The 288,358-nt window shown below is 34.5% G+C and overlaps 14 protein-coding genes across 24 annotated transcripts in view; 8 read left to right on the top strand and 6 right to left on the bottom strand.

Moving 5' to 3' along the window:
- Positions 1-3,256: 3,256 nt before the first annotated feature.
- Positions 3,257-7,961, bottom strand: LOC128994816 (uncharacterized). The gene is made up of 3 exons (XM_054419613.1): positions 7,786-7,961; positions 5,733-5,863; positions 3,257-4,452 (listed from the first exon to the last, which is right to left on the bottom strand). Exons 1-3 carry the CDS (start codon positions 7,849-7,851, stop codon positions 4,032-4,034), a joined length of 618 nt encoding a protein of 205 aa, XP_054275588.1. The 5' UTR covers positions 7,852-7,961; the 3' UTR covers positions 3,257-4,031.
- Positions 7,962-10,744: 2,783 nt separating this feature from the next.
- On the top strand, positions 10,745-50,810 carry LOC128995281 (SPARC-related modular calcium-binding protein 2). 5 transcript variants are annotated; one of them, XM_054420245.1, is made up of 15 exons: positions 10,745-10,862; positions 28,778-28,940; positions 32,927-33,148; positions 34,790-34,837; positions 35,822-35,914; positions 37,589-37,713; positions 38,177-38,288; positions 39,367-39,414; positions 40,780-40,860; positions 41,957-42,085; positions 43,979-44,089; positions 45,849-45,930; positions 47,283-47,373; positions 47,866-48,031; positions 49,409-50,810. In XM_054420245.1, exons 1-15 carry the CDS (start codon positions 10,782-10,784, stop codon positions 49,486-49,488), a joined length of 1,632 nt encoding a protein of 543 aa, XP_054276220.1. In that variant the 5' UTR covers positions 10,745-10,781; the 3' UTR covers positions 49,489-50,810. The 5 variants fall into 5 exon arrangements, with proteins under 5 accessions (XP_054276220.1, XP_054276219.1, XP_054276218.1 ...); XM_054420244.1 differs by having other exon boundaries at positions 39,364-39,414; XM_054420243.1 differs by having other exon boundaries at positions 39,331-39,414.
- An 11,170-nt stretch (positions 50,811-61,980) lies between these two features.
- On the bottom strand, positions 61,981-85,978 carry LOC128993879 (xenotropic and polytropic retrovirus receptor 1-like). Of its 2 annotated transcripts, none has more exons than XM_054417942.1 (11): positions 85,805-85,978; positions 79,151-79,304; positions 78,510-78,766; positions 76,509-76,770; positions 73,721-73,908; positions 72,827-73,006; positions 71,826-71,973; positions 70,439-70,654; positions 66,170-66,339; positions 65,796-65,929; positions 61,981-63,849 (listed from the first exon to the last, which is right to left on the bottom strand). In XM_054417942.1, the coding sequence occupies exons 1-11, from the start codon at positions 85,871-85,873 to the stop codon at positions 63,594-63,596; spliced, it is 2,034 nt and encodes a 677-aa protein (XP_054273917.1). In that variant the 5' UTR covers positions 85,874-85,978; the 3' UTR covers positions 61,981-63,593. The 2 variants fall into 2 exon arrangements, with proteins under 2 accessions (XP_054273917.1, XP_054273918.1); XM_054417943.1 differs by having other exon boundaries at positions 70,439-70,636.
- A 4,783-nt stretch (positions 85,979-90,761) lies between these two features.
- LOC128993877 (exportin-2) lies at positions 90,762-114,601 on the top strand. The gene is made up of 20 exons (XM_054417939.1): positions 90,762-90,895; positions 93,745-93,833; positions 94,308-94,453; positions 95,643-95,835; positions 96,966-97,111; positions 97,605-97,712; positions 98,101-98,193; positions 101,781-101,948; positions 103,239-103,368; positions 104,789-104,952; positions 105,291-105,477; positions 106,150-106,345; positions 107,586-107,846; positions 108,405-108,496; positions 108,758-108,966; positions 110,467-110,564; positions 112,154-112,321; positions 112,573-112,719; positions 113,379-113,539; positions 114,370-114,601. Exons 2-20 carry the CDS (start codon positions 93,749-93,751, stop codon positions 114,525-114,527), a joined length of 2,910 nt encoding a protein of 969 aa, XP_054273914.1. The 5' UTR covers positions 90,762-90,895; positions 93,745-93,748; the 3' UTR covers positions 114,528-114,601.
- A 1,031-nt stretch (positions 114,602-115,632) lies between these two features.
- Positions 115,633-123,525, bottom strand: LOC128993883 (latent-transforming growth factor beta-binding protein 1-like). The gene is made up of 5 exons (XM_054417950.1): positions 123,396-123,525; positions 122,700-122,800; positions 118,571-119,128; positions 116,822-116,941; positions 115,633-115,975 (listed from the first exon to the last, which is right to left on the bottom strand). The coding sequence occupies exons 1-5, from the start codon at positions 123,521-123,523 to the stop codon at positions 115,635-115,637; spliced, it is 1,248 nt and encodes a 415-aa protein (XP_054273925.1). The 5' UTR covers positions 123,524-123,525; the 3' UTR covers positions 115,633-115,634.
- On the top strand, positions 119,977-122,330 carry LOC128993886 (uncharacterized). Its single transcript, XM_054417954.1, has 2 exons — positions 119,977-120,134; positions 121,686-122,330. The coding sequence occupies exons 1-2, from the start codon at positions 120,054-120,056 to the stop codon at positions 122,178-122,180; spliced, it is 576 nt and encodes a 191-aa protein (XP_054273929.1). The 5' UTR covers positions 119,977-120,053; the 3' UTR covers positions 122,181-122,330.
- Positions 123,526-127,859: 4,334 nt separating the features above from the next.
- On the top strand, positions 127,860-141,686 carry LOC128993885 (transcription initiation factor TFIID subunit 11). The gene is made up of 4 exons (XM_054417953.1): positions 127,860-128,304; positions 137,170-137,257; positions 140,709-140,805; positions 141,506-141,686. Exons 1-4 carry the CDS (start codon positions 127,946-127,948, stop codon positions 141,640-141,642), a joined length of 681 nt encoding a protein of 226 aa, XP_054273928.1. The 5' UTR covers positions 127,860-127,945; the 3' UTR covers positions 141,643-141,686.
- A 4,767-nt stretch (positions 141,687-146,453) lies between these two features.
- On the top strand, positions 146,454-152,108 carry LOC128993887 (adhesive plaque matrix protein 2-like). The gene is made up of 4 exons (XM_054417956.1): positions 146,454-146,597; positions 149,254-149,385; positions 150,857-150,985; positions 151,371-152,108. The coding sequence occupies exons 1-4, from the start codon at positions 146,552-146,554 to the stop codon at positions 151,433-151,435; spliced, it is 372 nt and encodes a 123-aa protein (XP_054273931.1). The 5' UTR covers positions 146,454-146,551; the 3' UTR covers positions 151,436-152,108.
- Positions 152,109-152,742: 634 nt separating this feature from the next.
- LOC128993878 (cold shock domain-containing protein E1) lies at positions 152,743-183,838 on the bottom strand. 2 transcript variants are annotated; one of them, XM_054417940.1, is made up of 15 exons: positions 183,792-183,838; positions 174,885-175,728; positions 172,113-172,292; positions 169,676-169,875; positions 168,968-169,175; positions 164,533-164,622; positions 162,453-162,685; positions 161,545-161,806; positions 161,151-161,330; positions 160,459-160,587; positions 159,198-159,403; positions 157,379-157,617; positions 156,791-156,961; positions 156,122-156,290; positions 152,743-154,834 (listed from the first exon to the last, which is right to left on the bottom strand). In XM_054417940.1, the coding sequence occupies exons 2-15, from the start codon at positions 175,320-175,322 to the stop codon at positions 154,660-154,662; spliced, it is 2,880 nt and encodes a 959-aa protein (XP_054273915.1). In that variant the 5' UTR covers positions 175,323-175,728; positions 183,792-183,838; the 3' UTR covers positions 152,743-154,659. The 2 variants fall into 2 exon arrangements, with proteins under 2 accessions (XP_054273915.1, XP_054273916.1); XM_054417941.1 differs by lacking the exon at positions 164,533-164,622.
- Positions 183,839-186,631: 2,793 nt separating this feature from the next.
- On the top strand, positions 186,632-194,998 carry LOC128993884 (transcription initiation factor TFIID subunit 8). 2 transcript variants are annotated; one of them, XM_054417951.1, is made up of 5 exons: positions 186,632-186,699; positions 189,359-189,538; positions 190,072-190,358; positions 192,108-192,255; positions 194,596-194,998. In XM_054417951.1, exons 2-5 carry the CDS (start codon positions 189,424-189,426, stop codon positions 194,838-194,840), a joined length of 795 nt encoding a protein of 264 aa, XP_054273926.1. In that variant the 5' UTR covers positions 186,632-186,699; positions 189,359-189,423; the 3' UTR covers positions 194,841-194,998. The 2 variants fall into 2 exon arrangements, with proteins under 2 accessions (XP_054273926.1, XP_054273927.1); XM_054417952.1 differs by lacking the exon at positions 186,632-186,699 and adding an exon at positions 186,759-186,885 and having other exon boundaries at positions 194,596-194,997.
- A 362-nt stretch (positions 194,999-195,360) lies between these two features.
- Positions 195,361-218,972, bottom strand: LOC128993881 (CCR4-NOT transcription complex subunit 4). Of its 2 annotated transcripts, none has more exons than XM_054417944.1 (15): positions 218,829-218,972; positions 216,235-216,347; positions 214,531-214,794; positions 212,837-212,923; positions 209,700-209,889; positions 209,001-209,103; positions 207,101-207,228; positions 206,400-206,535; positions 204,871-205,037; positions 202,590-202,703; positions 199,198-199,346; positions 198,067-198,206; positions 197,552-197,688; positions 196,338-196,400; positions 195,361-195,951 (listed from the first exon to the last, which is right to left on the bottom strand). In XM_054417944.1, exons 2-15 carry the CDS (start codon positions 216,340-216,342, stop codon positions 195,839-195,841), a joined length of 1,899 nt encoding a protein of 632 aa, XP_054273919.1. In that variant the 5' UTR covers positions 216,343-216,347; positions 218,829-218,972; the 3' UTR covers positions 195,361-195,838. The 2 variants fall into 2 exon arrangements, with proteins under 2 accessions (XP_054273919.1, XP_054273920.1); XM_054417945.1 differs by having other exon boundaries at positions 199,198-199,319.
- A 1,574-nt stretch (positions 218,973-220,546) lies between these two features.
- Positions 220,547-235,202, top strand: LOC128993882 (rabenosyn-5). 3 transcript variants are annotated; one of them, XM_054417948.1, is made up of 13 exons: positions 220,547-220,717; positions 223,184-223,352; positions 224,186-224,302; positions 224,788-224,928; positions 226,996-227,157; positions 227,400-227,479; positions 227,837-227,976; positions 229,569-229,655; positions 229,942-230,115; positions 232,147-232,267; positions 232,846-232,958; positions 233,781-233,876; positions 235,002-235,202. In XM_054417948.1, the coding sequence occupies exons 2-13, from the start codon at positions 223,208-223,210 to the stop codon at positions 235,066-235,068; spliced, it is 1,443 nt and encodes a 480-aa protein (XP_054273923.1). In that variant the 5' UTR covers positions 220,547-220,717; positions 223,184-223,207; the 3' UTR covers positions 235,069-235,202. The 3 variants fall into 3 exon arrangements, with proteins under 3 accessions (XP_054273923.1, XP_054273922.1, XP_054273924.1); XM_054417947.1 differs by having other exon boundaries at positions 220,547-220,721; XM_054417949.1 differs by having other exon boundaries at positions 220,584-220,653.
- Positions 235,203-235,746: 544 nt separating this feature from the next.
- LOC128994485 (ubiquitin-like modifier-activating enzyme ATG7) lies at positions 235,747-256,577 on the bottom strand. Its single transcript, XM_054419071.1, has 16 exons — positions 256,342-256,577; positions 255,122-255,317; positions 253,322-253,435; positions 252,325-252,451; positions 248,182-248,287; positions 247,490-247,572; positions 246,448-246,553; positions 245,578-245,722; positions 244,041-244,196; positions 242,350-242,520; positions 241,740-241,856; positions 240,540-240,655; positions 239,451-239,583; positions 238,614-238,733; positions 238,150-238,223; positions 235,747-236,132 (listed from the first exon to the last, which is right to left on the bottom strand). The coding sequence occupies exons 1-15, from the start codon at positions 256,527-256,529 to the stop codon at positions 238,191-238,193; spliced, it is 1,911 nt and encodes a 636-aa protein (XP_054275046.1). The 5' UTR covers positions 256,530-256,577; the 3' UTR covers positions 235,747-236,132; positions 238,150-238,190.
- A 24,737-nt stretch (positions 256,578-281,314) lies between these two features.
- LOC128994834 (RAB6-interacting golgin) overlaps positions 281,315-288,358 on the top strand; it is a 7,171-nt gene continuing 127 nt past the window's right edge. Inside the window, exons 1-6 of the mRNA XM_054419640.1 lie at positions 281,315-281,511; positions 282,815-282,978; positions 283,594-283,871; positions 285,677-285,817; positions 286,838-287,012; positions 287,894-288,358. The exon at positions 287,894-288,358 is cut by the window's right edge and continues 127 nt beyond it. Of these exons, the coding sequence (XP_054275615.1) occupies positions 281,433-281,511; positions 282,815-282,978; positions 283,594-283,871; positions 285,677-285,817; positions 286,838-287,012; positions 287,894-287,986 (930 nt within the window). The 5' untranslated portion in view covers positions 281,315-281,432 and the 3' untranslated portion in view covers positions 287,987-288,358. The remainder of the gene's footprint in view (positions 281,512-282,814; positions 282,979-283,593; positions 283,872-285,676; positions 285,818-286,837; positions 287,013-287,893) is intronic.

Below are 288,358 nucleotides of genomic sequence, written 5' to 3'. Positions count from 1 at the left end.
ATTAGCAAGTTAATTGTTTACATATCAACTAAAAGGATGTTATATTAAAATTCATTATTAAATTCCGAACAATTTCATTACCCTCAAGGTAAATTTGATAAAAGTTTTTTTAAGGCTTCTGTTGTTAAAAATAAAACAGAAATCTTGCAGGAAGCTAAATTTAACAAAAGATTATTAGGTTTTTGTTTTTACTGTTAGCTGCAATAAAAATATGGACCCTAAATAGAATTTCTTTAAACTGAAAGTTTGGTTATAAGCACCCGTACCTTAATAACAGGGCCGGATTTCCCAATAGGCCCGGGTCTATGGGCGCAAGCTCCCAGAGGGCGCACGGCCGAGAGGAAATTTTTTTATATCTAAAAATTAAATAAATAGCCATAGCTTAATATATTTTGCGAGTTGATAAAAAAGAACTCTTGCCAATAAAGCATTATAATTTTGAAATTCTTTGGAAGAAATAACTGTTAGAAAATGTAAACTAGTTTTCAACATTTCGCATCAATTTCGTTACAACATTGGTAACAAACATTGGTTATACTCCCGGGAGTAGGCTGTAGGGATGTTGTCGAGCGCCCGAGCGGTACGCATCGTATTGCCACTGTTAATCTTTGCACTGCCACTATGCGGGCTCGGCGCTACGGATCGGAGTGATTAGGGGTGCATGCGTGTTAAGACACCATTACCACCCTCACCTCACAAAAAAGAAAATTTATTAACCTATCTTTTGATCAATTTACCTGCAGGATCAAGTGATAATATAAATAATACGTTTTGTTGAATATTAAAAATACGATAAGTTTATCTTTAAAATTCAATAACGAAAACATATTTATCTGAGTTTGCAACAGGTTTTAGAAAAAATAAATCCCCTCCAAAGCACCATTAATGGTGTCATTTTCTCCTCAGCTTAGACCTGAGGATAATTATGGTCGGCGGACTATTACTTTGTTTGTTTGCCTTTGTTTGTCTTTGCAAATATAATCTGGATGCAGTACTACCATAGATCAAGGCCCCACTGTTTTTCTAGTGGTGCCTTGCATAGATTAACCATAAACTCATGTCGACTTTTTATCACATTTTTAATTCTAAATATTGTTTTTCATGTCTAGTTCATATATGTTGGTGACACTGGAAGTTACTTTTGACGTAATTTTGTTTCTATTATTTTAGGGATAGTCCTATGTTGTGTGTTATAATTTCTTGTAATATAACCAGGGGACGACCTATTGTTTATGATTACATCGTTTTGTTTTGGACAAACTAGGTTTAAATAAATTAAATAAAAATAATTGTTTTCAGCTTATCCCTAAATATGACAAATCTACTAATGGAGTACCGGTATGTTTAACCACGGTATCAAGTACTGTTATGGAGTTCATGTTTTGGGGCCTGAAATCAGAATCAATGGATATGTATTTTTGCAGGAATGCTCTGTGGGTTGGATTATTTTGTTTCAGTCCCACAAGCGTGAGCATTTGACGGCATTTTGTTAAGGCTAACCAAGACATTTCTTTAAAAAAAAACTTGCAATGATAAAATTCTGACGAGGAGTGGTGTTCAAGCAATTAACATAGGCCTATAGACATGATATAGTTTTTAATAAAAGGTTTGTAGGAAAGAAACTGTGACCAGACTAGGGGGCGGAAAAATTATTTGGGCCTAGGGGTGCCAAAATGCTAGATCCGGCCCTGCATAAATATTTTATTAGCTAGGAAAAAAATTAGCAACCGCATACAACTCACCCCATACGAAAGAGTGAAGAGAAAGTAAACAAAAAATTAAAAAACTGCAAATAGCTCACAGTCATAATCAAATCGTTTTCTTTCAATTGTGTTGTGATTGAGCTCAGTTCAGTGTCAATGACCAGGTGCTAGTTACATCAAAATGGAGTACCTAGATTATTTGGAGTATAAGAAAATATACAGTACATCAATAACCCGCCACAGAAAACCTGCAGACTAAGCGAATATCCAATAACCTAATAGGACTTTCAATTAAATTTATTTAAATAGCTTTAGGCTTAACAAGTACCTAAAACTACTTACATGTAGGTATGCTACAGGGAGGGTAATAAAGTGTGTTTTTTTTACCAAAATAATAACGGCTTTATATCAAATAAATAAATTTGCCAAGTTTCATCAAAATATATCCATAAACGACCACACTACATTTAACAGTTAACTTATTCTCCATAAGAATCACATGGGAATTTTAAATTTACAATTTTCTGAACAGTCTCTGTAGCCAATAACCGTACAAAACATTTCAAGATACTAATTTGTGTTTAATGCTCTTTAAAATATTTTAAAGATAAATATTTATGTTATAGGGGTTGAAATTGAGAAAAAAACTATTTATATCCCAATAAACCCCGGGTTCCCATGGTCTGATCATGCTGGTTCGCGAAGTCATTAAGGTGTATTGCGCCTTACACTTTCATGCCAAATTTTATCAAAATCAGAAAAAAATTACTCAAATTATCACGTTTATGTACGTATACATAATATATTATATATAGGCTATACATATATAAAAATTTTAACGAATAGTGTTTTTGGCCTCTAGGGACATCAAAATGGAAAAGTATATTGGTCCCAGAACTAAGCGTTACCTACAGTAATAGATACTTCCCTCTGAAAAATAGATAAAAAGAGTGTCATGTTAAAAATTCTTTTAATTGACAACAATTTTTTTTTTAAGTATTAAAAGATATACTGTATTTTACATTTACCTTGGCTTCACACAATCATAACCTCTGCACATACTTAAAATACTTTTTATTTTTTTATTTTCGTCAATACCTCTATATTATAGTGGGAAATTACTGTTTAATTTTGAAGCTTTTTATTGCATGAAACCGAGTTTCAGATGTTACCGTTCCACATACAGGGTAATTTTTGTTACCTAATGATTTTAACCTCTGAAAGAAATCATATTGATTTTCAGAATCCTATTCCTATTTTTTGCTCCGGGGACTAAAGTTAGGCGCGTCTAACACTAGGCGCTTACTAGCTGGGCTCGAGCTCCCAAACCGCCTCTTATAGTTTTGCAATTATAGAATCACATATGAAGAATTAAGAACACTGTGCGATTACCCCTTCTACCAACTATTCAATAAAAAAAGAAAAAAATATTGGCTTCCATTTAGATAATTTTAAGTCTTTTTTTTATTACTTATCACATGACTTCAGTTAGGATCTAATACTAATTAGGCTGGTTACGGTTCTAAATAATTACTCTGTTATGTTATCTACAATATTATTTATTTTACAATTTTTTCAATTAGTATATTATTTTACATGTGATTTTATTTACAAGGAACAAATGTCGTTCTCGTTCTACGCTGCCATCTGGCTGTCAGTAGGAAGTTTTTCCCTTTGTTACGTACGACAACTCAGTAATACTTTTTATGTGAACTTTGTGTGTTTTATGTGAACTTTTTATGTAGTAGTACTTTTTGTTCAAAAGAAGTTTGTTAATTTTTAAGGGTTTGATACGAGTATTAGTTTGAGGTATCTGACTGTTAGTATTTGATAGTATAGGAAACAATGAACTAGGATCTGGCAGTGATGAAGTTCGTATCTGACTGTTAGTTGATGGTCTGGGAAACATAGTAGTACTGGAACCTGGTAGGGATGTAGTTACAGTTGGTATTGATTTAGTCTATGGTTTCAGTTTAGAGTTTTGTTGGTATTGTTCTGTATATGAATAAAATTGCCACAACATCGATAATGGTATAAAAATTATTTATTATATTACATGTATCATACAAATACTGGAGAAAAATTGCTTTTTAATTCATGCTTTTAAGACAAGTCAATTGTTTCTTAGTTAACGGTGTGGTATTTAAGTTTTTCATTATGTCTGCAGGCTAAGTTTTATTTACAAAACTGTCACAGTAACAGATTCCGCATTCATAATTATCATGCGAGGACTGAAAATTACAAAACAATTGTTTCACCTTCAGATCATACAGATATTTAATCCCCAATATTTATATCATGAGGCAGCAATGCTATTACGAACAAGGTTCAATCTCCAGCAAACAAATTATTAACAGCTTTCAAAACAAATGCCCCATCATCACTCCTAGGTCCGAGAGACAGTTGCACTCTAGGCATATCATCCAGTGGCAGCGCTTTAGAAAGCAAACAAGTTTCACTGTTGAAAGTCCATACACAGTTAAACATAGTTAGAATGACTGGGGGAATTTTGTCTTCAGGTAGTGCTAAGCCGACTAAAAGGTAAGTAGTTAGATTGTAGTAAGTAGCGCAACTTTCGGCTACAAAACACAAAGTGGCACATATTTGAGCCAGCTGATGATCTCTTTCTCTGATGTCTTCAGATAAATACTCTTCTAATTCTTCAACAAGGATCACTCTAGGTGCTGTGTCCCGGAAGGTCAAAACATCTAAAATGCACTTCAGGGCTTCTTCCATACTCTCCAAGTACCTGAAAAATCATACATTATTCTAGGGCAATTCAGAAATTAATCATTTTGGAAGCAGATAAAAGGTTTCTACAGAAAAAATGTTTACTATGCTTTTTAAAGAGCAACTAAAAGTCTTCAAACACATTGAGGCACATATTCAGTGGTGGACGAGCTTTAAAATTCCTCTGGAGTCCACCACCAACAATTTTGGCCACTCGGTGACATCTTGTCATTTAAGCGCTGTGCTACTTTAGTCACTTGGAGCAAGTTTTTCCACTTAAATGAATAAAGGAGAACTTGTGAGCAATTTACCACGTGAGGTCAGACATTGTCATGCAAAAACAAAATGTTGGACATCAACTTTAGTTTGACCATTTTTAACCTATATTCTATAGAAACTTAGAAATGTAATTAATTACGTTGTTTCCATACACTCAACTCACTTGCCATTAATTTCTGAAGGTTTTAGCCCACAAAAACCATGTTACGGACGTCACTTCACAACTGGCAGGATTTTCAATAGCAAAACACTTATACAATTTCAAAAGTGCAACAACGGGCAGTGCAATTCCAGTGTGACAACTAGACTGTCACTGAGGAGGCGAACTCGTCTGTACTTGATAAGGCGCTGCTATCAGACCTTATTTTTACTTTTTGAATAGCCCTTGTATTGTAGCCTACTGATCTAGTAATCACTTAAATTCCAAAGACAGCTACCAAAAATAATTACGGTTGCTTACTGCACCATATTCAAGGAGAAAAGAATATCACCAAAGGCCGCTTAAGTTTTCAGTTACCGAATTTAATTTATTTTATGTTTCTCTAGGCATTTACTATTGTAGTAAAGGCCAACAATAATTTTCTTAGGTAGGCCTATGTTAATAAAGTGGCTGTTGAATCTAAAATTGCTTCGGTGTCGGTGAGTATCCATGTATAAAGCCCAAAGTACCCTGAACTTTTAAGAAAACTACAAGTCACACCCCCATAAACCATATATACTTAAAATGTTCGTCATGAAGTCAAACGGGGTGAAGCCCGTGGGTAACAGCTAGTCTAGTTTAATCATTATTATCCTTTATATTTCCACACACTGGTCCAACTATGATTTATTTTCAAACACAATAATATGTATTTTAGGCTTCAAACTGTTTCATCACAAAATTCTCACGTGAAATAAGTTAATTAAAATGAACCAAAAACAATATATTTTTATATTAACAAAACAATATACATTTTTGTTTAGCGAGTAAATAGGTTACTTATAAAAAACCACTAAAAATACAATACAGTATATACATACATGATTCTTATTTTTGAGAGAACTTCTGATGAAGGTATCTGTGGTCCATGTCCTGTAGAAGGGATGGTTTCAAATTTGGATTTCTTAAGGAATAATACTTTAAAACCTTCCTCAGCCCAATGTACAGCACTCTAAAACATGCTTGATGTGATTATGAGGAACATAAAAATAATAAAATAACTGGTACATTAATTTAATAACATTTTATAAATCGTTTTTTACTTTAATCATTTGCAATATGTGACTGAGCATTAATTTTAGATGTATGAAATGTTGGTCCTAAGGCCCATTTATTAAACAATTACTTAGCATGTTCTTATTAACATGTAACTTAAATTAACTGTCTTGATAGCTGACTATGAATTTAAGATGCTATCTAACAAGAAGGCCGACGTTAGATAGAAAGTTAACGAGAACAAGACCAGAGTTTAGACTGTTTCCTTTTAAAAATATCCTTTTAAAATGCTATCGGCGTAGAAAACACATATAATACCAGTTGTTCCCTTTATTGTGAAAATTAGGTTGTAACCATTTTATTTCATAATCTCCAGAGATAGTACGCTAACCATATTTAGGGACAGGATTGGGATGGTATTTTCTCCGATTTTGCCCAACATAAGCTATCTTTTAGGACAGTTTGTGTATACAAAGTTAGGTATTTATTCCGTATAGGTGCCTCCAAACGAATTGTTAATTTTGATATCTTACTTAATAGTTTTTTACCTCCTGAATCCAAATATACCATTATTTTTCACCGCTGATAAATATTTCTCAAGATATCGCCGTAAAAACATGCTTAACATTACAATAAACAAGATAGGATGGATAACATTTCAAGTGATTCTGTAGTCAAATAACTTAATGTTCTCTATAATAGGAATTTCGTCACATTATGGAGATATAGATGGACTGGTGGACTAATTACTTGTAGTTCTTATTTAGGCATGTCAGGGTGGTAGGTCGTGCTGTATGTGAATTGGTAACTGCATTAAGTGTTTTGAAGTTAGGTTAGATTAGGAAGGTAAAGTTTAGGTTATAATGTATCGAGTTGTTAGTTTATGTTGCCTGCAGACTGTTTTTGTAAAATTAAAATCCAGAAAAAACACTTCAAATTACTATTTCAAAAATGCAAGCATTTTTGAAAAAGTAATTTGAAGTGTTTTTTTCAGGATTTTAATTTTACAAAAATAGTCTGCAGGTAGCATAAACTAACAACTTGATACATTATAACCTAAACTTTAACTTACCTAATCTAACCTACCTTCAAAGGACTTAATGCAGTCACCAATTCACATAAAGCACGACCTATCACCCTGACATACCTTTTCTGACATCAAAAGGAGTTTGCTTACACATTCTAGAGGTTTGGTTAGGTTAGGTTAGGTTAGGTTAGGCCTATGTTAGGTTATGTTAGAATAGCACCATTTTAGTATGTAATTTCTAAACGGCGAAATATAAATCAATAAATCATTAATAAGGATAAAATACCCATAGTACATTCCACTTTTAAATGGCATCCATCCTACCTTGTTTATTGTAATGTTGTATATTATTACGGCGATATCTTGAGAAATATTCATCAGCTGTGAAAAATAATGGTATATTTGGATTCAGGAGGTAAAAAACTATAAAGTAAGATATCAAAATTAAAAATTCGTTTGGAGGCACCTATACGGAATAATTACGCAAAGTTGATAATAGTAGCCTATATTCTTGGGAAATATTACTAGCAACACAAACTTTCTTAAATAGGCTTAGGCCTATGTTGTAAGATAGTAGTAAAATCTGTGCGGAACTGTACTCCAATTGTGAGACAAAAATATGAAGTCATTAAGAATCTACCTACCTACCCCATCCAGTAATCTAAAGAAAGGTCATGGCTCAACCAAACAAGATGGTGACAATGATCTGAACAAATCTCAAGTTAGGTATAGGATACCTGTAAGCCTAAAAATAGATAAGAACCAAACAAATTATGGAACTTATTGTAAAAGAAAATTAATTTCTGTCTGGGTAAGTTAACCAAGTACCAAGGTAACCTATGGTAATTTACCTGGAATAATAAATCCCGCCTTATTAGTTTCGGCAATCCAGTCATAACAATTTTCTTTGACCCCATTCTAATTGGGAAATTAAATTTGTTCAATTGTAAAAAACTTTTAAACTAAAATTGCTTACTTTTATTTGATTAATAAAATAAAACTGATACTGACAAAAAGAGAAGCAGACTACAGAGACAGAGTGACAGACAGGAGACAGACGACAAAGCGACAAAGCTGACAGCGCAGTGAGCACTAGCGGCGGGTTTTCTTACCAATAAGGTAGACTGTTTTTTTGCTTCATGGAGCTGCGTAGACCCTACTGAATGTAGATACACTTGTATTCAGTAGGGTCTGTATATAAAAGTGAATATAATTTATTTTGTTTGATTTAAATTAAAATACCATACATTTATGAATCGTTATAGTAAGCAATATCTTTAGTTAACATTAGCAAATATTGTACATGTTTACTACTACACCAGTTACAGTACTACCATGGTGGATGGAAAATACGTTACTACCTAACGATAAAGGAGTTAATATAAGCGGCAAAAGCAGTATATAGTTGTTTTATACGAAGCTTCTATAACTGCCCAGACAAATGTTTTGTCTATTTATGTTTTACCGGTATCTAGTTTTATTTTCTTGGTTGAACTTGAACCTCATTTGTTGTTGACTTTGTCATATGCATGTACCTTGCAAATTTCGGCAATAAAAAGTTTATGATTTCTGATTTATACAACGTATGTCTTATTCCATCAAAATGTTCACATTTTCTGTTGGTTACTAATTTTTTAACGTTCAATTATAAGCAGGTTTTGTATTTTTTTATATAAATAAAAGTAGGCTTGGATACCCAAAAATACCGGTAATGAACTTTCATTCATTGAATTGAATCCTGTCAGTTGCATCTGCATTCTAAAATGTCATCAAATACATTGAAAATATGAATTCCACTTTTCCAAAAATGGCAGCTAAATATTTCTTATCAAATCCCCAGTATTTTTGGATATTTTTAGAATTTATATGAAATTTTAAGACTGATTTATTCTTGCATTTCCTCTTCAAACTTACTTGTTTAGGAGCTACTACATCATGCAGAATGTACAGAGAATAGTACTTTTTCTTAAATGTAACACACTGTAGCTCCTAAACGATAGAGTATTTTCAGAGAAAATTCTAAGGAAAGAAGTTTTTTAATTAATATATTATTTACATTCTACCAAATCATATAATACCCCCGCCGCAGCAAACCTGCAGACTAAGCAAATTTCCATCTACCTGAGTGGAATTCCACTAAATTATTCCCTTAAAATTGTCTGATTTATTTCCTATTTAAATATAATTAATTTTAATTAGTAGCCTACTTAGGTTTGCTGCTACAGGGAAGAAAATAGCAGTTTTATTAAAATATCAATACCTTAGTATGAAGTAAAAAAAATAATTAAAATATGTCCATAGACAAGCAAGCTACAACAGTTTATTTATTCTCCATAAGAATAACATGGTAATTTTAAATTTACACTTGTTTGGTAATTTTTCCGTAATCGTTAGGCGTATGGTAACGCTTCGCTATACTATTTTTTTTTTTTAGCTCTACAAAATGGTTTAGAAAGAAATTGCGAAATTTTATGTTTTCAGGATGAAAAATGAGAAAACCCCATTTTTATCCCATAAAACCCACTCATAAACCCGTGTTCCCATAGTCCGATCACGCTGATTCGCGAACTCGTTTGAATAAATGTAGGTTTACACGTTTATACCTTAATTTAATCCAAATCGGATCAGACCTACGGTAATAGCTTATTCCCTATATGGGAAATTCGCTAAAAACAGGGTTTCCGATGTTTTCGTAAGAAAATTTAATGCTAGCCGCCATATTGGAAAATGGTGGAAATTTTTTAAAAAGTCGAGTTTATATTTTTAAGAAAATATAGATGCCACGCAAGCTGGTGAAATGCCTAGGGTGACACAAACATCTTACCTACTCAAGAACTACAGTATACAGAAACAAAGGTACAGTATGTTGCTATCCTGGTTGTTACAATTTATTTCTTTTGCACACTGCATATCATGCTCAGTCGTGTTGCCTTCTCATTGTTTTTTCTTACAATAGTTTAAAACTTGTTATTCTTGCTTTTGTTCGTATTTATCTTATGTTGCTTTATGCTTTGTCTTTTTACTGTTACGTAACCTAGTTCTTGTTTTAAGCCATTTAAACAATCTGTATTCATAGATAACAGTAATAATCGTCCTGTAATCCAGCTACTAGGAGGTAAAACGAATTGTGGATATTTATAGAGATGAACTGTGGATGTGATACTTCCTGGTGTGGATTAACGTCCGCATTAGTGAGTACTACAGCAACTATCCGCAGTACTATCCTGATAATTAGACCAATTCGTTGATACCAAGGCAAGAATGTGGTTCGGATTCCACTGTAAACTGTAGGTCCCTTAGTTGCCATTAGCTATTTGGGCTATTTATTAACAGCTGTATCTTAAAGGAATATGTCGGCCTTAATATCATAACAGTGTACCGGTCCGTACAACCACAACGCTAGTCACTTTTGTTTAGGCCGGCCAAAAATATTAATTTTCAATGTTACGTATAAATATAAATGTTTTGTGTGTTTTGGGCTCGTATGTATAGCCTACATATGAACTTCGACAATGGCCAATGTTATCAACAGTAGTTTAACAAGACAGAAGATTTGACAATGGGGCTGTTTGCCCCGAAACTATAGTCATCGTAAAAGACGACTTGGATTGAAGATAAGGTATTTAACTTATTATTATTAGTACTCTTTCCAGGAGGCAAAGCATGGATAAACTATAGTTCGTGCAGAACACCACGGGATTTTTATGGGCAGTGCGGGATAATGAGGGATTTCTATCCGGGTGAGGGATTTTTTCTCCTTGGGTGGAAGCAGTGCCACCAACCGACACCTTCGCGCCGTTAGTCAGTTGGGCGCTAGTCCCGGCCGCGAACAATGTTGTGAGTAGTGATGAGTGTCAAAATGTGCGGCTTGACTACGCTCCTCGGCGTGTGTGTCCTGCTACAGCTGGCGACCTCGGTGCATTCTAAGGTAAAGAACATCAAATACAATACAAATTGAGAAAAAATCGCCCGAAAATAAATTACCAACACGAAAATATAGTTGAAACGCAGCGGTTTGTTTTGTTGCACTTACACAAACACAACAATGGAGTATTTATTAACGAAACAAAAAAGTGGTAAAAATATGTCACTAAAATGAAATACTAAAACAACATTACATTTTCCAAAATTAATAACTGTATTGTTATTTACAGTGCTGGTTGTTTACTTACAGTGGTTTTTATTTGGGTAGATAGCCTACAATATAAAATATTTTTAACTTACTAATTTAAAAGAATTTAAAAAAAAATTTGTTTTGTAAAGACAACACAAAATTACTGCTCTTGTAACTTATTTTCAGTCAATTAGAGAATCTATTGTGTGTTTTGTTTTATAAACAAACAAGGCAGGTTATTTAAATTACAATGTTGAACAATTAAAAAGGTTTCCTGATCGATCTTAAGACAAGTCAGTCGCTTTTTGATGGCTCGAAACTGGACCCAGCTGTCCCTAATCATTTGGCTGTTAAAAGGATCCTGGCTAACTAGGGTGGTCTGCCGTTACACTTTAGACGCATTTAAATGAGCGAAGCATTATTTAAAGATTGTCAATGGCTAAAACAGCTAACAACCTACAATATGTTCCCTTTCAACAGATTCACCGTTTGTTTGCCCGATATTTTTTAAGTTCTAAAGAATGACAAATTTATCTAATAGTTCATTTATTTAGTTAAGAATAAGAATAAGAATTGATAAAAGCCTGACCATTTGCTTATGTACTTTGTAAATGCGCATAGCGGGATGTACTCATGCAATTATTGTTCTACAATCGTCAGGTCAGTTAATTCGTTCGGGACACTTGACACATCCATATTATTTAACGCCGTGAATTTAGTTGCATTTGAACGACAACGCGAACAAATCGGTGATTGGTTTGAAGCCGTTAGTTGTTGGCGATGATAGTTAGTGCAAGTGTAAAATTTTAGTGCATCTAATTCATGTTGGAATTGATTAGCTAACTGCCTATCATTATCAGCTTCTTCCGCCACTGCTTCATCTGGTTCTTCTTGTTCACGACGCCACTCTCTTACAATATTTGCATTATTGGTGCGACGACCAATATTACGACGTGGCCTTTGAGGCATGTTCAAAACAAATATAGCAAAACTGTTACTTCCATTGATAAACTGTTACATTCCAACTTTAACCTAGGATGAAAGTAAACATTGAAATGTAAACAAAACAGTTACAAACAATTAACATATGTTTATCTTATTTAAATGAAACGAGATAAACCCATATGTCAAAAACCCAATATAATTTTTCTTTCAACTTACATTAAAATAACAAGCGAAATTGCGTGACCCTTAAAATAAAATCCAGAAGGAAATTTGCAAATATTTTTACCTAAACATTGTTCTCAGTATTCTTTAGCTGTTGACCACATTTCATATCAATTGGTCAAGCCATTACATTCTGATGCTCTTACAAAGAAGTTACAAAGTGAGGGAAAGTGAGCTTCGCTCAATGAAACAGCTGTTTTTGGTAGGTCTAACAAAGCTACACAGATCATCTCACTCCATTCTACACTCATTCTTCACAATTTTTTTTTTTTTTTTGCTAAAATACGCACCTAGGTGACGTCTCCATCTCAATTGATGATGATAATGGATCATAATGAGAATGAAAAACATTTTAAAACCATACAATGAGTATATTGCTTCGAGATTTTTCCCAAATTATTAATTTTTCTTATTCCACTACGATAATTATTCTTTAACTATGCAATTCTTTTCTAAAGAATTACCTTTTTGATAGAACTTAATTTCAATTACACAAATTAAAAGACACATGATCAAGACTATTTTCTCTAACAAATGCATGTTATATCTGTTAGAAATTCACTTGGGTTCGCACAGTAAAAAAATTAAACACTGCGAGTAAAGTCAAAAAACTGCTCGAGAGAATTTTACATATTGCATGTTAATTTGGAGACGAGCGATTTCTATTCGTTTCCAACGTTTTGATTGACTACACTTAAATTGGTGTGATTTCTAAAGAGTCATTTGGACAGGAGAAAATTCTACTGTATTACTTTAATATAACTACCTACTGAGTTGAGGAGATATACACTTTGTATGCCTATCTTAAAGTTATTAATGTTATTTTTTAATGTTATTAATGTCATTGCTGTCTTATTTAAAACAATCATATTTCAATGATCATCAAATATATATTACGTTTTTGTCAAAATCGTCGTCAAACCTTTGTATAGACGACAAAAATGCAAAATAACCTTTGTACTGACGATTGTAATTGTTGTGTATGCATACCATTGTACCAATTCAAAAAGGTTAAAAATAAATTACATAATATTTACAATCCACATTTGTTTGGGGGACGGTGCAACTCCTGGCCTTGATACGCTTTGACGTTTTACGCATGGTGGAAATCGACATAGCCCCATAAAAACTACTACTTAGTCCAAAATCAACATTATTTGGGATCGAACCAGCTGCCTTCATGTTCCAAGGCGAGCGCATTCCGCATTGTTTATAACGTAACCACTCAGTCTCGTATTCCATTCCTAGGACTCGGACCACCATAAAGAGTGCCAAGAACCAAGAACCACATGTGTTCATGGAACAGTTACTTCACAGCAGAATATTGCCGCAACATCGCCATGCATTGACATGTTAGCTGGGATAACTGCATTGAAAATACACAGTTAAAATATATAGCTTTTCCAATTCAATGTGTATCTTTTACTCACTCCCGTGATAGAAAGTATGGAAATGGAAAGTATTGTTTTCGTCAACATTTTTTAGATTGAGTTTTGGATGGAAATGTCCATTCAGGATCCCCTTGACCACAGAAAACGTACTAAGTACGTTTTCTGTGCCTTGACCCGAAAAGTGTCTTTCGAAGTCATGCCTTTGTGGATGTATACAGAGCTAGACAGACTAATAACTGTGGTATTTTGATGAAATTTTGTGTGTGGCTACTAATCTATGTATTCCCATTATGTTTTCATATAAAAAAATAATGTGGAATTTGTATGTGGATTTCCTTATTAAACCCCATAAAATAACGCAAACATCCGATAAAAATAAAAACTGTTCAAGCAATTTTGATTACAATGTAGTATATTTTAGTTGTTTTAACTCTAAACAAAATGGTACAACCCCCAATGCTGTAGAAATTATACCTCAAAAGCTATCGCATTTTTTTTATTTTACCCATAAATATCATTGTACTCCCACCGCTTACCCATGCATATAAGGGTTGTTGACAAACTAATGGGAAAAAGTATGTGTCATTTGGCTGATTTCGTCTATTTTACTCAGTTGTACACAATAATTTTAAAGACAAAATAATATTATTTGCAGTTCAAAAGAATTTGTAATTCCAATAAGTCCGAAGAGGATCAAATTAGAACAGTTCCAGTGGGCGGGCATTAATTGCGCTCACTGAACTGAGTTAGGTAGTCGGGTATTCCTGAATTGCGCCAACTATTCCAGGGGACCACCCAATACGATCATTAACTGCACCAAGTGGTGGCCCTCTTTGACTGTATAATTGAGTAGGTTAGATTAGGTTAGGATAGGTTAGGTTAGGATAACACGTAAACAAGGACATTCCTTCTGCTGGCAACTCACCCCTACCTGGCTTGACCTTGGCGCAACTAAGGAACATTGTTTGGGACCCTTCAACTCTTCGAGGGCTTAGCGCAGTTAAGGAACTCTTGGGCGCAATTAATGAGTGACCGTTCCAGTAGACTCATCTCACTTCTAAAACTTAACGTGTTTGAGGTTTTTGATGGTATAACTTTTGATTTCGTTAGCGAGAAAACTCTGTAAACTATATTCCTGACTTTTGACTTTTTGATTTAAAACTTTGAATTTCCGGTTACAAATTGTATAGGTTTAGTACATTTATGTAAAATCTAAAAGTCTTTGAATTTAAATTGTTTACAAAATTCAAGGACTTGTTCGCTAAATCGCTTTTCAAAAAAACATTCACTAAGCAGACGGCTTCCCGCTTGAATCCTTATCAAAGACGGTTGCTTTTTGAATGTTCGAAACTTTACCCAGCTGTCCTTGATCATTGGGCTTTAAAACGATCATGGCTAAAAAAAAAACAGCTGATCTTAGTCAGGAACAAAGCTGTCAACTAATTTATTCAACCAATATCATTCATACGCACCATGGTATTATCTCGGTGTTGTAAAAATATATCAAATTGAATACCTTTTGAGGTTTCAAGGGAAATCGCCAAACTAAACCTACATGTACTTCAATATGTGTTTTGGAAATTGGAATAAGAGGGCCTGTGTATTCCTTTGATGGTACCAACACGTAAATCTTTTCGGGCGCAGGCCGAAAGCCACGAATGTTTATCTCTATAAGCTGGGGGGACGTAAGCCACGACAATTAGCGAGGGGTTGAGAAGTTTTAATCCTGGGAACGAAAGCCACGACGGCAGGTCAGGTAGTTGGGAGGGGCGAGGGAGAAACGGGAATCTTTCACATGAACATGACAATTATAATATGCAGGGATGGACGCAAATATTTTGCTAAAGCTGTTTGATGATGTCTCAACGGATTTCAAATACAGCCGTAAGAGCTAAAAATAATGAGGGAGCAGTCAAATGAAACCCTATATTCCATGTATATTATGACTGTTAATCACTTTGCTGTTTTAGTTTCATTTCCTGTAGAATCAATATCAAATATGTAAATAGATAAATTTGTATGTATTGGTAAAACTGTTTTCGATCCAATATGAACAATATTCATTCTAAACTTAAGTGTAGGGTTTTTACACGTACTTATGTGTACGAATAATTTACATGATCGGCCATAGGCTGAGGAATATTGACGAAAACCTTTATCGTATAACTTCCCACTTTGTCGTTTATAACAGCTTATTTTTACTCGGAATAAAAATTTTACTTTAGACCCGCAACGCATGTGGTATAAATATCCGTGTTTTTGCTTTAGTATGACGAAAACCCCTTATTGTATTGAGTATTATGGAAGATAATATGCTTATTTAACGATAAAAGTTACACATAAAACTTAAGTTATACAAGGTTTTACGTCGGGACGGAAGTCCATTACATGTTTAGTTTTACATGTTGTAATGTTGAATGCAGTGATGTGGTGTATCTTCAATCACTCTTTTTTGTTAAACAATAACGGTGACTATTGTCGATATTTAATTTCAAAAATCCAAACAATTACATTTATTCGTATGTATTATAAATAACTTTAAAAACTCCGTCAATATTTTTTATGGTTGATTCTTCGTTCTATATTAGTATAGTAGCAGATCAGTTATCAAGCTTGTCTTTATGTTAAATACTTACATTCATTCCTTAATATGGATACCTTTGTCGTATTTTCTCTAACTTTTACAACTTTGTAATGTAATAAAAAGAAATTTATAAATACACAAATATTTTTAATGGTCTTATCCTTTTATTAATATTTATTTTATGATTATTACACATAAATTCATTACCAACCGATCCAATATACCAACTTAGATGCGGCGAATATGGTATAAATATGGCATAACATTGTTTGGGTTAAAGTCTTATACATTACTGTACTTGTTTTAAAGAACCAGCACCATACGGGCATGTAATATTTTACAGAACATATAGGGCACACAGCTGATTTCTGGCTTGGGGTAAGGTATTTTGGAATTAGTCATTTGAATGCTGCGTAACCCTACTAGTAACATTCCTCATATTTGGGATATCATGGCAGTTATGAATTTTAGATATTATTTTGAGGCATGGTACCTGTCTTCTCCAATTACTAAGATTATTTATTCAAGAAAATGTCAAGAAGAAGGTGCTCAAGAAAAAAGATCAGAATTTGTTTATAAGTGTAATCCCGTTCATTCCTACTTATAGCCTAATAAAAATGCAAATTCTTGGAATTGCTGTTGAATAAGTTGCTGTTTAATAGGAGTTCATGTATTGTGTCAACTATACGCGCTTGAACGATATTACAAAATTTGTTTAGGTTTTTGTTGAGAAATGTAATGCATGACATCAAGTTTTAATAACACCTTTTACTGGTAATTTGAGGAGAACCTGCAACTGTTTAGGGCCTCTGAGGGTTATAAGTACCACAATAAAACATCATGCACGGTGTTTATGTAAGTTAAATTTGCATATAACTTTTTAATAAAGATATTGTAGAACTGACTGTAGCCTTCTATTTAAAAATTATGTCTAAACGTGTAAACCTAAGTTATACATCAGCAATAGTATTCTAGCAACAAACATGATTTTAAGATATTTTCAGAGTGAACAGTCAGAAGATCCTGGTGGTTAATTCTCCCTTAGTTGAACTTCAGTAATCGTCCGTCACACATTAATAACGAATTTCGTTGAGTAAATATGAATAGATTTAATACATATTTGGACTCTGAGGACATTAAATCGAAAAAGTAAAACTGTTTAGGGTTTACCGTACTATCTACGGTAATAGCCTTATCCCTAGTTATTATTTGCTTGAAATTAATTATTATATTTGTAAGAGAGAACAAATATATTACACTAACGATAACTAGACAGTAGAATAAAATATGTAACAAACACTAGTAGAGCTCAAAGGTCTACTTCTAACCTTTATAGCACGGCGGATTCAGATTGGACTGACGAACTTGCTTGATTGAGATACATAAGTAAAACAGGGAGCTTAAATTTCCCGTTCTCCCTGTGAGCTGCCACCCTGACCTGACAGCAGTCGTGGCTTACGTCCCCAGGATTAAAACCTTTTCGACCCTTCACTAATTGTCGTGGCTTTCGTTCCCCAGCTTATAGCCATAAACATTCGTGGCTTTCGGGATGCAGCCATGTTTTCTAATCAAGAAGATATTACTGACGAGTTAAAAAATCGATTACATCAGAGTCAGTTTTAAAATTGGAAAAACAAAATCGTAAAGTGTGATGTAAATGTGGTAAAATGACTGGCTTTAAGTAGTCAAATGAACAACACTGTCTGATAAACGTGTAATAAAGTATGTGGAGTTATGCGATGTTTCTTTCAAAATTACGCCTAGACTTTTATACATCGACAGTAAATGTCATAACGCAAATCAGGAAGCTCAAAGATAGCTGAGAAATATCTATCGTAAACATTTCTGGAAAATAAGAGCGTTAAACCAATGAGAAAATGAGATTCTAAAGTCACCACATATTGTAAAAACCCTATTGCAACAAATTGCATTCCCTTCGCACAGCAACCTGCATAGTCGAAATCCGAATGTATAAATTAGCATGGATTAAATAAAAGTAATATGAAACACCCAATGCCACAATGACACGTAAACTGCATTTTTATTACTATTGAGCTACAATATAATACCTAAGTTACTGTATGTAAAATTAAAATATATAAAAACTAGCTACTCAATCGCCATCAGGTGCAGGAGGATAAAGATTATGATTAACACATAAACATGGTTGCTGTTAAACATATTTTTGGACCATTACTAAAATTTGTATAGTGATTGTGTTGTATAAACCAATAGAAAAATTCATGACACAATTTGTGTACCATACAAAACTTTTTATAGTTATTGTTTCGTTTTGCATATCACAATAGGACAATGCATGACACAATATTCGTACCATACAAACCCCATTATACAGTAGTAGTGATTGTAGTGATTTTTTTGTACTGTATATCACAATAGGAAAATGCATGGCACATGTTCTTTATCCTGATTAATTAATTTATCAAGAAAAAATACTAAAAATTTCAACTTTGATGAGCTACATAAATAGAATGTCATATGAGAAAAGGTGGATTATTGGATTTTTCACCATTAAAATTTTTATATTTCAACCCCATTTTTTTGTAAAGACAATATACTGGTCTAACGATAGAAAACACTGAAACTTCAAAATTTGTACAGTTTTCTTTTTTAATAGGCCTACGTTTCTATATGTTGATCTATGTACCGTGTCTTTTTCTAGTTTTCGTGACCTGTATACAGTTTTTCCGAATATAAAATAGGATTTATCTTACTAACGTAAAAATACTTCAAATAAAATGCGTCAAACTACTTTTTCACATTTAAGTAATAGGCCTACTTCGTTTGATATTGTTTGAGCCAGTTACAATGTATTTTATTAACAGTTAAAGTTATAAAATAAAATAAAACAACAAGTCCATAAATCTCTTTTTGGCACATGGCTTACGCCAAAGATATAGAATCATTGTTTACCCGATAACAAAACATTTAACTAATTGTTATTTCATTTTTATCTCTACTGCTCCGATGCCCTAATTTTGACGCATTTTGCTGACTTGCTACTTAAATGCAACGCAGTGCGCAAATTCAGATAAATGCATCAGAGTAAAAAAATGCATTTTATGGTGGTGATAGAGATTTGATATTGGCTAAGCTTCAATTCAGGGGACTCTTCAGTCTTCAATCCTAAATTACTTATTCTATTATATCTACTTCGAGAAATATTAGGGCCAAAAGTGGTTTTAAATTTTAAGTTGAATCATTTGTCTACTTTGCCAATATATGAAGAGTAGAAGTGGATTTAAATCAAGACTAACGGTTCTTTCATCTTTTTGTGACAACTTCGGAAGAACAGAAAACTAACAACAAGAATTAAGTCAAGTCGCTAAAAAATAAAGTTTGCAAAATACCATTTCGTTTAGCGTATTTCCCACACAGGGAATAAGCTATTACCGTAGGTCCCATGGTAAGACCTGGACCCGGGACCGATTAACCTTTTCGTTTTGAGGTCACCAGAGACCAAAAACACCATCCGTTCTAATTCAGAAAATGTGCATTTCCGTTTATTCAGCTAATAATAAATTTTAGCGAAGGATGAGTGTAGAATGTAATGATATGATCTGTGTAGCTTTACTGACTAAGACCAGCTGTTTCATTAGTCAGGATTTATTTTCACAGGCTATCATGGAATTGCGTACATTTCAATAACTGCGGCTGGCGCGGTCTACTTGTGGTGTCAATGATTAGCCAGTAATTAATTAATCTAGTGAGGCAGCAAAACAGCAAAAACAAAGAGAAGAAGAATAATGACCTCGCCCTTTGGCATTTCAAACGTTCAGTGAGAAATTCTCTACATCCTCTTAGAGTGTAAATAAAATAAATGAACTAACGTATTAATTCAAACATTTTTATCGTCCGTATCATATTTATTCAAATATAAGGTAATACCCCCGACACAGGAAACTATCAGACAACGCGAATTTCCATTTGTCTGATTTACTAAAATATTTCTTCAAACATGTGACTTGTATTCCCTATTTGAATATCATCAGTTTAACGAACACATGGGTTAACACTGTACAGTGACTTTATTTTACCAGGAAATCTTTTCCTTGGACCGCAATGGTACATATCTCAAACCGCAATATCCTTTATGGAGTTTGTTATTTATTATTTATCATTCCGAAAAGTGATCGCGATGCTTTACCGCATATTTCCTTGTTTGATATTGACATCAGATAAATCAAGGATACTCATTATCACATCCTTCTAACTCTAGGAGGGGATAGTGTATGAATAATCGTGTCCTTTTTGGTAAAAATAGAAGTTTTATAAATTTATAAATAAAAGATTACGACCCTCTACAAGTGTGTACCGTAGGGTGTTCTTTGATTTTTATGAGAATTAGCAATTTTTATGGATCAATGAAATTTTACGATGCCATGATGAGTTTCTAAATAGTGTTGTTGGTAAAAACAAACTAATTAACATTTGTATGGATACAGAGCAGGGTGTAAGACAATATCCAAGTAAAACTGCAACATCGGTGTGGGACTTTTGCTACTTTCATGACGACTACTCCCCGAGGTGCCGGGTTCAAATCTAGCCAATCACAATTGAATTTTATTAATGTGATAATGCCACAACCTTCTCTGTGACTTCCCTGTCCTCTGTAGGCTAATGTGTGAAAACAGTTCCGGGCTAGAACTTAGCGTGGATGTGAAGGTGGGACATCAAAACCCTCTATATATGATACAACCTGTCTCCTGATCCTTCGTCAACCTAGGACTTTCTCGAACCTTAAACCATTGTCCAGTCATTAGGGACCTTTACCATTAAACCTTAACCATAGGGTCAGAAGACAGGTGCCTTCACACCGAGTATAAGTCTAATGTTGTCTAAGGTGCAAAACTGTCCCAAGAACCCAGCGTTTCATGTTGTAAAAGGTAGGACATAAAGGACGGGTATTCCTGAATTGCGCCAACTACTTCAGGGATCCACCCGATACGTTTCCTAACTGCTCCAAGTGGCAGCCATCTTTGACTGTCTAATTGAGAAGGTCATGTTAGGTTAGGTAAGAATATGTTAGGTTACGTTAGGTTAGGATAGGTTAGGTTAGGATGACACGTAAACAAGGGAATTCCTTCTGCTGTCAACTCACCCCTACCTGGCTTGGGCTTGGCGCAACTAATTTTTAGGTCCATTTGAAGGCTTGGCGCAATTATGGAACTCTTTGGTGCAATTAATGCACGACCCATAACCCTTTAACGTTTTTTCAATAAGAACTCCCTGTTCTCCGCCAGTCCTTGGCTGTGTCAACGCCCTGCATTACACCACTTTCGGCACTTTGCTCAGAACGTTTGTTTGTTTACGTTCTCGCGCCTGTGAAATGTTTATCACAGTCGAGAGTTCGCAGTCTGGCTCTGGCTAAATTTCATGAACTCAGCTTATCAGAACCCTTGTTGATTCTGTAGTGTCTTTTGTTCTTGAGGGACAAAATTAAAAGAAAATTTCGATACAAATTGTAGTTTTTTTGTAAACTGAACGATTTAAGAAATACATTGGTTGTGTTGATTACCATTAAAAAGTAGGTTGTTTTTTGTGATTTTCTTCTTGTACATTTTAAAAATTGGTTTTTATTTTCCAAGTTCGTTTGCCTTTACTACCCGACCGATTTTCATGATTGAGGTCTCAAATTGAAGCTATGCACGCACAGATTCCACATCAAGCAACGGCATATATACTGTATTACTCGACCAAAAAACATAAATTTGATCTATTTTCTAATTCTTACTTCAATTTAAGATGTAATTCATCAGTCTAATTTACAGCCGCATGTGTAACTCACTGACCCACTGGGGATACAAATGTTTACCCATTTCTAGAATAGCTAGACATCTGAAATTCGGCACGATTGTAGGTCTTGGTCCCTAATTTCCGGGCGTTTGCCGAAAATCAAACCCCTTCACCCCTAAAACGCCTTTCAAAAAAATTAAAATATCTTTAAAATTTTTACTGGTTTTCACTACTTTTTCCTACCTACGTATTTTTTTACAAATATTATTAATGATTCGTATTTACCTTATTTTACTTTAAATTTTAGTCACTACATGTTTTTTCGTAACTTTATAATTTATAGTATTAAAAAGATAAGAGAAAGACGTTAAATAACATACGATAAGTTAGTTGGTATGTAAAAATTTAACACCTTCTGTGAAATTAGAAATTTACAATACACAATATGGTGACCCCTCTTGCAACTTTTCAATCTACTTTCAAAGGTTGAGAGGGCAATTTGCAAAGTATGTATGGAGGCCGCTTTATTCAACTCCTTTGAGCAACCCATTTTGTTCTCCCCCTTTATCTAAACTGTCATTTACGTTTTTGTATTTTCTGAACCTCCTTCTTCTCTTTCTTTTTCAACCCCTGTCCTTTCGTCGCAAAATAAACTCGACTTGCTCAAGCTGCTTTCGTTTAGTTGATTTATGACGAGCGACAAAATCCGGCGGCAAAAAGTTGTGCATTTGTCGTTTTTCGTAATTTTGATGTGTGTGAATTTCTTAGACGAGAATCCGGGTTTTAACTCCAAGATCAAAGGTTTCCTAATTGCAGTAATTAATTGTTGATTTAATGTACTCTAATAGGCCTAATGATTGCAAAACTTCCTACTAATCATACTGCAACTCTAGCCAACTCTTGAATACGGAGGAACGGTTTCGATTCCCGCACATCAACAAAACATATGTGTTTGGAACGCTTTCCCAAAAAAGCGTTTGAACTACACTAACACACACACACACTATCTCATCTCCTCTCAAAAAGTCCACCGGTGTAGGCAAGAAAAAAGCTCAAAATAATTAAGTCTCCCCAACATTGTAGTTTTTCAATATTTCACATTTCATTTGTTTGATTCTGAGTAATACAATTTGTTACTTTTGAGAATTACTGTACCGAATCACTGAGTAATTTTAAACACAAGACTAATCACCATCACAATTAAATTTACCATTAGGTGGCGTGTATCTATAAGCATTTAAAACCATACCTCTTGTCTTTAATAGTTTCCCGTCTATTAATTTTGGTCTAGATCACTGACTCAATAATTTTACATACTTTCAGACTGCGAATTGGATAAAACCACCAAAATAAACTGGAGCTAATTTCTTATGACCAAGGTCAGGCCAAGGTTACAAGGTCAAGGTCGCAGAGTATCGGGGTCACCAGTCCAGAGATCTGCTATATATAGACTGGAGTCGTTGACTGGACAGGAATCTCTGCAATTAATATTCCGGAGCCTGGAGACGGAGGGCCAAAGCCCGTCCCGCACCAGCCTCCAGTTCCACAGGATAAGGCGGGTTTAAATAGTTGTGAAACAGTATAGCCAGTATAACAAAACATACTTTTAAAACCTGTAAACCTTAAAAGTATACTAGAAACTCAAAGCTCAGTCATGTTTCGTTTTGAGTAGGTTGACAAACAAGCACCGAAATTCACAAACAACAAGTAGGTTAGTGTTTTAGCAAAATTTATTGCTTATATACTACTAAAAAGATATGCAACTGTATTTATTATTATTCAAAATTTACCAATCAAGATAGGTTGAATTTGGTCCAAAATTAGCAAAATTAGATAGGTATGAGTAGTTAAAAGGTTGCTGGTTCGATGCGAGAAAAGTAGTAGCATTTTGATGGTTCGAAATTGGGCCCAGCTGTTCTTGATCAAATTATCCTGACTGATGAAACAGCTGATCTTAAGTCATTAACAAAGCTACACAGATCATCTCACACCATTCTACACCCTTTACTCATATTTGGGTTAAAAATACGCACCTACCCTAGGTTGCATATCCATCTCAATTTGCTAATGCTAAAGCTAAAAATTGTTCAATGGTGTGAGTTGTTCAGCTTTGTTACAGATTTAGTAAGAACCATTTATAAAAAAACACTCATCAAGACCAGCAGGATCGTGTTTCGAACGGTAAAAGGTTTCAGACTTTCTCAAGATCGAGCCGGCAAAATGTTAACTAAGCGAGAGCCTTATCCACCCAAACATAAATACACTCGTAAAAATCTGTAACAATTCATTGACTGGATCAATCGTTACATTTATCTCAAACAACCTTTTTTCGTCACTGCTACAGCAACTAACCTAATCAACTGTTGCAACTAACCTTATGCTTTTGTGGCCTATCCTGTGACAACAATAACTCCCTCCAATAACAGCTACGTCACTTGATGGACGTGTCCTCCTCTAGACTAGTTACTCCAAGGACTACAATAAGAGTGTTGCGCAACATATAACGTTCAATATCAATTTATCGCTCTGTACACAAGTTTAAACGTAAACGGATTTTCCTCAAGGTTTATTGGGCAAGCTGGCGTCTGACATATACATATAACATGTACATACAGTGGACGTCTTTATGTCAAGTATCTGTGAAGACATTTTATGTTCCATATACATTCACATACGTCGCTACGCTCTAACTAGGAAAAGCTTTTAAAATTACTTATGGCTACGTTTAGAGGGTCGCGGTATTATTACGGCAGAAAGCCTTTAGGTGATTGGCGGGATTTGAACTCGGAACCTCGGGACTAAAGCCAAACTTTCTTCCAGATCGCTCCCCGAGTATCATTCTGACTTACAAATTTACTCTACTGTTGACTGTTTGTACATAGTTAGAAATTCGGCTCAAGTCATTTGCATCAGCTTAACATGGCAATTTCTACAATTTATCCAGTTTGCATGTCCATATTGTTTTATAAAGTAGATTGTGTATATTACAAGTTTTGTGTGTTCCAATACATTATAATATTTTCTTCAAATAACTTAGTTTAGTGAATTTACCCTATTGGGAAGAAACTACTAATGTTACCGTAAGAAACAAAATTGGGGTTTTTAAATTTGTACTCTTAGAACATTGCTGTTTAAATTAAGGTAACGGGGGAAATAAGAAATCTATACATTTAAAATTACCATGTTACTATTGTGAAGAAATGCGTTTGTAGTTTGCGTGTTTATGGATATACTTAAGCCTATATAAAAAAGTGACAAATTTATTTTACCAAAAAGAACTTTTCCCTTCTCTGTAGGAGCAATAGCAAACATACGTACTCGTTTAATCGAATGTTATTTCAATAGGTAATAAGAATATGACATGTGAAAGGAAATACTTTAGTAAAAGTAATATCAGACAAATAGAAATTCACTTAGTCTGCAGGTTTGCAGCGCCGGGAGTACGCCTATTAATTGGTTGTAACGGAGAAGAGAAGAAACAATCCCAAGTAAAATATATTTTGATGTCTAAAATAATCCGAATTTCTCAAGCGGAAGATTTTTTTAAATCGTAGAAAACCAAGAGATAAACGTAAAAATTCAACCAGAGACATTTTAGCAGTTGTAAGAAAGGGAAAGCTATGACGTCGGTGGCGCCAGAGTGGACTGACCGGAAAGTCTTTATCAAGTTGCAAATTTATCGACACAGAGTATAAAACAACCACAGACAGAGAGTAAGCACGCAGTAGGTCGATGGATCCAATAATAGCCCTAAGGTTCATTGCCGATCTAAAATAATCCGTGGTTTCATCAGATTAGAGTTATTGTTTTGGGATTCTCATATACGGATTTCTGAAGTTTGCCTCTGGTCTCACAATCAGAATGATTTCTTTTATCATGGTTTGCAAAATTAAACAAAAGTTAGATTTAAGACACAGTGAAATTCCGTGAACCTAAGCCTGTGTGACTTCAAACCATAATCCCTTATAGATTTTGCATCCTTAATGATAAGCTGAAGACAATAGTATGTTTCTGTCCTTAATATTAGTTTTCGTATTTGAACAATTACATGTCATCGATACTATATATCTAACTATACTATGATAAAATTGATGTGGTGTCTGTTTGTTTGTGCGGCTGTCACGTCTAAACTGATACAGCCAAAATTAAACACACCGATAGTCCACATCTAGCAGGAATGTCATAGGCTTTACTTCCCTGCGTTCCTCTCGGGCTGCGCCCCTTGGATGTCTAAAGTCTAAAGTTTTGAGGTGAGGTTTTCAAAAAATGGGGGCATGAGAAAATTTACAACCTTTGTTTACCTTTGTGTTGACATTTCAATGTAAACAATCAGAACCGTCAAATGCTTGTTTCACAATTTCAGACAGCTGATCCAAACATTATTAAATATAATAGTTTACACAACTCTATCTGATAGGTTTATTTATTATTTAAAACTTTGTCATGATTATGTATTCTAAAACTATGTCGTTGATTATGGAAATAAAAAAAAGGTTTTATAACATTTGCTGTATCAACCCAGAGATAGTATTAACTAGGCTATCAAGATATGTTATGATATAGAGGGGACACCCGTTCTTCGAAACTGGATTTTCTTTCCGTTGAAAAGCACGAATGCAGCAGCTATGTATTATTTATGTGTTCCTTAATCTATTTAATTGTGCCAATCAAATAAAAAATATATTTAACAATCATCAAATAATATTGCACTTTTTGTGGTGGTTCTGAAAATGCAAATATTTGAACATGCGTGTTCAACAGGTGACAATTATTATGTAATGTATATTTCTATTACTCTTGTACTTGTCCAGTGTGATTGCAATCTTTTTCCACAAGTAGATCAGTTCCGTGATCGTCATATCAATATCTTCATTCCATTTCAGTCACGTCCAGGAATATATTTTCTTCATTCCAACAAGCATTCGTCTCTGCCTTTTACTGATTTATTCCACGCTTCCATATCTCTACACAAATCGCACAACGTCATAGTAATAACAGCTCAATTGTTGTATTCTCATTATAGGGGTTTAGGTCCACCTGTGATACACAAGGACTTAGTGAACGACATTAATTAATCAATTGTTCAATCAATTCAATGTTTTGTAAGTATCAAAATGCTTAATCAATTGTTATTGCACTTGAAAATTAGGGAGTGAAATGTTTCTCAATAGATCTATTAACCTTGTTTTGTGGTAAGTCTTGGTATATGAATGGACATTCGAGATAAACTGTACCAGTAATCCGACACATACTTTTGTTCCATTAGCTTGTCAACAACCCTTATCATGGGGTAAGCGATTGGAGTAACTATGATATTAGGGAAAATCATAAAAGCTGTAATAACTTGTTAACCATAACTGTTGCAACAATGGGGGTTGTACCGTGTTGTCTGGTGTTAAAGATGTCTATGGCATACAAAATTTGAAATATTAATGAAATTTTCGACCCGTTTTTGTTAAATCGAATTTACCGTTATTTTGTGGGTTTTATGGAGAAATCGCCATAAAATATGGCTTTCTAAAAAATTCCAGGTTATACAATAGATTAGAGGTACCCACATAGCAAATTTCATCAAAATCGAACCATAGGCGTGTCTGTAGATCTCGTTTTTGCCAACGCAGTGTAGAACTGGTCTTATCCTTTCTCATGCGGGTGACCTTACAATTAAACTAGATCAGTTTTAAGATTCCCTATCTCCGTTTTGATATAATAGCTCAAATCACAGTTATTATACCATTATACCATTCGCAGCAGCAGATACAACGATAGCTTGACAGGTAAATGGGCGTAGTCAACTATAAGTGGGTGTGTTTAAGTAGATGTAGAAAAATCACACTCACTTAATCTTATGATTCCACCTACAGAAGTAGCGTCAAATAATTGTTTCATGCGATTTGACACCACTAGTATTTTTTGGATTGAAAGGGAACCAGGCAACCCCCCATACCCGTTACTACAAATTTGACCTTTTGTCAGAAAGCATGATTGATAGCTTAGGACAGCAAGTCCCTATCTCACGGTTCTTGTAATTTGCGGGATGGGTCTTAATGTTTCCAAATTTCCCAGACAATTTGGTAAAATAAATACACCTGAATTGGCCGATTATTAAAATCGTATTTTAATTCAAACGGATTTGAGAGCTCCGACTCCTCTAGGGATTTAGCCACGTCTCCACCGATAACTTATAACTACTGACTACTAAAGTCTAATTTAGTTCAGTAGTCATTGCTACCCACGTAGGGACAGTCCGAAGTTTTATAATCATCGCAGGAATGGACGTAGGAGTATGGGATATGTGCCAAAGCCGGCGCCAGCGCGGGAGCTTCGGCTGAATAATAAACAGCTGATCAACCATCACCTGTCAACAGCTGACCGGCAACCTTGGTGTCAGCCCCAGCATGCTGATCAGCTGAGCTTAAATTAGATATCTATGTGTTTATTTGTGTTCTATGGGTACTTTTCACGTTTTTTATATGGGATCGGTCTTTGCAAAAACCCTGGTCTTCTTATTGTTACTATAATATATTATGTTGGATAGCTTTAATTGGCAACATATGACACAGCATTATTTGGTCAATAACCTACAATATATCTAGTTAGCCGAGTGGTTGTCAAATCCTTCAAATCTGAAGATAGCTGGTTCGGTTCCACGCAAGTTCGATTGTGTACTAAAATTGCAGTAAGGCCAATGCTTTACAGTGACAAGATCAGTGTTTGGACCATTCCTTGGAAAAACTCCAATGGTGTGGATGATGTGGATGAACACAAAAATGCCATTCCAGACGAGAATATGATCTTAAGCGTGTTTGATAAACAACGCATATTTTCAGGTGGACTGTGCGTCACGGATCGCCGCATGCTCAGAAAGAGCTCGACGTCCAGTGTGTGGTACAGACAATAAAACATATCCCACGAGATGTCATCTGCTGAAACAGCACTGCAGAGACGACAGTCCCAACATGGTGGCCGTCAAACACCGGGGACAGTGTAAAGGTAAGATATAACTATATTCTAGTAAGCTCATTATATATTATCAAGAACAGCGTTTTAAAATCTACCTTTGCGTAGCGCAAACTTGGGGGGCATTAATTGCGCCAACTGACGTGAGACAGGTAGTCGGGTATTCCTGAATTGCGCGAACTACTCCAGGGAGTCACCCGATAAGTTCATTAACTGGGCCGCAAGTTGCAGACCTGTTTGACTATAGAACTGAGTAGGTTAGGTTAAGTTAAGCTAGGTTAGGTTTGGTTAATTTAAGTTAAGATAGGTTAGGATAGGTTAGGATGACACGTAAACAAGGTTATTAACTCACCCCTACCTGGCTTGGGCTTGGGACAAGGCGCAACTAAGGAAAAGTTTTTGGGACCCTTCTTGGGCTTGGCGCAAATAAGGAACTCTTTGACGCAATTTATGCACGCCCGCAAATGCTTATTAACATTTCAGTAAATTATTACTCAAGAATCGTTCTAGATCCTCGAAGAAAAGACCCGTAAAATCACCCAAAGATGGTCAAGTCCGAGATCGAGGCCTCAGTCAGACCTCTGCCTGGAGCACGGTGTGCGTGGGAGGGGAGGGGGACACACAGGTGTTCTAACTCCCAGGTGTGCTGCAAGTCCATTGTAATCAGCTGATCTCTTCACATTCCCCTCTAGGCCACTTGACTTGACTGGACAACTCCAACTGTGACTCTCTCCCATGATGTTCAAAACTAGTTTGTTGATTGCCCATTAAAGTTTTGGACGTCTGTATCGATCCCTAGCCGTTGTGTCTTAGTCTAGTTTTGGTAAATTGGAACTCTTAGAAGCCCAAGAAGCGTCAAATAATGCAAGGATGTTTTGTGGGGATTTGGAAAATTCAGACTATTTCATGTTTCGAAACGTTCCATCTCAAACCGTGTTTTAGGTTTAGGAGCTATATTTGATCTCTCCATTCCACCACAGATAAAATGATTGTCTACTCCTTTTATCTATGATTCCATTGATGACTATCTCATCGGCTGTGGCGAATATTTTAGATCAGTCACTGTAGTAGGAGAAGACGATGTTTCAGGGAAAATTAAACATTATTTTACTCTGAATCAAATTACATTTTCTGGTTCATTTAACCGTGTACGATTATGTATTATATATGTAAGCAAAGAATGCAATATTCATGTTTGTTAAAGTATCTTAATCATTGCTGGCTCGTGACATTTTAAAATGCTTCTGTTCAACCCCTCGTTTTTAATTCAGTTTCGGAACAGCCAAAAACATGAAAAACTCAACAATCTTGTAACCGAAAATTGCTCTTTGCATCTTACACACTTAATACTTCAGTTTTGAAACAGTAACAGCCAAAACGAGGCAAAAATATTCAAAGAAACTTGCCTTTGAAAATCGCTCTTTTCGCATCTGTTGATTAATTGGCCCATAGTGGGCTGCAAAATCACCTCACAACACAACCCCATGTTATACCACAGAGACCCAAAAGATCCTATTTTTTGTAAGTATCCCACAAGGGTAAACAATGCTAGCTCTCCCAGACTGCCGGTCGCCACAGCCCGGGCTCGTCCTTGACTTGACGTTGTTTGAAGATAACAGGTTCTCTCCCCCCCCCTCTAACACTCCCCCGCTCGGAGAGGTTTTTGCTCCGCTCGTGTCGTCCCTAAATTAGCGCGGTTCCATTGTGCTCCGGACACCTGCGTCCACTCCACTCTGACTTTTTGCGACTGATTTCGATTTCCCCAATTACTCTTCGACTCTTCCAGCAACACCTAATCCATCAGGTTCTGGTTTGTGACCCGAGAGGTAGTTACATTGTCAAACGTAACATAAATAGGGCCTATGCATAGAGTATTTGAATAAAATAAGACATAGGCGTGTTATGTCCTGTCTACTACTCTTTGGTAAACACCTGAGCCATCTTCATTTATTTGTTTGTGGTTGTCAAGTTCTCGTAATCTAAACACAATCAAGGAATATGCTTTGATGGTCAAAATAAAGATGACCACATTCTTCTTTTGAAAATCGTTTTCTATGGTCTTTCATCCCCTTAAGATTCTACATTGCACAATGTACATAAATATCAAAAAACTTGTCTTGATTGCTGCGGTTCCCTACCCTAGCTTGTCAATGGATTTGACAACTTTTCCAGATACCGTAGCCTTAGTTAAGTTATTATACATTCCTTTCTTGCTTCCTAGCTTTAGCAACTTTCTCAGAGCTGAACAGCTGAGTATTTCTGACTAGATGCCTGAACATAGTGAAAAGTGAAAGCAAATTAACTTTCTTCGCTGTTGGTAGGCCTAATAAAGTATATATATATTGTTTTTAAGCTCTGAGATTTTCTCTATATCACTAGTTGGCATTGTTACAACTCAATCTATAGAAGGCAAATACCACTCACTGATCACTAATAAAAACTACAAGCTAAGAACTCATGAATTGGAATGGAGGTTAAAACTAAGCTCTATAGGTGTGCAATAAGAAGCGTTTTCGGGAAATTTCATCAGGGGTCTGCCCCAGTGGTCTTTAAAGTACCACCCTTATTGATAAAGGATTTGTTTTCATTTGAACATGATGAGTATTTTTGAATTTTACACTATTTTAACTAAGGGTACAGCTGGTTGTATTTTATTTGGTTGAAATGAAAATATTTGCATTATATTGGGTGGCTTAAAAATTTGTGTTTTATTACATAACATTTTAAAAATCTTATCAAGTGTGTTAAAATTGCTTTTACTGCTGGAGAGGTGAGAAAACTAATTATTTGAGTACATTCCGCTTGGCGAAAACGTCATAGATACTGTAGATCTGCAACTGTTTATGACCTATGAGGGCTATAAGAACCACAATAAAACATTGTACAATTTGTTCATGTTACTTTTACCAATATAATACTTCTCAATAAAGTTATTACTATTGACAGTACTATTGAAAAATTAGGTTTAAGCGGTAAACCTATGTGAAAAAGATACAGCAGGAACCTAACTTCATATGGTCGCCATTTCAATTAAAAGTATTAAAGTAAAGTATTAAATTGTATGCTGGCCAAAAATATCATGGATTGGGTTTCAGAGTGAGCAGTTGGAAGCTCCTGGTAGAAGGACAGTTAATGTTAAGTTGATGTTAATGAAGAAGTTCTCTCTTAGTTTAACTTCACATATTTTTAACTTAAATTTTCGTGAGCAAAGCCACTCTGGGGTGAGCTAGTAAACATATAGTATTTGCAATAGAGAAGTTGATAAGCATAATATCTGATTATTGTTTAAGTACAATATTGTACCCAAGTTAAGTACTGGTACATGTATCGTTATTGTTATCAAAAAACTTTGCATATTGAGCATATTGTTGACCTTATTCTTCTAAAACTATTGATTTTGATTAAATCATTTAAAATATGAAAAGACGATTCCTGAATTGAAGAATCCTCCAATATTTCCCCCTTGTAGACCTACACTTAATTCAGTGAATTTGAGCTATTTGAGGTAGCTTAATCAAAATCTACGAGGAGCCAAAAGCTATTGACTTTTCCTTTTTGTCTTTTCTGATTTCACTAATCAAATTGTCATCAAAGCCAGTACAACAAAAAGCAACACGACAAACATTTTCAGCGTTTGACATTTTTCTTATAACAAGTAAAAATACAAGAAATGCTCTCCGAAGAGATAAGTTTCTGTACACTGCATTTCCACTGTCAAATTTAGAGGATTGGTTGCATTTTATATGCTGACAAACTATAGTGGAAATTATAGTGAAGAATATCAGTGCAGGATGAGTGTTGGATGAGACATACTTGATAGTGACTAATATCTGACTCACAACCAGAATAGCCAGAGTCATTTTTTGAAAGACCAGTGATCAAAGAATGGAGGGCTCAGTAATCTTCTCTAAATAAAAAGTGAGTTAGTGACCATTTAAAGAGAAAATTGTATTTATCATATGACTTGTAACAACCTTTTCCGGAGAATCAAAGTCTCAGAGCCTAAACTTTGTTTGCAGAGAAGCAGCCATGCTGGAGTGACCAGGGACTAGGCCAGGGAACGGCCGCTGGTCTCCGAGGTAACGTCACGGAAGGGTTCACGCCCCGATGTCTAGCGGACGGCCGCTACGCCCCTGTACAGTGTCACGCTCGTACAGGCTACTGCTGGTGTGTTACGGCCCAGGGGGAGCCGATACCCAACACTTCAGTCCGTCACGCCAAACCTCGCTGCAACAGGAAGGGTAAAACCTGATAGTTCAATTTAGTGTTTCAAAGTAGTTACCAAACGTAGTAGTTTTCAACCACATGCATCAAAGTCATTTAAATTCATCCAATTAGTTTTCAACCGCATCTAATTAGTTTTCAATAAAGTGTATCTGAGTAGTTTTCTATTATTTGCATCTGGTGAGTTTTCTATTGTATTTAAGTAGTTCTGTATTCTAGTTTATTTAAATAGTTTTCAATTATTTGTACCGGTATCTAAATAGTTATCAATTAAGTATGCCTTGCAGTAGGTCGAAGGCATTGTCTCTCTCTTCCACCCCCTGCTGGCTTAAGTGGACCAATTATTAAAAATTTTTTTGGGTAGCCGAGTGGTTATATAGTGATTGCCTTCAAATCTGAAGGTCGCTGGTTCGATTCTAAGGGAGATAGTTTCCAGAGACCCAGATGCCATTTGTCATCGTGCTAGGAATTAATGATGCTATCTAACAAATAGTCGACGTTAGGTAGTAATAAGACCAGGGTTTGGACAGTTCCCTTTCAAAACATAAAAAATGCCACTGGCGTAGAAACACCCAGAAACAAATTTAAAAAATTTAAAAACACGATAACCAAGGTTCAGTTGGAATCATAAAAAATCTGCATTGTCCTTTCAGAATCGGACTAGCAACCTTCTGGTTGTCAGTTGAGCTCTATAACAACTCATCCACAATGCGGTTCTATAAGTACATTGACTCAAATGGATGTTTTATGCACTGCAGTGCGGCCTGCACAATAGTTGCGGCCCGCAAGTCCAAACTTTTGTGCCTCACAAGGCAATAAAAAGGTAGACCTAGGAAACGCAGTTTTTTTTGCGGCTGTAGGTACTTAGGTCTTATGGGAGCTTTTATGCAGGCTGCAACCACTGTCAGTGCTATCACCCTCCCCAGTCACTGCTACAGGACTGACTAGTGAAATTAATGTTTCTATTAAGTCTATTTAAGTAGTTTTCATTTATTTGGATCTAAATAGTTTCCCATTAAGTATGCCTTGCAGTTGGTCAAAGGCACTGTCCCTCCTCCATCCCCTGGTTTAAGTGGACCATTTATGGTTGGCAGCACTTAGCTCACCACCACAGTTGATACAAAAACCTGCGGCGCCGCAAATTCCAAACCGCGTGCTAATTTCGCAGCCACATGTTTTTTGAGGGGTCTGAAGTATGAATCATGTTTCTATCAAGACTTTTCTAGCAGTTATCAGAGCTAGAAATTTACCATGTAATTCAGTTAATCCAAATAAAATATTTTGTAAAACTAGGGTTTGTAAAAAATTAAACATTTATTATGTGTGCTTTACTTAATTTACCAAGTACTTTTCATGTTAATTAGCTTAATGCATTTATTTCAAAGTTTTAAACTTATTTTAACTCACAATTTGCTTCACACTGTTATTCCCTCAAAATTAAACGTGAAAAACTTTAATACAGTACACCAATAGTTCATCTTATTTGTATTTCATAAATTGAATTACAGGTTCTTGAATATTTTTTTGGCAATTTGAGAAGGGTTAGACAATAACCAGGTCATCATATACAAATTACAACATTACAGTCGGATTTTTTTCATGTTTGAGTAAATAAAACATTTTAAAAGAACATTTTTCACTCTTTGGTTTGTGTTTAGGGAAAATGAGAAGAGGATCATTCCCAAGAGAAAATAAACATAAAAAAGGTAATTTTGTAATTTTGGCTTTGTGTAAGTGTTGGTGCATGGTGCATCCTCGTTCAAAAATGGTTGATGGTTTTGTGAATGACTTTTATTTTGTAACCTTTGTGTTAAGATTTTTAATTGAGCAGTATGATGGTTGTGTAAAAGTTCAGAATCATACTGGTTATACTGTTTTAAATAAAACACACACTTAAAAAAATGTAAATACAAGTTTATAAATTAATAAAGTTTATGCTTTTGTTTGGGCCATAATGAAAAATACAATACTGGTTTAACTCAATTGGCTTTGATTTATAACAGACAAACAAACTAAAAAATACTCTGAAAGTTAAAATAGTTAACAAAGTAAAAAAAGCCTTATAATTAAACTTCTGTAACCAAGATAGTCTAAATTTTATTTTATTAATATTTTTTAGAAGAAGAAATCACCATAACTTTAACTTGTTTTGTTACTAAAGCCAACAACTTTGTATAACTCATTAACAATTTGTTTAAATATCAAAGCAGGTAACGAAGACAATGCCATTTATTATTTTAAAACATTTTCTTCCGATCTTAACAATTTTGTAATAAAACAAAACTTGAACCAAATATTAAACTTAAATATTTTAACTGTTTTGTAAATGTAATAAAGCTGTTGTGTTTTTATTTAATCAATTTATTCTTCAGGAAATTATATAAACATTCTTCTTAATTGAGGCGATTATTAGGCACAATATTTATCAGCGATAAGAAGAGCCTCAATAACAAGTCACCCTTTATAACTAGTGAACATTACCCTTGTTATCAAATCTCCCTTAAATTAATTTCACCCTTAATCGTTATTGTGGTACTTCGATAAGAAGTCAACCTTGATAACAATTAAGTCTTATTTAATAATTTCCGTGACAGTCTTGGTATTGAGGTTCTACTGTATTGCCAATTGGGTATAGTGAGTATTGTCAATTGCTATTATATTAGATTGATATTTACAAATTTTTGTTACAGATTGCTCCAGAATTGACAGATCAACATTTGTCAGCAACTTGGTAAAAATCTTCCGTAACGAATATAACCGTCAACCACACATGGTTGTCAACAGTAAGTTCTTATTTATTCACTAATAATGCCAGTTATGGTGGGCATGCTACCTGCTTTAGGTAACTTGAAATACACTAGAGCACAGAAAACATACTACTCAGAATGCCAACCGCATGGTAAAAACCATTAAGTGTTTTGAGAGAGCTTTGCCTGTCAATCGGTAGGCAGCGCCACCAGCGTTGCTATGCTGAGTGCATGGCGATACAGAGTCAAAGTAACCACCTCACAAAGCTAATAAAATACTTGACAAAAAACCTTCTTATCCTAATATTCATGGAAGAGTCGACAGAGAGTATTTGAAATTTGCTCTAATGACAAAATGTCAGGTAGATCCTTTAATAGCTACAATCAACTAACTATATTCAATGCTTTTATTTCAAATTTAATGTTTTATATACATTTTATAAATTAAACACATCCAAATTAATTTGAATTTTTATAACATATAAAAAATTAGTTGTGTTGTTGGCAAAAGAAAATAGAATCCTAAAAAAATACTTTTGATTACTGTTATTACCTGTTTAAATTACTGAAATAATAAACAGCGCATGAAAAGAAAGCTAAAATAAAATTGAAAACCTAGTTTCTCTCAGGCTACAAAAGTGCTGAGCACAAAAAAAATTACCAAATGACTAAGCTAGACTTTTCTCGGCCACTTAGCAATTTGCCAGATAGTAAACTGTGTTGATTGTAGGCGTGAGAGTCGTAATCAAAGTCTAAGCTGGGAATGAGGAAGCCGAGCAGAGAACGTGGGTGGACCGAGACCACTTAAACAATTGTCTGTCATTGTCCTAGACCCATCAACTTGATGAAAATGCTCTATATTTCCTCCTACCACAGTTAGTTTGTTATGTCTAGTCATAGGAATGTTTATTGTACGAGTAACAATCGCTGGAAGAAAAGATAAAGAGTAGTAAACCTGTTGCATGTGATCTTCAGTGATTAATTAATTGATAATTTGACAACGTATTTAGACTGTTTTGGTGTAATGTTGTACAGTTACAAAATTCTTGAGGATTACCTTTAAACATAAGCCATGAATTGAAATATTTTTTTCATACTTAAAACCATAGACAAATAGAATAAATATAGACTGTCCGCATGTGTCACTAGGAGTGCTGTGTAGTTACTGCGCACACCGCTGCAGGCGAGGAGCCAAATGCTACCAGCAGACGCTGCAGAACTGTACGCTGTTACTACACGGCATTCCTAGCGGTGGATGACGGAACATATGCTAACCGCAGCACTGCTGTCGGTCTATATTTATTCTATTTGTCCATGTTAAAACTAAATTACAATTTTTAAATTTATCTCAGAGATTCCACCTTATTGTTTTTCAACATAAGTGTTCAGTATGAAAAACAAAGTGACTCCTCATCGTCTTTTAGTTTATAAACATTGATGGTCATTAAACTCAGAAGCTGTTAATGTTCCAAGTTAATCTATCACCTTATTTGTCTACTGACTGTACATTAACTTACTTTTGTTTTGATATTGGCTTAGAACCAAAAACTAAAAATCATGATCTTGAATAGCTAAATTTTATAAAAAATTTAATTTACTTAGCTCCATTACGATCAAAAATATTTTAGAAAGTACGTAATAATATGAAATACGGTATACAAAGAAGCATATATATTTCTGGTTGAAGATAATCAGCAAAATATTTGACAGAGTCTGAAGACGTTTCTGAGACGGATCGTCGTGTGCTGGAGTGGAAGTTCAACTCTCTAGACGTTAACGGAGATCTCATCCTGAGTCGGAATGAATACTGGGGACTGCGAGAGCTTGTGAGACAGGTTAGTTTGTTTTCTTTTTAACTTAAGTACCTACTCATTAAAATTAATGTTATTTAAATAGGAAATAAATCTGAACATTTTTAAGGGTATATTTTAGTAGAAATCCAGCCAGGTATAAATGGAAATTTGCTTAGTCTGCAGGTTTGCTGCGGTGGGGGTATTTAAATTTAGATTAGACTATGAAGTCAGATTCAATAATACTTCGTTCACCTCTTCAACATAACAAGAAAGTTTACAACTCTTAAACAAACCATGAAATTATGGTTGAAAATGCAGTAAAAAAATTACTTCCTCTCCTTCAATGTCTTGGACAGGCCTTCCGACTGAAATCAAACCAATTCAAACATTAATTTCCTTTTGCAACAGACTGAAATTGACATTAATTATATCTTTGTTTGGCAATTTGGTGATTCATCTGCCAAATAAATAGAACACAAAAAAATAACAAACAACTTTTTTACAGGTTGTCAAACCTAAAAGATGCGCACGTGCCTTCTCCCGCAACTGTGATCTCAACAGGGATACCAACATTGCTAAACCAGAGTGGATGACATGTCTAGGTCTTGATATGAATCGTAAGTACGAATACACAGGTTAAAAACCTTATAATTGCCCCATGGGGAGATACAAACATGAAAACAATAATTTAATCAAGAACCGGAAAAAATCAATTATTCGTATAAATCAATGTAATGGAATGATCGAATGTCAGCTGATTTATCAGAGAAGTCAAAGTCTTCAGAGGTCAGACTTCTGTCAACTCTGACCCAAAATTAGTTCCTATGAAGCCGGCGCTTCACAAGTGTTGTGCAACACCTAATTAATCACGCTGAAAAACCGACAACCTTGATGTTACATTCCTTCCGCGAACCAAACAACACAGCGTGTTTAACAAAGAAGAGGTCACATTCTTCGGTTGAACATCAGTTCGCTGTAGATAAGTTTGAAAATTGGAAAAGCGTATTCAATATTTTCACTTTCAGCTGTGATTATAAGCTTTGTGTGGTTAAAACTTTGGTATCAAAGTAACGTATTAACTAGAAAGGTTTTTATAGACGGATTAAAATTCTGATAGAAAAAATAGTAAATGTCTATGCCTGTGTTGAAAAATATGTTTTCCAGGTAGCTGTTGCAACATTTAAATTGAATTATTCACCAGTTGGTCTAGCTTGTAATCCTGTAGAATTGCTACAAGTTACAAACTATTGAAATTTTTTTTTGAAAAGCTGCAAGTGAATTGTTTGCAAAGTGTTGAACATGTTGAAGTATTCAACATGTTCCGATGTTCATGCTAGTATTCTACTTAGCATACTTATGATTATTGATTTGTATTTATATGTGCATCCATTTTTATACAATAAGTGTTTCAATGTATTCTTTATATTGATTTAAGATAAGTTTTGATAACATTTCACAAGTTGTTGGCTATAATCTGTATACTTCCTTTCTCATAACGTCCCTCATAATCTGCTTCACATTTTCAGCTACCTTAACATAACCTATAATCTCCATCTGTTTGCATGTTTCTGTATTTCCCATTAACCTGTTCTTGTGGTTGTTTTTCACTTCTTCCACTCAGTATTATCTGTGGGAGGCTCCACATTATAATTTATTTAGTCTCTTTTCGCTTGTTTCTGTCGCTGAGCTCAGCAGGGGAGGAGGAGGAAGAACTTGATGTCTCAGTCGACTCTCATTTTGGAGGTGAGAATGTTGAGCGAATACAAGTTTTAAAGGTTATGTGATGTAAATATATCAGCTAACATAACATAATGTCAGCTAACTTATAGGGAAATTTAGAATCACTATCAATACAATCATACATCTTGATTTTTAAAAATATTTTTTTTTTCATCCAATAAGTCTACATAGTTTAGTTAAGGACCCTGTGGTATTTATCTAAATAAAAATGTTTATTCTTTATAGCAGGGAAAGCAAAAGTAATTGTTGTTTGTTAGAAAACTAAAGTATAGATTTTACTAGAGACATTTGAAAAAACCAAAAGAATGATCAACCTTGAGACATATAAATACGAAATATCTGCCCCCCCCCCCCTTCGGCTGTAAGTTAAGCGCCACTGATAAGAAGGCATCATTTTTATCTGTTAATATTGTCTTCTCTTTATTGTACGGTACCTATATCTAACCCATATATTAATAGCATTTATTAATGTTTTTTGGGTACTTACGTATTATACGGAGGCCACTTATTTTACAGCGCGCTGCGGCGGTTAGGTTAGGTTGGGTTATCATAAGTTTTTATGACTCATCTCGTATAGTTCGATTCATAACGAAACTAGGAAAGTTTTACAAACATATTCATGATAACCCAACCGCCGCAGCGCGCTGTAAAATAAGTGGCCTCCGTATAATACGTAAGTACCGTTTTTTGTAAGGAAACAGTCTAAATTCTGGGGTTTTTAAATATCAAACATCGATTTACCCATTAGGAAGCATCATTAATTGAAAAATGGCATCTGGGTCAGGTATAACGGTCTTGCTTGAAATTAAAGCTGCCCCCTTCAAATTTGAATGCGAACACTATAACCACTCGGCTACCCTGACAATTTTAAATCTTCCGAGTACTATGAGTAGTAAATCTAGAGGTTTGCCTAGACGTTAAAAACTGCTTGGGTACCTTCAATAATTCAGAATTCAGAATAGCTTTTTGAAACTGTAATAAATATGATGTTATTCTGTGAAGGTAACTCAAAAATTGCATAGCAAACCTTTTTGCCAACTTAATTGTTTACTTTGTTTGCAGAACTATTCCTACGCTTACTATAAGATCCTTAAATTCAATCTGTTAGATCAATTCTTGTATAGTTACGTTTTATATCTGGACTAACAAGTAATATTTTGTTAAGTTTCTCTTTAGTGTCTACTCTTTTCTTTCTATTTGATTTCTTCTTTCTGCTTCAATTTACATATTAATCTCTTTTAACCTACTCCAACAACTTGTGGTTATGAAATATAAAGCACAGAAAAATGTGTACGGTAATCTTCTTTGTAGTATAACTACTGAAAGGTCTGGAGCGACATTGATCAGTTTTTGACAGAGTGAGGCCAGTGTTGCAGGAAAGTGTTGTTTCTTTGACTGGACAACTGCCTTACGGGGAGGATGCGGTGGACCGGAAAGAGGAAACGGAAGGTAACTGACCAAATTACATTACATTACTGAATGAGTTGTGTTTTAACACAAATGAGTGAAAAATGATTGTAGAACAAATAAGGTGCCTTGTGTTGCTTTATTACTGGCTAAGACCAGCTGTTTCTTAGACAAAGAGCATTTAAAAGCACAATAATCAAGAACAGCTGCAGAGTCCAGTTAAAGTTCATAAAAACATTTCTATAGTTCGGCCGCTTAGAAAACGACCTGCGCGCTAATGCTAAACCAATGCTGGAGGAGGTCGTTTTCTAAGCGGCCGACCTATAACTCTTTCCCTAGGGAGTAAAATTCAGCTGTTGTAAACTCAGTTACTTGTAAACTTTGATTGTAAGCAATCACAAATGTATCAAAATATTGATCAATTAATTTAATCAGCTGTTTGCATTAGTAAAATTAAAAACAGTTTAGAAGTCATTTTAAAAGGTTATCTTTAAATGAAAACTATTTTTGTTTTCTAAGTTTGCTTAAATAATGTTGCAAAGACCTATAGAGACCGAGCATTGCTCGTAGAAAATGATAATGCTCATTGGCCAATGTCAAACGTCAAGCCAGCGATTTCTCAACGCTCCTGCTCAAGATGATCGGCCTGTTGTTTATCATATTGCTCGGCCATAAGATTTTAAATTATTTCTCTACTTTCATTCTGTGATGCGCGACTTGGCCGAGGTTCTGAAACATTTGGTGAGATGTATGAGCTGGTTGGAACTGGGTCCGTTGTAGACGAAGAGAGAATAGGATATGAGAAAAAATATAGTTCATCCCACAGACAAAATAGTATCTTTACGTAGTAGCCCGGGATCATTTTTCACGTTATACTTCAGGCTAAACATAGTGATTACAGCATTATTTTATCACTTAAATAAAATCCATTATAGTGATCTGGCAAGATTTAAACCTGGTACCTCAGGGACCAAAGTCCCGCACTCTACCACTAGACCAGCTCGCCAATCCCCCCCTGGGGATAGCCCTGGTCCATATCACCAATGGCTTTCATTATGCGGTGCTGCCACAAACTAGTGGTCAACATATCTAAACATCAATGTAAATTAACATTCACAGAGCTTTGTGGTTGTTCCAGTGAGTAGTGACTGCTTGACAGATCGTCAGGCTGTTCTCGACGAGATGAAGACCAACAACAATGAGATGTATATTCCAGAGTGCACAACAGACGGAAGATATCAGAAGGTGCAATGCTACAAATCTACCGGTGAGTGTTATGTTTGCTGCTTTTGGAACCTTTAAATGTACATTCTAAATTGCCATAATACTTGAAGATCTTACCATTATTGGTTAAACAAATGGTTATACATTGACAACAACACTTAATTTAATTTGGATTAATAATCTCATTAGACATTTTTAATAATGCAGGATTTCACTCTAACACAGTCACAGTATGATCAAATACTAAAATAAACGTTATCAGCAATCTGACACAAATACTTCTCTCGTTAGCTTGTCAACAACCTTTATCATGGGTAGGCGGTTGTAGTAACTATACTATTTTATGGGGAAATTCCAGTGGCGGCGATAAGAACCCACGGGCCCCCCCGCAAGTTTGTTCACCGGGCCCCCTCTCCCAATGATCTTTAAAAACATTTTCCCATGTATTACCGTCTAAACTTGCAATTTTGCAATAAACTTGACAAGGCATCTCCCGAGGCGTCATTATCGTCTTCCATGATCACGGCAAAATCAAAAATACTTCCCGTAGTCATAAGTCATGGAAGAAACATTATCATAGTTTACCGTGATTTGCAAACGCAACCAACCCTATGACATCATTAGATAGCAGCATCATCGTCTCCCGCGTTCACGGCCCAATCTAATATCACGGCCTAATATCTCCCCGCAACCCGTCGCGTCGGTGGTGACGGGTAAATAATTTTTCCGTAATCGTGGCTAAATCCTAGATATATCTCTCGCTAAAAAAGAAACGTCATTATCGTCTTCCGCAATTGCGGCAAAATATTGAACATCTGCGGCCGCGGAGACATCGTCATCGTCACCCGCGGGGAAATGTTCTCGTCGATATCCGCGACCGCGGCAAAAGCATAGGCCTAATCTTTCAATTTCGTAAGCGTGATCCTCACGGATATAAAAGCTTTTACTTTTAATTGTGCATTATTGTATTCAATACTGAGAAAATCGGCTCGAGCTTGATTTTCTGACTTTGTGCTTGATCTCTCAAGCTTGTAGTCCAGGCTCTGCTCGGCTCGAAAATCGACATTATAGGCCTATTATAAAAATCAACCGTTTGAACCGATCTGATTTGGCCTGAGGCCAAAGGTAAGTAAGAATATTTACCTGACTCTGTAAACACATCTAAAGTGCGAAATAGACAAATCTAAAGGGCAGCCTCCTAATAGTAAGACATGATATGAAATGTCTTATCATAGCCACCTTCGCGGGCCCGTGTGCCGGTAAAATTTACCGAAATTTCGCTCAAGGCTCACGGGCCCCTCTAGCTCGCGGGCCCCCCCGCACCGCCCACTGGGAAATTCACAAAATTTGCAATAACTTTTTAACCATAATGTTTATAGCAATCGGAGTTGTACCATTTTGATCCAAATCATAAAAATGCATACATTTTAATAAAAACTTCTTAGGCCGTTTTTTTTTTAATACAATTTATCTGTCCATTTATTGGTTTTTTATGGACAAATCACATAAATTATAACAACTTTTGAACTGTAATCTGTACAGTTCAATACGTACACCAGATTTTAATCCAAATTGTCTGGGCCGTTTTTGTGACAATTTGATTTTTCCATAGTGTTATGGGTTTTATGAGAAAATCTCCATTAAAAATCAAAATTTCAAAAAACTAAAATAACAACTGGCGATACAATGGATCAATTTGTTTTTGACCCACATACCAAATCAAAATCGGACTACAACTGTGGTCTGTAGAAATCGCTTCAAAAACACTAATTTGGGTTCAGAGGGACCCAAAATGGATATACCCAACCAAAGTTCAAACTTGAAAATGTTGAAAAAACAATACTTTTTTCCATAGGTATATAAAGTGTATGGGGAGTGTAAAAATGATTCATACATATGACTCATTAAACGTTCTCAGGAAACGTTTCTTTTCCAGGATATTGTTGGTGTGTCAATGAAGACTCTGGTACCACAATACCCGGCACATCTGTCAAGGACAACCACCCTAAATGTGACTCTGTACAACCTGTGTCTCGACCCATGAAAGGTAAAATGTTCTTATACTTCATCAATTTGTTGGTGCTGGTCTAATTGCCTTAGCTTACTAATTTAAAAATATCTCGTTTTTTTATTTTTAAGTACCTACCGAATTAGTATTTTACAGTGCATAGATGTATATATTTAATACGCTAGGCATATTTTTGTCATAATTGTTTTGGAGTGTTAGTGCTACCGATCACCATGTCCAAGGTGTCGTTAGAAAGGTCTTAGCATGTAGTTTTGACATCAAACAAAAAACTGTGGAATTCCATCAGGGCTCTGCCACAGTGGCCTTCAAAGTTTCCCATGTTATTCTTAGGGAGAAAATGTTTGTTTACATTTGAACAGATGAATACTTTGAAATTGACACTAATATTTGAAGCAGCTGGTTATACTAAAATTTTGCACAAAATCATAACATAACCAAAAAACGCTCGGTATAATGGAGACTATAAGACGTTGACCAGGATGGCCAATAGGAGGAGGTCGACAAACTTAAACTGGTAGACACGAACGAAATACAAATAATACTATTGTCGTAGATAGCCGAATACAGCAAGCACCCTTCCGTGTTGGGTTAAAGTGTGCTCTCCAAAAGTCGCCTGAATACGAGAGAACAGGAAGAAGTCTTGGATAAGAGAGATCTAGAGAGATGAGAAAACAAAACATGATGAGTGACAATAAGGAATCAATTAAGACGTTTAGAAAAGTAGCTATGGAAATAGGAAAAACCAGGGATACATATAGGTGTTAAAATTTAAAAAAGAAACAAACAAAAACTAAGAAAGAAAATGAATGAAAACTTGCCCATGAAAGGAAATGTTAGAGCGAATCTCAATGAACCCTATCGCTCAGGGCGGTATGGGGAAGGGAGTCGTGCTGTTAGGCTTTTGGACACATAATGTGTCTGGAAACCAATTGCGGCTGTGAGTAAGGATATTTGTAGAAAACACTATTTATAATAAATTTTGATTATATCGATCTGTTATGTACATCTTGAGTATTTCCATAATCTTTGCATTGAATATTTTAAATTCATCAGAAATCATGACTTTTATTCGTTTTAAAATAACGCCTGTAATACTTAGCAATTGCTCGAATTCGAGCAACAAGTACACTTAGTTAATTATTAATATTTATAATACACTTAGTTAATTATTAATATTTATAATATTATAATTCATACTAAAAGTTACAACCATTTTTATGTGGAAATGTCAAGTTTTAGTCACAATAAAAAGTAATGGTGACCCGTAAGAAAATTGTGCAGTTTGGTTCAAAACTTGATTAAGAGGAAAATTAATAATGCAATATCCTTTTACTTTTCAAATATCAAAACCATTTTGTCTCTTTGTTTATAATCTGATTGAGGTAAAACATTCTACTGAAGGATCAGGTGTTTACATGTAAATTTACAATTAAACCGTTAAAGCAGCATTCTTGAATTTTGAAAGCAAATTTTCGTTCTTCCCTCCACTATGACATAAGCTTTGAATTGACACTGTAATCGTAAAAATCGCTTAAGTAGGATGAACATAATGCTGCTGATGTACGAATGAAATGATAGGTTACATACCTTTTTAATCCGTCTCCAGTCCTTACCTTACCTTGACTATATTAAAGACTGGAGACGGTACGTAACCTATCATATAAGTAAGTAGGATGGTTGAAAAAGGAATGTTAAGGGGAAAACTTTTATTGTGTATTTTGATTTTGACAAATTACCTTCATGTTAAAGCCAATGTTAAAACAGTTGATTTGTTTAGGGTGTCCTGAACATCGAAAACAAGCTTTTCTCAAAGGGTTGCTTGAATTCCTTACACACACAATGGCCACTCAAAAGTCAAGGTAAGTCGGGGGATTAGTTGACAACGGTTATTTTTTTGTGTCTATGACATAAAATACATTTGGAAATAGAGTAGTGTGTTTCTTGTGATTTATTATGGTATGGTTTTTATTTTGGAAAATCTAGTGGCGGTGGTCCATAAGGACTCTGGGACGGAGTCCTCTCATTTTCATGACAATTTTAAAAATAATAATAAATAACATAAATTTGATTTTTATTCCTGCATTTGAATGTAGCATATTAGCAGGGTGAATTTTTTAGGACAGGTGATGATGGACGCAACATGTTTTTGCAACAGGTAGTACACGGGGACTCCGTAGATATGAGTCAAAACTCCCATATAAACTACATGTAAAAATTTGACCAATCACAGCGCTGCGCCAGCTCTAATGTAATAGATGTAGGGCGTTTGGGACTCTGTCTAAACAGTAGTTTTAACTATTGCCACAAGGAGCGCTGACCGCTATGATCTGTTGACTGTCAACACAGTATTATCTGTCAAATAAGTGAATGCAGTAATTAGTATAGTGATTCGTAGAGGTTATGTTCATCGCACATAATGAATTATGAATTCCGTTAGAAATATTTCTGCAAAGTATGCGAGTGGTCAAGAGTCTTTATTTCATTGATATAATGTTACAGAAATAGGACAGTCAATATTTACTACTTGCTAAGTACTAACACATCAAATTAAAATTTACTATACCTACCTTATTTGGTTGTCTTCGTTCTTGAGGTAGGGGTTTGTATTAAAACAAAACTATGTTGTACATTTCGCAGGCTTGTGTGGCATCTTGAGGGGTCCTCTATCTTCATATCTTCTATAACATTAAGACTAGAAGTGAATTGTCTGTTTACACCAAATATTTACACTATTCACTCGTATCGCAATTGAACCGAACGGGTGAGGCGCAGACAGTCTTTCCACTTCTGTTTCATTGTTTCATTTCTTGTATTGGCCGGTTGAGAGTAGGGTCTTTTCAGGTTTATGACCGGGCGGATGCTTTATTCTCTGTAGTGTTAGTTTGTTGCTGTGTTTCCGGTTTTGTTAGTTTCAATGAAGTAGATCAATTTGAAAATTTTAAAGCTGGTGTAGTCGTCTGTGTTGTTTAGGGGTTTCAATCTGTTAATGTTTACCATAGCATAATCATCTATTGCTTAAAAGATAAAAAAATAATGCTACACAATAAAAAAGTTGAGCATTAACTATGGTTTTATCACACATTGAAGTTAGATGAGTTTTTTGTACCATTGCCTTTTATTATAAAAAAAATGTTTCTAAAACATATTGACTGATCTGCCTTACAGTGAGGCAACACCTTATGTTCTCTATTTTCACTCAAATCTTTTTCAGTAACATCACAATAAAGGATGTATTGGATATGTCACAAGAAGAACAAATCGCTTCATGGAACTTTAATGCTCTGGATACAAATAAAAATAAGGTAAGAGTAGTTTAGATTTGTTCACAGAAAAATTATAGTTTGTTATATACATTTTAAATTTTATAAATTAAAATCATAGGATATCACACAATTTAAAACATATTTTAGACTAGTTTTCCATTATCATTCATGGGCGTCCATCAATATAGACTAGGGGGAATCGACCTTGTGGAGGCTGTGGTTGAATAATGAATATGCAACTAAATCCATCAAACTGATACAAAAATCCAGCAAAATTTTATACTGTACCGTAGCATTGAATCAAGAACTATTAGACGAATGCATACAAATATTTTTATCAAAATACGTGATCATTTTGTATAACTGGTTCACTGAATGCAGTAGGAGCATTAGAATAGACAAATATGTTTTGACAAACAAATTTGTCGCTAGATTTCTTCAGTAGTCAACAGCCTTTGAATGTCTTAAAATATTACATCAAATATTGATGCCTAAGGTTGTAACAATTTGTTTGCATTTTATTCTTCCTAGGTTCTGGAGAAGAATGAGTGGAAGGCGTTCAGGTCAATGATCTCGTCTCACAGGAAGCTGCGGAGATGTGGGAAGAAGTTGCCGAGATATTGTGATGTCAACCATGACCGCAAGATCAGCCTTACAGAGTGGCTGAACTGCCTGAACGCTCAAAGACCAGTGGCAGGTCAGTAGCTGTATGAAACAGATCTCCCTAAATCTAGGTTTTCCTAGGCGCAGAAGCAGAGTGCAGAGAGCGGACTAGGAAGCCGAATGTAGAGAGGAGATTTCCGCTCATCCAGTGGCGATTCATTCCGCTAGGAAAACAGTACCATTAAATTACCATTAGCTTGCTTGCCTAGGAAAATCTAGCTTAAGAAGTTGGCAAAGGTTTTTCACCGAGTATTTGTGTGTTCAGGCCTTGGAGATTTAAGGCAAATAAGAGAACTTTGTAAGCAATTCTCCGTGTAGCTGGATGGTTATAGTGCTAATCTTCAAACCTTAAGATCGCTGGTTTGATCCCGAGAGTGATTAATTCTTGAATTAGATGCGATTAGTCATTTTTGGCTATTAATTAATAATATCTGATAAAAGATTGGCGTTACATAGTAACAAGAAAAGGGTTTGTACCATTCCCTCACAAAAAAACTTTAAAAATGTCACTAGCTTTGATGAATACAAACTAAATAAATGCTGTCAGCAAATATTTCACAGATACTTTATCCCTTTAGCCACAGGCGGCCACATATAGGTGAACAAGTGCCTGGGGCTCCGCACAGCCGTATTTCAGGTATTAAGAGAGATCCGCAAATGAACTTCGATTTGGGCCTCGCAATCTTTAAGGCCGCCACTGCCTTTAGCCTGTCAACAACTCCATCGATTATCATGGGCAAGCAGTGGGAGTAACTATGTTTTTTTATGAGAAAATCACAAGAGTTTCAATAAAATTTAACCATAGCCTTTACAGCAAAGGAGGTTGTACCATTTTGTTTAGAGTTAAAAGGAGAGAGTTTAGAGTCACAACATAAAACATTTGAACAACAATTTTGCTGTAATTGTAAACGTTTTCATTGGAAAATCAACATTTATAAATCAAAATTTCCAAAAAAAAAACAAAAAATGCCAGAGATACTATGATGGATTAGAACCCAACCCACACATACCAAATTTCATCACAATCGGACCACAGGTGTGGATTGTGTGTACTTTTGCACACATTCACACATACACAAATATCACTTTGAAGACCACTTTTTTGTTCTGGGGGGCCAAAACGAATATTTCCACTCGAAATTCAAAATAGAAAATTTAAAAAAAAACAATTCTTTCTCCATATACATGAGAATGCCGCATCATGGCATCAGCAAAACTTCTGGTTTTGTAAATAAATACCAAATTGACGCGGCTCTCCCCGGAAGACCGAGAATTTAGTATAACACCAGCCCCTTAAGCATACGAATGGAGAGAATGTTTCTTATCTAGAAACTATACATCTAGTTTTTAGACACATTTTGATACACAAATAACTATTTCCAGTAGATTAAATTAATCTCTTTTTATGCAGATTCTAGTGTGATACCTACACCAAACCCAAGAAGAAAAGGACCAAACCCATTGGAATCTTATCTCAAAGGAGATGACTAGCTTTAGAAAGGATTGTGCATTTAAAATAAGTGTATGAGGCAATTTTAAATACTTAGTATATTGTCCAAAAGGAGAAAGTATCTACCATCATAGACATAGTAAAACCTACCAGTGTGTCCAAAATTTTAAAACTTTGTTATAATTCACTTAAGGTTAAAAAAGCAATTAATTAATTATTCTACTCCTATTGGTTACCAAGATTTTCAGAGTGTTAATATTCATAGTGCATTGCCTCCCATGCCACCCTTAAATAGAGAATAATGTAGATTAACTGTTCAGAGGCAGATCTTATCTATATTTTTTAAACATATTTATTTGATGGTAGGCCATTTAAACTTAGCTGAAAAACAACTTTGAGTGTTCCTCGCAGTGTAAACATCAAGCATAATGTTGTCACATTTAGGCTAAGTGCATGTTTGCTGCAATGAGGGAATTTTTAAGTTTGCAGTGAAATGTATTCAATTCATGAACTGTACATAGAAACTTAAACTAATAATAAATAGTTAATTTTCAGGAGAGGAAAACTATTTATGTTGTAGTAATAAAATTACACTTAACCAGCTTTTGGATTTGATCTATAACAAATAAACCCCCATATTTTTACTTTCTCTAATTAATCTTAAAATTTTCTCTTATAGCAGTTAATTGATGGTATTCCTCTATTAATCTTTCTTTTAAAATAATTATTATTGTTAATGTTAGATAATATAAATGATTTTTGAAGTTTAAGATTGTCTGAATCTTAGTTTTCTAACACAAACTAATCTAATTTGTTACGTCTTTATGACTGAAATTTAAAGTTTTCCTAATAACAAAGCCTAATGCATAAAGGTGTTGCAAATTGGAATGATCAAGATTTAGAATGTTAATTAAATATTGTTTAGCTTTGTGTTCCCATTCAAAGTCTAATTAGTAATTACTTTTACTAATTATCTTGTAATGCCTCAATCAAAAGCACTTTACTCAGATTTACTGTATGTACAACTTACCAGTGAGTAATTAGAAATATGTAGATACTTGTTAAAATAGAAATGTTAGTATTGTAAATTTAGATAGTACGTAAGGATTTTTTAGTTTTGGTTTGCACTGTAGTAGTATAGTTAACAGCTTGTGATTATTTTATATTTTAGGTAAATGTAAAAAATGTAGAAAAATAAGAGACTGTTTGAAAGTTTGTGAATAAATCAAAGTTATTTTAAGTGTTGTTTTACTGCTTAAATCGTTGTTATCATAAAAGTATGCTTTAATAATTGTTTTGTCATAATTTTGTGTACTATAGTTGGTAAGTTCTTTGATAAAATAAACACAGTTTATATATTGGACAGTCTCCTTTAGTTACCTTTGCCTTTTAAAAATAAAACACTAATGTACAGTGTTACTATACGGTTGTGCTTATTGTGATCAGTTTCACAAAACAATTCAAGTTATTAATTCAATGCTAATCTTATAAAGATAGAAATGTCCCTGCCTCACTTTGCTATGGTGTATGTTTGAAAAGGTAGTATATAAAATGTTTTATATACCTTTTTTTATGTCCAACCTTTACATCTTAGGACAGGCTCTGACACCGGGATCGTTTTCACATTACTTCAGGCTACTCCAGGAGGGTTGCGGCATTATCACATGGATAAAATCCATTTATAATTGGTAGGATTTGAACCCAGGATTTTGGGGACCGATGTCCCACGCTCTAACCACTAGACCAGCTCACTCCCCATACTATATAAATACTAGGTTAGGTTAATATATAAAAAATGCATCAAAATGTTTTCACTATGCAACTACAATTAATGAGGATACTGGGTTCAAATTTACTCACAACTGAATCAACAATATTTTAGAAATAGTGCTTAGAAATGATTACATATTTAAGTTTTATAAGGTATAAATAAAACTTTAAGAGTGGATGGTGCCCCTTTTTTGGGTTGTGTCGGTTCTCTGATATGGTCAGATTTTAATTTCCAGTCCAACGGGTTTTGCCAAGGGGTTGAGTCTCATTAGCGACGCGAGCGAGGGGTTGGAACTCTGACACGAGGCCGCAGGTTAAAATACAGTCTGTTACGGAAGTATGTTCCTTGTCTCTACTACCCCAAGCCTAGCATATAGTGCTAGTGACACAGCACAAAAACACAGATATAGGTATTACTGTTAGGTTATGAAAAAAAGGAAATAGATATCAAAGTTTTATTTCATTTTTGAAATTCATTTATTTTTTGAAGACGACCTCGACCCCTATATCTGTGATTTTGGCACTATGTCGCTAGCACTAGACGCTAGAGCCTGGAGTAGTAACATACTTCTGTATCAGACTGTACTTTAAACTGCGGCCTCGTCTCAGAGTTCCGAACCCTTGCTCCTTGGCCAAACGCGTTGGACTGGAAATTAAAATCTGACCGTGTCAAAGAACCAATGTAGCGTTTTTTTTTAAATGAAATTTTTTGGAACATGAATATGAAACATTGAATCTATTGTCAATTTAACCCTTCGAGTGTTATTTGTCGCTGCAGCGACACAAAACACTACACAAAGTGTGTTATGTGTAGCTGCAGCGACTCACAAACACTGTTTACGGCGAAGGCTCTATGACTGACAAAATCGGATTGAACTGGATCGAGTTAGGTATCGTTTTATTTTACAGATTCAGAGTTTTCTCCGGAGGTCTGTCTCTAAGCCCTATTCATTTTAGTTCCAAAAATATTGTAGCAGACAGCTGACGTGCGTATTTGTAAACAGCTTGGTTATCCTCGGACCGATGACTGATGTGTTTTATTACGTTTATCATTGTTTTAGTGTTAAAATTCAAAAGTAGTGATATACGTGGTGCATTATAAGAAGATTTAAGTGATTTTGAAGGGCTGGTTGATGATCCTGAAGAAGTAGGTAGTGTTATTGATGTAAATTATCAGCCAGATTCCTAGCTATGGTTAGGCTATGCATTCTTAGCTAAACGCTAGGCCTATGTACTGAAATCTGTTTTTTGCCCATAACTTATTTATTTAAAAATCTACTTCCTTATATTATTATATATTTGTAATCCTCATAAAATTTAGAACAAAGTGGCTATTTTCAAATATTTATAGGCCTATAATTTATACAATTTCATTGAGCGCGAACTTATTTTTCTTTTGAACATTTTCCAAAATATTTTTTTTTTACTTAAACAATTTTTTTGAAACAAATGTTCCTTATGTTCTATGTATAATATTGAAGCCCATGATTTTCCAAACAAAATGGTATATAGAACAGTATAATTAACATTGTTTTCAAGCTTCTCAGATCCGTTTTAATAAAACCTTGCAAATGAGCAAAAAATAGGCAGACATTAAGGCCAAAACAAGGGACACTCGGAGGGTTAAAAAATCTTCTATATAAACCATTCTAAAAAAATCACTCACAAGAAAAATGTACACTCTAGGTCAATCTGACTTGTTTTTGATAATTTGATTTTAAATACACTTTTGTTAGATATAAATGTAACACTTACTTCATATTTTAATTCTTTATTCTACAACATTATTCTTGTATCATTGTTTTTGTTGTTCTTTTAACATATGTTTCTATTTCTTCTTTTTACAGTACAATGAAAGTGCATAGGGTTGATTATATCAATTGGGATTATATCAATTGGGCCTTAACACTGACTGTTAAGTAAGACTATTTTGATTAATCTTATTAATCATCTAAAATAATCAAAACTAAATAATTTAAAACTTATCAATTGTTTTGGTTTGATCCAAGTGACACATGAGGATGAAGTTAAATGTGAATTTACAGAGAATTCTGTGTTTGGTCATGTACAAATAAACACCCAGTTTTAACTTTTTTATAAATGTAGTCTATTTAAAAATAGCATTTCACAATGATTTAAAAATAACATTCAACATTAACTAACTACAGTCTCAGACGACAGAATAAAATTAACATAATTAAGTAGCTACACAAATCAATACTATAAATACAATAAATAAGTACAATTAATAATACTTATTTATTCCGTCACAAAAAGCTGATAACATATTTTCAAGATGTTGAAATAACACTTAAGTATACGTATAACGAAAGCATAAAAGTACTCTACAGGCACATTGTTATAGAATTCTTATTTTATTGATTCTAAAATAAAAATTCGGTTTCGCAGATGATCATGCTGTAATACTGTTGAAATGTAAATTCATTTATACACCCATATATTAGCAGACTAACAAATATTCAAATGAACACTCTGATAAAAACTACAACAAATGTAATTAAAATGGCAATACAAACATTTCAGATTCGGTAAAAGGTTTTAACTAAGGAATACTACATTATTACTATAATGAAACTAGGATTAAACACTGAGCCACTAATTAATTTCACTAGTTTTACCTGCAGTATCTGTCAATCTAAAAATAGACAAAAAATAAACAAAACTAATTCAAACAATAGCACCAATAAAAACGCACAATATTTTATTTGGCTTCTTTAAGTCTTTCCGACACATAAAAATAAGGTATAGTTATAGTTTGAAGTAATGGGATGAAGACAAGTGCATTTAATTAAAAAAATTAAAATTATACAGTCTAAAATGTGGGAATATATAGAAGGAAGAATAAATGGAACTCTACAATTGTACTAAGCATCTTCTAATTTTATATGCTGGAAATTATATTATTTGTAAATCAGTTTAATCTTTCTTAAAGAGTGTATAGCATCTACGATGTTTCGGCCATTCTACAGGTAGAGGTAAATTGTACTTTTTAAGTTTACTAGAAACGTTTAAATGTATGAATAATATTTTAATGACCAAGATATTTTCTGTTGTCTTTTGCGGGGAGAAGGGATTTCTTTTTTTTCTTTTTGCTGTTGGACAAAACAAAACAAACTGAATCATACATTTTTGTTCAAGAGACTTTTTAAAGTAAAATAACTGGTACTTCAAAAATTAAAAAAATGGCATTAACAAGTTCTAAAAGAATTTGTCCAGAAAACAATTAAACATTCAATTTTTTACTACCTAAAATTTTAGTTCCAAATTTAGTTTCAAGCTATATTTATTTGTTGAGTAGCAATGAATAGTTAAAAATAGTGTCCAATTGATAAGTTGGTTGAAAATAAAAGCTAACAAATATTTCATTGAACAATACTAATTTGTACAAAAATAACAAAAACAAAAGGTTCACCAAAAACGGTTAGCAAAACTATTGGTAAGTATTTTTTACATAAAACAACTTTTTAAAAGCCCATCAAGTATATAAAAAATAGGAGGTTTAAATTTTTATCCAATGATAAAGAAATCTATTATATTAAATTTACAATTTATCTTTTTTAATCTCTGATTTTAAAAATTAAAAATAACAATCACCCTGTATTTAGTTAGTTATAACATGCTGCCAACAATATTGACTAGTATATGCGAGCACCTGTATAAAAGTATATCACTTAGGTAGAAAAATCAATATGTTGATATGGAAACTTAAATTAAATCAATTACCATTTTAACACAATATACCAAGAAATATAAATATAAAAACGTTTAAGTGTCAAATTTAAAAACATATTGAAATAAGAGATTCATGGCATAATGATTCAATATCATAAGTAACCCGCTTCAAAGTTTTTATAAATATAAGGCTGTGTTAAATATATACACCTAACTGTGTTAAATCAACAATAAGATTTAAAAATAATCACAAGACAACATCAAAGTTCTATGAATAGAATAGTTGTTTTTTTATATCAACCTAAAATTTATTTTGCCGGTAAAAACAAAAAATTTACATTTAATGAACAATTTAAGTTTTTTTTTGTTTACGGTATATTAAATCAAACAAAACACTAGTTATACAGTGGAACCTCGATAACAAGACCATCAATAACAAGTCACCCTTGATCACAAACAAATTTCATTTTCAAATTCCTTGAATTTATTTTGCCCCTCATCACATTATATTGCAAACCTCGATAAGAAGTCTACCTTGATAACAAGTCTTATTTAAGGACGCGTTGCAGAAAGTCAACAGTCCCGGAAGGTCAAATAATTTATACCTGTGCCGCTAGGTCAAAAACTACAATTTTTGCAGTGTCTGTAGATCAAAAATCCCAGAAAGTCAAATAGTACAGTCCGGGCTAAAAGTTTAGTCTATTTTAAAGCAATTGACTTATTGGGAATTTGACTTAATGCAACAGCAGTTTTAATATAACGAAATAAGATAAAATATAAGTTCAGTTTCGCTGAGTCAACAGTGCCGGAAGGTCAAAAGTATAATCTGTTAAAAACAACGATAGTCCTCTCGACGCATGTCTTCAATAATTTCGTGTTTTGGTGTTCTTAAAGTTGTGCTAAAATTTTGAAATTTGGCACAGAGCTTCTTGGTTAGTCCTACTCGATGACTATTTTGTTGGAACTTTAAACTATTTACCGATCTAATTAATAAAAAATGATTTGTATGGTGAAATAGTTTTAAATCGTGATTTCTAACATGAAAAAGTTAGCATGCGAGATTTTTTTTTGTTTTTGGGTTAGAGAGGTTTTGTCTGTGGCAAAGTTGAAGCCAAAAGTGTAATGCGTAAAATATATTTTTTTGGAATTTTTTACAATCAGTGGTTCAGTAGATAACTTGGGTTGAAGAGGACGGCAAATGTAGCATTTCGCAACGCATGGAAAGAACTACATCGTACGATGCGACTGCTGAGTGGACTTTTAATTTATCTAATTTAATTTATCTAAGGACAAGAAAAAGGTGAATATACAGATCACCAGTACATTCATATTATTTATAAAAAATCTTTCTTTATTACCAGCTAACATTTTTCACTTATAAGAATACATCACAAACATGGTGTTAAAATAAGCGGGGAGATACTTTACCTAGTAATTCCTTGGGTCAAAATAAACAGAAAATCAAGGATAACATTTTTTCCAAAATAATTTCGTTAACCAGATATCCACCATTTTGTATTTTTTACATACAAATATTTATCTTTGCACTTTTCCAACCGATGTTTATCAAACTTGGTATGTATGTTAAGGTAGGAGAGACCCATGTTATAAACAAAGATTCATCTCGATTCACCCTAAAATTTCAAAATTTAACACTTAACTACAATATAATATACTCTACTACACCACAATATTTACGTATCACCATAAATCTTTAACAAAATAAAACGTTAACATTTTTAAAAACCAAAGTAAATCAATATAATATTTCTTTTTTGAAAAATATATTTAAAAAACAGGCGATGGTAAAATAACGACAGGCGAGTTTCGATCTGGGTGTTTCAGGTTTGAATCTAGGAGGATTTAACATTAATTAACATTAATGTTTAATCCTCCTAGGTTTGAACTGATTGAGAGGAATACATGAAACCGAAACGTGATTTTCAGGGTGAAATAGTCGTTTCCCCCTAAAGTGCCAAAGGAAAATAGCATAATTTTGGTAGATAAGGTAAAAAATTCGATAAAACATAAGTAGTGCAAGTTCAGTATTGCCTCCTGGATTTCACCAATCACGTATTCAGACCTTAATTCCAAAATTTAGTTAACCTTGCGCTGGATTTTGAGATAAATATTGCAAACCCACAACGGACCTTTCCAGTTCTTCCTTATCTTTACCGCATATCTCTCTTATCTCCAAGACTACAGACTGCGCAATGAAGGAGGGTCTCGTGCCTATGCCTAATCTGACGAAGAATGAGCAAGAGCAATCGTACATTTGTTTTTTTAATTGTGGTGTAAAACTTTTTAATTTATGTTTAGATGTTATTTAATTTCTTGTTATGTGAGTTTGAATTTAGTATGGTAGCCATTTCAGAAGAAAGTATTAAAGTAATTTGAGATGTTAAGATTATGAAGAAATGTCATTTCTTTAACAGAAATACTAAGATAACTTCTCAAAATGACTTCTAAATTGTTATTTATTTTGCTAATGCAAACAAGCATCTGTTTAGTAAATATAATAAAATTATTTCGTTTATTACGATTGTGTTAGTGTATATTACTATCGATATATCGAACTATTGACAAGAATGCCACATTTAGCTACCCCATTCAGTTTTTCAAATTTAAAAATCATATCTTACAAACAGAACTTTCCAAATTAAACATCAAAATTATTTAACTGACCTTTACCCTATAGAATCAGGAATCCCCAAAGGAAGCGTACTTGAACCATACTTGTATATTCCCTATACATCGGACCTACCAGAAATTGTAAACACTATGGTTGCCACATTTGCGGATGATATGACCATTTTATCTGTCCACGACAAACCGGTTCAAACTACAGCAAATTTACAGTTAAACTTGGATGAAATTTCACATTGGTTTAAAACATGGAGGTTCAAAATTAGTGAAAATAAATCAGAAAACATTACTTTTACCCTAAATCTGGCTACATGTCCTCCAGTATCCATGAACAATATTCACCACCCTAAAGTAACAGAAATAAAATACTTGGGCATGCACTTAGATGCAAAGCTTAATTGGAAGGCACATATCTGGACTAAAAGACAATATCTAAATTTTAAAATAACTAAGCTTAATTGTCTTCTTGGATCTAAATCAAAACTTAGTACACAAAATAATGTTACTTTGCAGAAAAGTTATAAAACCAATTTGGACTTATGGGATCCAACTTTGGGGATCATCAAGTACATCAAACATTGAAATTTTTCAACGATACCAATCAAAATTGCTACGTAAAATTGTCAACGCACCTTGGTTTGTTACTAACAGAACACTTCATAATAATCTTAGAATTTGAAAAGTCAAAGAAGAAATTACAAAATCTAGTGAAAAAAGATAATCAAATTGGAAAATCATTCAAAATCGTCTTATACAAAACAACTTTTGCAAAACTTATGACAGCTAGCCTGACCATACTACTGGAACGAATTACACGCGGTTGGTACCAAATGAAAGATATTTTCCTGTAGATGTGATGAATCCCTTTATAAATTAAAATAGGCTCAAAAATAAACACAAGAAACGAATTTAAAATTAAAAAAATAACTTGGGCCGTATGGGTTGCCATGTAGGTAACGAAATAACAACTAAATGTAAACAGAAAATAAAACCAAATAGAAGAAATTCCATTTACATGTCTTATTTATAGCATAGCGTAAATATAGATAAGTTGGAAAAATACATACTTTTGGTCAAGTTTCCGACCACAAGGCGAGCTCTCATCTTGCACTAAATTTATTGGACAATCACAACACCATTTACGACATTAAACCTCCCATTCAGATTCGGCTGTGTTATCAAAATTATCTTTGTTAGCTAGTGTTGAGAGTGGTAAATCACTATACTTTTAACGTTGTATTATTGTTAATGTATTTGCTTATTTTTCTACTTTTGAAACAGACTGTAAATTAACTAAAACATCATAGTGTGGTGAAAAAAATTATACATACTTTCGATACATGCGATTGCATACAATCGAAGCTCACAACTGAGTTTAAATCAGCTGACTTTCACTTCCTAGGGAGAAAATAGTGAAAATACCTACTTTAAGCTCACTAAATACGGCTGTTTTTGCTGCAGTATGACTCAGCGTTTGCAGTATGCTTCAGTGTTTTAATAAATATTTGATAGTTAATTTGTCGATAGTGTAATGCAGGTTAATCTTATATAATTCATTACAATGATCAACCACCAAAACACATACTTCAGATTCAGTTAAGCCTAAAATTATTCAAAGATCCCGTGGGTGATAACATAGGTACCAAAAAGATATTTTTTAGATTTTAAGATGAAAAATTAACTGATGAAGAAGCGGATGAAGCAACAGTCTGATCTAGAGTTAAGTTCACAAGAACAGTGGGAATGAAGCTAGTAATTAAGTCTAGTAATTAACGGTAGTATACAAAATACGAAACGTGACATTGGATTGGGCCGTTGAGTATTTTGAATACAATAGGGGTACTCGTCAAACAGTTAAATATTATTATTTCTATGAATTTAATGGGTAACTTTAAAAGATTAGGTGGAATTTCTAACAATACTTCACCGTAATCAGCAGCAAACATACATAAGGAATTCCAGTTATTACAACAGACGCTCTGACAGCCCATTAACATAAGACCTGCAGACGGGTCAACGAAAATGCTGAAAAAAATAACGAGATAAGTGAGTGTTAAAGTGACTATTTATATCCGGTCGTCATACGCCACGAGACATTCCGTCAGTGAATGGGAGGCCCACACAAGGGTGAAGATCGATAACGCGCTGCATTTGGAATGGAATAAATTGCACAGGTCCTCGAAAAGTACTAAATTCTCGAGTCCCGAAAAAGTCAAGTCCCCAAAATGTTTTATACACTTATATATATATGAATTTGAACGGATGGTGTTTTTGGCCTCTAGGGACTCAAAACGAAAAATTACATCGGTCCCGGGTCCAGGTGTTCCCATGAGTTATACGGTAATAGCTTATTCCCTATATGCGAAATTCGCTAAAAACCTAATAATTCTATAGAATAACAAGCTGTACCCGCTGGCTTTGCCCCGTTAAACTAATTAATTTTCAAGATTAGCTCGTTCGCATGGCTCAATCAAGTCCTGGTTGAAGTTCGTTCGCTACGCTCTCTCACCTTTAGGTTGGAGCTCGTTCGCTGAGCTCACTTGCCTTGGGGTTAACTCACCTCCAGGTTGAAGTTCGTTCGAAACGCTCACTCAGCTTTTGGTTGCAAATTAGCTGTTGTCATAAATTGTTGAATTGACACAGCTGTTATGATTCATTAATTCCTTTTAAATATGAAAAATCATAAGGTTCAGATGGGAAACTCCAGAGCCACTGGGGCGGAGCCCGAATGCCCGATCATAATAAAAACTACTTAGTTTTCCTATTTAATGCCCAAAGAATCGGTGAATCGAATTTCAACCTCCTAGGTAAATGGGAAGTGGGAGAATTAGTGATGATGCGTGAGTGAGAGTGAGTGTGTCAGTGAGGGCTTTGCCTTTTATAAGTATACATAGCACATTCAACCAGCTGTTAGTTAAAACAAATTATATTGGACTAAAACAAATCGATGATTACAAAGAATACTTTAAAAAATAATTTGAACATCCTACTACTGTACCTATTTTACTATGCACATTTAATTAAACTGCCATCCTCGTACCGAAGAATTAAATGTATCAATGGTCAGCATTACACATACATAGTATAAATAAGTCAACCATAAGTATGTATTTGAATTTTCTTCCAAATGCTGAATTTGTGTCACAAATACTGAATGTTACAGCTGTTATGTTAAGCAAATTATATTGTACTAAAAGCTAGCTAGAAGCATTGACTTATTGGAGAAGGTTAGCATCGGCTGCTAGACTTTTTAAAAACTAAAACTTAATTTATAAAAAACTGGGACATTAATTTTAAATTATGGCTTTGAAATTATCTAGTTCTCAAAATTGTCTTTCTTTCAACACAAAACTAATGATAATGAAAATCCATCGACTGGTTGATTCAGAATCGTGAAAAACCCCCATTTACGTTATAATAATATATATGATAGTTTGGACAGGATTCAACCCTTCCGTGGCGTAATACATTACACAGTTTATATGTAGACTACATTATAACTCATAAAATAGTTCTACAATTAAACGGATCTCCTTTTACAAACGTATATAATAACCAGAAATGTTCAGATCGTCCTTGCGTGTATTTTATGCCACAAATTTTGACGAAAGGTTTTCATTACATAAACTATACCTATTTACAGTGTTGACCAAACAGTTGGCAAGAAGCATTAATAAATAAGCTATGTACCAAATATGATAATTTTAGCTCTATTCTAATTATGACAAAACACGAAGTAACTAAAAGCGAGTTTTGTTGGTGTAGTAAGCGTTGCAGGAGGTCTACTTTACACTGAATCGACGTTCACTTTTATTGCTTTTGATCTTCCGGCACTTTTGACTCAGCGAAACTGAACTTGTATTTTACCGTATTTCGTTATATTAAACCTGCTGTTGCATTAGGTCAAATTCCCAATAAGTCAATTGCTTTAACATAGACTAAACTTTTAGCCCGGACTGTACTATTTGACTTTCTGGGATTTTTGATCTACAGACACTGCAAAAATTGTAGTTTTTGACCTAGCGGCACAGGTATAAATTATTTGATCTTCCGGGACTGTTGACTTTCAGCAACATTCCCCTTATTTAATAATCCCCAGGAGAGTCTTGTTATCGAGGATCTACTCTAACTGGAAATTAAGGATTTCATTCCATACACCAATGCCAAAAGACTGTATGTCATATAGTGTTCAAAACGTAACATCGGTCAGATGATATGACTAAAAACTGTACAATAAAAATTTCAAGATGCAATAAAATAATGCATTGCCGGACATAAGCTATGACTTAGGAGATGCAGAATTTGATTTCATTACAACTAATAGGTGTAGAAATTTTTAATTAATCATAAATATATAATTTTGAAATTATTTTAAAGCCCGCCTTAAGCAGTTTAAATACCTAGATAATACTAATACAACTTTTACATTTTGCCAATAGACTTGATAAGAGTCATTTTAAAACAAACTAATAAAGCAATGCATTTTTTCTTCCTATGATAGTTTTCAACACATATTTGATAAGGAATTTACTGTAACAAATTGATGAATACTTATTTACGTAATGTATAAAATCGATACATTGAAACTAGATTGAAAGTTGCTACGATAATATAATATTTATTAGCTTGTAAAAGGTAAGCAATCACAAGGCTGCCAATATATCAGCAACTTAGGTAAACATAGCTTAGATTATACTATTATCAAGATATAGGTGGGATGTGTTCAAAACTTAAACATTAGCATCTATAAACATGAACAAAACATGTTCTATATTATACAACACAAGCGCTTCAATGTTTGTGGTTCTAATGTGATGTGCCTGAATCACTTATTCCTTTGAGCCCCAAGTGTTGTTCATTGAGTTGAATTTTTACGATTCATTGGAAATCTAACTTCTTCTAAGTGAAAATAAAAAGAATTTTAACGCCTTTAACAAGTTTTGATGGACACACAAACACACACAGCAAGGATGAGTAAAAACTAGAAAATCCATTCAAATGGCAAACCAGTAGTTTTAACTCCTACATGGAACCATTATCAGGTGTTACAAGACGATTTCTCTTTTCATAAGAAGAGCGTCACATTAAAAAAATATAAAAATAAACATTTGAAGACGATACACACACGTATACGACACATTTACGGTAACTGATCAGTTATGATTACAGACGACGGTAACTCGACGGAATTTGAGTCGGTGCAGTATATCACCACAGGTTGCTTCCTGGTGATGGCTCCATGTAGGAACTAAAACTAGTTGCGTTTGTGATTTGAATAGATTGCCTAGTAGGTATTTAAACCTTTTTTAACATTATTTGGCAAACCGGAGGCTAACAACTACAATGTAGACAAATTCTTTAAACTTAGATGCATCTAAAGTATCCATATTTCCATTAATATCCATCTGAGTTGTCCGTTTATTTTAAAAGGGTATTTTTTTAGGTTTGATTTTAGTTTTCTGAATGAAAAATTTTGCTTTGCTACAGACAGCTGAACTCCTGAGGAATTGCACACTAGACCTGATACAAGACGGGACTCGAACCCTCAAATGGTGCCATCTTCTAACCAGAAAGACTTGTCATTGATCTGTCTACCGCAATAATTATATTGATAACTTCACAAAACCTTGACTTTCAAGTTGCATTATATGCCAGGTATAGCTTACAGCCGAGTTGAGTTTTGCTGAGAGACTTTAGCTAAAACTTTGAAATTACTCGTAACGACGGATTTATCAACCTTTGGGAATCAAAGGGTTACAAAGATGTGTAAAAGGTACATAACTTATCTTATGTAAAATATATCTTTGCCTGTAGGCACATACTAAAATTTGTATCTCAACTTCCATCCCTACAACACCGGGATAAGAACTTAACTCCCATTAGAGATGTTCTACAAGTTCTACAGATACAGAGATCAATTTACATTGTATCCAAATACAATACAAATACACGTGTGACATTATGTCACGTCTAGTTACTAGATACAGCCGAGTCTCACAGTTGTTACAGCTTTGGAGTTGCAGCGAGGTCGTGGTAACTAGGTGTCCGGGTCGTCAGTAGACTCGTTGACTTCCACCGCTAACGTGTCACCGCCACTTTTCTTCTTCAAGATGGCAACACTTTGTTTCTTCTTGTGACGGTTGGTAACACCGTCTTGATCGTCCATCATACGCAGGATCTGTGTTTGATCGCTAGAGTCCATCGGCGCTACTGAGATGTCCCTGACGGCTCTGAACTTACCACAGTTGTTCAAATGCTCGTTCTCAAGTCGGAAAAAGTTCCACACAAACCTCCTGCAGAATTGAATGTTTTTATATTTATAAAGTAAAATTAAAAGACCACGTTTAATTACAAGTTTTATAATTGATCCAGGATGACTACCCTTACGCATATGTCTTGGTTTTTTTGTTTTTTGTTACATAAAAAAGGTAGTAATCCCATTTTAATTTGGTATTTACTGTCCTCATAGGCCTCTGGTCTGTGTATAAAACTATCAAACGTTAGGGAAGGATGAGCGATTAGTCAAAAATTGAATTGCACTTACAAATGCTTTGATACTTAAGAAGGCAAACCCACAACATTGCTGCAATGGGTTCAGAGTCCATTGCATTACTGACTGAGCCATTACCTCTGCTAAACTTTTAAGTATGTGGGTTTATTGACAGCTTTAACAATTCAAGGCAAGTGTAGCTAGAAGGACCCTAAAAATCTTATATATGCTAAGTCTATAATGCAAAAAACATACTCCTGTGCAGTACTTACAAACATGATTGTGAAAAAATATATTAAATTAAATGTCTATTCTAAATTACTTTTAAACATTTGTTTTACAAAACTGTATTTGGTTGGAAAGAAAGAAAAAAATGATGTTCTATATAATAGGAACAAAATAATGGCTATGATTGTACAGTCTAACCTTGATATAACGAACCTCGATATAACGAACCTCGATATAACGAATTCCTTGATATAACAAATTTTTTTGAATCCCCTAGAACTCTCCATAAGACACAATGTATGTTTTACCTCTACATAATGAACAAACCATATCAACGACCTTGATTTAACAAATTTTTCATGATCCCGGCTAAAATAAGACACCTCAATATAACGAATTTGTCATTGTCAGAACCTCTACATAGCGAATTTAACCTCTACTTAACGAATTGTCTGCGTCTCTCCCTCGATACAACGAACCCCCCACCCCCATTATTGTTTTTGAAAAATCAGTTTCTTCATCAAATGAAATGGAAAGGTGACGTCATTGCTCGCGCTAACATTCGTCTGCTCCATTTTAACACATCGCTGTCTGCCGTCTGCTGTCGTCGCTGCATGCGCACTATGTTACAACTGAGAACTGATTGCATTCACTGAGGACTGATGATGACGTAATGTGTAGTAAGCTGTGATTGGGTGATAAGTAAATATGGTGAATTGGTCAATTTTTGGATGAAGAAAAACCTAAGAAAGAAAAAAATAGAAGAACAAAGCAAAGAAAAATAATAGAAATATCGTTATCTTAACATTCCTTTTACGAGTGTTTTTATTATGATTAAGTTGGCTATGATTATACACTTTTATAACGACTTATCTAATAAGTTTTATTATTTTCAATACGATTTGTTTAAACTAAGGCAACACCAATTCCATAGTTGATGATTATTACATAATTGACATTCCTCTGTTGTGATTTAAAGCAGTACTGTAGCACTGTAGTCTACAGGCCTATCACGAGCAGTAGCTTACAAAACTCTCTACTGTTTTGTTTTGTTCTTTACGTGGTTTATTGCTATAGAATACAGTGTTTGGCTAGGTTTTATGTGGGTTAGAGAAAGCTGTGATTTTAAACAGTTTATAACATGTACCAAGGTCAATGACTAGAAATGTCATGATTGCGCAATATTAAAGATTCCTACCCTTTAGTACCCCAGATAATCGAGGTTCTACTTTACAATGTAAACACTGTACTGTAAAGTATTGTAGCCTATGCTACTTTAATTGTGTTTTAATGAGGTCAAATCACGACCTATTTATTGACTGATACTGGTTCTGAACCTCGACTTAGCGAAATTCCTGCAAACCTAACCTCAATATAACGAACCTCGTTTTAACGAAATCCTTGATATAACGAATATTCAATTCGGTCCCTTCAGATTCGTTATACCGAGGTTGGACTGTATTATCCTGCATCCACAAAAATATTTAAAAAATATTCTGTGTATTATTATTTAAACCTCACCTAAAAACTTCCAGGGGAGAGAGTATGGTGACCATGAGATCTCCATGAGCGTAGCCCATCTCCGTGAGGGACATGGACAATACCCAGCCAAACCTGAGAAACAGGTCCTCTATGATGGCTGTGTAGTAGTAACCCTGCAAAACAAGCACACAACACTCAGTTCTGACACTGCACAGCAAGACCTCTAGAGAAAATATGGTGACCATGAGATCTCTATCTTTAATGAACATTAAATATTAATACTGAATAATGATCAGATATTAACATTAACATCTTACTTTGGTTTGAAATTCTTTTTTTTATGGGACCTTTCCCAGATAACTTCATGACATACAAAGATTACTTAGCTACAACTATATATTGACAGCACTTACTGCAGAGGGGTAGACAATCTCTTCTCTGAGAAACTTGTTGTCTCCTGCTTTGCTGTCAAACAGTCCCCAGTCCATCTTGATGTCCCAGGTGTAGGAGTATATGGAGCTCACCACAGACGCCCCGATCCACAGGTAGAAGTAAGGGTTGTCACTGTGGTTCTTGTATTGACCTGATCAACAGACAAACCGTCACAAGTCTGGTAAGTGATAGCTTCTTGATAAGCATTTTGTTGGCACTATAATATTAATAGAATAAAATATGTTTTCCAATCCTTCCATGTATACCCACACTGGTCAACGTTAACAAGAAGGTAAAAATATATCTAAAGGATGGAAAATTTTAATTACCACTCATCCTGATCATCAGCAAGCTCAATTAACAGCTGATCAAATCAAAATTGTTTTTAATTGTAGAAATGAAAGATATAATATAATAATATTTATTTCGTCCTCTGGGCGACTTTGTCAAGTGCAGAGAAAAAGGATCCAGTTTTCTTTCTATAGAAAGGGGATTTTCCTCTTTCTCTACACCGACAAAGTCCCCCAGCAGATGAAATATTGTGTTTCTTTTCTTTGAGGTCTTTTGTGTGATCTAAGGCCTGCCTGCACTTCTACTAAGGTAAGCTAGCTTCTAGGGGTGTGCGAAGCAGCAAAAAATTTTCGATTCGAAGCAACGATTCGATTCAAAAGATTTTCGATTCGATTCGATGCAACTCGATTCGAAGCAATACGGTATTTTTCTATTCATAATTGTCAATTGAGTGGATTAACAATAATTAAAATTTATCACATTTGTGTAATACAAATTTTTGTTGATGTGGTATTAGGCCTATTCATACTTACATATGAATTTTAGGTGAAAAAATATTTATTTTCAATCATATATTAGAATAACTGCTGGAAATACCAGTGAGTATTACTTGCCTATTTCATAATTTTTACTTGGAATTGGCTCAACTGCAAGAAAGAAGAAAATATTTTTTTTATCAAGACATTCATTCTCATTTTAATAACTGTTTAAATAACTAAATAGGTACCGGTAGCTAAATTACAACAAATTTGAATGGAACTTAATATAATACCCCCTCCGCAGCAAACCTGCAGACTAAGCGAATTTCCATTTGACTGATTGGATTTACACTGAAATGTCTACTTAAAAATATAACATTTATTCCCGATTTAAATAGAATTAGTTTAACAAGTACTTAGGTTTGCTGCATCAGGGAGGGTAAAACTGTTTTTTTTTTGTAAAATGTTAATAGTTAGTAAGAAATAAAAACATTTTCCAAATTTGATCAAAATATGTTCATAAACAAGCAAACTACAACAGTTTACTCATTCTCCATAAGAATAATAACATGGGAATTTTAAATTTAAAATTTTTTTGTATTTTCTCCGTAACCATTAGGCGCATAATAACGCTTCAATATACTAAATTATTTGTTTTTTGAAGCTCTACAAAATGGTTTGGAAATTAATTGCTAAATTTTATGTTTTTTGGGTCAAAATTGGGAAAAACCTATTTTTACCCCATAAAACCCCCCGTAAACACCCGTTCCCATGGTCCGATCATGCTGGATCGCGAACTCGTTCGAATAGACGTAGGTTTACACGTTTGTACCAAATTTCATCAAAATCAGATCATTTTTGCTCGAGTTATCGTGCTGACGGACACATATATATATATATATATATATATATATATATATATAAATATATAAATATATATATATATATATATGAATTTGAACGGATGGTGTTTTTGGCCTCTAGGGACCTCAAAATGAAAAAAAAAATCGGTCCCGCGTCCAGGTCTTACCATGAGTACTACGGTAATAGCTTATTCCCTATATGGGAAATTCGCTAAAAAGACCATTAAGAAATAAATTTACATATCACAAGTTTAGGGCCTGTGGACCGGCTTCAGGACTGCAAGCAAGAAGAAAATAAAAATAATATGTTTCCACCATGCAACATGTATCATTCATTCCCTGCCTCCTAACCTCCTTAGTATAATAACCTCACACTTACATTATTTGTTACATCATCATAAATAAAGAATTATTATTGGCATCAGTAGGCCTACAGCTTTACGTAGGCATTATTTTTATAGGGCCTAAAATAGTAATAGGCTAGAAGCAACATGTCAAGTGGAGAACTCATTGAAGAAAAGATATTGTGTAAACTAATTTCCTATAAAACTCAAAAACAGTAAATAACATACAAACATTGTTTATGGTATAATTAATAAGGACTAAAAAATGCATATCATGTCATACAGTAGTATAGACCTACCGGTACTGCAAGAGATTAAAATCCTAAAACAACTGATTTTGATAGCTAATGAATGAAAAGAATTAAAAATCCATAAAATAAAGCTAAACAATATCACAACTAATTAGGTACCCGAAAAGTAACTCTTAAATAATATATAGAAGATTAAAATAATATTAAATCAAGAGACAAGAAAGTTAAATGCTATCTTCTAGTGCCCTTGGCAACACAGGTCAATGTTTTTAAACTACCCTCAATGTTTTTGGAACAGCATGGCCTTTTCTCTTAAGGAAGGGTAGTAGTGTGTCAACAAAAACAATGAATCAGTCTCACCAGCCAGGCCCGGGCAACGATGTGTGAATTCAAGGTCATAGACCCTCCCCCTCCCCTCTTACACCACCCGGTTGCTACCCAGTTGCTTCAATTGCTGACAAAATGCAAGTGATGAAACAAGGAAGTAGAGACAAAGAAATATATTTCTTTATTCAAAAACACAAAACTGTTAGAGATTATTTTCAAAGAAATTAATTCAATGTAATTTGTGAGTTGTAAATATTGTATTGGATCTTAGAAATATATTTTTTTAACCCTATTTAACCAAGATACAGATCTGTTCACTATATCAGATATTTCTTTTGTTTATAATTTATTATGTAAAATACTAAAATATATTTTTAATTAGGTATTGAATGAACAATAAATGATTATACTAGTATGTCTGGATAAATAGTCTTTCTATTCTTTTGACTTTGTTTTCTTTGCACTGTTAGTGTTGCGTCACGGCTTTTGTCTTGTTACTCTTATCAGTAGACGACTAGACCTGGCTCTGGCTAGTGGCAGTGCGGCAATTGCTCTGTTGTGTCTTTATTCTTAAAGGTCGTGAGCCAACTTAATTTTTAATTCTCATTTGAACATTTTAATTCCTCTGTAATAGATATAATAATATAAGAGTGTTTCTTTGGAAATAAATTATTCTTTTTTTTCTTTTGCCCCAACAAAAATTCGGGGACGGGGACCGACAGACACCTAACAAAAATACCAAATGTATCAGTCTATAACATTGATCTTACTAGTTAAGTATTAAGTAACAATTTTTCAGACTTATTTTAAAAATGATTTTGGAGTAACCTACCTTGTTTTGTTGTTTTGTCACAGTAGTAAAATATTTCACACACTGCTTACATCAAGACAAAAAACAAAACCTCTAATCATTTGCAATGTCAAAACAAAAAAATATAAAACAATTAAAGCTATATTTAATGCAAAGAATGTATTAAATAAGAACGCCTTCGTAAAGGAAACGCAACAGCAACGCGCTCCTGTATTGCGGGTATTGCATTGACTTTCTGCAGGCGTTTTTCGTATATGGATACTGACTCCCTCGTGAATCGAATCGTTTTTTGACCACCACTGAATCGAATCGCGATTCGATGCATCGAATCGAATCGAATCGAAATTTCGATGCATTTTCGATGCATCGCACACCCCTACTAGCTTCTATACCTCTTATTCTACAATTCAAAATGCAGGCATAGAGCCTTTCCTTGAACTAACCTAAAGTCTAAATGTGTCATTACTTTTTACTTTTAAAACTTCAACTGGCTGACTCCACTAACCTAGTGCAGTGATCTAAAGACAGCAAAGTACCATTACGAGATAAGTCAGACGAACAGGCAAATAGTATCAAAGTGAAGATACAGAAGACCTAGTACTGTACAGATAGCCCGGTCTTGAACCAGCAATGTAGATGACTGAGCTACTGTGATCAATTGTTTCAATGCTATTGGTCACCAGCCAAAACACAAAGAACTGACTGGCGGCTACTTGCTACGCCAAAGCTTCCTTCAGGCAACATACTGTACAAAAACCAAAAAGACAATTTGCAACAGGTGAAAAAGACAACATTAAGTACCACAATTTATCATCAACCAGTTGCCATGTTGTTGGAACAAATATTAATAAGGATGGTAAACCACAGAAACAAAACCCACTCACTTTTATAAGTAAAATGAAGAGATGAAAATAAGAGGACGAAGAACGTCGTGGAGTATTTGGCAGCGTTGGCGAGATGTGGAAAGGCCTCTTTGGTGTCACGATAACGTCGGAGACATTGCGCGAAGCGGAACCAGCATGGCAGACACGCGACGACGGGCCGCAGCGTCGTCACTCGGTCTACACACTTGTTGGCGTCATCTGTAAATAACGCAGATCCTGCTCACAGGAGCCAGCTGGTATTAGCATGCGGCAATCACACAAACAAATAAAAATCATAAAAAAAATAGACAAACTAATAAACGAGACAAAAAACAGATGAAACTCGATAATCCGACACTTGATTGTTGTTAGTAGGCTATTTAGTTGACTAATAATGAAATATGATATGACTGGTGTTGAACTTAATTTCTCAAGCTTTCAAGTAGTTTTCTAGTCTCAGAACTAAGCCTTGGAGCAATGTTTAATCAAAAATGTTAGTATTTTGTAGGCTATATCGCTACAGCATAGGCCTAAATAAAGCCAACAAATCCAACAACTACAAATTATAATAATATTTACAAACTATGAAGTCCTGTGTAATTTAACCAAGCAAAAGCTTCTACTCAAAGTTTAAATTTTACATGAAAATCTTTAGGATGTTATTTTAAAAGTAACACTTACATTTTTTGCTTTGTGCATCTGGGCCTTCAACCTACTGGACTTAGTTACCACAATGTTTAAATGGACATTCAATCCTTATATTTAAATCATTTGCCTGTATTCAGAATACAAATTTAAAGTTAGAAGAAAAACTAGGTACGGTTATCATGGAAATCTTAGAATTTGATATAGAGATTTTACTATGGTTTTCACGAACTATCGTGGAAAATTACAAAGATTCCTTCAAGTAGGACTGAATAAATAATAGTTACCGTATACCTATTATTTTTTATGATATTTTTAACAAAAAAAGGTTGTTTTAGTTTTAAAAAATTGTATTATCTATTGTATGAGGAATTATATTTTAAAAATTACCTTGAAACAATATTTTAGTAGGCCTACAGCCTATTTGAATGTTATCGAAATGTATGTCACTGAAATTCAAATTTAAACCCTCCATAAATATTTTTTATTAAAAACGTTGCAAACAAATAATGAATGGATACATTTTCAATCGTAAACATAAGTTATCTATATTTGAGTACTGACTTTCTCTAAATAATTCATAATAAAACCTACGTTTTTCAAATCTCCAAAAATGTCAAAGTCATAGTGGATATTTTCACAAATATAAAAATGATAAAGCTAATCTTTACATCTCCAACCAACCAACGTAAGCAAATAAATAAAAAATAATCTAAATAACGCATTGTAGACACTTAAAAATTATAAAAAAGTGTTAACATACTATCTGCTTTCATCCATGAATCGTTGGTGATGTAAAAACAGATGAAGAATTGAAAGTCGAGAAGCACCGGGACCAAACTGGTCAGCTGATCTGCCAGCCAGAAGTCTGCAAAACCAACGTAGAAGAATGGGGAAGCAACAATCCTCGTCTAAGAGAAAATAACAGGTACATTAAAGTCACAAAATCACTGTTTTTAAGTATGGAAATAGTTTCACAGTTTAAAGTTAAATCAAGGACACAGTGTATAGAAGAGTTCATTTGAAACAATCTACAGACATTTTTTATTGTGGAAAAAATCTACAGAATGGATGAGAAAGTTATTGACAAAAGTGGATATTTGTATCGTCTACGTAAAAGGATAAATCTGTCTATTGCTGTTCATAAATAAGGAAATTGTTTCAATTGATTAAAAGTGTTAACACCTACAAATTGGGAGTGTAACTAAATAAAATTGTAAGTTCTATCCTCAAATCCCCTGAATTAATTTTATTTTAGAGTTTCAGTAAATATTAGATTTGGCTGACACAAAACAAATCACAAATTGGTTGTGATTTGGTTTGATTAACACATTTTTTAAGAGGTTGGCGGCCTCTATTAACTTTGCATTTGCCAATCCACGTAAGCTACAGACCTGTGTGTGGAACATAGCAAAGCAGGGGGTGAGCCGGTAGAGAACTAGGGTAAAGTGTGCTGATTAAAAGTAGTGACAGGTACCAGGATTTTAACCCACGACATCACTGTCTTGGGCCCGGAGTCCGCTGTACTACTGACTCATGTAATTATTACTCTTTGTTTTTTAAGTGCTTATAAAAATCGAGTTGACTCTTTTACAGTCCATGCAATAATACTCAAAAACTTAAATCTAACGTCAAATTTTAATGCTAGCTTGGAACATTCTGATTTTGAGAATTTGCTATTTGACTTTGGCAACTAGGATATAATATTAACAAATTTGGCTGCGAAAAATTTAGAATTCTTGATTATTTATCAGGTTAACTCACCAGAACCCGCAGCACCCAGTAGCGAGCCTCGTGGCGGAATGTCTTGGTGGGGTTGAAGAGGAACAGCACCATGATGGTGATGAGAGCCAGGGGGTTGACATAGGGAGGGATGCTAAGAGACGAGCTGTACAGGAAACTGAGAACACTGAGGGACCAGACAACGCCGAAGATGGCGGCCATCTAGACAACATATGTAGACAATAGACTTAATGTTCAGTCCAGCTGATTAAAGTAGCGAAGAGAAAAGTTTGCACAAACCCCATATGGCCAACAAAAGGCAACAATACAAGTAAAAATTTAATCATTGCTAATTTCCACGTGCATTTCTTCCTCAAACTGGTTTGATGGATTTAAAGTGGTGCCAACATCTGTCAGTGTTGTAGCTGTAAAATTCTAGATCGCTGGAACGTTCGCCATTCTCACAAAAAAATATGGATCGCATGTCAATGTATTTAAGTTTTTTGGAAAAAAAAACAGAGTAGGACTGTTGTTCCCAATCATTTTTGCCCCACTGTACTACAGTCAGTATGTATTGTTTCTAGAAAGTCCACGACAGGCATCTTATTACCCTATGACACCCTACGCACCCTAATCCATCATATAAACAACAAATTATATAACCTTGTTTAAAAACTACAACGCATAGCTTATATTTTTAAATGTCTTTAGCAGTAATTTTAGATGTCAAAGAACAAAAATACATTTTAAATCTTCAATTAAATGTTTTCCCGTAAACATGTTCTCATTTCAATTTATTTTAACACCGGTCGTTTCCTTTAAATTCTTTTTCCTCTTCATTCCTTTTAGTCAATTCAAACAGAAAAGTTAGCGTTCATTTAAAATTACAAGTACTTTTGCTGTTGATCAGATTTGGATAGTACTGAAGATGACTACCTCCATGATGTGCTGCTCGGAGAGATGATTGCGAGGATCCAGCTCAAAGATAAGCACATGGTTGACACCCGATGATCGCCAACCGTAAACGTTGATGCCCATCAGAAACAGGAACAACACCAGCAACAACGGTCCTCGGTAGAGACGGACCATCACCCTCCAGTCGTCTCGGCTGGAGTGGAAAAATGCTGGAAATTTGAGCTCACATTACAAAATATAAAATTGTCTGTCGATAATCAAAACTATGCATCCAAGGAATAGTGGTGATTAGGAGAGATAATCGTTAGAGGGAACAACGTCATGTAAAATAATAAAAATGGACAATGGACTGATGTGAACCAGACACTCCAATCAGAAACTTCATGAGAGGGGAGGGGGTTGAAATACTGTCGTTTTTTTTAACTGTATTTTATAATCAGCTGATTAGCCATCCATTCCATTGTTATCTTGCCAGGTTCAGTTTTTATGATTCAGTGAATGTTTGTTTTTGACACTGATACAATGTTTGACTACATTGTATTCAGTATTAGATTTAACACAAACAAAATGTGTTTAGCAGAAGTAGTTATAATTCTCTTAAGGGTTTCTGTTGCATTATCACTGAAGTAGAATAGCTGCATAGTGAAATTGTTTGTAACTTACCTATCATAGACTACATGAACTTTGGTAGAATCGGTGGACAAATGTGTGAATTTTTATGGAAAACAAATTGAAAACAGCCTACAAACTATCTATAATATTAAAACGAAACAGTGTTTTTTTATTTCACGATTCTGAATCAACCACTCGACGGATTGTCATGATTTTTGTGTTGAAAGAAAGATAATTTTGAGAACTAGGGAATGACGAAGCCATAATTTTTTAATTTAGGGTCCCAGTTTTTTAGAAATTAAGTTTTAATTTTTAAAAAGTCTAGCAGCCGACGCTAAGATTCTAAACTAGCTTTTGGCATAAAATAATTTGCTTAACATAACAGCTGTAAACATTCAGCGTTTGTGTCACAAATTCAGCATTTGGTTAAAAATGTAAAGACATACTTGGGGTTGACTTATTTATACTATGTGTAATGCTTATCATTGATACGTTCAATTCTTCTGTAAGAGGATGACCGATTAATTAAATATACATAGTAGAATACTAGGATGTTCAAATTATTTTTTAAAGCAATCTTTGTAATCTTCGATTTGTTTTAGAGCAATATAATTTGTTTTAACTAACAGCTGGTTAAATATAAACTATGGAACTATGAGGTTATTTTATTTTTGTCATTAATTATAGGAAATAAGTAAGATTAGAAGAGATAATTAGACCACAGTTTAAACCACAGTACAAATCGAGGCTCTGTACACGAGTCTTAATAAAAAAGGATAAATGCAAATTATTGTACTGCTCCACTTTTCAAGGAAAGATTAGAAGTTTACATGTTTTAATTCTTCATGGTAGCTTTTTCTTTACAATTAATGTTTGTCTGCTCTAACTTTGTTTGGATTAGGCCCGGAAATACTGATGTCATAAAAAGAAGATCAAGAATAATCAGGAATCACGATTTTAAATTACCACCACAACCTCAGCCGGGTTTTATACAAAGATAAACAGATGGATGACATAGATTGAACACAACATCAACATTGACCTAGGATACTGCAATTAGACAAACCATCCTTTTATGAAATCGTGTTCAGTTGTGGTTACGTTTGGGGGCCCGTTTAGTAAAAATATCACTTTTATTAAACTAACTATCGTAATATGGGAAATTACGATGTCAATTTATTCAATGAGGGTGGGTGATTATCAAGGAGAGATCTGATAACGGTATGGATAATAAACATTGACAATTACGTCATTAGCTTTACTAGCGTAGCGTGTTTACTTTTTATATTCCTGCTACATGTGACCAGTTCTTTTTTTTTCAAATGAATTTTATTTGAACCAAACAGCTGTTTCAAAACAAACTGTTATTGTTTTTACTTTTCTTTGTTTACGCTTATTTATTTAGCAATTAATGCAGTGAAATTGATATAAAGGATAGGTGTGACGATTAGTTTTCATGTTAGGACACCAAAGTTAAATTATGTGTACTGTGAATTTTATTGGATACTATCGTTTTATTTTAGGTCGTTTCTATTAATACTACCGGTACTGGAAATTGTGTATAGTAGTTGTAATTGTGGTGATAATAATTATGAAAGAGGGAGGTATATTATGGAAGGTGGTATCGTGGACTAGGTCTATACACTTCTCAATTGACTATTACTCTCTCTACTGTAGCCTACTTATAATCAGTGTGCGTCTGTGTGAATCGGCTGCAAATGTCACTTCAACGCTTTTCACATCGTTAAAATTGCAGAATTGCTGTTTTAGCGAATTTCCTCTATAGGGAATAAGTTATTATTGTAAACTTATCGGATTTAAAATGCATATCGTATAGGCTTTTGATGGAATCAAAACATATTTGGTCACACATCATTTGTTTACAAGATGATTTTTCACATTAAAACTGCAAGAAACTTTGTCTTTAAATGTGTAAACTAGCTGATCTGAATTGTACACGGTTTTAACTGACTACTGAATTCCCGTACGTAGGACGGGCTAACACCTCGTATATATATATTTTTTTATTTATAATCCAACTGATGATAAGATTTAATTTACATAAACAGTTCAATCCATATTTCTCGCCTTCTACAATTTAAGCGAAACTCTCGTTCAAGCAAATAGATATCCATACTTGAAAAGTCTACAATTATAATAAATAGCAACGACACAAAGTTTGATTGTTGGAACTCACCTGAGAGCGCTACGGCAATCATGAGAACAACAAATGATCCGCTGAAGAGTCCGACCTTGAACGTAGTCCAGGGGCTTTGTTGTTCGCCCAAGGGTGGTACTCTGAGCCGCTTCATCGCACGCTGCCGATCGCCCCCCTCCAACTCCTGTGTCACTGTCGCCTCCGTCTCCTGTATCAGTCGGTCGATGTCTTTGTTGGTGTAGAAGTGAGAGGTCTCCACGTGATCTGTACGCCATCTTGCTCCGATATCGACACTTAGCAGCTAGAAATAAAACTTGCCTTATGCTGGACGTTTCCAACTAAACAATAGATAAAAGTAAAATGATATTGATTAAAGGATTTACTAATTAATAGATAATTTATAGGTAGGCCTATTTGAGATTGAATTTATAAAGTTATTTTTAAGGCAATTCAACTCACTTTTAAGCTCAGTTTCATCTGCCTAGCGATCAAAATATGTAGTCAAAATCAAGAATAATATCTTTAAAAATATCAAAAATTCATTGTAATTCCATACCCCTTAAAAAGTAATCTATGAAAATTGCAAATTTATCCTGTAAGGTACCAAATTTTAAGGGGGGTAAAAACGTACTACGAATAAATGAACATCAGAACTTACCCGATTTTTAACCACAATAGCCTACTCCTAGGCCTATGTGTTGGCCATAGCTTGGGCTATGGGCCAAAGAACGTAGGCCTATTTTTATTCACAGTGAAGTACACAAACACATCCACAACTACATATTTATTCATAATAGCACTTCACTTCACATAATAAAGTTAAACCAGCCGATTTTACAGATATTTAACGCCGACGACGACATAACCCCAAACTGGTGTTTATTTGTTGACCAACGACAGACGACAACTAGACCGGCTCAACAGGCGAATCCCCGATCAGCTGTTGGCTAGTTTCCGAAATCGCCACCGCAGCGCTTGAGCCGCGGCCGAGGAAATCGGGATTTGAGCCGGACAAGAATTATTCGCTGTTTGACCACCGACTAGCTCGCACGTCTTACGAATACAACGACACTACGATATTATTACGAAGGTTAGCTACCATACTAGTTAGGCCCCTTTTTACGTTTTACGTTATTTCTGTTTTATCTTACGCATACTTAACATATTATACCTTTTCGTTTTCTTAATATTCCGTTTCGAATTATCTAAATTTAATATCTTAACTTTTGACCCGCCAGCTCCTGCCTGTCAGTGACTAGCGGTGGCTATCGTTTTATTTAATTTTAATTAATTAGTTTCGAAATTACGATTTCTCCGTTCGCTTAGCAAATAATTATCACGTCTAAATTATATCTCGTTTTCACCGTTTTAATACCCCGAGACTTGTCGTCTAAGTTCTAAACCCCGTCTTTGGCGGGTGAAAGAATCAAGTCTTGGGAGCAGCTGATTTGAACAATCAAACAGCTACGAATATTGATATTGAATTTATTTTAAATCACCCCACGATAAATTCTCCATTCGATTATATTAATTAGGCCCGACGACCCTGTAAGAATTATTTTTATCTTATATTCGATTTTATATTATTTACCAACGACTTTAGCCGGACAGTTCACAGTTTATTACGAGTATTTAAATCAAATTGGCTTATGATTGGATACTCGTCGGCCCTACAGAGTCATTCTAAAAGTTAGGAAAAATTCTCCAAAACACTTTTACGAAGGCTGGGATGATATAGCTCCAACTGGGCGTCTGCAGGATTTCCTGAGCGCTTCTAGAGCTCTGAGCCTTCGATTAAATTTAAATGAATTGATCAGTCAAAGCCGTGACAACTTCGTATCGACCCCTGGATTTTTCTCGGCTCCTTCTGAGCACTCCGGGGAAGAAATTTGAGTGTGGCCGGTTCTAGGGGTAGGCCTAGCCTGACTTGGTGAATACTAGTTTATTCCCCCCCTAGAATTTTGCGTCACAATCCAAACAAATTAAAGTGTTGTACTAGTTAGAATTAACTAAGAAATATTTCATAGTAAACTAAGTTACCTTATCGTGTTTTTTAAGAATTTTTCTAAATCCAGTAAAGTTTAGGTTTTGGTAATTTTGTAACAGAATAAGGCTGAGATAAAACTCGCTGAAGGCCAGTTTTAACTCTTGAATTTTCCGAGCAGGCACATCTCTCTTCCGCAAGATTTTTGGACGGTTACTAAAAAATCCTTCCTTGGATCTAAACTCATCTTCTTGAGCTTCACTCAGTTCACTTCTCAAGCTGCAAAATTTCCTTGTGGCTTCAGCAAGTTTTTCTAGAAATCGACCATCACTTAAATAAGCTTCAGTAATGATAAAAAAGGTTTGACAGTTTAAAATTTCTTACCAGCATACTCGCAAGAAAAAAAAAATCTTTCCCTGCAAAACATACAGATGGATTAAAGTACGTTGTGTACAGTATGAGGAAAAATTAGTAAAAATGTACTACCTAGTAATGTGTAAAATGTGTAGCTGGTAAAGTAAAATAACTCTAGTTAGGGAGGTAATGGTAGCAGGGCTACATAATCAGATGAAAATTATTACTAGAGATTGGAAATCATGAGTTTTTACCATTCGTGAAATTTAAATAACATCTGTTTAAAAATAGAATACATAAAACTCATAACTGTACTGTAAAATAGTTTTGTACAGGGAATTACCTGAATAAAAAGTATTTATTTTTGCTAATTCTTTGTCACAGTAATGGAAGAACTGCTCGTCAAACTTGGCAAAATATCTGGTTAAAACATCTGGTTCAACAAGTTCTGCGGATGGTGATTGTTCCACTGCGGCATAGAGCATACATTTCATTTCCTGTAACAATAAAAATAGAAGTTAGTGACCTTTTATTAAAACAATAACCATTTTCTTTCTACCTAATAAAGTATCGTCAACCTACTAGTAGCTATTGAATTGGTAAATATACACGTGAAGGGGCTTTATCTTCTACAAATGTTGTTGTTGGCCTCTAGGGACTAAGAGAAAACTATGAACAAGTCCATCGTCTTGATGTCTTTAAGACAAAAATATCATAACAAACTCTTGAAAATCTATATAATTAATACGCTGACACAAACTTTGCCTGTTGAACACCTTCACCATTTCATAATCGATTTTGACCATTTGTCTCTCATTGGAAAGAGCTTGTCGCGTAGATTTACAATCTAAACTTAATTTTTTGAAAAAGTACCTTGGGCTCTGCCCAGTGGCTTTTAAAATTCCCATGTTATGCTTCTGAGGAACATTTTTGTTTACATTATGATCAGCTGGATACTTTAATTGCTGTTAATATTTAATACGCAATTCAAGGAAACGCATATTTTTCTGATTTGGTTAAAATTAAATATTTACTATTTGAATTTGGGTTTGCGTACATATTACAATGAAAAAAAAGCGAGAAAGCCTGGACAATTTGATGTATTTCACCAAATAAGAAAAATGAATTGACATAGTAGGCTACTATATTTCTTGAGCAATCATTGAAAGAACTGATTTGTAAGCTATGGAAACATTGGAAAGTCATTGAACGCCACCAAGTAGGTATAAGAAATAGAGATCATGTTTTTTAAGAATTTATTTATCGTTATTATCCTATATAATGAATAGTGACAACACCTACAAACGAGGAACGAGGATGTTACCCATAGTCCTACCATTTTTAGTAGGAAACATGGACTTATCTTTGTGATAATTACAGAGTAACTTAAATCCCATTAAAAGGCTAAACAACACTGGTACGACAAGGAAATTTATTAAATTTTTATTTCCATAAAAGTCAAGTGGTTTAGAAGAGTATTAATACATCCAAAAAACCTTTACTAAAACTTTCACTGAAGGATTCAAAATTATTAGGTATTCACAGTTAAGGAAAACAAAAACCATCTGAACAACATCAAGCCTTTTAACCCTGCATTTTCTAATATAATTGACATTATTACAGCAACCAACCAAAAGAATGCCAATTAGCTTAAAGCAAATAATAATAATTGTGACAGACAGGTTATACAGGAAATAAGGTACAGAAGTTCTTAAGTACAGTAGGTAAAGTGAACAAATCAGCAATTCAAACCCGCAAACTAAGGGAATTTCCATTTGTCTGATTCAATTTGCAATTAAATCTATTTCAATAACGTTGAATTTAATGAGTAACCTAGGTTTTCTGCTACAGGGAGTGTAATAAACTGTGTTTTTTTGTAAAATATTAATATCTTAGTAGCCTACGGTATAAAATGAATAAATTTGCCAAGTTTGATCAAAACACATCCATAAACAAGCAAACTTCAACAATTTACTTATATTCTCCTTAGGAATAACTTAACATAGGCCTAGGAATTTTCAATTTAAAATTTGTAGAATTTCCTTCATAACAAATAACCGTACAAAAACAATTCAATATAGGTACTAAATTATTTGTTTTTTAAGCTCTTCAAAATGGTTTACAGAGAAATTGGGAAATTTTATGTTTTGAAGACTGTCAAAAATTAGAAAAACCAATTTTTGCCCCATAAATTCCCAGTAAAACCTCGTTTCCATTGCCTGATCATGCTGTTTCACAAACTCGTTCAAATAAAAGTAGGTTTACACGTTTGAACCAAATTTCATCAAAATCGGATCATTTTTGCTCGTGTTATCGTGCTAACGGACACATAGAACTTATATATATGAATTTGAACGGATGGTGTTTTTAGCCTCTGGGGACATCAAAACGAAATTGTAAATCGGTCATGGGTCCAGGTCTTATCATGAGACCTACGGAAACAGCTTAGCTTATGTCTAATGGGAAGTTCGCTAAAAACTGAAATTTGTACACACAAGTTAAGTTACTGGCGACAATGGCGGTACCAGACATTATCAATGACAAACGTGGACAGCCTTATGCAGTTGAGTAACTTAAGTCATTAAATATTTGTAGAAAACACTAAAAAACAAGATCATTTTTTGAAAAATGATCAAACTTTTACAAGAAATATTGATTAACTTATATCAAACTATTATGGACATCGTGAGTATTTCTATTAGGCATAAACCTACTCATTGAGTTGACTCTTTTTAAATCACTGGAAATTAGGACTGTAATTCCTTTTTAAACTTTTTAACTCCTGTAATACTTTGCAATTGCTTGAATTTGAGCAACATGTACTCTAGTAATACAAAAATAGGCTGAATAGGTAATTTTTTAGGTGCTCTATTCATTATCAACAAACCTGTATGCGATAAATAATTGAATGTATTAACCCTTTCAGTGCTAAGCCAATAATTATTCGTATTTTGTACGACTTTCTTGTTTGCCTTTCAATTCCATTACCTGTTGTTGAATTTTAACTGTATTGTTGTGACTATTTTATTAATTAGTCTAATTTTGAATAAAAAGACAATATATAACAAAGAAAAGTCCCGGTATTTGTAGTAAACATGAAATAAAACTTAGTTTTTGCTGTAAATTTCCAAGTTTTCTTATAAGTTGTAATGATTTTTTTAAATGAAGTTTTGTATAAATTGTTCTGATAGCCCTGTTGAAAACAAAATCTCATAAAATCAAAAGACATCTAGTTTAGGCTACAATGTAATATTGAATTTAACCTTGATTTAGTTGGATAAGATTATCATAATATAGGTAGCCATTTAAGGGAAAATAGTTTTTTTGCAGCAAAGCCTCAGTAGCCTAACACTTAATTTATGATCACTGTTGTGATTCAACTGAAAAATATCCAAATAGTCCGTGACCTAATAGTACCGGTACTGCTACCACTCAACCACTTTCTTTCAGAAAAATTTCCACTTCAATGCAGTAGGCTAAGACTTTTTAATGACCTCCCTCTCCCTTTGAAAGATGAACAGGACATCGGAAAATTCAGGAAATGTGTTAAGTCCATGTTGATAAACAAGGTCTGCTACAGTGTCCGGGAATTTGCTGGTAGTCTTTGAACATCACAAGGGGTTGTGTGTCACAACCAAAAATCAATTTAATGTAGGCCTATTTAGTAAGTAATTAATTTCATAATAAATGTAATCTCTTGACTTGGCCAATGCAATGTATTGTTAATCTGGCTGAATAAAGGACTTTGACTTTAACAAATTGAAAAACCTGCTGTAGCACTATCTATTTGCAATTGTTATCAGCTTAAATACCGGTTTTTGACTCCTCAGTCTTCAAGCACAGATAGCCGAGAAGGCTAGGGTGTGTGTCACTTGGCCAGTGGCATTCGTTTGCTCGGGTTCGATTCCCGTCCTGTGGGGCAAATAATTTGTGACCTGTGTGTTTGTTTCGATAGCCTATACTACAACCACTGGGACATAGCACAGAAAACGTACTAACTACTATAACCCAGAATGCCAACCGCATGGTAAAAAGCATTAAGCGTTTTGAGAGTGCTTTGCCTGTCAATCCGTAGGCAATTGCCTTGTCAATCTGGTGGCGCTGCCTACAGGCAATGGATTATAATGGATTGACAGGCAAAGCTCTCTCAAAACGCTTAATGCTTTTTACCATGCGGTTGGCATTCTGGGTTATAGTAGTACGTTTTCTGTGGACATAGTGAGGTGTTCATAATCCTTGGTTTAGACATACACCTCGAATCATTGGAGTGGGCGAATCTTTTAGCTAAGTGGTTGATAGTGTATCCTGTGAATATGCAGGTCACCAATGGCCGCTTTGCTACTTTTTGTTAAAATAACCTCCCTCTCTATATCCTTTAGAGATTTTAGTAAACAACAATATATCGTTGCATAGCAATGAAAGGGATTAAGATGATTAGCTACAAAACAAATGTTTAAACTCCCTAAGTTAAACTTAAAGATGTAGCAATACATGGCCGCAAAATTTAGAGTACCGGTAGTCCTATGCCTAAAATGTATAGGCACCCACTGGGATTAAGTTAGTTAAGTTCATTAATGATTACAGTACAGTAGGTCTTTGCTAATGTTAAAATAATATCATTTCATACCGCATGCAAAAAGGAAAATTCACTAACTTAATAAAGCAAACAATAACCAGACAACAAAGTAGGCTAAACAAAAGATTGAAAATCTTTTGGATTTTCTTTTTATTGTTTACGCCTACCTAGGTATAATTTTGAAAGAAGGCAAGCCAACTATACAATAGCATAAAGACTTTAACGGCAAACAGTCCAAACCCATTAGATGTTTTGTGGATAAGCCAGGACTAGGAGGAGGCCATCCTCCACACACCACACTCACCAACTAAGTTAGGCTAATTTGGAAACACACTTTGCCAAGTCTTGATCAGTCTGCTTCATCGTCGCGCGGCTACCTCTGACAAATAGGCTATCGGAATTTTTACTATATACTGTGGATTTTTTTATATAGTTTGATGAGGACTTTGCATAAGTTATTGATCCGTGAGTTTCTAAATGTATAAATGTTAACCCCCAGCTGCCTATAAACTTGATTAATTCTCTAACTGATATTATTTGTCATCCCTATTTGTTTGTTGATCGAACATAACCTGCAATATAACAAGCTAGCATAGCAACAAACAGTCCAGTCCCTGTTCCATCGTTTCAGTTCCCCTTGTCTCATCTGTCAATAACAACATATTACAGACAACCTAATGAGGAAATTCTGACCAAGCGAAATCCACAGCCTTTATGATATTGTCTTGAGTAACTAGTTTTGTTACTATATGAAAACCAATCCAATTATTTAATTGACTTTTCACAATTAAACATGGTTTTGATGACTAAAGTTAACCAATACACTAAAGTACAATAAAATTAAACAGTTAACTTCCCACTTTGTGACGATGTTGTCTTGGAAAGTGCAGATGGAGTTTTATGCGACGGCAACTGTAATATCTGGTATCACAGGGTGTGTCTTAGGATGATGGAAGACCATTATATCAAGATTTCAAAGAAAGCAAGAGGATACAACCTGGTTCTGTCCTTTCTGCGATGAACCAGATATATCTAATAATCATAAGGACGCTGCAGCGACAAGTAAAACACCTTCTAGAGCCACACACGACAAAACCTTAGATTAACCTTAGAACTAACTCACGAGTTGACCCAATCAAATGTGGACATTGTAGATACCATTGAGAATGATAATGTCCTTAGACTGGCGGGAGAAATTGGTAACGCACTGCTAGATGAGAATTATTCAATTGAAGACTGAACTTCTTCATTGTAAAAACGATGTAGCGATCAAAGACCTGGAAATTGAAAATCTTTTAAACGTTGTTGATAATCTTCGCACTAGAATTGACGAGCTTTCTCATTTTCTTGAAGAAGGCCAGGGACAAATTATCAAATTAAAAGAAGAGAAGGCTAAGCTCTAGGAATTCTTTGAAGAACATGATCAAGAGCAAATGAAGGTGATATGTGACAGAGAAGAGGAACTTCATAATCTTCAACGTAAAACAGCCAAGTTTGAGGAGATTGTTAATCAGCTTGATGAAACCACTCGAGTCTGCAATGATAACAGAGGAAGTAGCCTAGCACAGATACTAATCAACTGGACGGCATTTTAAAGGACATGACAAAAATTACAAATTCACAAACCAGGCTAGACTACAGGATATCTTCAATCGAAAAGAAACTAAGCACAATGACTGAAATAAATGCAAAGAAAATGCATGAGCTCACTGTGCCCTTAAATAATGTAGAATCCACTAGTAAAAGGGAAGAAAAGGTTAGCAAAAAACCACCATGCACGGCTAAAATTCTGGCTGAAGGAGAAACTTTCGAGGAATTTTTCAACAACAATCTTGAAAATTTCTTACGTACCCAGAGGGCATCTGGTGAAGTTAGTCAATCGGATATATTAGCGAACCCTGAGCGACAACAACTGCAAATTCCAAAACATGCAGCTTTAAATAAGAATAACTTCAAGAACAACACTATCGCCGAGTCTGTATCCCATCAAGATGAACCAGAGTCAACAGTACTTTTTTAGGAGAAGCCCAGTTAACAAAAGCCAAAAAGAAACTAAGAATAACCAGAGTAAATAAAGATCTCTCTCTCTTGACAACAAATTTAAGAGTTTTGACTATCATAAAATAAATAAAAATATTAATGACATATTCTTTGCAAATTGTAGGGAATACGTTCGCAATAAAGGCTAACTGAGTAAAAAATATTGAGTGGGCCTTTTTAACTGTCCTTGTGCTATTTTATCATTCCTGCAAACTAGGCTACTACATTGTGCCTGTTGTTGAAACGGATAATAGGCCTGATTTATCTCATTGTAATACAGTGAAGTAAGCTAATTGCATGGATTAAAAATAAAATTCTAATACACACTTAATTTAAATTCATTTTCAGTGTGAAAAACATAGAAAATCAAAGCAATCTAACCTCGTAACTGATGTACTGTTTTCTCCATTCTGGAGTAATGTGGGCAGCTAGATGTTCCGTAAACTTCATCCCAAATTATATTATCTTAAACACCTATACAAATAAAGTTTGATATTAACTAAAATATTCCAAACCAGATTATATTAAAAATCTGTATGACATACACAGATCTTACAAGGCATCATAACCTAAGTATCAGATATTCTTATTCACTATTCAGATACAGAAAAAAACAGATACAATATAAAAAAATACACAGTACAGTACAGTGCGGTGGGGCACACGGGAGGGACTAAGGCTAACATATCTTGTAGTGTCAGCGTTCGCCGCTAGAACCGCTAAGTTGAAAAAATTTATTTATTTTTATTTTTAGTTATAAAATTAACTTTTTAATTATAAAATATTGTTTTAAAATTATAAAATAAATTTTTAATTTTTAAAATAAAACTGTCATAACATAACCTAACCAACCAGACTTGCTGATAATATAAAAACTGTATAAGATAAAAATCTAATAATAAATGATTACTTATAATTTTTAATTAATTATAAAATTAATTTTAAAATGTAGTATTATAAAATTAAACTGTCATAACCTAACCTAACCAACCAAACTTGCTGATATGAAAAATTTGTTGACAAAAAGTTGGGGCTACCAGCGGGATTCGAACCCGGGACCTCCTGAACATCAACTCGAAACGCTACGAACTATGCCACGAACGCCGTTTCGTTACGGTAATCGTGTTGCCTCAAGAGTAGACATTAGCCACTAGAGATATGACGTCACTACACCTTTAGCCTTAGTCCCTCCCGTGTGCCCATTCCCAGTACAGTGCAGTGGGACGGATAGCGCTGGGTTCACAACGATATGGTAGGCATTCGGATAAGTATCGATCGTCGTAGTATGAAATGAACTACTATCGAACATCGTAAATCGATTGCCTCCTAGAGCGCTAGAGCCGAGCCGACTCGACTCGACACACGAAGAGAAAGAGAAGACAGACAGAGAGACAACAAAATCTAAGAACTAGCACTAGCCTTCGAATAGGATAATATTTCTTTTATTATTTTTAATTTAGTACTTAGTTATTTAATTTATTTCAACTTTGTTCCGTGTTTTATTTATTATTATTATTTTTTGGGTTAAAAGGTAGCTTGATAATTAACTTTGTAACTTATTTAATTTAATAGAATCTTCAATTTACAGTAGGCTAAGTGGTAAATTAAATTGTCTCGCTACTTAAATCTTGAGGTCGCATTTTCAATCCTGAGCAGTTTGTCAAAATTTGGGCCGGACATTGCCTAGGCCTATACTGATAGCTGTTTTATAACTTATATGAGGATTAAGCTTAAGCTTGCTTGTTTTAATAGCCAGTAGGGCCTACCTTTTGACTAAATACAACAACCCAGTACTCAACTCATGAAATATGCCCTCTGCTCAGTTTGGGAATTCAAATATTTCTTTCCTTGCAATAATCTGAGCCCTAGAAACGGGCTTTTTGAGAAATGTGTATTCCCAAGACAGCTCAATTTGTTATTGAATTAGACAAGTTAGGCTAATCTACGCCAAAATTGCGTAAGTTTACTGGAATATTTTTTTTTAAATTCCTCCGTGATATTCTTCTATTCAAGTTCTTATATTCATCATGCTGGTTATCAGTCGTAGGCTACTTACTGTAACTTAATGTTAGGATTAAACATTTTCATTGGCAAATGTTATAAGTTACCAGGTTCAGATATTATGATGTACTTATTTATTTATTTGCATTCACTGTAATATTGTGAATTAAATTATGGTCTTCCCGTAAAGGGCACATTATGACGTTTGTGACGACAGGCATAGGAGAGGAGTTAGAAGCAGCAGCAGAAGGCACCAGCGCATTGGCAATAATTTACTTGTACTTCGATCTCCCACCATGAGATAGCCGGATCCGATACTAAAAAGTCGATGTCTGTCATCCGGTAGAAAACAAGGTCGATTCTTATCCGAATGCCTACCATATCGTTGTGAACCCAGCGCTATCCCAGTGGGACAGTACAAAATGAAGAATAAAAAGAAAATCCAAGACTGAATCAGAGAATCAGACAGATAATTTCTTGAGGCAATTTCTTAGCAATGTAGCTGTTTAGTACCAACACATACAAGAAGAATCTTGAAGTCATAGAAGAATAAGAAAATTATTGTGTTTGACTCTTTATTTGGTACACCCAAAGGTACGTCATTAACATCTATATGCTTTTATGAGAAACGTGTATGTGACGGCCCCAAAAATTCCCAGACCCATTACACATCAGCTGGGGAGGTTTTTTTGCTACACCCTCAAGAAACTCTCGCAATACCGTCACAAAAGCTGTGCTTTATTTCAAATATAAAAGGAGGGTCTGTAGTATTGAACTGTTTTAACCTCCCAAATTCTGCGTCAGCCCAGTTGCCTCACTATGGAATATTCCGGCGACCATGACTCAACGCGAGGCCAATGTTTATTACTATTATTATTTTTGTAATGAATCAATGTAATGGGTTTACCGTTGGAATAACCCAAGTAGCAAAAATCGTTGGCAAATGGTTGGCCCTACGCCCTACGTTTCTAACGATGGTTGGCAATCGGTATGTTATTATCAGTTGAGAATGAACCCGGTAACTGCGCAACTACAGTTTGTCTAAAGCCCCAAAAGTGATCTTACTTACTTGAATAATTGTATTCTTAATCCTTGACTGACTGTCAGATATATTGCTTCATGTCTTTAAAAATTTAAAGACTTTGATTTATTTTTTTTAAATACTTTAATAAAACTTATATTTACAACTGGTGGTATGGCGGACGTTTTTATTGTGAAGGGAAAAGTGGCACCTCATTCAGCTCCCCCAGAGAATATGGTGGCCTATTCACGAGGGCCTTATGTAAAACGTTTTTAAATTATTTCATGCCCATCTCTCGAACCTGCAACGGCAGAGTGTTGAAGATTTTTATGGCCGACCTAGGGTCTTCATATGGGGGGTTCTTCTTCTTATGGGGGTAGGTCTTCAAGGTCCGTTCGAGTCGACAGCGTGGAAGGTCTAAATCCTGAGCTCTTCGAGTGTTGTAGTTATGATGGTCTTCCCTTTTCATGAAGTCGCCCCTATTTTCTTTCAGGAGTGTGAGTATGTTGTAAACATACTGACTGTACACTGTGAGGATCTTCAGTTCTCTAAAGATAGGTGTCGGCAATGCTCATAATACCCAGATGATGTGATGACTCTGAGTGCTATATTTTGGAGTAAGATAACATCCCCCTGTAGCAGGAGAATGTCCCCACAGTATCAATCCATACATCACGTGACTATGGAAGAGAGCATGATAAACCGTTGTAAGGTATGGCTGAGTTATTAAATCCCTAAGTTTCCTTAGAAGATACAGCACTCTTGAAAGTTTGACACATACCTTGCTTATATGGTGGTTCCATGTGCACCTCGAGTCGACCCAGAAACTCAGTAGTTTGACCGGTTCACCCTATTCTACCCCTGCACTCAGAGTGCATTCGAGGGATTGGGTTTTATCCTCGTTTACCTTAAACTTGTTTGTTATGGACCAGGCCCTCGCTTCCTCCAGTAAGTATTCAGCCTCAATGCGTAGCTCCACCAAGCTTTGACCTCTTGTGATGAGAGTGGTGTCGTCTGCAAAAAGCAATGTGCGACCATTAAGATGTAGATCATTAATCATCACTGAAAATAGCAAAGGACCAAGGACTGATCCCTGAGGCACTCCATGGGGTTTCACGTCAATGTTAGCGTATAGATTGGAACGTCATTTTACATTGCCGCCTGTTGGAGTTGTTTGTCACTCAACGCTAACCTAACAGTCAATACAAAACTTGATCGAGGCAGCAGCACTCGCAGTGAACTGACGTCACGCAGCATATCCGCAACGTTGATTGGCTGATGCCCCTCCTCGGCCAACTTGGCTACGGACGGAGAGCACTCAGCTGATGCTGAAGTTAGTCAGTTAGTCTAAATCTAAATTTTATATTCATTTCGGTCGGTCGGCTAAATTCCGCGTCGCCTTTCCCCATAGCCTCCTCGGGATGCTATGCTCTCCCCCCTTTTCTAAAATGCAATTAATCAAGACAATCTTTATCTTAGCAGAGTAAACCTATAAATTAACGAGGATTCTAATTCGGAATTGTATTTTCTCTTAAGCTAGAATTTTGTGTTTATACATTTGTTAATACAGCAAGTCGAGATTTACATTATTTTATTATAATTAATTATTTGTTGCAAAGTTTGTAGTTTCATTTGGCAACCTGTCACATGTATGAGAAAAAAAATCTTTAAATTGTTCAATAAATTTTGAAATGCTATATATAAGCATTGACTATAATACATCTCTTAAGGATTATATCATTGCCAGGGCTGGTCCAAAGAGAAAATTGGAGGGGAGATAAACAGAGAATCCTAGAGGCATGGCAGACAAGTGACATCAGCTCATAAATTCGCGTACTATTCATTTAAATTTAAGTCTATGAACATAAATTTATTAAAATATTGAAAAAAATATATAGAATTGAAAACCAAAACAATTTTTAAATTGAAAATCCATTTTTGTATATTAAATTGGAGTCAATATTTTCATAGCCCAGTAAACAAACTTGTGTGTTCTTAAAAATACACAAATTACCACTAGCCACCTCCAAAAGCAGCTGTTACAAGTACAACCTTACTTGCGATGTTGCCACTTCGAAGGCCGGAAGGCCTGGAGTTAAAGGTGGCTTGCCTTCGGTATAAGCATAGATAAAACATACTCCTCATGTTTTATCTATGGTATAAGGTTCAGATTTTCCTTCCACCATATAGTATGAGACCGATGAGACCCCGACCCCACGCCTTCGTTCGCTTCGCTCTGTGACTGCAAGTCTGCGCTGCGGCAAGGCAACCGGCTGTATTTTTCTTTTCTTTGGGTTTTTGATTTGGTGGTAAAAGTACGTTTTTCTTGTGCTTGTCTTGGTTATCTTTAACTAGCTCGCTTGGGCTGTTTAAAATTGCACATTTCTGTACAAATGATTATTTAATTTATTTTAACTTAAATTATTTATAGTAGCGGTCAACTGATCAGTGTAAGTACTTTGGTGTTATACTTTAGTTGGCAGTACAATTATTGACCTAGGTCTAACCTAAAATATTTCATTTTTAGGAAGGTAGGTCTAGTAAGAATGGTATGCGACTTGAACCCTAACTCATCTGATGTTTCTTTCTTGTAAATAAAATGATTAATCAAAATATTTGTTTGTTCATCACAAGTTATTTTTCTGTCTGAATAGTGTTAACTAGGGCCTAGCCTAAAATAACTTGGCGTTTACAATTGAACCCAATGCTCAATGAGAATTGAGTTACTACTTCAGCTGCACTTTACTTGGCGTCCTACACTCATTCGAATGAAAATATCGATCGATATATCGATTAATCGATTGCTTCATTCGATATATCGTTTGGTTAGTTAGGATCGTCGTTAACTAACCAAACGATATATCGAATGAAAGAATCAAATGAAAATAGCCTATAGAATCGAAAAAACCAATCGAATGAGTGTAGGACCACCTACACTCCCTATAATACGTAGCTATAATACGTAGCGTATAATACGTAGGTGTAGTCAAGTAAAGTGCAGCCAAGATGTCTTTCATAATGAGATCATATTAGTTACTTTTATCAGATTATAAGATATATAAGATACATCAATGCCTTCTTGTCCGGAAAATAAATTTGGAAATGCTTGATGTTGTGCAATATTTATGTTTAAAGCCTGGAGTGATAATTCCCGCAACAATTGAGTCGCGGAGCTGTCTCTGGCAAATTGGGTTTGGGAACAACGGTTGCAATATTTGCGCGACTGTCCCTCGACTGTTTCCTTGGTGTGCACGACTCCAATTTAAAACAATGCTAAACATTTTCTAACTGTTGCTAACATGGGCAACTGTTGCTAGACTCAACATCTCCTGTGTGCGCCATGCCTAAGTTAATAACTGAGTCCTAGACTATTTAGGCCTACCATAAGATACAGTAACATCCAAAGGTATTTATTGTGATTTACGTGACCATGGGAGTCTATTAGGCCTACAGTATTTATGTATCACCAGATACTAGATTTTTAGCTGAATATATTGGTGCAAAAATTTCTCTGTGCTCACAAATATTAATGGAACTAGCCTACGGTCATTTATAGTTTCATCTAACAGTTAGTAGGTTAATAGGTTAAAAGTCAATTTACAAAAGTAAACAAAACTTTAAACGGCTGTAGTTCCGTTAATATTTATGAGCACGGAGAAATTTTTGCACCATCATTTTCAGCTTAAAATAGGTCACCATGGTCACGTTTATCGCAATAGATACCCATCTAAACATTTGAGTTGGGTTTTCAAAAGACTTAAGTCTTAAAATAATAAATCACTTAGGCCTACCTTACCAAACATGGCAGAGTATACTCTTCAAAATTTAGCAGGATATAGATTTATAATACCTACGCTGTAGCAAACCTGCAGACTAAGTTAGGCCCAGAAGTTAAGTATATGTTTCTCTGTTTGAATTTTAAGTAAAATAGGCTATTCCCATATTTGTTCCCCATTTACAGTAGGGATGAGCATCGATAGGTCAACCATCGATGTTCACTATCAATGGTTGCATCGTCATCATCCATTGATCAAAGTCAAAGTATACAAAGTCAAAGTCATTTATTTGATTTAATTTCACTTAACTTAATCTTTTGTAGTTTAGGTTTAAAGCATTTGACTGCATTTCCCACAGCATTCTGATAAATAAACTTGGTCATTATGGAGGAGGGGGGCGTGTAGCTCTTATGTCCATTAAGTCCTATCTAAAAAATATGCAGTAAGTAATATCACTAAACGGTGCCAAATCCAGACCACTGACTATCTTCTCAGTTTCACTATCAACCTCAAACTCACAAGGTGTGAAGATGTCGAGGTTGTAGTATGTAAAAGGTTTTCAAGAGTCGTATGTCTGTTGGGAAAGCTATCTAAACTAGTAACCCCTCATTTTCTATTGGTGGTCTACCATGCTCTCTTCCATAGTGTGCTGAGCTATAGCGAGCTTCTTTTGGGGCATGTTCGCTACCTGCAACTAAAGAAGGCTGTTAGGATCATTAGGTTTCTATAGCCAACTTCATTCTGCTATGTGCAACTTACGTTAAAGAAAATATTGAAAATTTTCTGAATCTTAACACCCTCCATACGCACTAGACAAGACGAAATCATGAATTAGAACTTCCCTTCTGTAGGCTCTCAAAGACAAATAATGCTTTCCCATGAAAATCCTCTTTTGTCATTGTCTGCAATGGTGGCATTTTGAAGGAGGTATAGAAGAGGTACATAATTACTTTTTGGGAAAGCAGTCTAAAACTATACAATATGTGGGTATGCCGGGAATTGAACCCGTCGCTCCTATACCCTCTTGTCTTTAGTGGATTCTAACCACCAGGTTACCTCAGTTATAATGAAAATCACAAGCAATAATCATAGGCAGCAATAAGAAAGCAATCTCCCGGCTGCAGTTTATGAGATTTTGTTTTTAAATACCATTGCCTAAAGAACCATACAGTACCTCATTTGAGGTGTGTTGAAGGTGTTATGACTATTTTCAAACAAACAGTTCACACAAAGATATCTCTCTTCTAAATAGATTTTCTCCAGGGGCCCACATGCGTAGAGGGAAAATTGTTTGCCATAATTTAATACTAATTATACGCCTAAGAGAGTTTTGTTATAGAGTGTGAATTCTAAAAAAATCAGGAGTAGTCTTAAGAATTTTATTAATTTTAATGAAAGCTGAAAAAGAATGTTTTTTGCAGGGATACTAAGGTTTTCATTCAAACAGCTTTTAAGTCGTGATCTTTTGTTACAGGAAACCCTAAACTTTCACAAAGAAATACATGTCTGTTGTTGTGTTTCAGGAAAATGGAGCTTTCCGATGAAAATCTAATAACACTGTCCCAGTACCTTCAACAGACGTTAAATCCTAACAATGATATACGGCGTCCTGGTTAGTACACTAATGTAGAAAATTTCAAATTTACACTATCACAAACAACCCTAGAAAAAGGCATCCTACTCAGTATGATTGTGGTGTATGAAAATTAGAACAGGCCTATTTTAAGTTGACATTTGGTGATGGTGCACAGGTAAAATAAGAAAAGTTTTGATGAACAAGTTTTGAATAATAAAATAATGTCTGATGTAGATTAACTAACTGATTGTTAAAAAACTTAACTTTTAAATAGAAGATTATAGATCTACTTTGAATTGAAACAAATTCCATAAAATAGGCCTACTAATAGAACAAATAATTTTTTTTACCAGTAAACTGAAGTTGAGAATTTTACTAATCAAATCTGAATTCTTGGTTGTTTTTTGTATTGGTCATCAGTTTGAATTGATTAATGTTAAACAAATTAAATTTGATCTTGTTTAAGGATTGCCAAGTGCTCTCTCTCATTGTTTAACGATTAATTTTCAGCGGAGAAATTCCTTGAAACTGTGGAGGGAAATAAGAACTACCCTCTTTTATTACTTCACCTTGTTGGAAAAGCTGAAATGGATATGACCATCCGGATTGCTGGTGCTGTTGCATTTAAAAACTATGTGAAAAGAAATTGGAAAGTGGTAAGTCTAGAAACAATCCCTAGGTATAAAACATTTTCCGTTTCAACGAATTTCCCATATAGGGAATAAGCTATTACCGTCTAGGTCTCTTGGTCCCCTGGACCCGGGATCGATTTACTTATTCGTTTTAATTTCTCCAGAAACCAAAAAACCATTCGTTCAAATTCATATGTACATATGTGTGTGTCCATTAGTATGATAGCTCGAGCAAAAATGGTCCGATTTCGATGAAATTTGGTACAAACATGTCAAACCTACGTTTATTAAAACGAGTTTGCGAACCATCGTGACCGGACCATGGGAACAGGAGGTATTTATGGGGTAAAAATTGGATTTTCTCTTTTTTACCCTCAAAACATCAAAATCCCCAATTTATTTCTAAGGTTATGTTTTTAGGAAAAAGCATTTAGCTTGGATTAAATAAATAAATATAGGATGGAGAGGACACAGCTAACTCACCTGATGAAAGGTTGCAGATGAGTCAAAGAACACATAAAATCACACACATAATTTACTTAATATTTCGCCTCTTTCAGAGGCTTCTTCAGAAGTAGGCCTAGATGGTAGTTACAAAAAACCAAATAGTTTTTTGTAACTACCATCTAGGCCTACTTCTGAAGAAGCCTCTGAAAGAGGCGAAATATTAAGTAAATTATGTGTGTGATTTTATGTGTTCTTTGACTCATCTGCAACCTTTCATCAGGTGAGTTAGCTGTGTCCTCTCCATCCTATATTTATTTATTCAATTTATTTCTAAACCATTTTTTAAGAGCTTAGAAAACAAATAATTTAGTAGCCTATATTGAAGTGTTTTTGTACGGTTATTGGTTACAGTAGCCTACAGAGAAAATTTAAAAAATTGTAAATTTAAAATACTTATGTTATTCTTATGGAGAATAAGTAAACTGTTGTAGTTTGCTTGTTTATGGATATATTTTGATCAAACTTTGCAAATTAATTTATTTTATACAAAGCTATTAATATTTTACTAATAAACACAGTTTATTACCCTATCTCCCTCACTGTATTAGCAAACCTAGACACTCGTTAAACCTGATGTTATTGAAATAGATTTTTTTTTTAAATAAAATCAGACAAATGGAAATTCGATCTGCAGATTTGCTGCGGCGGGGGTATTTATAATTTAATTTAATTGATAGGTACCTAACCACAGTGTGTTTTGATTAAGGATGAAGACGGAAATGACAGAATCCACCAAGAAGACAGAGAGGCTGTGAAACAGAACATAGTAAATATGATGTTAGTCTCCCCGGAGGCCATTCAGAAGCAGCTTAGTGATGCTGTGTCAATCATAGGGAAAAGTGATTTCCCAGAAAAGTGGCCCAACCTTATAACCGAAATGGTTGAGAAGTTCGCATCAGGTACGGTACAACAAAAACCTTGAGAAGAGGTTTTTGGTATTTTTACAGTGAAAAATAAGCTGGTTTTCTTGTCTGCCTACAGTTTTTTATGTGTAAATTGCTAGACCCTTTTATTTTTGATAATGTTGGCTGTAGTGTAATGCGGAATAGCATGCAAAATACCGGAACCAGCTATACCATAATTGAAACTCAAAGCGTCTAACCTACTTCAGTAAGTCTCAGATTCTATATGGATAATGCTTTATCTAATGTGATATTTTGTTTACCGCCACTGCTGCACTGTCCTTATTTTGGATTGAATTTGTTAAAATCATTGAAACACAGCTGAAACCTTTTTCCAAAATAAAGCAGAATTCAAATTAACCTTTTGAGCCCCAACGACACGTGTATCAGGCACAAGACTAAACATAATTAAATTTCCAGGGATAGAGGATGTAACATAGAGCACAAGGGTCTAGGTTTTCAGTTATTGTGTGAAGATAGCAGAATTAGAAAACCTAGCAGTATTAGGGCTTACCTAAATGGGAAAGAATCCAAACTTGCACAAGAGACATACAACGTTACCTTTATAAATTATAGATTACCAAATTTATAGATTATAAACTATACCTTATATAATCTAAAACTTTACTACACACACAAAACATTAGAATATTTCTCTGGCAGCATTTTCAACCAAGAAGGGAGAGTTTAAGTTATATGTGTCTCTTGTGCCATGTAGAGATTTCCGGGAGACATTACCATAGTTGAGGGTTTGAATTTAATCTTAGCCACGACTGGTTTGCATTTTTTAAGGAGTTCTCCTTTAAGGCAAAGTTTGGTGGGAAAGACCATAAAATACAGTGCTCGGGATCACCTGAACGAGACATTTTGCTACTTTCTATAGCCTCGACACAATGGTTAATATGTTTGCTAATATTTTTAAAAATCTCAGAAAACTGTTGATTTTGTCTTAAACTTTCCACTTTGTCTCGGAATTTTAGATTTTTAATCGTATTAACTTTTTGACAGATTCAGTAGTGGCTCTTACAACTTATTAATTTATTTTGAATGAGATGCATTATGAAGGTGTGTAGCCTACCGATAGGCTTTGGTAATGGTAAGTAATATAACTGTTGTTTTGTTTGTAGAGGACTTCCACATAATCAACGGAGTCCTGCATACGGCACATTCATTGTTCAAACGTTATCGGTTTGAGTTCAAATCACAGCAACTGTGGACTGAAATCAAACTAGTTTTGGACAGATTTGCCAAACCACTAACAGATTTATTTGTGGTAAGTAAGCTAAAATATGTAGCTCTGATATAAGTGTTAAGTATTGTTTACATTCGTTTATATTTTAAATTGTGTATTTATATTGCCTAATCTATTTTAGTTGTGATGCAGATTACTTTAGGGTAGAGAAAAAAGTTCTTTAGGGGGAGAAAAAGTTCAAGAATCTTGTAACCCGCAAATTTCAATTGTTTTACTTGAACTTTATCCTACCCTTGTCTGTGTCTGATATGCCACTGTTTTTAGACATCCTTCATCTGTCCTTGAGAAACATTTATAAAACATCCTTCTTTTTTGGTTGTGTACATTACTTATATTTTATTATGGGTTTGTTTCTTAACATTTGGTTATTAATATTGTATATTTTATCGTAGTTCAATTATTGACTCTGTTCAATGTAATGTACAAGTGCATCTAATGAATTAAGCATATTTTAATTTTACTTAATTTTAATTTTAACTCATTGACATAAACTCAGTTGTTTTTTCTTTTTCAGGCAACAGTTGAATTTACAAAAACACACGCCAAAACAGAAGCAGAGTTCAAAATTACCTATAGCTCTATTTTGTTGGTAGCAAAGATATTTTACTCCTTAAACTCCCAGGTCAGTATTTCATGTACATTTGACTATAGTAGTCTGTGGTAAACAAAATTAGGGACGTACGTTCCAAAACTCGAAAATTAATTACAAGAATATGCTAGTAATGTATGTTAACAACATTTATCTATTATTACTCACTACTTTGATTCAGGGATTTAATTTACAATACGGTACATGGTTGTAGTTATCGTTTTTATAATTGTCTTGGTTTTTTTAAAATCTCCAAGCCTTAACAGAGTATATTCCTCCAAATGGAAAGGTAATTTTACAATATTTTGACAACATTTTTTAGTGATGCAAAATAGTTCCATAACAATATCCAATTTCCAATTATAATCATAGAGTATGTAACAGTGACAATCCTTCACCTAATTACAATGCCTTTGAACAGGATTTGCCTGAATTTTTTGAAGACAACATGGGAGTTTGGATGAACCATTTCCACTTTCTGCTAACCAATGAAATCGCCTGTTTGAAAACTGATGTAAGTATTGAACTAGCTTTAATCAATGGCTTTGTCTAAACAAACCATCCCTCTATGAAGGAAATTTACCTGTTTATAGGGCATGGAACTATGTCCGAGTTTATGGTTACTTTTATATTGCATCATTATTTAAACACCCTGTTATTATAATTCAAATGTACTAAAATTTTAAATTTTAAAATTAAAACATCAAGCACATTCTTCAAATCAAATAAAATCAAAATCTCGTTTATTCAAAAATGTTCAAGTACAATGAATAGAGTCAGTGAGTAACTTATTGTCTATTCACAATATTTTTTATTGTAAAATTCCTCAAAGGAATCAATTGCTATGTATGTCTTTAGTTTAAAGTAAAACTTCCTACTATTACATTCATTTTGTATATCTTTTGGTAAAAAAATTATTTATCTAAAGCCTCTATACTCTGTGTTTTTTTTATTTTTTATTCTAAATTGTGTCTCTTTTGTATTGTGTATTTCTTGTATTATATCCTTATATATAATACGTGAAGGCGATTTCTACGAAACACTACTCCTCTGTTAATAATGAACGTAGTTTTACAAGCGATGTGTCAAAATTGATTATTTTTTGTGTAGACCAATTTAGATTTTAGATTTTTTGCCAATTCCTGTAGTAAAAGTCCTCGGGCTTTGCCCCACAGGCCATCAAAATCCCAATGTATTTCTTATGAAGATAAGATTTTGTTTACTTAAACAGACGAATAATTTGTATTCATTACAGCTGTTCGTAGTAAACACACACAATACACAAATACTCATTCGTTATCAGAGTGAGTTCGTTTTCAGTTTCGATAACTGGAGTGGAGTGAGCGTTTGTTTTCAGAGCGAGTTCGTTTCCAGTTTCGATTGGAGTGGAGTGATTGATTACATTATCTTTGAGTTGAATCTTTTTAACCCTCCAAGTGTCTCTAGTTTTGGTCTTAATGTTCGCCCATTTATTGCGCAATCGCAGGGTTTTATTAAAATGGTATCTTAGAACCTTAAAAACAATGTAAAGTATACTGTTTTATATATCATTTTGTTTGGAAAATTATGAGCTTCAATGTAACACATAAAACATTACAAAAAAAAAAAAAATGTTTAACAATTTTTGTGGGGTTAACATTTCTCAAAAATTATAAAATAAATGAAAAAATTTATGTTTGCGCTCAATAAATTGTTATAATTTATAGGTCTACAAATATTTTAAAATAGCCACTTTGTTCTGAATTTTATGGGGATTCCAAAAATATAATAATATAAGGAAGTACATTTGCAAATAAATAAGTAATGGGCATAAAACAGATTTCGGTACATAGCGTTTAGCTAAGAATGCATAGCCTAACCATAGCTAGGAATCTGGCTGATAATTTACATCAATATCACTACCTACTTCTTCAGGATCATCAACCAGCCCTTCAAAATCACTTAAATCTTCTTATAATGCACCACGTATATCACTACTTTTGATTTTTAACACTAAAACGATGATAAACGTAATAAAACACATCAGTCATCGGTGCGAGGTTAACCAAGCTGTTTACAAATACGCACGTCAGCTGTCTGCTACAATTATGATCGGTTCGAGAAAAAAAGCGCTTAGAGACAGACCTCGGGAGAAAGCTTAGAATCTGCCAAATAAAACGATACCTAACTCGATCCAGTTCAATCCGATTTTGTCAGTCATAGAGCCTTCGCCGTAAACAGTGTTTGTGAGTCGAAAAATCAACACAAAACTCTACACAAAGTGTGTTATGTGTCGATTTTACGACACATAACTCGGAGGGTTAAGTAATCGGATATTGTGACTGTTGTTTTAAAATATATATAACGCCTGAAATACTTTGCAATTGCTCGAGTCCAAGCAAGAGGTGCACTAGTCTATTACTGGTAGGCCTACTTAGTTCTAACTATATTTTTGGTAAATGATGCTGTTTTGTATATTTTATTTTCTCATATATATAAATTCCGAATACTGTTAGGATTTCCAAATTAGAAAAATGATACTTTACACTTTCAATCCAATTTACATTTAGCATTAATCTAATAGCTTTCTTTTGTAATAGAAGTATTTTATTAAGGTTTAATTTTGAGGTCCCTCCATACACACTACTACAATTTTCCGTACACTTAGGGCGATTTTTTATCCCTAAGGGTTGTAATGTTCTTATTAATTCTGAATGAATCACACTATCAAAAGCACGAGTAAGATCTAGAACAAGTTTTATTCTTTTTATCTATACTTTCAATTATTGATGTCACAAAATCTACACTAGCGGTTGTTGACCTTCCATCCATGCTGATCTTCATCAAATAATTTATTTTTCTCTAAAAAATTTACCAATTGATCGTACACAACTTTTCCAAACATTTTAGAAAAAATTGATAGTAGGGAAACTGGACAATTGAGAGGATTGGTTTCTAAACCTTTTTTAAAAATTAGAATAACTAATTTTTTTAATTTTTTGGAAAATATATTGCAGATTAAAGAAGAATTTACTAGATATGTTAACGGTTTTGAAATTTCATGTTTGATTGATTTTAACAAAGACATTGGGACTTCATCAAATCCTGAAGAAGTTTTATTTGGCCTACTTAAAATTAATTTAATTATTTTATCTTCAGTTACTAAGAGTTATGAGCCTATATTATGAAACGGGTTAATGTAACATACAGTAGACTCCCTCTTATCCAGACTCCTCAGGACCGAGGCCAGTCCCGATAGCGGTTTTTCCGGTTAAACCAACGTCCCCAAAAACTCGTTAAAACGGAACATTTAAATGCATACTGTATACAGTATTTGACTTCAATTTAGAAGAGCATTGTATTTAGACACGTGATCACCGGTCTCAAATCTTTCCCAGGAGAACAGTCGTTTCAGTACCGCCCACTTCCTGCCAATCTAGTTCGGATAAACCGATGTGCTGATAAAAACTGTCCGGTTAAAAGGTGTCCGGATAAGAGGGAGTCTACTGTGGATAATTTACTGGAGTAAATCTGATGCTGTTAAATGGGAATGTCTAAAAGAATGTTGCTTTAAGGAATTTTTCAAATGAAAAACACATTTTCATCAAAGTGAAGGACTTTGAATTTTTTATCAAACATTTTGTGTCTCCAGTTTTTCAAAAGTTTAAGTAACAAATTACTCACATCTCAATTTTTAACCTAATTGTATAATTTCATTAATAAATTGAATTACTGTTTATCACCAAACAAACTATTTCCCATGTATTCAATTCTCCCCAAATAGCAACCTTTGTCACAGTGTTACATGACTCAGCAAGCTGCCTTTGTCAAACACTTCATTACAGGAACATACATAAATTCCACTTGAATAGCTTTGTTTTCATTACACGACAAACACATTTAACACACAACACGTACAACATATAAATAAATACGTTTTAAAAATAAATTAAATTTTAGTTTGTGAAGAAGTCGATCACGGATCCCCTATTAGTAGCCTATCACGGGTAAGCAACATTGCCGGTACTTGAGCATATATATTATAGTTCCGGGGCTACAACAATGAATTTTAATATTTAAATCTGTTTTCCCATGTTTTATTCCTTTTTTTGTGTTTTCCAGGAAGATGAAGAGGCTGGTCTTCTGGAGCAGTTGAAATCACAGATTTGTGATGACATCACGTTGTATGCTCAGAAGTATGATGAAGAATTTAAAGAGTACCTGCCTAACTTTGTCACAGACGTTTGGAATCTTTTGATTTCAACTGGCCAACAACCAAAGTTCGATGCCGTAAGTCAAATTGTTTATCTTTCTATACAACCTGTCTCATTGAATTAAAAGAATTGTATGTATCAGGATCAATTTACCAAACCATCATATAAAAAACACAATTTTTTGTACAAAGTGGTACTTAAAGCTGTTTCTACTATTTATAACAAAAATTAGGTGATTTGATTGTTAGTAATCGTTGTCTCAGAGTTAGGATTTTTTTGTTAATAATGTCTTGTTTTTCTAAATGTTTTAAAACCTTTAGAAACTAATAGGCTCACTAATAAGATAACATGATTCTTGTAGGCTAGTAGTGTTTATTATTCTGACTCAGAACTAAGATATTTAAAGAAAGCTGAGAAAATTTAAACAATGGCAGAAACACATTATTTGAACCACTAGTTATTTTCCCCTATCCATGTCATTCAAAACCTTTATTTATTTATGATAGGCATATCTATATATAACCAAATGTAAATAGCTTCCTGGTTTAGATTATTGATGTTTAACTCCAATTGCTTCATAGAACCACAAATAATATTGCAATGTGTTGGTCGGCAATAAATAACTACAATATAAAATTATCAATTCAATTATCATTTATTTGAGATGGGTCACAGCTAGGTGCATATTTTAACCCAAAAATGAGTGAAGGGCGAATGTAGAATGGTGTGAGATGATCTATGTTGAGTAGCTTTGTTACTTAATCAGCTGGTTCATCAGTCATTATCATTATATTTAAAGCCGAATGATCAGTAACAGCTAGGTCCGGTTTAGAATACATGTATTGATCACAATTTTTGTAATTCACTTATGGTGTCAATAAAAACGTGTGTTCACATTCAGATTTTGCCAAGATACAATATTTTACCACAGGTAAATGTCCGCTGTTAATATGTATAGCTGAAACTTTATTGAGTCGGATCCAGCTACAAAACATTGTTTTCCATTCCGCCTTTAAACATTTTATATTTTGCTATCACTGAATTTTCCAAAAATATATGTGTCTTGAAGTGGAAAATAATTAGGCCTATGTAATCATACAATAATTTGTCATATTCTATTACTATTAGCAATTAGTGTGAGGTTAAATCCTCTAAATACCTCCGTCACTCCGTCAATTACTTTTATTACTATGCTTTAATTTATTTTTATATCCAAGTTCAAGTTTCTGTTGCCTTATAAAAAAGCTAGGCCCTAACTTACTAAATAAATTAAACATTATTGAAAATTAAATAATCATGTTTTTTTAGAACCTCTATGATAATGGCTACAGTTTATTACTTCTCTATCATTGGATGGATGTTTCAGCTCGTGAGCAATGCTCTACAGTTCTTGGCGACAGTGGCCGACAGGAACCATTACAGACATCTGTTTGAAGACCCGACAGTCCTCAGTAATATATGCGAGAAGGTCGTCATACCCAATATGGAGTTCAGGAGTAAGTGAGCCTTTTGAAAATATCTACGTTGAATGTTCAACCACAGAGAAACATTCTAGAACAGTGTTACACTGTATACTGTGTATAAAATAACACACAGTAGGCTATACTGTGTATACAATAACACACAGTAGGCTATACTGTGTATACAATAACACACAGTATACAGTGTAGTACACGCTGTTTTTTATAGTATAATCAATATCTGTACTTCAACTGGATCGCCAACTGTAGTAATGATCAGATATTTATCAATGTAAAATCTCCAGTTTGATTCAATCTATATAATTAATACGCCAACACAAAATTTGTCCGTTTGAACTCCTCCACCATTTCTTAACCGATTTTATCCATTGACGTCTCATTGGAAAGAGTGTGTCGTGTAGATTTGCAAACTGACCTTACATTTTTGAAAAGCCCCAGTGGCTTTTAAAGTTCCCATGTTATCCTTATGAAGAACATATTTGTTTACATTATGATCAGCTGGATATTTAATTGCTGTTAATATTTAAGCTGCAATTCAAAGAAATGCGTTTCTACAAAAATTAAATCTTAAAAAATTAAATCATTGAAAGAACCCATTTGCTACTTTGGAAACATAAAAAGTCATATAACGCCACCGAGTAGAAGAAATAGAGATAGTATTTTTGAAAGAATTTATTATCATGTAAGTATAATACTGGATTTATTAATGACGTTTTGCAATCACTTACACTATGCAAAATTTAAAGTTAAAATAAACTGCGAACTAGTAGACTTATTACAGGAATTAGAAAATCCTTTGCTGGTGCTCCCAAATGTAATGTGTTCTTGTACAAATTTGACATAAGTCCCTTTTATTTGATTTGCAAACATTAAAATAAAATAAAAACACAGCCTTTTAGTTCTGGCGATGACACTAGTTGAATTGATTTCAGATATTTCCTTGCTTGCTAGACCCTCTACTGTAATCTGAAGTGAAATTTAGGTATAGGCTTAACTATAACTTCCTCAAAAATTATAATTGTTATTCTATGTGATATTATGTGTTTGTGATTATCGATGAAGTAATATTGAATAATTATGTTTTCTGAAAAGGGGTGTTTGATAATAGCGTAAAAGCGGAAACATATAACACCTAGTCAACAGTTTGGAACTGCAGAGTGCTAAAAAATAACAGTTAATATTTGTAATCCCAAGACTAATCATATATTTAGTTATAACTTTAACACTAATCTTTCAATCATCTTCACTATAATGCATCCTATTGTATTGACATAGTAAACCTACCCATCCATCTTTTCCTATGAGTTTTTCTGTCAATTATTATGATGTTTGTATTTTTACTATTGTAAATTCAAGAAGTCAATAAAACAACACTACCCAGAAAATAACTACATTTAATACTACTTGAACATTTAGTTAACACTATGTTTTTTAGCGTCAGACGAGGAGCTGTTTGAAGATAACCCAGAAGAATACATACGACGGGACATTGAAGGATCTGACGTCGACACAAGACGAAGAGCAGCCTGCGACCTGGTCAAGGTGCTGTCTCGCTTCTTTGAGGAGAAAATGATGACTATATTTGGCCAGTATGTTCAGGTAAATAATTGTTATGTTGAATTTAATTTGTTTTTAAACTAACACTTCTAATTTTATTTTTTTATGAAGTATTTTTAATGTGTGTGAATCTGGCAAATTGGGGGTCTAAAAAATATTATCTTCTTTACTATTTATAAAGTGTCTTTGATTAGTGGCTCTATTATAAATGGCAATAAGAGTTTAGAATCAATTCTCCTCTTTGGATTGACCTGGTGAATTTATCATGATGAGCACTTACTTATTCAGGCAACCAGTCAATTAATTAGTGTTCAATATAATATCAAAGAATATTTAGCTGGATTAGTTGATTTTACTAACAGTTACCGAATGTTTGCCAGGCAATGCTCCAGCAATACTCAGCCGACCCTAATGCGTGGAAGGCCAAAGACGCAGCACTGTACCTCGTCACCTCACTGGCCAGCCGAGGACAGACTCAGAAGCACGGCATCACACAGACGTCCACACTCGTCTCTCTGCCTGACTTCTGCTCGCAACACATCATGCCAGAACTGCAGAAACCTGACGGTAAACTTTGTGGTTCAAGTGTTGACCTTTATTGTCTTCGCCAGTGGTAATTTGTATGAGAGTAATTCAAACGCTTTCAAGGAGATGTAGTTGTAACCCCTCTAGTGTTTGTGGATTTGCTGGAATCAAACCCGTACCTCCCACACCGAAGATCGTGGCACTAACCACTAGGCTAGCAACACACCCAACGGTGCTTTTCAAACCTATACGTGTTGTATTGTCGGGTGATCCTGTTTTTTTTTTTTTTTTTTTTGTTAAGTGTCCACAGATTTACCTTAAGATTTATTTTCAAACTCTCTATGTAAAAAGTTGTGATAAAATATTATATTCCGATATTAGTACGATAATTTGCTCTCAGGAGGATAAAAGCTCTGCTAAAAAATCAGCTGCTTGCAAATGTCTAATATAAATGGTCCAACAATTATTTCTGGCATGAACTTATCTTTTAGGCCAAGCATGATTCAAAATATCAAGAAACCGGCAGACCCCTAGACTGATAATAATTTCTAGTAGTGAGAATGCTGTATCATTAAGCTATGTATGCAGTCACTACATAACCTGAAAGGTTTATGTTGTAATACCTCAACTGATACTAATCAATTCATTATAACATTAGATCAATCATTAGCTGTCACAATTTGTTTACTAAACTGTTTATTATTCCTGTTCCAGTGAACAGCGTTCCTGTTCTAAAGGCAGATGCTATTAAGTATATCATGATCTTCCGAAGCATCTTACCAAAGGAGGTCGTTGTTGGATCATTGCCTCTGCTCGTTCTGCATTTAAAAGCCAACAGCGTAGTGGTTCACACCTACGCCGCTTGTGCAATCGATAAAATACTGCTTCTCAAAGAAAACGACAAAGCAATGTAAGTATTGGAACAAACACAATGGAACCAAATTTCGATAGAAAATGTCCCCAATAATTTATTAAATAATACGAGCTTTTTGGCCCGTCCTACGTACGGGAATCGAGTAGTCCATTAAAACTGTATATTATTCAGAACAGCTAGTTTACAACTTGGTGGCCGATTCACACACACTGGCTTTGAGTACAGTAGCTACATACTACCACCTTCCACTGCATAGGCCTACTATCACTTACCGTACCTTATTTTACCACCTTGGTCACTGAAACCTCTAAAATGATCCTGGCCTCCCGTTCTCTTCTATCCTCTGCCATTTCTAAGGAAGATACCGGTCTGAAGATTTCTTTCATTACTTGGTCTTCCAAGTGGTCGTCTACCTTGTAGTACTCATTGGAATACACTTTTAAAAGTTGAAGTATCTTCTCTCCGCCATGCAAAGCCTGCCCAGCCCATCCGAGATCTGAGCCTTTTGGAATGTACCCCTTTATCAAGTTTCTGAATCATACAGTACTACTGGGATGGTTATGATATGGTATGAATCAATTTTGGTCTCTACTGACACCCTGCAGCTTACTGGTCAGTTTTCTGGAGACCTACTACACCGGTTGACATTTTCATGTGTACTGTATGCGGTCATACTTATATTCAAACATCTAGAAAAAGATGTATCAACACGTAAACCACTTATATCTTAAAGGATTAAGCACTTATACTTAGACGGATTGCATGTATGACAAAACTTGATTATACGTTTAAAATGTTTAGTTCGAAATTACACAATCTCCTGATAACATAGATCTTTTACGGTAGGTAATAAACTGCATTTTAAAGTGAAATAGTGTGTAGGCAAACTCTGGATCAATATTTTTGTATACAAACAACTTGTAACATAAACATTTCAATGACAGTTAGAAACCAGTTGTTAGTTAAACCACCACTAAAACGACTTTAACTCGTCCGTCGGCTGCTAGACTTTTTGAAAATTAAAACTTAATTTCTAAAAAACTGGGACCCTTAATTAAAATTATGGCTTCGACATTCCCTAGTTCTCAAAATTATCTTTCTTTCAACACAAAAATCATGAAAATCCGTCAAGTGGTTGATTCAGAATCGTGAAATAAAAAAACCATGTTTCGTTTTAATATTATAGATAACACTCATAGGATTTGGATGTCAAACACTTTTAGTCTATAAACCTCCCTGTATTGTTGTGAAACCTATAAACTGTATTTTTGTGCAGTGTGACCAGTGAGGACCTGGCCCCTCTAGCCGCCGAGCTGCTACCCTCACTGTTCTCCCGTCTAGACCAACCCGGCTCTGAGGAGAACGAGTATGTGATGAAGACAATAATGCGGTCGTTCTCCACTCTTCAAGAGCGAGTCGTTCCGTTCCTCGGACAGTTACTGCCCAAGCTGACTGACAAGTTGACCTTGGTCGCACGTAACCCCAGCAAACCACACTTCAACCACTTCCTGTTTGAAACACTCGTCCTGTCCATCAGGTAGGCTGAAGAACAGATTTTTAGGGTAGAAGGAAAGCAGCTAGGTTACCTTTGAAAAAAATCCTAATGTGGACACAGAAAGAATATTTCATCCCCAGGGAAATTTTTCTTAGGATTTTTTACAACAGGAGATTATCTGTTTATTTAAAAATAACAATGGCCTATAGCCTTTCCTATACTAATATTATATTCTCTTCAGATGGCTCAATAACAACTGTGATAAGTGATATTTTGGATGGAATTATAGTTTAAGCAACTGACCACAAAATAGTGTTTGCAAACCTGAGGAAGACGGGTTCAATCCCCACTATACCCAAAAATGTTATTTAAAAAATGTCTTTCCATTAAAAGCGTTTGAGTTAACTTAATTAAATTTTTTTCATCACAGTGGCATGTACTCCATAAAAGATTTGACTGTCAAGTATATAAATTGTATTAACAAATTAGACGAATCATTATGTTAACTTTTATCTTGGATCTACTTCAGTATAAAAATGTTGTATCTGTAATATTATGTATTATCCTTACTGACTTGTTAATACATTAACTTAATTACAGGATAGTGTGTAAAACAAATCCTGCCGCAGTTTCCAGTTTTGAAGAAGCTCTTTTCCCCTTGTTCCAAAACATTCTACAGCAAGATGTACAAGGTAATAGCATAATTATCTTAACTCTGTAAAATTTAAATTTTGTTATCGCTTACTTTCCAACTATGTTCCAATGCAAATTTGCTACAGCTGGCATTTAAACCATGTTTACACGAAGCCAGTAGGTGGGAAAATAACGAAATTCACTAAGGGAGGCAGGTAACCTTCTAGATAAGCTGTGTATCTACTGGCCTCGTGTAAACGTGGCTTTATAGATGGGATGTCTTCTTCAGTAGCCTGAACTCAATTGTAACTGTGTTTCAGAGTTTGTGCCGTACGTGTTTCAAATACTGTCACTGTTGCTGGAGCTGCACGGCCAGGGTCAAATCCCAGAGCCATACCTCGCACTGTATCCGTGTCTGCTGGCGCCCATGTTGTGGGAGAGGATGGGCAACGTACATCCACTGGTCAGACTGCTGCGCGCGTACATACACAAGTGTGCCCCGCCGCAGATGCAGAATGTGCTCAAAGTGGTATGTGCGACTGATTGGCCTGCCTGTGCCGGAAAATCTTTATATAAGAATAACAATGTTTCAGATTAAAAATTTACATTTTTATATGCATCATTTGTGTGTCTTTTGAGTTTATGTTTGTAGTAGTAGTGTGTCAAATCTGAATTTTGAATTTTAAAAATCTTAGAAAAGGATTTGAGTGTATGATTCAGTTATCTTGAACTAAAAAATCAAATCTCGTAGCCTATTTAGTTCAGTTTTCCACAGTCTGTGTGTTGTTTGGATTACAAGTTCTATACAATTTAAGAATTTTTTGAAAGATTTTAATTTGTTTATAAGAGTTTGATAGTTTATGTATTTTTTGGGTTAGAAATCTCGCAAAAAAAATTTAATCACAGGGAATTGTGAAGAAGTTTGTTAAACTGTGATTGCAGTGAGAGAAATGTGCTATTCTAATGTAAAATGTTTTGAAAATCAATTACTTGTTGTGGATTATTGTATTTGTGAGATTCAAGATGCAGGACTTCTATCCTCCCTATATGTTGTATTCTTTTGGAATGAGGGATAATCTATTTAGCCTTGTCCAAGGGCCTATAGATACACCTGCAACTTAACACGTTCGCTACCGCAATAGTACAACATTTTTCATTCATATAGACCAGCGACGCACATATGCTATGGCCGGTTTCTACCCATAGACTGGCTTCTATGGTAGACCAGTGCAGAGACTGACGACGCAAATTTGTGTCGGTGTTCCAATGTTATGAAAAGGCTTATATTTTTGTAACGGTCTATTTGAGGGCACTGAATTCTCTGCACTGGTCTACAGGGATGTCTGAAGCACAACTGAGTCGCTTGGTCTGTGGATATGATGATTGGTGACTTCTTACGAAGTTGGAAAAACTGTTCTTTACTTGGCTGCATCACTGTATTCATGTATGCTATATGTATGCTGCATCATCCAATAGAGCTTTTGTATTTGTTCAATTATAAACTGTTCTTGAATAATATGTTTTTTTTACTTACTTTCACCTCAAAACATAAACAAAGATGAACTGCCGCATATATGCGGCGTTTTTGCTGCTTCAAGAAAAATCTAATAATATTTACTATTGTCCTCTCTATAGACTGAGCGTCACAAATATGCGACATTACAAAAGTTTATGAAAAATATTAAAAAACGAGAATATATGATTTACAAACAAGATTGCAGCCTATTACAAAGTAAATTATCACTGTTTAACAGGTTTTCGCCCGTGGTCCGTGTGTACTGTTAACCAAGTGACAGTCTGTCTATGTGTAAGATTAAATTGTATACCTCGGTCCGTGGCAATGATCGCGGCGTCACAAGCGAACTTGTTAATTCAACAATGATCCATTGTCCTATTGTAGGACTGGTTCAGAAGGTAGAGATTTTTGTATAGTTATGTTTTCCTACAGTGAATTTGTTACACATTTAAAACATGTTATTTTAGATTCTTCTTTAAAATTTTTTTTAAACTTCTCATTATTATTTTACAGAGTGGACTTCTAGGAGTTTTCCAAAAGATGATTGCATCCAAAGCAAACGATCACGAAGGCTTTTATCTAATGCAAAGTTTGATAGAACATTGTCCAAAGTAAGTCCTGCTGATTTATGCTCAGTTATTTATATTATTATTATCAATGTTCAAATTTATTGATGAATTTTTAAAAAGGCAAGACTTTTTTCAACCTTTTCTAACCTTTGTCTTTATTCCTGTGGTAAAATCATTCCTCTAAATATTACCTTTTAATTGTTCCTTCATCTAATTATGATTAATTCAATTGAAATATTGTCAATTGCCATCAATCAGTTACAATATTAATAGTTAATTTACGATTGATTTGCTTGATACTAGGGATGGACGGGATTGAATTTTTAGTTCGAGACGGGACGGGATTTTTATTTCCTTCCCGATTTTCGGGACGGGACGGGACGGGATTTTTTCTGTGCATAAAAAAAGTCTTGAGTATTGCAGTTGCCAAAAAAGGCATACGAAATCAATCTTTACCGTTTGTGGCACTGATCTATAAAAACCAAAAAATGGGTAACAATTTTTCAGGTACCTATAGAAACTTGTGACTCGCGGTCACGGTGCGATCGTCAAAATGACGGCAGTAACGGGGTGATCGTCGGTATGACTCGCGGTCACGGCATTATCGTCGGTATGACTCACGGTCACGTCGCGATCGTCGGTATGACTCCGCGGTCACGGGGTGATCGTCGGTATGACTCGCGGTCACGGCATTATCGTCGGAATGACTCACGGTCACGTCGCGATCGTCGGTATGACTCCGCGGTCACGGGGTGATCGTCGGTATGACTCGCGGTCACGGCATGATCGTCGGTATGACTCACGGTCACGGCGCGATCGTCGGTTTGAATCCGCGGTCACGGCGTGATTGTCGGCATGACTCCGCGGTCACGGCGCGATCGTCGGTATGACTCCATGGTCACGGCGTGATCGTCGGTATGACTCAGAGGTCACGGCGCGATCGCCGGTATGTCTCTGCGGTCACAGCGTGATCGTCGGTATGACTCCGTGGTCACGGCGTGATCGTCGGTATGACTCCGCGGTCACGGCGTGATCGTCGGTATGACTCCGCGGTCACGGCGTGATCGTCGGTATGGATCCGCGGTCACGGCGCGATCGTCGGTATGACTCCGCAGTCACGGCGCGATCGTCGATATGACTCCGCAGTCACGGCGTGATCGTCGGTATGACTCCGTGGTCACAGCACGATCGTCGTTATGACTCCGTGGTCACGGCGCAATCGTCGAAACGACTTCGTCTCCTGCGTTCGCGGACCTATCGCTCGCAATAGCGGCGTCATCGGCACTCGCGAAGCGGCAAAATCGCCGGCGATCGGACCAAATCCCGTCCCGAAAAATTCCCGAATCAAATGTAATCCCGTCCCGATGATCGGGAATATTTTTTTCCCGAAAAATTCCCGAAATTTCGGGACCCGTCCATCCCTACTTGATACCTTGCCTGTTGAAATAAAAGATTTTCATTCCATTCCATTTATATGGCCACTGATAGAAATTACTAGCATCTATAGTAAGGTTTACTGCAATTGTTACATATTTTAAATTGGCTCTTTATTGTTATAGAAATGTAGACCATTGAATAAATATGTTCCTTCCATATTGATAAATAATGTGTAAAAATATTGTTTTTTCCAGTGAACTGCTCAGCCAGTACATGAAAGATGTATTTTTGTTGTTGTTCCAACGACTGTCGTCTTCAAAGACCACCAAATACATCAAAGGACTTCTTGTTTTCTTCTTCTTCTACACAATTAACTATGGAGCGTCTAATTTGATACACCTGATAGATTCGATTCAACCTCAGTAAGTGCAGGTTTGCTCTAACCATTTTTATTTAAACATTTTCCTAACCAGATTTTAAAATGTAGTTATAGTATTTTCTATGTTTTGTTCTGCTCGGCATTATTTTGTCAGCTATTGACGGGCACAGTAGTGGTGCTGAATGTACAGATCAATGTGAGAAGAGTTAAACAAACAATTTCCCATAACTTTGCATCATTCTCCTTCGTTCAAAAAAGGTGAAACAAAAAACTGATTGTCGTTGTTTGACGCAGGATGTTTGGCATGGTGATTGAGAGGTTGATGATCGCAGATATACAGAAGATCTCCGGTTCTGTGGAGCGGAAGATCACCGCAGTAGGTTTGACCAAGCTGCTGTGTGAAGCCACGGAACTCATCGATGGTCCGTACTCTTCCTACTGGTGAGTGTCTTGTGTTTGTCATAATATATTACTTACCACTTCCTGGACGAGTGTGATGTGTCTGCATAAAGATGTTGCATTCGAGTGAAGGCTATGTCTGCAAAATGGTAGTATATGTTACATTCGAGTGACGGATATGTCTGCATAATGGTAGTAGATGTTACGTTCGAGTGACAGATTTATCTGTTTAGTAGTAATAAATGTTGCCTTTGTGTGACGGACATGTCTACATAATGGTAGTAGATGTTGTGTTAGAGTGATGGATACGTCTGCATATATCTGACATATAACCTTGATAACAAAATTTGTGTTCATTAAACTGCAATATATTCGCAAGACTTGTATTGAGGTTCTTCAGTAAGTAAAATTCCTGTGCATTAAAAATATTTATCGAAACATTCTAAACATGAATTGAGATTGGGGTTTATTGTAACATTATTATGTTTCTAAATACTGTCCATTTAAAAAAAAGACACAGTTTCTAGTTATACATATCAGAATAGAGTTTCTTTTTGGTACATCACAAAAATCAAAGACTTGTTGGAATTTGTGTGTGTGTATATTTGACAAATATTTATTGTTACACTTTCAGATTTGGTTGATGTAATAAATATTTTAACACCGTAACAAACATGTCATTATCGTTTATGTTGTTAAAGGACCCCACTACTGAAAGTTCTGATTGGACTTTTTGAACTTCCTGAGGACGAGAGTACGTACCAAGACGACCATTTTATTGAGGTGGATGAGACTCCCGGATACGAGGTGGCTTACTCACAACTAGCATTTGCCAGCAAGACTGAATATGACCCTTTACAAGGTAAGAGAACAATAGTAGAAGGTTTGAAAACATTAAATTATCTTTGAACACATCTGTCTTACTAGCAAAGTAATAATCCATAATTTTTTTTTTTTTGTGCCTAAGTGTTATTTGGGCATTTAGAGCATTTTGTGATCAAGAATTTCATCCTGTCCTCAAGTTAGAACTAAGTACCTAAAATATAACAATATTAAAGGTGAGTATAAAAACCCAGCAAAAGCTATAAAATCAGTAAATAAAAATTACACGGAAAATTGTATAGTTGTCAAGATGGTGGCTCAAACTATACTGAGCCCTTTATTTGTATCTGTTTTCTGTTTTTTTTTACCTTGTTGTGCCTACTATGCAGTTTTCTGTGTGATTTTTCTTTTAACAATTTTCCAGCTTTGGATGGTTATGTCTCCCTTGTTATTAAGGATGTGTTGATTCTCGATACCACCGATTCTTTGACATTAGTATCGATATCAACCATCAATAGTCTATACCGATACCCAATATGTCTGCAGAGATTGTGCAATTTAAAAAACTTCACGCTGTTTGCATGATTTCTAATAATTTTTCAAAAAATAAACATATTCCAAATTTAACGTCAAAGACTGGCCAAAAAGTATAGTGTTCAAATCTATGTGTACACTTGACAAAGTCCCCCAGAGGACTAAATATGTTAATTGTTCCTTCTGTGTGTACTTCCTGGACTCTTTCTAAGGTAAGCTACATGCTATCCTCCTAAAAATAACAATCCTGGTATACAGTCTTTCCTTAAACAAAATTAACCTCAAAATTAGTAGTGTTAATCATTAGCTCAGATCCAATGTAACCTTCGATTCTAGGTGTGGGTGACCCGAGGTTACATCTTGCCCAGTGTCTGTCCAAGTTGTCTGTGGCCTGTCCTGGTCGTCTGCCTCCGCTGCTGTCCAACGGACTGACAGAAACTGACCGAGCTCATCTGCAGAACTACCTGACGGCTGCCAACGTAACCCTTTCCTAGCTCGTCTGCACTACCATAGCTTTAAGTTTTCCAGCTTGTATTTTGTTATAGTAATAAATATTTTTTAATAAAATAGTTTTTAAACCCCCCTTAACTCAGAACCAAACTCCTCGCCTGATTAATTTAACTATTTCATTTTTGTTGTTGTATAACACATATCCATGTTACTATGACATATGTTAAACTCCAGGCTCATTCAGGATTCAATTATATAAAAAATATTCTGCACTATTTAGTGCTGTCTGAAAACATCGTCTATTGTGAGGATAGTAAAAGTACTGTTCAAATAAAAAATTATAAAAATAACTATTATGTTATATTTTAACACGATAGAGATGTTTATTTTATTCAGAGAAGTAATCTAAGATTATAAACTTTGATGTTTAAACATAGTACGGATTGCCGAAGGTTTGAGCCAAGTTTGCTCTTTCAGGTTTAATCTTTGTACAGCAATTATTTAGTCTAAACCATTCCTGTTCTGAGGATAGTGTGTTGCAACTAAAATCTGTTGCTTTTAGAAAAAACTCCTCAGCTTAAGAGACCAATCGAGGTCAAAACATAGAGGTGCCAAACATAAAAATGAGACAAAACCTTCATTTTCACTGCTCCGGCAGGAAGATCTCTCTGTTTCAATCATGATTGGTCTAATTCTCTAATTGTATATTTAGAGTCTTAACAGACACTTAAAAAGACATTCCGTAGAATAAATACCTATAACAGGATGACTACCAGTCACTGAAATCACGGAAGTCACAGAAAAGTCACTGATTTTACTTGGGGGTCACAAAAATCCCTGAAAAGAAACATTAAATAAGGCTTGTTATCAAGGTTGACTTCTTATCAAGGTTTACAATAAACACATGATCAGGGGTAAAATTATCTAGGCCTTATGAAATGACATGTATTTTCATGGTTCCAACTTGTTATCGAGGTTCCACTGTATTGTATTATTCATGAAGATTTGTTCATTAGGTCCAAAGGTCATAAGTTTTAACATCGACGTCCCCTCTAAAGTCACTGAAATTTAGTTTGATCAACTGTTAAACAACCTGTTATAAACGAGGTAACATTCTCGTAAATATTATTAAATATTGTTTGTTTAGTTAGTTACACACACATATACGATCCTACAGTGTTGATACAAACTCCGGGACATTTCTTGATTTCTAAATCAACACATTCGTCAACGTCCTGACAGGTTTGCCAATCTGCTCCTAAATTGTATCCGTCGGGACAGAAGCAAAACGCCGTACCAACCGTGTTAATGCAGCCATGAGAGCAGTGTATGTTGGTAGCACTGCACTCATCAATGTCCTCACATGAGTGTCTGTCGTCTGCTAGTCTTGTGCCTGTCAAGTTGGTGCAACTGCAGTGATAACTACCTCTTGTGTTGGTACACTCGCTCTGGCAAGGACCATGGCCGTTGCGGGAACTGCATTCGTTGATATCTGAAACACAGGACTATGAAACATGAAGATATAGCTTGTTTTAAAATTTAGGTAACACTCGAGTCTTTATTATTCTACCTAAACCGGTTGTTGATCACTTAAAGGATAAAAAATACTAAAATCAAACCATTGTTGACAAAAAATATATAAAATTTTAAAATCAAATAATGTATTTCGTTGTCAAATCTATTTAAGTTTGAATCTAATGTATTCCGTTGAAGCCACGTTTTTCTGTTTTCAAGCCATCATAACAAACAACTAAGAAAAAACTGACAAAGCAAAAGCCTACTATGGTACAATAAAATGTAAGTTAAAGTGATACAAGTTCACTTAAGCCGGGTTTTCCTAGGCGCGGAAGTGGAGAGCGGAGAGAGGAATGCGGAGAGCGGACTCCACTTGACTTAGGTAATTTAATGTTACTGTTCTCCTAGAAGCGGAGCGGAACACCATGTTAATCTCTTTTCCGCTCTCCGCGTTCCTCTCTCCGCTTCCGCCCCAAGCAAAACCCAGCTTTAGTCACAAGACTCTTTTCGCACTGCGACTAGGCTAACACAAGAGATGTAGCAGATATATTCATGTACAAAGATTAAAGAAAGAATTAACGTGTGGTGTGCAGCACTATATATAAGTATAGGCAAAAGTGTAGGTGCCTAAAGGTATATTTTTTATTTTACAGCCAGGCTGACAAAAAGGTGTTGTCTATGTACTCACTACGTATACAATCATACCACATGGAAATACACATGATTTCTAGCTACTTGAAGGTCGTCTAACCAATATGTTCGGTTAGTCGAGACTATAAATCAGTAAACTCTAAACCAAGTAATACTTTCAAGTGCTGTTTACCTAGGCACGTCCTCTTTGTAGAGTCAAGTTGGAATCCTCGAGGGCATTTGCATATCATCGATCCAAGGAAGTTGATACAAAGTGCGTCACATGTTGTATTCACAAACTGACTCAGGTAATCTGCAAATACAGAGAAGCCTAATGAAATATACAGCGAGTCAACGCATTGAATTGTGATAATTTTGCTTTTTAAAATAGGAATGACTATGTGATAAGTTTGTGACAGTAAAAGTACATTTCCATTCAAACCAATCCCAAATGGGTTTTGCCTAGGACGTGCATAATAAAAAAAAACACAGTTTGTTAATTAAAAAACGGTTTTTAACTGTGGGATTGATCTATGGAATATGTGCATGGAACTTGTTATCATTTGGAATCACGCCTTTATTTGAGATGTGTTTACAGTAGAGATATTATTCAGTAGAGTTTCTGTGTGATGTTTTCTAACAATATGTTTAGCACAGGTTGTAGATTTTTATCTACCATTTTTCAATTGTTACAAAGAATACGGTATACTGTATTATTTTATATTTTACTAGGTGGCCCAACAGACGTCGTCCTGTCCTAATGTGGTTTTATGCTAATGATCGTTCATTTTTAAGATGAGCTCGTTCGCATGGCTCAATCACGTCCTGGTTGATGTTCCTTTGCTACGCTTACTCATCTTTAGGTTGGAGCTAGTTCGCTGCGCTCACTTGCCTTCAGGTTAGCTCGTTCGCTAGGCTAACTCGCCACCATGTTGAAGTTCGTTCGCTACGCTCACTCACCTTTTGATTTCAAATTAGCTGTTGTCATAAATTTTAAAAAATAGTGCTGCATCCTGTTGGTAAACCTATTAACTTTTTAATGCTATTCAACGTCACAGAATCAAATTGTTTAATTGAACCAGCTGTTAAGATTCTTTAATTCGATTTAAATATGAGTAGCCATAAGGTTAACATTGGAAACTCCAGAGCCACTGGGGCGGAGCCCTTTTGACGGATCTGCACCAAACTTCACACAAACCATCCTTGAATAATGCCTGAAAGTTTCATTACAATCTGTCGAGCGGTTTTGGAGTCCATAAAGGACAAACAAACATACATTGGATTTTATATATATAGATAATTCCAAAAAAAGTAATGAAACATTTTATTAATCCAAATTTATAAGATTTCTTGAACTCAGCAAAAGGCACTTAAGTAGGTACTTTATTACAACTTATAATAAATAATATACTCTATGATGCCATTTAACAATAAAAACTTGGGATGGCCTGTTCTTTCGTGTTTAGGATTTCACAGTCTTTTATATTAATGCTACCTATTTAAAGTAATGGTTACTACCTTACTAACCAAATATGTTTCAGATAATAGGCTATTTTTTTTCAATCACTGCATGGAAATGACAACATTACCACACGTAAACAGTACACAAAATAGCTCATTTCCGCTCTAGAGCTTGCTAAATCAGCTGATTTCACAGTTTGTGTTTGTACACTAATCACAGCCTAGAGCCAGTAGTTAGCAACCAGTAAGCAAATAACATAACCTAAAAAGCAAACTCAAACATAACCTTAATGGCATTTTATATTCAACTAAAAAGTTTATCAGTGTGTTATCATAAGTTCTATGGTGGTAGGAAAAAGCTTGGGTATTATGATCACAAACAGTCATTTCACTCTTAATACACAGCTATTTTTTGCTTTAAACTAGAAGTAACAAAATGGCAACATTATTTATCAATACTACTATGTCTGAGTTAAATTACCTTGAGATAGTAGTTTTTTCTTCATAAAGGCAAAAGATTGCCTAAACTGACCAATGTTCAGTGAATAAGAATCATTGGCGGGTTTTATTTTTCTTTCTTGTCCCTCCTTGCACTCCTTTATAGAGATATTCGAATTCATAATCTTTATTTCATTATCATTCTCGTTTAAAAACTCTTTGGCGCTTGTTTGCTTCAGCCGGACGGATTTTTTGTGACCGGAAGGATCTGTTCCAATGTGTTTAGGTTTTGTACAAATCTCCAGTTTGTATTCTTTCCTTTTCCTTTTACTTATTTTATATTTAGAAATTTCCACTCTATTTTTATGGATATGGCTTTTATGTTTGTTTTTATGAATTTTGTTTTTATTTGTCTTTTCGTGTTTCCTTCTTAAATCTGTGATAAAATCAGGTTGGTGTCGGTTGCTTGTTTTTGAATCATCCTTTTTCAAAAATTGTTTCACGTTCTGTTTTCTGCTTCTCGACCAATCCTTGTAACTTCTCCAAGGCCACCAGACAGTTCTATGAGGTTTTTTATTTCCATCTTTAATCCCAATATGATCTGGAAAAATAGGAAAAAAACTACATTGTTACAAGTTATTTTGTAATGGAATCGTCATTGCAAACTATTTTACAGCAGATATAGTACACATCTTTTACTTCAATTGAAATATTTAAGATATTTTTAAAACCATTTTATTTTTTAATGCACAGTTTTGGAATTGCTATGTGTCTGACGTGTATCCATGCCATAGTATTGTTCTAAGGTAATTAACACGATAAATAGTTCCTGTTATGTTTACAAGTTAGATCAAATTAGTGTTAAGCTAACAAGTTTGGGCAAGAATCAAGATTTATTTCCAGTAAACATATTTTATTTTATATTTTACAATGTATTGAACAAGTCAACATTTTGCTTGTAGAGGAATCCTCAAAAAGTATGTTACAATACAATCATCAATGAACAATGAAGTCGACAAAAATTCCTTTTTGAGTTAAAAGGCCTAAAACATAAATATCACAGAGCTACAAATTAAAAATTTGAAAGTTAAAATAAGTGCAAAATTATAATAGTCTTATTACAAGGCATTTTAGGTGACTATTTTTCATGTTCATTACCATTTTATGAATATAATCACACTTTTAAACATTAATTTTTACTTACTTAACATTCTTAAGTATTAGCTTTGACTTTGGAGTTTTAAGATAGTTATCCTCACAGGGATACATCAAAGTTCCTGAATCAATATTTACCCAAATAATGCACTCAAATAGACAAATAGACAAAATCTTTATTGAAATATTCCTAGAGAACATTCATGCGTCAGGTACGTAAAATGTACTCAACTCATTTATGATAAAGCATCTGTTGACTAAGATAAGTTTAGATTGTCAGGTTGGCGGTTTATCAGTTAAGTTGAGTGTGAGAGAGGTAATAATGTAATGTTCTATTTGACTTCGTACTTGCTCATCTATCAGCGATACAAATGTTTTTACTAAGACTTTTACCTCTCTGGATCAATTTTTCAGCTGGACAGTGCTTCTTCCTACAATATTTAATTGACCAGGTATAATGTATTTATTCTTTGTATGTTCCATTTATTTATGATGAAATACTTGTTTTTAACTAAAAATATACGGGACCCTTTACAATTAAAACAACTACTGTATAATGTCTAGCAATGAAAAATGTTTGTTATTCAATATATTTATTTAGTTCTGTTAATTTTGTTTGTTTCAATTTGACTGAGTGAGTCATAGCTTAAAATATTTTGCCCCAGGTGGACAAGTCTTAAATTATTTCCAGTTTTTACCTTGATTTTATTGCAATGAAATTTTTTTATCACCTAAGAGGTTAAATTTAATTTATAATATCCACTAAACAAATTGGCTTGATGGTCGAAATTCTAAATTATCTGTTGAAAACAAATTACTTTTATACAAAATTATATTGAAACCTATTTGGACCTACGGCGTCCAACTCTGGGGAACCACTTCAAACTCAAACATAGTAATAGTTCAAAGATTTCAATCCAAAACAATAAGAAAAATTTTACAAGCACCTTGGTTTGTCAGTCACAAATAAAGTTATTCTTCAAGATACAAAATTACCCTATATTAGAGAAGTCATTAAAAAACAAAGCGAAAAATATCAAAGCAAATTAGAAAGCCAGACAAATTTCTTGGCAGTTAACCTCCTCGATAATAGTGAAGCTAAATATACATATAGGCTCAAAAGAGTTAATCCAATAAACCTTCCAAATCGTTTCTAGTTAAAATTTGTATCAGTTTTTGTATGTTAGTGCACTTTATAGAGTGTAACTAACCCATGTTAAATTGTCATGAAATTTACTTATTGATCTAGTATAGAATGGATTGTAAATAAATACTTGTTAACAAAAAATAAACAAATTTTTGTTTTAACCAAATTATTTTAGCTCCATAAGGTGACATTACATAGTTTAAAATTCTGATGCAAAGTATTCACAACAAGTATTATTACATTTATAAACCATATATGGATGAATGAAATGTAGCATTATTTGTAAAACTGCTTTTCTATCGTTAAACGTAATGAGTAAATCAAACTACTTAAAAGCCCTAATGAAAAACATGTTTTCAATTCAGCTCAAAATGTCTGAATACTTTTAAGCATTGAGGGTTTTGGTTACAAGTCAATAAAAAATACGTAGTAATAATTAAAGTTTCCATATGCTGTCTCTATTTCCAAGGAATAAAGTTAATTTGAAAGTGAGAAATCTGAGCCATGGAAAACACACAATGTAATTTTAACTCGATTCTGCAACCCTCAGTAATAACTTATTTTCTAAAGGAAAATTTCTACAGTTAAAATAACCCTCATTTCCTAGATTCCGTTCGATTAAGAGTTACTAAACCTAAACTGATTAAGAGTTACTACAGGGGGTCGGGTGTCGGCATAAATAAGGTCGTTTAAACGATTTTTATTTCTGTACATTAATGGTTTTGTAGTAATTAAAAAATCCTAATTACAATTTAAACGTCCTTAACATTTCACTACTGCTAGATAACTAATAGAAAAGCATACCCTACATTTTTACAACTTTGTTCTGATTATAAATTTAAATGAATTTTTTCAGTGGTTTACCACACAGAATGGAAATCATTTGTTCATTGACCAACGAACACTTCTACCAATTCCTCGAGCCTCTAAAACTGATCTACGTTGTCTAGAAGAAGCCGAAAAATCTTTAATTCATCAAATCATTAGTGAAATCGATGGATGTAAAGGAATCGTTGTGGAATTTGAACCTCGATTGGAATACAACGCTGTAAATACAGAAGGGATAAAAGAAGTGACAAATTTTATTGATACTCTGAACTGGTGTTTCGCCAAGTGCTTACAAGGACTTTTTCCTAGGATTTATTGTATGAATGATTGTTTCACTAAGTACTATCCAGCTCTGTTGAAATTATCAGGAAATGCATCCTTTCCAACGGATGAACAAGACATTTTGCTATCTCAAGCTAGAAATGAAACACTCCAATGTGTCGAGTCCACCATGGACAACGGAGAAGATCGTGAAAGAGACCTACTTGATGCCAAAGAGTACTGTAAATTATATTTTGAATGAAACATAATTTTAGGACGCTGTAAATATACTTCTGCATGGCTGTGTAGGTCTTGCTGATTTATTTCTTTCAGGGTGAATGTAAAACTAATATTCATTGTATTTATTATTGTCGTTGAGGTGACATTTTTCAAATTAAAAGATTTCAGATAATTATTTTGTATTATTGTTTCATTATGAAACTTAAGCATATTATTGATGGATGGATATTTAGCACTAACAAGCTTTAAAAGGTAGTCACACTTTCAAATTTAAAGAGGTAGCACTTGTTAAGAAAAATCCCTACCTTTTTCATCCAAAAAGGAGGTTGTTTGAAGTTACCATTAATTAATTTTTCAAATGAATCAGTATATGAAATCAAACTTTCAGAGAATTTCAGCAACTATTAATAATTTTGCTTAAAGATATTATCACTTGTCGTAATATATCTTTGGACAGATTATTCTATTTTATTACTGGACGATTAATTTGTGTATGCGGAATAAAAATAATTTGATTTGATTCAGCTGAAACTTGACTTACCAGAGCGTAGAGTACTAGGTGTAGTTTTGATGGCAATGTTTGTTACTTGAGATTGTAGTTTTGTCTCCGTAGTTGTTTCAGGATTATCAGGAAGATCCCAACTGGAATAAGATAAGCTTATAAAAAAATATAATAATGTACTTTTTGTTAAAAGTAGCCTCTTTTCCAAAACAACCACAAAAAAACTATAGTTTGTAGTTTTATGAGTCAAAGGAAAATGAACTGGTTAGTAATACATATTTTTGAAGGTCCGCAGTAATTAATTTTACCATTTAACTTTTTGAAGTCCCGGGTAGTGAGTGAATAAAGTGCTGGTCTCGTATCCATAACCAGGTAATTTCATTGAAAAGTATTAAAAGTATTAAAGTTGCTAGTTAGATCCTGAGAAGTGAGAAGACTTAAGCTTTGTGATGGTTTGAAAATGGACCCAGCTGTCCTTGAACAATGGACTTTCAAAAAATTGTCCTGATGATGGCTAAAAGGATCAGCTAATCTTAACCAATGTCAAGGCTATCATGACATTAATTAAGACTCATCACCTTAAAATTATCACTATAGTGTACATCTGGCCTTACATAAATATTTTTGATAAAATTTTAATTTTTGCACAAATACGGTATGTGAATTAGGATTTTCTGTCCTTTTATGATTTGTTTTATATTATTTCACTAGCTGTATCAGCTGACTGTATATTACCTAAAGAGAGGTCTACCGTTGAGGCCAGTGCGCAACTGACGAGCTGATGGAGTGGATTGGTTTAGTTGATGATTCCGAGCATACTCCTGCCCACTGAGCCAGCGTACCGTTTCTGCATAGTCAGCCATAATGCTTCGTCTCACTGTCATCACAAATAAACAAGGAAATAGAAAAATAGAACACCATCATTATCAATTCAATTATCAATTATCAATTAGTTAAGATGGGGACGCCACTATGTGCGTATTTTAACCCAAATATGAGTGAAGGATGAGTGTAGGATGAGTGGCGCGATCTTGTAGTCTTGTTAGTGACTAAGGCCGACATATTCCTTAGACACAGCTGTTAATTAATAGCCCATACAGCTAATGGCAACTAAGGGACCTACAGTTTATAGTGGAATCCGAACCACATTTTTCCTTGTAATTTACGAATTGGTCTAATTATCAGGATAGTACTGCGGATAGTCGTAGTACTCACTAGTGCGGACGTTAATCCACACCAGGGAGCATCGCATCCACAGTGCATCCCTATAAATATCCACAATTCGTGACCTCCTAGTAGCTGGATTACAGGACGACGCCACCCGTCCCACTTAGCTAACACTTCCAGAAAACATAGCACTGTATTCTAATGCAGGATTAATTAATATCAATATTGAAAAGGCCACACTGTAAAATTCAGTTAGGAAATCTGAAAAATGTTATGAAATTTTAATTCTTTTGTAAAATGGTAAACCGACTAACTGCTGTGAATAGTAAATCAAATTAAAACAAGGACCAATTTTTGCAACCTATGATAGTCTTATTTGACATCAACAATTTTAGAGGAGCTCAAAAAAGTATTAAAGGATTTGGACACCCCTATGCTTGTCTGCCGTGCAAGCATCTCTACCCTCTTGCGAGATACAGAAAAATATAAGTTCCATTACAAGCACCCTTTCGTTGAAGACCCTTTGACAAAAGACAAAAAGCTATCAAAACAATGATCCTAAATAGTTGTAAGATATTTCAAATAAGTTTCATTTCATGAAATAATAACACTGATTGTAAAAAGCATAATCTCTACTTAAGCTAAAGCATATTTTTATATCACGGGTAGGCTACCATAAAAGCTAAAAAAAAAAAACAATTATAAATTCTGTCATATAATTTTTCAAACTTTTATGGAAAATTTTAATATTCTGGCGTTTCAAAAATTTAGTTTGTATGACATAAAAAATAAATAATTCAACTTAATTATTTAAAAAAAAATGTTGTATGGCTATGAGGAATAGGCCTACACGTCTTAATAATTAATTGTTAAAGACATGTTAAATAAAAAGTGCTATCAAGATAAAATAACAAGCATATTTTGTAAGATATTTACAAAATTATAGCCTATCCTGAAATTAAATTGATAGTAGGAATAATTATAATCTGCATTTAAGATACAATTAATTTTTATATAACTACAAACAAGTATAAATTTGGACATATTTTATCAATATTTATGCACAAATCTGATATCCTGATGTTTTTATGCCATAATAAAATAATTAAACTTAAATTATTTTCATAAAATCTGTATTTTGGTATTGGAAATGTTTGTTATGTTATATTAAAACCCAAATCACCATATTTTGCGCCCAAAACCTACACTATTGTTCTATTTACTCTTGCTACTTACTAGACTTACCGGTAAATAAAATAAGAAGAACAAAAAGACTGAAACATCTGGAAGACGTGGACATGGCGGGAGATCTGACAAGATGAAAACAAAATCATATTGTGATGTGAGGAGTGTGGGTGTCTCTGGGTGATTTGTGATGACTATCTTGGATAACATCGCTCTAGCCTTAAATGGCAGAGAATATTATATACTAATAACACACCTCGACGCCCTCTGGACAATGCGGGATCACGATTGGTAGGTAGATGTGGGTGGAATTTTGTAAAAACTGCATTCTAGACTAGAGTATTAGCATACCATAGACTAACCAACACCCAGGTAGACTTCCCATCCCATTCCCAATGTAAAGTTTGAGGCTCGATTTTCATGTCTAGTTCATGTCCGGTGACACTGATGGTGGCTAGTGTCGACGAAATTTTGTTTCTATTATTTTAGAGTTAATTTCATGATTTGTGCTTTACTGTTTGGTTATATAACTAGAGGATGAGTTATGGTTTATGATTTTGTCGTTTTATTTGGTTAAACGGGGGTTTAAATGACTGAAATAACAATAAACAAATTGTAAACAAAACACGACCATATACAGTGAATCAGACCAAGGCCACATCAGACAGAACTAACGATAAAATTTTGGCTTCAGCCTTCAGCCGTTCCATGGGAAATCTACTAAGGTAGTAGGTTTTATAGTCAATGGTTTTATCTATGGCATTAAGTCAATGGTATTAGGTACGGATTAGGTAGAAAGAAGGGGAGCTAATCCCACTTCTATCATTATAGGGCTATGAATAAAGCCGTGATTAAAAATTATGTTAAGTACTGTACGAATTACTGTGTATTGTGACCGAATTCTACTGAAACGATGAGTAGTAACACTGACTATTGATAGTCAAAGGTAGTAATTAAAGGACATCATCCTAACTCGCCTACGGCTCGTGCGTAAACATTTCTCTCGTGTGCAGCAAAGTGCCACTTCATCCATACTATAGTTACACAAGATCGCGCCACTCATCCTACACTCATTTTCATTCATGGTGGAAGGAAAAAACGTGTTTTCCACCCATCATGATTTCCATTCATACTTGGCTTAAAATACCTACTTTGTATGGTAATTTCATCGAAAAAGTATTAAAGTAAAGTATTGTTTTGGTTACAGTAATTTAATTCACATGTTTTAGCTTATCGAAACTTAAATAAACATTTCAAGTTTAGATTACTTGCAGAATGATATAATAGATCATTTTACGAAAAACTAATGCAAAATGAGTGATTTGTATACTTCTTGATGTGGGTAAATGAAGCTTTAAAATTACACCTCATTTATGAAAATTGGTGAAGAGTTAAGGAAGTTATGGTGCACTGACAAAAAAATGTACATTAGAAATTATAATATATGGATATTTTTTCATGGCAGCAGGAATCCCTTCATATGTAATAAATATTAATTCTTCATCAATTACCGTATCAAGAATTTTATAGTGACTAAGTAATTGCCATAGATAACACCTAGACATTCCATCCCCATCTTAAATACTTAAATTTTTAGCCAGTTTTTTAACAAAAATCTTCGTAGTTGATGTGAGCCACCGACAGATTGTGTAGATCTAAATGACTGATTTCTGTCATATATACAATCATAGATTTTTAACAAAAAGTTGGCTGGTCCATATATACGGGACGTCTACATAAAACATAGTACTGTAATGTGTTTCTTGTACTACTGGACTGGACCTGATGATTTTTTTTATCCAACAGTTCTTATTCTTATCTCTTGTCACTTGTTGTCCTCTCTTGTTTCACTGTTTACTGTTTCTGTTGTCTGCTGGCTGGTCTGAGTTGGATAGCGCTGGGTTCACAACGATATGGTAGGCATACGGGTTAAGTATCGATCGTCGTAGTATGAAAACAAATACTATCGAATATCGTAAATCGATTGGCTTCCATAGCGCCAACCAACCAACCAAAACGTAAACAAACAAGTTTAGCTGCTAACTCATGTTTTCCAATTTCTATTTTATTTATAAAAATGTCATCGTATTTACTTATTAATTGTTTAATGTAAAACAGATTGCAAATAAAACTTTGTTAAAAATAACCAAACCAACCAACACCGACAGACAGAAGGAGAGAAGACAGAGACAACAAAAACTACTAGCACTAGCCTAAAAGGAGAGGAAAATATTTGATTAAATTATGTTATTTAATTTATTCCAACATTGTTCCTTTTGATCAGTTTCATGGTGCATAGCATGGTGGAAGGTGCATACCGTAGTGCATTATTATGGAGGAAATATGCAAAGGTCATCTAAACGCTTTTAAAAGTAAGGGGGTGGTCATTTATCTGGCATTAATTGCGCAAGATACTGGAATAATAATTTTAAAATTCCTCCGTAATTTAAGTTCTTATATATTCATCATGCTGGTTATCAGCCTTACTGTAATTGGATAATAAACATTTTCATTGACAAATTTTATGCCAGGTTCAGATATTATGTTGTACTTATTTATTTGCATTCACTCTCACTGTAATATTGTGAATAAAATTTTGGCCTTCCGTCGTCAAGGCCACATTATGACGTTTGACGACAGACATAGGAGCAGCTGCAGCAGAAGGCACCAAGGCAATAGTTTACTTCCACCTCCACCATGAGACAGCCGGTGAGCCAGAGCCCAGAGCCGATACTAAAAAGTCGATGTCTGTCATCCGGTTCAAAACAAGCTCGATATTTAACCGAATGCCTACCATATCGTTGTGAACCCAGCGCTATCCGTCTGAGTTGCCCTGTGCTGTTGTTGTTGTGTTCGTGTTGTGAAGGCTAGGTCCTACCTGTATCTTTCCTATCTACTTTACAAAATCAAAGAGTATATCTTGAGAATTAATTATGGATAGCATACTTGAAAAAGACTATTCTTCCATGAGTGATAGCCAGGAAGTTGTTTGTAGTAAAAACTCTGACGACTACAATTATATGCCACCTGTTTCCAACTTTGAAGAAAGGCAAAGTGACTATTCTGACGAGGGATCAGTTGATTATGAGATCAAAAGTGAACCTGTGGAACACGCTGACTCCTCTATTTCTCTATCTACTGATTTGGATTCAAGTATTAACAGAGGAACTTTGGATGATAGTTATGCAGAAGGAAAACCAGATCAGGTTATGAGCTCGAATGACATAAATGCTGACAAGAAAAAAGAAAAAAGCAAGAAGGAACTTGAAGAAGAGGAAAGAGAGAAAATGCAGTAAGTAGGCCTAAATGAGCCTGTATTATGGTATCGGCTTGTAGCCAGCTATCCTAAGGCTATTTGCACACACACCGATTTTGGACGGTCGGTAATAAGTCGGTCGATATTTTATCGGTTCATGGTGCTTGCACACATACCGGATTTTTATCGGCGAAACGACCAGTCTTTGTTGTTGTGTCGAGGACGAGACGAGACTATTGAATACCGTACTTAATCCTAAAAGATTTGTTGCTATGTGGTTATTGTATCAACGTATTAAGAAGGATTAAACGTAGGCCTATATTCTGGATTCATCCAATTAATCAAAGCAGAGAAAAAACGGGAACATTCCACACACATTTTGAAGAACTAAAGCTTGATAGCAGTAAAATTTTCAACTATTTTTTAGAATGTCAATAGCATCCTTATCTATTAAGTCACCCACGTTATAAACACACACTACCAAAACTAATTAAAAATTCAGAAGAGCAGTCGCCTAAAATGGATGATGGTGTAACGAGAACTGCCAGACGGTCGGCAAACAATCGGTCTGTGTGCAAGCTTGCATTTAGTTACGTACGCCACTGCGTCGCTGGCACACTCCCGGTACCTACCGGCGTTATGCAGTGGCAGTGGCCGGCTGCTCATCGGCATTTTACCGGCGCTGACCAGCGGTCGGCGTGTGTGCAAGGTCTCGTTCCCGCCTGTGGTTCACTATTGGAATTTGGACGGCCGGTAAAAAATCGGTCGTCCGAAATCGGTGTGTGTGCAACGAGCCTAAGCTTCTTTAGGGCTAATCTGGGGTTAAGGTAAACTGTAACACTAGGCCTACTGTTTCCCGTTTAGGCCTACCCAGTGTTGGGGAAGCTACTTTTAAAATGTAGCTAGCTACAACTACTGCTACATTTCCAAAAAAGTAGCTTAGCTACAGCTACAGCTACAGTTCCAAAAAAGTAGCTAGCTACAACTACAGCTACAATGAAATGTAGCTACAGCTACAATTTTAGCTACTTTTCCAAAGACGTTACTTTTTATTCCACGCACATTAGGTAAATGTAAAATTAATTGCAACTACATTTTTATTGAACAAACATTTAAACAAAATATGTCAGTATTGTATCATTGACTATAGGCCTATATACATACAGGTATATATAGTCAATGATTGTGTCGAACATTACTTGGAAAACAAATTATTCCTAGATTGTATTTAATTTGTTGGCATTATATACCTAACATTAAAACAACAGAACCAAATAGTTGGGTTTCCCATCATATTTAGTACTTATTTTCAAATATTGCATTATTTTTAAGCATCTTATATGTAAATTTCATTAAGTTCAAAGGACATAGGCCTACAACCAAACTATATTTTAAAAGCTCATTTTATTTCTTTAATATAGATTCATTTATAGATGTCTTGTATGAAAAATTAAGACCAATAAAACTGTAAATAAAACGATTATTTACAAATTCTTGTTGGTGTTACAGAGCCTAAGTTAGCCTACTGAAATTGGAGTTTATTGCCTTTCTTAACTTTTAATGTTAACAACGACATTGTTATAACTTTTAACCATAGTGATAAGTTACTTGTTCTATGAATAACACTTTTCAATGTCAAGAAATCGTCCTTTATTGTCATTATGCATAGGGCAAATTGCAAATTGTGCTTCAACCTAGTTGGTACAGAAAACAGTATTCAGCAACTTATCCTGAAATCGGCTTTTAATTTAAACATGTGGAAATTTGTAAAGTAAAAATAACATAATAGTAGCCTATATTATAGGCCTACTTGGCTATGTAACAAGTTGGCTATAGTAGGCTTGTTCTTGCAAGGACAAAAGAGATATATTCCTAATAATTGAACTTGGAACTTGGTATTCGTCTTAAACCATAGCATAGCCTAGGAATAGTCCTATACAAGAGCTGAGCTGTTAGCAGGAGCAAACTATGCTATTTTTTCAATGTAAGTTTCATGTTATATGGAGATTTTTTCGTTACAATAATCATTTAGTCTAGGCATATCTTAAATCACATCAGGTAATTTCTTCTTTGTTAATTTAGTAAACCTTTGAAAAATCTTCGTAATCTAACCAAGGAAGGGCTTGTGATGATGAACCACAATCAACAGCTGAAGCAGAGATTGATAGACCAGCTTTCTCATTATTTTAAGGTTTAGTGTTGGTTTCCATAAAAACCCAAGTTGAAACACTATCGATATAATAAAGAAACTAAATTGATTACTAATTTCCCTGTCAATCACTTGCAAGCATTCAATAGCTTCTCTTGTCACCGGTAACGTTTAAACGTCGTCTGCATCTAGCGATTTTATTTAATCTGACAGTAATCATAGAGTAGTAAATTAAGGAAATGAGAGCCAAAAATGTGGATAACACTCATTTAATGGCCTCTATGTCCACGCAACGTTGTATAGGGAATGAAACGGCTGCAACCAGCTGTATGAAGCCAAGAAAGTAGGCCTAATTTTTTTTTTAAATCTCAGTTTGAAAGGTTTTACGTAAGGTTGAGGTTATGATAAAAATCATTATCTCAAAAAATGTTAATGTAGCGAGAAAAGTAGCTAAAATTCCGCTACAACTACTTTAAAAATGTAGCTAGCTACAGCTAAAGCTACAAAATCTTAAAAGTAGCGTAGCTACAGCTAACGCTACAAAAAAAGTAGCGCGCTACTGTAGCGTCGCTACTTGTAGCGCGCTACTTCCCAACACTGGGCCTACCCATGGTTTTCCCACTGGGGGTCTAACTTAACACATTTTTTAATGGTTCAATACCTGGGTACACTTCCATATCTGTTGGCACAAACAACCGAATGAGTAATATCGATCGATATATCAAATTAAACAATCGAATAATCAATATTACTCATTCGGTTGTATGTGCCAACAGATATGGAAGTGTACCCCAATACCTTATTACATAACTCTACTTCAAAAAGTTAAGCCTAGCCTCGTATCACTGAATCATTCATAGTTATTGTCAAGAACCTGAAAACAATCTATGGCCCGTGATTGCACATCCCTGAGCATTAAAATTGAACGTTACGGGGTAGGGGACACCGCTCTTATGTCCAATAAGTCTTATGTGCCCTTAACTGATTTGCTCAGATTGAAAACAAAGGTTCGACTCTCATAAGTTAAGTGGGGCCAAAAAACACTGAACGAAAATATTGTATCGATTATTTCATTCGGTTAGTTAGGTTAGGTTAACCTAACTAACCAAACTTGATATATCAAATAGGCCTAATCGATATGTTCATTCCATTGTTTTTGGCCCCACTTAGGAAAGTCTACCCAAAACAAAGTCAATCTGCATGGTTTTACAATCGACCCCGTCCCCAATCTGACATGGGGCTCATCACAACGAGAGTCGTGTGTCCGATAAGAAATCTATCCATACCGGTACTAGTAACCCTGTTGAAAATGCCTGCCTTTTCTATTTATTTGTAATAGTCATACAGATGATATGAATGTTGTTTTTACTATCAGCTGTCTGTTTTGTTGTCCAATATTGTTCCTTGTCATGAAAACACTAATGAGAAATACATTTGATTATTTTATAGTTTAAATTCGTTTTTCGTCGTAGTTTTACTTAGATTATCCCTAAACACCTCCACTTGGGAGAATAATTCAAGAGGTTATGGTCGCCAGCATCGTTTTATGTGCATAACAGTGTTGGGAAATCTAGTCTACTACGTACGGTAAGAACAATTTATACTGACGTATTTTTCTGTCTCAATTGGTATATCTTTCGATCGAGTTCGTCCAGCTCTACAAATGGAATACGTGAAAGGTATAAAACCATTGAAAGGAGCAGAAGATTGGCCGACGTGGAAAGATCGAGTGTTGGACGTTCTAGAGCTGTTCGACGCGGTTGATATCGTCGAGGGAAAGAGAGAAAAGCCTACCCTCTCTGAGCCTCCGACTAAAGCCGAAAAGGAAGAACTTCAGAAATTCAACAAATCCACGACTCAGGCAAAAATAGTCATTTCTCAGTGCGTTAGTGATGATCTACATCAACGTATTTCCGGAAGATTATCAGCTAAGGAAGCGTGGGACATTTTGATCGTGCAGTTCGATAACAAGGCAGAAGATCAGTTGTTTCGTCAGTGTTTGGATTTCTTCAGTATGGAATGGGATGATACCGAGGATGCCCCGACCGTGCTTTCAAGATTGAAGAATCAAAACCGCGAATTTGCAGCTGGCCTCAAAACGCGTAACATCCAAACAGTCGAAGATTTTCTTGAGCTCCTGTTTGTGTCAAAAGTGTTACACATTTTGCCGAAGCGTTTTGAATCGTTCAAGTCTAGCTACTTACTTATGAAGGCAAACGAGAGCAAGAAACTTGAAGATGTGTCATCTGCATTGATCCTTCATGAGCGTAATGTTGCTCCTACTTCAAAAGCTGGTGACATTCTTAGTGCCACAAACAGCGGTGGTCAGAAGAATAGGAAACCAAAAGGTGACACTTTGTGCAAATACTGTTCGGGGAAAGGTCATTGGATTCGCCAGTGTTCTAAATGGAAAGCTGACGGCAAGCCTGTGTATCCAGCTCGAGCTAACGGCATTAGCACTAGTTCGAAAACGAGTGACAATGATCAGAAGAGAACAAAGGGCTCGCAAGTTAACGTGACCGACAACAGAAGTGCGCTGATTTCCATCAGCAGTGACATGAATATCGTGACCACGAACGACCAGTGGTGGATCGACAATGGTGCTACGCGGCACATTTCGTCAAATCTGAGTTGGTTCACGGAGTACAAACCTTTTCCTGCAAACTCGAACGCAACAGTAAAGGCGGCGGGAAAGGAAGTTGTAAAAGCTCTTGGCAGTGGAGTCGTTGAAGTAGCGAACTATGAAAATGGAAAACTGGAAACGTTCACACTCAACGATGTCTGGTATGTTCCTGACGTTTCTCGGAACTTAGTGTCCATTCTCGCAGCTCATGATCGAAACCCTAATAGCAGGTTTGAATCGACTAATACCGAGTGTCGGTTCACTATTAACGAAAAAACTGTATTCAAAGGTACTCGAAACTGTGGTGGAACTTTGTATCGTACCTCATTTCACACAGTTCAACCATCTGAGGTTTGCGCTAATGCAGCAGAAGACAATCGCATTCTGCAGTTATATCATGAGCGCTGGGGTCACATGGATAAACGATACGTCCAATCGAAGCTCGAATCCGAAATGGGTATCAAAGTGCCAGCCAACTACGAGATCTGTGAACCGTGTCAGTTCGGAAAGGCACACCGTCTACCATTTGGAACACGAGAACGCCCCTCAGCCCCCGGTGAGTTGTTATCCGGTGATGTTTGCGGCCCGTTTGACCCATCCTTCGGAGGTCGCCGATACTTAATCGTCATAAAAGACCACTTTTCAAGGTATCGATACTGTTTTGTCGCAAGGGAAAAATCTGCTGTGAAGGAAGCGTTGCGTGAAGTGTTGTCTAAAGCACGCACAATTGGTCATCACGTCAAAGAGTTTCTCAGTGACAACGGTGGTGAGTTTGACAACGCTGAAGTTCATCAAATTCTCAGAGAATATGGTGTTAACCAACGTCTGACAGCGCCGTATACACCCGAGCAAAATGGTGCTGTGGAGAGAGAGAACAGAACAATCGTCGAAATGGCCCGGACCTTCAAGTACGCCAATCCAAATGTAACATTTCCTGCAGCGATCTGGGCGGAACTTGTCATCACTGCTGGCTACGTTTTGAACCGAGTGGGAAAGTCAGCAGTTGCCAACAAATCACCCTTTGAGCTCTGGTTTGGTCAAAAGCCGAGGATCAAACACCTGCGAGTGTTCAGCTCAAAGTGCTACGTCCATGTTCCTGTTCAGAGGAGGCGAAAAATGGACAAGAAAGCTGTGGTTGGTTACCTGGTTGGATACGATGGCGATGAACGATATCGAATCTACGTCCCAGAGAGAAGAGATATCGTAGTCTCTCGTGACGTTGTTTTTCACGAAATCGTCGGAAACTGTGACAAGAAAGTTGAGTGGCCTTCTGGCCTATCAAGATTGATAAAACCAATGACATCGAAGAAGATTGGCAAGAAGTTGAAGAGACTATTGACGAGCCTAGTCCTCCAGTGAAGGGTAATGATGAGCCTATACCGACTGAGGACCCGTCAAGTAGCAGTGATAGTGAAGATGGAGAGTTATCCAACGATCCTGCAACTCGGCACTCGACTCGGGAAAGAAGGCATCCCGAGTGGCTAAACGATTACGTCTCGTCTAACTTTGCCGAAGTTCTTCTTGTTGACGATGAACCTAATTCGTACACTGAAGCCATCAGTTCAGAAGATAGTGCTGAATGGAAAACAGCAATGGACAAAGAAATGGCATCCATGCATACACACGGTGCATGGGAATTGACCGAACTCCCTCCGGGAAAGAAGACTATCAACAACAAGTGGGTCTACCGAATAAAGCGCAATCCTCATGGAAGTGTTGACAAATATCGAGCGAGATTGGTCATCAAAGGATGTGCGCAGAGACCTGGTATGATTATGCTGAAACCTTCAGCCCGGTTGCTCGTCTGGAGGTCGTTCGATCAATATTGTCCATCGCAGCTGTTGAGAAGATGGTTCTACGGCAGTTTGACGTCTCAACTGCGTTCTTGTACGGAGACGTTGAAGAAGAGATTTTTATGAAGCAGCCTGAAGGATATTCAGATGGGACAAATCGTGTTTGTTGTCTTATACGGCCTGAAACAGGCACCTCGATGCTGGAATAAACGGTTTGACGACTTCATGAAAGGCTTAGGATTTCGACAGAGCCGTGAAGATCCCTGTGTCTATATTTGTCCTACCCCTGCTGGAAAAATCATCGTTGCACTCTATGTTGATGACGGATTAGTCGCAGCAACTAGTCAGACTGAAATGGACTTATTTATTGGGCAACTTCGTTCACAATTTGAAATTGTTGCTAAAGAAGTGTCATACTTTCTCGGACTCGAAATTTCTCAAAGTGATGGTGATATATTGGTCTGCCAATCAGCGTATATCAAGAAGATCATTTCTCGATTTAACATGGAAGGATGCAAGCCAGTACTTACTCCCATAGAGAAGCTCACAGCTCAAACACCAGGGAAAGCCTCCGATTTTCCATACCGATCGGCAGTTGGAGCCCTACTTTATGTTGCACGTGGTACTCGTTTTGACATTGCATTTAGTGTAAGTGTTCTATCACGTCACTTAGAAAATTATACACAAGATGATGTCACAAGAGCAAAGCGTGTTATACGCTATTTGACCGGCACTGTGGACCAGAAGCTAGTGTACCAATCCAAACCTAAAACACGTCTACTGGAGTGCTATAGTGACGCGGACTTTGCTGGTTGTCCAACTACAATGCGTTCAACAAGTGGAGTTATTATTAAATACGCGGGTGCAGCTATAACTTGGCTTAGTCGTCGTCAGGAGTTAGTTGCGGACTCAACTTGTGAAGCTGAAATCATTGCAGCTAATCTTGGTTCAAAAGAAACAATCTGGATTGCTCGTTTGTTCAAAGAACTTATAGGATTGTCTGCTGTTCCTATCCTGAAAGTTGACAACGAATCAGCAAGAAAACTCTGTGAAAACCCCGAGTTTCACTTTCATACAAAACATATTCAGCGGAAGTACCTGTTCATTCGAGACAGGATAAATATAGGGATGCTGACTGTAAAGCACATCGGTTCGGAATATCAACTAGCAGATATACTAACGAAGCCTATACCTCGACCAAGACTTCAAGTTCTGCGAGAAAATCTTGGACTATGCAAATAAGGGAAAGTGTTGAAAATGCCTGCCTTTTCTATTTATTTGTAATAGTCATACAGATGATATGAATGTTGTTTTTACTATCAGCTGTCTGTTTTGTTGTCCAATATTGTTCCTTGTCATGAAAACACTAATGAGAAATACATTTGATTATTTTATAGTTTAAATTCGTTTTTGTCGTAGTTTTACTTAGATTATCCCTAAACACCTCCACTTGGGAGAATAATTCAAGAAACCCCACATTAGACCTACTCAAAGGGGAGGACGCTATAATGTATGACTAGGCTAACGCAATTTACAATGATTTATCTCTTAAAAAATAATAAGAAATTACTAAGTTATCCATATTTGTTTACAACGTTATCTAGTTTTCTTTTGCCTGAAGAAAAAAAGGCCATTAAAAAAACTCCAGTACAGTAGTTAGTTGGTAGGTATTAGTAGGCCTACCATAAAACATAAAATGTCTTAATCTCTGCAATAATGCTAATAATTCAGAAACAATCCTAGTTTTAGCAAATTTTTTTTTTAATCATTGTCGCCAATAGCTTACAAATATTAGGTTTCCACTCATTGACGGCGCTTACTAATTTTATATGTACTTTGCAAACTGTACTTGTTAAATCATAGCAAATTCCTTACTTAGTTAGATTCTGTATTTTTGTGTGTATGTCTGTTGGTAGAGCATTAATCTCTTAATTTCTCAGTGTTTCACAAAAAATACAAGAGCACCTTTGTTAATGTAAATGTCAACAGAATAAAGTGTTCAATGGTGAGCTTGAGGTAGTATTTTAACCAGTGACTTCAACTGACTAGGCTATACTATCCCCATGCATAGTACGGGCGCACAGCTACAGGAAGAAAAACATTTTAAAGGGAATATTTTTGTAGAAATCCAGCCAGGTAAATGGAAATTCGGTCAGTCTGCAGGTTTGCTGTGGCGGGGGTATTTTTCTTTTTTTTTACATCATTACTTAATAACATAATTTTTTGTCATGAAATCTCTCGAACCTACCTTTGATGGTTACGCTTTTTTGTGATGCATTATCATTTTGATCTAAAAACAAATAATCAGTGTATATACTGAATTTTGAATTTTTCAGGGTTTTGGTATCCAACTTCACAGAAGCCCAACTTGATAGGTATGAAATGTACCGGAGATCAGCTTTCCCTAAGGCTGCTATTAAAAGGGTGAGTCCAGCGAACCAAAATTTAAACTTAAAGGTAGCCTATAATTCACTTGAATGATGCTTGTATAATGACCACGGCCTCCTTTAACTCCAGGACGCGGTCTGGCAGAATTGGCAACGTCACAAGTGGTTTTGTTTAGTGACAGACTTCCCATAAGATAACATGACAGACAGGTGACATCAGCTCATTAATTCACACTTCATTGATTTGAACGTAAATTTTTAAAATATTGAAAATAAAACATACAGAATTGAAAACCAAAACAATATGAATTGAACATTTCAATCTGTACATTTCGAGTGGAGTCAATATTTTCATAGTCCAGTAACCATGCTTTCGTAAATACACAAATACCATTAGCTGCTTCCAAACAAAACTGCCGTTACAAGTACAACCCTACTTGCAACGTTGCCACTTCGAAGGCAGTGGCCGTGATAATGACTCATGAAGTTGCTATGAGAGTTAAGCAGGTATATTTCCTTTGGCCAGCTAACCTTTTTTAATACAGCACAATAATATTTATTAGGATACACATGGCCCGAACGATTTTGTTAAAAATTTAGTATGTTATAGTCCTTTAAATTCTAATCAAAATTGTACTAATCCCATTTCCGTATATTTACTCTCACCGCTTACACATGATAAAGGTTGTTGACAAACGGGAGAAAGTATGTGTCATAATGCTGATACCGTTTATTTTAAACGTTTTTATTAGCTCGCTTTCTTGTCCGGTACAAATTTTGCAACCAATTTCATACTAACTTCCCGGTGATCTAGAGACTTGAAACTTGAAACATAGCTTACAAATGGATTGCAATGCAATATTATATCATTTAATTTTCATATTTCCCTTGGGCTACGCCCCATGGGCTTGTTTTTATTAGCTCGCTTTCTTACAAATTTTGATATCAATTTTAAACAAAGTTCTCGATGAGCTAGAGACTTGAAACTTGAAACATAGCTCACAAATGGATGACAATGCAATGTTATATCATATAATTTTCATATTTCCCTTGGGCTACGCGCCATGGGCTTCCAAAGTTTCCATGTTTACATTTTGAAAGAATGTAAATACCGGGTGTCCGAAAAATAACTCCCTAGTTTTGATAAACGATTGTTTATTGTAGAGAATACATATTCTTATATCTAATACATGAAATTAAAGAGGGTTTACTCAAGTTTATTTTGACATTAGTACACCTCGATATGTGACCCATTTGTAGCTCTACAGATATCTAACCGGTATCTCTCTCCAAGTGTTAGTTAACATATCAGGTGTCACTGATTCTACTGCAGCTACGATTCTTTGACGAAGATGGTCAATGTCACGTTTCTTTTCTGAATAAACCAAGTTCTTAACGTAACCCCACAGGAAAAAATCCAGTGGTGTTATGTCTGGGCTTCTTGGAGGCCACGCGATCGGGCCAGCTCTCCCCATCCATCTTGCCGGGAAACGAGCGTTTAAGGCCGAGCGCACACGTTTTTTGTAATGGGGCGGCGCACCGTCTTGCTGGAATATTACTAGTCCTTTTTCCGCCTCGATGTCATCCACCTGTGGAAACACGTACAGTTCAAGCATTTCACAGTAGATATCGCCATTTATAGTGTTTTCACAAAAAATAAAAGGTCCAACAATTCGATCGTTCATTAAACCGCACCACACATTAACCTTAGGCGAGTCTCGTTGGTGTTGAACAATTTCTCGTGGCTTCTCAGACCCCCAAATTCGGCAGTTGTGGCGATTTACAACCCCGTTAACATGGAACGTTGACTCATCAGTGAACAAAACATTGTTCAGGTAGTTTGGATTCTCATCAATTCTGTTGAGAATGTCCACAGCAAAATCTAACCTTAAGCGTTTATCATTTGGTTTTATTTCGTGGACCAGTTGGATTTTGTACGCATGTAATTTCAGTCTTTTACGTACCACGTCGTAGACAGTAGATCTTGGTAATCCTAATTGTAGACTACGACGCATTAGTGACGTCATAGGGCTGCGTTGGCATGAGGCTCTGATTCTCTCTACATTCTCCGCTGAAACAGATGGCCTACCCGGCCGTTTTCCTTTTAAAACACTTCCCGTCTCCTTAAATTGTTTTAACCAACTGCGAATCGATTTCGGATCAGGTGCACTGCCACCATACTCACGTCTGAAGTTACGTTGCACAGTAGTAACAGATTTTGTTTCCACTAACCAAATTACGCACTGTGCTTTCTGCTGTGGAGTAGCCATTGCACTGACTGACTGACAGTCAGACAGTCGAGTCTAGCGCTCGGCGCGGCGCGTGGTGGAACTACACGCTCAAGGTCAAACAGGTGTGCCAACCTTAATACCAACGTACGAAACTAAAACTTAAGAGCATACTCAACAGGCCCAAAGAATTATTTTTGTCCATTCTAACGAATACTGTCCTCAGAAATTTGATAAAACTAGGGAGTTATTTTTCGGACACCCGGTATATCAATTATTTTAAGTCAGCTGTAAATACTTAAATTTGACAGTTTGACGAAGAGAAGAGGTTAAGAGGTACATGTTCTGCTCCCGAGATATTCTAAAAATATAAAACAAGCATTTCAAAGTAAAGATAAAACATCTGATTATTGATAATAAGGTTTTGGTTATAGGCCATATAAAATAGACTTATTTACACACTAAAGACTAAAAAGTAGAAAATAATTTATAAATAAAAATACCTTTTAAAAAAGCCACGTTTTTAAACACACTAAAAAGTAGAAAATAATTTATAAATATGTTGAGAGAATAAATACTTGTGAGATTTAGAATTTAAAACGTGAGGCGCATGCAATAGATCATAATAGTTCAATAGGTGAAGTTAATTGTAAGTTGGCATGCGCCCCACGTTTTTCGTTTATATCTTACAAGTATTTATTCTATCAACATATTCATAATCAACATATTTATACATTATTTTCTACTTTTTAGTGCATTTAAAAAAAACATGGCATTTTTATAAAGTATTTTTATTTATAAATTTTTTAGGCTCAGCAAATTGTGATTTTTGCTGTACTGTTCTTAAAAGATTTGCCTAAACAATTTCATTCATAAAGACACATTAAAACCGGGCTTCTGATTTTGCAATCGGATGAGAAGTCTGCTAGCAATATCCAAATTCAGAGATTTTGTTTGGATTGCCGACTGATCATAATGCTAGCCTTCAAAATTGAAGGTTGCTGGTTGGTTCACAAACGGGGTTGATGCTGAACTCAGATGCTTTTTTTCATTAGGCTATCCAATCATCAATTTGCTAGCTAACACATAAAAATCCCAGGATTCAGACCGTTCTCTTTCGAAAACAAACCTTAACAATTCCACAGGCCTAAATGTTCACAAAATAAAATAATTATAAAGTATTTAAATTCATTCAAAGATTATATCTCAACATTCTTAGCGTACGCTTTAACAAGTTATTAATGCCAAAATAATTTTCAGTTGATGCAGACAATCACCGGCTGCTCTGTGTCACAGAATGTAGTGATAGCCATGTCAGGGATCGCTAAAGTCTTTGTCGGGGAAGTTGTCGAAGAAGGTATAGTTCACCGTTAATAGTTCAGCTGTAGCCACTTTTTTTTTTTAATTGAACTTAGTTAAGTGAGCCATTCATAGAGTAAGCTAGTGCCAAAATTATATTTTTTCTTTTATATTTCTATACCTATGGTTGGTTCTGTAATCTTTTATATGATGCAAAAGATGCTACAATTATAAGCAGATACTCTAGTTTATTTACAACCAGTTTATATTTCAACTAGGCTGGTTAAAAGATTTGGTGCACACAAGCAGGAATCGTTAATAGACCATCAGACAAATTTAAAACTGGTTACAACTTTACATGGGAGTGGAATGTTTAAGTTCTACAGGGTGTCCCGAAGATAAAACAGTCAAACCCCGGAAAATGGTTCTGTGGTTTAATATAAAACAAAACCAAGAATCTTTTTTCCAAAACACTTTGATAATGAGAAGTTTGTCATTTTGTATTTTTACACAAATATTTTTATTTTTTAATTGTTCAAACCTTTATTTATAAAACTAGGTAGTCTATACATGTTTAGGCTGAAGAGTCCTGTATAAAAAATAGCTTGGTCCAACTCAAAATTTCCAAATTGCAGCCTTTTTAATTTTGTAATTCAAATAACTAAAAATGGCTGATTAGATAAAAAAAAACTCTGTACATGGAGTGAACATTTAATTTCTATTGGAAATGAGCTGAAGTTGTTCTGTTGGTAACACAGCCCTGGACGTGATGGAACAGATGGGGGAGACGGGTGCAGTGCAGCCGAAACACCTGCGAGAGGCTGTGCGTCGTCTGCGACGTCGCTCAGGCACACCGATCAGCAGAACACGCAAAACTCTCAATATCATGGGATAATTACTCAGACTTTGTATAGTGTACATAAAGTTTTTTTTCTATAATTTTATCTTAAATGATTTTCCTGTTCTCTATCCAAAAAGCCAATGTATTTGCAATGTCTTATTGTGGGATTAAAGTGACTTGGATGTCAGAATCAGAAATTAATCTTTTATTCCGAAAAGGGAACAGTGGAGAAAATCTACGATATATTATGTAAATTATACAGTGGAACCTCGATAAGAAGACCCTCTATCACTCTTGATAACAAGTGTAATTTTCAAATCCCTCAAATTTACCGTATTTGACCTCTAAGCACATGTTATTGCAAACCTCAATAAGAAGTCAACCTTGATAACCAGACTTATTTTATAATCCCCATGAGAGTCTTGTTATTGATAAAAATATTTCATTCGATATAAATATTGATTTTCTGTTAATTGGTCGCTTTTTTACATTGTGTTGCGGCTTACCCTACATACTCTTCACATACATTCTCATGGGGGTGGGAGTATGATATTTTATAGGGAAAATCACAAAAGTTGAATTACCTTTTGGATCGTATTTTTTCAGCAATTAGGGGGGGGGGGGTCCGCCTATTTTGTTTGGAGTTATAAGGGCCATAAAAAATACTAATTTAAATCAAAACAGGTTTGTTTTAATCCGATTTTCTGGGATTTCGTAGGAAAACATACAATAACTTTTGAACCAAACGTAATTTGTACAGTAATGAGATTCATACCATTTAATTCAGAATTTAAAGGACTATAACATACAAAAATTTTTCAAAATGGTTCGGGTTGATTTTGATGGGTTTTTATGGGAAAATCCCCATTAAAAATTCATCTTCAAAAAAATTTAAAAAGTACTTGGAGATACCATAAATTAGTACTAAATATCATCACAATCAGACTACATGTGTGGTCTGTAGCTCTGTACACATCCACACATACAGACAGACACACACTCACACACAGACATCACTTCGAAAACCACTTTTTTCAATACAGGGGAGGCCAAAACGGTTCTTGGGTAAGCAGTAGGAGTAACTATGATATTTTATGGGGAAATCCTAAAAGTTGAATTAACTTTTGAATCCTAGTTTTTACAACAATGGGGGTTGTACCATTTTGTTTAGTTATAATAAGGAACACACCATAGGCCTGCAAAATTTTTACTAAAATCGGTCTAGCAACTTTAAAAAAAATACAATTTTTCTGTTATTTGATGGGTTTTTAAAATAAAATCACATTAACTAAATAACTTTTGAACCATAATCTTTACAGCAATGGGGGTTGTACCGTTTTGTTTAAAGTTAAAAGGACTAGGCCTATGCAAAATTTTAATCTTAATTGTTCGGGCCAGTTTGGAGAAAATTCAATGTTTCTGGTTTTTTTTTCTGGGAAATGAATGACCATTCAAAATAAAAATTTCTAAAATATAAAAAAAAACCTATATACCATGGATTGGTACCCAGATGCTAAATTTCATCGAAATCGGACTAAGGGTGTGGTCTGTAGCTCTGTACATATCCACACTCACATATCCACTCAGACATCACTTTCTAAACAACGTTTTTGAGTTCAGGGGTCACAAATTGGATTTATCCACCCTAAAACTCAAACTTTAAAAAAATTATACTTTTTCCATATATAGAGGGAGAAAGGTGTAAATAGTGTAAAAATTAAGATAAAACCCATTTTAAACAATTAAATATCTGTATTTTTTATAATGAGGAAATCTTAAAAGCCAATTGGGGAATCTAAAGCTTTTTCTAGTGAAAGGGCCAAAATTTGGTCATCCTCCTCCTCCATATACAGGGTTGGGCAAAAGTATGGGCACTCCCTATTAACTTTTTAATGGGTTATATTAAGAAAGCAAACTACACACCTCTACAGGGTATAAAAGTAGACTTTTTTGTATACCAAATTTGACCGGAACCCCCAAGATGGGTTATTTTGGGCGCAGCTCAAAATTTTTAAATATAAAGCCCAACCAAGTGGCAACTTGTTGTAAAGGTCATTAAAAAGTTAAAAAGAATATCAGTTAAAAAGAATATCAGTGAAAACCTGAGGTCTCTATCTCAACCCATAACAGAATGGTTGCAACTTTTATTTTTCATCAGCATGAGAGAGCCCACTTAAAAATAGACATCAATATCCACCATTAACTTTTTAAGAGTTGTAACAGGAAAACTTAACTCAGTATCACCTTAACAAGAAACTATAAGGACTACATTTTGGTTTGTATGATAATTTTGCCCGGGACCCCAAAATGGGGTATTTTGGGGGCAGCTCAAAATTTTTAAATATAATGCCTTATTAAGTGGGACCTCATTTTAGCCTCTCACCTCACACCCTTCAACACATGTTAATTTTGGTTAAATTTGTACATGTAAAGGGTTCCACAAAAGATAAACAGACACTTGGCCAAAGATAACAAAGAAAAGTACAGGGCTACAATTTCATTGGCCCTAAAAACTACACAGTGAACACTAGCGGGTTTGAGTTGTATCCGATCTTCTGTCTCCAGACACGTCCACACATGCAGAATTGAGTCAAAAGACTTGTATCTTGTCTCGGTTTTTCCGTTGGTATGAAAAGAAAGAAAATACTTTATTTTGTCTCCAGAAACACGCAAATTTGTCTGCTGACAGTCGGCTGATCATCTGGAGACATAGATAGATACAAAAGGCAACACTACAGAGACAGTCTGCGGACAATGTTTCGAGAGACAATTCGCCACGTGTGGACTTGACTTTAAGAACAAGATTCTAGTTTCTATGTGAGGTCCAAACATATTTTTACTGACTGAATTTGTGACCCCATACCGCTAATCGAAATTTCGGGACATTTTCGGGAAATTTTAAATCTCGTTCTACAAGACGAGATTTTTTATCGAGATATTTTTTTGAGACGAGATTTAAAACGCCTGCAAAAAGTCAATGCAATATCCGCAATACAAGAGCGTGTTGTAGTTGCGTTTCCATGTAAGTATTTTATACAAATTAATATGCTTTTATTTTATGATTTATTTTATTTTTTGGATAAGTTTAACTCAATCCTAACTGATCACCATGTTTGCTAAGCGTAAGGGTTATTTTAAGTTAGGCGTAATTAATATAGCATTTTCTATACTGATGCTTTTTAATAAAAGATTTTTAATATTATTGCCCATTATTATGATTTTTGTATATAAATAATGTTACAAAATCACGTAAAAATGTCACACGTGCATTTCCCATTATGTATGAGAAGGGGAATCCCGTCTCGAAATTTCATGAGAAATAAAAAATCTCGTCTCAAACTAAAAATCCAATCTCGTCCATCCCTAGAAATAATATTCTTAATTGGTTAGAGTATAAGTAGTTTTGAAAAGTTTCACATAGAATGCAATTTTACATAATCAAATTCTTTGAACCAGAGGATTTACAAATTAAAATGTCCAGTAAAAGTCAGGCTGGGGTATATATTGGGTTAAGTAACAAATAAAGTGTTTTCAAATGTTTTTCGAACTTTTTAATTGCATTAATTTTCTTTGTTCTGTCAACTTTCTTTTCTAAGCTAAAAGTAATTATGTTTCCAACATATATATTTGATACTTTTAAATTTTCAATGTTTTTTATGTGATGAATGTATCTCAGTTTGCTTGTAACCTAATTATAATATAGGATGCGATTATTCCCCCTTTAGTGTCTAGAGTTTCTTAAGTTATTTCACCAAATTTGTTTTCTCTGTTACATGTTTAATACCACTGGCACATTCAACTAGTTGCTCAAAGATGTAAAAACCTTGAAGCACAGCTTGAAGTATAGAAAGTACTTGCTTGCAATTGTGGAAGATAATGAACTGATAAATGATGTGAAGTACTGTATATTTAATTTATGATTCATGTCTAATCTAAAAATACAGTGTAGAGAATGCAAGAGGATGATAGATTGAGAAATACAGTGCACTTATACCCTTTCCGGAGATACGTTTAAAAAATACAGTAGAGTACTAAGAATGAGGGTATACTTGGAATTGAGGTATGTTTATATTGATGGAAAGATTATTGCTTTGGAGTGAATGGAGTAATTGCCAAATCAAAATGAAAATAGCACAATACTAAAGCAATAATTCTTAAAAAAAACCCCTATGCACACTGATACTATACCGGGAATGTGAAATATTCTTGAGCATGATGAACTTTTGGACAACTATTGTTTGTTTGGAAATCCAAACGTATAAGCTTTTTTAAAATTAATAATATGTATTCTTAACACATTTTCAATTTGCTCATTAAATATATCACTGAAGGATTTTTAGATCATAGTTTATTTACGATAGAAAAGTGCATATGGAGTTGTTTCCAAAAACACATTTAATAGAAATGTTGTTTCCTGTGCTATTGCAACAGTAATAAATACCGTACTCCAGATTTTAGTCTCTGTATTTCCCATACATTTTTCTTTCTACATACATGCATAACGATTTGCAGAATATTGTATTTATTTTTTATTCTTAAGATTGAATAATGGCATATTAACATAAACCTGATAAAAATATACCCTTTATTTTTTCCTTTCCTATTTGTTTTTCTTTACTCAAGCTAAAGCATTAAAAATATCCCATGTGCCATGTAGTTTAAAATTAAAATTTAATTATATTTCTTGATTACTATTAAGTCAGCAAAATATGGAGAGTAAACAACAAGTTAGCTATTACAACCCAACTATCAGTGAATCAATGACGATCAAAGTGCAGCAGCTAGGCTGACGTTCTCAGATAGCTACAGCCCAAGTGCACATGTGTTCTAATCTGGAGATAGACTCTGGGGGAGGGGGAGGAGGTCGCTAACCTTGACAAAACGGAAGGATATGAGATAAGTCACAGATTGTGCTTACAGCTTCAGTCTGTGTCTGTGTTTGTATCCCATCAGCCACACAGCCATGCACTTACACCCTTGCGTCGTCATCACGCTGGCCATCGTAGCTGGTAGGCAACCTTTCATAAAACTCCATTGTCTTGTATTTTATTGTAATGCATGTTAAGTAAAATCTACTAGAATTAAGATTTTATATTTGTAACCAAGTAAATTATCATAGCGTCCTCCGCGGCGTTGGTGTGGCAACGTCGCACCGGCCAGCTTATTGCCAAGGCATTAAACAAACTTGTAAAATTACATTATAAATTAGTACAGCTGTTTCGGTTTGCCGGTACAGCGGTGTTGCCACTTTTATCTCCATGTCTCGCCGCGGCATTGTAGAGGAGGCTATGAAATTATTAATCTATCATTTTTTAAACTAGTTTTTATACTTCTCATTCTTCTCATCTTCACCATGATGCAGTTTTATGAGAGGAGTAGACATTTATATTTTTGTCTACTCCTTTAATCTACGCATCTACGGTTTTATACACCTTGTGTGTAGTGAAAAAATAACCTAAAAGATAGTATTTATTTACATGTCTTCTTTCCTAGCATGAGTGTAGATATTTGTTGTGTTTTCAAATTGATAAACCATTTTTCAAATAGGCTTAACTACCCAAATATTTGTATTTCTTTTTTATTGTGTTTAAACAATGGAGCTATGAGGGTGCTAAAGTAAAAGTTGAGTGGAACTTCTGAAATGTCTGCTTTACATGTGTTCTAATCACTTTGTATAATGTTGTCTGCTTTTGATATTATAAATGGCGCCTACCTATGTGTAAAGTAAACGAATAACGATTGTTGTTTTGTCGGTTCATTTTTTTGCGTTCATCAAACAAACAGGCGAACGGACAAAAACAACAATATAATTTTCTAATACTGTTAGATCTGTATTAGATATTGTCCATAACCTCGTCACTAAACTCAAAAAAAATAATTGTGAAATTGTCCCTGATTACTTTTATAAATTAGTTAAAGTGCCTTTATCACTTCTCAATCTTTTAATAATATATCCATTCTAATTTTAATATAGCCTAGATAGCAAGTCTATTTCGGGGTTAAAAAACACAAATTACCGAACTACAATATTTTAGAGTAAATAAAATTGAATTGCAAGCTGCATAATTAATTTGCGTTTTGTTATTGATTATTGTGTGATGGCATTTCTTAATGAACGATTTCTGGAATGAGATTATTTACGGAAAACACTCTCATCCCTAAAATAAAGCAGCTCATCTGCAAATTAATTAATAGTAAATGTTTGTGATACAAGTGATTGTTTACAACAATGTTATCTTCTTCTACGGGTCAATGATTTGTTATTGTTCCGTTAAAACCTGGCAAAGGCAAGCTATTAAACTGGTCGTTTATAGACAGTACGCACTGGCTTTTTAGCTTAACATGGATATTACTATCAAAAATAGGATATTCTGTATACTATCAAAAATAGTAGGCCTATCTAATGTTTGCAACCTATTTTTAAGAGGTGCTTACGGAAAATTTAGTTTTGTACAGAAACCGGTACCAACAAAACACTATTATTATTATTTAATTGTGTGTTTGCTGCTGATGGCCAAAGTGAACAATATAACAATAATGGGTGTGAATATTACATGTACAATATTGTAAAGCAAAAATTGAACATGTTTTAGCCCTATCTAAATATACCGGTACATGATTTTACACGGTGCCTCCAGTTCTAACAAACCCACATTGTTACTATTAAATAGGCCTAGTTATTTTGTTCACAGTATTGTTCACACTGATGTAAAATGTCGTGAATTTTGTAAAAATCTTAGACTGCACTTGATCGGAGTAGATATCTTTATTATTTAAAGTGTACGGTATGCCTAATATTTACATAGGGAAGTAGTAGGAAGTAATCCTTCTCTTTGTCTAGCTACGGTGAGCTCATACATAGGGTGTATGCCATTGCTACTGATGCAGTCTACAAACATCTGTGCGTCAGCTGTGTGACATTCGAGACGGCAAAAGCATGAGTGGAATGTCTCACATGTGATAAAATTGCTATTCAACTACAAAGTTTCGCTGTCACATTATGTTTTACAGCTAAAAATTATTGTTTTTCTTTTAATTTGAAAGGTGAAACTGGCATCACGTGGCAAAACTTTAGAGTTTATAGTCAATGCTAGTACGTACCAACAATTTGAACAATCAGCCCAACTGGAACATTGTAATTTTATAAATATGCATACAGTGAATTGGCTAATAAATTAGTAATCCTGATAGTTTTTTATCCGGTCCTGATTACCATACAGGGTTAGGCAAATGTCTGGAACCCCCCATTTAACTTTTTAACGCGTTGCAGCAGGAAAAACAAACTCGGCACATATTTACAACATAAAAAATTGCACTTTTTCATCAAAGTTACAACTTTGCCCCAGCCCCCAAAATAGGGTATTTTGGGGGCAGCCCCAAATTTTTAAACGTACACACCTATCATGTGACCCCTCATTTTAAAGGGTTTATCAAGAGAAATTGAATGGCGCAAACCAGAGGTCAATATCGCACCCCTAATCAAAACGGCAGTCATTTTAATTTAAGATGAGCAAGCAAGATAAAGTCTGGGCTGGACACCCCCAGGTACACCTAATAAATTACGGGAAACCTATGTCTAGGGGGAGAAAGTAACAGTAAGTAGCTACGGCAGTAGCACCCCTATATAGATAATTTGCTAAATGAACAATTTTGACTGGATTACAGCCGTGGTAGGGGTGCCAGGGTGTGAGGAGAGACCAGGCTGCAGGATTCAGGCTGGACAATGTCTCTGTGGCATCGGTTGTCCTTCCGACTACATCTACGTTAACAAAGAGGAGTGCAGGACAGCTCTGAAAGGTCAGTTAGTTCAACTGGTTTGGAATCTTAAAACCGAAAACTACTCAAAAATGGATTTACTATAGTTCGGCCGCTTAGAAAGCGACCTCCTCCAGCATTGGTTTAGCATTAGCGCGCAGGTCGTTTTCTAAGCGGCCGAACTATAATCTAGAAACCTAAGCACCAAACTTTACAAGGGTTACAACAAAATACAGGTAGATAATATAATTTAATGTTTGTTTTGCAATCAAAACCGAAATGAATTGGATTCCTAATTCTGTGATAGCATGAACGTGTGAATAATGCACTTTAAACCTAAAAACGATTTTTGAATCTTCTTATATACTAAAAAACTTTTGCAAAACTTGTGACAGCTAGCCTGCGACCATTCTACTGGACCAAATTACACGCTGTTGGTACCAAATGAGAGATATTTTCCTGTAGATGTGCAGAGCCCCTTTATAAATTAAAATAGGCTAGAAAATAAGCACACAAAAGAATTTGAAATTTTAAAATTTAACATAGGCCTTATGGGTTGCCATGCTGGTGACAAAATATAAATCAAAACAAATTGAAGAAATTCCAATCACATGTTTTATTTACGGGGGGGGGGGGGGGGGGTGAAAGTAGAGAAGTTTGCACAATAATGTACAATACTTTTGGTTGTGTTTTCGACCACGGGCGCGCTCTAGTTAAATAACTTACACAAAAATAAATTTTTAACTCCTGACACTGACATAATAATTATTGATGGATATGAGATTTCAAACATTAAGTGATCAATATTTATTTGTTTAAAAAATATTCATATGGAACTGTATTGAACTTATTGTTGAATTAAAAAAAAGTACAGTATCTAGAATACCTGCTGCAGTTGAGAATATAATTTCAACAATATTATTTTTTTAATTTTTAAATCAATATTAGTGGTGATTTTTTTGCTTGATTGCTGTCAGCTTAAGAATGGTTTGCTGTTGCCTGCATATTTTCAGTTTTAAGCTGTGATAATGATACTATGTCAGCAGTTTTGGTCTTGACTTTTATTTCTTAAATCTTTAAAATTTGCCGATTGAATATCGAAAAACAAGAATTTTCCTAAGTTTTGATAATAATTTAGAGATTCGGTTTTCTAGTACAGAGATCAATATTTTTTTAAATGACAATAATTTAAGTATATCTGAAAAAATATTCTTTAACATTAATCAAGTGAATTTTAAAAAGTACTGAAGTTGTTGAATGGTAAACAAACTATATACACTACTTAGTTATATTCATTTGGAATGCTGGGGTCTATTTAAATAAAATTATCATACATATTTTCTATGATTAAGAAAATTGGGATTTAGCACTGAAAGAGTAGAACATCCTTATCTTAAACTTTATGATTGAGGGGGGCTTATTCAATCATTGAAGTTTAAATTCAAGATGCAATTTCCCATTCACAAAGTGATTTTCTGTGTTTTCTAATGGTGTATAACTTTTGGTTCAACAGGACGTAGGAATGATGTTTGTCAAAGGAGTCCATGTCTCAACAGTGGGTCATGTAGTCAGACCTCTGTTTCTCCAGGATACCGTTGCAGATGTGAAGGCACCGGATACTACGGCCATCGATGTCAACATGGTGAGCATTGATTGATTATAGTCATCCAATAATGTAAGTCATCACCTCGTTTAGTCAGTTTTAGAATACAAATTCACTTACTGACAAAGTATGCTGATATCATATACTGTGCAATGGACTCCTTCCATCCGACTCACACAGAGAAAAACCTATAACTACAGGAATAAGAATTTTTATTGAAGAAGGCAGACGTGTCATACTGTATCTGCAAAGCCCTCAGCATCTCCTGCGGTCGCGGAAATATCTGTTTTAATTTTTTGAACCGGTTTAGGTCTGATAGTTGCGACTCTATTGCCTCTTAAGGATCATTTCAGGGCGTTAATAATATTAGTGATTTTAAAATATATATAATATATACACTACTAACACAGTTGATTTTTTGCAGCATGTCCCAAGCCAGGTTCAATCGGTGCTGATTTCCACTACCCGTACGAATGCATCGTCATCTGAAGACTGACTTCTGGTACTAATGTCCAGAAACGAAAAATGATTTAAAATAATCTTAATTTTTCTACCTGTTATTTGTTTGCAAATTAAATTTCATTTCAAAGTTTCAAATTGGAAGGTAGAATGTTTTCAAAATACAAGCTGTCAAGATACTACTGCTCAAATATTATTCAGCCTACAATTTCTATGAAATATATTATGGTTTATTATAGAAAAAGAGTTCAACCAGCTTAAAATCATGTATGTGTTTTTTTGTTAGAATTTACTAAGATTACCAGGTTTTGCATTTGGCCTAACTTGATTCCTGTTTGTTAATTAATTGATCAAACCTTAGTTTATGGTGTGTACTCAAGCAGGAAATATGATAATTTCAATTCATATATGAATCATTGACAACATGTTTCAATAATGAGTAATAAAAAAAAACTTTTACACTTATGGGCAAATTTGACAGATTTATTACAATTTACTTAACTTTTAATGAAATTTGTTTAGTATTTTAAAGTGTAGATTGCATTAATATTGTATATTTATTTAAATCTACTGTATATTGTTAAATTGAGAATGATTTTGATTCTTAGTTTCCACAATTCACTTATTACATTGTTACTTATTTTACGAGTCTTTGAATTACACAATAATTCTTTTGTACTGATTAAAATATATTTTAACCTTATATTTTGTTGTTTTTACACCATTTTTATTTTAGTCAGCATAATCACTGTACTATGATGAGTAAATTCAATATAATAATACAATTTGATGATACTAAAAATGATTTCAAATACTAATTGTATCTGAACATTACTTTGGTTGGCATATTTTATTTTTATATTTTTTCATTTCATACACAACAAAAGACGAATAATGTCCTATCTCATTTCTGTCTTTGACTCTGTATGTTTAAGTGTATGTCTGATAATAACACGTTCATGCTCTTATTTCTCAGACAGTGTTTCAAGGAAAAGTGGGGAGGGGGGTTTAACTACTTATAACCAGTGTGGGAAGTAGCTCTCAATTTTACTTTAAAAAGATTTATAAACCTGACTGTTTTGTTCTAAAATCTTCAAATATCAAATACAGACTACTAAAATTAGATATCCCAAGTGCTTTTTTGCAGGGCAGTTGGTTTTGTTTAGCTGTCAGATATCGTAAAACACAAACTTGATATGCAAACAAACTGCTGTTCTGAATATAAAAAGGTTTTAACTGACAATATCCCCGTCCAAAATGGCAAACTGCTGGTATTTTATGAATACAACTCCCAAGAGATTTTGGTTGTTGTCAGGATTTCCATATACAAGGCAAGATAAGTTTAAATAAGGTAGTCTTCTTTATTGAGTTTTACCAACAATTTATAGCAGCAAAAACAGATGTTTCATATGTTACACTTCAGTGCCCACACAAACAAGAAACCATTACGGATCCATAGAGTAATTGAAACGACCAGTCGATAATAATATCACCACTTGAGAACGTTAAATACATTTCATGCTATTGACAATAATGCCTAAAATATACAGCCATTGTTGTTTTTCTTTGCATGAATTTACTTAAGAAAAAAGGTTAAAGCTAGACTTTTACAAAACCCAGAGAACCTTTGCTTGACATTTCAAAATGTATTTATGGTATCTTTTATCTTACTAATTTTTGAATGTATCACACAATAATACTTGAGGTAACTGTGCAAGGGTCTTCAATTCTATAAAGCGTAGTAAACTTTATAAATTTTACATTTATTTATAAATAACCTTTATTGTTACATTGCAGTCTGCATTGGTAAACAATTATCAAACCAGTTGAAGGACACCACAATTAACAAAAACCTAGTTGAAGATAATATTTATAAGCTGGATACTTGTAGAGATACACAGTATCATTTGCTATTAGGAACTAACTTATAAACATTTAAAAATCGCAATTTGATAACAATAATTTTAAAATATTACTTGATTTAAAATTTATAAATAAAATTTAGAATATTTGGTTAACATTTGTAAAAAATTAAACGGTGGAAAACTAATTTTACTTAAAAAAATACTTCCACACACTAACCTAACGCTAAAACAGCTTTAAAAAAGTCATGATTAAAACAGTACAATTATAAACCAGATAATCTCTTATTTCAGTCAGGAAAACACGACAGCACTAAGACAGAACTCTAGGAAATACAAAAACAAATACGGTATTGGTGTTTTTCCTAAAATCGTTAAAACAAAAAAAAAAGCTTGACACATGCATGCAGCGAAGGGTGGTTTGACAATCACTATGAACTGATAAGTAAATGTTTCAACTATACCTAATCTAAATATACAAGTATCATGAACCTCAAACACTACTATGTTCACCACTTGGTTTTCAGCACAGGTTACTGAGACCATAAGTTATGCCCTTTCATGGAGTAAGTGATCAAAATAGTATCACAGATGTGTAATTCATTTAAATATTAGTGCCTAATTCCTATATTATATCAGTATATAACCTTATTTACAGACTTTGAAGAGACAAGCATATATAAAGTATAGTTATCCTATTATGGATATCAGACCTTAGTTAAGTAACATCGACATTCTTTTGCATTTGTATGTAACTAGATGTAAGAGTAAATAATATTAATGAAACTACATAACTAACAGTCACTTGTAATGAGAGCCAAACTTATTATATAGAACACTACGGTTACAGTTAATGTGGGCACTGATGTTCGATTGTTACCGATCATGAACTTTTGAACTGAAGAATATCCTCCGTAATGGATTACAATTTAAAAATCGAAGGCATTTTACAAATCACAATTTCCATTGTAACATACCATCCAACAATACAATAACTATTGCTATGACTAAGCATTTTCAACTCGGGTAAAAAAATTTGCAACTAAAAGATTTTTGTTCTTTACAAATAAAAATTTTTTAAGGCTTAAGTTCCCAGTTCGATATACTTTATAAATACGAATCTCTCGAATTTGTTAGTGTCCCGGATACGATAATAACAGAACATATAAAAAATATACAAACTTATCGAGGGCGAGTTTCCAATTCCCTAAGTGGTCAGGATGAATTGAGAGAAAAAAAAAAACAAAAAGGCATTTGTCTGGTTTTGTTCATGACTGACTAGAACGGGCGATGCGAGATTACCTCTACACTCGAGAAGCGAAAGGAGAATTACACTGTGTGGAGATGAGTAAGTTACGGAGAACGGGAATTGGAAACGCAGAAAAGGTGGAACTATTCTAGCACGATCCCAGGGGAGCGAGGGACACGATGGGACGCAGAGAAGCCCTTGGTGGCGTCGGGTCCGCGTGGCTGCCGCATCACTGTCAACTTGGGTCCGTCGTCCACGGAGATGGTGCGCAGACGAGAGATGAGACGCTCAGGACGCTGACCTACTGCAGCCTCCCCGCTGAAAAAACATCAAACTCTTAATCATAGGTTTGGAGAGAAAGGGCTAATTGCCTGAGAATAGGTGTGAGAAAGGATAGGATAAGCAGGCTTACCTTAAAAAATGTAGGCATCCCACTTCATTCACTACAGAACACAGAAGAAAACACAAACAAACAAAATAAACACTGGATATTTCGAGGCCACTGGCCCCTTTCTCAACATGGAGAGTCACATTAGATATTAAGAGTCTTTCACTGGTAAGGAAGCAGTGTTGCCAACACACTATGAATTTACAAATGAATATTTACAGGTTATGAGTCATTGATTTTATTTACACTTAGTCTAAGCCTGCTTTTTAGGTGTGGAAGGGGAAAGGAAAATGTTAGGCCTATCTGAGATTGAGGTTTGGGGGCTCCCTGGATTTGGTGAACCATTGATAAGAGAGTTCCCATCTCCTTAGTTGTGATGGGTTACAGGTGGGAGGGAAAGATCTTATTATTTTTGAATTGAAACAACTGTTTAAATCTTGCATATTGTGGCTGGTAGCATGAATAGGCACTGGTTTTTCTGGATGGTTGTTTTTTATATCTGTCCTATGATTGTTCATTCTTGTTCTAAAACTGGTGGTGGTAAGTCCAATGTATTGAGATGGGCAATGGTTGCATTGAAGTTGATATACAACATTTTTTGTGGAGCATGTATTGTGTCCTTTAATTTTGAAGGTTTCTCCTGTTGATGTGCTTGTAAATGTTGTGCTGGGCCTATTAATGTGGCAGGTTTTGCATCTTGCCATGTCACATGGGAATGAGCCTTTTATGGGTTTATCTTGGCCTTTGTTAGGTTTTGACTGTTTAGGGTGAACCCACGAAAAATCATTTCAACAATCATTTGTGGTATATATTAAACATCTGCTTTTCTGTAATGTCTAGGCTACACACAGTCCAACGTCCCTATACTACAGGATGAGAAATCGATGGTTTAACCCAGAAAACATATGTTTAATTACTTTAAACTGTATTAGAACTTTTACTATCTTAGCAAATAACTACGATCAGAACAAATGGACACATCTTGCCATACCTGGATCTCAGCTCAAACTGAAGCATCCTCTCGCTTTAGTAGGGGAGGGGGCTTATCTCTGAACCCAAGTTCCAAAGTTCACTAATGTCCTTTCTTACTCTAACATTGTCCAAATAACTAAAATAATCTCTTCTTGTTTACATCAGTCGACTTGTGTTGTTAGTCAATGATAATACAACTAATCCCATTGATGAACAAACCTAAAATACTAAAGATCGTTCCTTACCTCAGTTTTGCTACACTAGTCGCATAAGACCTCTTGCTCCTGTTGTTTGTGACCAAAACAAATTCAACTGTGTCTCCTGGTGAAAGCTTTTCCCGATCTTTAACTTCAGACATGTGAAAAAACAGTTTCTTGCCTTCTTCCACTTCATAATTGAGAAACCCGTAGCTATCTGTAAAATCAATAAGATATTGTTAAGATATCTCTTCTATATTATATAGCCTACCAAACAAGGTAATAAGGCATGAATCATTTTGCATTTATTCAAAGATCAAGAGAAGATTGGTAATTGTTTAAATAAATCATATTGTGTAAAAATAATCAATAATCAAGAATCATTGCAATCATGGATCTATTTCATAACTAAAATTTTGTCATTCAAAGAGGTTACCGTGGTAAGTTTTACTTTATCAAGGTTTTTTATTGCAATGGATCTAATTGCTACCTTCTTTGCATCCAATCCAACAACTGACCAAGATTCGTCAACATTTGCTTTGATTCTCATCCAAAATCCAGTTGTAGCTTTCTCCCTTCAATATAAGACCTACATGTGACTTATTGTCACTTCACAATAGATCAAGTTATAAAGCAAGCCCAATGCTTGATATCTACAATTTGATTTCATATATATCTTGATTTCATATCTACAAATGGCACTTGAGAGCAACATACCCTTGATAGACTCGACGGTGGCTTTTTTCTTGGCCCGGATGGCAGTGACATTAGCAGCTCGCCCGTCGGAGTCTACCTGGAACTGCACGGGGTCGCCGACCTGCAGCAGCTCCCGCTTGTTGGTCAATGACGTGATGCCAAAGTCATACCCGCTACCGTTCTCTTCTCCTTCTGAAACACAAACAAACATTAGAAATTATCTGATCCAGGACAGCCAAATGGCTGATTGAGGAATTTTGTAACAGGGATTAAGTTCAGCTAGCTTACCTAAGAGTATTAGAGCCCAAGCTTTGCGCAGTAAAACTTCCCTGACTTTTCATAATTCTAGGAAAACTTTCCTACCCTTCAGCGTTCTTTTAAACACTTTAACCATTACAATACCAATCATGATGTGACATTACCAGGTCTATTTGAACCGGGTCTATATGTAAAATGTAGTGTGATGTGGCTTTGTTACCGAGACTGCCTCAACCATCTCTTTAGCTAAAATAATTTAAACCTTATGATCAAAGATAGTTGGTTCCAGTTTCAAACCATGACAAAGGAACTGACTTCTCCCCAAAGCGTAATTAAACTTTGCTGCTGTACCTGGATCCAGCGAGATTAGTCCCGAGTAATGTTGCTGGTCAGGGTTGACACTGCGTAACGGCCGCACCACAAACCCCTCCAACACCTCGTCCGCCACAGTGACGTCAGCGCGGATGGTGCCAGGAGGCAGCACCCGTACATTCTCCGCAGACTTACAGCTGCCTGAGGACCCACGTGACCCCAGCGTGTACTCAACCTCCTGGCCAACCTCCAGGGTGGCCGAGTCACCCTCGAAATTGCTGCGGCAAAAAAGTTATTTAAGTTACAAAAGCATATATATATATAATAATAAATTGGTGGTTTCTCACATAGGTGATCCTTGGGTAATCAGTTACGGTCGGTCACTAAAAGCTTAGCCTTAGCAGATAGAATAGATACTTTAGATACAATGGATCAACTTACAAATAGGGATGGACGGGCCCCAAAATTTCAAAAAATTTCAAACCTTGCTCAACAAGACAAGATTTGATTTCGATTGAGATTTTGTGAGACCATTATATAAAAAAAAACTTTAATAACACCTGCAGAAAGTCACTGCAATACCAGCAAAACAAGAGTTTGTTGTTGTTGCGTTTTCTTTTTGTAGGCGTTCTTATATAATTCATTCTTTACATGTAAATAATGCTTTAATTGTTTTAATTTTTGGTTTTGACATCACAAATGATGAGAAGTTTGGTTGAGTTTACACGCAGTGTGCGACATGTTTTACGTCTGTAAACATAGCTAAAACAAGTCACGCCAAAATCATTCTAAAAATAACAAAAGACTGAAAAATTGTTACTTCATACTTAACTACCAAGACTGATGTTTTAGACTGGTATATTTGGAATTTTTCTAAGTGAACTACACATTAACTGATGTCACCATGTTTCCTATTGGAAGAGTTATTTTAAATAAGGTAGGCGTTAAATGTTTTAAATGTTAAATGTAGGTTAAATAAATGTTTAGGTGCATGTATGAAGCTCCTGTCATCAAAACTCCTATCATCTGATACAAAAATAAGAATATATAAAACCATTATTCAACCAGTATTATTGTATGGAAGCGAGACCTGGGTCCTACCCAAGAGAAATGAAGGACGCTTGATTGTTTTTGAAAACAAGGTCCTAAGAAAAATATTCGGCCCAGTAAACGAAGAAGGAGAATGGCGGATTAGAAAAAACAGAGAGCTACGAGCGTTATACCAGGACCCTGATATAATAGCGATAAAGGCAAAAAGATTAGGTTGGCTAGGTCATGTATTGTGAAGGGAAGAAGGAACAAGACTGAAGGAAGTATTTTCTGCTGTACCAACTGGAAAGCGTCCACTGGGTAGACCAAAAATGAGATGGTATGACCAAGTTAAGAGAGATGTGAGTCAGTGTGGAGGGACAGTGGAGATGGCAGCGGACAGAGAAGCGTGGAAGAGGCTGATCTACGAGGCGAAGAATCGACTGCGATTTGTAGCGCCCCAGCAGTAAGTAAGTAAGTAAGGCGTATTAATATTTGTTTTTTCATATAGGTACTAATATTTTTAATAAAAGATTTGAAATTTCTTGTATATTATTATTATTTTTGTATTTAACCAGTCATCTGTCTTATCAGTAGGTATTTAAAAATGTTACAAAATCAGAAAATATATCGAACGGGCATTTTCCGTTATGTATGAGAAGGGAAATCCCGTCTCAAAATTTTATGAGAAATTACAAATCCTGTCTTGTCTCAAACTAAAAATGCAATCTCTCCCATTCCTACTTGCAAATAAGTTTAATAAAATAAAAATGTAACCAGAGAGCTACATTAGATAAATTTTTTACTCTAAAGGTAAAAATGAAATTACCTGAAATGGAAGAACACTTCTCGATCGTGAGCAATAGTTTCAATGAAACCAAAACCATCTTTAAGGGCAGCAACGAAACCTTGACAGATGGGACTAGAGTTAGAGATCCCGTTCTTCATAGGCACTGACTGAGCTTGTGGTTTTGTTACAATATTAGTTGCGATTAGCTCCTTATTACGTTTTACTTGACTAATTGAAAATTCCACCTGAAAGCAAAAAGAACTTTATTTATACCTTACAACGGAATCAGACAACGGTTTATAATAGACTGTAACTTTTAAGATTTGAAGATTCAAATCTAGATGATTAAATAAAGCACAGGATATACAGTAAGGAATAAGTTATGAGTACCCAAGAATGGAAATTCGTATTCACTCTTGTGTCAGTTATTAAGAATTTATTAAACCATCATATTTTATTAAATATTATTAGTTGAATCAATAATTTCTCAGATATGTTTTTAATTGAGGTTTTGTTTTGTCTATTGATTATGGTAAAAAAATAAGATTTTCCCTATTTGGAACCAATGAAACTAACACACTAAAGAATATTGTACCATTAGTGAGACGATTTAACATTTTAATTTGCGTGAACTATGAAAATTAAAATATTCAGCTGCAAAAATCTGCAGTCTCAGTAAATTTCCAGTTTCCTGATTGGATTTTCAATAATAATAAATAATAAATATTCAACAATAAAATTATCTGATTTTTCCCAAATTCAAATAACATTACGTTTAATGAGTACTTGGGTTTGCTGCACTAAGGAAGAAATAGGGGTTTTAGTAAAACATTAATTAGAGTAAAATAATTGAATTTGCCAAATTTTATGAAAATATATCCATAAACAAACAAACTACAACAGATTACTTATTCTACATAAAAATAACATGTAGAATTTGGGAGGAAATTTGCTATTAGAACAACTATACAAACCGTATAAATATGTAGCCTTTTAAGTAAATGTGGTAGAATAGTTAACATTAGTTAGTTGATAACAATAGAATACCTAGTTAATAAACATCAATGTCATTAACCTGTAAATACAGGAAAATAAACCTGTAAATGTTTTTGTTGTAGGTCTTTTAAAAGTAGATTCGGCTAGATTACACGAGAAAATTCTAGTAAGACTTTAAAGATACGCAAAAAATATTGTCACAACATTGCCTAACTGAAAATGATTTGAGGACATACCAACGAACTCTACAATTAGACCAGGTGTGATGATAAGAAATAGCTTATCAGCTTATCTTTCTACACACCTTGTCATTTTGGTGAGGTGTATTCCTTGGATCACAGTCTTTATAGTAAAATGGAATAGTTTTCTTAGTTCCGTTACTTTGGTACGTGATGGTGCCGGGCTCTGGGGGCTTCTCATTACTTCCTGGCGACTAAAACAAAGAGACCACAATTATTCACAAAATTTAACTCTTTGGCGGTCACACCTACAAAGTTATGTCACCAATCGCTGTATCATGATAATTCTGCGTTGAATATAAGCAAAATTTGAAAATACCCCCATTGCAGCAAACCTGCAGACAAGGCGAATTTCCATTTGCTTGGTTAGATTTTCAATTATTTTCTTGAACATGACACTATCTCTACACACATATCAACGACAAAGGTCTTGATGTGGATATTCCCAACGACAAAGGTCTTGATGTGGATATTCCCAAATTAATATAAGTTTTTCGATAAACCCTCTCCTAAGGGCAAAACCTAAATTAAAGGTCTGTATTTAATTATTCAAAATATCGGTTACAGTTTTGTTCAATTACTGAAAGAGGTTAAGAGGGAGGGGTGGATTTCTAACCAGCGGCGCTTATCTTAATGACACCAAGCAACAGTGTCCTTATATCAACAAGATGAAACTCTCTGAGGTTTTAAAGTTTTTGAAATAATTATTTCCCACTGTTCCAAATACCTTATTTCTACAAGTTATTTGGCATATTACCAAAGAGTTGTTTTTGGTAGGACTACGACTGCCCCAGGATGAAGGAGGTTCCTTGGTGACCACTCCACTCAGGCCTTCCTCTACCAGCGTCTCAAACTTGACAGTCCCAGGCGGTAGATGCTTGATACGCACAGCACTCTGCCGGCTGTTACTGCCATAGGTCGACGAAGAGTTTGGCTCCTAAAATAAGTCAAAACACATAGGGTTATTAATCAAGCTAAAAAAGTGTAATCATACACAATGTTTTATTTTAAACACCGTGCCCAAAAAGGAAGGTTCTAAGTCCAAATCACGTGATATCCCAGCCCAGGAAAGAAGACTAGCAGTTTGATCACGAAGTCTTTGCTCAGAACTGGCTGAGTAAAAAATCTACAATGAATCAACTCATAACTACCTGAACAACGGTAAATTCCACTTCATCGTTCAACGCAATCTCTCTGTCAATGTCCAGCACTTCGTTGAAGTGAAAATAAAGTCTTGGCTCCCGCTCGACGCAGCGGAGAAAGCCAAAACCTTCCTTGAGCGCCACAACCACGCCCTGCTCTCGCTTCTCTCCGGACACAACAAAGGACTCTGGCAGTAGGGAGATAGTGGTGGCTCGCTGCAGTTGGTCTCTGCGATCAGTTGCAATTCTGAACTGCACCCAGTCACCATGTCTGTGACAAGAAAACTGGTGTGAATCCACGCTACAATGTTTAACTTAATGATATCGAATACTGCTTAGCTACGCCAACCTTCGAACCTCAAACCAAACATTTTGCAACATTTTACAAACTTCATGCATTATATTTTTTTATGTTTATAAATGATGGGAAAGCATAATTAAAATTGGCACCATCCAACTTATAAATAACCTTGGGGATCAAAGTCTTCATAACTGTTACAATAAAAAAACTCATAACCACCTACAGCAAAATAAAGGTTTAAATAACACCAGAGTTAACCAAACCACAATAAAAAATGCAATTAATTAAAAAGTTAGCAAGCCCTGTATTGTCTGTTCTGGTGTGGGTTGGCCCAGCTTAGCCTAAATCAGTAAATTTAATTGTACTAGGTTAAATGGAGGTTTTAATTTCAAAGAACTATCAATTGTTGTGGAGATATATTTTGTGTACTCTGTTGTACGTTTTAAGATGCCGACGTGGTAAAAAAACTACTGCTGTATATTTCTTTTAGCATCTTTGAATTCCAACCACTGGACCGGATAAACGATTTAATTGGAAAAAGCCTCGCCCCCTTTATCAGGGTTTTGCTGTAAGTCAACAACGAAATCACTAGCTCACAAATCAGTTAGAAACTTACCTTAATGTAAAATCTCTCTTCTGATCCTTGTCGCCGAAGGGTATCTCTACCTCCGAGTGGTCCGGAGCTCTGTACCGGATGCGGCCGGGTAAGGGATCGTTCTGGTGCTGTCTGGCCTGCAGTCCCCGCTCCACAGGCTTCAACACTTGACCCTTCACTATGTCGTCCGCCACATCTTCAAACACCACGGAGCCCCCAGGCAGAGTGGTGATGTTGCAAGCCACCTCTTTTCCCTAAACACGCATACAATGTAAAATTTGTTTTACCTTACAACTTAACGACAAATTATGTGAACAGGATTTCCAGGGATAAAATATTTTTATAATCTTGTCTATGCCTTGTACATTTTTAAAATGTATTATGAATTCTGACAATACTATGCTACAATACCAATCTGTACAATCTAAAATAAAAGGCAAAGGACTAACCAGAAACCTATTTTTCAATTATTAAACACGTGCGTCTTTCTAACTACGAGCAAGCACAGAGCTATGCAAGAAGGTAAGTAAATTAATAAAATCAAAATTATTTAGAAACAAAAATACAATAATGATGTTACACTAATAACGTATGATAAATAAGATGTAAAGTAATTTATTACCTGCACCGCAAAGGAAAAAACATATCTAGAACTAGGACTCGGCAACGAACTACCACTGTAGAGGAAAAATGAAATTTTTTACTTATTAATAAATAATGTTAATTTTGGCACTATAAGTTGGCTAAATATTTTGGAATTTATAATTTTGTACAGCAAACATGAAATGAATATATTCAAATTTAAAATATTTATTAGATAAAAAAGAAGTAAAATATTACAGTACATAATGTTATAATGCATTAAGCCTACAACCATCCAAATAATAGCTGGATCAGGAAAAGGTGTATTTTGTTAGTTGTGAATAGTGTTTAGCAGGTCCTGAAATAAGAGGATTAATGGAAGTGGGAAACCTGTTGAGGCTGAGGAGCGATGAATAACATTTCAATAGCACAACTCCTCAAACTACATCGAATACAAGGGTGAATATTTGAAAACCAAGAAAAAAATAAAGTAATACCTTGAATGAATTAAGTGCTTTAATTTACAGGTAAACATTTCTCTCAGAAGTGCTTGGAACTCAGTAAATATCAGGGTAAATAAAATTATAAAGAGTTTTTGTAATGGTTTAAGCCTTTGAGGTCAAAATCAATTGAATAATGTTAATTAATTTATGCACCAATTGAATTGTTTGCAACATTTAAACAGCAAAATAAACTTTAATGCATTCATTAAGATTTGTTTAGGCATTTTGATTGGTTAAAAATATAGCCACCATTCTTTTTAGATAAAATAAAAAATAACCTATTAAAGATTGGATTTGCATGATTTTGACTGCAAAGGGTTCAAATTAAAACCTATTTGGTAATTTGGATTTCAATTTAAAAGAATATAAATACTGCAACAAATGTAAATAAATAAATAATAAATAAAAATGTCTTTATTAAGTGTTTATGGGATTAGGATTATGGCAACAGAGCAAAAACTTTTTTAACAAGTGTAAACAATTTTATGATTATAGCAGGGTTCCCACTCAAACTTAATTTGTGACGTATATAACGATCAAGGGTCTTTTCCCAGGAACATGTGGAATCACGGCCACATTGCAGCGGAGTGACATAAAAAAGTTATTTATAAATAACAACCCTCGATGCTTTAAAAAATTAACTGAATATTGTACTTAAAAGTAGAGATGCAAAAAAAATGTATTATTTTTCATCAGTATTTTTAAAGGAATATCAAAGAGATTGCAAAAGGTATCTGTAGAGTTGATTTACCCGTATTGTAAATTTGCGATGTCATCACGATGACCAAACCAACGTCACCACGATCATGGTGATGATTATTTTTTTGCTACCGTGGGGAATTCTTGAACCATCTTATCCCTCTTAAAAGGTTCGAAAGCAAAATTCATGGCTTAACCCCGGTTTTCTCAAAGTTGAAAAAATTCACCATTTTTAAGGTTTTATCGTTAAGTGGGTACCCTGTTATAGTTTAGAGTTTAGAATTTTACACAAAAATAAGATTTATCAAAGAAGAAACCTGAACAATAATTGCCGGATCTACATAGGGCATGGGTGACTTCGTAAGTACGGGTATGACAGGTCCATCGATGTTCAAGGGAGACTTCATCTGCAGGTTACAATGAAACAATCAATGAACAAGCACAAGGGGTGAATAAACATGCTCTTATATCTGCCACATAATACTTACGAGGACAAACAAAAATACCCTCGGTAAAAGCTAATCTGCAGGCTAAGTGACTTTCCAGTTTCTTCACTGATTTATTTTCAAACCGTTTTATACAAGGAAATGCACACTTTTACCCTACCCAGTAAATGACAACACAAAAAAGTTTCTATTACCATAAAGTGTCAATTTAAAAGATCTTTAAACTTCCAAATTGATTATCATCAACTATTTAACACAAACACTATTTTCAGTTAAATTTGTTTCCAAACTGCCCAGGCTATATTCTTAGCCATGGACAAGCCATGAAATTATGTGGCAGATATCAGTAGGTGTAAATGCAAGTAGCAAGTATACATGCGCTTGGTTACACCAATCACCAGCAAAACAATAAAAGGTTGTGCAGTGTAACATACATTTTGGTTACAAACTTTACAAAACTTACAAAAGCGTACAAAGATGCAAATTCTAAGAAAGTGTGAACCTTAGGAGGGCTAAACAGTTGGTTAGCTATTATGTTTCCCTAACAAGGGTTTGCTTTATATTGTTACCGGTACTTTAGGTTTTACAAGAAAAAACTTATAACCCAGTAACCTAACGCATTTTACCTTGCATGAAATGGGGTACCGGTAGTAGGTTTCTTTTTTTTGTGTTGTTTGTAATAGTACCGAGTTGCTAAATCCAAATTTTCGACCTCGGCGACCTTCCGGATCACCTCCAAAAAGCTTAAAAATCAGCGGAATTTCGCACTATTTTTACGTTTGTTCGATTTTGACCCTGAAGCATCACTTTTTTCATAAAGAACAACCTCAACAATTTAAAGTACATTAAATTACCTATCATTTAAGACCAAAATGGTTATTACAGGCCAAATAGTTTTCAAGATATGACTCCGCAAACAACGGCTAAAATTACAAGGTTTTAAATTTTTTTTAAGTTTGGCTAATTTTAACCCTAAAGCATAACTTTATCATAGTTTTTCATTAAAACAACCATAATTACTTTAAAACTATATTTAATTACTCACAATTTAAGACCAAAATGGTGATTATAGGCCTAACATATTGAGAGATATGCCTCTTCAAGGTTCATACAATCTTTCCTTAATGCTTGTATTTTAAGTTTCAAGCTGTATTAAATTTTGTCAAGTTTTATAAAAGAACCATAATAAGAAATAAACTGATTTCATCTCAAGAACAGATTGTGTTATAAAATTTTTTTTATTGAAATAAATCTATTGTATCTATTTACATAAACGCACACGTATATTGTTACAATAAATGGTTTTAGTGGATAGAACACAGGTCTGTGCCTGTGACGAACGGTATTTATTTAATTGTATCGCCGCGGGAGCAGGTTGGAGAACACTGAGGGCGACTGTGTCTGTGATTAGATTGTCCTTGTACCTTTGGACACGAACTCGTCCTGTAGGGGTATCAGTTGAAGATTGACTTGTATGACTAACTGGAGACGTTTGGATGTGTGAACTATAATTTAGTTTTTAATTCAATTGAGACAAGGGTAATGGTGAAAACCCATATGTGAAGAAGTGCTTTCATTCTTCATCCGACTGCTTCAGAACGCATAGCCTGTGAAACAGTGTAAGGGGGTCAATAGTCACCTTTATATTGCCAACAGAAACAGTATTAACATCAGAAGGAAGAGATACTACTTTATTCTTCCTTGTGTATCTGACTTATCCATATTTCTCTTATAAAACTCTCAACATCGCTTCATTTGCCAATATCTCTAGCCATATGACGGTTGACAGTTTCCTTCCAACAATTCCACTGCTTTAGAACATTATAACATCAGTATTAGGGAATGGAGGGTGACGAAGTAACCAGTCACACAGCTTCTCTGTATTCGCTTTAACTCGAGTGACTCGTGAGGGTCTCATTTCTACATGCTACTCAGTTGTATGTGCCTTAACATTGCAGTAGGCCTACTCCTCAACCTCAGCACTTAAATTCTACAGATATATTATATCATTCCTTGCGTCCATCGGGTGAGCGCGGTGTCAGCTATACCACTGTCCCGAGTCAAACCTACATAGCTTTTCATTAGGCAAATGAGCACCTGCTCTATAGTCATGTCCGTCCAAACACCCGTATAGAACTTTTCAGAACGCACAATACCCGTTGGTGGTAAATAACTTATGTTTATTGAAATCCATCTTGTTTCATAATTTCAACATATTAGGTACAGATGCGAACCCTCGGCATAAAAGAAGTAATATAATAAAAACCTAAATCCAAATTTTCGTTTGGTCATGGCAGAAGACAGCAAAGTCAAAACTTGTTTTCACTGTTGCCTCTTCATTCTTTATATAAATTCCTCTTGATAGTATAAACATTTTAATTACAATAGATTTCTTCCATAAAAAAGAAAAATATAATATGTTGTTGAAATGAAATAAATTTGTTTATATTCTTATTGTGGTACCTTTATAAAATTTTACCAAATTGAATAGCTTGAATCTTAAAGTCCAAACATTTATGGAAGATTTTATGAACCTTGAAGAGGCATTTCTCTCAATGTGTTAGGCGTATAATCACCATTTTGGTCTTAAATTGTGAGTAGTGTAATGTAATTTTAAAGTAATTATTGTTGTTTTAACGAAAAACTATGATAAAGTTATGCTTTAGGGTTAAAATTAGCCAAACTTTAAAAAAATTCAAAATTTGGTAATTTTAGCCGTTGTTTGTGGAGTCATATCTTGAAAACTATTAGGCCTGTAATAACCATTTTGGTCTTAAATGATAAGTAATTTAATGTACTTTAATAATGGTTATGGTTGTTCTTTAAGAAAAAGTGATGCTTCAGGATCAAAATCGGACAAACGTAAAAAAAGTGCGAAATTCCGCCGATTTTTAAGCTTTTTGGAGGTGATCCGGAAGGTCGCCGAGGTCGAAAATTTGGATTTAGCAACTCGGTACTATTACAAACAACATATAAAAAAGAAACCTACTACCCCATTTCATGCAAGGTAGACCCTGATTTTTATAACAAGGTTACTGGGTTATTATCCCAAATTAAACAATGATGCAAGTGAGTTAAGTTTGTTTTGCTAAATAATTTGTTAAATAACTGTATTACACCCTCTCTTAACCGATCGTCACCAGGGCCTAGATCAGATTACCTAAAAGGTGAGTTGGAACTTTTATATATGTAAACATATCAAATAACGCAATAAAAATGATATGATAAATAATGATATTGTACTGACATATTTGTTTTCTTTACTGTCTATATAATGATGTTTTATCACTTCTATCATTGACTATTGAATACTGAAGTAGACATCCCATCTATATGGACCAGCTGTCACCAATTTTTTTATTAAAGAAAAACATAGTTGTGTGAGATCATAGACAAAAATAATTAAATATAGACTGTCAGGCTTGCAGTGGTTACCATAGGTTCTGGCGCACACCACTGGGAGCGCCATGTAGTTACGGCTTACGCGCTACGTAACAACATGGTGCTCCCAGCGGTGTGTGGCAGAACCTATGGTGACCGCAGCACAGCTGACGGTCTATATTTAGTTCTTTTTGTCTATGGTGAGATCCAGTCACAGAATGCGCTAGTGTCTGAAATTCTATTTTCATTTTCTACTTTATTTTTGTTGCTGACTATGGTGGTGGGTTATAACAGTTGCTATAGCTCACAATAAGTCATTCAGTTAGTTTTACTTCGGTAAACAAGTTAGTATATGGGGAAAAAATTGTAATTTAGACCAGCACAACCTGTTGGTGGCCTACATCAACTATGATGATTTTGATTCAAAACCTGTTGATAACTTCTCTTGAAAATTGCAATACTCTATTAGAAAAAAAACACACGAAGTTGAATTTTAAATAAATGGAAGTATTTAAAAATACACAACATATTATGACTGAAATAAATTCTAAACACGTTTAATAATGTAGAATCACATTCAACATTTTATTTCAAAACGTTAACGTTTGTTTTCCTTATTTTAATTTTGCCGTGTTTCCTCTGTGGTTCATAACAAAACTAGACGAGCTCAAAATGATTCAGTCAATTTAATTACTGTGATTTGGCGATAGGATGGGAACGGAAGCCTAAATATTCCTAGAAGAGATTTCTTAAGCCAACCCGTTAAAACATTTAGACCAAATAAACCAACCTCTATCCTCTTGGGCAGAGGCAAAAAATGCAGGGTCAGTTGAGAGAGGGTCTACTATACTGGGAAACTAAAATATTTACAAAGTTTGAATTGATTGTGAAAAACAAATTTACAGAGTGCAAGCAAACAACTTACGTTTCTTGTTTGAATGATGAATTCAACATCGTCTCCCAACTGCAGATCGTCCTTTGATTTGTTTTCAGAGAAGTGAAAGAAAATTTCTTTGACTACGTCAGCCCGTTCGATGAAGCCAAATGATTCTTTCATGGAGCACACGACTCCCTGATACTTCACAGGATGTGCCGGGTTTTCTAACCGTACGTGACTCGCCCCCAAGTTGCCACTGAAAAAGTTCCATTGATGATGAGCAAACCATGAAAATGATGCATTTAACTATGATTAGGATTAGTTTAGTGAGCTCACATCAAATAACAAATACACAAGTTTTCATTTATACGGAAATTAAATAAAAGAAATGTCTAATAAAACAAAAAAAATATATATATTTACGCTTATCCTGTTAACTCACAAGACGGCAAATATTACTTTTGTATTGAGTACTGAGTTTGATAACATTCTATTTCTCAAAATGTATTGTTACATAGGCTTATATATGTTTTTTCTCAAGTTTTATTATGCCATTGAACAATTTTAACATTTGTTTTCAAAGGGAATGAGCCAAACAACGGTCCTGTAACTTCAAACTTTTGTTTGAAAACATCATTAATTGATAGCTAATGAAAAATGACAATTGGGTCCGAAACCGATCTCACTTAGAATCGAACCAGCGACCCCCCGATTTAAAGGCAAGAACAATGACCACTTGGCCAATGGTCAAGTTACCGTTGGTTAGTTGCAATCTGAAAGCTGACTTTGTCCCCAGAGCGCAGTGTAACGTTGCCTTCAACATCATCCTTGTTGTAAGGTAGGAAGAAGCATTCCCCTCGGTTCTCGTAGCTGATCCTGCCCTGAGTGTCGCCTACCGAGCCGTCTGACCGCAGTTCTGTTGTCACAGTGCCTGTCACTCTCTCTTCACTCAACACCTGCAGACAACGGGAATTAGCCATCTTGGGACTTAAGAAATGTAGTAATTTTGTAAGTTTACCAACATTTTAAATTGAGTATTCTTGACTAAAAAAAACATTTATGTTGTATGGTCACCGGGGAGCTACTCTAGAAAGCTATGCAAACAAACTTTGTTGAATAACACCTAAAATACAATGAAATAACACTTTAGCAATCATAGATTATTGACTACTAGTGCACCTGTTGCTCAAATTCGAGCAATTGCAAAATATTAACGGCGTTATTTCAAAACGAATAACATTCACAATATCCGATGAATTAAAAGAGTAAACTCAAAGATAATGTAATCAATCACTCCACTCCAGTTATCGAAACTGGAAACTAACTCACTCTGAAAACGAACGCTCATGTGACTTCGATCTTTGTCTGGCTTGCTTGCACAAAGATCTCGAAAACGGCTTCGATGATTTCCTTACAATGTGTTAAATAATTTATTTCTGGCCTGAAAACTGGTTTCATGCAGTTAAAACTTAAAAAAAAAATCTAATTAAAAATTAAATCGAAAGTCAAAACAGTGAGCCTTATGGGTTGCTACTTTGGCAACAAAATAACAACAAAACCGTAAATATCAACAAAAGAACAGTAGGCAAAAGGAAAAAATATAACAGCTGGTTATAAACAAATCTTAAACCAAAGTGGTTTTTGATTTATGACCGGAGGACAGTCCTTACAACAGGAGTTAGTGTGTAGTAATAAAGCAGCAACGCCGAGCAATGTTCAATCCTCCTGGTACTAAGCTCTTAAATTACATTGTAATTTTATTTTACAAAGTCAATTTAATCAAGCGTGTTTCAACAATAATGAATATTCACTTAATTTTTCAGTCACTAAACAATACCAAATTAGTTTACATGTAGCTTGAATTCGAGCAATTGCAAAGTATTACAGGAGTTATTTCAAAACGATTAACAGTCATATTTACAATGAGTTTTTACGAGTCAACTCAAAGATTACCAGTGTGTAACTCACACCATGTTTATCTTCGTTATTGATAAACCTAAATCATTCCGGCCGGTTTTTTCCTTCTCAAAATGCATCGCTGTACAGGCAACACAGGTCATTGATGAGGGCCAATTGAGCGCGAAAAGTCGTTTTGGGGGTAGTGCTAGGGCGCATTTCTAACCTAATAATTGAGATTGTCCAGGGTCAGGTGCTGACTGTGATGAGTTAAGCATTACGCGCCACTGTTCTGTAGCTGCAGTCGTTATCTCTATTATGCCTCCTGTTTATATTTTGTTGTCGCGTCAGAAGCATTTAAAAGAAAAAAAACAACAACAAATAAACAAATTATAGCTTCACAAAACAACGATTAATACATAAATTTAAGATACAACCAACCATCCTAACACGATCCGTCTTGGGGGTTATGTTAACACAAACTCAGATAGTAAATAAATGTACTCAGTTCGTTTCATTGAAATGAAAAATAAATAACAGCAATTAAATATACAGCTGATGAAAATGTAAACAATTATGATCTCCATAAGGATAACATGGGAACTTTAACAGCCACTGAGGCAGAGCCCAAGGGACTTTTTCAAAAATGTAAGGCCAGTTTGCAAATCTACACGACACGCTCTTTCCATTGAGACGTGAATGGATAAAATCGGTTAACACGTTGACTGCTAACGCTGACTCTAGTCGGCGTCGCTAGCACTTCAATGTGGCGCGTGCCGACAAAAGTGGCACCAGACCAACAGGAATATATTGAGTCAGTGTGAGCTTAGCCTCAGACGGAGAAGTTATAATCGTTGCCAGCCTGCCAGCTTAGAATGCGAGCTTTACTTTGGTGTAGGTTGGTACTAAAATTTCCCGTAAAATCCTGTCTGGCAATGCTTTTGTCCCGGTTTCGGGGATATTTTCTCTTCAACCCACATTACAAAGACACTGGATGCGGATCCGTGCAGTGCTGCTACCTTTGGGTGTTTCAGTGAACTACATCCACTCTCGGGGTAACGCAGCACAGTCACCACTGCTCTTTTGTGATTCGTCAGACTGAAATATTTGAATGCCAATTGCGTTCGCTGATTCGGTTGCCTGCCGGGGCTTCGCCCGCCACTGGGCCTGTACGCTGTTTTCAGCAGTCATCGTGTTAAGAAATGGCGGAGGAGTTCAACCGACAAAGTTTCATGTAGCGTATTAATTATATAGATTGCCATGGATTATGTACGATTAAACAAATAATTATACTTACAACTTCTGGCGCTATTTTGGTTACTGTGCTAGCTATCGGTTTTCCAGTCCTGCGGTCATATGTCATTTCAAATTCCACTGGATCACCAATTTTTAAATGCTCAATATTTCCACTGAATTGACTGAAATGGAAAAACAGTCTAGCCTGTCGTTCACAGCACTGAATAAATCCGTATGAATGCTACAATAGAAAAGAGTATAAAAATTAATAATGTTTGTTAATTAAAAATCCATACGGTAAGTGCTTTACACACTTGGCTTAAAATGTGGTAAAATGTTTGTGTGGTTTAACATTGTTCAATCACTATATTAAGAATATGATTGAAAAAGTATTATTTTTTAAAATGTTCAGAATTGTATTTATATTTAATATCTAACATTTATATTTAACACCAATCTAAAATGACGATTTCACAAATCAACTTGGATAGTTAATTGATGCAAAATTTTCCTAGATTGTTTTACTTTCAAATTCAAGGCAAGTAATTTAATTTAAATGTTCACTTGTTTTTGTAAAACAAAACCAACAAACTGTTTGTAAATATCTTATGGTGCTGTACTTTTGTGAACAAGTAATAAATTAGTCTATAGTATCCTAAAATTGAACTAGCCTTCATGTCTAGGCTAAACTTATTTAGGAAATTTAAAAAAATACCAATTTTAAGCCCAAAAAATTTTAAATAAACAATTTAAATAACAAATCTTTAGTCACAAAACTATTTAGCATTGTGTAATTACTTATTTAAAAAATCACTACCAACACAGTGATAAACTAAAACTACAAACAACTTCTATACCATCGTTCATAGGATTGTGAATGAGAATTACAGGATTATTCTGGGTTAGGATAGCAGGATCTGTTGACTGGCCGTTAGGAGAAGGAGGTACAATCTGGGTAGCATCTGGATCAGAAGGAAGATCACTTGTGTTTACCTGTAGATATTAAGGAACAGTTAATTTTAAAGAGAGCTTAAAGAGTTTCAGTATAATAACTTGATCAATGGGTAAAAAAAAATCACTTGGCTTACCTAAGAAAAGAGTTCCAAAAGTAGTTAAAAACACCATAAACTTGATAATTTGTTCCTACAAGGCCCTTCTTCAGAAGGAAGAGGTTGAATGGCTGTAAACCAGCTATTTGACTGATATATTTGTTTGCCAGCTCAAATAGTGCCAGTTTTTTTAACTACCACCTTAATTTGTTTAACTCTTTTCTAAGGCAGGTTAGTTGTGTACATTCCTTCTTCCTGCATGTAAACAATTTACTCACCATTTAAAACATCAATCAAAATAAAAAGCTTTTATCATTTAAAAGTTATTGTCATGGAAAATACATAGGAAGGACATAGCACTAAATGGTCACATAAACTTACAGGGATCAATAAAAAATATAAATTTGAAATTTATAAGTCATGGTGTCCCCATTTAAATATTTTTATCAGTGCAAAATTAATAGTTTGACCATATCATATAAATAATTCCAAATTTCAAAATATGAAGCAGGTTAATAACCTTAGTGTAGTTACAATAAGAACTAAAAAATATATCAATTTGAGGAAAATACAAGAACAAAAGTGTACCAGTTTTTAACAGTTTTAACGTTTTAAAGTTTATCAGTTTTATATAATCGGAAACCGCTACCAAAATGTTAAAAACTCAACTACGGTACACTATGATCTTAAATGAAAATTAAGGTAGACCTACAAAGAGTCATGACCCGTGATTACACAACTGGATGGTTTGTAAACAATTCAGAGCCTGCGGCCAAGTTTGAACAATTGGTTTTTGTGGGTCTCTGTATTTATTTACATTGAAAATGACTCCAATTAACCTCTGAAAGCTGCTGCTAATAGGGCCTATATGGCAAGCTTCTTTTACATTAACAAATTGATTTCTTTCACATAACCAGTTAAGGATAAAAACACTAGTAGCCTACTTCTCATACCCAAAAATAAATAAATTATTGAAAAGTAGAATATGGAGAAAAAAGAAATATTATTTAAGTCCCACCTTTACATCCTAGGCTCTAGCCCAGAGCTTTTAGCGAGTTTCCCAGGGGATAAGCTATTACCGTAGGTCTCATGGTAATACCTGGACCAAGGACCGATTTACTTTTCCGTTTTAATGTTCAATTTTATTAATTTTTATACTAAGCTATTAATATTTTACTAAAAAAACACTTTTAAATATCCTTCCTATAGCAGCAAACCTACCTAGGTACTTGTTAAACATAATGTTATTTTAATAGATTTAATTGAAAATCAAAACAGGCAAATGGAAATTTACTTAGTCTGCAACTCTGCAGGTTTGCTGCAGCGGGGGAATTTTACAATACTTCAAGCTAGACCTAGAGGGGTGTGGCATTATTACTAAGCTAAAATCCGTTTATTGGCTGGATTAGGACCTGGGACCTTGAGGATGAAAGTTTTACCTTCTAAGACCAGCCTGCTCCCCCTCCCAAATGGTAAAATAGAGGCCCAATCTTGTATACAGTGCATATTTCTATTTTCAATCGAAACAAAGTTCCAAATAATAACTCGTAGAGTTATCAGATCATATCAACACAATTTAATCCTTCCTTATGAGCAAAATAATGTATAGTCCTCGCCACCCTAAGTTAAGGCAGCCCAAGACCGCACGGCGTATATCTAGTGCGGCCTTTGGCTGCCTCAACTTAGGGTGGCGAGGACTATAGTAGTACAGATTTTGGAAGTTCAACTCTAAACTTAATAGATAGTTAATTGTATAAAGTAGGCTATTAAAACTATATATTTACCAGAAGTTTTTCAATAATCCCAGTCTCTCGGGTGCCTTGATTGTTCAAAGAGGAATCATTGTAGGTAGAGTTAGAGTTGTTGGATGATGAGTTGTACGAGTTGCTTACGGGAGGATTGTCTCCACCGTACATGTCTGTAGAGTCGGAAGAGAAAGTTCCGATCTGAGGAAACCTGGAGTTGTTTGTTGGATAGGCATTGTAATTTGAAAAATTGCTCGAAGTATTACTGAATACATTGTTGGAAAGGTTGTTCTTGATGTTCGACACCGGATGGAAGTTGTTGCTAGAGTTAAAACCGGAACCGTTAGCAGGGTTTCTATAGTTAGATGATGGAGGTGCGTTATTTTGTAAGGTCAAAGATTTTGCTAAGTCAAGAATTGATGAATCAGAGTTCATGGCTGGCGGCTGGAAAGATTTCCACTGAGGATTGTTTGACATTGTTTTTTTTTTCTTGTTGAAACTCGGCTTTTTTGTTATCTGACTATCACAGTTTTGTCTTTGTATACAACACCGCTTTTCAACAGGATATCTACAACACTTCCCTTAACGCAATAGTAATAAAAAAATTGTAAAACATTTTAAAAATATAATATATTTACAAAGTTAAATCCACAGAGTCTCGAGCATTCCTAGGTGTCACTTCGGTTATTCACTCGCAGTCGTTAAACTAATTAAAGGTGCAGTAACAAAAATCCAAATTCTAATTGATAACTAAATGGTTACAAAATCCTCAGATGTTGTCAATGCTTGCTGGGTTCAGATTGTGTTTCCTTATTACTTGCTTGTTGCTTCAAGTTACAGTTCACTCACTTGTTGCTTTTGTTGAATCCCTCAGTTACACAAGCTGAAAGCAGATTGAAGCATTAGTCAATCCAAAAACTGTATTAAATTAAAATAAATTGATCCTGAAAAACAGCTTAATGATGAACTAGTTCATACAGTTGATTTGAAAGGGATAAGTTAAGAGGGAGAAGTTACAATATTTTTATTTAAGTTAGTTTCCTATTTCATTCTCATCCTAGGCGGTTGATGATTAGAGCCAATTACTAGGCCATTGCGTTCAGGTATAATTTTATTCATTTATTGTTCAGTTGAAATCCCGGACATTTTAAGGTTTTACCAAAAATCCCCCCGGACGTTTTTTATGTACCCAAAAAGAGGACGTGTCCGGAAAAAAGGGGGACGTCTGGGATCCCTAAATGTAGAGTAAGATTATTTTTTTTAATAACTACAAACTGGTGTGGGCATTAGCGATGGAAAGTGAAGTTATTTCACTCGCCACCTCTATATGAATAATAAACGTTGGTTTTATCAATAATTTTTATACCGTATTATTTATTGCAGTAGAAATATTAAAAACATTTTTCTCTCTCAAGTGTTTGTTCCTATTGCAAAACATTAAAAAATCCTCGCTTAATTGACTTTTTGAAGTTCACATGTTTGTAATCCTTATCATCTTTAAAAAAAATTATTATTGATCATAACTAAAATATTTTTTTACCATCAGACTCGGTAGTTAATACAGATTACAACGATATAAGTTTCATGCGGACAATTGAATTTTAAAGTAGGGAAGTGTGTAATAAATGAGCGGTATGTATATGGGCCGGGCACCTAGATCCTTGAGGTGACGTAGCCACACGGCAGTGGAACCACTTTGCTCATCGACGTGAGCCAGCCCCTGTATTATATAGCCCCGAGTTGCATATCCAACTTGTACGTTAGAAATAGCATCATAAAGGTGTCTATAGTATATAAATGAATGTAAATCATAGGCGGATCTAGGCCCCAAAATTTGGTGGGGCTAAACCGGGCTGCCCGGGGGTATGGAACACCCCTCAGGGTTAAAGGGGGGGGGCGGGGGTCCGCCCCCGAAAATTTTTGGAAAAATATAAGCTCTAAAGACGTATTTTAGGCTATTTGGAAATCAAAATAAAAGGAATTATGGATTCAGTGAACATATTTGAAGGACCTTGTAATCGGCTAATTTACGAATTCCATGTAAGAACTTCACATTTACGCATTATGGAAAATAGCTGACATAAGGTAAAAGAAAGGAACAGACTGATCCAAACCCTAAATGTGTGTGTACTGATTACCTAGGATCCTAAATGAATTGCTGGTTTGTAGCATATAACTCAGGTCTTCTCACAGACAAAGTCAAGAACTTGACGTTGTCTATTGAGAGTTCCAACACCTTTTTGGTAATGGTACAAGACGTTACTTTTCACCACATAAAAAGTTAAAATTTAGGGTGTCTAGTTTATTACCATTTAAAAATTCAAGACCAACGAAGACTTTTTAAACTAATGCCAATTTTTTCAAGACTGGATTTTTCAACAATTAGTGATGTATTGGTACCAAAATTTAGCGATACTCAATTCTTGATACTAACGAAAATTTTTATAATTTAACCAATTTTTTTATTTCTACACCAAAACCCGTCTTTATGTCATAAAGTACTAATATGTAATGGGGTGTTTTTCAAGTAAAGAAAAAAATGTAGCAATAAAAAATTCTAACTAGCCAATTTGGATTTTTTGGATGATGAAAATCTTCCACGACCAAGTAGGCCTAAACATCATCATTGACTCCACGGCCGCAGAAACTTCATCGACGTCGTCTGCGATGATCGGGGCAAAATAATGAAAAATCCCGTACTTTCATACCAAATAAAGACTAAAGCCCGACTTTTCAAGACCGATTTGAAATTCAATACTAATTCCCGAATTTCCCGTTTTTCCAACTAGGCCTACTAGACAAAGACACCCTATAAAAATAATAAATTTTGTTTAAAAATCAAACTTTGAGGTTCCTATTAATTTTTTTAAATTAATTTTTCTGATTTAACCAAAAAGAATGTCAACCCTCATATCTGAGGGGGGGATAAGCCCTCCCCCCCTTTAGCCGCCACTGATGTAAATAGACCAAAAAGCTTGCCAAATATACAATTGTATGATTGATACACGTGAAATCCCTATTTGACTTATGTATTGTCGTAGGCCAAAACCATATATTTTTATAGGTAATATTAATTACAAGCTATGCAAGTGAGAAATTGTGCAAGTTGCAAGGTATCTAACTTAACAATTTTAGCGAATTTCCTTATAGGGAAGTAGCTATTACCGTAGGTGGCACGGTAAGACCTAGGCCCGGGACTTGAGTAATTTTTGTTGATTTTGATTAAATTTAGCTTGAGGGCTGGATAAACTTAAATGAGTTCGCAAACCAGCATCATCGGACTATGGGAACGAAGTGTAATGGGGTAAAAATTGTTTTTTTTAATTTTTGACCCTCAAAACATAAAATTTCTCCATTTTTTCACACCATTTCAAAGAGCTTAAAAACCAATAATTTAGTATATTGGAGTGTTTTAGTGCGGTTTTTTCCTACAGAGAAATTTGAATAAATTGTAAATTTAAAATTCCCATGTTATTCTTATGGAGAATAAGTAAACGGTTGAGGTTTGCTTGTTTATGGATCATATATTTTTATCAAACTTGGCAAATTAACTAAGCTATTCATATTTTACTAAAAAACACACTTTATTACCCACCCTGTAGCAGCAAACCTAGAGACTTGTTTAATCTCATGTTATTTTAAAAAGATTTAATTTAAAATCCAATACTGTTAAATGGAAATTTGCTTAGTCTGCAGGTTTTCTGCGGTGTGGGTATTTAATCATAGAAATGACATCTTGATGTCTATAGAAACTTTACAGAAAAAATATCAAGTTTTAATGTTTAAAAAGAAGTTTTTAAAGGTTTCTTGTTTTTTTTTTTTAAGAGATTGGCAGCCTCTTTTGACCCGTCCACATAGACTAACTGCCCGTGCATGGAACGTATCCAGCAAAGCAAGGGGTGAGCCGGTACAGTACGAAGGTGAACTGTACCTACTGAGAAAATGTTTGCGGTAGTGACCAGGATCCAAACCAATGTCATCACTGCAAATGTATAAGTATACACCTAACGACAACAATAAAATTAATACCTATATATAACAACACCAAATAAATAGGCCTAGTGTGTTATTAACTTAAAGTACCACTATTTTTATTAGGCCTAAACATCATCATTACAGGCATAGGCAAGCGTCAATAACACAAAATGAACATGCTACATTGTATTCTCAAACAAATAAAATCCTCAACACTATAAAAGCTATTATAAATTAAAAACTCTTTAAAAAAGCTGACTCTTAAATTTACAATAGGCTAGTCCATTTCTTTCCGATTTGGATGGGCATTAAAAAAATAGCAGAATTAATTTTAAAACCTTTGATTTAAATTTTTTTATAAGAAAGAGCAATGACCTAGAAACTCTAACAATGGCTTTCTACTACATCCTAAAAGCTGTTAGTGTTGACGTTTAGAGATCCCCAAATGCCAACAGCATTGGACAAATATGATGATATAAAAGTCATACAATATTGACGTAACTAATTGGCGCGAATACAAAGGCAAAATATACAGTTAGCAAAACGTATCTGCACATAAATTTTGAAAGTCTGCGAAGAACAAATAGTGAAGATCCTAACTTCACAGTCACAAAATAAGTATATGAGAGAAATAGTGAAATAGTTAAGATTCCTATCGATGGAGTTGCCAAGAAATTTGACGTAATAATCAGACTCGACCACCACGTCATCCTTGTGCCAACTAATTTCGTCCGCGGATAGTTGAAAGGAAATAAAATCCACTTAATTGACTTTTCTGTATTACAAATTAGATTGTTGTCTAAACCAATTGAAGGATGCATTGGACTGAATAAATACTTTAATCACCATGTTCTTTTAACATCCTTTATCATGATGTATCATCAGTAAACATCTTAGCATCAGATACACTTCTTGAACTATCATTGCAAGGGCATAAAATTCAACCTTGTGGTACACCTGCCTTTAGGCCTACCAATTTTACATCAGAGCTACATTTCCTCAACACACTACATTCAATGGAAATTCATCGGTCTGACGATATCCAGCTAAAAAAAGCGAAACCATTTGTTAGCCACCCCTCTAACACCAATCTCTTCGAGTTTATATCTAGAAGAATTTCATGAGAATCCATACCAAATGCCTTTTGAAGATCAAAGAAAATGCCTGCAGCAGATTGTCCTCTATCCAATGATTCGACTATTTTGTTGGTTAAAGCAAACATTGCATAAACCGTGGATTTATTCTTTGCGAAACCAAACTGTTTTTGAAAACAAAGTGTCCTTTTGACTAATAAAAGATCACAATGTATAAATCAATAGAGCCTTTTCAAAAACCTTAGGAAATGTGGATGGGATGGATATCGATCTAAAATTATCAAGTTCGTCCAGTTTTCTTTTTCTTTTGTGTAATGGTTTTACTGGTGACTGTTTCAAGAAGTAGGGAACTTACCATTCTCAAAATAATAATTACAGTAACTTAATCAGATGAAACAAGAGGGTAGGTACCGGTAAAGAAAAATGTGGGAACACGATTTAAGAAGTTTTGAGATGTTGTCGACTCCTGAGGATGATTTTGATTGCAAGGATCTTATTATGTTGGCCACTTTGGTTTAGCCTAAAATTACCGTGGAGTAAGAAAAAAACATGACGCTAGATAGGTAGCCAACGGTAGGTAAGTGGAATGTCAGATTTGGGGGACATTCACAAAAACTTAGGCTTCTGATTTATTGTGTACCGGTACATTGATAAAGAAGTCATTAAAACAGATTTGAAATCTATTTTAGATCTCTTATGGTTAAGCCTTCTTTAGTAAATAGGGTAGGCCTTACTTACTTACAGTTTATTATAAATTAATAAATCCACAACTGGTAGAACTAAGTCTTCTGGATTCAGAAGGTAAAAAATTAAGATATCAAAACTAAAAATTAGTAAGGAAGCGGCCTGTATCAAATGAATGCCGTGTATCCTAACTTAGGCTGGGTACAGTTTCTTAACTGGGCTACGCTAATATTGATTGAAACTATCGGTTCCGATTAGTAAACCTTCATGCGATTTTTTCACCATCAGCAAGTTTGGTTGGTTAGGTTAGGTTATGATAGTTTAATTTTATAATAGACTAGCTGTACCCGCGGGCTTTGCCCCGTTTAACTTCACAAGTGAGCTCGCTCGCATGGCTCAATCACGTCCTGGTTGAAGTTCGTTCGCTACGCTCACTCGCCTTTAGGTTGGAGCTCGTTCGCTCCGCTCATAAATTAAAAAAAATAATAGTGCTGCACCCTGTTGGTAATCCTTGTAACTTAAATGCTATTGAACATCATAGAACAGAACCAACTTGTTTAATTGAAACAGCTGTTAAGAAATTCCTTTTAAATATGAAAAATCATAAGGTTAACATGGGAAACTCCAGAGCCACTGGGGCGGAGCCCGAAAGCCCGATCAGAATAAAAACTACTTAGTTTTCCTATTTCATGCCCAAAGAATCGGTGTACCGAATTTCAGCCTCCTAGGTAAATGGGAAGTGGGAGAATTAGTGATGAGTGAGTGAGTGAGTGAGTGAGTCAGTCAGTCAGTGAGGGCTTTGCCTTTTATATATTTAGAAGATATAGGCTATTTTAAATTATCGATATTACTAATCAATATTTTTAATTCGATAGTTTCAATCAATATTAGCGAAGCCCAGTTAAGAAACTGTATTTATTTATCATACGGTAAACACCATTTTTACAATCAATAATACATGAGGGCAAGTTACAATAAAATATTTATAAATATATATAAGTCAGATTCAGATTCATCTTGCTGACAAAAAAAGATTGCTAGCATGAAAATGACACCAACAGGATTGTACGGTACCAAAAATGCATTTTAACCCTCCCAGTGTTACTTGACGAAAATTCGACAAGCAGCACAATTTGTGTAGTGTTACTTGTCGATTTTTCGACACGCAGAAATCGTTTACGGCGAAGGCTCTATGACTGACTGAATCGGATTGAACTGGATCGAGTTAGGTATCGTTCTTTCCGTAATATTCTAAGCTTTCTCCAGAGGTCTGTCTCAGCGCTGTACGTTCTCTGATCCGATCGTAATTAATTGTAGCAGACAGCTGACGTGCGTGTGCGTGTATTTGTAAACAGCTAGGTTACCCTCGGACCGATGACTGATGTGTTTTATTACGTTTATCATTGTTTTAGTGTTAAAAATCAAAAGTAGTGATATACGTGTTGCATTATAAGAAGATTTAAGTGGTTTTGAAGTGCTGGTTGATGATCCTGAAGAAGTAGGTAGTGATATTGATGTAAATTATCAGCCAGATTCCTAGCTATGGTTAGGCTATGCATTCTTAGCTAAACGCTATGTACTGAAATCTGTTTTTTGCCCATAACTTATTTATTTGCAAATCTACTTCCTTATATTATTATATATTTGTAATCCTCATAAAATTTAGAACAAAGTGGCTATTTTCAAATATTTGTAGGCCTATAATTTATAAAATTTCATTGAGCGCGAACTTATTTTTTTGTTGAAAATTTTCTAAATTATATTTTTTTTACCTAAATTTTTTTTTTTTGAAAAAATGTTCCTTATGTTTTATATATAATATTGAAGCCCATGATTTTCCAAACAAAATGGTATATAGAACATTAGAATTAACATTGTTTTAAGCTTCTCAGATCCGTTTTAATAAAACCTTGCAAATGCGCCAAAAATAGGTGGACATTAAGGCCTATAAACTATGGACACTTGGAGGGTTAACAAAGATTGGATCATGCGTATTATAAATCCTAGTTAACAAGCATAAACATTTTTAGAGAAAAATAACGATTACCTACCAAAACTAGATAACAATTGATAAATATTTTAATATAATAACAATAACAAGCAAAAATATAAATTATATATTTGACAGACAAGAAAAAAAAAGAAAAAAAACCTAAGTAGGTACCCCTTAGGCTTTTAAAAGTAAATAATTGTAACAACAGACTGACGTGCTTAGAAAAGGATGGTGCGGTAGGCAAGGAAATGTTCATCAACCCATGTACCTAAATATAACTCTTGGGGCTTGCATACAACCAAATAATTTTAATAGCCTATAGCCTAGGTAGGCTAACTTATGAGTGTGACTATTTTACTAAATTTTAGTCAGGATAAAGTAAAAGCCTTAACTTATGTATCTGCTTGTGTGATGACGTAGACTGTTTGATGATAACTTATACAACTCATAACTCATAACTCATTTATTGAAGGAACCAAAATAACAAATACAAAATTTGCATTTGTCATGTCAATTAATAGCTTAAAACTAAAATTAAAATAAACAATAAAGATTTCCTGTTGTATTTTGGCTACTTCCAAGCAATTTTTGGACTGTGTAACTTCAACCTAGGCCTTAGAAATTTTTAACAGGATTCTACAACTCAAGTTACAAGTCTTAATGCTGGGTTCCAAGATCCAACGTTAAAATTGTGCTGATTGCAAATACAATTTTAAGAAGAAAAAACTTAACAAACTTAGGAAAACTTAGGCCTAACTAACGAGCACACTCGGTTGTGGTTAAAAACAAATCAAGTTGCAGCAAAATTACCACATTATCCTCAGGATGTGTAGGCTAGGTGTATAGTGCTCTAGTGAACACGATGCTCCACTTAACAATTAAAAAATTATGAACAAAGAAAATGTTATATATTGGCTTTTGAATTGTCAAAGAATAAAAAAGTCTCGAATAAATACTTAGTTATACAACAGAAAAAGTAAAATAGGAATGATAAAGAGTTATTTTAAAAAATGTATTGCAGAAACATGGCTTATGCGCAAGTGACAGTTTTATTGTTATCGCGTTGAGTGAAATATACTGAAGAATAACCAAATGAAAATTAAATCTTAAAGTTATTATATTTCTGTATTTTATTATGTGATATGAAACCAGAGAAATAAGATTATCAATTTAGTTTTTAAGCTTATAAGTTCCACTTACCACAACACAGCATAGCACTGACGACATGCCGCCATATTGAATGTAATGTAAACAGATTATACAGTAGAAGAGAAACAGTCAATATAAAATCGTTAATTACTACCATAGATGAAAAATACCCCCGCTGCAGCAAACCTGCCAACTAAGTGAATTTTCATTTGCCTGGATTGATTTTAAATTAATCTATTAAATTAACATTATCTTTAACGAGTACCTAGGTTAGCTGCTACAGGGAAACAAATAAAGTGTGTTTTTTATTAAAATATCAATAGTGAAAGTCAAAGTATTTTTTTATTTCCAAATTGTTACAAATTTTATTGATTATAAAACAATTTCTTAGCATGTATCTTAAAAATACAAACTGGCCTTTTAAAAAAATAGCAGTAAAAATAGCAAAATAGCTTAGTATGAAATAAATAAATCCGCCAATTTTGATCAAAATATATCATTAAACAAGCCAACTACAACATAATTATAATATTATCCATAAGAACAACATGAGAATTTTAAATTAACATTTTTTTTCAATTTTTCCGTTGCCAATCATCATACAAAAACACTTTGATATACTAAATTATTTGTGTGTTTTTAAGCTCATTAAAAAGGTCTGGAGAAAAATTGATAAATTTTGTGTTTTAAGGGGGAAAAAATAGAAAACCCATTTTTACTCCATAAAACCCCCCGTTAAACCCCGTTCCCATAGTCCGATCATGCTGGTTGGCGAATTCATTCAAGTTTATCCCACCTTACACCTTCAAACCAAATTTTATAAAAATCGGACAGAACTTACTCAAGTTATCGTCTGGATGGACACACACACACATATATATATTATTACTTTTTTAATACATAAGTGAAAGAATAAAGTCCAAAGTACCCTGAAATTCATTTTTATTTAAACTGATACGTATTTCGGCACTAAGGCCATGCTCACAGTATATATACTTATATAAACATTTGAACGAATGGTGTTTTTGGCCTCTGGAGACATCAAAATGAAAAAGTAAATCGGTCCCGGGCCTTATAGGTCTTACCATGAGACCTACCGTGATAGCTTCCCTATAGGGAAATTCGCTAATACATGAGGAGTATGTTTTATCTATGTTAGTTACTACCACTAAAATATCAATCATATAAATTGATGGCCTAGCGTCATGATGTGTTATTGATGTAATTTTGTATAAGGTAACCAATATTGAATGCAGACTTGATCTATATTATCGTGTTTTCAGATAATAACTTCGCAAGTCATAGTTGAATTCCTCCATGATCGCAAGTAGTGTTTAACAGCTGTTTTGTTTGGAGGCACGTGATGGTATTCTTTTGTGTTTTTTTTTAAGAATACCTAAGCGATGCTCAACTTTCAATCAAAGTTGTCTAAAACAAATAGACAACAGTTAGTTTTTTTATTTTAAGTATTTTTGAATGTAAAAATATCGTTACCGTTGGAAGAAGAAATAAATAAAGTGTGGTGGTCTGCTGCCCGGGAGCGAATTTGAATGAGACCGTGGTCCCGAGCAGCCGCCTGGTTTGTGAGCCTTGAGCCTGGATGGGAAAGAGGGGAAGGCCGTGCATGCAAAGGAGTCCTAAAATGGTTAATCAAGTCCTGGACATTTACTGGTGAGGATCGGACAATCTGAATCTATATATTATCGAGGCATTGGAAGGAGACATGAGGTAAGGGGAAGGTCGGGTGATGTTGCGCAAGAATACGGCGGGTCGGTGAAGGCGACGTGGTGCTACCGGAAGGTTAGATAGGGCTTAGACTTAGGATGAAGGCATGGGTGGGTGTGGCTAAATAGGAAAACAAAAACCACTAAAATAAAGGTCGGTACACTTTGTTACTTGTAATTTCAGTTTTTTAAAACCTCGTTTATCGCAATATAACTATCTAACCATAAACAATAACTCATCCCATAGTGATATAACCAAACAGAAAAATGACTGCCCAGACAAATGTTTTGTCTATTTATGTTTTACCGGTATCTAGTTTTATTTTCTTGGTTGAACTTGAACCTCATTTGTTGTTGACTTTGTCATATGCATGTACCTTGCAAATTACAGCAATAAAAAGTTTCTGATTTCTGATTTCTAAAGCATAAATCATTAAATTAACCCTAAAAAATATAAACAAAAATAGCATTTCATCGACACTAGCGATCAGTGTCACCGGGCACTAGAGACATGAATTACGAGCTTAAAAAATTAACAAGACTCAAGTTATAATCAATCTAATCACCTCTAACGATTCCTCTTGTTATCTATACCTTTACCTTAACCGCCCCTACCTCCCTACCTTAACTGCCCCTACCTCCCGCACAATTTTTATTTCAGCTGCAGTCTTTTTAATACGGTCAAAATGAGAGCATTCTATAATATTGGCTGAGGGAACACCATTACCGTAACGATACGAGTTGGAGCCATCGGCCTCGGTGGTCTAATGGATAACATGCTGGGCTGAGAAACTGAAGGTACCAGGATCGAATCCTATCGGTGGCACTAACTTTTTGTCTAAGATTTTTGCATTATCAGCAAGTTTGGTTAGTTAGGTTAGGTTATGACGGTTTAATTTTATAATTAAAAACTTACTTTTATATTTTTTTAGTTTTATAATATTTTTTTTTATTTTTAATTTTTAAACTCCCATTTTGTCCGTATTAAAAAACTGCAGCTGAAATAAAAATTGTGCCTACCTCCCTTCCTTAACCTAAAACGAAACGAACCGTCTCAGTCCAGTCCAGTCTCAGTGTCTCACGTCTCACGCTGTCATTGTCACTACTGTCAGTAGAACTAGAACAGCGTTAACAAAAAAGTTAAAACAAAACGTAAACACTAATAAATAAATGTTGATTTTTTATTTTTATTTGGCTGTATTATAGTGCGCTTCCTTTCTGTTACGATTTTCAAGGTTATCTACGTTAGATTAGTTTGTCTAATTAAATGAACGTTGAATGAATTAAATGAACGAGTAGTGTAGTAAAGTATACAAATTGTTTAACTATAGACTAATAAAGTAAAGTTTAGGTTAGATGATAACTACTTCTTCACATTCCATGAAGATATGATTCTGATAACGTTATTTCATTAGCTTATGGTAAGTTAGACTTCAAATTAACTAAATGGAAAACTGAACCACAAATGCACATTGAATGATCGATAATGTTCTCGCTAAACTTAGTTTAACCTTTGAATTATTTTAGCTAGGCCTAGCCTATATGTTGCTTCCTTAGTAGTGTTGTTAGGTAACGAATTTTTGATTAATTTATAGCCTAAGGCTCAAACATAAAAGTACAGTAGGCTCCCTCTCATCCGGACATCTTTTAACCGGACTACTCTCGGTAGAAGGGACATCTCTTTATCCGGATAATTTTTATCAGCACATTGGTTTAACCAGACGGACTAGATTGGTAGGAAGTGGGCGCTACTGAAACGACTGTTCTCGTTGGAAAGATTTGAGACCAGTGATTACGTGTTTAAATACAATGCTCTCCTAATTGTAAGTCAAATACTGTAAACTTGGTATGCGTTCAAACAGTCTGTTTAACGAGATTTTGGGGATGTTGGTTTAACCGGAAACCCGTTATACTGACTGGCCTCGGTCCTGAGGAGTCCGGATAAGAGGGATTCTACTGTACCTAAATATAAATGATGTGTAGTGTAGTCCAACAATGAAGTTCAAGGGACATTTGTCTATAAAAGTTAAGTTTTAATAATTAGGCCTAAAAATATCAAGTTGTCTAGCTTAAACATTGCGATGCTAGAATGTTTTTTGTAATTTCCAAAAAAAAAGGTAGAGTTATTACTTGTTTCGTCCAACCCACGGTGGCAAAATCTAACTTAGTGTATGAAAGTATTTTCTTTCGGTTTTTTGGAGTCCTGCTTATGAAAGTCTACACCTCAAACCGGCTCGTTTTTTACCCTATTAGCGCTCTAGGCACAACTAATATAGGCGCCCCTTTGCAATATATATATAAGTTACTGACCGGGAAATCCGGGAATAATGTGTGAGATTTTATAACTGTAAATAGGCCTATGCGTGTATTTTGTATTTCTACCTGGATATTTCATTTTACCACGACTGCGCATGACAACAGTGACGTTTCCGTGACCGTGGGAGACGATAAGTTAATATGCCAATACTAAGCAGTGAGGGATGATTAGAATTTTGTCGCGATCGCAAAAGACGATGATAATCTCCACACGACTGCAGGAGATGATTACCATTTTGCTACAGTCGCGGGAGACGATTACTATCTTCACACGATCGTGGGAGATGATATAATGACGTCTTCACGGCTGCAAGGGATAATCAGTTTTACCGCAAGACAATAATAATAAGGGTAATAAGGACCTGCCTCATTTGTGGCAGACGACAATAATCCTCTCACAACCGCGGGATATGTTCATATATTGCCGCGATCATGGAAGACGATAATTATGTCTACACGACCGCCGGAAACAGTCATAATTTTGCCGCCATCACTAGAGACGATTACGATGTCTACACGGCCGCGGGGGTTATCAGAAATTTACCACTATCGCATGCAAATACAACCAATCTTTTTATATTTTCAAATTTTTAGTGCCCCACAAAAAAGCCAATTGCCTTGCGCCCTAGGCATGTGCCTACCGTGCGTATTCGGTAAATCGGCCCTGCCCTCAAAAGTGCTAAGGAATGATATTGGGCCTTGATCGTATGAGGAATCTAAAGAAATCGCCGCTGTTTCAATCAGCGCCATAACTCACACGTTTGAAAGTCGCACCAGCAAATATATCGTCGCTTAGCACTTTTTGGATGGAACGCAAACAACTATATATCGTTCCATAGCACTTTTCGGGAAAAAGAAGCACAACAATATATTGTCGCATAGCACTGAAAGGATTAAAAGTTAATTAATTTAGTAAGATTAATTTATGTACCACTTTATTTAAGTTAACTTAGCCTTTTCCCAAATATAAAATCTTTTCATCATAAGTTACTGTCCGGAAAGCAGCTGTTTTTAGTTCTCTAAATCGTCTGCAAATTTGTCGTTTTCGGGTAACTTCAAATGGGGAACAGAAAAAATATGTGGAAAATTTTTGGTTCGCTAACCTCAAAATTGTAGTACCTACATGATGAAAATGCTGCTAATCACACGATTTTTAAAGTTACATATGTTAGTAAAGAACAGAAATGTAAGCATTAGTGATGACTTTGTATAACCTCAAATTATGTGGTTGAATTTTTTTACGAGTAGAAGGTAGGCCTATTTCCACAGTATGATGAAAATTTTTCATAACATGGAGCAAAAGTGTTTTTTGGTACCATTACTTAATTGTATTGGTACTATGTAAAACATGATTGCTGAACCAAAAAGAGCCACTTTTGCTCCTAGTGAATAAAACTACTGTTTGTTTCAAATACTGTCCATATGTGTTAAGCCTACCTAGGTTTGGGCAATAAGTTTAGGCAATCATATTGTTATTTGTTCATTCACATCCAACCCTAAGTGTTTCTCTGTTACTTCCTTCTTAGTGTATTGAATTTAAATATTTTCTAACTAATAAGTTATATGATGATTTCCTAGACTGTCTCTGCGTCTTTAAGAAGTAGGCCTATCAAAGTCCAGTGTGAGTCCCAAAATAGCTGAACATGAGTGTGAACCGACGACTTCTCACAGCTGCTGTGTCCAGCTTACTTGTCGAGTTGGGATTCGAATCTGCAGAAAACCAGGCTTTGGAGACATTAGTTGAGATGATGCAAAGCTGTAAGTAGGCTGTCATTTGATTCAACCAAATATTTAATAATTTTATTTATAAAAAAATAAGAAGCTTTCCAGTATAACTAGTTACTAAGTAATTGTTTATCTTATCACAAAGTATTGAAGGAGCGAGTTATGCTTGATGACATGGGATACGCCTAATAAATAAGCTAATCTATGGATCTTAACTTGCTATAGGTAAAAAAATAATTTAGTAAGCTCCCAACACCACCTCGTGGTTGTTCTTTGCCTACAAAGAGTGATAGTTAGTTAGGAAAATACATTGACTTTATTGTTACAAAGAAATTGTTTACAAATTTTAATACGGTGATCTTAAGACAGCAAAGTACCTACTGTTTTAAAATTTAAATCACATGATCAATTAGTGACTAAATTAATGTTGAAATAGTGCAGGCAACTCAATTCGAACAAACAATGTAAGATGACTTATCAGCTCAAGTCTGATCACTATGCTACCAAGTTCAGATGGTCATATCTGTATTTGGTTTCCATGTAAAACACCTCCTCTTTGTTTCCAGTTTTACGAGAAGTTGGGATTGGATGTCGGATGTATGCAGAGGTTGCTGGTAGGACTGAAACAATGGTGGCAGATGTTATATTGTCTCTGGTGAACATGGGAGTGAACCTAAATGGTATCGAGGCGCATGCAAAGCGTCCCAATCACACAATGTTACCGACACCGATGCCGTCCTCACAGCCCAAACAACTGAGCATTCTGCAGGCTGGAGTGAAGAAGGATCATCCGATGCACATCCCGACCAATCTTCCTTCGTTTCCTGATCCACATGCCTACATAAGAACTCCAGTAGGTGTAAAAAGGGTTATATATATCTAGATCTTGCAGAAAGTTAACTTGTATGTTTGGTAGCCTAATTCATTTATGTAAAACTTAGACATCCCATTCCCGTCTAAAAATATGGAGATGTCTGTAAGTCAAATAAAGTAAAATTAAGCTGTAGCCAGTTTAAGAAAAAAACTAACGAAGCTGAATTGAGTCAACGATTTGGCTTCGGTCCATAAAGGTTCTGAGGGTAACCGAAAATACCAGGCATTTAAAAAGTAAACATTACTCATTTGTTTTGAGTCAATCAATAGGCCTAACCTGTAGTGTAATAGTGTAGTGTTGCGAGTGCCAGCATCAGGACTTCTACGTGTCGGATGAGTATTATTAGGATGAGTGGATAATTTAGTAGGGGTTGGGGAAGGGTGTAGGCTAGAGAGCGAATTCAGGGGGCGGCTCCAGAGGGCAGGCCTACCCAAAATTTTGGTAGATATTTCAAAATGATAAAAGAAATTTAATTATATGTAAATAAAGGGAAAGCATCCAAACAAATTATTTTGCACTTAAATTTTAAAATTCCATCCTTTTTGAGGGGAAAGCCCTTCAAACCTCTAGTCTCCCTATCTAAATCTTTCTTGATCCTTTCAGGCCTACAAAAAAAAAATATTCCTGAAGCCGCCCCTGGGCGAATTAGTAATTAATTATATAATTTATTAGGTTTACTAAATGGTCGTGGTCCGGTGATAAATATTCCAAATTTATGCAATTAATATTTGAATTCACGTTAGCTACATCTAGCTACTTTTACGAATCAAAGTAAGTCCAGTTATATAATTATTTCTCTGTTCACTATATATTAATTAGATATATTAAATAAAAATAACATAAAAGCTGGCTGTGATATGCAGTTAAGTTATTATTGTGCACTTTGACGAAGTAGTTAGCTTCTTTCCAGTAGAGTTTGAACTGTGACAGGAAATGTGTGTGATGTAGTTAGTGGTTAGTGGAAGATTTATTGGGCCCAGGTATCTTCATTTACACTCATACTACATATCATTTCACCACATATTGGTAATTAATTCGTCAAAGTGCACAATAATACCCTAGCTGCATATCACAGCCAGCTTTTATGTTATTTAATATATCTAATTAATATATATTAGTGAACAGAGAAATAATTATATAACTGGACTTATTCTGATTCGTAAAAGTTACTAGATGTAGCAAACCTGAATTCAAAAAAATTAATTGCATAAATTTGGAATATTCATCACCAGACGACGACCATTTGGTAAACCTAATAAATTACATAATTAATTACTAATTCGCCCTAGCCTACACCCTTCTCCAACCCCTACTAAATTATCTACTCATCCGACAAGTAGAAGTCCTGACGCTGGCACTTGCAACACTACACTATTACTAATTGCTAACCTGTTTAAAAATTCAGAAAGCCATTAATGCAGTGCAAAATTATCAAAAAAAAAGTATTTTTGAATGGTTCTGGTTTATAGTTGCACAAGTCCTCAACTTTTCAGCTCTATAGATTTGCTAGGTTCATTAGGCTAAGTTAAGTTTAGGAACAAACAAGTTAGGCCTAAATACAGTTATAATTCACTTAAAACATTTAAGGTAAAGCCATGTCCAAAGTAATAATGTACTGCCTAATGACATAAGGATAATCTAAATAACTGGTTTTCATTACTTTTTCAGTTACTTGGCTAAATACTGTGTAGAAATATTATCATGGGTTTTGCTTTGTGTTTTTTGTAGACTCACAAACAACCTGTAACTGAATATGAAGCAATTCGAGAAAAGGCAGCATCTCAGAAAAGAGATATAGAACGAGCCCTTGTAAAATTTGTTGCAAAAACTGGAGAAACGGATAGTCTTTTTCTAACACCGGACAATGTATTTCCTTGTAAGTATATTTGAAAACTACTACTTAAAGCTGTCTTCAGTTTCTTGTCTCCTTCTAATCTCTTTCAAGTTGTCTTGTGTGGTTGGATTTCATTGTTGAGAGGCCAGTGGCTTCATAGCTTTAACTATTGATATAACTAGACTTTCCATCCCCATGTTTTAAGTTGTCACCAGTTTTTGGATCAATATGTACTTAGTTGAAATAAGCCACCATTACTGATTTATGCTAACTACACCAATGTCTGTCCAATTCAAACTGTTAGGACGTCTTATTGTAAGCTAGCATCTTTTATGTAAACTGTTGTAGTCAGTAACAAAAGCTGAGAACTTCATACTGTTGCACATTCTTAATGTGGCTTAATGTTGTTTTTTATAACAAAAATTGATGACATCTTTAGCTTTGACTAAACATACAACTAGACATTCCATCCCCATGTTAAAGTTGTCGCCAATTTTTTTATCAAAATCACCGTAGTTGATGTGAGCCAACCGGCAGATTGTGCTGATTTAAGTTGCTAATTACTGTTAAATACACACACTTTTTAAAGTCAAACTAATAAATCAACTTATTGTGAGCTGTAGCAACCTAAAAACAAATATAAGGTAAGTTAGTGAATAGTTTTAGACACCAGCACATCCTGTAACTGGTTCACACAATCATGTTCTTTTTTAGTAAAAAATTTGCGACTGCTGGTCCATATAGATGGGATGTCTACTCAGTATCCAATAGTCAATTCTATTCTGAAGATGTTTATTTATCATAACTAATTTTTCATACTAAGGTTCTTAAGGATTTACAATGAATAGGTTTAACAGCAGACTTTCATTAAAATATACAATGTAAATAAACACATAGAATTTACTAGTTTTTTTATATTTTCTTATTGGTGGTGGAAGGAAGGAATATGCCATCTATAAGGTCGGCTGCTTAAAAAGCGACTTCCTCTTACATGCGCGATTAATCCTCGTGCAGGTTGTTATCTGTCCGGCCGACCTAAAAAGTCTATGTTTTTTGGTCACTATCGCTAAATAAATCACAACTGAATTACCATAAACTATAAAAGGCACCAAATCTAATCTAGACTCTTATCTACCAGATGAGCTAGCTGATCCCTTTCCCCCATAATAAGCCAATTCATGAGGCTTTTCCTTAATTTTTAACAAAAGCCTGCTGTTATCTGAGGTTTAGGTTAGTGGGTTAAAATACTTAAAATCCAGGTAAATTAGTACCCAATTCAGGTGGGTAACCAAATCCAGAGAACCCCCCAATTCAGGAGCAAGCTTTTGTAAATATAGAATATAGAATATCTTGTAAAGAGTAACTTCAATAGCGTAGATATTTTGTGAGAGTGATTGAAAACAGCTAAAATAAGTAGTGTTGTGAACCTCCCAAAGATTTACTGTGCAATTAAAAGTGTGGCTTTTCCATTGTTAAAGCCTGTAAGTTAACTTTGTTTGATCGTTTGTATTTGTTATTGGTGCATTGTTGTTTCAACTATGCAAGTTTCACTCAAACAGTATTTAAAAAATCACTTTTTATTTATAAATACCCCCGCCGCAGCAAACCTGCCGACTAAGCGAATTTCCATTCGTCTGAATTGATTTTCAGTTAAATATATTTTAATAACATTAGGTTTAACGAGTACCTAGGTTTGCTGCTACAAGGAAACTAATAAAGTGTGTTTTTGAGTAAAATATTGATAGCTTAGTACAAAATAAATAAATTTGCCAAGTTTGATCAAAATATATTCATAAACAAGCAAACTACAACATTTGACAATATTCTCCATAAGAATAACATGGGAATTTTAAATTTACAATTTTTTTAATTTTCTCCGTTACTAATATTTGAACAAAAATACTTTTATATACTAAATTATTTTTTTTTTTAAGCTCTTTAAAAAGGTCTAAAGAGAAATTGGGAAATTTTGTGTTTTGAGGGTCAAAAGTGAGAAAACCCAATTTTTACCCCATAAAACCCCCCGTAAAGCCCCGTTCCCATGGTCCGATCGTGCTGGTTCGCGAACTCATTCAAGTTTATCCCGCTTTACACCTTTAAACCAAATTTCATCAAAATCGGACAAAAATTACTCAAGTTATCGCGTTCACGGACGTATATATATATAAGTCTATATATATATATATACATATATAAAAATTTGAACGAATAGTGTTTTTGGCCTCTGGGGACATCAAAATGAAAAAGTAAATCGGTCCCGGGTCTAGGTCTTACCGTGCCACCTACGGTAATAACTACTTCCCTATAGGGAAATTCGCTAAAACTAACAAACTTTTTATTATGAAGATCATTCAACTTATAAAGTTTTTTCTTATCTTCCAGTGATTGCTTGTAAACCACAAGTCCCTCCATACTTGGTAGCGATCCTTCCAAAAGATCAGGTCTTTGAGTTTGACGAAGAAGAGTCCCGTAGTCCTCAGAGGAAGAAAGGGAAAGATGTGAAAGAAGAGGAAGAAGAAGAGAGCATGAAAGGAGAGTCGGATCTGATAGATAATCCCTACCTGAGACCAGTCAAGCTGCCTCCAAACAAACTCAAGATAAAGGGCTTCACTCAAACCACCTCATGATAGGGTCTTTGTAGATAATAAATACAAATTCATTAATCCATTTTGTATGCATTTTATGCTGATAAAACCATTATGATGTACCAATAATTTGTTTTTAAATTTTAATTTTTATATAAGCAAAACATGTAATATAATTTTGTACATATTTATTTGAAGCAACGTCTATTGCTACATGTAGACAGTATGAATGTGTCTAGCATTTATTGTAAATATATTTGTTTTAAAAGTCTTGTTTTTTCATCTTAATAATAAAAAAATGTATAGCTTCACTACTGTATTTGTGTTACCTAAATTCAAGGATAACCCTTTTGCTGATTGGACGTGTTATGGTATTATGTCAGACAAATAACGCAAGTTGAAGAGTTTTTTTTCAAAAAAGGTTAAAGAGTTTATAAATAGGAACTAGTGCCAATAGATAGTTCATAAATGTTGGTACTTCAGTCTGCAACCTTGTTTAGCATTACAAGTTGCTGATGGTGAGCTGACAAGAACAGAATTAGGGTTCAAAGGATGCAAGTAATTAACGCATAATCCGATTTTTATTTTTTATAAGTATGAGTAACATTCGCTCTTGAGTTATAGCAGTAATATTGGCAGGGGGCAACGCAACAACGAACAGCTGACGAGTTCAAAACCTTCATCACCGCGATCAACGTTTTATCTCAGATAAATAATACACAGAAATTTGAAACAATCGTAAAGAAGGCCCTTCACCAAAGAAAGGTACAAAGAGTTTGGCACTTGGGTTTTTACATCGAGCTGTTCTTTGTTCTTCAATGCCGCAGACTGCGATTCATAGCACCATTTCAAGTGGAATAGGAATACAGACGCAATCGCATCTGCTGAAATGGTATCGGAATTATAAGACCGAGAGAAATAAATTTATATCGATAATATATTACGATTAATTAATATTTAAATACTTTCAGAATAAAGAATTGCACTGATTAATCAATCAAATTGAATGAAGATAGTGCCCCCGGGGTTGAGATGATCCGTTATAAGTTGTCGAGAGTCTGTCGTAGAGGAAAACCAGGTGGCGGGGGAGCTGTGAACAGCTCACAATGCTGAGCTGTCACGATGGCAGGGTCCAGCGCTGTCCAGTCCCAGGCTGCAATCGCAACACAGTATAAATTAGTCATCATCATGGTCCAACCAGTAGAAATTTAGAGGTTATGTTATGACTATTCAAAGAAATCTACTACTGTAAATCTTATAGTAGTTTTTATATTATTGTAAGTGCTTTCACCATAAAATCCACAACCATAAACAAAATATATTTTTTTAAATAATCGACAGTTGATTTCTGAATTTTATCTGTCTCTCAGAAACCAAATTCTGTAAATCTTTAAAAAGTAGCAACTGGTCATTAAGCTGAATATGGAGTTTAACAAATAAACAGTATTATTACTTACAACAAACCAAATAAAACTACTTTAAAAATATTTCATTCAAACACCTAGATCAACAATGTATGAATATTCCAGGTCACTTTACCTTGTGCTGGTGTGTGTTGAGGAAATGTTATAGTAGGCTGCATGAACGGTAAAGTTTTACTTCCTGAAAATGAGACAAAATGTATACATAAAAAATTTGAAGCTTACATAGGATAAGGATAGCATAAGAATATTCTCAGTGCAACAATCTTTGAAAAGAGTTCAGTTGGCCAATATCTAGTATATATCAAGGCCTACACACCCAATGATGGAGTAATCTCTAAAACAGCCGCAGTGCAATAACACATCTGGATTGCAAAGACAGTAAGTAACTAATGTATTTTTATTTTATTTTTTTAAATGAGGTTGGTGGCCTCTTTTAACCTTAAATTTGCTCGTCCACATAGACTAACTGCATGTGCGTGGAACATATCCAGCTAAGCAAGGGGTGAGCCGGTACAGTACAAAGGTGAACTGTACTTATAATTTTTGCGGCAGTGACCAGGATCCGAACCCACAACATTGCTGCCTTGGGCCTGAAGTCTGTGACGCTACCGACAAAGCCACAGACTCACAATATATATTATACCAATATTATTTATATATTATATCCACACACTATCAGCCACAATGAAAAATCCCAAAAGGTAGTTGTAATATGATTTCAACATGTTATATGCAGTCTTAAGAATAAGAATAATTTATTCCATTGATCTTTTTACAAAGAAATAGGACACGTTATATACCGGTACATTACAAAAATAATCATCTAAATACAATCAAGTTTCTGATACATCAAAATATTATAAAAAATACAATTAATTAGGCATAATAACTTATTTTAATTAAAATTTTACATAAAAATTACACTTGATAAAGTCATTTATGCTGTAAAAAGGATTTTGCATTAGCCAATTATAAATTCTATTTAAAAAAATATTATAATCAACAAATTTTGCACTGTCAGGTAGTTTATTAAAAAAGCGAATTGAGTTGATTTTGAAGTTGATTCGTTCACTGGTTCAATGATTTATGTTCAACAAATTGCATTTTTCAACACACTTTTTGAACACAATACATTGGGGAAAAACAAGAGAATATGTGCAATACGTTTAAACCTTTTTCTAAACTGTAGCTTAATAATCTTCCCATGTCGGATAAAAATGGAAACCCAGGCATATACGGTAATTCACTGGTGCTCTCACCCTAGTTATATCTTTGTCTGATCCATCTAAGCTAAACCTACAGATTTGTTAGACGTTTGACAAGTCTCACCTGTTCGTGGAATGCCAAGGCCAAAGGCATTCATGTGATTGGGAGTGGACGTAAAGCCTGGAGGCGGGAGTCGGGTCCGTGGAGATAATGATGTTCCGATCCGAAGCCCATCTACAAGCTTTGTACATGTACTTATTCTGTAAAAAGAAATATACAATAATTTTATCATATGTCTTCTGTTTACGGTAAGCTCAACTATCCCATTTGTTGGATTTCCTTCACTGTTAGTCCGAAGTTAGAAAGTGATTTAACTTCAGTACTACAAATTCCTGTAAATCTTTATACAAATATGTATTTACTTTTAATTCTTGAAAGTGAAACTTTTTAAGATTAAAGGAGGAGTGTAGAATAGTGTGAAATGATCTGGGTAACTTTGTTGACCAAGATCAGCTGTTTCATTATTGTAACTATTTACTAATTGTCACAATTAATTCCATGCAACATCTGTTATTGTTGTTAGTGTACACACATGTTTCCAGTTCATATTGATACAATATTGACATATTGATACAAACCTATGGTGATTATGCTGCATTGCTAATAGCTTAGGCTGGAAATTGTGTTGATGATTTGGTTCTTCTTTTTCCATCATTTCTGCAAAAGCTTTTTGGGTTTCATGGAAGGGGTCAAAGCCCAGATCATCATCCCGTACACACTGCAAAAACAAACGAGTTTAATACGACGCCAATAATAATTGTCACTTTTGAATAATATTTAATACAACTTTAACTTTATATAAAAACTTAAATTTTCCATGTTAAAGATGGAACATTTTAGTTTTACAAGAGAGTACAAAATGGAAAAAAAGGTTAAAAATTATACTCAGTAACAAAAGAAAGAAACCTAAGAATTTCGACATACCAGTCATAGCTATTTTTTTTTATTACTAAAGGCAATCGTGGCCTATGTTGCTGTCAGGGACCGCCAAAAGTTTGTTTATAACTTCTATTGTTCCCTTGTCATCTCTTCAAACTGTCAATACAAAATAAATAGAAATATGTAAATTATAGCTTTACCTGGTATTGGTTGATTTTGAACCCAAAACATAAAATTTACCTAACAATAAAAGATTAACTTTCCCTTGACATCGAGACATTTGAAGCACTACCAGTTGCTAAAAACACAGTTGCTAAGGTAAGCCCTTACAATATCAATTATATAAGAAATCCAGAGGCTAAAATGATTCACATAAAACAAGCTAGAGATTTTACAACAGAAGCAAAAGCCAACTGGTAATTTTCAAGCTCAATGGACACTGAATGCATGATCTATATAGTTCATTCCACGTTGACCATACAGTACCTACAGATAATTTTAAACGTAAGCCATCTAACAGCAGTCTCAGGGATACAAGCTGTTCAAAAACGCCAGGACATGTGTAACGCTCCTTGTTTTTGCCCTTTTTACAATTTTTACTACACCAAAGTCAAAATGAAAATCATTCAGCCCAAATACCAATCGATGGAAAAGGTAAGTTTACTGAAAAAAGTTAAATGTACAAGTCCTTCATTAGGGTTGTGAGGACAGTTGACGCAACCTGCATGACAACAAGCATGTTTCCAGTAATGGTATTTAGCTTGACCGTCTTCCATAAGACCTGTTCGGCAGGGTGAACGTGGGTTGAAATAAAATTATTTAGGACTCACCAAGTCATTATGATCGTCCTGGACAGGCGGAAATCCGAAAGCTGCTTGCCAGTCTTCTGAGTGGTGAACGGGCGGAAGTACGTCCGGCATGTGGTTCAACCCATTAACTGGCCACTCCGATACTGAACAATACAGGTCAACTCCTATATCTATGTCAAACATGTGGCGTTTAATATCTCATATCAACTACGACGATCAAAATTATCTTACAGGTGATTAAATAACATGTTGTAGTTAGTGTACAGTACAACTTGAAAGCCAGAAATTTAGTTTTGACTTAAACATCAAACAATTATGTAATATTGAGTAAAAATTAATAGTTTTCTTAAATAATAATTTTTAATTTGTTTCTTTTTTAGATTTATTATCCTAATGTGTAGCAGTTTTAATGGTATTGGCAAACCAGATGCTAAAATCATGGTTATTTTATAATGTCCTTACAGAGTATTTTACTGTAAAAAATCAAATACTCATTTAGCCCTAATACAAGTTTCACATGTTAAAATCAATATAAAACAGAGCTATTTGTTACACATGGAGACCTCTGTAGATTAATGTATACTTTTAGGTTATACTCTTATAAAGTACAATTGTACAGTTTAACCGAAGAAGTATAAAATATAGCCTTACTATTAGGGGTCTGCGGTGCACCGAAAAAGTCGGTACGGTACGGTACAAGCTTAATTACCGTCATCGGTTCGGTACAGCATTTTACACGGTACAAATTCGGTTCGGTACAGCCTATTATAATAATAAATTACTTTCAGTTTACTATCGTAGTCAACGGCAGTTGGTTCCAAGCACATAAAAGTCTTATCAGTTGTTTGTTTACGATCTTCATAATTTATTACTAGCGTGATGATGCAATAAAAAACCCATTAGCAGTCCCAAATCCATTAACATTTTATCACGACAATAATTGTTGTATTGAAGTACTTCCAAGAACTGTTGAGTTTTATCACTTTTATTTCTTTACGACTTTCCCCAATTCTGTTTTATCATAAAAATAATAGTTTTATGATGACTGTTAAATGTTATCTCTAACTTAATCAGTATTTTCGTGAATATTGAATTTGCCGCTGGCCATTGCCTACTGCCATAAAACTGTTTATGGCTACATATTAAACTTGTAACTAATCTACAATCTTATTTTATAAATTAAATATTTGTTATGGATATTTTATCTTTCTATTGACGACCATGGATATATACAAACTTTTGTCGTGATTTTAATTTTAACATCAAAATACAATATTGCACAATCGTGATATTTTAGGCCATTGACCTTTATTATGCATCCGGTATTGCTGTTTCAGAAGAGAAGCACGTTGATAAATTATAAATTGATATTCCCGTAGTTAAAAAGAATTATTTTATAAACCTATAAAACAAAATCATAAAATCTTACATAAAGATAACAATAACGGAAATTGTATAAAGATAACAACGTCAATCTTTATCTTTGTTCTTCTATTTCTTGGGTTTCCCTTCATCACGCATTCAACAAGTTGCCATGGTTACTAATCACCCATGTCGTTATCAGCTTTTGTGACATAGCGCACAGCAGGGGGTAAAACTTGACGAAAATCGGTTAATTTTTCTACTTTATTAGTATTTGGTATTGTATTAATAATCGGTCCAAATGGCAGATTTTTGTCAAATTTTACACAAAATTTATTGAAATTTCAACAATTATTACCAAATATTTGTATTCATTTAAAAGATTGATTTGTGGTATTGGGTTCCCCACTGAGTGCAGCCTTAGGTTACGACGGTTTAATTTTATAATTAAAACATTATGAAATTGAATTTGACTCATTTATAGTGTTATTTTATGAACTTTGTTAGCAAGTCTGGTTATTTTGGTTAGGTTATGATAGTCTAATTTTTTTAATAAAAAAATTATAAAATAGGATTTGAGGCATTTATAATTTTATTTCATGAACATAACTGAGCGGCACTAATGAGGGTCGGACCTTCTTGGGGGTGAACAATAGACGGCTTATCAGACCCTCCCCTCCCCTCCCCCGTGGTCTGGAGAAAGCTTGTAAACAAACTATTGCACAAGCGCGCGTGACTTGACATTGGGCTGCTTCAATTATAATTTTGTCAAATGAACTGTGATGTTTCAAAATCAAAAACAATAATTTGGGACCATACTGCTAAACAATAATGGACTGCAATTATTGTTGAACATACAATCCATTTTTAACAAACTAAGATTATACGATTCAAATACAATTATAAAAATTATTTTGGTATTTTACTTGGGGTAATGAAGTTATGTAGGCTAGTGTAATTCTCGGTTCATCAAGGTTCTACTGAATTATGTTTGGCAGTGAATAAGTGTAGAATGCAATTTATAAATTTAGGGATACACACCTTTTACACAGTTATAAAGTCTAATTGCCCAACATCAAATCTTACTCTGTGATAATCCAAATTTTAGTTTCAGAAAAAAACTTTGCAAGAATTGTATCCATCTTATAACTTAACTAGTTTTGAAGCTGATAAAAAAAAATGGTCTTTGCCATTACTTCATCATAACCTCCAGTTTTTCATTGTCATCTGCTGTGAACAGCTGGCAAAACTACACTGTCTTCTACTGAATGCTTTTATATGTTAAAAAAAAAAAAAAAAAAATAATAATAATTTACCAGTTTTGTGAAATTATCTTGTCAATAAATGTTTCAAACATGTTTATTCATAAAAACTCTTATCCTATTTTTAAACTACTTTATCATGGCTATTCAAAGTATTTCAGAGTAAAATAGGTAAAGCCTTTATCTCAACTGTGATTTTTCTTGACACAATCCTCGTAGTAGTAAAAGGTTTTGTTTTAATAATATGTGGTACAGTAATTGTTGTTAGAAAACCATGAATGTAGGATACTATCCATTTTCATAGTAATGTCTATGTATTAAAGTTAAAAATAATGGTTTAGATACAGTTCTGAGAAGAAAACCGCAAAAATACGGGTAGCCGCGTACCGTACCGATTTTGTACCGAGAACCGAGGTACAAAATATTGTACCGTACCGAACCGTACCGACCTTAAATTTTCTGTACCGCAGACCCCTACTTACTATGGTTAAAAGTAAATTAATTAGAGAGGAAAAATACCTAAATACATGATTATTTTTTTAGCAAATCATTTTGCAACTGCATACAGAAGAACCACCTTTGAGAGGTAAAATATAAAATTTTGAGCTATTTGCGTGTCATCTACTGCCAGGAACTTTTTACTAAAGTAGGTGATAAATAGGTGATCTTGTAAATGTATTCCCAAGCAAAGTACTTTTTCTTCAACGAAACTACAGTTTGATTAAGTGACTTAATGGTAATGGACAAAAAGGTTGCGGTATAAAACTTTTTTTTAAAAACAGCACTTACCACCTGTAGTGTAGTTTGAGTTGAGAACTTTGGAAAAATTATTAGACGAGAAGAAAGAATTGTTATCCGGTTCTAGAAGTGTGGCTGCCCTGTGTCTGCCGCTTAAACTGGGCTCTGAAATCAAGATAAATCATGAGAAAACTGACCACTGTGAGAATACAGTTATGATACTAAATAACTTAAAAGAAAGTAATACTTGTTTGAAGAGGAATTTACGAAGCGCAGTAAACTCTTTCTCTTTTTGGGACCAGACCCTTGAACAAACTATAAAGGTTTAATAGAGGCTTAAATTACCTGGTTACTGTCAAAACTATCCTTGGTAGTTTTCAACTACAGCTGTTTCGTGCTGTGTATGGATGGTATCGCTAACCTCTGGTCGATCAATTTTAAATGTTTCGTTTTGTGTTTTTCGTGTTATGTACCATGTCTATTTATGGTTAAAAACTTCTGAAAAACTCCACCGTGGGGAATGTTTTTAGACATGACATTCTGCCCTTAAGATATGCTCCATCCGCAGCACGAAAGAGCTGAAGTCGTTGTTAACTACTAAGGATTCCTCTGGCAGTAACCAGGTAATTAACTCTATGAGTTAACTCAGACGATCCAGACGCCATTCCATCTTGATATAAAAAGTCTGAACCATCAATGGTTTATACAAAAAATAATGTATATGTTTCATAAATTCACATTATGTATAGCATATAAATAAGAGAAACCGTTACATAAACCTGTCCATATTGAACAGCGCTAGATAAAAAAATGATGATTTGTTTGTTTAAGCAGCTACAAACAAAATGCAAAGTATGATCAAGTAATATGCTTAAGGTCATCTAATCCGTCTAAATTGATCCACTAGAGAAGGAGTTCACTGGATCTAGTTCACTGTCCACAAAAATATAATGGCAAAAAATGTATTCAATAAACAAAAACTGCTAATGAATAACTTTAATTGAACACTCTAAAAAATAAAGGACCAAAATTAAAGCATCAATAAAAAAAATCTAAGTGTGAGCATGCAAATCTAAAAAAAAAATTAAAATATCTTGCAGCCCCAAAATTTGTAAAGCAGAGATCAAGTGGAACAATTTAAAATTACAAATAGCACGTTTTGTACTTAAAACAGCTGCTTTATGGAAATTCATTAAAACAGCTAATCAAAAAAGTACTCTTTGCAATTTCCAACGCAAAAACCGTGTGCATAAAATAATAGTTCTTTAACATCATTGAGATGTTTATTTACACGTTGAGTTGGTTTACCTTGATATTTTGGGGCATGCTATATACCTGCAATGAAAATAAAACAGTTATGGTACCAAAGCATGGTGATACAATTCCTACTTTTAGTGATGAAATTTCTTAACGCTTTTATTTCAATAATGTCAGAAAATATATATTTTGGTATTCTCGGTAAAGGGCTCTATGTAAAGGTTTGATTTCATTTTTAAGAGGAAGAGCAGATTTACCTGTACGTGGGTGAGTCTTCTTGATAGGAAACACATTTTTATAAACACAAAAATATGGTCATTGGGTACTGGCCATTATGTGAAAAATTCCAAAAGAAAGGAAGATTGCAATAAAGATGGAAGATTAAACCAACTACTTACTGTGTCTTTGTCATATTCAGTTTACACATGCTTATTTTTACGCAAGACGAAAATTTGTTATTCCCTATTTAATAAATTATGTTAAGTTGTAGAAAATATATTTTTATGGTTTATAAAGTTTACATTAGTTTTTATTTCACCCTGTTTGTTTACAGATTAATTAAAAAAAAAATGTGTTTTGTGTGAGATTGATTGTGCACTTTCAAAAAATTCTATCAGGTATTTGTAATTCCTTTAAATATAACCTTATGGTGTAAAGAACAGTCAAGTAAGAGTTTTAGGACTAATAGATACATAATAAAAGAACTTATTGGGTATCAATTAGCCCCTGGACTCTTAAGTTTCTCAGGTAAGCTAGCCGAAGTCTAATACTTTAAAAAATCCTTACTAGCCATTTATTTTTCCATTAAAATATAGCCTATTATAGGTACAGTCAAGTAAGACAGCACACTTGTGATAGATGTTACTAGTAACTAAACAGGGGAGCAAGCTGTCTAGTAGTAGAGTGGGGTTTCCAATCCCGCCAATCATTAATGGATTTCTTTCTACGTGATAATGCCGCAACCCTCAAGGACTAGCCTGAAGTAATGTGATAACGATAACAGTTCCGGGCTAGAACTAGTATCCTAGGTTGTGAAGATGGAACATAAAAATATAAAAAAAAACTAGTTACTAACCTGAATGAGTGTTATTCAAGTGGGGAGGGGGTGCTATTTTATGTGTCACTTCTCCGTTGACTGGTACAGCCTCGTGCTGGTGCTGCTCCCAGTGGTGATCCGATAAAGGTTGCGAATGACTGTGGCTTGAACTGCTACTACTCGAGCTGCCGTTTTCTCTAGGTTTCCTGGACAGTTTCACATTTTTAGTATCCGTTAGGAAGGTTTTTAATGGGACAAATTTTCAAGATGTGCTTTAAATTTTGAAAGGAAGGTTTTATGACAAAAATATTTCAACTAAGTTGTAAAAAAAATTTGTGAGTGAGAATTTGTATGATTATTAAAATTAAAACCATGAAACCTAAACTTTTTTCAAATTAATGATACAAAACAACAAATATTATTTCTAAAAAAGTGATAATAAAACATCCATGCATTTAAATATCAACTTAAAATATAAATAGGACCTAAACGAGAGTATTTTAAACCTGAAGAATCTTACACACTTGAAATGAAATATTTTGGATCAAATTATTTAACAAAACTGCTATAGTTGCTATTTGACGTTATATACATATATGTAGTGATATAAAATAAAGTGATTGTATATAAAATTAAAATAAAAAAAGGTTTTATTATAAACTAAAGAAAACTGGTTTATACAGTCCTTTATCATTTTTACCTTATTACACTTCCACATCATACATTTTGGACAGATTTTGATTAAGGTAAGATGGTTGTGCTAACCCACAAACCTTATTCACCTGACCTCGCTCCATGTTACCATTGAAGATGACAAGAAAAAGAACTGGCATACATTTCAAATATTGTTTTGAACAGTGGAAAAATTGTTGGGTCAAGTGCATAGCTTCTAATGGAGAGTCTGTTCAAGGTCATAAGGTTGCAGTGTATATAATTTGTAAATACATAAATTTTGGATTCCAATTATTTTTTAGTATCTTAAAAAAAAAACTGGGTCAAGATTTTACTAGCATATCATGCTTCTGATAATTTCATACTAAGCCTATGTGTTTAGGTAATAACTAAAAACTAATCGGCATACTTATGAGAATGTTTTGTGAATTAACTTTAACTTAGTAAATGTATAAGTAGTGGTAATTTAAGGGCAACACTTAATGATATCAATAAGTACTGTTCTAGGAACCAAGAATCTAAAGTTTAATAAAAAATACTTTCTAATTATAAACTAAAATAAAACATGCAGTTGATGATAAACGTGTATTTCCTTTATTTTACAGAAAACAAATAAAACTACTTTTAAAACAAACCTATTATTTTCATAATTCAAAAGTGTTATTTTATCACAGATTACTGATTGACTAAACAAAATTACTTCTAGCAAATACATAATGAAAGATGTAACAAAATGTGACTTTATTATTTACAATATAAATATGTACAATGAAAAGACTCTTCCTAAAATAAAATATCTTCTGTTGACTGTTTTAGTTATTTATTTTTAGGTTTTGAACCATCTTGGCATTTTACCACACTGGAAACATCTACTTCAGAACAGTTTTCTTCCATACCTGTCTTCTCCTGATTGTGGCCTCTTTTTATGGCTTTTAGAATTGTTTGCTTTTCCTTTATTATTGTGTTGCGTGTTTGTGTTGGGAGGGGAAGGTTGAGGAGCGTTAGCCGGGGCCGATGAAACCGGGACCATCACTGCAACAAACACATTTACAATTATTAGATTTGATAAGATTAAATGTCTATAACCCCACACAGAACGATGCTTATTTTAAGGTGAGGAGTGAAGGATTAATTTTGAATGAGACAACAGCTTTATTACTGATCAAGATCAGTTGGTTTTGTAGTCAGGATCTTATTAGAATCCCAACTAGAGCTCGCCCGTTGTCGAAAACTCAACCAAAAGTATGTTTTGTACAAACTTATCTATTTTCACCCCACGCTGTAAATAAAAAATGTGATTCGAATTTCTCCCATTTGTTTTGATTTTCTGTTTATAATTTGTTGTTATTTCGTCACCAACATGGCAACCCATAAGGCCCATGTTAATTTTTTTAAATTAAAAATTAATTTGTTGTGCTTATTTTTGAGCCTATTTTTATTTATAAAGGGATTCTGCACATCTACAGGGGAATCATCTTTAATTTTGATCCAACCGTGTGTAATTCGGTCCAGTACACACAACAAATACACACACTAACAACTTGGGCTCAGTTACAAGAGAGGCTAGGAGAGAGCAAGTCCAACTCCCTCTACTTACCCGAGGAGGACTGTGTCTGACCAGGTTGTAGGGAAGGCCAGGCCTCCTTGGTCGTAGGCTGTTGAGGTGCCGGGGGCGTGGTCGACCCTTGTCCCACCATCACAGCTGGCGGACTGGGCGTCGGCTTCCTGCAACCACAATATGTTCACCATTAGTTTAATTAAATATGGCCACCATTTAACAAAGCCCTTAGTTGGTAGTTGGATAACCATTTGGTAAGTTAAGCCAGCCTATTATAAAACGGTAAATTATACTTATTCTTTATGTGTAAGTGAAATCAACAAATGAAGTAAAATGTAGTGTTACAGTATTTTTTGGGATTTTTAGAAATACACCATTGTAAAACAAATAGAAACTTTATTTACAGGACCAGCGAAAACGAGGTCGCATCTATTAGCTATTTTACTATTTGTAGGTTAATACTAGCTGTGTACCCGTTCTACGCACGGGGATCTTATAATATTCAGTTGAAACCTTCTTATATAACGAACAGCAGTTGGTTTGCATATTTTAAGATATGCTGGCCAAACTATTATACATAGCTTCATTTTATGTTGTTTTTTGTTGTTCCGGATCGGTATGACAATCAATAAAAGGTTAAATTACCTCTGTGTCTGCCGGTCGATCCTATAACGGTAGGCTTACTTTTATTTTTACTATCTGATCTCGTTTGCATGGCTCAATCACGTCCTGGTTGAAGTTCGTTCGCTACGCTCACTCACCTGTATGTTGGAGCTCGTTCGCTGCGCTCACTTTCCTTCAGGTTAGCTCGTTCGCTACGCTCACTTGCCTTCAGGTTAGCTCGTTCGCTACGCTCACTCGCCTCCAGGTTGCAAATTAGCTGTTGTCATAAATGTAAAAGAAATAATAGTGCTAGTGCTGCACCCTGTTGGTAATCCTTGTAACTTTAATGCTATTGAACATCACAGAACAGAACCAACTTGTTTAATTGAAACAGCTGTTAAGATTCAATAATTTCATTTCTCATAAGGTTAACATGGGCTTCCAGAAATTCCACGTCAAAAATCGACAAAAACTTGATTTTCAAGGGTTTACTGTTAAATATCTAACTGTCTCATATTCGATGAAATACGTCTAAAACCATCTCATATATGTATAGTATTTGGAAAATAAGTTTCAGGCGGGACAGTGCTATAGTTATTGAGGAGTAGTTGTAATAAAGTGCGTATTTTAGCGTTACCAAGAGAATGACAGATAGACAGACAGACAGACAGACAGACAGACAGACAGAAATTGAGATAAGGTTTGATTCGGTTTCTCTGACCTATGAAATGTAAAAATAACCAAAAAGTTCATTATTCTAAGCAATGTACAGACAAAACTCTAATTTTATTTATATAGATTTACATTGCTATTTATAGGCTTATTTCATGATTTTTTTTATGATTTACAGCTAGGGGTTTGTACCACTTTGTTGGGTTACTGTAACTTACTAAATTTTAATAAAAACTGGTAGAGCCGCATATTTTAATAGCCGATTTTAGGGAAAATCACTACAATTGCAATAACTTTTAAACCACAATTTTTACAGCAATGGATGTTGTACCGTTTTGTTTAAAAAACAAAGGGCTACAACATACTAAATGTAAATCAAAATCTTTTAGGCCATTTTTGTGAAAGTCTGATTTTACCGTGATTTTATGCAAACATCATCATTAAAAATCAAAATTTTAAAAAATGACCACAGGTTTAGTCTACAGCTCTATACACATCCACAAACACACACACAGACATTGCTTCAAAACCAACTTTTGGGGTTCAGGGGGACCCAAAACGAATATTGCTACTGAAAACTTAAAATTTAGAGAGTGTGGTTCTGAATCAAGAAAACCCTAAATTAAAAGTTCTGTTTTTATTTTAAAATTTAAATGGTCTTTACCTATTTATTGTAGCATTGATTAGTTGATCGTGTAATTTCTTTTCGTACTCCTGATGTTTCCCTTGCTGCATTTCTTCTTTAGTAAAACTTGCTTCAGAATCCCCTGTTTAACAAAAACAATTCAAATGAATACCTCCAATCTTAAATAAACTCAAGAAAATAAACTTGTGCCTATTTAGTATTCTACTTCACTATTTGACGTCCCTCAAAAACTGCCAGTAAGTAAAACATTTCAAGAAATAGCCTAGGTATTTAACACATTAGCTTCCAAAATTCAGAGATGATTATTTATAACATTAAGTTATTTTAAATATCACAAAAAGCGAGATAATTTTGGGAGTCAACGCAAAAATTTCAATAATATAATGTTCAAAACCTGAAATCTATTCTAACAAAAAGAAAACACAACAATGTTTCCTTTAAAAAATTTAAGATGAAATAGATTATTAATAATTTTTTCTTTCACTAAAACAATCAATCAAAATTGCTATTTTGTAATAAAAATTGAAATTACAGAATTCATTTAGTACTACTAGAACGTCAATTGATAAAACACTAGAGAGTAGAGGGTCAACTTTTGACTTTGGCAGAAGTATTCGCAGAGTGCCAGAAGGTAACTCTGTTAGTGTTAAAAATGTGCATGCTTCCAGCAAGTTTACTTACAGACAAAGAAAACACAAACAATTAATTCTTACTCACCCAAGTCATGGAGGTACATGCAGTCCCCTTTGGGGCACGTCTGGTTTTTCATGAAATGTGAGCAGTACTTTGTGGTCCCTAGCGATGTTTTCACAGTCCTTCCGTCTACAACTATGTTATTCACTGCCTGTATGGCTCGTAATGCGTCGTCCGCTTTCTGATACGTCACATAAGCACTTGCACTTGGACCCTGTACAAGGATTGGCTAATTCACAAACATTATTGTCCAATCAAATATTGATAATTGTGATTGTGTATCTCATCAAGACAAGTCTAATGTGTTTAAAAAATGATTAACAAAAATTGTAAAGATAAACCAGTCTCCAAAGCCATATTATGCAAGTGTAGCCAAATCTAAGTTTACTTCAAGCAGACAACCTAATTTTGGCCTACTCATACATTATAGGAATTCAATCAATTACTCATAAGTTAAGTTGGTTTGAACACATGAGGTTAATGTGAGAAAAACTTTCTAAGGAAATGGAATTAATGACTGTACAGTAATGTACTGTACAGCATCGTTCGATACTGCTGGTTCACAAACTCATTCAAGTTTATCCCGCCTTACACCTTCAAACCAAATTTCATCAAAATCAAACAAAAATTACTCAAGTTCACGGACACATATATATCTCTCTGTATATAGATATACATATATACAAATTTGAACCGATAGTGTTTTTGGCCTCTAGGATGTCCCTAGAGGCCAAAAACACTATCGGTTCAAATTTGTGAAAGTAAAAAGTAAATCGGTCCCGGGCTCAAGTCTTACCATGAGACCTACGGTATAGCTACTTTCCCTATAGAGAAATTCGCTAAAATGAGGAAGTAAGTCCTAAATCTTCCATGCCACAAGTATAATACTAGACATAAAAATTAAAAAATCAACTCAACAGAGATTAAAATTTTATGAGAAAAAGCAATATATTTGGGAAAGATATTTTTTGTTTGAAAAAAAGTTTGAAAATAATATTGAAAATATTAAAAACAACCTCAAAGAATTCATAATAAACAAACCAATAATTGGTTGTTTATAAAAGAATTAATTATTTATTCTTTATATGAGTTTTTTGACCTTTGTTCACAACAGAACTAAAAGTATAAGGACAATAGTTAAATAGTTAAGGTTTAAATATTGATGTATTTTTACTGTGATTAATTGGCACTATGAACTAATGTTCATGAAATAAATAAAGAACTTTTGATTTCATTTCAAGGCTTTGTACCTTTTCAATCCTTGCGATACATGTGCACACCACGTAAATCATTTGAAAAATAATACAAATATTTTACTTAAATTTTAAGTGAGCGTTGTATTTAGACACGTGATAACTGGTCTCAAATCATTTCTACAAGAAAAGTCGTTTCAGTAGTGCCCACTTCCTGCCATCCAGTTTGCTTAAACCGACGTGCTGATAAAAATTGTCCAGTTACAAGAGTCACTTCTGCTGTGTGTAGTACAGTTAAATCGAAAATGTTGATACAAAAAAATACCACCAACAAAGCAAATGCCAGTGGGCGTTATGAGGGCATTTGCCCGCAGCAGTTAAAACTAAGTGATTTTTCTGCTTGTCCTTGCTTTAGGGATGGTCAAGTCTCGAAATTTCGGGAAATTTTAAATCTTGTTACGTGAGACGAGATTTCTTTTTGGCCGAGATTTTTATCGAGACGAGAATAAAAAATATAAAAACAAATTTAAAAAATTAAAAACGCCTGCAAAAAGTTAATGCAATACCCGCAATACAGGAGCGTGTTGTAGTTGCGTTTCCTTTGCGAAGGCGTTCTTATTTAATTAATTCTTTGCATGTAAATATTGCTTTAATTATTTTAATAATATTACTTTAATAACATTTGAGAAGTTTTGTTAAGTGTAAGCAGTGTGAGGAATGTTTTATTACTATAAAAAGCCAAAACAAGTAGGCCTAACTATTTTATAAAAATTAATATTGCTTTTATTTTATGATTTATTTTATTTTAGGATAAGTTGAACTCTATCCTAACTGATATCACTATGTTTCCTAATCGTAGGAATTTTTAATAAGTTGGCGTGATTAATAAAAACATGTTTTTTAATAAAAGATTGTAAATATTCTTGCCTAATATCATTATTTTTGTATTTAAACAGTCATCTAACAATGTTACAAAATCAGGTAAAAATTTTGAACGTGCATTTCCCGTTGTGTATGAGAAGGGAAATCCCGTCTCGATCTCGTCTCGAAATTTTATGAGAAATAAAAAATCTCGTCTCGTCTCGAACTAAAAATCCAATCTCGTCCATCCCTATTTAAAATAGAGAATAAATATTTAATTTAATATTTTAAATGATATTTTAAGTGGGAAAAAATAACTATTTATTTACCCTAACTCTAAATACATTTAATAACGCCTAAGCCATGAATATTTTTGAAAAGCCTATTTTCAACCTTTTAATTATAAAAAAAAACCACATTATTTATCGTACCAAAGTATATTGAGGACATTGTGAGAATATAAAAGTTATTCCTATATCTTGGCATTTTTTAAACATCAAAATCTTCATAAGTTCTGGGCATTTATGTTAAAGAATTATTACTGTCAATAATATGGAGGGGTAGGCCTGCATCAAATTAATTAAATATTTCAAACTAGACTACATTCAACAAAGTTTGAGATGACCACAAATTTAGACATTATGAAATAAAGTACAAGGCCTGTATTTTTTTAGTTTGTATCAAATAACTACCGGTAGGATAATTTATTTTAATAAAAGGTTTTTTTGCATAAAAAAGGCCGCAATTGAATTATTGTCTCAAAACCCATAAATGCCCGAGCACTTATGAAAAATGGGCATTTATCCTTTGCATTTGCCCCGAGTTATAAATGCCCGGGCGTTTTACATCACTACCATGAACTCTCATGACACCGGCCACAAAAGCCTACATAAGAAAAAGGGTTAAAACAAAACGATGTCCGATTAAATGGTATCCGGAGAGGAGGGAGTCTACAGTAGAAGGAAGCAGACTGAGAAGAATACTTAGAAGAAACATGGATGGTGGAAGAAGAGGAATTGTAGGGGGATAAAAGATGGTAGACACTCAAACCTGGGAATAACTGAAATACAAAAAGTATGAATAATTAATCAATACCCCTTCTCTTACCTGTGAACCGGCGTAGGATGTACTTTGATTAATTACTACTTTGTGAATTTTGCCATATTTTCCAAAATATTCATGCTTTTTCAGTATCTGAAATATAAACCAAGATTATTGACAAGTTCAAAGAAAATATTTATTTTAATGGGCTAAAAGAAAGCATAAGTTGGATACAGTACAACTAGACTGATAAATAAGTACACAACGTTCTGCATAATAAGCTACTTCAACTAACATTGTGATTTAATTATAGGCCTAATATTGCTCAGACTTGTATTTGTGAGTCAAAAGGAAATGTTAGCTTTTTTAGTTCTTAAAGATTTTGTCACCCTCGATAAAACATTACAACATTGCACTACTCAAAAAGCAATTAATTCTAGTCACTGTGGCCGAACTGTCTAAATAAGAGATTTTCCTTTACCTTGATGGTTTAGGAAAAAATTTGGTACATTGAAGTACAAAAATAATAAAGGCCAAACTTTAAAATCCAATAAGTTAGTAATTATTGCACTAAACAATTTTACTCAGAAGTCATGATTTTTAAATTTCTAAATAGTGATAGCAAATTGTTTTATTCAAGACTAAAATTGAAATCGATTTCTCCTGGTAACTCACATTACATTTACAGAATGATAAGATAAGAAATTAACAGGGAAACAATTAGAATTAATTACATTAACATTATAGTTTGTTATTCATGTCACTTAAACAATCCGTAATCTAATAGGCTCTTTGTACACATTTAGTCAGTTAAATTTACCTCTAAGCAAAATAAGTTGAGAAAAAAACCTTCATTCAAGTAAGAACAAGGTGGGGATAAGTTACAGATCCATTATAAATGTGGAAATAACAAATACAAATCTGAGATTTTAATTTATTTTTCTAGAACAACCCCTCATATACTACTATGGGACCCTGCCCCTGGCCAGATAAACCAACCTTTTATATAAATATCCTTGCCACAGCAAACCTGCAGACTAAGTGTATTTCCTATTGCCAGATTGGATTTTACCGTACTTAAATATTTCCTTAAATATCAAATATTTTAAACATACCAGATTCATTACTTATTTAAAAAAAATTATTTTAAACAAACAAACTAAGGTTTTCTGCTATAGGGAGGTTGTTTATAGTGAAATTGATAATAGTATAGGATGAAATGAGGAGATTCAATAAATTTGATTCAGAATATATCCATAAACAAACTACCCTAAACAGTTTTTATACTTATTCTTCAAAACAATAACATAAAAATTTTAAAACTTACAGTTTTTTTTTAACTTTTCTCAGTCCGGTACCTAAATAATAACTACAACAAAGTACAATATTGTTTTATTTTTTAGTCCTACTAAACAGTTTACAATGAAATTGAAAAAAACTGTATCTTTTGAGTTGTAGCAGCAGATCTAAGTTCTTGTTAACCTAATACTATTTACATAGGGAAACAAATCTGACATGTTTCTGGATATATTTGAGTGGAAATCCGATCAGGCAAATGGAAAATCACTTTGTATTCAGGTTTGGTGAGCAGGTGTAGGCTACTTTATTTGATTCATACTTTAATATTTTATAATAGTGTGTCAGCGTTACATAATAGTGACACATATCCCATAAGGTATTTAACCAAAAAGATATTTTTTTAAATCATATATTCTGAAGATTGTTATCTAGTAAAGCTATAGGCCTACAACAAGAATTACCTCCGCGTCCGCTAGGCGCATAGGCAGTCCCACCACAAACACCAGGTTCTTCTGCACTACTCTCACGTTGGCCAGATGTTTCCGGTTCTCCGTGATTTTCTGCTTCCGTTGCTGGTCCTTCTGTCGCTTCTCCGCCTTCAGTCTTGCCACCTCCTCCTGCGACAGAGGCTTAAAGTCTGCCGGGTCCTCGGGGTAAGCTTTGCGACACGCCGGACACAGACCGTTTTCATCAGTCCTGATTCTGTGCCAGCAAAATCGGCAAATCTGAAATAAGCAAGGCAAAAATAATGAAAAACAGTTGTGGGACATTTCATTGGCTAATAATACATCACGGAGTTAAAAAAGGCAACATCAACAACCAATGGCAACAAAAAGGCAACAATTAATGTTAATTCATTTAAAATCCTAGCTAAGGGTAATTTTCTTTGAGGTAGGAATAGTTCACTAAATTTGATCGTAAAACAAATCAGAATCCGTAGAATGATGAACAACAGAAATACTGTCCATTAAAGTAGAGAGAGAGAAAATCAACAAAGCCTATAATTTTTGGAGAACAAAAATTTGTTTGGGCCAAAGCACCCTTTGGAAACACAAGAAACATGAACATAAATAACCCACTCTGTTTAGAGTCTTTAAAATAAATCAAATTATTACTAGAAGACGCAGATAAAAAAAAAATTAAAAACTATATTTCTATTCTTGTTAATAATAACTCCCATAACTTTCATGAATTGTCTAGAAAGGACGCGATTAGCAGGATGCTAATCCAAACTAATTGCAACTGAGCCCTGTTCGGATTAGCTAAGATAACTTCATTCAATATTATTTTCACAATAAATATAGGCTAATAGCCAATAATTCAGATTAGTATAATTCACATTAGGTATAGTTTCATCATCCAACACTATAGGTATGTGTATTAAGCATATATGATATGCCACATTTTAGAGACAATATTTTTGGTAGGCATATTCTAGTACTCTAAATGGCTTATACAATTCAAACATTAGCCTAGGCCTACAGTAATGTCACTGTGATCACAACAAAATCAATATTAACAGGAAGTACTTGGGTAGTTTGTCTACTAGTTTTAATCTTTAGGACTACCATATTCAGTTTACAGGTAGCGTATTATTGTCACTCTACTGAGTTAGGCAGATATATGGTTTAGCGGGGTTCGTATTATTGGGACTATACAATTTAAGCAAATTTAATGTTTAAAAAACATTCAATCCAAAGCCAACACATAAATATAATAACTAGTGAGTAAGTAAAAGAAGTATACACGCGGTACTGTAGCTCATTCCATAACAAAGTCGGATGGACAAAAGCAATTTAACAGTACAGTAAGAAGATTAAACATACACCTACTAGCCTCTACTAGCTCTACTAGCCTACTAGGAGATTAAATACATCTGATTTAGCCTCCTGGTGATTATAATTAAGTATCACTCTTACATTATTACATACACTTTACAGACTTTCAGTTCCTAGTGTTAACTTAAATAACCAGTGCTCGATTTGTAAAATGAGATGCTGGAACTGTAACCTATTTAATGTGATTATTACCTATTTAAATGCCAATATTTTTATCTTTCCACAAGAGAGGTACCGGAACACAATTCCACTGTAAATCGAGCACTGCTTACAACAGTATGACACCTTCAAATAAATGGTCCTTGCTGAAAAAGCTGCTGATCTTACCTGGTATCCACAAGTGCATGGGAAGAAGTTAAGATCGTCGACTTCTAGCGGCTCCATACACAGTGGACACTCCACTTGCTCCTCCCCACTCTGGTTGAGAACGGACATCTTGCCTACAACAAAGCGTAGGCTACAGTGAATTGGGGTCACTCTTCACACTTAAAAAAGGTAGTACAAAAAGAAGCTATTCAACCCCTGGCAGACCATTGAAATCCTTTGTAGACACTTTTCTTGAACTGAAGTTACAGTGGTGTCGTTATACATACTTGAGGTACAGTTCCGCAGAAACTATAGCCTAAGAAATATTATCAAGATGACAATTAGTTTGATTAATCGTATCGGAAATAGTTTTCATGCAATATAGACTTAAGTATTGACTTATCTATTGAACAGGATTATCCTATTTTAAGCTATGGGGTCTTTTAAGACTCTTTCACACTGTGATGCGTTGGTCAGGTTATTTTAGTTTATGTTAGTTTATAGCTTGAACTATTTTATAATATAAACATTTTTCTGCAAGTTTGATCTGTTTTTCATCAACATTCTTCTGCCTCTATTTACTAAATTTTTACTCGGTTTTACTGCATTGCTATCATTATTGTTATATGGTGTTATAGCCTACTGGTTTTGTTTTTGTGAATCTCTTGTTTTGTTAACTTGTTCAGATAGTTTGTTATTTATAGATAAGTCATTTTTGAGGTTATCTTGGGTACCTTGTTTTCCAGTTTTTTCACTACTTTTGTACTCTGGCCTGTGATTATCCCAAATACACTAGGCCTAGCCCTATGTTTTTTCTCTGTTTCTTCTTTCTGTTAAGATTTACTGTATTTTCTTGTAAAAAATGGTGCAACCATTTATAAAAAAATAACAAAAAAATAAAATAGCATTTAAAACGTAAAATGTGGATGTATGTGTTATTTTTAAAGAGGCCAAATTACAAAGACGTTACCTAATTATTAGGACCCATTCGTAATTTATTTTGTCAAGAGTTTGGGAAAAGGTTCATTTTTTTAAAAGATAAGCCTACCTACCTTGTTTGTGATTATTATAAACTAAAAATATAACCTAACCAGACATAAACAACGCAGTGCAGTGTAAGAGAGTGGCAGGCAGCCCTCTTTTTTTAAAGAACCATAACAGAAATTAAAAAGCTTACTAACATTCAATATTTACATTAAGCCTAGTCTAAATTAAATATTTTAATCAAAAGACTATTAATATTCAACTAATATTACATCCTATAGGCTTAGCTTCTCTGCAGAACTGTACTCATTAAGTTAGGTGCCAGTACTTGATATAGGCTAGACTCTGCTGTACAAATTCCCTGAGTTATCGTGTGCCGAAGTTGTTAAATCAGCTTGGCCAACAGGATGAAGGCTATGAAGGAGTACATAACAACACGAATCTCTTAATTATCACTATCTAAGCAACTTTATAACTAACTTAGGCCTAACTTACACATTTTATGAAGGCTACAAAGGTTGAACATTTCAGAATGACAGTTAGACTTAGAATTAGTGACTTAAAATTTCTAAAGTTTAGCACCTGTTACCAGATCTCTTTGAACTTAAATATTCTTTGAACTCCAACCATTGATAAGTTAATTGAAAAAGTTTTAAAAATCTTAAACACTCTCTCCCCCTTTATCTTGGTTAATAGGGTGTGTAGCAACACTAAGTTACCATAGGCCTAAAAAATGAGTACCTATGTAAGTTAGCATAGCCTATACAAACACTCATTTACAGCTTGTAATCAAAGAAAACAATTGGAATTGAACAGTAGTGGGGAGCGCATATAAACTTAAGTTTAGGTTCTAAGCATAAGATGTAACCGCTTGCGCAACTGAAGACAAGTTGACTGATGGCGGGTTGAATTGAGTTAACTTAAACAAGGCTAATCAAGCAACTCCCAAAAGTAAATATCATATTCTAAGTTTAAGGGTGGAATGAAATATTCAGGCTAACAGGCCAAAAAATACCTCTAAAATTATGGGGTGTAAATTTAGTTAGTTAAGTGTACGGTATTTGTAAACCATGATACAAAGGATTGGTTAAATCACCAAAAGTGTCTTGGGGACACATCATCAGCATATACTTAAATACTTAAAATTGCTGCATTAGGTCACTCTTGGGTTTACAGCCTTGTAAGGCTGGCCAAATTAAGGCTGGGCCTAAACTTTAAAGGTAAAAGGTAGGCTATTAGGTCTAGTAAAATTGAGAGAGAAAAAATATAGGTACACTACGCGGTAAATTTGCTTGAACATAAAAATTAACTATTTGTTTTCTAATGAGTTTTGTCTACAAGCTTGGGTTTAAGTGGGCCTTTTGTTTACAGCTGTTGGCATACAAGTTTTATGAACATTAAAAAAGCCGTATACCAAAAATATGATTCTGGGAAGATAATAACCAATTGATACAACAAAATTCGCAAGAATGTATTGAAACTAAAAAAGGTATATGATGTTAATAAATGACTACCTGGTCTGGAATACTTGGCAGCTTGTATTGTAGTCAACGTATGCTATCCGAAAACTCAGTTTCAACCTACGTCACAAAGAGATCAGATAGGTCAATATTTTGATGTGGAATGCTTACCTTATACTCAGCGCCTAGCTTTGTGATATTAGAGTTGGAAAATGTACTCCAAATATTACAAAAGGGCTAATAATTAAGAATTTTCTTGTATAGCAGAATAACTAACCAGGAAACTTCAGTTGACGAAATCAGTACTGTTGCGCAGCTGTTAGCGCAGTGCAGAGAGATGAAGAAGCACATAATATACAGACTCAGAGCTTAAGTAAGAATTTAACTTGGGATGGATATCATACTAATACAAATAATAGCTAAATAGCTGATATTTTAACATGCAATATCTAGAATAATATACGACGTCGTGGGCGTCGTGTCGTAATGAAAGCTATTTCAAAATTGCACAATAGTTATTTTCCATCATTAAACACTTTCTGCTGTAATTGCTTGTAGATTCGATCTGTTGGTAATTCTGAGCAATTACTTGGTCAAACCCAATTTTTTTCATACTTTACTACGGTCATCAGGATGTTCTTATAAAGCAAGAAACATATAATTTAAGCCCCACAAGACCATCGTACAGGTTGCAGAGTGATAAGAACTTTCAAATTCCAAGCGATAACAGTGGCTTGCAGGAGACGCGCGGAAGGCCAGGAGACTCGGATGTCGGATGAGGACGAAGAACCCGGCGATTACTGAGGTAATTTCTATTTGTATATAACATATATTAACTTTCCCGGGCTGAATTATGTTTTTTTAGTTTCACATACATCTCTAAAGCCAGTTGCGACAGTACCGTTATGTTTGGTTAGGTTAGGTTAGTTCATAACCTAACTTAACCTAACCTAACTTAACCTTGCGGGGCTTAAATTATATGTTTATTGTTTTCTAAAAACATCCTGATGACCGTAGTAAAGTATGAATAAAACTGGGGTTGACCAAGTAATTGCTCAGAATTACCGATCTGGTTAAGCAGAAAAAGTAAATTCTAAGGATTAAATTATTTTAGTTGGTTTAAGAAGAAAAATTCGCACATTTTCATCGTATTGAACCCAGGGTGACCGAGTCCATTCTTTCATGTCCTCTATCACTGAATATATGATCACATTAAAAACTCTAATCTGTTTTAGATGTTGTGTTTATTTATTTATTTATTCTTTCAACGGTAACACCATTTACATTCAAATATACATTAAATAGGATTAAATCACTTTATAAACATAGCATAATCTATACTTATAAAAGGCAAAGCCCTCACTGACACACTCACTCACTCACTCATCACTAATTCTCCCATTTACCTAGGAGGCTGAAATTTGGTACACCGATTCTTTAGGCATTAAGTAGGAAAACTAAGTTGTTTTTATTCTGATCGGACTGTCGGGCTCCGCCCCAGTGGCTCTGGAGTTTCCCATGTTAACCTTATGATTTTTCATATTTAAAAATAATTAATGAATCTTAACAGCTGTTTCAATTAAACAAGTTGGTTCAATAGCATTATAAAGTTTCAGGGTTTACTAATCCAATATGTGAAAAGCCACTCTTAATGCCACCCAATCCGGTACGGCAATCAATAGCTTGAATACTTATGAAGTCAAACGGGGCGAAGCCCTCTACTACAACGCTGTTCACGGAGGAATTTTGAACTAAATTTATGACGTCATCGTTGCCTCATTTATACCTCCCGTAAGTCAGACCCGAACTCACGCAAGGCCACACTACTAAATAGTGAGGAACTGCAACTGCAATCATAAAAAAACCAAACGTCAAATTTATTGATGATACGCTGGACTGAACTAGCGAACTGATGAATTATTTTATTTTAAATTTTACACTACAGAACAGTATATAACTTAGTATTGGAGTATCCTTAGTTTCTATTAATATTCTGGTACTGTTATAGGCTAGTATTATTTGTTTAAAGAAGATTTCAATTCACTCTTGTTATTTTTTAAGTAGGTGTGTAGATGTTTCTGTTTCGTTTCTTATCATTCATTCATTCCTTGACAAACATTAACTTATTTATTTGTTAATTTCATTTTTCAAGGTATTTGGTTTGGTAGTAGAGTAAGCATTTGTGTTTCCTACGATTAATTTCTTAAAATTAAAATTACAATAGTAATCTGTTAGTTGGTTGGCTCTAATATTCTACTTAATAAAATATGATTTCTAACTATCATAAGTTAAGTTAGCTAAAGTGGGTTAACTTGGTTAAATTACTAAGTTAAAAGGCAGAAGCGGCTGCACTTTAGTAACGTCCTACACTCACTCGATTGAATATATCGATCGATGTAGCCTATCGATTATTTCATTTGATACATCAAGTTTGGTAAGTTAGGTTAACTTAACCTAACTAGGCTTACTGAATGAAATATTTGAAATATCAAATATTCTACATATCGCTATTTTTCATTCGAATTAGTGTAAGATGTAAACTAAAGTGCAGCCCCTTTATAAATTCAGTACTAGTTTAAAAACTGATTGTCTACCTACCGGTACTACTAAGTTTAGATACTTGTCTCCTTCATCAGTGCCCGGTCAGGACCGCGTTAAGGGTAAGTGGAGCCCTGGGTAAACCCAAGAGCAGGGCCCCCCTTTTTTTCTAGTGCTGGCGGGCGGTGGTTTGGGGACACCCAACGGACGCCCCTGGGCATGTGCCCAGTCTGCCCGTTTATAAAAGAGGGCCTGTGTCCGATAATTTTGGATAGGCCTACAAATCACTTAAAAAAGGTTAAATTAAGCTGAGTTAAGTTAAAAAGCATCGCCCAAATTAACCCTTAAAGTCTGATTATGCTCATTTTGGCGCAATACCTGATGAGGTTTATGGGTTACCTCTTCAGGCAATAATAAGTTAGTTCTTATTATACCTTTTAAGGATCTGACAGTGGGGTTTGTGACTAGTCTAAGATGAGAAAGAATAAGAAGGGGCTTAGATATGGTTTCCTAAGTGATTTCAAAGGGCTCTTTATTCAGCTCCTTCAGTTATATCAGTTACAATGGCTCTGCAGATGAACTGTACGGTAGGTTAACCTTGAAGTTGACAAGTCAAGTCACATTTTCCACGCTAAACACATAAACTATTTTATGCGACCATTTTCCAAAACTCAAATACTGTTCAAGTTTAACATATAATTATGTTTTTTATTTTTTATTGTAAGTGAAACAACCCCGCTGCAGCAAACCTGCAGACTAAGCGAATTTCCATCTGCCTGGCTGGAATTCCACTAAATTATTCCGTTAAAATTGTCAGCTTTATATAGCCTAATTAATGAGTACTTAGGTTTGCTGCTACAAGGGAGACAGTATAATGTGTGTTTTTTTATTAAAAATTTGATTGCTTAGAATGAAATAGGCTAAACAAATTTTCCAAATTGCAATAAAATATATCCTTAGACAAGCAAGTGTATATTCTCCGTAAGAATAACATGATAATTTTAAATTTACACATTTTTGAAGTCTTTTCTGTAACTTAACTGTTAGGCATACAACAACTCTTCGCTTCAATATACTAAATTATTTGTTTTTTTGAGCTCTACAAAAGGGTTTGGAAAGACATTGCAAAATTTTAAATGGATTTTTTTTTAATGGAACAAAACCCACTTTTACCCTGTAAAACCCCATATAAACCCCTTTTCACATAGTACAATCATGCTGGTTCGCAAACTAGTTCGATTAAATTTAGGTTTGTTTCATCAAAATTGGATCATTTTTGTTTGAGCTATCGTGCTAGCGGGCACATAGGGCCTATAGATAAATAGCCATATATATGAATTTGAACGGATGGTGATTTGGCCTCTGGGACCTTAAAACAAAAGAGTAAATTGGTCCCGGGTCCAGGTCTTACCATGAGACCTACAGTAATAGCTTATTCCCTATATGAGAAATTTGGACTGTTTATAAATTTGGACTGTGGACTGTTTATAGTTATATTTATTGTAACTAGTTGACACTGCTATGCATTGTAAAATGTTCTGGCAATAAAGATTTGATTTGATTTGATTTGCTAATATTCCCTATATGGGAAATTTGCTGACATACTCCAATAGATAACTAAGCCAAACTTTATTTTAACCGTCACATGGATCCAAATGTGTTTGCCATTCTAACTGCTGCTCTAACAGCGGTGGAATGGCGTTCCGGTACCTCTCTAGTGGAAGAATTTTTACTGGTATAACTTAGCATGACATAGGCCTACCGTATCTTGTTAAATAAATTTACACTATAATAATTTACTCCTTGAAACCACGTTAGGCCTACTATTTACCACTTTCTGAAACTTCTACAATAACTAAAATTTTTAAAACAACACTTTTTTCAATTAATATTTATGCAAGGACTAACTTACGTTTAAATATGCAGAAATGTATAACCTAGAGCCATAATAAGAGTATATGTAACTATTTAAATTTATTTTATTTTAGATTTTTACAAGACCTTTAAGGAAAATGGCTGAAGGAAATGATGGCATGATTGAAGGGTTTTTATGCCCCATGTGCATCAGCAAAGGTGACTTTGGAACAGCCATCAAACTTATGACTCATTTTCAAGAAGAGCATTCTGGTGAACAAGATTTACTAAGGTCATTTAAAGGTAAGTTTTCAAAGTTTTATTTCGGATTGAATATGATCGAGATTAAAAATGTTGGCTGAACTTGATTAAACTTAAGCTGCGCGCGCACTACGGAGGCACGGCACGGACGGACGGGCGACACGGCAATTTTTAAAAGTTAATAACATTGAATGTCATATGAGGACGTTCGGCAGCTTCCGCCGTTTGTTAAAAAGTCCGGGAGACAGAACTCCAGGACATTTCCGAGCTGCCGCACCGCCCGTCCGTGCCGTGCCGCCGTAGTGCGCGCGTAGCTTTACAGAGCACTTTTCATCTCCAGAATATTGTTACATTACACCGAAAGGATTAACTTACTCCAAAAACTGTACTTAAAACTTGAGTAAAACATGTTGATAGAATTTGCTATAAAAGTCTTTTAACAATAGCTAGCCAAGATCAGGGGATTTATCAAGCAGTATTTGCACTAATGAATTGCAGTTTACCTTAAGTTTCCTCCAGACATGCGCCTAGCACCGAGCAGTGACTCGCTGAATCGCGTAGTAGTGTGGATAGGTGTTTGTCTATTTGGCAAGCAGCAAATGCTTGTGCTTGTGTTTTTCCATTCATTGTCAGTATTTTTGCAAATATCAAAGTGAACAAATATTTTGCTATTCCCGATCGAACAGTTGCTCAGAAAACAAGGTAGACGTCTACTCGTAAATCGGCGAATAGCAAGACAAATAGATCGCTGAACGTCAAATATTTCGTGCTTTGCGAATGGTGCAAGTCCGGAGCTGGCTTTAGATTGCGCCATATGCTAACATTTAAAAACCATACAGTTATTTGATTTCATTTATCAGTAATTTTGTTTGCAGAGCTCTTTGGGAAAGCTAAGAAGAAAATATTGAAACAAGATGATTTTGCCGATTATAATTTCACTAGCAGACTTCAGTCACCTACTGGAAATGTGGAATGGGAAGATCAAGAACTAGGTATTGTATGCCTAAATCAGTAATATTTGGTATCTTATGTCTAAGTATTGTTTAAATGCTTTGAAACTACAGCTATGCTTATGTCTGACAATTTTCTTTGTAATTTGTTAGTGAAACCATAATTTAGATAATTTGTTATATACACCTAAATGTTGTGGACCTCCACCCTAAGTTATTCTCTGTGAACCATAGGATCGCAGCATCACTGTTTAACTAAAATCCATTTGTGATCAAAATTCCTGTGCTCAAACCACCAGATAAGCCGAATCTAAATGTTTAAATTACTATCACATACTGATAACCCGTTTCACTTACACTCACTTAAACACAATTTAAAACTAGGTATGGCTCGGAGAATTGAGATGCCTAGAAATACAACTGGTAGCAATTCTAATGTTTCTTCTGCATTAGGCAGATTAGGTGTGTGGAAAAACAATAAAATGTTGTCGGTACAAAACATCTTTCACATTATTATTTTTCTTTAGGTACTACAATGAGTCATTTCTCTTCTTTTGAGAAGATAAGAGCTGCTAGATTACAAAGGTTCTCAATTCCTGTTAATCAGTTGCTTATTAGATTGGACAAACTGTTGGAAGGCATGCCTCGAGATCCTGCCAAGAAAAAAGGTTTGTTTTTTCTACTTCTTTAAAACTAGTGCTTTAAGTACCTGTCTGATAGTTTTATTGAAAATTCTGAATACGTACTCCAGGTGCATTTGGCAGACACAGTCACCAAGTGTCACTGTCACCAGTGATATCCTGAAACTTACCACAGGCTACACCCATTATGATCATGTCATAATCTTTGCTGGTACGAATGACATTTTGCCTGACATGCAAAGGCAGTCTATACCCGACCTTGCTGACATGAAACATATCGCCAAATCAACCAAGGTATCAGTAGTTTTAGTTCCTACAAGGTTTGACACAACTTTGTCACATAAAAATATAAAATTCTTTAATGGAGTGTTACAAAAGCGGCTTAGAGAAGAGAAAAACATAGATATGCTGCATCTAAACTGGCAAAGAAGAGAACACTTCACACGTCATGGCTTACACATGAACAACTATGGTAAATCTATTCTGGCAGAGAATCTTGCTAAGCTTATATGCAAGCACCACTACCTAAATTCTGAATTAGAATCTGCAGATACAAGTTCTTCATGTGAAAATCAGTCTCGAGACTCTTCAAGTTGTCCTACTGTTCCTGCTGCTATTACTGATTCTACTTTAACCCAAATGCTGGATGGCTTGCCAGGAGGGCCCTTAGTTATAGTTATTACAATTTTATAACTTGCCTTAATTGTACATAATATTTTGTAAAATTTGTTAATTTGAATTGATTAATTAATCAGTTAATTGTTTCGTGTTTGGTGTTATAACATGTTTATAGAAAATTGCAAATTTCCAAAAGTATATCAGCGATCTGGTTAATAATTCCATAAAACCTACGCCTTAATTAGTGATGTGGGCCGGGTAAATACCCAGTGGGTAGGTAAATATAAATTGGGTTTTTACCCAAAAAAAAAACTGGGTATTTATAATTTTTATTTAAGTTAGAGAAGATTTAGATGTTTTTTTGCAATTATTACCTTGTAAGGATAGTAAAATGATGATAAAATGTGTTAAACAAAATTTCATATGGTCACTACTGGCATTTTACTTCTGGGAAAATCGGCATAAATACCCTGGTCGCATGGTTGCACTGGTCCTGACATGATTTTTTATTTTCTATGATAGATAGATGAATTTATTTTATTGAAAGTGAAAAAAAAAAAATTGCAAAGTAATTAATTATTATTTAGAAAGACAGGAAAATTTAACCTAGTAGTGGCCTATGTATAAACAACTTAAAAAATAATTTTAAAATTCAATCTGTAGGATGGCAGGATTTAATAATATTTTTGTTTCCAGATCTTTTGTTGGTATCAATGGTATAAAAAAAATAATAATTTCATAAACTTGTGATACAAAACATTTGAATCTATAGCACAATAAATCTTTCAATATTATATTAGGTTCGACCAAAAAACAGGAGATACGTTTCTTTAGTAGGTTTATCCAAATATATTATTGTTTCCAACTAAGCGGTAACACAGAAAAGTTTAATTACTTAAAAGTATTCTATCATTCTGCCTAATGTCAATCAGGCCTTAGGTCTGTCTAGCCTTCCAAACCATTTATACAATAAAAATTTTGCATCATAAGTACCCTACAATTCCTGGATATTTATAAATTAAAATAATTTTGTTTATGTTATTTAATTGGTTATAAATTTATGAAATTATAAAAATTGAAATAGCCACAGCCTTTTTTAATATATACTATTTTTTAGTGAGTTAAATTTAACTAATGTTACTCGATTTAAGACACGAAACCCCATGCTTATTTAGAAACTTTGTGTATTATAAAAAAAAAGTGCTAAATCATTAAGCGAGCAAAGCTTCAAGTTACTGTAAAATGTAAAAGGTGTTATAGACTACCCTAATTTATCATGTAATAACAATAACATATTTAGGGGTAAATATAAATGAATTTCAATTGATTTCATAAATACCCAAAATACCCGGGTATTTATGGATTTTGGGTATTCACCCCAAGTTTTAAATACCTGGGTATTTTACATCACTAGCCTTAATGCTTTGTGACACATGCTCATTCTTAGTGCTGAGTGATAGTGTCTCTCTGTTTCAGCACACGAGCAGAACAAAGTCCCCTGGTTGGACGGCAGCGCTGTGCCTCGGTGCCCGAGCTGTACTCGGTCGTTCCACCTGGCTCGTAGACAGCACCACTGTAGATTGTGTGGAGCCATCTTGTGTGACGAGTGCAGCTCTTTCCTGCCTCTGCAAGCCGGCTGTGAGTGAATTAGTGATCTGATCTTAAAGATTTTCTGATCCATTGATGTATTAATTAGGCCTATTTTTGTTAGGATAGCAAGCTTAAGTGAATGGGAAAGAGTCCATTCCGGTACAAGAAACAGTAAATAATTCACACTTGTGATATTTTTAAAGTTTTTGAGTTGCATTAATATTAAGATGTACTCCTAATCAATTTAAGTTTTAGTTTTAATATTTGTTATTTTCTTGACTTTTTTTCAGACAAACTCCTTGACAAACCTCAACCTCAGGACTTAGAAGGAACGGATTTAACTCTGCGCATCTGTAATATTTGTCTAGAGGTTGGTTAATTTATGTTGCCTTTTTGCCTTTACAGAAACATGTCATTTAAACATAAAACTTGCATGCCATGTTAAAAGCAGGGGTAAGCTTTGACTTTTGTAGTTAAAAAGCAATGTTTGTTTTAAATGAACTTGATACTAAAAACTAAAACCTAATCAAACACAAATAGGTATCAAAAGGTGAATAATGCTAAACAACTAGCCATACAATCAAAAATCAACTACTGGCTGCGCAAGTATACTCGCTTTGGGCTCTTGGAAAATGCACAGAATGGACAAAAAGGGAAAATAATGACCAATACTGCCCTTTAAGCACACAGTCCTGTAGATGCATTTATCATTGTTCGTGTTTTTCAGCTGTTGGAAAGTAGACAACAACAAAAGGATATGATCACATCAAAACCAATAATTTCTCAGTTTTATGAAAGACTTTTAGACCACAGAAAACAGGCGGACCAGGATTTGGATATGTATTTCAAAATGGCTAATTCCCTCAGGTAAGATTTGGTTGTAAACTATCAAGGTTAAAATTAGTGTTTTTATACCAAAACTGATTCCCTATTTTGTTAGGCTTTGAAAATCCTTTATGGTGTAAAGACTGCTGTGAAATAAATGCATGTTAAAATTTCAAACTTAGTTTATAGGCCGACTGAAAAACTTGGTTAGTAATAAACCAATAGCTCTTGTCAAACATTTTATTTGGATAGTATACAGGGTTAGTAAAAAGTGTGGAGACCCCCTGTTATTTTTTTAACGGCCCATACTAGAAAAACTAAACTCGGCACACCATTATGGCATGTTATGAAGTACCTTTTGGGCATAACCACCACTTGGTGTTAATCCCCAAAATGGGGGATTTTGGGGGACACTAAAAAATTTTAAATACAAAGACCCATCGAGTGACCTCTCATTTTGAAGGTCCTGGTAAAGGAAAACCAACAACGCAAACTAGAGGTCTCTATCTCAGTTCAGTACAAAATGGGAGCCAATTGAAATTCTCATAAGTTCCCAAACCCAAAATGGGGGATTTTGGGGGAAACTCAAAAATTTTAAATGATAAGCCCCATCGAGTGACCCCTCATTTTGAAGGTCATAATAAAATAAAACTAACAACGCAAACTATAGGTCTCTATCTTAACACAGTAAAATATGGCAGCCAATTGAATATAAAATTGCAAGTTATTTCCGATTTCTAAAGATTTCAATCAGCTTCCATTTTTTACTGGATTGAGATAGAAACCTCTAGTTTGCGTTGTTAGTTTTCTTTTACCAGGACCTTAAAAATGAGTGGTCACTTGATGGGGCTTATCATTTAAAACTTTTGAGTTTCCCCCAAAATCCCCCATTTTGGGTTTAGTAAGCAAGTGGGTATTAGGCTTAAAAAGTACTTCATAACATGCCAAAAAGGTGTGTAGAGTTTAGTTTTCCTAGTGTGAGCCGCTACAAAATTTACAGGGGGTTTCCAGACTTGGAAAGCTGCAAGTTAAATTCAACTTCTGAGAATTTCAATTGGCTGCCATTTTTTACTAGATTGAGATAAAGACCTCTAGTTTGCGTTTTTGGTTTTCTTTTACCAGGAACTTCAAAATGAGGGGTTACTCGATAGGTCTTTGTATTTGAAATTTTTTAGTTTCCCCCAAACTCCCCCATTTTGGGGATGTACACCAAGTGACGGTTATGCCCAAAAAGTACTTCATAACATGCCATAAAGGTGTGCCGAGTTTATTTTTTCTAGTATGGGCCGTTAAAAAAATAACAGGGGGTCTCCACACTTTTTACTAACCCTGTATATACTCATATTGCTATCCTCTTCTCTATGGTATGCTCATTGTTTTATTTATTTATTTATTCCAACGGCAAGATCACCAATTTACAATGTGGATTCAAGAAGCCTAAGTGGTAACAACATGCATTTTAACAGAAAACTTTTAGAAATTTAACCGGTCAAAATCTATACGCCCCTCTAAAAAATTAAACATAAGATGGATTAGCCTATTTTTTTGTGGTTCAAAGGTTAGATGGTAACTAGGCAAAGAGTCGTGCAATAAAAGCATCAAATCAAACAGCCTTCATTTATCTTTTGTTTTAGGGAAGGAGAATCCACATACAATATGAATGATGCTCAAACATTAAGGATGAAAATAATACGCCTTGCAGAGAACATCGACAGCCTTAGGTATGAAAAAGTCTATTTTCATGAAAGTTACCTACTAATTATTTTTTTACGTAGGTGTTAAAATCTATTGTTGAAACCCCCTAAGGACCGTCAGAGACTATAATAGTTTTGTATCTTATACATGAAACGGTTCAAAGAAGTAGAAGAACGTCTCAATTTAGCAAATGATCTTTGATCTTGGTTAAGTCAACATAGAAAAATATTGGTAAGGAATAGTTAGCATTCTAAACCACATTTTAACACACAATTCTGAAAATAGTCGTAACTTTTTGCTAATTACTTTTAGTGGGAAGATTGCAGTTTTAGGAACCAAAGACACAGAAAACCCGCCTCAAGGTCAAGCTTTAGCTTTACAAAAAGCCATCAGATCAGCTGCTACAGGCTACTTGCGGACAAAACTACTTACACTTCCTACCTTGCCTACAGAGGAGGAACTGGCGAAAATCAGAGAAACAAAGAGGTAGGTATTAGCCATGCTATTGGTGTCTGTGCATCAGTGAAGGGCAATGGAATATAACAAGAGTTCTGGTTATCATAAGGACTGGCTAATCCGAACGACCTTTTGGGAGAAAAAAACTAGCCTAATGTTTTAAAAAGTGTGTTGTAAAATTCTGACTAGAGTGTTGAGTCAGCCGAGAAACCTGCGATTTGTAGGTGAATCTGATGACAGGTAAAGGGCATGGATTGTAGGTACATGAATATTTTTTCCCCGAAAATTTCCTGAAATTTCGGGACCCGTGCATCCCTACTTTTGAAATATTGTATTCGTGTAGTAAGAAGACAATATAGGGCCATTAACAGTTATTAAAATACATTGTTTTATTTTTAACGCAATTTAACTGCATTTCCTGCTAATCCAAACATTTTGGTAGGCCAAACAGGGTCCAATCCTGATTGTTCAGACTAGCGGAACTCTTTTGTATGTTAACACAGTTTTTTAAGCCCAAAAAGTAGTGGGACAACCAAGGCCTCAAGGGTTGTAATAGTTATTTGTGTACCTAGTGTGCGAAGTGGCACCTTGCAGCACATGAGAGAAATGTTTACACACAAGCCGCAACAAGTTTTTGGGTTAGGTTAAATCCAAGCGTTGAACGAAATGGGAACCGCTGAACCAGCTGATCGTAATTGTAGTATCTTTAAGTGCTGCCAACTTATTTTCAAGCGTTCACATATTACGTACCTAATTAAAAAGCCCACGGTTTTGTGTTGTTTGGTTGGAATATTGGAGTGCAGTAAAAAAAAAATGAGTGTGGCAAAAGTAAAGTAAGTAAATGAAGCAATTAGCTACTTAGCATACTATAATTAGTTCATGGAAGGCCACTTTGTCAGGTAACTATAAGGGCCCTTTCACACGAGGCCACTGGTGGCGGACACCGGTGTCCGCCACCAGTTACCGGCCGGGAAACTGCAGTGGATGATACAGGCAACTTACAAGCCACTTTACTACAGCCACTGTACAATGGTAGTTGTGAAAATGCTGTTGTACAATGAACATCTCCTTCTTCTCGCGTTGATAATAAAGAAAATAAGGCAAAGACACAGGCGTACTATACCAAATTGCCGGTTACTTTTCAATTTCCCAAATTAGATCTTCAGTATCCACTTTGTCTTCTATTATTTTGTTTATTCTCTTATTCTGTTGATTTCCTTTGTCTTTTTCTTTTTCAGCAACGTCCTCTTTATTTTTCTTCTAATCACTAATTTTCACAAACAAACAAGTCAACACGAAAACACTCAACAACTACCATAGTGCGTTTGTCTTTGCAGTCTGCACGTGAACTGATTCAAAATAGTAGCTGCGCGCTCATCCACGGTGGCGGCCACTGGTTGCTACGTGTGAAAGCTCCCATTTAATTCAATGCCCCGCAACAAGTTGCCGCCACTGCAGTTGCCGGCGGTTGCCGACTAGCAGTTGCGCGAGGAGACACTGCTCGGCCACTGTGTAGTGGCGGGCAACTAGAGTGGCTGCGTGTGAAAGGTCGCATTTAAAATAATGTTAAAGCTGTGGCGGGCAACCAGTGGCCTCGTGTGAAAGGGCCCTAACTGTAGGAATGAATTTTTTTTATCTACAAAGTGTTGTATCAACCAGGACTGGAAGGCTTGTTATTAAATACAGAGCTCTTTCCTTATTCTTCCTCATTTACGTGGCAACATTTAGATTACTATACTGACAGTTCTGCCCACACACACCAATACTTGGATGTTGTCAGTTGTCTACAAACACAGATGTCTGATCGTAAATGACCAAATGGGCTTGTCCTACAGTTGTCTGTGATTTTTTATAGACATGCTGTTAATTGATGGATCCAGCATGGAGATGTTACTTATGAACTCGACAATTAACTCACAAAATGCAAACCATCAACTGCTTGACTTTTGTGAAAGTTGCAAGCAGTACAAATATATTACCACATGAAACCTTGATCTGATTCAAGGATATGCAAGCCATTAAGTATGATGTTTATTTATGTTTTCTGTTTTATCTTTTTAGACAAGAAGTTATGGCCAGACTTCAAGAAGAAAAATTGCGAGAAGCGCAATTCAATCAGGTCGTAAATCAGAGTTCTCCCCATCATAGACGGTCGGTGTCCGGGGATTCAAATATTGATAAGGTAAGTTACCTTATCTAGTCTTTGTAGTCTTTGATAGTCTGTGTTTGTAGGTTATTATTAACTCATCTTTCTTGTTTTCACTTTTAAGTTTAACCTCGTAGTCAGCAAGTACAAATACATATAGAATTTGTTGAAAAGGGATAGAGTTGTTTTAGCTTTGAGAAAGTTAGAGTCCAGGGATTAATATTTGCACAATAAAAGCTCACAAAACATAAGACTGATGTTTAAACAAAATACCAGTGTAATGTTTTGTCAACCTTTTATTGATTGTATATTATTTTCTGGACTCTTAACTTTCTCAATTAAGCTAGCCTAAAATCCTTTTATAAAAATTCCTCAGCAAATTGGCTTTACTATAAAAAAACTACTCTCCCACTAATTTTTCATACAAGAATAGGCCTAATTAATCTGTATTATTTATTGGTTGAAAATTTTTTGTGAACAAAATACAGTACCTAATCTAATTTTAATGGAAACCTTAGCTATGCAAATCTGCTTGAAATATTTACCCATGGCCTGAAGGGCCAAGTTGGCTAGCATATGACTGATTTGAGGTGACAATTTGAATCTCCTTTCAGAGTTTTAGCGTGGGAGAAGGTTGGGTGCCATCAGAGAAGATGCAAAATTTCCGTACAGACGATCCTTTGATTCAACAAATCAATATCATCCAAAACTACATCAAAGAAGCAAGGTAAGACGTTGTAATAAACATCTTTCTAATGTTCAGTTTCTTAGTTCCTTTTCATCAAGTAACCTTCCAAAAAAGTCAAAATCTTTATAATGATTTGAAACTGGACCCAGCTGTCTTTGAGCATTGGATTTTAATGGTATTGACAAAAGAATCAGCTGATCTTACTCAGTAAAAAAACTGTCAACAAACAAGCTGTCTCATTCAACACTTTGTCCTCACATCTTGCGCCTGGTTTAAAATGCGCCTGGTGTGTCTGTGTTCTAAAAATATAATCTACTGTATTTTTAACGTGGAAAGCAGGCAAATGGAAAAGAGTCAGTACTGGCCCAAGAAGCTCAATACTTTTCAATATACAAGGGCGGTCCTAGCCTTACATTTTGGGGGTCGCTGTTTTGTGTGTGCATCACTGCTTATCTCAGAAACCATCACTGTTTCTCCATAAAATACATTACTTTTGTGATTGATGTGAGCTGAATTAGTTAGGTCTTAGGTCCTCCATCTCACCGTTCCATAAGGGGGGTAGGGGGACTTGAGGGTTCGCATTACACGGTGGAAATTGCAGTAAAAAGGGGAGTTCAAGGATCCTCCCAGAAAATGTATACAAAATTGGTCAATTTAAAAATATTTTGTTATTAAATGTAAATTTGCTTTATGTATGGTAAAGAATGGGATTTTTCAATAATTTTAAAATTTGTAAACATTTGGTTAGTGTGGGGTCTCACTTTTAGTCACTGAGTAGTTTGGGGTTCCCTTGCCCATATGGATGGACGCCCACGTTAGGTAACCCGTTTGACTAAATATTGTGTTTTTCGTTTCCTCTAGAAAAGCTCACAGGTATGATGAAGTCGCTAGTCTCGAGGCAAATCTGAGTGAACTTAGACAGGAGTGGTGGCGAAATCTCCAGGAACAGGAGCTAAGGTATATCATAACAATTATCTACCTTGCAACATAATGCTCTTAACTTAAACTCTGTTAAAACTGATTTGTGTAGTTACTGAGTTTTTTATTGCAGATATTTTTTGGTCAGTAACAAAAAGTATTCTTAAGAATCATTAAGAAATGTGAATAATTAAAATTGAACTGGGTAATTATTCAAGGGGGTAATTTCATTCAACAAGGGGACTGAAGTCATATTCAAACCATTCAAATGTTTGAATGAGATAGGTTAAGTAATGAAGGCCAAGACAAATTTTTGTAGGAATGGACGGGTCTCGAAATTTTGAGAAATTTTAAATCTCGTTCGACGAGACAATATTCTTTTTTGGTCTAGATTTTTTCAAGAAAAAAAATGTAAAATAAAAAAAATACACCTGCAGAAAGTCAATGCAATACCCGCAATACAGGAGCGTGTTGATGTTGCGTTTCCTTTGCGAAGGAGTTTTTATTTAATGATTAATTCTTTACATGGAAATATTGCTTCAATTATTTTATAATTTTTTTTGACATAGCAAATCATAAGTTTTGTTTGAGTAAGCAGTGTGAGACATGTTTTACTACTGTAAACATAGCCAAAATAAGTCACTCCAAAATCATTCTAAAAATAACACAAGACTTAAAAATTGTTACTTAACTAGTAATACTGTTGTTTTAGACTTATAAATTTGATATTATTTTTTCAAAGTTATACTAACTGATATCTCCATGTTTCCTATGCCGAAGAGTTATTTTTAATAAGTTAGGACTTATTAATATTTTTTAATACTGATGTTCTTATTAATGTTTTTTAATAAACGATTTAAATATTTTTGTCTATTATTATTATTTTTTCTATTTAACCAGTCTATCATAAATCAGTAGGTATTTTAAAATGTTAAAAAAATGAGGTTAAAATGTGGAACGTGTATTTCTTGTTATGTATGAGAAAGGGAAATCCTGTCTCGACATTTTATGAGAAATAAAAAATCCTGTCTCGTCTCGAACTAAAAATCCAATCTCGTCCATCCCTAAATTTTTGATTTCGCAACTGTACTGGAAACACTTGTATCCAGTAAATTTTACCTTTAACATGAGGTCAAGATTTGTAATTATGTCTGATTATTTCAGGAAACAAGCAGAAGAGAGCGGAACAGGCTCGGTTACTTCAGATGAAGTAGAACAAACGTCCTCATAAAACTGACTAGCAAATATAGACTGTGATTTTTATTTCATTCTACAAAGCTGTATTCATATTTCTTTTTATACTATAATCGTTTTAAGTTATAAGCTTCTATTTTTTGTATATTAAACATATCTTGTTAGAAGTGATTGAGTTTTGAATTAATCCAGTTGTTAATAAGCATCGTTTACCAATCATATACATTTCGTAAACAATCCAAATGAAAAACTTGAAATGTGATCAAATTCACAGGATTTTAGTATAAAAAACAGCTTATAAACTGATTTTGTTTAACCATTTATTTAGAAGTTAAGTTGATTTAACTCAAAAATCTAAATCTAGGCATAGACAAATAGAATAAATATAGACTGTCAAAGGAAGGTTCCGCGAAGTGCAGTGTAGTTACGGTGCACACAGCTGCAGGCGAGGAGTTGTATATGCTACCAGCATGTGCTGTAACCACACGGCACGACTAGCGGTGGACGCCGGAACATATGCTAACCCCAGCACTGCTGTCGGTCTGTATTTATTATATTTGTCTATGATCTAGGATAAGTTAGAGTAAACAAACCAATGTAGTAAACAATAAATTTAATTTAATACAAACTTGATATATAAATAACAAAAATAGCATAAAAGTACAAGTAACAATACTTTAAAATAATATAACATAAATACAAATTGATTGTAACCAGATTAATTATACCAATCACTACAAACCTCGTTTTAGAGTATTTTGTAACAATTTAGTTGGTTTGTTCTGCGCTGCTTTACCTTGCTGTGCCCGATGATGTGTGCGGCACCTCCATTTGAAATAATAGAAACCTAGTCGCACAAGGCGCCTTAAGGGGTCGGGCCGTAATGATTTTCCCCAAGCAAAGCTCGGTCCTCAGGTACTGAGTCATAAATCAATTATTACATTATTTGATTGGTTCTCTTGCAATTATGGGGTTATATTTTCAGTCTTGACAAAAAAGTGTATAAATATATTCTAAGAAGTGCAATAATAAATATGCCATTCTTTATCATTGCAATGTGTTTGATGCTTGATCTTCTTTGGTCAGGATGACTCATACAACCTGAAACATTGTAAGAAAAACATCAATTTAACCTTATCTCAAAACAAAACCGAACACACAAATGTTTTCATAGATATATTTTTGGTGTCTTAAGCTTAAGTGTTATTTCAATTTCCAGACGTTGAGAGCCACAAATGTCCCTGAAGAGCTTTTTAGAACTGTTAAGATCCCTCTCATTCCATCTCCACATGTTTTACACCTGCAGGGAAATTATATACAGTAGAACCTCGCTAATCCGTCACCTACGGGACCGGGAGCATTGACATAAAAACCTGGTAAAACTGTATTTTGAACTGACAACGGATACGGTTAATCCAACATGACATAAAACAGTTATTTCCAACTCTTAAACAACACCTAATACTTACTGTATAAATGGACTTTAATGTGATAATTTGCGTATTACATCATCAAAATACAATTAGTAGGCTATTCCGCAGTCATGATAATTATGTTATGTCATTAACCTTGGTTCAGTAATAAAAAATGTAACGTTAAAATCACAGCTTTTTCAAACTTTTACTCTAACAAACAAATTGCATAAAGAACAGAACAATAGAAAGTCTAGTAAACTACTGCTAGTCATAGGCTACTGCTACGCTGTTTCAGGACAGAAGAATGTCGATAAAAACATTAGATACTTAACGCATAAAGAAGTATAAAATAGTAGCCTCATACTTATAGCATAACAACAGTTGTAAAATACACCGATAAAGATAACAATGACATAAAAACATTGCTTATTCTTTCTCTTTGTTCTTCTATTCTTTCTTGAGTTTCTCTTCATCCACCCATTCAACAAGTTGCCATGGTTACTAATCACCCAATCACAGGCTACCAAAGTTGTGATGATAACCAAATACCCAATCACAAAATGTTGTGACATAGCAAGCGCACAGCCGACAGATGTGTCATGTGTAGGCCTAAGGAGCAGACGATTGTCAGTACAAATAGCTTGACCTTGGATCGACATTCCTTTGTTTTGCTTCCATTTTATTTTTGTCAAATAAACTGTGATTTTTCAAAATTTTTAAAAACAATAATGTGGGAGCCTACTAAATATTAATAATGGGCAGACATGGTTAAATATACAACACGTTTTAACTAACACATTAGACTAAAAAAAAAAAACAATTTATATAGTTTTCTACGTATTTTTCTTGGACAATGAGGTTATGTTAGCGGAAGCCTATTGTGTTGGCAGGAGGGTCGGACCAAGCGAGGAGTCGGACCATCGGAGGTCGGATTAGCAAGGTTCTACTGTACCTCAAAGGAAATTTACCTACAATCATTGATCATATACTAAGGCCTAATGCTTTAGTTTGAGAACAAGTTAAGCAGCAATTAAAGCAGTAAGGAGTACCAGGCTTTGCCACTTCTTGTGTTCACACTACAAACCACTTTTAATAGTCAATAGACAATCCTTTATTTTCATTTACATTATTTATTTTCATTTACATTACAAAATTCAGCTAAGCTATCATAACAGGTGAAATTGTCATAAAGTACAGTACTAAAACTAAATAAATCCGTCCCGGGCCCAGGTCTTACCACGAGACCTACGGTAATAGCTACTTCCCTATAGGGAAATTCGCTAAAACAAAACTCATGACTAAAAAGACCACATAAAATTATTAAAATTAAGTCAACACATCATTTATAAAAGAGTTAACCAGTTTACATTATAACATGCCTTATCGATTAACAATTTTTTATTTATTTTCTTTATTTTGTTAACACTGACAACTTGAATGGCGTTTTCATTACCAAACCATATAGTTTTTTTCACATATTTCTGGCTGTCTAATTAATGTATCCATGCTGCAATCCGCCCAACTCCCAGCAACAAACTTATGTGACTGTGAAAACCCTGAGGCACTAATAACCACATATACACGAGAGATCTAGAAATTACCCCAGAGTACTGTACTGGTTCATAACCACATTTATTTGTAGGAAAATAATAGATTTTTGTGGGTTTATGTCTTTCCGATCTTCATTATTTATGACATCATACCTGAGATCTCAGATAAAGGGTGGTAATGGAAGCAAAGACATTCACATTTCTTCGTCATCACTGAATTCCAGAATCTGTAACAAAATTGCATAATACTCATTTAAGAAGGCTTCTAAATTTGATAGGAATATGGCATGATGTTCACAATATGTTTAACAGCACTTAAGAAAAGGTATAGTTCAATATTATTACACAATTCAGAATTATTTTTTTGATTTGGACGTTCACTAATTATTTATAAGTTTTTACCAACATTTTGTTTTGCTTTCTGATTGTTTGAAACTTGTCGCAATTGTTGATCATTGGACTTTCAATTAAAGATCAAAGAAAATCTGGCCTCAGTCAGTAACAAAGCTTCCAATAGGAACACACCCTCTGACAATTACATATGCAATAAGTTCAGCTGGTTGAATGCTCCCACCTTAGTGGCGATACAGTGAAATATCTGGAGTAATAATACTTACTTCTGAGAAGTCTGTAGCCTTTTGGAGCTCTGAAAGTCCAGTTAACTCTTCAAGGTATTCAGTTCTCATAAACACATCTTTCAAAAATTCAAGACCACGGTTTTCATATTCTTTGACCACCTGGAAAGGTTAACATTACTTAAATAAAGTGAAAATATGTAATTATATGTAGAGCTCGTGCGTTTCTTGGTGAAGCCTGGGGGGTAGGGGGTTAGAGTGGCTCAAAACCGGTTTTGTATAGGCTTCAACCCTACCCCCAGGCTTCACCAGGAAACGCACGAGCTCTACAGATAAGCTGTTCTAGTTTAGAACTATTGCAGTGACTAGAGAATAAAGTTACATTTTTTAAAACAAGATAGGCCAAGAAAGTTTGGCAAGCCTTGTGCATAAATTATATTGAGGTAAAAAAATCAATTTGCTCACAATCCAGTTGTTAATCTATAAACAACTTGAAATATTTGATTTCTGTAGGTCTAGTAATTTAATTTGATGCAATGATGTTCAATCAAATAATTGGAAATGGTTAAATGTTTAAACCACATTTTTCTATAATAGGCTTAGGCCTTGGGTTGACAAAAGAAAGACAATTGGTGAAAATAGCATTGTTTTAGTCATAAATAATTGTCCCTCCAGTGATAGGCCTTAATTTTATATTTGTTTATGATCATTACTCAATTCAATTACTATTCAAAGCAAACAAAGTAGCGGAAAAAGTATAAAATGTTGAAAAAATCAGCCGTTTTAACTATTGAGAAATCAGCTATTTTGCAAACTAATCCCAGTGAACAAAACACCAATTTGTACGACGACTGTGACAAAGTTAATAATTCTTCGCACCTTTGTCGAACACGCTGTGCACTGAGAGAACGCTGGAGTCGAAGGCATCATCTGTGAGTACGTCGACAGGAAGCCTCGGATAGAGTGTGGTAACTGTCCAAGGCACGAGGAGCTGTCAGATCCGGCCGCTCCCCTGACAAGGGACAAGAACACAAACAAAACAGATGGATACAAGATTGTCAAGGGATAAAACTGTGTCGAAGTTGATGCCACATCCTGAAATTCATTTCTTTTGAAATCACGGTTAAAAATGTCAAATGCATAAATAGTATGACTATTCATTTTTGGCAAATAATTATTTTGTCAAGGGTTTGGATTCTACTAGGTTACTGAAAAAAATCAGAGTCCTCATCTTGCACAATTGGACTGACATAGTAAATTTAATAATCCTGATCAGAAAAAAATCTCAAACTATTCAAATTTTACTTAAGAAAATCAAGAAAAAGAAATTTTCCAAATTTTAGTGTCTTGAACAATTTTTTGATCGCTGCATTCATTGCTTGAGTTACCTTTTGAATAAATAAATAGTAGATATTTTGTCTTTTCATGACAAACATTAACCTTTTCAAAAATTTTCTAGAATCAAAACCAGAGTCAAGAAATTTTAGAATCGGCCTATCACTACTGTTGATCAAAACCTAAATAACTTCTTGATCAGCATTGTACGTGTTAAATTAAATTTATGTGTTAAATTTATGGAAAGTATATAAAAGAAACGTCTTATAAGACTTAAAACATATATTTACTCTTATACTGTTACTCACAAGACGGTAAATATACAACAAAGATGGTAAGTGGTGATTGATTTCGATTGAACACTCCAATCATCATCAGACCCAATAGGCGAATGACACGGTAATACTAAAGGATTATTCATCATACGTCATTTGCCCATTGGGTCTGATGATGATTGGAGTGTCCAATCGAAATCGATCACCACTTACCATCTTTTTGTATATTTACCGTTTTGTGAATAACAGTATAAGCGTAAATATATGTTCTAAGTGTTGGATGACGTTTCTTTTATTTACTTTCCGCAAAACCTAAACTAATATTTTTTAAATATCGGACACTGATGTATGGATTTACCTTTCCGAGTGCTGCACGAGAGACACCATAAGTTCTACAGCCAAAGCCGCGGCTATGTGAGACACACCAGGCCTAGTGACAGTGCATTGCTGGTCTAGCGTACGATCCTGAGTGGACTATAACATACCGTGCAACACAGTGACTTTTAGTGACAATACTGATTGAACTTACACCGTTATGGATTGTCCTTATGTATTGTAGCTGAAGATAATGTTAGGTTATTTCCATTTTTTTTGTAAGTGAATAGTATATTTTGTTTTTTACCACGAATTTTAACCAACAATTTTTAATTTCAACCAAATATGATCTAGCAGTAAATATTTGGTAGTCTTGTTGTTCTTACTAAAGATTAAGAGGGTTCCCTACCCCCGCCGAAAAACGTTGGAAAACCGCTTCGCGCGGTATCATATATCGATTCTAGTTTTAACATTTAAATTGTGAACCAAACACCATTTTGTACATAAAGAGTGGTTCTACTAAGTTTGCTTTTTAAAAAATGTCTATGCTTACGCAATCAAGGGCAACGACTTGTCAAAGTTAGTGAACTTTACAGTTAAAGTTCACTAACTTTGACAAGTCATTGCCCAGATTACTTCAACCATGACGTGTGAGCGCAGCGAACGAGCTCCAACCTAAAGGTGAGTGAGCGTAGCGATCGAACTTCAACCAGGACGTGATTGAGCCATGCGAACGAGCTCACATATGAAGTTAAACGGGGCAAAGCCCGCGGGTACAGCTAGTATATTATGAAATAAGAGTGAAACACATCGTTGACTTTAGTTACCAACGTGAAAAAAACCGTAGAAAGGCTTCAGATTTCACAATAGGATGCTAAATCTGTGTTGTGGGGTTTAATATATCAGATAATGATAACAAATGGAAATTATTGGTTACCAAGCTTATTGTCTAAGTAATAGTTCCACATAACTTATTAATAAAAATCAAATATATGACAGCAACATAAGTAACCCTGGTATCAGTGGTGAGATGACTTAGTACACAGTTGAAGATTTAATTTACTTTGGCATTTTGATCTACTAATGGTGATATATAAAAAAAAAGGTCCATGGTACATGGCATTAACACGAGGAGTTAAACAATTGCCTTACTAAAAAGTGTAAAAAACGTTACATAATTGTTACGAGTCTAACAGGTACTTCTCACACATATAAGCTCAAGAGCAATGCACAGACTACGTACATTTCCTGGGGCGGTGACATCATTGCAGAAATAGCACCCGAGCCTTTGAGAGCTGGCAGCCATACCATGACGTAGCACAAGGTAAGTGTCAAACCCCAAAGCTGCTGTAATTGCCACCTGAAGCGAGGAAAATCATTAGCATGTTCCTTTCCAGTTGTCACAACCATTTGTATCTTGAATGTGTGACATTTAGCCATGTTTATTATTCATGTACGAGTTCATTACGTTCAAGTCTTGTAACGGTAAAAACTAGGTCTTCTGGATACAACTGCGTCACATACAAAAACTTCTCGTCTTACCAAGTGCTGATGTTTTGGCCTTGTTGTGGACAGCCATCTCCAGAACAGTTCACCAGAACAAGTGTCAAGTACCTTTTATAATCCGGTGAACAAGTGTGAACATTAATGATTTAACAAACAAGTGTGAACAGATCAGGTTTGTAATGTGTTTTATCTGGAATACTGTACAGTCAAATCCACCCTCAGTGATTCTCACAAATGGCTTTCGGAGTTGCAAAACTAATAAAATTAGCAATTTGTGTTCTTTCAATTTTCGTTCAGTTTCCTTTCAAGCTCGTTTATAGGATCGAAGAAATTTTCATTCAGTTTACCTTGTTGTGTTTAGCGGCCAGTAGAGTAGGCAGCCATCGACTTTCCCTAGTGTCTGTCAGTAGAAACACAACGTCATGTTCCGATATCAGTTTCTCCAGTTCTGCCACGCTGTCTATATCGTTTACTCCTCGACCCGGCATGGATATCGTCAACTTTACCCCTCTGCTTTTCTATAAATACAGGAAAAATCATTAACTTTTTTATAATCAAGAAAACAAATTTAAATAACTGAGTTTGTAATTTAAATTGGCAAATATTTTATTTATGGCGTCCAACAGTACAATTGCAACAATTGTTTTTTTTTTTTTTTTTTTTTTTTTTTGCTTTATAGGTTCAACTTATCTGTGCCATTATTGGTAATAGGGAAACTCCATCTACTTTTGAAAAAAAAACTGTTTATTATTTAAACAGTAATTATTTTGTTTTTATATAAACGACTGTTGTTTTTCCATGTGATCAAGGCATGTTTATGTAATTTAAAATTATTTTTTCTAAGATAAGACAGGTAATGTTTTTGTTTGTAGTAACCACAATAAGTGTCTAGTGAAAACTCATTACAGTCTTATGTCACGGCCACCTTTAACTCCAGGCCACGGCCTTCGAAGTAGCAACATCGCAAGTAGGGTTGTCCCAGCTGCTTTGTTTTGAGGCGGCTAATGGTAATTTGTGTATTTTTTAAGAATACAAAAGCTTGTTTACTGGACTATAAAAATATTGATTACAATTTAATGTAGGTACAAAAATAGATTTTCAATTTAAACATTGTTTTGGTTTTCAATTCTATATATTTTATTTTTAATTTATTTTTAATCTTTTAATAAATTTATGTTCATAAATTTAAATTTAAATGAATAATACGTGAATTAATGAGCTAGTATCACCTGTCTGCCATGTTATCTTATGGGAAGTCTAGCGCTAGAAAACACCACTTGCAGCGTTGCCAATTCTACCAGGCCGCGGCCTGGAGTTAAAAGTGGCTGTGCTTATGTTCAGTAGTACCATTGACTATACACAGAATAGACTTCCCATGTAATGTAAAAATTTGAAGCAAAAAAAAACCTGGTGCAATCTGTGTATAGTCAATTGTAGTACGCAATGAAACCCCATTTGATTAACCAGGTGGCCAACAGCTGTTTTTCGGACTAAATCCTTGTGTGGAAAGTTTGTTAAAACAGTGTAGTGTGTGGCAAAATAAATTAGCATAGCATGTATTTCTCTTGAGCAAAGTATTGCATTTTCTTTCACCCCTAATATCACCAATTCGGTTAGGTTTGGAACAACAAGGAACACTTCTTAAAAGTTTTAAATTCATGCGTAAAAACTATATCAGCTATAAAAATTGGTTTACAAATTTCTTAGATTGCCAAATTGAAATATAATGATAATAAATTATATTCAATTGTTCAATTCTCATAGGCTGAGTCCGTTTGTAGTGTTCTCTAAACATCATTGTTTCTTTCTGAGATATTAATATGGATGTCAAAGCTATGTTTTTCAAGGCAGGTTTTTCTAGCTGCCGAATCTGGCTGCAGAATTATTGTAAATATTGATCAATTTAAATAAGTTTTCTTTGCCACATTCGGCAACTGGGAAAACACTGTACTAGACTTGTGTATTAGATTAGTCCACAAAAAAACACAGTTGTATTCAACAGCCGAATTCGGCAGCTAGAAAACCAGCATTAACTCACCACTCCAGGGAAGATTTGCTTGAGGGCTGCAGCCGCTGCCTCGGCTTTGTTGGTTTCTCTCTGACAGTCCTCGAACGTAAACAGAGACTGACGTACAGGGTTGCTGTACGACACTGTGCCGTTATCAACAAGTGTTATTGTTTCAACACCCCAAGCCTAGAAACAAATAAATGTTTGCAAAAAAAAAATATGTATTACATTAATTATAGGCCTAGGTATGGTTATGCAACCTAACATTAAATGGAATAATCATGTTGTCAGTGTGTGCAAAAAAGTGTGTAAAGGTATTTTTATGATTAGACGTCTCAGGTTGATTGTTGATTTTGATGTTCTGATGTCAATATACTTTGCTCACATTCAGAGTCACCCATAGTATGGAATTGTAGTGTGGGGATGTGACAGTAGCGTTAAAGAATTACTGATTTTGCAGAAGAAAGCTTTAAGAATTATATGTAAAGTAAAAAGAAAAACTCATTGTAAACCTTTGTTTAGAAAACTTGGTGTGCTAACTGGATTCTTTGTTGTACATTAAAGAAAATCTTAATAATATTCCTGCCAACAATTCAGTACATTCATATTTTATTATTTTACCAGACAGAGCCATTTTATCATAATTCACCAATGTAATTATCAGACTACCATTAAATCTACTTTTGAATTAGGTAAGAAAATCTTTAATTTGCTGCCACATAATGTAAAATGCTTAGATGATAAAAAATTCAAAGTGCATTTGAAATCTCTTTTGATAGAATTAAGTGTGTATGATGTTGACGAATTTGTCACTTATTTAAGGTGTCCAGTTATGTAAATAGAAATTTATCGTAAAATATGACGATGCTATACGTATGTTTTGTATGTTTTACGGCAATAAATGATTTGATTTGATTACAGCTAAACCTTAAAATTTACAAACAATACAGACCACAATAACCTACTCTTTGATATACAAAATGAATCTGGTAGTAAAAAAAAAACTTGACCCCTAGAGTTACATGATAATTAATTCCTTGTATTTTTAAAAACCTACATAATTAATAATCAAGGTTATTTCTTGCCCTTAAAGGTTTAATTCATAAGATTGGTTTTAAAGGATAATTTAAACTACACATTCTCAAGTAAGAATAAGAATTTTCAAATTAACTTATGTACAACAGTTAAAACCCTGTCTCAACATAAAGGGAACAATGAACTAGTGGATGTGAATTTACTGATATTGTTAAGTTTTTATGGGAAAACTTCTCTTATCAGGTCATAGACAGAATACGATTGGCCTATATAGAAATTATCAGGGTACCCGAGTGGTTATAGAGCTTGCCTTTAAATCTGAAGGTCGCTGGTTCGATTCTAAGCAGGATCACTTCTCGACCCAAATGTAATTCGTCATTAGGCTATAAGTAAATCATGGCAATTTTTTTTAAAAGGTCGGCATTAGGTAGTAACAAACCCAGGGCTTGAACCGTTTACCTTCAAAAACTTAAAAAATACCAATGACGTAAAAAGACGAATAAAATATATAAAGTACATGGCTAAGACTGACCAGAAGAGCTCGTGCCACCGAGCATCCCAGCGTACCAGAGCCGAGTAGTAGACAAGAGGTTGTCTTGACAGAGGCCAGGTCAAGGTCAGGGGCCAAACGCCACTTCATGAGCCGCAAGTTCAAGTCCACACTCTCCTCTGCGAGCCTAGACAAGTCCTTGTTAAGAATGATAAGGAATGTTGTTAACAATCAGGGTCCTTTCGACAATAATAAATAAACCCAAATTGGTTTAATTCTTAAAATTGAATCGAAGCCACAATCTAATTCAGCAAAGAGATTTATAACAATTCTTTTTCTTCATGTCCAGTCTACTGCCGCCCCTGGAATTGTTGGGTATAACTTTAGTGTTTCGTTTGGTGTTTTGATGTATTGTGCTTTTAACAAACTAGTCAGCACCATTTTCTTAAGTGCAGACGGAAGTGAGCAGGCCTATTTAGTCACTGAGATTCAACTGAAGCTTAAAAAAACTTGGAGAAAAACATTTGGTAAATAGTCTAAAACATATGGAAAATATGATAAACATGCCCTTCCTTAACCCCAGTTTGAATCACTGGAAGCTACAAAGAAATGGTCATACTTTTTAAAAATATCACACTAACGTATTCACTTGTAAAATTATTAAACTACATTAATATAGGCCTACCATGCAATAAAAAAATACAGCAATAACGTCTGCAACTACTGAATAGGCTAGATGCTGCACAAAGTAGAAGGGGTGTCAGTTATACCCAGACAGGGAGAAGAACCATCCAATGTCTGGGCCAAATGGACTCGGACAAGGGGGAGTCTACAATACTGGAATTTTTATATTGATCAAAGGAAAATATTAAATAAGTAATAACATTTTATTTTAACAATAGGTCTACTTACTTAACAGGGTTCATATTAGAACTTAAGTCAACAAATCTTGGGCCAAACTTTGCGCGGGTATTTAACTCCCATCCTATCCACTTTTCATCCACTATTTCTTCAGCACCTGAAAACAAATCACTGCAGAGTAAATTTGTAGAACTATATGTTGTTAATGAGTTAATTACAAAGACTAGAAAAATTAGAGTGCTCAAATTTTACTAGTACTACAGCAGATATTAGATTTAAATCACTTCACAGTTATATTCTAAGCATTGAAAAGCTTAAACATGTTTTCTGATAACAATTTTTTAGGTTTAGTAAAAAGTGTGGAGAACCCCTGTTTTTTTTTAACAGCCCATACTAGAATAACTAAACTCGGCACACCTTTATGACATGTTATGAAGTACTTTTTGGACATAACCGTCACTTGGTGTACATCCCCAAAATGGGGGATTTTGGGGGAAACTCAAAAATTTCAAATACAAAGACCCATCGAGTGACCCCTCATTTTGAAGGTCCTGGTAAAAGAAAACCGGAAATAATTTGCAGTTTTATATTCAATTGGCTGCCATATTTTACTGCGTGTTAAGGTAGAGACCTATTGTTTGCATTGTTCGTTTTATTTTATTATGACCTTAAAAATGAGGGGTCACTTGATGGGGCTTATCATTTAAATTTTTCGAGTTTCCCCAAAATCCCCCATTTTGGTATTGGGAACTTATGAGAATTTCAATTGGCTGCCATTTTGTACTGAACTGAGATAGAGACCTCTAATTTGCGTTGTTGGTTTTCTTTTACCAGGACCTTCAAAATGAGAGGTCACTCGATGGGTCTTTGTATTTGAAATTTTTTAGTTTCCCCAAAATCCCCCATTTTGGGGATGAACACCAAGTGGCGGTTATGCCCAAAAAGTACATCATAACATGCCATTGTTTTTCTAGTAAGGGCCGTTGAAAAAATAACAGGGGGTCTCCACACTTTTTACTAATCCTGTACAAATCAACAATACAAGATCACTTATATTGACGTAAATTTGCATGTGTCAAAATATTAAACATACCTTCAAAGTTGATCCTCAGGACTATGCTTTTGCCTCTTTTCCGCAAACAGATAACTGAAAGCGTTTCCTCTCGTAAGTTTGGACTAAAATCAAAAAGCTTTCTATACAGAGGTAAAACTATATGAACGCAGAATACATGTCCAATAGGCTTGGGAAAGTTACCACAGACCAACAAATTAGGCTAATTTATTATTAGTTTTTCTGTAAAACACAGAAGAACCAAAAAAATATGTTCAGGAAAAAATAGTTAAATTCACAGAGGTTGTGAAGGACAAACGATATATTTTGAAAATTTAAAGTGAATTACCATTAAGTAAGCCTTTCTGTTTTAACTATCTATCTAGGGAGTGGATCAAATTACACCTTGAAATTCTACTGTTGGTATTATTGACAATCCTAATGATCCTGCAGTGATCTGCCACAAACATGGTCATGCCACCTAACTATTGTTAGGAAGTAACAATATACCCAATAACAGTAACAACAGTAATAACAGGTACAACAGTTGTTGTAATAACAGTATTGTTGGTATGGTACTATACCAAGTGATTTCCAAAACACTTCTGAATATTTAGGAATTGACCAAGCATACAAATTGTCAATTGCAGACGACAACAAAGGAATGGAGGGGTAGTTCCTGCAATACATAAAGAATCTGATTTTAATGTGATAAGTAAATAGTATTTAATTACCATTGCAAGTAGACAAGAAGAAGTAAATTGCGCAAAGGCCAGCCAGGTCTTTGAGGATCGTCACACGGATCAACGAAGCCCCAGTGATACTCATGAACAGAATCTTCTGTAAACATGAAAAAAATTGCCCAGCTCATGAATATTTTAAAGCGAAAATGCCTTTTAAAACATTTTAACCTAAAGTCAAGTCAACACTATATTGTATGGGCCTATTGGGCTTACTGGTTTATCCACCAATTAAGATGGAGGAGACTAATCTGGGCCTATTGTGACTGAAATATGAGTAAAGAAAGGAGTGAGATGCTTTTAGCGAATTTCCCATATAGGGAATAAGCTATTACCGTAGGGCTCATGGTAAGACCTCCACCTGGGACCAATTTAGTTTTTCATTTTGAGGTCCCCAGAGGCCAAAAACACCATCCGTTAAATTCATATATATTTATATATGTGTCCGTTAGCGCGATAACTCGAGCAAAAATGATCTGATTTTGATGAAATTTGGTATAAACGTGTAAACCTACATTTATTCGAACGAGTTCGGGAACCAGCATGATCGGACTATGGGAACAGGGGTTTTCACCCTGAAAACATAAAATTTTGCAATTTCTTTCCATTTCGTAGAGCTCAAAAAACAAATAATTTAGTATATTGAAGCATTGTTGCATGCCTAACGGTTACGGAAAAATTGCAAAATAGTGTAAATATAAAATTACCATGTTATTCTTATGGAGAATAAATACAGTGTTGTAGCTTGCTTGTCTATGGACATATTTTAATGAAATTTTGTTTACTTCATACTAAGCTATTAATATTTCAATAAAAACCCCCTATTTTCTTCCCTGTAGCAGCAAACCTAAGTACTCATTAATATTAATGATATTTAAATAGGAAATAAATCTGACAATTTTAAGGGAATAATTTAGTGGAATTCCAGCTGTGTAGATGGAAATTCACTTAGTCTGCAGGTTTGCTGCGGTGGGGTTGTAGCTTTGTAATTGTCGTTAGACCTAATGTTTCTCTAGAAATTTATACAAGCCAAATGGTCTAGGAGGGGTAAGTGTGTATGGATTAGAGTAAAAAGGAGATGAGAATTAACTGAAATGGAAGAAAGCTCCACTAGTCAGGTTGGGTAGCAGGAAAATATTTCAGTTCTGGTGGAGAGGCTGCAATTTTAGGTGATTATAGTATACAAGTTTCTGAACCTAAAACCGCCCAGACCCCAATTTTTAAGGACCTCGGTCGTCCATAATGAGGTCATCAAAATGGCGGCCGTAAGAGGATGCTGGGTCCCCATGAATTGGCTATAACGACCGAAAGCCTGAACCGATTTTCATGAAATTTGGCACACAAGTGCTTGAATACATTATCTCGGCCTGGGTTGAAAATGGTCAAGTTTCATAAAGTCATTTCAAAATGGTGGCTGTTCAAAACTAAAAAAATTATGAGGAAAATAATTGTGAATTGTTTTATACAGGGTGAGTTTAAGTGAGTTCCCCTCCTACTTTTTTATACATTTCTTAAGATATCATCTTTGGACTATGTCAGATCATTGTAGAGTAGCAAGTACTTCATTTTGACTGGGTTTAAATTTTTAGCCGCCATCTTGGATCCGCCATTTTGGATACAAAGTTATTTTTCCAAATGTAAAGGTAGGGTTGTGACCCACCGTTTCAAACAAGACTCTTACGCTGAATACGATGCTGCAATCCGTTTAAAAAAATGTTGATCCATTCTAAAGTTATGATAACTTTTTATAACTTTATTTTTAGTCCATTATAACATTGTGCATTTACAAACTAAGGCCATAATCTCAAAATAGTGCTAGATAAAGATAAGTGGACACCACCATTCATTGTTGACCTATTTTCACTCGGTTATGACGGATGTATTTTTTTCAGCCGCCATCTTGGATCCGCCATTTTAAAATGTGATAAATTATTTTAAATATGAAGGTGGTGTTGTGACCCATCATTTTGAACTACTTTTTTATGTTGAATTCAAAGCCGCAATCCGTTTTTCATTGTCATATTAGGTTTTTGAAATATTGACATTTTAAATCAAAATAATTGTTATATTTTATCAAGAAAGCTTGATAACATAAAACGGATAAAATAAAACCCAGTCAAAATGAAGTACTCGCTACTCTACAATTATCTGACGTGGTTCGGAGTTGAAATCTTAAGAAATGTATAAAAAAGTAGGGGGGGGGGGAACTCATTTAAAACTCACCCTGTATAAAACAATTCACAATTATTTTCCTCATATTTTTTTAGTTTTGAACAGCCGCCATTTTGAAATGACTTGATGAAACTTGACCATTTTCAACCCAGGCCGAGATAATGTATTCAAGCACTTGTGTGCCAAATTTCATGAAAATCGGTTCAGGCTCTTGATCGTTATAGCCAATTCATGGGGACCCAGCATCCTCTTACGGCCGCCATTTTGATGACGTCATTACGGACGACCGCGGTCCTTAAAAATTGGGTTCTGGGCGGTTTTAGGTTCAGAAACTTGTATACTATAACCACCTAAAATTGCAGCCTCTCCGCCAGAACTGAAATATTCTGCCATGATATGCAGCTATACGACCCCACTACACAGCTACATTTGGAGATACGTTTCTTCATACAAAACTGTAAACCAATGGTTCATAAGACAGCTGTGTTCATTTTTGAACTTTTTGAAAAATACTTCAGACTTGTTTCTACCTTTCCACTAAGAAACATTTTACAATTAACTAAGATCAGTGTTTGCGATTAGGGGGAGCATGAGGGGGGAGATGCCCCCTCCTACTTCTAATAGTCAATTGCTACCACTGACTAATTGTAATGAGTACAGTGGAACTCTCATATAGCTCATACAAATTTTGATAGTTTAATTTTTACCAAAATTCAGAGTATTTGATAGAATATAGGCTTAGTCGAAACAAACTTTTACTAATGAGATCGCAGAATTGTAGAAGACGATTAAATTGTTGTGACCGTGGGAGACAAATTTTGAGGCCCACACAACCGTGAGGGAGTTTTTGGATTTTGCCATAATCACATCTTCTGCCTTCTTTAACAACAAATCTTATTACTTTGGTTTTAAGTTTATTTTTTATTCTTTCTGTAGCCCTAAGCGATTTAGATAATCTGTGATTTGGTTATAGTTGGAGTTCTACTTTAGCGTGGACAAAATCATATCAAAAATTAATTCAGGTTTATGTGCCTTGAGAAAAATGGCAGATTTATGTAGTCAATCAACACTCAAACTAATATACCATTCCTATATACATTCCCATATATCATTTGGCATCTGTCTTTATGGCTCTACCAAACAAGAAACTCTTGATAAAATTCAAAAATTACAAAAAAAGCAATTCAGACCATTAAAAATCTTCATCAAGAAGTATCCTGTAGAGAGCATTTCAAAAATCTTCAAATTATTACAGCTTATGGACAATATATTGATAACAATATAATTTTGATATACAATATAATTATGGTTTACAAAACTTTGAATTCAAGCAAGCCATTAATAAACCATCCAACTCACCCATACAATACCAGAAATAAATCGGAAATCATACCCACTCATCACAGATTGCAACTCTAAACTCTACACAAAAAAACCATCATATGCAGGAGCAAAGTTTTTAGAATTTTACCTAAAGAAATAAAAAAAGAAAATAATGTTAATAAATTTAAAATTAAGTAAAAAAAAATTATTATTACTAGGACCACATAAATTTGCAGTTGAGGGAGGAGCCTATTTACCATATGGTTTTCAATGGACCAATGAGAACGGTGTGGTGTTGCCAAATCTAACAATACCAGCTGATTTGAAAATATAGCTTTGTATATTTTTATTAGTGATGTCAATGGGTGATGTGGCAACGTCGCACTAGCCTTGTCTTGTGATTGGCTGCCACCAACTGCAAACTTACGTGGTCCCGACAATACATCAAGTCCTATTTATTCAATTGAGGAGTATAACAATTTGTAAATATGTATTATACGTTATAAGCCCTGTTAGCTATAAGGAAATTACACTATTCTGTTGTATGATTACTCATGTACACATTATGAATAAAGATTGATTTGATTTGATATATTTTTGGTTCACTTAAGTTTGATTAGTTATTCAGAAATTAAATCTTACCTGCTCTGATGATATCCAACATTTCCTTTAATGAATGAAGTGACAAAACAGAGTCTTTGATGGACACACCAAAAAACCCTTGTTGATCTAGTGGCAGCTCTCCATGTTTTTCATATAGTAGGTTTATCTACGAGAAATTGGACAGATTTTTATAACATAAAAGACTAAAGTAACTTTACGATGATGAACATTTTTTTGCCCCAGAGGCATTTCAAGATCAAAAGCGTTTAAAGGAACCAGTCCAATAATTCAAAGTCTTATTGTTATTTCAGGAAGGAATACAACCTTTTTATCTAAACCCATAATGAGTAACTTATAGTACTTGTATGACTAGCAAGACAGCAATCCTGGACGATGCAGGAAATAGATTGACTATTTGAAAATCAACTGAGTTAAATTTGGAACACTAAAGGCCCCAAAATTGAACCTTGAGGAATCCCACGTCCAATCCAATCTAAATAGTACTTTATTTCAGTTTACAAAGTTCTTAATTTACCCTTAGCCAAAAAATATTATCTTCTTCTACTTAGTTAGCTCTATAACATCAAAAAATCCTCACCGGTGTTACCATTTTTAGCTTTACTCGTTAAATCGTACTTTTTTCGTTTCAATGTTCGTGTCTGTGTTTTTGTTCGTAACCGTGACCATGTTCGTGTATGAACGTATGTGTGTATTGACGACCTTCTGATAAAGTGAATTGACATCCCCTGGACGCCCAAAGATGACTTTGTGATAAGTCGAAACTAGTTGCGTCATAACAGCAACAATTTGGATTACAAGAAGCAGGTATTTACAAATTTATTATATTTACCAATTTTTATATTCAACGTAATCCGGAGGCTAACATCAACAATGAAACTATAACATCAGATTCAGTATTTAGCAGATAAGAGAGAAGGATAGGATACATCCTTCTCCAGCCATTTGATAGGCTACACACGAGACACGTTTGAGCACTTTAAACAATTAAAGCTTGGCTTTAACATGAACATGTTACCTGTTCTTCAGAGAGACTTTTGTTCAGTTCTTCAGCCGCAGATTGTAGATGACAAACTGGTTTGGAAGAAGCTGGAAATCCAAACCAATAGTAAAAGTGGTATTTTTTTAGGTCCTGAAAAAGTTAATTTTCAGAATCAAAAGATCAAATATACAGCATTGATTAACTCAACTGATCTGATTCCTACATCTTATTGATACAATCAAAATTTTTTTAAATTTCTCAGAATAAAAAATTAAAAGATCAAATAAAATCCAAAACTAGGCCTAGGTAAAAGTATCTTACAACAAAACTGCCTTTTTGTACATTGACAAATTTATAGATTTAAAAATAAACGGTATCAGCAATCTGACACATACTTTCTCCCATTAGCTTGTCAACAACCTTTATCATGTATAAGCGGTGTGAGTAACTATGATAATAAGGAAAAATTACAGTTGCAATAACTTTTGAACCGTAGTTGTTACAGCAATGATGGGTTGCACTATTTTGTTTAGAATTACAAGGACCATAGCACATTAATTTTAATCAAAACCGGATTATTCCTAAAATCCTATTTTATTTATTTTTGGAGTTTTTAAATGGGAAAATAATATAAGTTATAATAACTTTGGAACTGCAATTTTTACAGGAATGGGAGATCTACCCTTTTGTTCAGAATTTAAAGGACTATAACATACAAAAATTATCCAAATCGGTCAGGCCATTTTCGAGAAAATCCCCATTAAAAATCAAAATTACAAAAAAATACCTGCAGTACATACCTACATAGGTAGGCCTACATACCTATTGCAGCTACATACAAAATGTCAACACAAAATAGGACCGCATGTGTCGTCTGTAGCTCTGTACACAACCAAACATACAGACACACCTCTTCGTAACCCTCAAAAAAAGTTTTGACGAAAACAATACTTTCTCCATAATACTATGTAAGGGGGAGAAAGTGAAAAGGAAACGGCCCAAACACTAATCTAACTCACTGTCTTTGCATCTGCCAGTTGTTTTGGAAATCAATATTTATTTATTTATTAAGGGATGCACCATTTTTACATGTAAATACAATAATCTTACATCAGAAGCAGAAAAAAAATCACAGGTCAGTACAAAAGTAGTGAAAAAAAAAACTGGAAAAAAAACTTCAATACAAGACATAAAAAGATAAATAACAACTTTAAATAACAAACTATAAATAACTAACTATGAATAACAAACTATAAGTAACAACTATAAATAACAAACTATCTGAGCAAGTTGACAAAACGAGATACAGTATTCAAAAAACAAAACCAGTATAGGAACAATACAATGATGCAAAGCAGTAGCCGAGTGAAACTTCAGTAAAGAGGCAGAACAAACTTCAAGAAAACAGATAAAACATGCAGAAAAATAACAATATAATAAACTCTGTACAAGTACAAGATATAACAATAACAACAGGATAGACTATATTAACAAAAATAAATAACAATGCAATAAATAGAAAGTTTGGAAACATGCAAAGATTGATGCAGGAGTTCAGGATAGAGTAGGAGTTCGGAATATTGACTGTCCAATGACAATGGGACCAGGTTCCAGAATTAATTAACCCTTCCCTAAATCAAACCAGCAGAATTTGGATTTAAATATGAGTATAGTAACTTAGGGCACTATTTTCATGATGTAACTTAACATCTAGGATAGTATGCATAGTCTGCAAACTAAGTTCCACTGATTAATAAAAAAGTTTTAAAAAACTCAAGCTAACATAGTAACATACTTTAAAATTAAATACCGTAGTTCAAAAGTTAACAAACTTACAGCAAATGTTATTAAAATGAAAGTTGCAAGGGTAGAAGGGTTGGCTGCTGCTTCACCAGATTTCACATCTTCTTTGATAATTTTGCCATAATCTTCCAGAAACTTAACCTTATCCAGGTTCTTGAACGATTCCAATGTGTTTGTATTCAATTGGTAACCTTTTGCTATCCAAAAGTTTGAATGTACACCAAACTCCCTGAAAAAGTACAATAATTTGTTATCAGTTAAAGGGTATAAGTTTTGGTAAAGGTTGAATATAGGGCCTAGCTTCACTAATGTAAATTTTACCTTTATTTTTCTACTTATAGTAGGCGGGGGTATTTATACTATTGAAGTAAGGCTCTTGCTTGCAAGGGTGGAATTTACTTGAGGTACATGTGGATTTAGGTAACAGTTCTAACACATTAGAGTATACCTAAAACTAATACTTTCTCACTATCTGTTACATAACTTAGGCCTATTATGTCTTTGCTGCATTTTTGGGTACACTTCCATATCTGTTGGCACAAACAACTGAATGAGTAATATTGAGTAGGCCTAGGCTATTCAATTGTTTAATTCGATATATCGTTTGGTTAGTTAGGTTGTAAGAAGGTGGACTCATGGTCCAAGCACGTCAACCGAAGCATTGTGCATGAACCTTATGCAGGTTAGGTTAACCTTATCTAACTAACCAAACGATATATCGAATAATCTATATGCTATTTCGAATAATCGATAGGCTATATCGATCGATATTGTCATTCGGTTGTTTGTGCCAACAGATAATGGAAGTGTACCCACATTTCTTCATTGATTAGTGTTCAGTATTTCTGTAATTTAAGTTGTACTGATTTTACACTTATATGTGTGGTTTTAAGACACATAAATTAATATGTATATTAACTTGTGATGTTTTGGATATTGTCCAGTTTGTCACAAATTCAGTCAGCGAAAAGATATCCACACATGGTCCCGGTAGCCCTAAATTTCGTGGTGTAGCCTAGTGTTCAGACCATTGTAATTTCTGATTAGGGGATGGAATACAAAATTACAAATATAAACAGATGTTTCTGAATGGTCTAATCAAACAATCACGAGCTGAAGAGCTAAGTACTGTACTTTAACATAACTTAAATAAGTTAAGGCCTAGGCCCTATGCAATTTAAATTTTAACAGATAGGCCTAGCGATTTGCCTTGATTTAAGTTATAAGCTTACTGGCCAAATTTTAATTCTTACTTGTTAAAAGATGTGCAGTCAACATTAACCATTCTGTTGTAATTGTAGGAATAATATCCCCAAACTGGTCTAACCTTTTCTTCCAACTTATCTACATCGAGTTTAAGTTGAGCAAATTTGTGCCAAAACGTAGGATCAACACAAGATTCAAATGGTACATATTGAAGAAGGCTTTTTCCCTCAGACATTTTAAAATTAATAAACCACAAAAAATTACTTGTAATGTTCCAATGCACTTTTGTTTTGTACTGATGTGTTTACAAATTTTGTAGACACTAAAAAAATTGTATGTCAGCAGGACAACTTACTGACATAACACATAACAGTTGTCATCAACAGCTGGCGAAAATGACGGACACTGTTTATATTTCCCAGAGAGGCAGGTTTTTATTTATGTACCATGCTCTTGTGCATTTTACTACTGTCGTTACTCACTGCATAATGCTTCTTTGTAATTTGGCAGTCAATGTCACTGTATTATTACTAATACTGTTTTGTATCATTACTATACCCTGTCCTAAAGTAACTGAACAGCTTTATAGTTTTATATTGTATTACATTTTGTTTTAGTTCTGGCATATTATTGTAAATTATTGCTGATTTAAATTCGCCCTGGGGCACGGCCACCTCCTTAGGGGATTCATAACCATTGGTTTTCAAGTAAGCGATTGGAAAGGTTTAACATAAACGAGAAAATTTAATCTATGGTCTAGCTCACGAGGCGGCCTTGTATAGCTTTAGATTAATTTACCAAGCATTTAACCCATGGGGATTTATTATAACCATGGGGGCTTGTGAGTATTTTCATCAATGGTTTATTGAAGTGTTACAAGTCTATTATAAATGTACGCACTATTATAAATGTATATAAAACACAATGACCAGGCCTATATTACAATGTCTTTTTCACTCAATATTGTTGGGAGGTTGGTCAACTGAGTGTCACGCTGTCACTTCAAAAATCAAACTAAAACTAAACAAACGCTAGAAAACAAACACTAAACTAAACACTAACAAACAAATAAACAACAATAACAACATACATCAGTAACATTACACACGATTCAATGTTAAATTCACAATAGTGAGGTTTTGTATTCAGGCGTGGGTGTACGATGAGTGTTTGACAATTATTTGCTAAAGGAGAATTTTATTATTTAAAACTTGGTAGAAAATTGTATGCACGTAAAACTGCCAATAAACCACCATTAAGCTATGACGTCAGCGTCAGATCAGTAGATCAAGAAGGCCGTGGCTGAAAAACTTCCTAACCTCAAAATGCGTTTTTCACTATAAAATGTAAAACATATACCTTTTAGGCAGTTTCAGAGTGTTTTTTATACAAAAATACAAATTTTTTATAACTGAGGTGATTAAATGAAGTATAATAACCACTAATAACACTTGTTTCTATACCATAATTGTATCTCGCAATGTACTCCCACGTGCAAAGATAGTATAAAAACCTGAGCTAGTAAAAACAATATTCTGCAAAAACGGTTTATACGATTTTGGTAATTTTTATGTAGTATGATTATAAGTATTTAAGCAACCTGAGAAATAATTTGCAATCCCATACCATGGTTATGATGGAATCTATTAGATGAAGAATTTGAACCTGTCACTTATAACTTAAGACAACTATTTTTACATTTTGTATAAACATTATATCTCAAAAATCGTTTACGATTTTAATGATTTATATGTAGTATGATCATGATGTCTTAAGCTACCTGTGAAATAAATTGCATTACCATACCATGGTTATGATGGGTTCTACAACAGGTAGAAGTTGGGCCTGTTCATTTCTAGGCTACTGACTTGACGAATCAGTTAAAAATTTATATCTCAAAAACCGTTTACACGATTTTAATGAATCTTATGTGGTATGATCATAATGTCATAAACTACCTGAGAAATAAATTGCATTTCCATACCATGGTTATGATGGGTTCTACAACAGGTAGAAGTTGGGCCTGTTCATTTCAAGGCTACTGATTTGACGAATCAGTTAAAAATTTATATCTCAAAAACCGTTTACACGATTTTAATGAATGTTATGTATTATGATCATATTGTCATAAGCTACCTGTGAAATAAATTGCATTACCATACCATGGTTATGATGGGTTCTACAACAGGTAGAAGTTGGGCTAGTTCATTTCTAGGCTATACTGATTTGACGAATCAGTTAAAAATTTATATCTCAAAAACCGTTTACACGATTTTAATTAATCTTATGTGGTATGATCATAATGTCATAAAGTACTTGTGAAATAAATTTCATTTCCATACCATGGTTATGATGGGTTCTATAACAGGTAGAAGTTGGGCTAGTTCATTTCTAGGCTACTGATTTGCCGATTCAGTTGAACATTTATATCTCAAAAACAGTTTACACTATTTTAATGAGTCTTATGTGGTATGATCATAATGTTTTAAGCTACCTGTGAAATAAATTGCATTCCCATAACATGGTTATGGTGGTTTGTATAAGAGGTAGAAGTTTGGCCTGTTCATTGTTAGGTTACTGATTGACCGATTAAGATAAAAATTTATATCTCAAAAACCGTTTACACGATTTTAATGAATCTTATGTGGTATGATCATAATGTCATAAGCTACCTGTGAAATAAATTGCATTCCCATACCATGATTATGATGGGTTCTATAACAGGTAGAACCCATTCAATGCTGGTTTCTGTATGTGGTAGAAGTTAGGCCTGCACCTTACTGTGCTACCGATTTTTCAGATAAAAAAAATATATTTCAAATTTGGCACCATAATTTTACCACTGGGTCATTTTTTTTCTTTTTCTTTAGACTTTACATTAAATGTTACATTGACTATTTATTTTTTTTATTGCAGCCTCCTCCTCCCCTTATAGCTGCTCCTTACCTCGCCATAATTTTTACCACTGGGTCATTTTATCTTAAGTAAGGTAATATATTTTTAAGAATTGTTTATCATTTTGTTTAGGCTATTAATTATATGTTACATTGACAATATTAATTTTTTTTGCAGCCTCCTCCTCCCCTTATAGTTGCTCCTTACCTCGCCATAATTTTACCACTGGGTCATTTTATCTTTCTTTTTCTTTAGGCTTTACATTAAATGTTACATTGACTATTTATTTGTTTTATTGCAGCCTCCTCCTCCCCTTATAGCTGCTACTTACCTCGCCATAATTTTTACCACTGGGTCATTTTATCTTAAGTAAGGTAATATATTTTTAAGAATGGTTTATTGCAGCCTCCTCCTCCCCTTATAGCTGCTCCTTACCTCGCCACAATTTTTACCACTGGGTCATTTTATCTTAAGTAAGGTAATATATTTTTAAGAATGGTGTATCAATTTGTTTAGGCTTTTACTTATATGTTACATTGACAATATTATTTTTTTTTATTGCAGCCTCCTCCTCCCCTTATAGCTGCTCCTTACCTCGCCACAATTTTTACCACTGGGTCATTTTATCTTAAGTAAGGTAATATATTTTTAAGAATGGTGTATCAATTTGTTTAGGCTTTTACTTATATGTTACATTGACAATATTATTTTTTTTTATTGCAGCCTCCTCCTCCCCTTATAGCTGCTCCTTACCTCGCCACAATTTTTACCACTGGGTCATTTTATCTTAAGTAAGGTAATATATTTTTAAGAATGGTGTATCAATTTGTTTAGGCTTTTACTTATATGTTACATTGACAATATTATTTTTTTTTATTGCAGCCTCCTCCTCCCCTTATAGCTGCTCCTTACCTCGCCATAATTTTTACCACTGGGTCATTTTATCTTAAGTAAGGTAATATATTTTTAAGAATGGTGTATCATTTTGTTTAGGCTTTTAATTATATGTTACATTGTCAATTTTAATTTTTTGTTATTGCAGCCTCCTCCTCCCCTTATAGCTGCTCCTTACCTCGCCATAGTTTATACCCTTACCACTGTTTCATTTAGACTGTAGGCCAATGTTAGATGTGAAAACCTTGAGGATGATTTTAGTAAATATTAGTAAGAACTTAACAGTGTTCTCATGTGGTTTGTAATGTAATAATGGTAATCACTGTTTTATTTAAATATAAATTTTACAGCCTATACTTTTTAAAGACTATTAGAGACAGTGAATGAAGGCAACATATTACTCTTATTTTTGTTGTTGTAAATATTTAGTTTGGTAGTACCTGCATAAAATACAAAAGAAATCTATGTGTTCTAACACTTGAGTAGAACTTGGCACATCAGGTGGTAAGCAATTTCCACCACCTTTCTTACTAGTGTGAAACCACCTTTTACAAGCAGTACATTCAACGCAAAAGTCATTTTGGTTTCTTGGTGAGTCGGGAAATTGTCCATTGCAAATGTAACATGTATTAACCATATAGCCTGAATAGCTAAGGAGCTTTTTGAATAACAATATTCTATGTTGATCTGCATCAAACATCAAGTCTATTGAACCATTTGTTTTTAATTGTTCTATGAAATACAAAATGAATACACCACAATTGTAACTGTCAGTTTGAACAGGATGTCTTAAATGGCCATGTTGCCATGATTTGACTATGTCATCAAAGTCAGTGTTGGTTATGTTTGAGTAAAATTTTAGAAAGTTGTTAAATATATACTTTTTTCTGTTAGGATTGACAAAATCTGATGAAGGATCAATAAGGTAAAATGTATGGTCCTTCACGTTTGCATAGCCTAAAACCCAGTGCACGTTATCAATGTTCAATGGGAAAAATAGCTGTTCTGCAACAGAAATATCTGCAATTGATTTTGTAAGCAACCAGTGGTTAGGTTTGATATCTTCTCCTTGGACAAGACTTAATGTTGCAACATTGTCATGAACTATTGAACTGTTATGGTTGTCTTTTCCCATGAGTATAAGCCCTACAGCCTCTATGACAGAGTTGTCAAGCCAAGATTTGCCCCGTAACAGTTCAATATCATTAATGTACAAGCAACACTTTGAGTTGTTCCGACCTTCGATGGAACAAACAATGTAATTTTTCCTCTGTGGTAATTGAGTATAATAGTTAGGGTCAGAAATCAAGCCATTATCTAAAATCAGATTTGTTATCGTTAATTGGTGTTCATGTGTCATAACGTAAGGTTTTTGAACATGATTTTGCAAGTACTTAGATTGGAAATAGCTTGGGCGAGTTGTCTTAGAGGGTTTTTCCCAAGACTCCTCGACAACATCCATGTCTTCATCTGACAGCAAAAGCATTCCAGTTTTATTGTTATCAGGTACTGTCTGTGCTTTAGAATTTTTCTTAGATTTAGTACTCAATTTCAAATGTCTTTTAACCACATTATTCCTCGGTTTACGAACACAGCAACCTTCCTTAGGTATGTTTAGTGTGATTTCTTTGCAACGGGCCTCAATAACCCTTCTTACCATCCTAATAAACCTGTTAGCTCTGAGATTAGTTTGTCCCTTTAAAATTACATTTTTAACCATACCAAACCAACTTTCAACCGGGGCATTGCTTAATCTCTTTAATGCTGTAACATTAACTTTGCTTTTTAACATAATGGCAGACCACAGTGGTAAAAAAGCTACAAATCTCTTAGCAATGAGAATTGCTAATTTCGGGCAGTAAAACGGATTCTTATTAGGCCTACAGTCTATATTTGAGATGTCATGGCTACTTTCTTCAGATATAGGACAAAGGTCTATATCTTCTTTGTTTTCATCATTTAGAGAACTTACAACTAACCCATGCATAGAAAACAATTCAGCCCTTGTTTGACAAATTTCGTTAAAGAATGGACTTTTTTTATATAAAGTTGTACAACTTGTATCATGAAACATTTCATCTGTACATACATTTTCACTATCAAAATCTGTTTCAAATGTGTTTTCCTCAACAGTGCATTCTAAGTTTAAAATACCTAAAGCATATTGAACCTCTGAGTTGTTGTTGAAGGTCATTAGTATAGTGAAGGTGTGACTTAATATTGTTTTAATCTTTTCATATGAAGTACAGTTTATGATAAAACAAAGTATTTGTAAAGCTAACTGTTTAATTGATTTTCGTTCCCTTGACTGCAAATTTAATGTTGCTGCATATATATTATTTACACATATTTTCACGAAATGGCAACAGCAGACATGTACAGTAACTGTGACCGGTTGTACACTGGCTTTGTTATGTACATAGTTGTGGCAGTGGATTAAGTATGAAGTTAGGTCCATTTTGTTCCATTGCACAATGACAGCTTCGATTAGGGCCCAGCTAAAGTCAACAACGACTCTTTGAGCAAGAGGCCACTTATTTTCTTGAATAAGAAAATCTTTTAGTTTTAATAGCCAACCTCCAATAGAAATTGCATTATGTTTGCAAGTAATATATTCAGACAATGGTAAAATGTAACCATTCGTTTGGAATACGATACTATAATATAACACTCTTTTACCATTACATTGATCAACTGGACGTACAACCTTGCCAGTTGCATCCAGATGAAGCACAAAATCATGTTTTAATTGCTTAGTTTTTTGTTTTGCTAAGTAGGCAACATTTAAAACATCTTTGCTATAAATAATAGCTTCAAAGGGATGTGTTACATGTTGCAAATACCTACTTTCAGGGTCACTTTGTTGGTCTCTCATTAAAAACAAATCAGTTAGGCAATCTTTATGTAAATCATCCTTAGCTAATTCCTCTGATTTAGCAAGCCTTAAAACACTATAAGATTTTGCATCTTGTATATTGTTTAATTGCACTCCCTCAACATCACACTTCTTGACACTCTCCAATCTAATAATAGATGCACTTGTTTGCATGAGTTTTTCTTTCATTACATCTCTAGCAACTCCAATTAATTCTCTTGTTTTTTTTCTAGGGTGTATACATTCACTCACATTAGTGTAAACATCTACTTTAATGGAATTTGATTCTTCATTATTGCAACAATCTAACCTAAATGTGGTAACATAATTATGGCCACAATAACAATATATAGACATCAGCTTCTTTGAGGGGTGTTTACAATAGTTAACATTGTTCATTTGAAAAATGCAGCCCTTACTTACAGAAAACAAACAATCAGATATTACTTTGGGATAAACTTTTGTTATTAATTTACCTTTATCATCTACTAATTGTGACCACACTGATAGAGGAATAAAAAATGTGGTCATGTAGTGTGTACACAAGAAACTCCTTTGCTGTTTGTCAGTTTTTGAGTTGTTTGAAAAAATATCTAACTTTACACAAACTGAGCTAGTGCGCTTGGACGTTGTATATTCACAGTTGTCTCGCTGTGCACATGTAACTTTATAGGCATTATTTATTTCACATTGAGATTGATCTAGTTGACACAGCTTAGCATCCCCATTAATTACAAATTGAGAGTCATCATATTCAATTACTTTTGAATTAACAACCCCATTATTTTCAGATTGAGAATCATCAAATTCACAAAGTTTTGCATTATCAAACCCTGTTATCTCTAAATGATCAATGTCTGTGACTCTAGGTTCAACAATGCTCCTTGGACTTTTGAAGTCATTGTTGTCAAAATTAACACTTTGATCTGCAAAACTGCTGCTCAAAGTTGAGTGATTTGATAGAGTTAATCCCTGCTTTCCAACTTTAGGTGCAAATTGGATTACTGTTGGTCTTACCTGTTTTCCATATTCAAGTCTCAATTTATGACTTTCACATATAATACTGTGACACTTTTTAAAAATGAAGGTTTTAACTTTGGCTTTGTCTTTGTTTGCATTTAAACCAAAATGAGCAATAACATCAGCAATTAATGCAGCAATAATGGTACCCGTTTGCAGCTCTTTTTCCGTCAGTGGTGGTAGTTGCAAAGACATTTTAGCAATAGCAGCTATTTTTTTAGAAACAGATAATTGTTTCCATGTCAGTCTGTTTTTCATTAGTATTCTGTTTGACTTTATTTTGCTATTTACATCCATTGTTACGATGTACTATAGTTTTTAAGTTTGATCAATTTGAATTTTTATCTTAAAAGATTGAATCAACAATTGAATTGCCTCATTATGACTTATTGGTTATAAGTTTTATTGAAAATGCTTACAACACTGAGCATATCAGTGTATATTATAAATCTGTACGGTACAGCAATAGTTTCCAGCTCAACTGCTACTATATACTTATACAGTTTAATCAATTTAGCTGGTATTGGCACTTGATTGTTACTGGTTAAAAATACAGTTGAACCTCGTTTGTACGAACCTCGTTAAAACGAATTCCTCGATAAGACGAATTTTTTTAAATCCCCTTGACACTTTCATATAGGTCAATGCTAAAAACACCTCTATACAACGTAGTAATTAAGTTAAAAACCTCCATAAGACGAATTTGTTTGTGACATGGGCTAGGACTGATTAACCTCTATACAACGAATATTCTTAGCACAAAACCTCTACAAGACGAACGTGACCTCTATAAGACGAATTTATCATAATCTTAACCTCCATAGTACGTAGTTTTCAAAACAAACAGAAGCTTGTCTCAACATGAAACCCCCACCCATCCCTCCTCCTTCCTCAATCATTGTTTGGAAAAACCTTGGAGCAAGGAGAAACCTCTATAAGAAGAATAACAGCAGCATTAAACCTCGATAAAACGACCCTCTTTATTAAGAATACCTCTATTGTACGAATATTTCCCGTACCCCTTGAAATTCGTCTTATAGAGGTTCAACTGTACTTGCAAATCTATAAAACACCATTGCATCAATGTGCACGCACGTCCTGGTGCTTTATGGCAAATTGTTACCAGTAAAACAGTTGACTATAATTAAGAATTATAAATAGATACTCATCCAAGGTGCAAGGAAATACGGGCGTTCTCCAATATGCGTAGTTCTCCACACACAGCAGTAGATAGGAGATGACCCAAATTTCCCTTAAACGAAACACTTTATTTGTTACTGATTTGAATTTATGTTGTAGGCCTGGTATTTAATGTAGTTAGTTGGACATTCATGCCAATTTAATAAAAAGTTACAGTGATTTATTAGGTGAATGATTTGAAACATTTACAATACCTATTATAAGAGAGGATGATTATAAATAGGCCCTCATACCTTGTTGCTATATATAGTATGGTAAAATTATTAGACTTAAATGCATATTGTTTAGGATCGTATGGAAAAATAAAATAAATTCAGTATTGGCATCGGTCCCTGTATTAAATCAAGCAATACTTTGGTTGTGTTGTGGCATAATTTTGCTAAGCTATAGACTGGCAATAGCACGCTAGGCTTGAAGACGCGGAGCTACTGAGTGATGCGGATGAAATCACATGAGTCATCAAACACCGAGTGTCGCCAGACTTATTCAGCCCTCCAGTGGTGTAGCTACATTAGTAATTGCAAGATTTGTGACAATGTAAACAGATCAGTAGCTTGCTCAGCAAGAATTTACTGAACATATAAACTTAAACGATGTTTTGTGCTCCAAAGCTCTAAAACGATGTATTGGTACAGTAAAGACATTTATTAAAAATACAAGTAGGCACTTTCTAGCGTTCGCTGCTATAGGTCGGCCGGTTATAAAACAACCTGCGTGAAACTTTTAGCACATGTAAGGGAGGTAACGGCGAGGGAGGGTATGTTGCCCCTCTCCGCCACGTAACCGTGTTGTGGGAGTTGGAATCTTGTGTTACCAAATGGAACTGGTTACACAATGATGTAATAACATTTCATGATGCTCAAATATTGATGCGATTTAGGCTATACAATATTGTTTGCAGGAACTATTTTTCTCAAGTTATGAAGAACGTAACTGTTTAAATTTTGATCAGCTGTTTAATTTAATTTGATTAGCTGTGTGCGGCAGCGGAGTGGGGGAAGAGCCATAGTCTGTCTCACTACCACAGCTCAGTATCTCTCTCTCGCAACAATGCTACGAGGAGGACGCTTTCTAACCGGTCGACCTATAGAACCGCTAAGTTAAAAAAATTTTAATGAATTTTATAATTGTTTAGTTATAATTAACTTTTTAATGATAAAACTAATTTATAAATGTTGAATTATAAAATGAAACTGTCATAACCTAACCAAACCAACCAAACTTGCTTATATTATGAAAAAGCTCTATGAAAAAATTTGAATAAAGGTTTGCTATTTTAAAAAATAGTTATGTTCATAAATAAAATTATAAATGGCTCAAATCCAAAAAAAAATGTATAGTTCTTAGTATTAGCATTCAAAAGCAAAATCTTTGACAAAAAGTAAATGTCCCCGGGTGAATTTGAACTCGAGACCTCTTGAACAGCAGTCCGAGACGCTATCAACTACACCACGATTGCCACTGGAACCTTTCCTTAGGTAAGGTTCTTAGTGATTCAAAGTATGAAAGAGGTAAGTGGAATAAGCTTTAGTTTAGTATATTTTTATATTACATAGTCAATAGACATATATTTCGAACTTAAATGTGTTATTGTTTTGTTATAAACCTATTTTAAGCTGGTCATTGAAATTTTTTTTTAGGAAACTGCATCACAGAGATTAGCAATTTAAGATTGCTATTTTCTAAACTGCAATACAGTTTCTGGGGTACAGTTTCTTAACTGGGCTATGCTAATATTGATTGAAACTATCGAATTGAAAATATTGATTAATAATCGATATTTTTGAATATATCTATTATAAAAAACACTATCATAACCTAACCTAACCAACCAAACTTGTTGATGGTTAACAAATTGCATGAAGGTTTACTAATCTAATCGATAGTTTCAATCGATATTAGCATAGCCCAGTTAACACGTTGACTGCGCGCGCCGACTTTACAGGCGCTCCCGAGTGGCGGGCGAAGCCCCGGCACGCAACCGAATCAGCGAACGCAATTGGTATTCAAATATTTCAGTCTGACGAATCACAAAAGAGCAGTGGTGACTGTGCTGTGTTACCCCGAGAGTGGATGTTGTTCATTGAAACACCCAAAGGTAGCAGCACTGCACGGATCCATATCCATTGTCTTTGTAATGTGGGTTGAAGAGATAAAATCCCCGAAACCGGGACAAAAGCATTGCCAGACAGGATTTTACGGGAAATTTTAGTACCAACCTACACCAAAGTAAAGCTCGCATTCTAAGCTGGCAGCCTGGCAACGATTATAACGTCTCCGTCTGAGGCTTAGCTCACACTGACTCAATATATTTCTGTTGGTCTGGTGTCGACTTTTGTCGGCGCGTGCCACTTTGAAGCGCTGGCGACGCCGACTAAAGTCGGCGCGCGCAGTCAACGTGTTTAGAAACTGTACCCTCACGGTGTTTACAGTGCACATTATATTTTTTAAGGCAGCGAAAAATAATAATATTTAACTAGGCCTACTTAAATAATAATGTTAAATATGGTAATAGATTACTTTTGAATGTGCTGAATTCACTGCTTAAGAGTATGGAAATACTTACACAGTTAGGTACAAAACAAAATTAAGTATGCTACAGATCAAAGATATGTGACCAATTTCATTTCAATTATGAAATAAAGTTTAATACATTGTAAGAAAGGGAATTTCCCTTTCTTACAACATTAATGAGCTTAACAACTATGGTAAAGTATCCCTACATCATGCATACGGTATATTATGTAAGTTAGGGCTAGAAGTCGTTTAGTCGTGTACTAACTCTGCATTAAGAATATTACCAGAACTGGTAGTTTGGTTAAAATGTGCACAATTTCATCCCATTGTCGGTTATTAGTTTATTGTTAATAGATATAATGTTAATAAATATACTTACACCAATTGTTTAACAAGGTTCACCAACCCTTACGTAGCACCTTTGGTTGAGCGTAGTTGGCGTAGTATAAATTGCACAATCGACATAATTACTATTTTCAGTCAGTCCTACTCCAATCCCAGAATTCATAAATTCATAGCATTACGGAAACCACACCCTTTAAAATGAAAAAAATCTTAAGTTCCGGTATAGAATATCCGTCAGTATTGGTAGCCTACAAAATTAAATATCGGCCATAGAGTAATTACGCAAGTAAGTTAGTAATGGAAAGACATTTTAATAATCATATCATTGTTTAAATAATAATAAACTACACTTTTTCAAACCTGGCCGTTTCATAAAAGTATTAATATTATAAGCTAGTGATATAAACTAGAGCTCGAGGACAACTTTAGCGACCTCGTCTAGGCAAACAAACGATTGACGCAATCAATCCAGCAACGCTGGTCAAAGATGAAGACTTCAAGTAGGCTATCAAGTAAGTAAGTACAGTTTTATTTTATAAGTTTGAAATTTTCTGTTTCATAAAAATATGTACATACTAATAACACGAATAATATTAAAATAATAAATCACCTCTTGCATTATTTTACTTGTTTTTTTATAAATGTTTTGGTTTGATTTGTAAGATTAATTTTGACGGCAATATAAACTTTATCAAAATGTCAAAGAAACATTACTTAATCCCGATAAGGGAAATTTGCAAAAATATATTTTATTTACTACGCTCGGGGACTAAACCTAATATATTATTTATTCAATTGTATCCTTTTATTATTTAATTCTTGTTATTTACTACTAAATCTTTCATTGTCAAAGTATATCCATGAACTTAACTCTAATACTTTATACTGAAATATAATGAGATATTGTCCACATAGGTATTCACTATATATATTTCAACAGTTAAATTGGCGTAAATCTGTTTTGAATTAATAAATATTTAATCTACGATCAAATTTGATATTAGATATAGTATGACATTCGTACTCAAGCAAGAGGGACTACTACAGGGAGTGCTACCCCTGGTTCCTGTAAATGAGACGCCATACGTTCATGTTGTGGAAACTTGGAGAGTGGAGACATCAACATCAGATCCAACACTCACGAAAGTAAGTTTATCTTATATTATTATACATATTACTGCTATTAGAGAGTGAAAATCGAGACATAACAATGAAAAATATCTAAATTAAGACAAATCCATTCTTCAGTATTTATATTAGTAAATTAATCTTTAAAAATCCTTGTCTACACTATTGCACAATGTTTGATAGTGTGTTATTCAAATGTATTCACTAGCATTTACAAATTATTTGTCTACAGCTATAACTGAAGCAAAATCAGATTGATCAATCAACATATTCAATATGTCGGAATAGGCTTACATTCGGCATGGTGATAGCTGATGACATTCCCTTCTTACACAACTACTTGGTTTTATGTTGTTAAAATAGGCCTATGGCCTCATTACTTTGTAAATAAAATTACGGACAAAAAATGCAGTTTTGTGCGATTTTTAAGTTTTTATCCAATTGTTATCACAATCATCTATGAAATAAAGAACATCTGTTCGGATCAAGATTATTTTTTCTACCTGTCACTGATATGTTTACAAATGTTGTTTACAAATACAACAGCCTTTTCCGATCACGTTTTGAAAGCAAATCCCAACCAAGTGAGATAAATAGTTATTTGTGTAACTAGTGGTGAAAGTGGCACTTTGCTGCACATGAGGCGGAATGATCTCGAGTGCAGCAAAGGCCTTTTTAGACCGTTACAAAGATATAAGCATTTTAATAACATTAGAACCCCGACGCAAATATGCGTCGTTAGTCTATTTTAATGTGACTAGCCACGGCAGTCTACGGGTGGAAACCGGCCGTCGCATATGTGCGTCGGTGGTCCATGTGAATGAAAAATTTCGTACTATTGCAGTTGCGAACGTGTTAATAGAAAAGTCCAGAAAGCTCAGAAATACCGAAACTATAAACACGAAATGACTGGTTAAATCGTAGTTATAATAGTCAATCAGCTGCTCATAGTATTATTATCATTAAGTGTTGCCAACCTATTTCCAAGCGTACACGTATTACGTGCATAATAGAACCACGCTGTTTTTTGTTGTTTCGTTGGAATCGTCATGTGCGTCAAAGTATAAACCGTACGACAAAGTATAAACCGTACGGCAAGGAATAAATATGCAGCAATTAACAGCTTTCTTTACTATAAACAGTACAAGGAATCCAACTTTGTCGGGTGACTGTAGGAAAAAATGTTTTACTTACATAACGGATTTAATTAACCCTCCGAGTGTCATGCGTCGCTGCAGCGACGCGTAACGCACTTTGTATAGTGTCGTGCGTCGCTGCAGCGACTCGCGAACACTGTTTACGGCGAAGGCTCTATGACTAACTGAATCGGACTGTACTGGATTGAGTTAGGTATCGTTCTGTCCGTAATATTCTAAGCTTTCTGCAGAGGTCTGTCTCTAAGCACTATTCATTTTAGTTCCGAAAATATTGTAGCAGACAGCTGACTGAGCTGACGTGCGTGTATTTGTAAACAGCTAGGTTACCCTCGGACCGATGACTGATGTGTTTTATTACGTTTATCATTGTTTATCATTGTACTGAAATCTGTTTTTTGCCCATAACTTTTTTATTTGCAAATCTACTTCCTTATATTATTATAGATTTGTAATCCTCATAAAATTTAGAACAAAGTGGCTATTTTCAAATATTTATAGGCCTATAATTTATACAATTTCATTGAGCGCAAACTTATTTTTTTTTGAAAATTTTCGAAATTATACATTTTTTTTTGCCAAAAATGCCTTGCCACTACAAAGTTCACCCATTGCAAGTTGGAGGGTTAACGAAACCCGAAAATTATTAATATGTGTGTAGATGCCGGGCGACATATGCTATGCACTGCCGTGCTAGGCTACCGTCGCGCCACGCACCGATATACCAGTGCTACTTTAGGAGGGGCGGGGAGGGGAAGTAGGATCAGGCAAGTAGGATCAGGCAAGTAGGATCATGCGGCAGCCGCTAATATAGGAGAAGTGAGCCAGCCCTTGTATATCTGTAGCCCTGGGTTGTAAGTGTAATTTGTAAAGTGACAACTGACATGGTGATTGTAACAGAGGTTAAGGATTATGCTCAACTCGCTTTTCCAATGTCTTCTCACCGCTATGTGCTACAATCGCTGGACCATGCAGACAATTGGCCAACATGTTCTCAATATCTAACATTTGTAGAGTGTTTACATATTTTTTAAATGTATTAATTGTTTTTTTTCATTTTGTACATTTCATTAATCAATTACAAAATATAGAATATATACTCAAGTCCTGAAATTGTTTCATAATTTTTCATTACAGAATGAACAGAGCACTTAATACCGCCGAAGCGATGCTCATAAACGAGCATCGCTCTGTTTGCCATGGTGTCCGTGAAATCCTTTCAGCTGTAACGTGGTGCGATGCAGGCCTGGCTGCAGGACTCTATGGTATGTTTATATGTATTTTATGATATAATACCCCATATTAACTAGGTATCCCAAATAGCAAAAAATACTTCAGCTACTTGATTCAATCTTGAAACAAGTTTGATTTGTCAAATCTGCGAACTTGAAATAAAATGTCAGCACCACAATATCGATATTCTCAATGAGATGGAATGAGAATGAATCACTCACTAATGAACAAAGACAAAGCAATAAAGCAATAGGCCTGTGGCCGATGGCGTCTTCAAGTATCAGTCCTGCCGTTAGCATCTAAAAAATGAGAAACCCCATTTTTTACCCCATAAACCCCCGTTCCCATGGTCCGATCATGCTGGTTTGCAAAATCCTTTGAATAAATGTAGGTTTACAGTAATAATACTATCCTAATACGTCACATTAGTAACATAGTAGTAGTATCCAACAGTCTTTACATTAATAGTATCCAACAGTAAGGAAAATTAAAAGAAACAACCTGCTTGGAATCATTCAGTCAACTTACAGTAATTAGGTATGCGAATGCAGTATGGCTATGACAGCCGCAGGTTGCTAGCACCCGCCAAACCCTTCAAATGAGGATTTGCCGCTCTGTTCAACCCGATTTTTGACAAAACACACAGATCAACATTATATTTGTTATGTTCTAAATAGATCTCGTAACGCACTGAAGTAATAAACTTTTACTTTATTACGATACGAGACCTCTAGATCTTGTATCACAAATAGGCTAATGGAGTGATTAGTCTCCACGGCAATTTGTTTTGTCAAATGCTTGGATGAATGAAGGAACCCAAAGAAATAATTTGCTAGCTCACTGTAGATGGTTTGTCATAACCAAATGTCAATAGTCTTTCTGTATTTACATTAACAATGTTTTGTTAATTGGTAACCATCATAGCAACCCATAAGGCCAATGTTAAAAATTTTAGATTAGTTTTAATTTGTATAGACATTATCAAATTGTAATTATTTTGTGTACAAACATGCTCATTGTTTGTCTAAATAACCCTGGAAAGTTTAAGTCACTAGCGCATTCTGTGACTGGCTCACACAACTATGTTAAATTTTTTTAACAAAAAATTGGCTACAGCTGTTCTATATAGGTCAGACGTCTACGTTAGTATCAAATAGTCAATGGTTTAAGTTAAATCTTTAATGGATATTTGCCATTGCACTTAAAGCATACCGTAACTAACTAAGTTTTATCCCTTTGTAGCTCGAGCTCTCGTTGTTCATCAAGGCACCCAGTGGGAAGTGTTGTATTAAATAACGAGTTCAAAACGATTACATAAAAACGATGGTTTATTACACAAAACAAATTTAGATGCCAATTACACTTTTAAGGATTACACTTTATACTACACTATACTGCTACTGTTACAATTTTGAATTAATCCATAGGAAACCTGTATTTCCTAATACATTGATACATGTTGCTAATAAAGTTATTTGAGTATCCTGTAATATTCCTGATTAAAACAAAAAAGTGAAGTTAATGCCAGTGGCCAAAATTGGGGGCTGGCGGCGCTTGAGCCGTCACACCTTTATTTGGTGAATTATGGTAGCCTATTGAAACAAATGCAAATGGTATAAACTTTGTTTTTTCTTTGCAGACCAGTACAAAGACTCCCGAGTGGTCATCAGGCTATTACGCCTACTAATAGGAGGACGTGGGGGAGGTGGACGTGGGGGCGGTGGACGTGGGGGCGGTGGACGTGGGGGCGGTGGACGTGGGGGCAGAGGTGGACGTGGTAGAGGGGGGAGAGGTGGACGCGGTGGACGCGGAAGAGGGGGTGGAGGTGGGCATTATGATGGAGGATATGAAGAGGGCCAGTACTATGAAGGAGAAGATTACAATGGAAGAGGAGGAGGAGAAGGTTACAATGGAAGAGGAGGAGGAGGAGATCCAGGCTACCCCCGACCACCCCCCCCCACCAGCAGAAATACCACTGCCTAATTAGTTTGTTAAGTTAAGTTACGTTTAGTTCTAACATGTTTATGTTTTCTCAACAGGGCCGCCGAGAGAAATCCTCAGCCACATTGTAATTAACAATAGGTTTTTAAGCCTATAACAGAACTTAGCTGCACTTTACTTCACGTCGTACATTCATTCAAATGAAAATATCGAATGATAAATATCGATATGTAGATAATTCAATACATCGATTATTTCGTTAGGTTAGGTTTTATAACCTAACCAACCAAACTTGATATATCGAATGAAATAATCGATATATCGAATGAAATAATCGATATATCGAATGAAATAATCGATATATCGATCAATAATAATCGATATATTGATCGATATTTTAATTAAAATATGAGTGTAGGACGTGAAGTAAAGTGCAGCTCAGAACTGAGACTAAAATCTATTTTCTAATTAATAAATATTACTACATATTAACACAAAACTATTTTAATATTACAAAACCACCCAATAATTTAATAATACAATTGAAAACAATCCAATAATAGTTGCATAGTGTTATTTTTGTTCTTTGGATTTTTTTTTCAAACAAAACTACATTTTTTGCTCACCCTCTCGGCGGCCCTGGTTATTATTATTAGGGATGGCTGATTGTCGATAGTTTTTTTTAGACTTTTAGACTTTTTAGACTTTTTTAGTCTTCTTACTCATTATGTCTAGCTAATAAATTAACTAACACTAATAATTCTCTCACAATTAATTCCTAAAAATAATACTTTACATATTTACTAATTAATATCTAGCGCTAAGGCAAAAATAAGACCACAGTGTAGGTTAGGTACTGGGGTACTGGGTAGATAGTTAAGAACAACATAAAGAACAACTATGTTACATTGTAAGGTTAGAGAATGAGACCTTCCCAACAGGAACACCAACACTAAAATACCGGTATGGATCATAAACATAAACAAATGAAGTTTTTTGCCCAAAAGTAAACAAAACCCCTATAATAATAGCATTAATTAACAATGGTTTTGTTTACTTTCGGGCCATAAACGTAATTTGTTTATGTTTATGATCCATACCGGGTCTTTTCTAGTATTCGTGCCCCCGCTAAACCATGGCGTCGTGCCACCGGATTATAATCGATTGTAAAAAACAATCGATACTATCGATTGCACAATCGACAATCGGCCATACCTAGTTATTATATTTTAATAAAAAAAAATATTTATTATTTATGCCTCTTATATTTTATTTATATCATTATATTTCAAAAGTTTATTTGATTTGTTTCAAAAGTTAATGTTTATTTTGTATCCTTACTAAGTTAGTTTGATTTATTAAAACAAATTTATGCTCCTTTTGTTTGTATTTTGTTTTGTTACATCTAATTTATGTTCCTTTTGTTTGTAGTGTATATTTTAGCATCTAATTTGTATTTTAAGCTTAAATATTTAAAGTAAAATGACCCAATGATAAAACTATATGGTGAGATAAGGAGAATCTATAGGAGAAGAGGAGGCAACAATCTAAAAAAATGAAAAGCAAACTTAACACTTTATTACAAGCCAAAACGAAAATTCAAACATTTATCACACTATGCTTATGCACCACTTTACTAACATAAATTTATAAAAATATATATATTAGACTCTGCCTTTGTTATGGATGGTATGCTTACTCCACTCATTTTAATTAACGATTTGTTAACTGAATTGTTAAATCGTTAACAGCCCGAATGTCTGCCTGTTAAAGACACCATCATAACCATCGTATGGGAATGCCATTTATTTATCATTTATCTTGAGTACTTATTATCATACTTTTTGAAATATTAATTTTATTTTTATATGAAACTTATACTGTATCCATCTTAATGTATGCAGGAGTAGCCTTTCGGATGAAAGTATTGTCTTGAACATGCTAGGTGAGGGTGAGGTTCTCTTCAATTGGTAGGCAAGGTCTTAACTGGTAGGTCAATTGATAGGGAGCAGGTCGAACTTCTACTCCCACCAGGTGCAGGTTTGTGTACGATGTACTCAATAAACAGAACAGACATTCAAGCGCAGTAGCCTACAATGGAGCCGGTACAGGAGGTACAGTTAAGTTAGTTTCAGTAATCTACATCTAATAGAAACCATCAAAGCCTATGGGAATGCAATTTATTTTACAGGTAGGTTATGACATTATGATCATACCACATAAGATTCATTAAAATCGTGTAAACGGTTTTTGAGATATAAATTTTTAACTGATTCGTCAAATCAGTAGCCTAGAAATGAACAGGCCTAACTTCTACCTGTTGTAGAACCCATCATAACCATGGTATGGTAATGCAATTTATTTCACAGGTAGCTTAAGACATTATGATCATACTACATAAAAATGATTAAAATCGTTTAAACGATTTTTAAAATATACATTTTTAACTAAATCGGCAAGTCAGTAGCCTAGAAATGAACAGGCCTAACTTCTACCTGTTGTAGAACCCATCATAACCATGGTATGGTAATGCAATTTATTTCACAGGTAGCTTAAGACATTATGATCCTACTACATAAAAATTATTAAAATCTTGTAAAAGGTTTTCGAGATATAAATTTTTAACTATATCGGCCAATTAGTAACCTAGGAATGAACAGGCCCATGTTCTACCTCTTATAGAAACCGTCATAAGAATGGTATGGGAATGAAATTTATTTCTCAGGTAGCTTAAGACATTATGATCATACTACATAAAAATGATTAAAATCGTTTAAACGATTTTTGAGATATACAATTTTAACTGAATCGGCAAGTCAGTAGCCTAGAAATGAACAGGCCCAACTTCTACCTCTTATAGATTCCATCATAACCATGGTATGGAAATGCAATTTATTTCTCAGTTAGAGTAAGACATTATGATCCTACTACATAAAAATTATTAAAATCTTGTAAAAGGTTCTCGAGATATAAATTTTTAACTATATCGGCCAATCAGTAACCTAGGAATGAACAGGCCCAACTTCTACCTCTTATAGAAACCGTCATAAGAATGGTATGGGAATGCAATTTATTTTACAGGTAGCTTAAGACATTATGATCATACTACATAAAAATGATTAAAATCGTTTAAACGATTTTTGAGATATATATTTTTAACTAAATCGGCAAGTCAGTAGCCTAGAAATGAACAGGCCCAACTTCTACCTCTTATAGAAACCATCATAACAATGGTATGGGAATGCAATTTATTTCTCAGGTAGCTTAAAACATGATGATCATACTACATAAAAATGATTAAAATTGTTTAAACGATTTTTGAGATATACATTTTTAACTAAATCGGCAAATCATTTGCCTTGAAATGAACAGGCACAACTTCTACCACATATAGATTCCATCATAACCATGGTATGGAAATGCAATTTATTTCTCAGTTAGAGTAAGACATTATGATCCTACTACATAAAGATCATAAAAATCTTGTAAAAGGTTTTCGAGATATAAATTTTTAACTATATCGGCCAATCAGTAACCTAGGAATGAACAGGCCCAACTTCTACCTCTTATAGAAACCGTCATAAGAATGGTATGGGAATGCAATTTATTTCTCAGGTAGCTTAAGACATTATGATCATACTACATAAAAATGATTAAAATCGTTTAAACGATTTTTGAGATATACATTTTTAACTAAATCGGCAAGTCAGTAGCCTAGCAATGAACAGGCCCAACTTCTACCTGTTGTAGAACCCATCATAACCATGGTATGGTAATGCAATTTATTTCACAGGTAGTTTATGACATTATGATCATACCACATAAGATTCATCAAAATGTTGTAAACGGTTTTTGAGATATAAATCTTTAACTAATTCGTCAAATCAGTATAGCCTAGAAATGAACTAGCCCAACTTCTACCTGTTGTAGAACCCATCATAACCATGGTATGGTAATGCAATTTATTTCTCAGTTAGAGCAAGACATTATGATCCTACTACATAAAAATCATAAAAATCTTGTAAAAGGTTTTCGAGATATAAATTTTTAACTATATCGGCCAATCAGTAACCTAGGAATGAACAGGCCCAACTTCTACCTCTTATAGAAACCGTCATAAGAATGGTATGGGAATGCAATTTATTTCTCAGGTAGCTTAAGACATTATGATCATACTACATAAAAATGATTAAAATCGTTTAAACGATTTTTGAGATATACAATTTTAACTGAATCGGCAAGTCAGTAGCCTAGAAATGAACAGGCCCAACTTCTACCTCTTATAGAAACCATCATAACAATGGTATGGGAATGCAAATTATTTCTCAGGTAGCTTAAAACATGATGATCATACTACATAAAAATCATTAAAATTGTTTAAACGATTTTTGAGATATACATTTTTAACTAAATCGGCAAGTCAGTAGCCTAGAAATGAACAGGCCTAACTTCTACCTGTTGTAGAACCCATCATAACCATGGTATGGTAATGCAATTTATTTCACAGGTAGCTTAAGACATTATGATCCTACTACATAAAAATTATTAAAATCTTGTAAAAGGTTCTCGAGATATAAATTTTTAACTAAATCGGCAAGTCAGTAGCCTAGAAATGAACAGGCCCAACTTCTACCTCTTATAGAAACCATCATAACAATGGTATGGGAATGCAATTTATTTCTCAGGTAGCTTAAAACATGATGATCATACTACATAAAAATGATTAAAATTGTTTAAACGATTTTTGAGATATACATTTTTAACTAAATCGGCAAATCATTTGCCTTGAAATGAACAGGCACAACTTCTACCACATATAGATTCCATCATAACCATGGTATGGAAATGCAATTTATTTCTCAGTTAGAGTAATACATTATGATCCTACTACATAAAAATCATAAAAATCTTGTAAAAGGTTTTCGAGATATAAATTTTTAACTATATCGGCCAATCAGTAACCTAGGAATGAACAGGCCCAACTTCTACCTCTTATAGAAACCGTCATAAGAATGGTATGGGAATGCAATTTATTTCTCAGGTAGCTTAAGACATTATGATCATACTACATAAAAATGATTAAAATCGTTTAAACGATTTTTGAGATATACAATTTTAACTGAATCGGCAAGTCTGTAGCCTAGAAATGAACAGGCCCAACTTCTACCTCTTATAGATTCCATCATAACCATGGTATGGAAATGCAATTTATTTCTCAGTTAGAGTAAGACATTATGATCCTACTACATAAAAATTATTACAATCTTGTAAAAGGTTTTCGAGATATAAATTTTTAACTATATCGGCCAATCAGTAACCTAGGAATGAACAGGCCCAACTTCTACCTCTTATAGAAACCGTCATAAGAATGGTATGGGAATGCAATTTATTTTACAGGTAGCTTAAGACATTATGATCATACTACATAAAAATGATTAAAATCGTTTAAACGATTTTTGAGATATACAATTTTAACTGAATCGGCAAGTCAGTAGCCTAGAAATGAACAGGCCCAACTTCTACCTCTTATAGATTCCATCATAACCATGGTATGGACATGCAATTTATTTCTCAGTTAGAGTAAGACATTATGATCCTACTACATAAAAATCATAAAAATCTTGTAAAAGGTTTTCGAGATATAAATTTTTAACTATATCGGCCAATCAGTAACCTAGGAATGAACAGGCCCATGTTCTACCTGTTATAGAAACCGTCATAAGAATGGTATGGGAATGCAATTTATTTTACAGGTAGCTTAAGACATTATGATCATACTACATAAAAATGATTAAAATCGTTTAAACGATTTTTGAGATATACAATTTTAACTGAATCGGCAAGTCAGTAGCCTAGAAATGAACAGGCCCAACTTCTACCTCTTATAGATTCCATCATAACCATGGTATGGAAATGCAATTTATTTCTTAGTTAGAGTAAGACATTATGATCCTACTACATAAAAATTATTAAAATCTTGTAAAAGGTTTTCGAGATATAAATTTTTAACTATATCGGCCAATCAGTAACCTAGGAATGAACAGGCCCAACTTCTACCTCTTATAGAAACCGTCATAAGAATGGTATGGGAATGCAATTTATTTTACAGGTAGCTTAAGACATTATGATCATACTACATAAAAATGATTAAAATCGTTTAAACGATTTTTGAGATATACAATTTTAACTGAATCGGCAAGTCAGTAGCCTAGAAATGAACAGGCCCAACTTCTACCTCTTATAGAAACCATCATAACAATGGTATGGGAATGCAAATTATTTCTCAGGTAGCTTAAAACATGATGATCATACTACATAAAAATCATTAAAATTGTTTAAACGATTTTTGAGATATACTTTCTTAACTAAATCGGCAGATCAGTTGCCTTGAAATGAACAGGCACAACTTCTACCACATATAGATTCCATCATAACCATGGTATGGAAATGCAATTTATTTCTCAGTTAGAGTAAGACATTATGATCCTACTACATAAAAATTATTAAAATCTTGTAAAAGGTTTTCGAGATATAAATTTTTAACTATATCGGCCAATTAGTAACCTAGGAATGAACAGGCCCATGTTCTACCTCTTATAGAAACCGTCATAAGAATGGTATGGGAATGCAATTTATTTCTCAGGTAGCTTAAGACATTATGATCATACTACATAAAAATGATTAAAATCGTTTAAACGATTTTTGAGATATACAATTTTAACTGAATCGGCAAGTCAGTAGCCTAGAAATGAACAGGCCCAACTTCTACCTCTTATAGATTCCATCATAACCATGGTATGGAAATGCAATTTATTTCTCAGTTAGAGTAAGACATTATGATCCTACTACATAAAAATTATTAAAATCTTGTAAAAGGTTCTCGAGATATAAATTTTTAACTATATCGGCCAATCAGTAACCTAGGAATGAACAGGCCCAACTTCTACCTCTTATAGAAACCGTCATAAGAATGGTATGGGAATGCAATTTATTTTACAGGTAGCTTAAGACATTATGATCATACTACATAAAAATGATTAAAATCGTTTAAACGATTTTTGAGATATATATTTTTAACTAAATCGGCAAGTCAGTAGCCTAGAAATGAACAGGCCCAACTTCTACCTCTTATAGAAACCATCATAACAATGGTATGGGAATGCAATTTATTTCTCAGGTAGCTTAAAACATGATGATCATACTACATAAAAATGATTAAAATTGTTTAAACGATTTTTGAGATATACATTTTTAACTAAATCGGCAAATCATTTGCCTTGAAATGAACAGGCACAACTTCTACCACTTATTGAAACCATCATAAGCATGGTATGGGAATGCAATTTATTTCTCAGGTTGCTTAAGTACTTATAATTATACTACATAAAAATTATCAAAATCTTATAAACCGTTTTTGAAGATTTTTGTTTTTACTAGCTCAGGTTTTTATACTATCTTCGCACGTGGGAGTACATTGCGTGATACAATTATGGTATAGAAACAAGTGTTATTTGTGGTTAATATACTTTATTTAGACACCTCAGTTACATATAAATGGTACATTAGTAAAACAAACACTTTAAAACTGCTCAAAACGTATGATTTAAACATAAAATGTTTTTGAGGTTAGGAAGTTTTGACACGTGAAACATGTGTTTGAGGTTAGGACGTTTTGATACATGAAATTGAGATTAGGAAGTTTTGATGCCACGGCCTTCTTGATCTACTGATCTGACGGTGACGTCATAGCTTAATGTTGGTTTATTGGCAGTTTCACAGACATGAAAATTGTAACTTCGTTTATTACATAGAACATTAGTATTCGTTTATTTTTTATTTTATAGCAAGGTATAAGTTATAGGCTAGGCCTACATTAGGTGAAAATAATTCAGAGTTGAAGATTAAAAATGTGATTAGGTTAAATATAAAAATAAACATGGAAGAAACTTGGGAAGGGTTTACTCCAGAAGAGATAACAAAAATTAGTAATAAAAAAAATGTTGGGCCTAAATCAGGTAAGCCCTAACCCTTAAACTTTTTTTAGGTCAGGTAATTTACTAAAATGATGGAAAAACCTTGATATCAACTCCAATAGTAGCCAAATATCGAACATCGAAGTAGGCTATCAAAGGATTTAATAACCTTACTTTGCCTAAAATAACCAAACTTAAGTTAATGTATCAATGTCTTGATCAATAATACTTAAGTTCAATCAATAATAAGTCAATCAATAATAAGTGATCAATAATAAGTAAGTTCTAAGCTTACTTGCATCAATATTATTGTAGTTTACGCAACAATGGCTTAAAGATACCCTAGTGTTAACAACACGAGTAGAAATTTTAGGTAAGTTAGGCCTATGAGCCTCGGCGAGTTCCTTAAAAACTTTTACGTGTGTTGTTAAGACTATTTATGTGAGTTGTGTATAGGCCTACTACTTTACCAACTACAGTTTTTTAATTAGGCCTACTAACAATCACTACTCATAAGTGAAGTTATCTTCTAAGAGAGGTTATGTTTTCGTTTGTAACCTCTCATTGCTATTGACAATGATGCATTGCAACAACTCGTACCAACCACTAATAGCACCCCTCATTGCACCATTAACAATTAAATTAATTGGTCTAAACAGCTGATTAGTTGAAGTTGTATTGTAGGCAATAGGCATTAGACCTACGGTTTTACTTAAAGGCCTACTTGTTTTCTCTCAATCCATTTACCATTTACTTAACAAAAATATACTTAAATCACTCATGGTGGTTAGTGAACCTCACCAATTCATCTTGGCTGTGAACCAATTCACTGAACCCATCCGCAGACTGTTATGGACATGCAAAGAGTTTTACAAAGTATGTTATTTTGTGGTGATTCTGAACTTATCTTATCTTATGGTGGTTCTGAACTTTCTGCTATTCAAAGGGTCTTTCTTTGTAGAAATTTAGCTGGGAGTCTGTTGAAAAAACTGATAGTGCTTCCGGGGTACGAGTCTCGAGATCTTCTGAGACGCGTGTGGGGTTTACATGAAGTTGATTTCAGCCTCTTGTGTTAAAACCAACTTATATTTATTCTCAAGCAGGGTTTAAGCTGCGGTAGCATTTATTTTAGCATTTTGCCATGTCACAACTTAAAACGCTACAATGTTTTAGCAAATTTGCTACTACAGTAATAAAATTGATTATGTAATGCTCAAACATGTAATATTACTGGCAAATTTAAGGATCAATGGTGTTTGCCTGATGACCGTCTTCTATCCCTACCTATCTTGTAAGTGTAAGCTATGGTTTTAAAATTATATTTTACATTCTTTAAATTCAACAGACAAAGGGAGCAACAGTCCTGTTAAGAAGATGATCTTCAAACAGAATACATTTGGGAAGAAGAATAACACTAGAGAAAGAATGCTGAAATCATCCAACAACCTCACAGTGACTTCTGATGCCAAAGTGGATTTACCCAGCGGTGCCAGACTTTATATTGCTCAGGTAAAAAAACATTTTATTTGAGAACGTTATCTTACCTCTTTGGCCACTGAAACCAAAGCAGAAGTTTGACCTTGCCAATAATGCCACTCCATTTGTCTCTATTATCCAGAATTATTCTTCTAATTATACGTTGTTCTTCTCTACTTCATGTGTTTCAATATCTTCCAGTTCTTTGCTCTTGAGCGATTGGCTAACTTCTAAAACATATCTGTCGATACCACACTTTTATTATTTTACGCTATTAAATCCCGCTTTATCTATTGTCCTAATTTTCTGCTTTTATCGGAACTATAACATCTGGGTTGACGGGTGGTAACCTTCTATTTATCTCTCAATTCTCTGTTTTTTCCTAACCTACTAAACTTAGCCTTCTTCATCTTATATTGGACCACTCAGTTTTTATTTGATAAACACAGAATTATTTTGATTCTTCAGAACTTTTGATGTTCATCTTCCCATTTCTGGAGAACTGTATTTAATCTATAACTACTTTTCGTTTGAAATAAAATAAATTTATCTTTCATTAACCATTGACATTTATAATGCTGTTTTATAAGCATTTTTTTCCATTCTTACATATATGTTTACAGTTTTTTGACATTTTCTTATCCTTAGATTCCAGAAGAAGATGAGATAGAGGAGCCAGAGATGCAGGGTGGAGAAAAATCAGCACAAAGAGAAAAATTGCCTGAAAGTGAAGTAAAGTCGCAGAGCAAAGAAAACAGTTTACGAACGTCAAGTATAGGAGAAGTACCATCATTGCCTTCAAAACTGCCTGAACTCCTTAGCTCTCCTCGTGAAGCTGACTTGGAGGACTTTGAGAAAAGGCAGAAGATGATACAGGAACAAAACAGGCGAAGGAAAGAGTGTTTGAGGAAAGCATTGGAAGACAGGTAAACAATAACACATTGGTGATGTATGGTTCAATAACATTACTATTATTTACTATTAATTATTATTGACACAAATCAAGATGGGGGTCCTACTGGGTGTATTACAATAAAAAAATGTCCGAAAAATTAATGATGCGATAATTTTAAGTTATACCTCGTGTAGCTTTTGTTAATACTGTACCTTAAATGAGATGTTTCTTTAGCTAGGTTGATGTTGAATGAAACAGCTTCTTACCTTACCTACATGGCCACTGAAGTCCTATCTGGCCTCTCCAACTTTTAGTATTCTCCTGATTCTGTTGTCGTCACTGGTCTGGCAATCCTGTATTACTTTAGATGAGTTTCTTAAAACTTCTATCTTTCACATGGCTAGCCCATCTCAGTTTTCTACTCTTGGTGAGTGGTAATAATCTCTGTGTTTCTCGACCTCTCTTAAAACTCTCTCTACTTTCATATTATACAACCTTCAGTATCTCGAATTGGTCCATATTTTTAAACACTAGGCCTATATTCTCAGGTAAAATAAGTTTTATTTTCAGATTCCATAGTTATTGTTCAGGTTTCAGGTTTCTGAATCGTAAAAAAAAATTGAGGTGCAGTGTACATTTATTTTTTATTCAACCATTTGGATTATAATGTTTTTGAAGACCATTTACAGCTAATAATCTAGTGTGCTTTTTAAATTTTCCTCCATAGTCTCTAGTAACTGTTTTGTTTTATAAATTACTCCTCCACCGTACAGCGAAGTAATAACCTTTTTTTTTTAAGAAAATGAGCTCTAAGAGAGGGGTAGGGAAGATAAAATATAGGCCATTTTCTGTAATATACTACTACAGCTATATCTCCTAATATGAGTGCTAAAGGCCCCCCTTCTTTCTTGCACTTCTCAGTAAGCCCCCTAACTGTAAAATCTTCTGGTGGCACCCTGGTTCGGGTTGGGGGGGGGGGGGAGGAATTTGGGCAAATTTATTTAAATATACAAGTTTAAGGTACAGATCAATTGAAAATGAGTTAACAATTTTGTATATTTTCCAAAACTCTTTAAAAATATTCACCCACCATTATTGTAGCCTATAGGTCAATAATGTTGGGTAGGCAAAACATTGACTCTCTGATAACACGTGGGAGAGGAAGTGTTTATGAGATAGGGTCAACCCACTGTTGTATTTCACCAAAGATAATGCTGTTTGACTTGATACTGAACATGCTTCTAGTCTCTCATAGCTAACACTACAGGTACCAATGATACGGATAGTTAGTTACAGGTTTGCACATTGTATATTCATTGTTGTGATTAAGAATCTCAGTGAAATGTAAAAGTTTGTAAACATAAAATGACTGTGATTAGTTGTTGTCAATGAATATATGCTTCAAAAGTAGTTTTAAATAATTATTTTTAGTTAAATGCTTTGAGTAATGCTAACTTTACCAATAAAAAATCTTTTCTGGTTTTAAAAAATTAAGAAATAGCAGGTAGTCCTAGTTAAAATTGTAATATTTTGGAGGTTATTACAATTTTGGCCTTGTATAGATCCTGAAACTATTTCAGGATTTATATCATGTCTCAGAAATTGATTAACTTTTCTATTGATTATGGAGTTAAAATAGGTTAATGTATAAATTTACCAAAATCAGATGGATTGGGAATCAAGCAAAAATTTTTACCAAACTCAACAATACATTTTTTTACTCCACTACTCTCAATAATTTCACTACTACGGGATTATTTGTAATATAGCTAACTTTTAACTGGTTGCCTAGTCAGTATTAATTAATAATTAACTTTTTGATTTCCCTACATCAAGAACGAAGAAAACCCACGAAGAAGCCCGTCGGCTGGGAGAGATTGAGGAAGAGCTGAAGAAGTTGGACGTTCAGTTGAGCAACGATGTCTCAATATTACGGAACCAGATTGAAGTCGCCAGTCTGGACTTCATGGAAGCTCAGTAAGTGGTTATATTGGTTAATCTACTGCAACTTGGTAGATCTTCGGGGAAAATAAGAGTTAAAACAAAAGTAGTGGAAAAAGTGTCAGTTGTGGTAACATTTCAGCTAGCACAGCAGTAATGCATTTCTGTTTTGTTTTTGTTTGTTTTTGTGAAGTGGAGGAATATGAGTAGATTACTGATAGTAAAATCCAGAAATATCAGATCTTGGATCAAACAATTTTAAGAAATCATGTGTGGAATCTCGAATCTAGAATTTTAATGGGTTTGGACTGCGTTTCTTTAAAAGTGTTTGTTGATCCTTCCGTGGAAATTTCACTGGTGTAGACACCAATCTAACAACAACCAAACAAGAGTCTTTTGTGATGTAAATTTATTAAATATCTTCATAGACTAAGCAACACAAGTAGAATTCTCATCCCATCGTAAATTTTGAAGCTCGTTTTTCGTGTCTAGTTCATGTACGGTGACACTGGGCGCTAGTGTTGTCAAAATTTTGTTTATATTATTTTAGGGTTAATTTCTTGATTTGTGCTTTACTGTTTGGGTATATAACTTGGAGGCAAGTTATTGTCTATGATCAGATCGTATTATTTGGTTAAACGAGGTTTTAAATTACTGAAATAACATGAAACAAATCGTAAACAAAAAAACTACCTCTACAGTACACCGTTCAGAACTAACAATAAAATTATCTTCAGATATTCCATAACAATGAAAAATCTTCTAAGGGAGTATGTTTTATCTATGATATCGTCAAAAAACAGTGGTCTAGTTAATCTCAGCTGCTACAGAAATGTGCCACTAATGCTACAGGCACCCTGAGGGGCACAATTACTTGTTTACTTTTACTCCCTTATATTTTGGCCGTCCAACCGTTTAAATTGAATAATAGTTTAAAATCATAAACAGTTTATGATTTTAAACTATTACTTGAAATTATTAGAAATTTGAAATAGTTACTTCTGATAACACAGCCTGACAATATATCATTGTATACTGAAAGTCCAAGTGTTTCAGGAAGAGGTTTGACAGAGCCGAGAGGGAGTATTTGGACGCCAAGTTGGCTCTGTTCACCAAGAGAGAGCGCAAGGAACTGTTGACGGGGCACTTGTGTACCATTATTGAGCAGAATGAGCTGCGTAAGGCCAAGAAACTATCAGACCTGATGGACAAGTTGCAACTGGCGTCCGTGGTAAGTGAACAAAAACCATCCGATTTTGATTAAATTTGGTACAAACGTGTAAACCTACGTTTCTTCAAACAAGTTAGCGAACCGGCATGATCGGACCATTGGAAAAGGGGCTTATGGAAGATTTTATGGGGTAAAAATTGGTTTTCCCAATTTTTAACCTTAAAACCATAAAATTTAGCAACTTCTTTTCAAACCATTTTGTAGAGCTTATATAAACCAATAATTTAGTATGTTGAAGCGCTATTATGCGACTAATGGCTACGGAGAAAATAAAAATAAAAAATTGTAAATTTAAAATTTCCATGTTATTCTTATAGAGAAAATTGTAAACTGTTGTAGTTTGCTTGTTCATGAGCATATTTTAATCAAATTTGGAAAATTCATTCATTTCATACTAAACTATTAACATACAAAAAAACACCTTTTTACCCTCCATGTTGCAGCAAACCTAAGTAGGCTACTCGTTAAACTAATGCTATTTAAATAGGAAATAAATGTGATATTTTTAAGGAAACATTTTAGTGTAAATTCAATCAGGCAAATGGAAATTCGCTTAGTCTGCAGGTTTGCTGCGGGGGGGTATTTATCTATCACCCTGTACCAAGCACAAGTGTCTTTCTAGGGTTGTTTGACTGTAACTGAAGGCAATTTTTGCTACCACCGGTTTGTTTGCTTACCTAAAGGTATGAAAAGAGAAGTCAGAAGGAATTGATGCTTGCCCATTTTACTGTCCCATACAAAATTTGCCCCCTGTACAATTATATGGTGGCGCCCTTGGTTGTGGTGTGTTTTTACCATGAAGACAACAATTGTTCAAAGTTAACTTAAACGCTAATTTGTCAGTTAGTCCATCATATTAGCACTTTCTTTTTTGTTCACAGGTTATAGTAAAACCATTTGAAGCACCTGAAAATGGGGAAAATGTCGACATGAAAGAAGATCAAAAAAGCAATGTGCCTGAACCTCCAAAATGATCAAAGTACGTTTTTTATCCAGACCAAAGACCAACGTAAAGTATTTGTAAGAAGCCATTATACTTTTGAGCAATTCAAATTCATAATTAGTATCAGTTTGTTAGTCTACTACGTTTAGGTTTCTTATTTGAGATTTTGATTATTTCCCAATTTATATTTAATACATATAGGCAGGGTATTCAATACTCGTTGTAACTAAGCATTTATTAACAAAGTACTGTTCCTTATTTGTTAAATGACCTAAAACTGTATTTATTTTATATTTATAATCAATCAACCATAAATAGTATTTTTCAATTGCCAGTTATGTTTAAACATTTGGTGCTACTGTAGTTACTTGTGATAGAAATAATTTATCATATTCGTATACTC

Source organism: Macrosteles quadrilineatus, unplaced genomic scaffold (assembly GCF_028750875.1).
Source record: "Macrosteles quadrilineatus isolate MER2022 unplaced genomic scaffold, UCM_ALF_1.0 Scaffold_5__1_contigs__length_97177068, whole genome shotgun sequence".
NCBI classification, from domain to species: Eukaryota; Metazoa; Arthropoda; class Insecta; order Hemiptera; family Cicadellidae; genus Macrosteles; species Macrosteles quadrilineatus.
This window is presented reverse-complemented; position numbering and strand designations above follow the sequence as displayed.

Excerpts from the sequence above, each read along its gene's own strand:
- LOC128994816 (XM_054419613.1), bottom strand. The coding sequence starts at position 7,851 with ATGGGGTCAAAGAAAATTGTTATGACTGGATTGCCGAAACTAATAAGG. Across the intron at positions 5,864-7,785 it reads GGCGGGATTTATTATTCCAG|AGTGCTGTACATTGGGCTGA; the intron begins GTAAATTACCAT and ends AGCATGTTTTAG. Across the intron at positions 4,453-5,732 it reads CTCTCAAAAATAAGAATCAT|GTACTTGGAGAGTATGGAAG; the intron begins GTATGTATATAC and ends ATGATTTTTCAG.
- LOC128995281 (XM_054420243.1), top strand. The coding sequence starts at position 10,782 with ATGAGTGTCAAAATGTGCGGCTTGACTACGCTCCTCGGCGTGTGTGTC. Across the intron at positions 35,915-37,588 it reads ACCACACATGGTTGTCAACA|AGTCTGAAGACGTTTCTGAG; the intron begins GTAAGTTCTTAT and ends AATATTTGACAG. Across the intron at positions 44,090-45,848 it reads TGTGTCTCGACCCATGAAAG|GGTGTCCTGAACATCGAAAA; the intron begins GTAAAATGTTCT and ends TGATTTGTTTAG.
- LOC128993879 (XM_054417942.1), bottom strand. The coding sequence starts at position 85,873 with ATGAAGTTTACGGAACATCTAGCTGCCCACATTACTCCAGAATGGAGA. Across the intron at positions 71,974-72,826 it reads ACTGGGTGCTGCGGGTTCTG|ACGAGGATTGTTGCTTCCCC; the intron begins GTGAGTTAACCT and ends ATTTTCTCTTAG. Across the intron at positions 63,850-65,795 it reads TCTCCCCTGGAAGTTTTTAG|GAGGTTTGTGTGGAACTTTT; the intron begins GTGAGGTTTAAA and ends TCAATTCTGCAG.
- LOC128993877 (XM_054417939.1), top strand. The coding sequence starts at position 93,749 with ATGGAGCTTTCCGATGAAAATCTAATAACACTGTCCCAGTACCTTCAA. Across the intron at positions 97,713-98,100 it reads TTTACTCCTTAAACTCCCAG|GATTTGCCTGAATTTTTTGA; the intron begins GTCAGTATTTCA and ends GCCTTTGAACAG. Across the intron at positions 101,949-103,238 it reads AACAACCAAAGTTCGATGCC|CTCGTGAGCAATGCTCTACA; the intron begins GTAAGTCAAATT and ends TGGATGTTTCAG.
- LOC128993886 (XM_054417954.1), top strand. The coding sequence starts at position 120,054 with ATGTTTTTACTAAGACTTTTACCTCTCTGGATCAATTTTTCAGCTGGA. Across the intron at positions 120,135-121,685 it reads TACAATATTTAATTGACCAG|TGGTTTACCACACAGAATGG; the intron begins GTATAATGTATT and ends GAATTTTTTCAG.
- LOC128993883 (XM_054417950.1), bottom strand. The coding sequence starts at position 123,523 with ATGGCTGACTATGCAGAAACGGTACGCTGGCTCAGTGGGCAGGAGTAT. Across the intron at positions 119,129-122,699 it reads ACCTAGTACTCTACGCTCTG|ATCATATTGGGATTAAAGAT; the intron begins GTAAGTCAAGTT and ends CTATTTTTCCAG. Across the intron at positions 115,976-116,821 it reads TACAAAGAGGACGTGCCTAG|ATATCAACGAATGCAGTTCC; the intron begins GTAAACAGCACT and ends CCTGTGTTTCAG.
- LOC128993885 (XM_054417953.1), top strand. The coding sequence starts at position 127,946 with ATGGATAGCATACTTGAAAAAGACTATTCTTCCATGAGTGATAGCCAG. Across the intron at positions 137,258-140,708 it reads CTAAGGCTGCTATTAAAAGG|TTGATGCAGACAATCACCGG; the intron begins GTGAGTCCAGCG and ends AATAATTTTCAG. Across the intron at positions 140,806-141,505 it reads CGGGGAAGTTGTCGAAGAAG|CCCTGGACGTGATGGAACAG; the intron begins GTATAGTTCACC and ends TTGGTAACACAG.
- LOC128993887 (XM_054417956.1), top strand. The coding sequence starts at position 146,552 with ATGCACTTACACCCTTGCGTCGTCATCACGCTGGCCATCGTAGCTG. Across the intron at positions 146,598-149,253 it reads CACGCTGGCCATCGTAGCTG|CCGTGGTAGGGGTGCCAGGG; the intron begins GTAGGCAACCTT and ends ACTGGATTACAG. Across the intron at positions 149,386-150,856 it reads GTGCAGGACAGCTCTGAAAG|GACGTAGGAATGATGTTTGT; the intron begins GTCAGTTAGTTC and ends TTGGTTCAACAG.
- LOC128993878 (XM_054417940.1), bottom strand. The coding sequence starts at position 175,322 with ATGTCAAACAATCCTCAGTGGAAATCTTTCCAGCCGCCAGCCATGAAC. Across the intron at positions 169,876-172,112 it reads CCAAAATAGCGCCAGAAGTT|GTGTTGAGTGAAGAGAGAGT; the intron begins GTAAGTATAATT and ends CGTTGTCTGCAG. Across the intron at positions 159,404-160,458 it reads CACCTCACCAAAATGACAAG|GTGGAATTTTCAATTAGTCA; the intron begins GTGTGTAGAAAG and ends TTTTGCTTTCAG.
- LOC128993884 (XM_054417951.1), top strand. The coding sequence starts at position 189,424 with ATGAGTGTGAACCGACGACTTCTCACAGCTGCTGTGTCCAGCTTACTT. Across the intron at positions 189,539-190,071 it reads AGTTGAGATGATGCAAAGCT|TTTTACGAGAAGTTGGGATT; the intron begins GTAAGTAGGCTG and ends CTTTGTTTCCAG. Across the intron at positions 192,256-194,595 it reads ACCGGACAATGTATTTCCTT|TGATTGCTTGTAAACCACAA; the intron begins GTAAGTATATTT and ends CTTATCTTCCAG.
- LOC128993881 (XM_054417944.1), bottom strand. The coding sequence starts at position 216,342 with ATGTCCGTTCTCAACCAGAGTGGGGAGGAGCAAGTGGAGTGTCCACTG. Across the intron at positions 214,795-216,234 it reads CATGCACTTGTGGATACCAG|ATTTGCCGATTTTGCTGGCA; the intron begins GTAAGATCAGCA and ends TGCTTATTTCAG. Across the intron at positions 206,536-207,100 it reads TCAGACACAGTCCTCCTCGG|TGATGGTCCCGGTTTCATCG; the intron begins GTAAGTAGAGGG and ends TGTTTGTTGCAG.
- LOC128993882 (XM_054417948.1), top strand. The coding sequence starts at position 223,208 with ATGGCTGAAGGAAATGATGGCATGATTGAAGGGTTTTTATGCCCCATG. Across the intron at positions 223,353-224,185 it reads TTTACTAAGGTCATTTAAAG|AGCTCTTTGGGAAAGCTAAG; the intron begins GTAAGTTTTCAA and ends TTTTGTTTGCAG. Across the intron at positions 230,116-232,146 it reads AAAATCAGAGAAACAAAGAG|ACAAGAAGTTATGGCCAGAC; the intron begins GTAGGTATTAGC and ends TTATCTTTTTAG.
- LOC128994485 (XM_054419071.1), bottom strand. The coding sequence starts at position 256,529 with ATGTCTGAGGGAAAAAGCCTTCTTCAATATGTACCATTTGAATCTTGT. Across the intron at positions 247,573-248,181 it reads CTTCTTGTCTACTTGCAATG|TCCAAACTTACGAGAGGAAA; the intron begins GTAATTAAATAC and ends TTTTGATTTTAG. Across the intron at positions 239,584-240,539 it reads CTCGTGCAGCACTCGGAAAG|GGGAGCGGCCGGATCTGACA; the intron begins GTAAATCCATAC and ends GTCCCTTGTCAG.